This window comes from Melozone crissalis, unplaced genomic scaffold, assembly GCF_028551555.1.
Source record: "Melozone crissalis strain CALT ecotype California unplaced genomic scaffold, PUWL_Pcris_2 ptg000023l_1, whole genome shotgun sequence".
NCBI classification, from domain to species: domain Eukaryota; kingdom Metazoa; phylum Chordata; class Aves; order Passeriformes; family Passerellidae; genus Melozone; species Melozone crissalis.
The window spans coordinates 14,242,038-14,530,395 of NW_026535801.1; the positions used below are offsets into that span (position 1 = coordinate 14,242,038).

Here is a 288,358-nt window from a genome sequence, read left to right on the forward strand (position 1 = left end):
ACAGAGGACTGAAAGAGGGGAAAAAGAAGGAAAATATAAAAAAAAACTATCAAAAAATCCTGGTGCTCCTCCCTGCCATCTGCTGACATGCCTGACAGGCCTGTCCAGAGAAAGATTTATAGTAGGTCTGAGAGGGGCCAGACCTCAAACTTCTCTGGGAACACCCGCTGGGATAGAGTCCCCAGCATTACTTCATGAGTTTGACTTAGATATGTCATTTCAGTTTGAAAGAGGTTTTTTGGAACATGCTAAAGCTGAGGTAGAAAGTTAGAACTTCCAAAGTGGTATCTTCAGCTCTGACCAGGAAGCCAAGATGATAGGTGCACAAGGGCAGCAGGGCTACACCAGAGCAGAAAACCCCTCTTCTTGAAAAGGAAAGCTGCACTGAGACAGAATCCATAAATACTCAATGCCTGGAGTCTGGTCCGGATAAAAACCACAGCAAATGCCCTCAGGACTCAGTGTAACACTCCATACTTTAATGATACATATCCCTGAGTTGTTAAATATGCTCTTTGCTTAGGTACAGATTAAGTGTGGACTAGCTGAGCACTCCCTTGGAAAACCTGTGGCATTACATACCCAAATATTGGAAGTTTAATGGACATTGGTCCCTTAAGTCCCACAAGACTTATCTCAAGAGCTTATTCTCAATTCCTATGCATCTCCACCTTTATGCGTGGATGGTACTTAAAATGAGAAAATATCACTGGATCATATTATGAGTATCACTGAAATTGACATATTAAACATGCTTGTCCTGAGCTGGCCTTAGACAATCCTAGCTTTTTAACAGGGAAAATTTCAGTAAATTGTGTTTTTTAAAAAAAAAACTCTTTAAAATTTACACAGATAAATTATTCTGTTAAATCTTTTGATATGAATTAAAGCCACTATTAAAAAAAAAAATCACAATGTTGCTAATTTAATTTAAACCAGCCATGAAAACAAAGTATTTAACTACAGTGCAGTTAATGATTTCAATAAAAAACCCCAAAAAGCTAGCTGTTTACATGTTTTACACAAAGAGTTTTCCTGGCCCCTTTTAGCTCTCCATACAATACATTGTTAAGTTAACACTTAATAACATCAGCTTAATATATAACAGAGGGAAAGTGCACTGCAGCCTCATTTGCTCTATTTAGCAAGTCCTATTAAATTCTGGTTTTCTCCGTCAGAAGATTGTAAATATACCAATGTTCACCTTTGAGGAGGGAAGTCCAAAGTGCAACATAATACAGGCAAATCGCTTGACAAGTAATTTGTGACCCTCAATTTGAAACCACATTAAAAGTACCTATTCTGCTAAATAGGAGATCCAAGGCCAACGGGAGCATGAAGCAGAAGAAGGCATAAGTTGCCATTTCCCCTCTCTCCCAAAGCCTGAGAGCCCAACTGAGAGCCAGGCTGGCTGTGGCACTGCGTGCAAGCCTTGGCTTCCAGAGGAGTATCACTGTGCAGGCTGGCACAAGCCAATCCCCAAAGAAACAAGTGTAGGAGGAGAAAATACATTCTGGCTAGGACTTCAGCAGAGACACTGTTCTCTTGTCAATAGTTGGTGGAACACCTTCAAATATATGAAAGAACTATAAACAAAGCTACAAATACCTCTGAGTAGCAACAAAAAAGCAGAGCTCCTGCTAGTGCATTCATGACAGCACTGACTGACACTCAGTGTGGGTTCTGGGTGTTTTTGAGGGTGGTGGTGGTGGTGTGTATTAGCTCCTTTGCTGGAGTCCAAATTCTTTCGAAACATATTTTACTGCAATCCACTTAGTGCCTCAAAGCCTTGCCTGAATTCCCAGACAACACAAGCACCCTCAGACAGGAAGTTCCACGTCCAGCTCTAACATGCATACATTTCTTCCGTTTGTTCAAGGTATAATGTAATTAATTATAACAATTCAGCAGCAATTGAGCATGCATTTTACACAATATTATAATATACACAAATGAAGAGATAATTTCTAGACACATCTTTTCTTTCTAAACCCCCAAACTTTTGTGATTTGTTCTAAATGAGGCAAATTGATACAGCTGCAACATTACCAGGGCTCTCCTGCCTCATACTGAGGTTTGGCTGGCAGAATCTGCAAATTCCCTTTGTTAGGAAGAGCAGAGAAGGCCTCTATGCCCTTTACTTCCAGGTGGCTATATTGTAAATGCAAAGCAGGACCTACAGCTACACCAAACAGAGAAACACTGAACATTTCTAGCTTTGATTCTCCATCACCAAGCTGCACTTGGCACAGGTGGCGAATGTCTGAATCATGAAATTCAGTTCAGGGCAGACACCCAAGATCACTGGGGACCTCAAGTCCAGCAGGGTGTTTTGCCCAGCTAATTATTTGGTCTTCAAAGGACTAAGGCAGCTCAGCTGCTGTCCCACTCCTATCTTGCTCCAACAATGCTCCAACAGATGCTGCTCTGTGCATCTGTTCAAACTCCAGCCAGCCTGCAGGTCAGCTGGGCTGTAACTGCAGCACACACAAAGCAAAGCACAGAGGCAACAACTGCAAGTTCTCCCTTCAGAAGGCTGTACTGGGTTTGGCTGGGATAGGGTTAATTTTCTCCATCACAGCTTTATCATGCTATGTTTTTGATTTGTGTTGAAAATGGTGTTCTCATTGCACCCCTGACATCCCTGGTTACTCACTCCTACTAAACACAGGCCTGCTGCAGAAGAGCTGTTCCAGCTAGAGCATCTCAAAGGATTTGTTTGCCTGAGAGATTCCCCGGTGCCCCCTTGTGAGGATTAACTCCTTTTGTAGATGGTACCAGTAAAGGTCACCTCCACTCCCCCATACATGCAGCACTTACACTGTGATCCAGCTCTCTAGAAACTGTTACACACAGCATGCAGGGATGCTGTGCATTTCATGAGATGCTGATTATTCACAGCTGCAGAAGACATCCAGCTATAATATTGATACAGGGAGGATCACAGGGCCATACATTTGCAGAGACATTCCATAATCAATTGTCATCCAACACTACAAATTGCTGGCCTTCAGAATCTTTGTCAAATGCATGATTGAGACTTTTAATCAAAAGACTACCCACAGCCTTGTAAAAAGCTAAAGATCAAGAGCCTGCAAAAACTGAAGAGAGATGAGGTTTGTTGTGTTCTTTTTACCCTCAGATTCACCAGGAGTGGTGGCCATGTACTAATTACAGGTTTCTTACAACAGCACACTGGGCAGTCTTCCAGACTGGTATCTCCACTGCAAACAGAGCCAAACTGCAGCTTATCAGACTGTTCACTTTGTCCCAACTGGAGATGTTTTGACACCTCAGCTTCAGTTCTGGGGAACTATAATATTTTATGCTTCAGGCATTTAAGTTCTATAATGGATAAACTGATGTATTTATTGCTCCTTCTGGATGCTCACCAGGGCAAAACTTATCTCAAAGAGGCTGAACGAGCAACAGAACCCACACCAGTAGTGCCAATACACCAGAGGGGATCGTGCAGTTCAGAGTGCCTGCACTTGGGGCAAGGGGGGCTGAAACCCAGGTGGGCCATCTCCCAGCTGCAGGGGCATTCAGACAATTTGTAGCTGCCAACTTCTGGCACGGAAAAGATTTGTGGAGAAGCATTGATAAGGCAGAAGAAGCCAGAACAGCTGCAGAGACGGGTCAATAGAGGTGGAAAACATAAGAGTTGCTCCTTTAGGCCTGAGCTCTGTCCCCTTCCTGCTTGGTAGTCCCATGAAAGAGCTCATTGCCAACTGCAGCATTAGCTGCTTGGAACACACACCTTGCATGCATGCTATTTCTCCCAACTAATTCCTTTTTCTGCAACTATTTACAGTTGCATTGCCTAGGCATCCACTAGAAAAGGAAGGTAGAGATTTACCCTATAAGACTTCAGTGGATTTTCCACTTTCTCTCACCTGATTCTCCCCACATTTTCCCAAGGCTGGAAACACAGTGTTATGCCTAGGCTCTGTTCCTGAGCAGCTGTTCAGTCAGCTTTTCTGTACAACCCCTGCCAATTAATTACCAGTCAGTCACACTGCAGGATGGATGACGAGAGATTCTCATGGCTGGGCTGGAGAAAGCATGGGCTGCAGTACAGCACTCACTGGTAAGCAGCACATAAAATACCTGAGAGCAGCACAAGGACATTGGACAAGGCACACTATTTGAGCTGAGTCTGGTTTGGTAAATGTTGTCATTATATTGCAAGAGTTCTATTGTCATTACATTGCAAAGGTTCCATATTGCTAGAGTTTCATACCTCCTTGATGTTTCTCATAGACAGCTCCTCTAGCACAAACTCTTCCTTGTCCTCACAGCAGGCAACCAATCCACTCTTTTATAACACTCTTCTTATTGGCTACAGGTGTGGCCTGTTAAAATCAGGCCTGTTCCCAAATCTCTAATAATTGGCTCAGCTGCAACTCCTTAATGGGGTAAGATTACTTTCCACACTACCTTTATTTTCTTATATTGTATCCCCCTACAGGTAAAAACCAAAACATGTTTCATGCCATAGCATCTTCAGGTTAGTAGACAGCTGCAACAGCCCTGATTGTGTTTGCCTTTCCTCAATTCTATTGTGGCAGCACCAGAGAAAAGGTCTTTCTGTGAGAGCAGAAATCTTGCTGCATTTTGCAAGCTAGCTTGATATCACACAAGGGAATGCAGAGGAGTCTTTTCTAATGGCTGTTGAGCCTCCAGGATTTGCACAAAGCGTGGTTTTCTCTCTACACCCTAAAACATGTCCACCTTGTGCCAGCAGTGATGTTTAGACAGATGTTGGCAGTTGATTGTATCATCTCATATAAGCTTCAGGTGCTATTTGCAGGACTCCCAAGGTGTCTCTGAAAACATGTTTGTTCAGTTGCCTGAATGGAAATAGCAGAAATTCTAAATTCTTTGCATTTGGGGCTGCATAATCTCTCAGAGACTGAATCTTAATGCACAGAACAATGACTATACATTCATTTACCAGTGGAAATTACATATTAACAGCTGTTAATACACAAATATAGCTAAATTGCTAATTCTGAAGCTTATCTCTGTTCTCTTGGTTCACTTTGGTCCATTAAACCCTATGCATTTGTGAGCTGCTCAGTAAGGATTCACAAAATGTTCTCTCAGAAAAGCAAAGTGTCAGATTTCTGTCAGGATTCACAGCTCTCTAGAGAAAGACTGCTTGACATTAATAAAGAGGAGAGCTGAGCCTGTGTAATCAGGGCTCATATCACATATTACCATGTATGCTTAACCTACTGTCTAAAATACAGACAAGAGCCTGTAGTTCTGGCCACTGCATGTTTGGCAATATATAGGTTTAGATTTTAAGCATTTATAGAACAAAACTAATTCTACTTTGGAGCTAAAAAACTATTATAGGCAAGAGTCTTTCATATCAGAAATCCTTCACATGTTTGTTATTACATGAATCCTCCAGAATATATTCTAGCAGAAATACTTGGCACTGTTAGAAAGCTCCAATGTACTTGTTCAGTTTAAAAAAAAATGAGCTAAGATTGCAAGGCTAGGGATGCAGTCATATCCCTGAATATAACCTGAGATGCAGACAAACCAGTAGTGGGAGGACCATTTATACTTAGTGACTAGGTTGTCAGCGTGAAAACCACAAGTGGGTTGTAAGTGTAGGGTTGGCTGTATTTAGCTTTTTTGTATTTGCTGATTCAGCCCTGACAATCAAGGGATGTTGTTGCTCAATCTGACTAAGCAGACAGTTTTGTTTGCCTTATCTCAGTCCATTTGGCTGATAACTAGGCCTGACAAGAAGCACTAGCATTTTCTTTAAAGATCATCTTCTCCAAATCTGATCTTGCTTGTCTTCACCACCCTTGAAACTAGACACATGCAAGAAAGACTCCAATGATGTCCTCTTTATGTCACACAAAACCAGAATTAAAGACACTTGGTTCACAGGAAGGATTTGTATGCTAGTGTCAGTTGTGAAATGCACTGCCAAACAGATCAATAATTTGGGGTTTTTTCTGTTTCAGAAGTGTTTTTTAAAGTGTTCATTAAATGCCAAAACACTTCACACCATGTTTTTCTTCAAGCCTGGCTGCATGACACATGTTGACCTTGCCCACAGTTATTGGTCACTATTAATCAGAAACAGCTCCTCTTCCTTTTCCCCTTCGTTCAGGAAACTTTGCTCTCAAGCAGTTTTGGTGCCATTTTCAGAGAGGCAGTTCAAAAAACTAAGGACTAGAATTTTTTTTAAGGTCTAGTGCTATTTTGAAAGTTTATAAACAGTCAGAAGTGACATCACTTTTCTAACATATGTTCTTAAGCACAAGTGGTGGGAATTTCAAAGCCCATTCCGCACTGGTCTTTTTTCTTTTCCAACTGAATCAACAGTCAAACTTCTATTGACCCTAATGGTAACTAAATTCAGCAAATACTGTAAAAGCCTCACTCAAAGTAAAGCAGTTAAGGAGTTTGATAAAACCTGCAGTCCTGGGTTTCAGGATTAAAGGCAGCAACTCTTCATGTTGTTCCTCTTCTCCATTCATGGCCAGCACCATCTGGGCTCCTCAGACAGCGTGTGCCTCTGCGCAGCCAGCAGACCTGGTCAGGGGCTACTGAAGCTCGGTTGCCTGCCTGAGCCCTCCTGCTTTCATAAGGCTCTCTCACCTTCCTACACAGTATGAAAAAAATAATAAGGCACTGTTTTGATAGAGACAAAATGGTTGTTCAAATACTTCTGCTAATTTCACAAAGATGCATGATAATGTTTCACATATGGCTCTGTGCCTTTTAATAACAGAAATTGAACACACATTTCAAGACACAAGTTTTGTTGATATGCTGCTGATAGTCCAGAGTAACTGTTTGCCTTGTGGTTTTAATTATTCTAAAGACAGCCCAGGGATCATTTACCCAGAGCTAATGGGTTTACGGGCTCTGTGAGGAGCATGATAAGCCCACAGATGTGGCAGGGAATGGCATGGGGGTCAGAGCCGCTGTGGGGGCCTACACTCTGGAGGATGAGGAGGTCATAGGGAAGGCTTTATCCAGCAGCCTCCAGCCTCTAATTATCACATGGCCGTTAGGATAGCTGTGTTCTGTGTAAACATCCCTGTTTTCTCTGGAGGGGACTCTGATCTGCAGAGCACAGTCCACAGCCTCCAGAGTCGCTTCCTGGCTTTGCGGCAGCACACCCAGGGACAGGGCTGGAGCGCTGGTGTGGGGGCAGCCCTGAGGGCTGAGGGCCCGCAGCCCTTATCCCACATGGAGCCCTGAGGGCCCAGAGCCCTTATCCCACATGGAGCCCTGAGAGCCCAGAGCCCTGATCCCACATGGAGCCCTGAGGGCCCGGAGCCCTCATCCCACATGGAGCCCTGATCCTGCATGGAGTCCTGAGGGCCCAGAGCCCTGATCCCACATGGAGCCCTGAGGGCCCAGAGCCCTGATCCCGCATGGAGCCCTAGCAGCCACCCCCACCTCTGCTGGCCATCCTCCACACTGCCACAGTACCTCAGGAGCCCACAGCTGCTCTGCTCTCCTCACACAATGCCTGTCCTGGGCCTATTTGAGCCGGGGTGGAAGCAGGCAGCTGAAACGGGACTGGCTGCAGGTGCTTGTACCAGCTAAAATGACAACGCTTCGGCTACATAAAGAGCTTTGGGTTGCCCGGCACAAGGAGCTAGGAAGGGTTGTCACTGTCTTGGTCTTCAGCTGCACAGCTCACAGGGAACACACCTGGGCATCTCCAGAGCCGGGAGAACAACCTCTCCCTTGGCTGCAGGTTCCTAGCTGCAGTACTTTTACCTGGATAGGAAGTTTGGAGGGTTTGACACTGCAGCAGGATGTTTTAGGCCCAACTCTCACTTAGCACTGATCCAGCACAAAGTCATGGCTGCGGTTCCTAGATCACATGCATAACAGAAAAAGGTGGGTAGGAATCTGGCTTCTTCTATAAAGATTTGTTCTAGAACACTACTTGTTAATTGTTCTAGATAATGACTTGTATTTTAGGGATTAAACTAATGAACTTATGGTATAAATCCTGGAAACATTTTGCAGGCAGATGATTTTATCTAGCATATGAAAAGTACAGGTACAGAATAGATGACACCCTAGCAGGTAGACACGAAAAATATTGTAGGATTCAAAGTGAAAAACAGATTTAAAGCACCTGAAAATGCAACAGGTCAATTCCCCCTGGACTGGGAGTAAGTAGGAGGTCAGCAGCTTCACAGACAGCAATATGGTCATCCTCTTGTGAGGAACAGAAGAGCAATCAGACTTGCCAGCTGCAAAGAAATCTTTGCAGTTCACGTGGACCTTAAGGACGGCCTGCCACATGATAAGTTTCTCCTTCTTTGCGAGAGACCCTATCAATTTTGCAGAGGTTTTCAGCCCATTATCACATTACAGGTAGACAGTTGTCATAAAGCATTAGATCTAAGCAAGGCTGACAGCATAACTGCAGGCTAGCTCCAGGCTTGGCAGTCTGTGCAGCACCTGCAGGCGCAGGACCAGAGTGTGCTTCATCAAGAGGCAGGCTGGTGTAATCTGCTGTGAATCACTTTGAATCGCTGCCCTTAATTGACAGTGCACTCAAGACCTGGCCCACTATGTAGACAAAACTCTAAGTACGAGTACATACACAGTCTTGGCAGAAACCTGCCCTTTGATGAGCAATGGCTACAGACCCACCTTTTTCACTAGAGCAAGAGCTCTGTATTGTGCTCTGCTCCTCCATTATCGCAGGCTCATCAGCACTGCAAGAACAAGCAAGAACAATGTTTCTCCTAAAAATTGCTGGGGGTTTATGGAGGAAGAGGAGGGTAGGGATTGAGCAGTCAATGTGCTATTCTGTGTGTGGGCAAAAGTAGGCGCACACGCACACACACTTCAGACACAACCAGAAAGCCCAGACCCTGGAGAAGTGCACAACCAGTATCAAAGTGCTGTAAGACAAGACCCATGGAGTGAGATGACAACCCCCTCTCTCTCTCTGGGGATACCAACATCCCAATTCAGGTTTCATACCATCTTTTCTTACAGGGTACACAGGGAAAAACGCATCCAGACAGCAGAGGACAGAAGGCTTAATTGTCATCCTTGCACTCCACCTGAGCCTTATCCTGCTCTCTCCAGATCAGCAAGCATTTGCTAGAGATTTAAATAGTTAGGTGCTGAAACTTCCTTGGCCAGGTGAAGAGGATTCCTCTTATGACTGCGGTCTCAAAAGCAGTAATAACAAACTCTCATCTCCTTATGTCCCAACCTAGGTTGTAAGAGGGACACTTTGGCTTCAAAGTTTGTTGTCATCATTGATATCAGAATTTTAATGGTCTTTTAGATCCAAATTCTTATTTGTGCTCTCCTGGAAGCATCAAAAAATTGAAACTGAAAGTGCTTAAACACCTGCCTCCCTGCTGCCAATAGAGGATGTAGAAAGGCCAGAAAACAAAGGCGATTCAGGCCTTAGAAGCCCTTTAAGAGTCTCAATTTTTAAACTGAAGTTCCAAAAACATTTGCTGAAAAGATTAGGAGGAAACACAGAGCATGCTAGGTGGGACATTCTGGTTGTCGAGCCAAGTCCCTTCTCTGCCACAGATGCAGTTTCTGACTTCCTGGGGAAAAGCCAGCTGAAAGAAAAGCCATCAAGAGATTGCATGGCTGAAGGAGCAGTTTCCATGACCAGATAAACCCTTTTCCTTATTCTCTCAAAGTCTGCAGGGCCCAGACTACAGTACCTGACCAGACTGGCAGCAGCTTGCTCAGAGCCACATGATCTACCCAGGGCTGCCTGCTGCATCCTGCATTGGCTCTGCCTCCCTCAGACCCATGGGGATCCCTCAGCAACCAGTCCCATCCCCTTGGCACTTGTTTAACCCCACATGTTCATTTCAAGGGCCAATTTGTATGAGGGACCACCAGCAACAAATGTCAGATCTGGGTTAAGACTTGGTTTGAAGGCATGTAGATAGAAGAATAATCGCACAGGGATGTGGTTTATGCTGGAGAAACAGAGGCTGTGTTTAAATGTCTGAAATTCCTGGTGACTCTAATAATTGTAACCTCCACCTCAGTAAAATGCACAAATGATGTTACTGAAACATTTCCAATCAAAAGGTATTATTTTTGGTTTAAAACAGATGCAGTAGCCAGTATTTAAAAGCAAGACATCTGGGCGGGCTTACCTCTTTCAGGGCAAGAGAAAACTGCTGGAACGCTGGTCTAGTCTCTCTTTCTCTGTTTTTATAGCCTTCTTATTACAACATTATAGCCTTCATGTTGCTTTTTCTTACTAATCAGAAAGAAGTAGCTCTACAGTCATCCACTGGAGAGGTTTTTACACTAATGTGTGTTTCAGAGCTTGACCTGGGAAGACATTACATCCCTGGAGAAACACTGTCCCTGCAGTATTTGAGCATCCTCAGTACCACAAATCCCAACGGGCACCAGCAGTGCTCCAAGCCTGGTTATCGTGCCTGTCTAGCAGGCACTAAACAAATTCAGGAACCTGAGAGCCCCTTGCCAATTTTGACTTGGCAGATCACAGGGCTACGTGACAGTGGCTTGTAGGATGAGGATTTTATTTTCAGTGGCATCTTAAGACTTTGTGACACCTACAAGGAAGTCTCAGAAGGTATAAGATGGTAAAGTGGCCACCTGCAGCTTTAAGTGCTTAAATATCAAGTGCATGTATTTCTTCTGAAAAGTGACCTCAGGATCCCCAACACTCTTGGAATTTTGCCTTGAGCTCTCTGCTGACCTGCGTTGCTCACATGAACAAAGTCAGATGCATCTCACAGAAGCTGGCAGAAATTGGGCCAGTATTTAATGATTCACATGCCTATAGGATTAGTTATAATTAGTGTCTTCAAGTAAGACAATAACCATATCATGCTGTTGCACTCCATGGATGCACTATCAGCACATATGGAAGACATTTATTGCTATAAATATTCGGGCACTTGATAGTTATCCAAAAATATAAAATCAGGTTAACCATTCTATCCTACAATCCCTGGCAAGAGATTTGAACTCAGGTTTTTCTGGCTCAGCCTAAAGTTTCACATATAGGATCACTTCTGCCAGCTGGCAGTACTAAAGTCTTAGGCTAAAGTTGTTCTCCAGGAGCCAATCTGCACAGTAAGGTTACAGAGCTTAGCTTTTTGCATACCATAAACTACCTAAAGCTATCTTGCTGTTGCATGGAATTATGAAAGTTTATGTAGGCCAGATAGAAGAATTACTTTTCTTTTCTGAGTTAATCATTAACATCTCTCAGGGAAATAAACAACTGAGGTTATTGTCTTATTTCCTAAGGTTGCCCTGGGGCTAATGAAATAGTTAATTTGCCACATAATACAAGAGTAGCTATGCTGTCCCCACATTCATACATGTAAAATTGTTTCCAAAAATAAAAAAATAATAGATAAAGTGGAAGAAAAAATTTCTGAAAATGTATAGCTACCCATTGGAGCAAAGGCATGGGAGAATAAACTAACAAACTTCCCTTTTTAAAAGCCACCCAGCAACAGGAGCATCAGTGGTTATTTGACTTCCAGTAACACAGCACGCCATCCTTGGACTCATCAAGTCTCCCACAAATGCAATAAAATTCAATGGCCATTTTACAGTCTATTAGGTGTCATAAAAGCTACAAGACCCACATATTCCTCTCAGGTGCTGCTCTTCAAGGGAAACTGCTGGGGTTTCAGTGCACTCTGCTCATGATTTGTGAAGTCACAACAAATGCAGGTCCACCCTCAGCCCACCTGCAGCATCACCCACGTGTATAAAATAAAGTCACTTCTCAGATACCAAATATTCAGAGGCCTGGCCGTGGTTCATGAGCCCAGTCCCAGCACCACAGAACACACAGGCCAGGACAGCTACTTCCACAGGACACAGAGTCAGAGCCAAAAATAAAACAGAGGCACTGAAGGATCAGTGCCAGCCCAGCATGGAGCATCCCTGCAGGGAGCTTCTTGAAGTGGGAGGCAGGCACTGAACCAGCAGGACCCACACACAGCCAAAGCCTCCAGCAGGAGCCAAGCTGGCTCTTTACAGAGGGTCTGTGACACATCTGTGCCCCATCCTTCAGTGCATCCCAGAGTGGATGTACTACCTAGGTTACTGCATCAGCCACCAGCTTATGGGCAGTTGACAGAAACCAGAAAAGTTGCTGGAACCTTATTGCAGATGATCATAAAAAGAGAACAGCAACTGACAGCTGGACAAAATGATGCTGGTGTCTCCCTGGGGTGGGGATTCCCCCAGTCACAGATAGCTGCTCAAGTGTTTGTTTTTGAAACTTCTTTTTTAAGAAGTTGTGTCAACTTGACATCCCTGAATACCAAAACTTTCCTGTATCATCAGAGTAACAAGTGCCAAATAGATAAACACCCGCCCTTTGAGCCACGTGCAAAAAGGCTGAAGCAAGTGAACACATACAAGGTTTTGCACTACATAACATAGGACCTCGTGTTCTCTCCATTCACTGGGAAACCTCAAGTAACTCAAATAACCTGTCCAAGGAGGTTCAAGTTTCCGTCTTCTAGTCTTCATCTATTTTACAGCTTAGAGACTCATCCCCACCATCTCTCATCCCTGTTCAGAAGGCATCCAGGCTCCTCCTCTTTATCCTGTTTGCTTTCAGAATGAACCCACCAGCATTCTCACCTTCTGTAGTCCTTCCTGCTCCTCCATCAAGATGCTGCAGGTAGGTTTCCCCTGCTTGGGGTGGCAGGTCAGCACATACCCACAGGCTGCAGAGATCCCAGGAGACCACCTCTTTCTCTTGCCTGCCACTCTCCTCTGAGCCCTTCACCACCTGCTCAGTAAAAGAGCTGCCTCAAGCCCCGGCAGGGAAGCAGTGGGCTGAGCTAGCCAAACCTCCTCACAAATACACCTTGAAGCATTTGAGTGGCCCCATCCCACACACCCACCTGGGTCAGGTCCTAGAGCTGAGTGCACCCCTCCCTGGGCTGAGCTGGTGCTTTGGAACACCTTCACCTCACAGTTCAAGCCATGTACCTCTCCCTGCACACCGCTGTCCTTTGGGCTGGGGGACAAAATAGCCAGGGCGCTGCACTGCAAGTTGTGTAGCTCAGGTGGGAAGGCTGGATCAGCAGCTCTGTATTGCAGTGCTTGATGTGTTTCTTTACATGCCATACATGCAGTATATGCTGTGTTTTACCACATACATGCATTTGCAAGACAATACATTCTTTTTTCCATAGAGCCTTAACTAACATTGATCATGCATCATAAAAAGAGAACGATTTGCAGAGAGTAAATGCCTGTTAATCATAAGCTAAAGGGGAAAGGAAAAATTTTAAGTGATATATAAAGGGAGGAAGTGACTCAGTGGGTGGGAGGGAGGGGACAAGCATTCCAGACAGATGGGACATGAATAACTTTTCCCTCTCCCTCTCTCTTCTCTTTGCAGGAACTGCTGTGTTGAAATAGTCAGTCATTAACTATTTGATGAGGTTTTAAAATCTGAACTGAATTCTCTGGATGTAACCACTATTATTACAGGGTCTGCATCATAGCAATGCAAGCGCTGGAGCCCTTTGGCAAGGCACAGCACTGATGGCAGGATGGAGCACTCTGGAGGAAAAGCCACTAAATGGCATCAGCTGTGTAGCTCTGCAGAGCCCTGGGAATGCTGAGGGAATCGGAGCAGCAGTGACTGGTGAGCTGCAGGCCCAGTGTGATCAAGCATCCATCCATGCACACAGCCAGCACTGCTCATCCCGCGGGAGAGGCCCTGCGCACACTGCGGGAAGGGCACCCTGGAGGAAAGTGCAGTGCTCCTCCCAAACCCTCTGCCTTGTGCTCTTCTTTTGCAGGGCAGAGCCTCCCACTCAACAGCTTCCACCTTTTCAGAGGGCTGGGCTACAACAAAAATACCCTTTTGGTGCCAGTTCAAGTGCAGGATTCAGACCATGGGGAACCTCTCCTGCTCAGTCCGCCTTATGCTACACAAGCAATGTCTGAGAAAACCTGAATGAAGCCTTTCCCTTCATGGATGCCAAAGGCTAATTGACCAGCACGAGACCTGCTGAACTTGGTGGAACCAGGGTGGATATAATCACTCAAGAGAGCCAATAACCAATTAACTGAATGGCTCCAGCAGTTTTGAGGTCTGCCTTTTTATTCAAGATCAAATCAAAGATCAATTTCCTAATAAGCTTTGTAATATCTGCTATTCCTTCTCATTATTATTATTAGCTTTGCAGCAGTGTTTTGTGCATATAATGAAAGAGTGAGATGAGTTGGAGTGACCTCAGTGGTAGGAAAGGAGTGGGCGAAGTCTCAAGCCAAAAAAACATATACACATCCACACACATATATAAAATCAGGAATGCTATACAAGTCCTTCATAGCACAGGTCGGGTCACGAGGGGATTCCGACCACAAAGTAAGAGTCTACCCCTGCTGATAACTTTTGCCAGTTCATCAGGTTTTGCACAAGGAAAAGCAAAAACCTTGATGACATTCATCGAGTGTTGCAGTGTCATGGTTAGCCTGGCCCTCCCAGCACTGCTGCCCTGTCCCATGGGCCTGGTCAGTCGCTGCCAGCAGGCAGAAAGCCATGGGAGCCAGCTGGGAATTGCATGGCAGCCCAGAGTCCGGCTGCTCCCGGCCCAGTGGCAGTGACAGCACAGCAGGCAGGGCACAAGGACATGCTCCCTTCTGCCACAGGCCTCTGACAGGGGGCTGGGGCACGTAATGCCTTCCTCTGTTTCCATCACATCCACCAGAGCCCCAGGAACTGTGCTCCTCAAATCCCATCATTGCATTGCCCTGCAGTTCCCCTATGTGTTTTGCTTTTGAAACTGCAGGTTCCAGTTCTCTCTGCAGATACACCACCAGCTCAAATCATGTTCCCTTTGTCAGAAAGTCTCCAGCATTCAACACAGTCTTCTCTCTTGCAGTAGGGCAAGAAAAAGTAGCCCAAGGTACAAATTCTTCCCCTGCCTCCCGCTCCCTCCTTTTTTCCTCCAGTGAAATCAGGGCTCCTTGGAGATAATGATCTCCCCTACAAAAATACAAACAGTATCATTACATTTTTCAGCATCTCCAATATATTCCATTGTGTGTTATCAGGCAGCCTTCTGGTGAGAATGCAGGTTTCCCTTTTGGCTACATGGTTTTGCCTGGCCCTGGGAAAGTCCCCTCCACAACAGCAGTGCAAGACTGCTTTCATTTCTCTCACATGCATTTTAGCCGAGAGTGTTTTACTAGACTGCACAATAGGAAAAACATTGCAAAATAAGTCTCTGAGTGAGAAACTGAGAACTCGGGAGGAAGGGGATGATGCTGGAGGCCTCTTTTAGAGGAGCTGTAGCTGGATAATTGTCCAAGATAGACTGGCTTGTTGACTTTCTCACAGCAAAAGGCACAAGGCTGTTTAATTGATTTTAGCCTGTAACTAAACATATACTTCTTTCAATATAATGAACAACAATGCTACAATACTGCTCTCCTAATGTAAATTGATCCATTACAGATGAGTGTTTAGATCAATGTGTGATGTCCTGATTGAAAATAAAACTGTTTGCTCAAGATCACTATAAAGACAATGGGCACTGATAGATGATATTTATATGACAAGGAATGGCTCTTCAAAAGGAGATTGCCAAGACCATGTCCATCAATTATGAAACCAGCATTCACCCGGCTGCCATGCAAGTATTTTGAAAGACAAGAAAAAAGAGGAAAAGATCCCAATTATTTCTCTCAGCCCCACTCTCCAGCATGGAAACTCCTTAGCTCCAGGCTCACTGGTGTGGGAGCCACAACCGCCTGGGCAGGGCACCCAGCAGCCGTGTCATGTAGGGCTGAGAATGCTGTTCCTCTGCCCGCATTGCACTGGGGCTCATTTCCTCCAAGAGCAGCTGGCTTCCACTGGGGAACTGTGCCATGCTCTGTGTCCTGTGTGCTCACAGCCCGTGCTTTGTCATCTCCCTGCATTCAGAGAGAAGCTAATGGCTCCAGATACCTTCCCAGTCCGTGGTGGTCAATCCACGTGCCTCTCTTGCTGGTAGCTACTCGCTGTGGTCATTCATTCCCTCTCTTGCATGGGACGCTCCTGGTTTTCCCTTGTGTACTGAGGGGTTTCTGGAACACGGGCTTGCCTGGACTGTGTCCCAGCCATTCATTACCGGGGCAGCTGCAAGCCCTTCTCTCTCTCCTGGGGCTGAGCGTCTCCTCCGAAGGGCTCTGTCAGAGCTCCTCAGGGCTCTCGGTGGGCCGGGGCAGCTCCTGCCCCTCCCCGGGGCCCGGCAGCCTCCTGCCCGCAGGCAGCCCCAGCACAGCCGAGCCTGTCACCGCGGCCGTGACAGCTGGGACAGGGCTGGGCTGGCTCGGCGCGGGGACACCCAGCTTGCAGGGGGTGCAGTTGCTGTCTATGAATATATTGGGTGGTGGGTGGCCAGAGGTCAGGAAGGGACGCTGGGTGGGGGAAATTAAATGAAAGGACAATGTTGACACAGAACAAATGATGCTAAATGGCTTGTGAAAATAGATCCATTAAGGGAATGATATTCTGCAACAGCCTTGAAATACAAATAGGGGAGACAAATGGCCTTTAAATACAAACAGAGGAGACTTGGTGGGTTTGAGAAACCAAAGGCTGAACCCTGTGGTGAAGGACTGCATTTGCTGGTCATGTCCTGCTCCACTTCCCTTGCAAGAGTCTCCTTCATGTCAATGAGACCAATCTGCTGCATTTTTTCCTCTCGAGGGCTAACACATTCCAAACTTTTCTCTGGTCATGTCTGATCATAAATAGCTGAGTCTGTGATGAGTGTAGCATGTACTTCATCATAAGGTAAAGGAGGACCAAGGTTGGACAAGGAGGGAACAGTCTGTTAAGGCATGGAAGAGTGCTCTCTGTCTTCCCTCTGAAAGCCAAGGGAATGTGGTCCCACTGACCTGCTCAAACTGGGGCCATGGAGATGTCACCTCCTAAGTGTTCTTGTAAGGAAGCTGTTAGGGGACATCATGGTGGTTGTTGCTGCTCAGGCATCATGGTTGATGCTCAGGCTACTCAAATATTTCTCCCCAAGAGCAGATGTCCCGAGGCTGAGCATCACCTCCAGCGCTGTGTCCTGCCACCTCCACAGCTCTGCAGTGCACAGAGAAGTGTGACAGGAAACGGATGAACACTGCAATGGAAAACAGCTTTTGTGTGATTGGTTGTGCTTTGGGGCAATGGCAGCAGTTAACTTTGTGCTTGCAGTCCTGTCGTGGCATGGAGCACATCCATTTAAACATGAGACCACAGACCCGCAGCACACGGCTTAAGGAACAGGCAGGCACTGGCCTGCTGACAACACCTCAAACAGGGCTCAGACTGGTGTCGCCTCTGCAGAGGTCGACAGAACTTTCTATCTCAGAAGGATTGTGGTCCATGCATGAGCACTTAGTTTGTGTTTGGCTGTCCCTTCCCACCCTGAAGGAAGCCAGTTCGCCAGAAAGCCCCAGGCTGAAAGTTGTGCCCAGACTCACTCAGGAGGAGACGTTGGCTGGTGGCATGTTTAGTCTGGTGCTGTAACGGGAGTGAACACCACCTGCATTTCTGCTCTTGCAAATCAAAACTGTTAGGATTGGTCATAAAAATAAAGTCTCTTTTCTGAGAACATTTTGTTGGAGATCTTTGCCCCATGCCAAGGAATGTCATTCTTCATGGCTATGAGATGAAAATCTACAGTTATGTAGCATTTATGCAGAATAGAACTAAGGATACCTTAGATGTGACAGATACTATCTGTGAGCATTCCAGCCTCACTAGCAGCAAATAGCCTTTTTTTCCTAAAGCTTTTCTTTCTGTCATTATCTCGATGGACTCTCAAAAGGAGTACAAGGGGGAATTTCCTCACCAGCCAAAGTAAATTTTTCTGTGAAACAGCCACAGCTGAACAATAAGGCCTCAGTTCAGGAAAATTCATTTGATCAGGACAGCTACTTCTGAGGGAAGAAAATATCCTTCATTACCAGGAACTTTGACCCAGAAGAGAAAAGCCTGACAAAAGACAAAACCAGGAAGGGAAAGCCAAATCCCCCTTAGAATATGGTTAAGATTTAGCAGGGAGAGAAACCACCATTCAAACAAACTACTGAGGGCAACAGTGATTTTCCAGCTCCTGAGGTCTTCAAATCAAGACCAGATCCCTTCTGAAGGGTAAATTACACCACTCCTCTTAGGAGGAACCAGCTGGAGCTCCTGAAAGCCTTCCAAGGGACAGAGGGGATGACTCTCTCCTTGAGCGAGCGCTGCCTTGCAGACAGAGGCAGCAGTTGCGGGGCTGGAGCGTGGTGTGCCTGCTGTGTGTCCCTGACCCTGGCGGAGGGGAGTGCTCAGGAGAGCCTTCCAAAGACACACCTGCCAGGGAGCAGCAGCCACAGCTCACAGCCCAGCAGGTGAGCTTCACTTTGCCTCCCACCACCTTCCTTCCCCCCGGCTCTAGCGAGCCACCCCTCCCAGTCAAGCAGGACCAGCGTTTCCCAACAACAACCAAAAATTTTGGAAGGAGGGGAAAGCCTGCAGAAGTCTGCACTTGAAGCGCTGCTGTCTGTCTGTCCCTCACCCGCGTGCTCTCTTTGCCTGAGGTAGGGCTGACTCACCCCGAGCACGCTCTGCCTCTGGCAAGCTCCCAGCGCCCGCACCGCCGCCAAGGAGGGAGCACAGGTTCCTGGATCCCAGAGATGGGGCTCTCACTCCTGCACTGTCTGCATGCCAGCAACAAACAAGGGGGTCTTGGCAGGGATGCCAGAGCCACCTCTCTCCATCCTTGCTTCTGTGAACTTTCCCAGAGATTTCAAGGGTGTGGCCTGCATTTGCTGTTCCCTCTTGGCTTTGTCACATTGCCTGCTCCCCAAGTCTCAGGCTGCCAGTGTCTCTCCCCTGGATGACATGGCTTGTGTTATTTTGTGTTAAAACCAGTATGTTTTTTTAATGGCTATAAATAAGTTAAAACTGCATCTTTAATTAATCACTGCACTTTATATTGTAAGTGGAGATTTTTTGTAATGATTCGTTTATGATTTTAAGATGCCATTTGCTCCCTGTCAAATGTATCCAGCTTTTATCCCTCTATGTTTAACAGGTTCAGGATAGAAACAAAATTTCATCATTGAGGGATTTTAATCCGTTTAGTCTAGAGCAAATAATTGGTAATTAAATAAGTGGAAAGAGATTGAGTGGATACTTTTATCTAAGCAACAATGAACTTGAGACACTAGTCAGTATGTTCATCATCTTAAAACATTTTAAACTAATCTTAGTATGTTTATTTTTCACTGACACAGGTTTGAAATTGGAAATACATATGTCTGGATGACTAATACATGAACAACAAATAGGAGAAGCAGCATGTAAAGTATAGAGAAATAGAAGCATTAATAGAAATATTTCTGCTATAGCAGCTATTAAATGTTGGGGGTTTTTTTACGGTTTGGAAGAAGAACCCATATGTTTATAGGATTTTCCCCCCAATTAAAGTATTTGTGTATGAGTGTGTCTTTCTCTAAATATTATTTGGCTACACACACAGAGGGCTCATGTATAAAATTCTCTCCCAGTGAAGTGAGTGTTGCTTCTCCTTTAGTTTCTTGTCCTGCTGGCAGGCAGAAAGGACAGACACCCAATCCAACACCATCAGCACCCTCACAGCACCTGCAGGAGAAGTTTTCAAGGCCAGTTCGTGCCCTCTGTCACCTCCCATGCCCATGAAGGCCAGCAGAGCCCCAGCCTTGGGCCACTACCAGCAAAAGACTGCCCAGAGTTCAGAGCAGAGGCAGCAGAGCCAGGCACCAGATCTGGCTGTGCCAGCCGAGCGCTCCCACGGGAAGGGCACGGGCAGCCCAGGAGCCCTCAGGGGTGAGTGCAGGGACAGCAGGTGTGCACCCCAGAGAACAGCACAGCACCCCACAAAGGCTGCTGTGCACAGCCTCAGGTGCCCAGACATTCCCTGAGCACACAGAAAGATGCTTGGTTTTCCCTGGTCTCAGATTAAATACAAGTGGCACGCAGGTGGCTGGGTACACAAAGATGTGGTTACTCCTGAACCTCCTCTTATTTTCTCAAGAGAGCACATAGACATTTTATATAGAATATAAATAAGACACCAAAAAGGGAAGAACTATTGTATTGGAACTACAGAAAAAATAAAAAATGGTCTTAAAAATTGCTGTACCTCAATTCCTAGACAACTCAAGTCTGATGTGCAGTATATGATTTGTCTGCTAGGATTGAATCCAGATACTTACCACTTTGTTAGCTTAAGAATTTTGAGCAATTTTTTCCATTTATCTGTATTCTCCCCAAAAACATTTCACACATTTCTCAGATACATCAATCCTTCCGGCATTCCTCTACGCACTCAGTAGGATGCCCTGCTATAAATATAATAAAGCCTTTTATTATGTCCATTAACCATGGACATGTGTGCTCCAAAAGTTTCCTGACACGCAGTCATTTGTGGCTTTCTAATTATAAACAGAAAAAAAATCTACCAGTGAAAGAAGACAGCAGACTGGGAGTGGATCTTTAAGTGTGTGTTTTGAGTATATTCTCCGACAGGCTGAGGGCACCCCCACCCTCCTTCTGACCCCACCAGAAACACCCAGTGCAGGCACCTACGAGTGCAGAGAGCCACTGGCACAGCAGGTTAGTCCTGGTCGTACACATCTGTCACCTGTGCCAGCTCCAGGTTTTGAAAACCTTATGCAGGTTTTCAAGATCCAATAATATTGATCAAAGCTTTTTTCAACAGGCAAAAATATGCCCCCTCCATCTTGCAGACCTTGTTCCACTTGAACTCAGGAGAAAAGAAAAAAGGCCCAGTAAATTACTTGACAAATTAAGTCATATTTATTGAATGCGTTTTATTTCAACAACCAAAAAATTCTAACAGCCTAACAATGCACATAAGTTAAAAATTAATTATCACTTAGTGATAACGAAGATAAAGTTGATTTACATGGAAAAATGAACATTTACAATATGTTAATCCTTATTCACATTGTTGATACCGCAATAAAACACAATTTGTTTTTTTTATTTTTTATTTCACAAAAAAGGCGGAAAATTGTGCTTTGTTAAGAGGCACTACAAGAAAAGTTTCTTTCTCCAAATAGATATTATATGATGGATATTGAATAAATAGACATATATGCATTGTAATTCGCAAAGTTCTGGCAAGACCACAGGCTAAAATGCCCACAGATTCACTTAGAACCACTGCAAAATTGGCAGTGAAATTAAAAATAAAAAGGCAAGACTCAGCATTGAAAAAATACCTAATAAAATTTTTGGTTGAAGTGTAAAAGATACCAAATGTCGATGCCATCATCAGATGAACAACTTACATAGCTTGGCAAAATTCAGTTTCCTTTCAAATGTATGGAGTGATTTCAGCTACAGGATAAGAAGACAGTTTTGAAAGCGTAGCTCTGAGAGAAACATAAAGCAGCAACCATCGAAATTCTGATTAAAGCTGCAGCATACTACAGAACTAAAGGATGAAGAGCAAAAGGGGCATTAAGTAAGCAACCCACCATAATTTTGCAAAGGTATATGAAATTTATGCAGAGATACTCATGTTTCAAACATTAGCTCTGAAAAAATCTCATAAAAACTCCAGAGGTTATTGAGCAGCTAGAATTAGCTTGTATTGCAACGTCTTCTCCCTGTATATTGTCTGTTCTGAGTAAATATCTACACGTAGAGGTTTGTTTTTAGTTTTTAACTCCTACCTTTTATACCTTTCAAATATATAAATAGTATTAACAGTTATATTACATTGCCTGGTGTAGTAAACAGAAAGTAACTTTCAAAGTGATATTGCATGAGGTCTTTGTCAAGATTACATGAAAAGCCCATGTGAAAAAAGGAAGAAAAAAGCCAGAAGCCTTGTCGGTACCGTTATGGCTGCAGTTTACAGGCGTCTGAAATCAATCCAGCTGCAAGGTGAGGTCTTTGTCTCGGAAATCATTGCACGAAGTGAAAAGTAAATGCTACTTGGCGTCTCTCTCACGGGGTGCCTCAGAGCGGGTGGATGCTATGGCAGACTGCAGCTTTAGCGCTCGGGCCATCCAAGAGTCAGTCGGGACAGGCTCTGCTCTGTAGCTGCTACCGGGGCAGGCTGCGAGCCTCGGCCCGGCGGGACCTGCGGCTGAAAACACTTCATTGCACTGGCACGGAACGCGGGACACGAGGAAGCCCAGCTACAACAGGAGCTCGGGGAGGCTGCGAGGAGGGCGAGCGGCAAGGCAGCAACGCAAACCCTCGGGCTGTCAGCGATTTACCTGGCCAGGGTTCTCGGGATTGTGGCATTGTGTGTCTCGATGTAACTTTACATATGTGTATGTGTGTGTGTGTGTGTGTGTGTGTGTTTCACTTCAGTATAAACAAAAAGCAATAACAAGAAGGAAGCTTATAAATTTTAAGATCTGAAACAGAGAACAGGTAAATAAAATCCACGGTAAAATGTGGTTGATAGTATGAATTCCATACATCAAATCTCAACACATTTATCTTTTTTTCTCTTTCTATAAAGACCTCGTTAATGGACAAGTCTTCTATGCACTGCACTTCTGCTTTAGTCATTCTGAATCCCATGAAAACTCATCTGTTCACTACAGGAAGGACTATCTGGAGAGTGGAACATGCTGTATCCTTATAAGTGTGCATTGTGTTCAAAGTACTTTTAACTTACTAGTTTTCTTTTTAAGGTGCCCTGATTTGTTTTTCTATTTTCTCTCTTTTTTTCCTCTTTTCTTTTTTTGGCAGTGTTGATTTATGTCTTTAAATACCTCAAAAATTACCCATCAAGTTGCCAGATAGGAAGCCATATAATAATGAAAAAAAAAAATCAGGGATAAACATAGAAAATAAATAGGAATTCAAAAACAGTCACCACACCCTGAGAGCAGGAGGCAGTTTATCAAAAAGCCAAAGCAACTCATTGTGAAGTGGTTTTAAAACATAAACAAGTCTCATCTTTAAAGAACTAATTTCACAGTCTATACTTTCAGGTTGTAAAGTTCCGTCCCATGCAATTTAATATATATATATATATATATATATTATGTAAATATATATATACACACACAAAGTTGTAAATTTCCCTTCACTGATTTCATAGGACTTTTTCTTCCCATTTACTTGCTAGCTGTCCCTTTCATAAGTGCAAGATTGATGAAGGCATAATCCTATGTGACTACAACGATTGCTTCAGTCAGATGTAGCAAGTGTAACACTCGAGTGTCTGTGTCAAGGCGGAGTCTGATCGGGCAATGCTGAATTCATTCGGTTTGCACATGGATCGTGCGCAACGGAAACAAACAAACAAAAAGGAAAACGAGCAAAAAAATCAAAAATAAAACCAGAAAATCCTTGGATCAATGTATTGCTTTCTGCACTCCTATCTCACATTATCTCTGGTCGATGTCTGCTGGAGCCGCCTTGCTTTTGTCGGGATTCTCCTCCTCAGCCTCCACTTTGTACATTTCCTCAGAGCCTTCCTCGCTGTCGTTCTCCTCCGACTCCGTCAGCAGCTCCTCATCCTTGTACTCTGCCACGTCAACCACCGTTCCCAAGTGCTCTTTTAGCTTCCCGTGGTGCTTTACGTGGTAGCGCTGGTTCTGGAAGAATTTGATGATGGTGTGTTTGGGGAGATCCAGCTGAGCAGAGAGGGTGTGGATGGCTTCCTGATCGGGGTACAGACCCACGTCGTGAATAAAGCTTTGAAGGATACCCAGAGCTTCCAAGGAGATCTTGGTGCGGGATCTTGGCTTTTTGGCACAACTGTCCTCAGCAGGTGGAGGAGGAGCCTCTTCTCTAGGTGGGGAATTCTCCTTGGCAGGCTGGGACTGCTGTCTGTGCAGCACCTATAAGATCAAACAGACACACACTTCACATGCTGACCCACACGGTGCTTGACATAAGGGCACTTGAACAGGTCTGTACACAGGACCTCCTTTGCTCTGGTCAAGAAAAGTACAATTAATGTGCATTTTCCACTGCCCTTCTCACCTGTAAGACAGCTACACCTGTCTGCACAACCACAGACTGCAAGGAGGAAGTGATATAAAAGGCAAATTATATAAAATAAATGCAAACCCAAAAAATAAGTAAGAAATACAAAATATAAGTAATTAAAAATATAAAATAGCCAAAATAAAAATTAAGTCAAAAGGTATTACAGTCTCGTGGTCAAGATGATTGGCCAGTTGCCCCATCCCAGAAAAGTCATTCTCCTGCTTTGCTCCTCTTCTACCCATCCTTGTTTCCTCTCATCTTTTCAGGCTAGACTTTGACCATTTCTTCAAGATTTCAAGTACCACAAAGGCCTAGGCACATGTGGGATTGTCAGGTTCTACTTTATGAATAATGCTTTTGCATTAAAATCCATCACAACTACTTTATGGAAGAAAAAAAATATAAGTGCAGAGATTTGTTAAGATTTCCCTTCTCTCAAGAAAGACAGTAGAGTCAATTCAGTTGTTTGACATAGGTGGCTTTAATGTGTCTCCTGAACAGATTTCTCTGTATTACTTTCTCTATAGTAATTTCACTAGTGGAGGAGTTCTGAGTTCAAATAATAATAGCCCTCCATTCTGAAACACCCTCTGGGCAAACACACTTTGCAGTCTTGTAACAGATTTTCACCCACAGTATCTCCTTTTCGGCAAGTTTGAAGAAAGCATATGTAGCTCTTAATCTTCCTAACAGCCACTTAAAATGACTAAGAAAGGGCCTCGTGCAACCCTTTGATTCCAGGGGAAAAAATACCTGCTCTGAATTGTTCAAAACACAGAGGAGCTCCATATGCTTTCCTTAAAACTAAATCTATACAAGGGAGATTAACAGAAAAAATCCCCTACAGGATTGAGGGCTGTATTTGCCCAGGGGTTTCTTCAGATACAGGGAAATAATTATTAGAGCTTGACACTCAAAGGTAACAAAATCAATATGGATAACTATTTTCTTCCACAACTAAGAGGGAATTCTGGCTCTTTATCCAAGAAGAAAATGGCTTTGCTGCAAACTGTAACATCCAGAGAATCAACCTTACATTAATGCTCTCTAAAGAAAAACAACCAAAACCACAAGGATAAATAATGGAAATATGCTGAGAACTTGCACTGAATTTTACACACATACCGAACCCCCAGTAAAATCCTACACTAGTCAAGTTATTACCGCAAGAGGGAAGTCCACTGTGGAATATCAGCCTGTTATGCAAATAAACGAAAAAGCTCTGTGCCGAAGAGCCCTTTATTCACTTCCTCCATCAAACGTTCCTGCCATAACAATCTGTAACATCAGCCATCTCCAGTCACAGCTTTTGGGAAGCAGATCGCAGCCCGCAGGCGCTGCCCACCGCCGAGGAGCTGAGCCTGCCGGGGATGCTGTGACCGGCCGGGGCTGCAGCCGGCCCGGGCTCTGCTCCCCGGGGATGCTGTGACCGGCCCGGGCTCTGCTCCCCGGGGATGCTGTGACCGGCCGGGGCTCTGCTCCCCGGGGATGCTGTGGCAGGCCGGGGCCTGCTCCCCGGGGATGCTGTGACCGGCCCGGGCTCTGCTCCCCGGGGATGCTGTGACCGGCCCGGGCTCTGCTCCCCGGGGATGCTGTGACCGGCCCGGGCTCTGCTCCCCGGGGATGCTGTGACCGGCCGGGGCTCTGCTCCCCGGGGATGCTGTGACCGGCCCGGGCTCTGCTCCCCGGGGATGCTGTGACCGGCCCGGGCTCTGATCCCCGGGGATGCTGTGACCGGCCCGGGCTCTGCTCCCCGCGGGGCTGCGGCTCCCCGGGCACGGAGGCAGCGCCGGCACCACGTCCCGGTGCCTCGCTGAGCAGCGGGGGTGAGCGAGGGCTGGCCGTGCAGGGACACAGCTGCACATCCTGCTGTCCCCACGGGCACAGCCGTGCCAGGACAGTGGCAGGAACAGCCCAACACGGAGCAGCCCCGCACGGACAGCCGAGAGCAGGTGCCAGCACAAGACCTGCCGCCCGCGGGCGAGAGCTGAGGCAGGGCAGAAACACCACAAACTTGTTTCGGTGCCAACGTGAACATTTTCCTCCCAAGCACGTAAATACTGAGGGTGCCACAGAAATGGCTAACCAAGGAACGGGGGAAAAGGGGGAGCTCAAATGGAAATGACAGATAATCTGATTTATGTTTTATTACATCTCTTGCAATAAAAGAGCATAATGTTCCAATGAATGGAATCGTTCAGCTGCTCTTTGAGGATTTCTTTTTTGTCCATGGATTGCTTTCAAAGAGAAGGGCTGACGTTTCCAAACAGAGGGTTACAGATGAGGGTGGGATCCGTACCTACGTCAGCGGGGAGCACTGAAGGCAGCAGAGCCAGGATCGCTGGCTCTAGCCAGGGACCAAGCCCCATAAATGTGTCACACAGACCCCACCTAGCCTCCCCTCTTGTGGCTTCTGGCCCCGTCCCCTGACAAAGTACGGCCCAGAGCAGCCAAAATCGAAAGGATTTAACACCACAAATAAACTGCCAGGGAACTTAGAGACAGCGTCACGCAGAACGCTGCAAGCAGCATTGCTAATCAGAAGCTGGATTCAAGTAGCATCTAACAGAGATAGAAACACATCCAGAAAGGGTGTGAATTACTCAGTTCATTCTTGTTGGAGTTGGAAAGGGGCTTTTTTTTCCCTTTTCAGTTGACAAATAGCATGAGAAATGATCCAGCTTGAAAAATGTTACAAGACTTCCAATCAAATATAATGATGAAAAAATCCAACAAAATACGGGATCAGCAGCAGTAAAATGTTTAATTTGAAGGAGATGAAGAGATGCCTACAGCATCTATAAAGCAATCAGCCAAAGAGAGGGCTGAGTGCGGGAGGGAAGAATAATTTCAATTAACCCTTCCTTTTCCAGAGTGACCTCTCCACCTTCTCCAAAAGGGAAAATGCAAAACCTGGGTGTTATCAGTGTAAAACACTTGAAAAAGGTTGTATTTTATTTCACCTCCTGTTATCTTAGGAAATGAAAAAACTAAATCTGCTCTTATAACAGATAAATTTTATTATTTTACTAACTTCTGGGGGTCTCCTCTAGATTGCCAGTATCATTAACAAAGGATTTCAGCATCATTATATTTTTCAGCAACAGAACTTTAGCCATATACAGAGAGATGGATAAATGCACAGGATGTCCTTCAGATCTGGGCTGTGGTCAGTTTTACAATCCCTTCTGACAGGACAGAGAGCACTCTGTGCAAACCAGATCAACTGCTGAGCACACAGTACAATATGAAGCCCAGATTACCTTTATGTTAAATATTTGCTTTAAACTACCCTTGATTGATGAGTATGCTGGCCAGTTTGAGTGATTGGCTTACTTCATGTCTGGCTCTGCATGCCACAGCCTCACAGAGGAAATGGACCATTCCTGGAGTTACAGATTTTTAGATCCTGGGTCATTAATAGGCTCCTACATCTGCAGGTAAAATTTCCAGCAGCTTCACACACTGCTGTGCACGCCCTGCCACATCTCTTTGCGTTTTGGGTCAGTGCTGCTCTGTCTCTGCACTGCCAAGAAGGAAACATCCCTGATCCTCCATGTACAGGGTGCATTTCCCAGTGACCCCTCGGTGGCGGCCAAACCTACCCCAAAGCACCACCACCAAAGGATGGGCTTCTGAGGTAAGGGTAACAACAATGGCCCTGCTCAGCTTTCCCTTCCCCAGGAAAGCTGCTGCTGGGCTCAGAAGGCCCCATGCCCCCCTTCCCCACTCCCATTTCCACCCCACATGCCCTTCCCCACTGCTCCCCAGCCACAGGTGGGGCAGCCTCCTCCTCCTCCTCCACAGCCTGCACCATCTGGAGCTGACTTCCCTTCCTCTTCCTGACTTCTCATCTACTTTCAAATCAAATGTGAAGATACAGATTTCCTTCCATGCCCAGAGGATTTATTCTTTTCATTCCTTCAAGAGATTTAATTCTTAAACTCTACAGATAGGCATGGCTGCCTTTCAACATTTCAGAACAAAGTATCTCTGGCAGATGCTGCTCCATGAAGGTTCATTCAGGTAGACATTCTCCTCACAGACAAACTTATCTTTCTGAAACAAATTCACCAACCCTGGTAGAAAACTTGCAAGAAAATGACTGTGATGGAAGTTGACTTTAAATGATAAAGTGACTGGTCTTAGATCGCACTGTACTGAAATATGATTTGAAGGCCACAATGAAAAGCAGCTGGAAGCCATGTGTAAAATATAATAGTACATGCCTACAGGGAAGGAAGTGAGATATTGAATGATTGAATTTAGGAGAGTATATAATGTAGTGTATCATTACGGGAGTGATCAGGATTATTTGTAATAAGCTAAGGGTTTGTGGTCTATCTAAAATCCAAAGCCAAGAATTATCGGGGGAAGGGACTGTTGCACTGTTTTACATGTATCCACTCCCCATGTTTCCATGTGCTCCCTCAGGAGAAAGCTGACTTTGGCATTCCCACAGAAAAGAGAGGTGAGCAAACCCAGCTGTAAGATGAACGTCAAGCAATTGCAGTCTGTGCCTGTACTGTATTTAATTTTGGCTGGATTCACTATGCCACTGATGTTTATTTCCATTTCCACCCACTTTCTAGCTGGAGCTACACACATGACATTGGTGAGAGGCTAAGGGAGCCAAGCAGGAACACACACACAGACCCGGGCACCACCAGCAGAGAGGCACCAGCTGAAAACACTGGCTCTGGGACACATCACCCTCCATTGCCTGGACAGCCTTTTGAGCACACTGGAATCGGGAACTGCATTTCTATGTGAAAACCCCAAGCTCTTTTGTTTCCTAGTGTGGTTCTGCCCTTCCCTTTGCAGAGAGGATCAGTCATGAGAGCTCCCTTCTGCTGGGATTTGCTGAGATGATGAGGTGCCCCTTGCTAAGAGAAACACCAAAAATGTTACATTCTTGAAAGACTCTGCATTTGCAACAGAAACTGCCCTTGCTGAAAAGGCACCATCTGCCTCTGTGCAGTCAATGTGAGCACTGACAGGTACCTTGATGGCATGTGATAGTCAATATCAACTTTGATAACCCAAACCCACAAGGAGCAAAGTTCAATGGACTGGCCTTCTCTTTGCCAGAGGAGGTTTAAATTGGATATTAGTGAAAGGGTTGTAAAGCATTGGAACAAGCTACCCACGGAAGTGGTGGAGGCACCATCCCTAGAGGTGCTTAAAATATGTACAGATGTGGCACTTAAGACATGGCTTAGTGGTGGACTTGGCATTGGTGGATTAATGGTTGGACTCGATAATCTTACAGGTCTTTCTCCAAACCAAATAATTCTACCAATCTAGTCTCAGTGGTGGGGTCTCACCTTTCAGCTTTTCTTCACCTTTACACTGTTCTCATAGTCAGCCGTAACACTGTATCACATCAAGGACTTCTATGCCAAAGACAGCAAGACTTTAGCCTGCTTAAGGACTCCAAAATAAAGGCAGAGAGAACAGACCCACAGTACAAAACATAGGTGCAGAACCCTCATTTCGTGCATCTAACACCAGTGATCTGTTACTGCCCTTACAATTGCTCACGGCTCATCAGCAGGAGCTGCCACCAGTTTGACTCCAAGCAAAAACAACTCACCACACCCCTCCTGTCAGCAAGCCACTGGAAAAGCTCCTTCCCCATGGCCAGCTGAGCTCAAAGGCACAGCAGAAGACAGGCTTAAACAAGGTTTTCAGCTGCATTTTACTGAGCAGCACCTCACCTCTGTAAGCTGAGAGCTCCCATGCAGTGCCCGGCTATCCTGGTAAGACTTTACTGAAGAGACAAACTCCATTTTGTTGCAACAAAATCTCACACTGAGAAGGAGATGCTGTCCCTCTTACCAGAGTTTACAGGAATAATCTACAGGAGATTATCTATTCAAATAAACAGGCTTACACTCCCTAGCCCTGGTCTCTCTTCACATACAGAAATGTGCAAGAAGAGAAGAGAGGCAGCAGCTGCCATAACCAGGCCTCCACCCTCAGCCTCCCAGGCTGGGGCTCACAGGGGTAAGAACATTGATTACACAGCCAAGACTCTTTACAGGTTTCTAGGAATGTCTGTACAAGAAACTGTAGCAGAAGTTACAATTTGCACCTGTGTTCATTTCTTTCCTATTAAAAATGTGGTTCTTAAGACTACTCTTTTTTCTTCCCTTGCAAAAATACATTCATTTGGGTAAACACTGCAGCACTAGTTGCAGCACCAAAGGAAGTATTTTCTTTGGGCTCATTCACAGAGTGATTTCACACCTTGACACCATAAAGCTGTGTTAAAGACTGCGGTTTAGTTTCCTTGCTTTTCTTGGATTATACAGTATCCTAAGGTCAAAACTCAGGGAAATCCAAAACTGTTATTAAAAAAGAAAAAGTATCTATGAAGTGATGACAAATTGCAGACTACAGGTGTTAGATTACATTTTGACTCCAGGCAGGTTTAATATACCTTAGTTTCCTTTTACAATTGCCCTTAGCAGGTACTGTTATCGGTAAGGGATTTAAAAAAATATACGGTACTCAATAAAAGAAGACCGTGTCAAAAGAAATCAATATGAGCGTGCAAAATGGTAGGAAGTCTGACATGGATAAATATGTTCACTTTCATCTAACTTCAGTCTGAGCTTCTTTTAATTTTGTAGCTCAAATGCTGGCTGCACATCCTGTGCATTTTCCAGTGCAGCTTAGTAATTGCTTCACAAGAGCAAACACCCTTATTAGAGGTAATTATAACACTTGTCTGTGATGTGATGGACCCCATCCCATGAACGCCAGACCAAACCAGCCAACGAGAACTGGTGGCTACACACCACCTTGTAGGCCAGCAGCCCTGGGTGCCATTCATTTTGTCTGCAAAGACAAAGCAGTCACACATGAAAAAAACCCAAATAGTCAAGCCTTTTCTATCACTCTTCATCTGTTCCTGACCACCAGTGGAGACACAATATTGGATCAGACAAAATGCATATTAAAACTATGGGCTCCGAGGTACAAGTCACGCCGAGCTACACAAAAAGAGACTTAGAGAGGACTCTTGAGGAGAGAAATGAGTTCCACAGGGAACCCAAAGTCAAAGGCAAGTTTGGTTTCCAGGCTGGAATGTAAACTGGTTGAACTGATTCATTCCAACATCTTTGGAGCACACTCGCCACATGCTTCCCTTTGCTTTATGGCAGCTGCCTTGCTCAAGGGCAGGAAATAGGCAGGGATTTGAAAGCATGGCAAGACACTGAACACACAGCCTCTGAAAGAGCAGCCCCATCCTGCAATTCTCCAGGACCAAACTATCAAAAATGGTCAAAAAGGTGACAAAAAACGCAACACAAATTTTAAAAACCCACAAAATTTTCAGTTGTACATTGCTTTTGGCATCCCACACAGTGATAAGCTAAGCAAAACATAATTAATCTTGACTTGAAGTCAGGGGGAAGGTGTCTCTCCCCCTCCCCAGCACACACTGCTCCCATTAATGCTAACAGGAGCTTACCATGCATCAAAGAGCAAATCCACCACAAAACATTTTTAAGTGCTATCATCACTGAAGATAAAATATAAATTACAGCCTGATTACACTGCGTTGCTAAGAGGCCACATGTGCATCATAGCTTGCAATGACAACTTCAGATGACCAGATAACTTTGGGACAGGTCTAAGAGGTTACTGTAAAACATCTGTGCAGAGGAATCTTTCCTTGTCTTTGCTTTCCTTTCAAGAAGCTGTGGCACTGCTGTCTGCACAGTTGTTTGAAGAATGTTTACAAATCAGCCTGACAAAGAGAAAAAAAACTTCTGCCACCACTTGACCACAATCATGATCTTATTCTTCAGTAATGCGTGGTTTATTTCCCTTTCCTGATCTCTGTTAATAGACAGCACGTGCCTACACAATAGCCACTATTTTGTCTGTATAATGTTAAAAAAATAAATCAGAAAACTCTGACAATGCAGAACAGTGTCCCGGTGTTTCCTGGGGTAACTGCTCTCCCTTGAATGCTAACTCAACTCTTCCCACAAAAGCTCAGGCACAACTTTCATTGCTGTGCAAGTGCCTGAGAACTGGCTGATTTTATGGGACAGCATAAATGAGCTCATGCTGATGAACATTTATGCATTAGCTCTGAATTTCCCATCTTGGGCTGGTTCAAGCCAGACCCTTAGGTTCACTGCAGAGTAACTGCAACCAGCACTGGGTACCTCTTTCTCTAATACCTGGCTGCAGCCTGGGATAGCTCCCAGCAGCTCCTGCCCAGCCCTCAGGTGGAGCTGGCACGTCCCTCCTGTGCCCATAGTGGAGTGGCCAGATCCGCTCCGGCTGCTGCTGGCACAAACCAGGGCGCTGGTGACAGAGCGGCCGATGCGGTCAGGAAGTGTTGCACAACCTCGCTGCAGACTCTCTCCTGAAGGCATTGCTGATGGATGGCTCCATTGTCTGGGGATGGGGCACAGCCAGCACAGCTGGCACAGGGGCCAGTTTGCTGCACCCCTGGCAGGCAGGCAGCACTCTGCTGGCCCTGGAGAAGCCACGCGAGACTCTCTTGACTGTAACCCGTGGTAGCGAGGCAACCTCATCCGCAAGGGAAAAAGCAACAGCCCCAGAAACACTGCCCTTCTTCGAGGTGATGCTGAGTCCCTGTAAGGGGGACTTTTCACATCTGTGTGCACCTTAAGGGCCACAAACATTCCAGTTAACACTCACCTTCTCCAAAACAAGACCATAAGCTCTCTCGGCCTCTGACTTGCCTCTTCTGTGCTTTCTCTCAGAGCCCCAGCAAGGCTCCCTGGGGTGCTATGGTGTGCAGAGCTTTGCTTAGCACTTTACACACAGAGCCAGAGCTTGGTTATGGCTAAAGGGAGGGTCTGCCAAAGATTTCTGGTCTATTCTGCATTTCCCCATCCCAGTCCTGATAATCCTAATGAGGAACTGGCAGAATGCTACAGGAACTAAAAGGGCTTTTAGTTTAGTTTTCTGCAGACAAAACACTTTGGGTGTCCTCTATGCCTGCTTGTTTAATTAACACTACACACGTTCTCCTTTTCTTTAGAAAATCAGAAGAGTATTTGTGGGCAGTGTGAGCAAGATCTTCACTCACAAACCTCAACCTACAGCCATGCTTAAGGTCAAGCCCTAAACCCCTAACTATGGTGGCATGAATGGCGCCATATAATCATGTTGTTTTCCAGTTACTCAGACCAGGAGTAGGCACTGCATTATTTCAGGAAGGATATGTTTGGATTAGACACTGGATTCTGGTGGGGGGGTAATTATTTGTCCCATCAAACTGTTTTAGGTCCTTACAGATGGCTATTTGCGGTTTAAAGAATACCCAACTGTACTGCTAATTTTTACAATGGGAGCAGTTAGAAGTCAGGAGAACCTGACTGTTATGGTTAGTGAAAATAGCAGATTTGTGCTGATAAAACACTACTCAGCATGTTTTTTGGCTTTTGAGATGTAACCACCAATGCACTTAATAACAGGACTTGTGCAAACTATACTGTGTGAATCAAACACATAAAAGTATAAATATTCCTTTTTTTAGAAAGCGAGTCTTAAAAAGTGCATTATAATCAACTACCATGGTAAAAGCAAAATATCCAGTATTACCACACACACAACTGGCATAATGTGCTTTATTATACCCTTAGCTTGAAACTAGATAAATAAAAATCAAATGACCAAAGTACAGTCTCCTGCACAGATTAGGTCATTGAAGACAGGACGCCTCAGAGAATTAGATCTGAAATCCTTTATCTTCCTGGTTAAGCTCTAGAAAAGGTGAGCATGTGCAAAAAACAGAGGAAGCTACCCTGGCATCTCAGCCCCATGCTGTTGAGCTCCATGTCTCACTACTCTGACCTGTACCTATTTTACAGATTCTGGATGCTGGTAGAAAATTACTTTATAGAAAGTCAACTGCACGTGCAGTTTATAGTCACAGTTTTTTAGTTCGTTTAAAATAAAACAGTTTAATGTAAGGCCAAAGGGGTAGTATTAGGACAGAGCAGAAGATGATATTGTTACGGCCCTGGGATCCATCCAGCTTTGCTGCTGACTGCTGTGGGGAACTCCATGGACTTCTCTGTCCATGGCTGGCTGCACACATGTAATCACAGGGGTAAAGCTCACGCTTAACACAAGCCTGCAGCTACTGTACGTCTGAGTGCAAGAAGCCACAGGCTTTTGCTAGAAATGCAAAACACTATTCTTTGCTTCAATAAAGTTGGGATTGTGTGGCATTTTTCAGTCAAAAATCTTTTGGTCAAAAATATCGACTGAGTGACATCAAAGTATTGACTAAGTAAAGTCTACTTTGCCAAACTGTATGCCTGGGGCAGCAGAGGGGTGAATATTCTGAAAAAGTTCAAGCAGTTGTTTAGACATTTTTCATGAAACAGCATATTCTGGTTGCTTTTATTCAGAAAAATTTTTGCTCTTCAAGTTCTTCCTATTTTCCTTCAAAGCATTATGTTGCTTGTTGCTCTGAACTGCCGCAAACCTTTTTTTTTTATTTGAACTGAAAATAATAATTTAGAAAGGACCAACATATTTTTTTCTTCCAGCATTTCAGAAATGTCAGCAACCCCTTTAACTCAGCTCAAGCAGTTCTATAGCTCTAGGCTGTACCACCCAAGAAAGAGCAGCTCACTACCCACCTACCTCCTTCACCATCGCATTTACTAAGGGCTGTACTGATGGGAGCTCTGAAAGAACAAAATGTAATGCAGTTTATAAAAGGAGATGGATGAGAATCTTTTCTATCTCAAAATCCAATAAAGCTTATGATTTTTATTGCATGTGGGAGTCCTTTGGTCAATGTAACACTGATTAGCAGCTTGGCCAGTAAGTCTGATAAAACCACAAAGTACTTCCAAATATATTCTGGCCAGAGACACCTGGGAGCAAAGTGTGAGTGTTGCAGCTGATGGCCCCAGGGTCACACATGTACCTTGGGATTTCTTCACTTGTTCTGTCCTGTCTGGCTACGGTTTTGTTCCATTCTCTCCAGAAATAACTATTCCAAACCTCTCTTATCCTTCAATCTTCCTAAAAAGGGAGTATCATCTCAAAACTATTCCCCCTCACCCTTCCAACATGCATGAATGAAGACAAAAGATTTACAACCTGATTCAGGCAGGGGTCCAGACTGGACTTTAATGGATCCCAAACATAGCAATGCAGCATTCTTACTCCTCATCTCATTTAAACAAGAGAATACCAGGAATAACACTACTCCAAGTCAGCAGTGCTTCCCTGGTGCTAATCAGGCCATTAAAAAGGCATAAGAAGTTTGTTTGATGCAGAGGGACAAAGAGAACCACAGAAGTGAATCAAAAACCAGGGAAAAATTACGAGATTAAAAGTAATAATACTCCTTCCAGCAAACCACAGGCTGAATGCATCATCAGTGGCTAAAAGATACTGCAGATCTAGAGACAAAAACATGTCTCCTGACTGCATGAAGTGTAAATTAAATCTGCTCTGATACAGAAGCATTTCCTTCACATGGCGGTTACTCACTGCCATCGGGAAATCCAGACCCTTTGCTGCAAAGGAGAACTGCCACAGCTGACCCTCCCTGATCCAGCCTGTGGAAAACACACACGCTCCGAGTCAACAGTTGGAGGGAAAGGAAGGAAAACCCAAATGTGGCAGACTTGCTAGAAGAGATTTCCATGGAGGTTTCCTCCCCAAATAAGCAGATGGTTTCCAGTTAGTCAGGGTCAGGGACTGCCCGTGTGGTTTCCTGCCTGCTTGCCTTTGTAGCTTATCTGGGCCTCGTCAAGATATGCAGTCCGAAAAAATTAGAATGGCTAAGTACAGGAATTAGGGAAACTAAATACAAATGAGCTCTGGTCTGCACTTGTGCAGAGGAGCAGAGGAATGTGTGCCCGCGGGTGGGATGGAGCAGCAGTGCCGACCCCTCTGCCAGGGCAGCCACACTGGGCTGCAGCCCTGCACATCTGCAGGTGCCAGGTCAGGGCTCGTTAATGCCGCAGTGCCTCTCCAGGCACCAAAGCTGTGCCTGACTCCATCCAAAGCACCCTCGGCAACAGCCCAGCTGCTTTCAAAGTACCCCTGACGTCAGTTTACAACCCTGCCTGCTTTAACTGTGGTGCTGCTGCCCAGCAGCAGCCCAGCTCCATGGCGTACTCCCAGCCCAGCTCCATGGAGTATTCCCAGCCCAGCTCCATGGAGTATTCCCAGCCCCGCTCCATGGAGTATTCCCAGCCCCGCTCCATGGCGTACTCCCAGCCCAGCCCCATGGAGTATTCCCAGCCCCGCTCCATGGAGTATTCCCAGCCCAGCTCCATGGAGTATTCCCAGCCCCGCTCCATGGTGTATTCCCAGCCCAGCTCCACGGCGTACTCCCAGCCCAGCTCCATGGCGTACTCCCAACCCAGCTCCATGCTGTATTCCCAGCCCTGCTCCACGGCTACGAGATTTGCAAAGCTCCGGGCACACACTGGCTCTCGTAATGCTGTGCATGGGAGCAAAGCAAAACTCCACCAGGAATGTATGCACAAGCTGCCATATGGAAAGGGCATTCTCAAATTAAACCCTGAAACCCAGATGAGATCTGAGCGAAGGACAGTTTCACTTAAAGGAAATGTCTGAGGTCAACCAGCAATTAACTGAAAGGTTCTGATTGAATACGCTATTGACTGCGCTCACATCAGACAGCTTCCTGTTTATTATACCTTATGGGCTGTCTAGGTGCCAAGACATTAAGCTGTCAATAATCTATTAATACTAAACAGCTCCTCCCTCCGCACTCCCCCCTTGCAAATCCTCTTAGGCTAAGAAACTGCACTAAAAAGACGGAAATTTTTGAAGTGAGATGGAAATTAGCTTTTTAGGGGATTTCTTTGCTTGGATCCAGCTGAAAGTACAGCAACATTCATAAACAATATAACACGCAGTCTATAACTACATGGAAAAAATTGTGTTAAAAAAAATCAGCCATGATTGAGACCATATCCTGAAATCTGGCTTTCTTTTCCAAGACATCTTTAAACAGTCTAAGTTAAATTTAATTAACAATTTACAACAAGGAGAGAGAAGTTATTTAAAGACAGGCCTACAGGTCCTTAACATTCAGTGTCTGGGAAACAGTTGTATATAAAAAAAAAGTTTTAATGAATTTAATAGAGAAAAGCACTTTAATTAAATGCTGTCAAAGAGGATTGTATTAATGACTGCACACAAAGGAATTTAAAGCAAGCCAAGTATATTTAGCAAATAGGAAGTAGGCTTTCAGAGGCTGCAACTATTTATGTTTCTGCCATTGCAATGCATCTAGGAGATCGTGTTGCCAATTGAAAGCAGTTATGTTATTAGATATGATTTTATTTATTATGGATTATTAAAATTTCAAATGCTGCAGGGAATACATTTATTTCACTTCTCAAATGAAAGAACAAAGATATTTCCTCCTTGTTCAGTAAGAGGAAAAATAGGAGAGGAAATAAATAATAAATAATAATAATAACTTAGCACTTAACTAGTAAAGTGCTGTCCAGACAGATCTTTTTATGGGGCTTGTTGAGTCCTGAAATTTTAGTGTGTCTCTTTCTTTCTGCTACAACTGGATGGATTCACAGTTGCTACCACAGCTTCCCTCAACACAGCACAGAAAGAGGAGACAGCTCTTCCTTCTCATGGGTACAAGGGTCTTCTGTGACACCCTGTATGGTTCAACTCTAAGGTACCAAATCCCATCAAAATAAATCCTGGCTGTGAAGCTTTTGCAAGCAAGACTGAGAATACCAAGTTTTTTCAGATCTAACCATGAGACTTAGCCACATACTGCTCATAAAAAGCCAGAACAATTATGGCTCTGCACTAACACTTTGTGCACAATGCGCTCACTTTCCTCAACATCCACATAATGGAACTTGTAGCAGGAAGGAAGGGGTTCTTCACAGCTCTCTGTGCCCATGTGCCTTGGATTCAAGTTGGCACATCTAATGGGCATGGCTTAATAATCTGAGGAAAAAGCAGCTAGAAAATTTCAAGGGTGTCAACATTATTTTGGACTATAATGGCACAATAGTATAAAACAAAATTTAGCCTCAACTGGAAACAGAAAATGTTTTTAACACAAATTAAATGAGATGGCTGCATCTGTAATATCCAGAATGTGTTCTGTGATTTACCACATCCTTTCTGCCATATGTAATGATAAAAGGTTAATAATGATTTTAGACGATTCAAACTTCCAAATGTTCCACCAGAGGCACCTTATAAATGCTTGTATTCCTTTATTTCTGAACAGCAAATCCTTTTTAAGTTAGGCACCACAATGGGTGTTAGTCCTAAATTACTGGTTTTTAAATGTACTTGTTTGTAGTTAAGATTTTCATCTTCTCATTTGCAATGTGAAGAAGTGAGTAGAACTGGGAGAGAAGTCATTGGAAAGGAGGCACAAGGGGATACCAACTTCCTTTCACAATGTGAGTAGCATCATAAATGATGAAGTTTAATTTTCTAAATACATTATCTGATTTTTGTTTAAGACTTTAATAAAAGTCATGTGTGATGCGTGTTGAGAATGTAGCCTTTGTTGTTCCACAGCTAGGGATCTTGCAAACAGCTTCACTTTGTCTGTGCCAAGATATTTTGGAATATTCTTTGAAACACTGTAAGCATAGATGACTGTGAGAAAAAATATGTGCTACTGTACTTCTGGATACTTCATGCGTGAGAATAGTGCATGCACATGAAAACACTTCTCCTTTCAATCTGCAATTCCTATAAAAGTCCATACAAACATGGAACAACATACACAATATACTGACCATGAAAAAAAACCTTATCTCTGCACACATTACAGTCTCTGAGTATTTCCAACCATTCGGAGAACCAAAAAAAGGAAAAAAAAAAAGGAAAAAAAAGAACACACCAAAGAATTTCCAAAAAAAGACTGGCCCTGGGCAAGGAGACTGACCATCTCTGTCCTGCTCTGTCACAGCCTAATTCTCAGCCCTGCCTAGAAGTTGCACCACTTCCCTGGAGGATGCTGTGCAACACGGAAGGAAGAGTAGCTCCTTGAGGGTGAAGCAGTGCTAAGTGCCCTGGTAGCACTATTCTCAATGGTTTCCCTCCCCATGTAATTTTTATAATTGCCTATCTGCAGAAAAAGACCAGCTGCAATGATCCAGGCCTCTAATTTTATCCTAAGATTTCTGTAGAGAGCTTGAGAATAAAATGTTGCATACAGCCAATAACCTATAAACATTTACATATCTCTGAAGCCTGATACTATAATTTATGAACAAGTGTGGGGGACAGAGAGTAATTAGCAAGCATTAAAATTAAATTAAAAAGAGCAGTATTTTTAAACGCAAAAATTTTCAAATGTAAATGGAACAGAGGCTCATGTAGTGGCTTTTCAGCCTTCAAGGTTTGCCTGCTGGCAAGCTTCAAAGGTTATGTGAATTTAAAGAGCTTTATTTAGTGATGTTGCTCTCTGTGTTTGCTCATCCTCAACCTACTACAACTCCTTACAACACTAGCAGCTTAGCATTTACAACGGGGCCAGGACTGTAAGAAATGAGGACTAAATCTGGTCAGATTGTGTGTGAAAGGCAAAAGGGTGAGACAACAGGGGCCAGAGCTACAGTGATGTCATTTGCTAAAACGACAACTTGTCAGAGCAACACCAACACAAACCACCACCCTGCTGCTCACTGCCAAGTCTCAGCAGTGCTAAATCTGCAAATTCAGATTTTAGGGGAAGCTTCTGCCTGGAGCATTTTGCCATGGGAGCCAGGGCAACCCAAGCAGAGCTGCTCTGGGACAGCCTCACAGGAGATGTACCCTCAGAGTCATCTTCATTGTGAGATGCTGCTGAAGAAAAGCACTACTCATATTCTCAGGGCTCCTTCATGTCCCACCTCATTCCTGCCCTGTCCTCAGCTGATTCTGGACTAAACAAAAGCTGTCTGGGAACAGGTGTCACTGAAGTGGCCTCATGGTTTCAGGTTCTGTACAAATGTGAAAAGGATGTACTATTCTGACAAGACTAAACTTGCCACCACAGGAAAACTTGAAACTCTGCAGGTTTACTTGATCTCCCATTTCTAGGGCTAAATGGAGCAGTACTAAACCTAAACTAATTTTAGAACAGAGGCAGTTTGGCTTTAATTGCAAGTACACTCCCAGCTATCATTCAAGGGGAATAACAGGCCTAATGTTAATAAAAATCAGCAGCATTTTCAGCCACATTAGATATCCACACTAAGCAGAAACAGCTGAGATGGTGCAATAGGCAGGTTTGGCTGTAGCAGTCACAGCTCAGTGCTGTTCCCTGCAACTGCGGCAACTATCAATCATAAGAGCATCCACGGGATACTTCAGAGCCAAATGTAAGGGGGCTGTTGTCTGATTTGTGCCTCTGTTGCCTCTGTCAAACTTGTGCAAGACTCCTGAACTACTGTGACCCATCAGAAAAATGGTGTGCACCAAGAGGATGGGGAATCAGAGCATGCAGCCACAGCTGGTGTTTCAGAATGCACCATCTCTGGCTGTAGGGCATAGGTACTGGAGAAGCATGAGAAAGCAGCTCAGAAGTGGAAGATGCCTGAGAATTTTTTTTTTGCATGTACCACATGTTTTAAAGACAGTTCCTTTACCCTGACCCAAAAGCAGTCACACAGTAGAGATAAATGCAGCTTGAGTGGCATTTGCAATAAATATTACTTTCAGCTTTAACACTGCATAGAAACAGAAGTTACATAGTTTGAGACTTTTTTTAGTGGTTTTTAATTGTTTAGACTGAAAGGAGATACTGAAATTGACTGTTGTCTAATTCTGATGAGAGAAAGAATAAAAGTCCAAGTACTTAACAACTAAAAAAGAGAGATATTCTCTACTCACAAAATTCACAGACCTCATTCTGACACACATTTCCTTCTGTAATTCTCAATCTAAGAAAAAAAAAATCAAAGTGAAACCCTCCCAAACCAAAGCTCTGAGCATTTTGAGTGCAATGAATAACCTACAATACAAGTTTCTCTTGAAGTCCATCTGGATTTGCTGAATACAAGTTGTGTCACCAGTCTTGGCCACTCCTGTCTGAGCAGACATCACATCCAGCCATGGATTAAAGAACTGGAGAGTCAAACAACAGTGGGTAGCAATCTATGGTCTGTATTTTGGGAGCAGAGAAATGACGAAAAAGCAAAACCATCACGGTGCAGCCATTAAGAATGAATCACAGGGCACAGCATCCCCGCAAAAAATGTGTATCAAAACAGTAAGGACCAGAGTCAGAGGGCTAGCACGGTTTGGGAAAGTAATTTTTGCCCAAGTCTCACAGACAACTCAGTCCTAATTTCCAGCATGCAAAATCCCCTGATGTAACTCAGACAAACACAGCAAAACCTCACTGTGCACATCATCCTAAGGATCATTAAGCCCACCATGTTACCCTATGGAATAACACAGCTTTGCTTCACTTATCATCTAAGATTTCCTAAGTATTATTAATTAATATTATTTTTTAAGAAATTTCAAGTTTCACTGGTTTTTCCATCTGTGTGCTATGCATTATGTGACCCATGAACTCCAAGACATTATTTAGAATCAGATATTTCATTAGGAAGCACTACTGTGGTGTTCATCCCCCTCTTCATTACTTCTAGAAAGAGAATATGAAATTAGTTTCATTGGATTGCCATCGCCACTTGCCTTGACCCATTTTTATGAGGGCTCCATGGTCTGCTCTTTTGTATTTCATTGTTATTTCTAAAGTACTCATTCCCTTCTATCCCTCGCAAAATTATAAAATTAGTATTTACTTCTGTGCTGTGTTATTTTCTGCATATTTAAAGAGAGATTACAATGTTTGCAGTGAACACACAATACAGAAGAGCTTTCCTAGAGCTTTTTACTACGCCTTCTTTTATTTACTAATGTTCCTCCACAATTTATGATGTAAACAATTATATACTGCCAGATTTGTCTAAATCAAAGCTTCTGAGAAATAAAAGGGTGAAGGGATGTCATTTTTAAAAAGCGACAAAAGTAATAGTGTACCAGAAAGCAACACTTGATTGCTCTTAAATACATATATACCTACTAGCTTCAGATCTACTTGTCAACTTAGAGAAAATGAGAGGCAAGGCTCCCACATTCTCTGAACAGAAGGTCCTGTGCTGCAGTGGTGGCTCATTACTCCAGAGAACCAGCTTACCCACCCGGACACTCCAGAGACAACAGCCTGATTCATGGCCCTCCCAATGGAGTCAGGTTTCTCTGCCCCAGCAATTAACAATGAATTAGCACTATATTAAAGTGCCAGGCAAGATGGTTTCTCTCTGGAGTGGTCACCTTGGACACAGCAGACAAACAGTGGGAGAAGGGAGAGAAATTAGATTTACTGTGTCCCAGCATGTCTGTAACAAACACGGAATCCCTGGCTGGCAATGGGAAGCAGCTGTAGGCACTTGTCAGCATTAACACTCCAGAAAGGTCCAGTGCCAGCAAACAGCCAGGGAATGGTGGGATTTAGCAAGGGATGGAAAGGAAGACAGGGAAGGAAGGCTCACCTCTGCAGAGCAGGGAGCTAAACACAGAAGCAGGAGGACTGCTTTCTGCAAAGGGACTACTTGGCACACTGCTAAAGGCCAGGCCAGATCAAAGAGCCAGCCAGGATCCCGCTCCTGCTGGTAGTGGTGGGAGAGGATGAGAACACTGCAAAAATGTAATAATGCTTTCCAGGATACCCTCCCACCCTCCAGGAACCTGTGGCTCAGGCACTGTGTAATTCAGAGGTGATGTCCTTATGGTACTCAGCTAGCAACAACCTCACTGCTCTTCTTCCTACCAGCACTTTGCTATTACACCACACTGCATGGAATGGAGGGAGAGCCTCTTAATGGACGCCTCAATTTCCTTAAAAACCAAAAGAGAGGCTGTGCCAAGCTCAGCCTGCATGCACAGCAACATGTAGGTGTAGCATGGATGCCCCATAACCAGCGTGTGAAGGAAAATCCACACTCTGACACGTCCATACGGCCACACCCAGTGCTGCCAGAGAACACAGCCACGTCACAGAGCTCCACAGGGCTCACATTTTATGACTCTTCAGCACAATAACAAACAAATCAAGTATACAGGGAGGAATTTTTTAAACATTCAGCTTCCACTACAGATGTTATTTCATTTCAGAAACAATTAAAATAATTGATTAAATGGATTAATATATGTCCAATGGAAAAAAATGTAATGGAAGAGGGAAAAATAAACATGTTTGGTTTTAAAACTCTGAAGCTAAAGCTAAACAGTGAGGTGCAGGCTGGCAATACCAAACCAGTGAGAACAAGAATCTCTCACAAAGGAAACAACAATCCCTTAAAACATGAAGAACCAGCCGGTGTCCAGCTGATCTCCTACAGCACAACTGCCCCACTGAGCACACCCTGCCTTATAGAAGACCGAAACCATATCCAGGGCTTGGGGTAATTCCCTCACATGAAGCGTCCTCAACCCTGTAAGCAGCAAGTGAACTACACAAAACCCATCACAATGATATCTTTGCCATTTCCAAGAAGCCATACTGATGAAAAGACTGCAATATAGCCACATCTTTTGCCTGGTCATGCCTCTTGTGATGATAGCTAGGATATTCTTCCCAGTCTGACAGGGGGATGTCCCCAGCCCAGACAGGGTTAAGTCATGGTGGCTGGTAAGTCTGGCAGCAGTGTGGGACAGCCTCTCTGTTTTCAGGCTCTCCCAGTCTCTCAGCTGAAGGAGCAGGACACTCAAGCATCAGAGAGAAGTTACCATACACACACCTAAGCCATCAGAGCAAAAAGAAAGATGCGCTGGGCAGAGAGAGAGAACAGAGGGTAAGATCCTGCCTGCTTCTATGTTACAGGTCTGCACCGGCTGTTATTCACAGCACTGCTGCTTGTATCTCCTTCAAAGGGCTGTCATTTTGCTATCAAGGTTGCAGGTAAGGGCTTGACTTACAGCACACTTCTCACCAGCAAACCTGCAAAGCAAAGTAGGTCGGTGACTGCAGCTCTTGGATGTTTTCACCCCCTGCTAGAATGCAGCCAGGCACTGTGGCAGACATTCTGCACCCGCCACTGCTTTGAGAAGGAAATGAGAGTTGCTTTCCCACTTGACACTACAGGGGGAATTTCAGATAGGCAGAATGTAATTACTTGGCCTGGAGTTCAGCCAGGAGCAGGGCCCAAGACCCCTACCCTTATGTAAAGTGTCACAAAATCTCCAATGACTGCAAGTGTGAGGACGTCAGCTTTACATCTCTGGCTGCTGTCATTGGTTCTTCATGGCTAATTACCTAATAGTGACCCTTGCAGCAAAGCTAAAAATCAAACCCTGCTTCTCAAAACAATTCAAGTCCCAGAGACTGAAAACTATGCAAAAATTACTTAGTCTTGGGTATCTTTTGACAGTAGGGAGCAGGTGGACAGCAGACCTTCTGTGCTTGGCACTGGTAGCGTGTCACTCAGAAACCTACTGGGGTTTTTGGATGGGCAAGCATAGCTTTAAAATGCAGCACCCCCAAAACACAAGCCTACTGTAACAACTGCATACCAGTCTCCAGAGTTTTGTTGTATGAAGTTGCCAGCTGGTTCCATTTATTTTTCTTCATTTTTCATATTTTGACTGTAATAAATAATTAATCCATGGCTTTGTAACTTGCTGACAAATACAAATGCACAGCATTCCAACACAGTGTAACATGTCACTCACAAGACCCAACCTGCATGATGCAGAAAAGTGATGTGCAGAAGGCTTTGGGAAGTAGGCTAATCATCAAGGTCACTCACAAGATCCCAGGGAAACTTTTTGTGCCCCTTAGAGGATATTCTCACTTGCTGTGGGCATCAGAACTGGGTTAATATGTTTAAGTCTCCAGAGGTCTAATTGTCTTCCCACATGTTAGCTTGGCCCTTTCTTTACCTATTTGCAGCTTCTTGGTTCCAAGATCCTATAAACTTTTTGGGACATGGAAGACAAAACTTACTAAATTAATTACTTACAGGGCTTCCCCTTCTTTACAGCCCTGCGAACCTGAACCCAAGGAAACTTTTTTTTTTTTTTCTTTTAGGCAAAGACACAAAGGAAGGCACGGAGAAAGAAGTTAGCAGAAGAGACAAAAGGGTCTGAACTAGGCAATAACTAATCTGAGCGAGACCTACATGTTTCAGATGGGCAGGACAAGACAGAGAAACCTCCCACCTTTAGGAAAAAGGGGGCAAGATAGCTGGTAGCCACGGCAGGAGCATAAGAGCAGCAACAAAGAATAGAGGCTGAATGCCAAGATTCACAGCAAGAGTAGCAAAGCAGTGCAATCCACCATCAAACAATGGGGAGAGTGAAGGTGGGAGGAGGAACTGCAAGATCATCAGAGAAATGCACAGTACCAACAACCCCCAGAGTGGTCACATAATCTGGCAGCAAGTGAATGGTACAGAGTGCCAGGGGCTGAACTGGAGGGCTGAAGGGAAGCAGGGCTGCTGTGGAAGGTGTTGCCTCAGCTTTTTAGATTGAAGAATTGTCTCCTGAGCCTCTCTTGACCATCTGCAGATGTCTGAGTTTGTGACATGCATTACTAGTTATTAGGAACACACATTAATCTGATTTTTTCTTCTGACTGAAGCTGGAATTGCAAAGAAGAAAGTCTGTTTTTTGCACTTGGTTTTCTATATACATACTTGTATTTTTTTCTCATTCTACTAATACCTGAGACAAGACTAGAACAAGGGTGTACAACCAAAAATTCATACTAGTCAGAAACGTAGAGAGGAGCAAAACAATCCCAATGAGGCTGTGAAAATGCTCAGCATGGTAATTTCAGAAGTACTTTTAAGTTTCAGTCAATCCATAAAAAGCCCATCTCCATGCTGCACTCTTGACCCCCCTGTGTTACCCCAGTCCTCCCAGACAGATACCCTGAGGAGACAGAAGGGCTCTGACCTGCACAGGCTCGGGGGTGAGCTGCACCACGTGCTGCATGCGCTCGCTGTGGTGGTGCCTGGACTCCTCCTCGTAGATCACATCCCTCTCGTGCTGGGGAAGGTTCAGGAAGCGGCGAATGGTGCACAGGTTCTCCCAGAGGGTGCGGTTTTCTGGGCTTGGGTTTTCCTTCCAGCGCAGCAGTTCACACAGCCAGCCCTGCACGGGTAGAGTCAGCACAGTCAATTCACCAAGCACCAAGGAACCAGATGTGAACAGGAGGTCAGCAAGACCTAAAGCTCTGGGCTCGAAGTTTTGCTGGTCTCATCTCACACATAAACCCCCACCACCCCAAGCTGCCATTTAGTCTCGACAAATCCGTGATATATTCTATTTCCTGCAAGTTGGAAAAACTGAAACAAGCAGCAGTGCTTAGCAAAAACCAGTGTCTCGTCCTCATCATATACACAGCATGTTCAAAATGCTCAGATATAAGTATTTTTCCTACAGAAAAGCAAAGATGAAACAGAAATGCTCTTCACTTCCATTTCAGAGCCCCTTCATTTCTTCATCCAAGCAAAAGAAAAGGAGACATAACTCCTGAGCCTTGCTAACAATCCTCACTGCAACCTGCAGCCACAGAACCAGAAATTCAACACTACTCCAAATGGCTAGCAGAATATACTAGCAAGACATCTGATTTGCTGACACTGTGTTGCACTGATTCCCCAGCTCTGAACCCCACTAAAATTTTACATCTTTAAATAATAAAATCTAAGAGAAGATGCAGCCTTACATAAAGGGAACCCTGGAGCATTTAGCACAAAAGCAGAAAACAGGGTCATGCAGAAGTTACTAAAGATACCGAGACACTAGGCATAGGTAACTCTAAACCCAACTACAGATAATAGTAAGAGCATATTTTATTTGTGCTGTCTTGTTTAGGGTTAGCTTGAAATGCCTTTAAAAGGCTACTGCTATATGGAAGGAGCTGTAGGGCCTCTCCACAGGCACCGACTGCTCAGACCTCTGAGGTGAAAGCATCTGCACTCCAGGAAGAGGAAATGACCCTGAACCCCAGGGGCAAGGACAGCCAAAGGGCAAGAGCTGTTGGGGTGAGGACACTCCCCCGCGTGCGCCGAGCGTGACCCGGAGTGCCCAGCAGGTGAGCCAGGGATGGCGGCTGCTGCCGCTCCTGCAGGGCCTGGGGACGCAGCCAGCCCCGTCCTGCCTGCCAGCAGCCGGCCCACCGGGGGCTGGGGACAGTGGCTCCCCTCCTGTGCCTGCACGGGAGACGCAATGCAAGTGACAGAAGATGAGAAGATAATGCCGAGGATGCTGTCAACGCGCCTTACTGACTCCTGTCAAAATATTTTACCTAGTAGCTTTATAACCCATCATTTTCAAGCTACAGCTCAGCATTCTGACACCATTTTGACAGGCACCTTACAGTACCTAAAAGATAGCTTGATCAATGTTAAAAATGTTTGATACAAGAAGTAGCCAAAATTGCGTTTTTCTGAAGAGTGACCAGAGCAAGTTGAACAGCCGAGTTCATTACCAGCTCACAGGGGGGTTTTTGGTACTGCTTTTTTGTGTAACAACTTGTAAGCCATTGACAACTTCTACCATGCACTCTAAATCCCGTGTATAATATCATAAGCCGTTGTTTGTGTTACTCTCCACTGTGTCTTCTGCCTTCACCCCCCCCAAAAAAGGCAAGATTTGATTATCTCCGCTGCATCAGCCAAGACAGCAACACCAGCTGTTCTCATTGTGCAGCCTCTTCCTCACGGCCTACATGTTAATAACCTGATCATTCCATTTTCTCCTTCAACTGCCGGCTGCAGCACAGCGAAGAGACAAAAACCCAGGCCCATCTGCAGCAGCTGTAGGCAGTGAACTGTGAAGCCACCAGGGATTTATAAACTAATCTGTAACACAACACTGCCTTGTTTTTACAAGTGAGAGGCCACATTTGTGCAGACCTGATCTTTTCTTGCAATAAACTTGGAGGGCCGGGGGGTGGGGGGGCAAGGATGAAAACAAGATATATAATAATTTACTTAAGGAAAAAAAACCCTCTGTGCTGTATTTTCAAAGTGTTTTGATTGGTATTTGGGCAATCTCTCAGCCAGGTGAAGTCTGCATTTTAATGTGGTTTGGCCACATCCCATACCCTCAATTGTCCTCCTTCCACAGCTCAGAAATCCCCCAAAACTTGGTCTCTTTTAAAGAAAATACAAGAAGAAAATCTCCCAGCTCTGCAATGTTTTCTCAGGGGTTCCTCCATATCGAGGAAATAAGTTTTGAAATGGAAAATATATCACCTGTAGAAAAAAACAATTCCTGTTGTTCCCTGTTTTCAGTGATCTGAATAAGTCTCCAACTGAACTCTTTCAAGCTGTTTCAAGCAGGTATGTTTAACACCTCCTGGGAGATGCTGCAGCATGAAGACCCATCATGTAGCAGAAAATACAAGATAAGCCCTGCACCTGGTGGAGCTGGAGCCCATTGCTGGGCAGACCTGTGAGAAGATGGGGTGCCTGGCTCTGGCAGAACCCAGGCCCAGCTTGGCAGGGCCAGCTCCCTTCCCAGGGCTGGACCGGGCCGGCCGACAGTGACTGCGGTGCTTTGATTTATCTGTCCCGTTATAATCAGCGCTCATTACAATCACTTAGAGCAACACTACAGGCCTCATTACGGACTAGGCACTCGCTGCCATTAGTCTTTAAGAAGGATAGCGCTCAATTTGCCTGGCAACATGCGAGGTCCTGACCTTGGAGCTATTAGGGAAAAGATTAGACTGCAGTGTGACCATGTGTGCAGACACGAGCAAACCAAATTAATTTCTGGCAAAGGGAGGCACCAGGCAAGGACCCCGCCATCCCGAGGACACCTGAGAACTTCTCCATTCCCCAAAGGAGATAAACTAATGGCACGTTTAAAGGAGCCTGGTTCTGAAGGTGAAGCACATCCGTGGTATTTAGAGAGATATTAATCCAGTTTCCCCACAAAGTATTTGCTTGGCTGATCAGATTAAGGGATCTAGCCTTCAACAGCACACCCCCACCACAGCAGGCCCCAAGAAATCTGTGATACTTCACAGCCTCAGACATATTGCACCATGTGTACCCAGCTGCTACAATAATTAGCTTATGAATGTATCAGCTGGTTCTGTGATTTTTATAAATAATAACTAACCTACAGAGCAGAAAGATTTCCACGAGCCTAATATTAGCAAGAAATTGCAAGGTGCGCCTAACTGAATTGTCATTGTGCTAAATGCCCTGTCTTCTCTCATGTTGTGCGAGACTGGATCTCCCCCAACACCATTTATAAATATTTATTTTTGCAATGTATTTGTGTCAGCTTTCTTCACAAGAGCCATTATTTGCTCACCCCCACACATACACACGCATACCCACTGCGTGCATGTGTACACTTATCTGCATCAAGTCTGTACTTTCGCTACTCTTTTTCTATCCCTTCCTCTCTTTATTCAAGCATTCATTCAAGACCCTCTCTATCCATCTCTGGGGCTGTTTATTAGGCAATAGCTTTGACTAATACGTGAGAAAACACAGCGTGCCTCAGCTTACTCACACGTTCTTTATGGCTGCAAGTAACCGCCTTCCCCATGCACAGATGAAAAGTCTGCATCGGCTTTTTTAAATTATTTATTTAAATAATCTTAGCACGCCATCCAAGAAAGTTTTGCAGTACCAGGCAAAAAAAAAAAAAAAAGTGTAAATGTCAAATAAAACAGTGACAGATGACAGTATTCTCTATTGAATAGCACCGTTTCTTCGTGCATGTTCAATGAGAACTCATGAATTATTAATACACAAAATCTCCTTTTACTGTTAAAAATCTCAACTTGGCGTTTTTTGGTTACAATTTTAAAATTTTGTTTTATTTATTTCTTTGGGGTCTGTGTATGTTACACAGAGCTTTCCAGGAGAATTATTTCATTTAAGAAATGCTAACATACAGAAACTTTTGGAGCTACAGCCATTCACAGTGAATTTTCATCTATAGCCGCATTTATTGGCATGAAGAAGGAAAAGTGAAGGAGACACTTTCTCACCACCTTTTCCCCCACTCACCCACAGCATATGAGCTCACTGCATTGCAAGTAAATACAACTTCTGTGAACATATTCTGAAAAATCTAACTAATACCACACCCCTCCCCAGACCCATAATACACTGTGCTTCTGGTCCTGCCTCTTCTCCACATCTCCACCATACAAACAGCCCCCTTGGCTGCCAGAGCTACCAGAGAGCTTGATACACACCAGTGTCAATATGGGTGGCAGAATCCAGCCCTTAATGTCAGCTTCTAAGGTTCTCAAATGGCAATGTCTTCCATTAAAAATAAGAGGAGGAAAAACAGCACAATTAAAAGATGCTTTTGGCTCTACATTCAGGCACACCCAGGGCTTGTGGTTTCAAGCCCTTCCTTTATTTCACCCCAAAACTTCTAGAGGCATCAAGAATGCAGCCCAATTTAGCTCATTAAAGAGAGCTGCAGAGAAGTGGTGGCCTCTATTTTTGTTTTTCTCATGAGGCAAGATAAACATTTTCTAAGCATTTTGTTTAATTTATAAAATAATGTCATATTAATGTCCTATTTTTAACCTCTCTGTCTTCCAATCAAATACATTTCCACATAGCTAAGCAAATGACAACAAAAATCTGCAGAAAGCCAGCCATTCCCATTGTGCTTTTATGCTGCTAAAGAAAAAGCATGCTTAGAACACCAAAGTGTGAGGCTTGGCGCCCTCAAACTCCCTCGAAGACAGCGAGCTGGTGCAGCAATCCTGAGCCATCTCTGTCACTTATCCCAGAGCCCTGTTAGCAGCTTGACCCTTTCACTTTCGCTGGGCTTACCCTGGAGCAGGGCACCAGATACACAAGACTACAGTAAGGTCAGTTTTCCAGCACGCAGTACAGATGTGCACAAACACACTGACCCCCAAAACTGCTTCCTGCAGATCTCCTGCCCTGCAGCCTGCCAAGGACCATATTTCTGACCAAGGACAAAGAAGGCACATGGGAAGAGCTCAGGCTCACAGTCATGCTGGGGTACAGGTCCATGTTTACACTTTGCCAAAAGCCACTGCAGGAGGTGGCAGTTGGGTGTCCACGGTGACTTAGCCACAGGCAGCTGTTCTGCTTTGAGCATGGATAAACCTGCAGCTTAACCGACCTTGTGTTTCCCTGCACTTACATTGAAATTATTAACAGTAATAACAACAATAATAACAATACAGTTGGTTGCCTGCACTGACATTTTCTAGGGTCTCCAGTGAAAGCATGAGTAGGCAAATGAAGAGGTTTTTAGTAAGAGTGATTCAGGAATAAATCTCAAAAATAAATGTAAAAGGCCATTTCCTCACCCACATCATCAGTGCAGAAAATGTCAACATATGTGACAAAAGGAAAAAAAAGCAGCAATGATTGACGCAAGTCTTGAAAGATTAGTAAAGAAATGCACTCTTCAGAGAAGGCTCCCTTCCCACATGGGATCACAGGAGTCCTCTGGCCAAACTTCCCCAGCATCTCTTCTCTCTGCTTAGTTTGGGACTCCACAGTGCAAATGAGCTACATAATATTCAGCTCTTGTTCCTTAGTCACCAAACTCTCTTACCATGAATCCAATAAGTGTCTATTAAAATAAATAAACCCCCTAATGATTCAAGATAACCTAATCAAGAAAGCTGAAATGGATAAAAGACTAACTGTAATGGAGAGTTCTGTCATGGCTTCAATGAATTCTTGATGAGGGCCGGGGGAGGGGGACTGAACCTGAGAAGCTTTACTTGGAGAATTTTGATATAGTTCAAGGTTAATCACTCAACAGTCTGGATTTTCTGAAATGCTTGGTACCTTTCCTCCCCAGAAAATGCAAAGCACTTTCATGAGGGCCAGTTTCTCACTAGCCTCATAAAGCATGAAATGATAAAAAAAAAAAAAAAGGAATGAGACATGAGTCCTGAAGTATCTTAGATTCATGGGAACACCAATCCTGGCCTCAGAGGGAAGGATGCTGTGCACTGAGGAAATATCCAGCATTCCAAGTTCAAACTGGCTTCTCCCCACACTAGAGAGGAAGTGTGGGCTTGTGGTTAGGGCAAACAGCCCACCAGCAGCTCCTGGGTCTGCCAAGGACTCTATGAGCAAAGTCCCAGCTCCACAACTGTCCCTTATTCATTCAGCTGCTGAGAGGCCAATGCACTGCTGCAGATGCTGTTGCAGAATCACAGATAGTTTAGGTTGGAAAGGACCTTTAAAGGTCTCTAGTCCAACACCCTTACAATGAATAGGGTCATTTTCTATAGATCAGGCTGGACTCTGAGCAACCTGAATGTTTAAAGGGATGGGACATCTGCCATTTCTGTAGGCAGCCTGTCCCAGTGTTTCACCACCCTCATTGTAAAAAGTTTCTTCCTTATATATTTAGTCTGAATTTACTCTATTTTAGTTTCAAACCATTTACTCTTGGCCTGTCACAGCAGGCCTGGCTAAATAAGCCCCATTTAAGTACTGAAAAGCTGCAATAAAGGCTCCCTGGACCCTTCCATGTCCAGGCTGAACAGCCCCAACTCTCTCTGCCTGACTTCACGGGAGAGGTGCTTCAGCCATTTCATCATTTTTGTGGCCCCTTCTGGACTTGCCCCAACAAGCTGAAGTCCCTCCTGGGCTGGGGACCCCAGAGCTGGATCCAGTGCTCCATTGGGGTCTCACCAGAGCAGAGGGTCAGAATCACCTTCCTCAACCTGCTGGTCAAGCTGCTTTGACTGCAGCCCAGGACAGAATTGGCCTTTTGGGCTAAGAGTGCACTTCTGTAGCTCCTTACCAGCTTTTGACCTACCAGCATCCCCAAGTCTTTCTTGGCAGGGCCCTTCTCAATCCCTTAATCCCTCAGCCTGTGCTGATACTGGGGTTGCTCTGACCCAGGTGCAGAAGACTGTACTTGGCCTTGTCAAATCCCATGAGGTTCATATGGGCCCACTTCTCTTGTCCTGGATGGGGTCACACTGTGATATACAAGTCTGTGAAAAAGAAGCTCTAGTCTAAAGATACATAGAAGAAATTCTAAGTTCAGTCAAGGAAAGAAATGTCATTTCTGCATTTCCTCCATATGTGACAAGAACATCAACATATCAGCACAACAGATATGCCCCAGCTGTAGAGATTCAAAGCATCATAAAGAAGGCACTGAGATAAGGCTGTAAGAGTGCCCTGTATGCACACACTGTACACACTCCACATCTTCACCACCAGCTGCTTTTTCTAGCTGCTGTTCATCATCACTGGAAGCTAATTAGTTTAAGGCCAAAGAAAACACCTATTATAAGCTAAATGGGAGAGAGAAGGCATCCCATCCTATCAAATGAATACAAGGGAATGTAAGTTGGGAAGGAAACAGAGGAAGGGATGAAATGAAGGGTTTCTAAAGCTAATCCTTCCTCAAAGTGCCACTGTTCATTCCTCCTGCAGCTCCCGTACCTCCCTTTTGGACGATGAGCAGGAGATAAGGGTATGGGAAGGTAGCCATGGTGTGGAGTCCCACCTAGCCTGGGATCCTGCTGTGGGCTAACACTTTCCTTGGCCGGAGAACTGGAAATGAGGCAGGTATCTTGACATGAAAAAGGAAAGTCAGAGGAAAGGCAAGGAACTATCACAGTGATTTTCATCCATAGGCCTGGGGATTTTTTTTCACCACGAGGGCCTCAACTGAAGGGCTTTTCTGCCCCCAAACTCTTAACCCTCACCACGTTTATTGTTTGTTTGCTTGCTTTCCAACAGGATAAAAATATAATACAGAGACTGATCCTTGGTAGCTTAACATTTTTTCAAATGTTGCTCCAAGGGGGTCTCTCTTGCTTTACTGTAGTTCAATTGGAATAGACTCCAGTCTCTTGAAAAGAATTTCAGTTTCAAGGCCATACTTTTTGTTTTCACTAGACTGGTGGAAGTTCCATTTGCCCTTCCCAGGGCTGATCCCCAGCAACATGGTTCCCCATGCCACCCCAGCCTGATTAAGAGTCTCTTGCCCTGGCAGAGCTGTGGGAAGTTTGATCTCCATGTTCATACAAACTCTGCCCTCCCTCAGACTGTCAACAATGGCTCTGGCCAGCAGTGTCCACTATTTATTTATTTATTTTGATAGTGATTGTTTACTACAAACAGAACTACATTCCTAAACCCATTTTGCAAAGACTAAGAAAAAAAAAAATCTGTTGAGCACAGCACAGCCCCTGACAGGACCCTCACTAGCAGAGGTCAAAGGGGTGATGCTGCATCAGAGTCACACGGTCATGGGGAAATGGTTGAAATGGTTTTCCTGGAGTTGTACTCTAGAGCAGTTGAAGAATTGAATGTAGAGGCCAGCTGTAAAACCAACAATCCAAACACAATCCAAAGTCTCTGCCTGTCCCACTGCCCAGCTCTGCATACACACAGGCCACTAAACCTCTCTGAAAGAGCACACCAGAAACCTGTCTTGTGAATTAAATATAACCAGGGCAGCCTGAAGTGTAGACCAGAAAGCAAACTGTGGTGTTTCAGCCACACTCAGAAACATTCCCAGCTCCCAGCTTTAGCCACTAAATGGGCAATAGCAGGCAGTATCCCCGGACAATCCTGCGGTCCATTGCTACATCCCTAACAGCTGACAACTAAAATAGGAGGGCAGCTTTGAAGGATGTGTTGTGAGGGCACTGAGCTCTTAGCTCTTGCTGGCTTAAAAAATACAAAGGGATGCACAGCACTTCAAAAAGGCTAAAAACATCTAGATATAAGTTGCAAGGAATAAAGTGCATATTGAGGTGAATAGGTGATGAATAAGTCAAAGTCTAAAATTAATGGCTTGAAATCTTTATAAAGATGTATTGCCTTAAAGAATTCTCACCATACTACCTTTGTAACTCCATAAAGCACTGAAAACTTGCCTTTATGTTGACTTGTGAGCTCTGTGATTTGCAACCTCAGTTTCTAGAAACTGCCTTTCTCTTCAGTTGCTGAGACACTGCCATGACTTAAGAATGAAGATGGTTACTTGTTAAATTAGAGATCAATTAACTCCACCAGTAGATGATGCCTCTTGCAATAGCTGTTCTCAGTGGGTAACACTCTTCCTGTACAGAGACAGAAGAGGAAACGAGGTCTCCGTAGCCTCTGGATGTTCTCTCGGGTACATGACACACAGCCCTGTGTATAAAATGTCAAAACATCCCTGTCGGAGATTCAGTGCCTGCTAAAACTGTGACGATCTCACAGCACCGTGGATTGCTGTTGACAGAACAGCAGCGCCCAACATAACACATGCCTTGTTAGCAAACTGGAAGCCTCTCAGTAGTCTGGGGTGAGGGAATAATAGAGGAAGCCAACACAACACAAGCCAGGCCTGTGGAGAATAGCAAGTGAACGAACCTTGGCGGAGAGTCCAAGCAAAGCCTCAGACGAGCTCTTTTTTCCCCCCTTTCAAACTCTCTCTTCTGCAAACATGGGCAGTTTCCAATAAGCGCTTCCCACCATGTAACTCAGCTGCTGAAATCAGCAGCATTTTCACCAGAAATCCCCACAACTGGCACAGCTGGCCTGTGCAAAGCACTGGGAACACCCAACTGCTAGTTTGCACACAAGCCAGACCTAAGGCTGACCATGCCACCGTGGCTCTCCCCCATGCAGGCAGCTGTGTCCTTGCTTTTTGGCACTCCTCGGGGCCACGGAGCTCCCCAGCCACTGGCAGGACACCATAGGCACACCAAGCCAGGTCAGGGGCAGGCACACAGGTGGGCTTTGAGGCAGGGGGTGGCCCTGAACCACTGTGGTTCTTGGCTGTGGCTTCCTCTGTCCCTGCCTTCCCTCTTCCCTGCCAGTGTCCCCATAAACCACTTTCATGCTCCAGCAGAGCGCTATGACATCTCAGCATGGCGAATGCTGGGCCATCCCAGGGAGCCAGAACTGCTTTAGCAAGGCTGTGAAACAAAAGAAACATCAGCCTCAGAAACGCTTCTTTATTCGCTGCTGCTGAAGGAACAAAACCTTTATGTGCAGTAACTCTGCTTTAAACAGTAACATTTGTAGATCCTGCTCTTAACCTTTTGCATCTGGTGTTCAAAATCTGCCCTGCTTTTTTTCCACATGAAAGACTACAGATCTTATTTTTGTTTTGGCGCTGGTGTGCAATGCTGCCAGAGAAGTGCACTCAAGCTGGCACAGACCAAAGCTGGTGAGCCACCCAAATTATTGTTGGGTGGTTCAGTCCCTCTCTATTTCAAGAAGCCTCTGGGTATAATGACAGGAAGCTTGCAGGCAATTTCAAGCTAAACCTCAGAGAGGCTGGCATTGGGTCTGTGTTAAAACACTCCTTATTAAAAGCTGTCCAGTCCGGATTCTGGGTGGAACTTTGATATCTGCATGGAGCAAAGAATAAGGGGCACGTTTGCAAAATCAATTGTGCAGTTTTTATATTTACTGCACGTTTACCACATATGTCATTTATTACACAGTGGAAAACCGTTAAATGCACAGTAGTTGTGCCAAGTGGCATTATGCTTTTAACAGCTTTATTCGTTTAACAGCTCCAGTTCTCATTATATTTTGCCATGTGGTACATGAGATTTTTATGCATTTAACAGTTTAAGAGGGTTCCATGGTATTTTCCTTTTATGTATTTCATACTGAGCCTGGGATTTAGTTTGGGGGGTAGAAGGACTGTAATCCCTTTATCCTGACAAGAGAAAGCAAAATGCAAAGAAAATAAATGATTACATTAAGAAGGAAAAATTAATCAGATCTCCATGAGTCAGGACACAAATACCTGTAAGAAGGACAAGGCTTTCCCATGTGCTTTGATACCCTTTGATGCTTTCTTTATATGCCTTTCAACTGCTTATTTTACATCTGCTTTAATGACGATAATGTTGTTTCCCTGAACAGAGGGAAGTGTGTGTTTTTCAGAGTGCATGCACCTAGATACTTCTATCCCACTCTTTGTCACGTGCACATTTGTGCATTTTTTGTGTGCATATTGATGCCCTCTCCTTGCTGAACTGAATCATTTCATCCAGGATGCAGAAGCAGCTCTTTTCACTGAGTAAACAATTCCTTCCAACAATCTCCAATCCACTTGCGGCCCTTCAAAAAAATCTGTCCTCCTTTCCACAAAATCCCTTCTGGTGCATTATATTTTTTTAAAGAGCTGGATGAAATTTTTAAATTAATGGATTCTCTTCAAGAATTTCACCCCGACCTAGGTTTGCTCGCATGTATTTTTTACACCCAAGGTAGAAATGAATCCAGCAGAACTCGCTGCAGTGCCTTCTCATGCCTTTTTGTAAAAATGATTGGATCCAATGTGAATTATTCACATGGCAATACCGTATGCAGCACATACAACATGCTAAAAAGGAAACACCTGCCTAATATTGCCTTCCCTCAGTTAACCACTTGAGAAAGCAATTTCATTACCTGCTGAATGAGTAGGATACCACCATTTTGGAAGTTCCTTGTCCTGCTAGCAGAGGTGTAAGTTATATACCACACATGGGAAAAGACAGACATGTTTGTACAGAAAGGGAGAAAAAGCTTGGCTGTGAACTGACCCTTTCCTCTGCCACTTTTAAAAGGGAAAAGGAAACCACTTAAGCAGGCAAAAGCCAAACATGACAGGTTCCCCAGAGATGAAAATTATTATTATGGTAGGAACAGATGTAATTTTACTGGTAGGAGGAAGAGATGGATCTAGTCCCAAACCCAGAGCTTGCTTTAAAAACAAAACCCCGCAAAGCCCCACAACAATGAAATCCCCTATACCACTCACCTGACTTTTATTGGCAGCCACTTTGGCAAACAGAGCTTGAGATACCTTGGCCCTTTTCATCTCCTGTTGGATCTCATCATAAATGGCAGCTGTGATGTTGACGTTGGCGCTGTCCGCCTTAATGGGGAGGTCTGTTGTTGGTGTCGAGGTTTTGGCCTACCAAGAGACCATGAAAATAATAATTAAAAAAGTGCTGCTTTCAGCCCAGCCATCTGTGCAGAAATTATCAAAGGATTTCAGTCAGCTGATGCCAAACTGCATTAGCTACAGAGGGACACTTCCTGTCCATTATTCTAATCAGGTTAATTGTGATTGGAAATAATTGCAGTGCATTCCTATAGGACATGCAAGGCCTTGTCATGCCTCCCCCTCTCCCTCTCCCAGCATGTTTATTGAGCAGCTCAACAAAAGGATAGGTAGCTGGGGCACTGGGCTGCAGGCACACACTGACATTGGCTTTGCCAGCCAGCTACCGCAGCACAGCCACCAGACTCTACCTTCTCCCCCTCTCTCTAGAATGGGCCTACACCTTGGAGGAAGAGCCAATTCTCCCAGAAAAAATGAGTAAATGGGCAGAGGTCTCTAAATAATAAATTATTACTCAATTTAATGCACTCCCTCAAGTCTCCCTCATCCTTTATTAAAACTCTACGTATGTCATTTGAGTATGTATGGTTTCCCAGCCTTATCATCATTATGCTAGCCAGACTGTCACCTAATTTCACCTAGGAAATCAGTGGAAATGAAAAAAAAAAAAAAATCATTTCATAAAGCTGGGCTTTGGCATGCCTTTGATGTGCTGCCCTCATTCTCCTAAACTCATATTGAGATTTTGTGTATTCCACTGCACTCCTTTTAATTGAATGATTTCCCATCAGCTTCTGTGACAAATGAAGGACAATAACGGACGCTGCCAGTGCTCTCCCTGGGCTGGACTACCCCTGCAAGGCTTCTGTCAATACAGCTCAGAAGACTGCTACAGGATGTCCATTTTCAAGCCCCCTGGACTGGTGGTCCCCAGAATGCACTGGCAGGAGAGGGAGTGGCGACAGTGTGCTGCTCACTGAGTGTGTCTCCCTTGGAGACAGATCTCATTTACTTTCCTGGGCTCAAAGAAGAGAGATACCAGGGCTGATCACTGCACCCCTTAACCTTTTAAGGGAAATGTGGGTTACTGATACAAAATCTCTGTTCTGTCTTGAAACATAGAGGTCTTAGGAAAGCACCCAACCTAAATGGCAAAGCTCACAGCTCCCAACAGACCCAGACCACCCGTACACCCCACTGACCCTCATATTTGGCCCAATTTTGAACCTTTTCAGATGGATCCCATTTTTGTGTCAGAGTGGAAGTCTGCTAGAATACATCTAATGTTAATTTTTAACTAGGCAGACATGCTCAAATGTTTATTTGTTAATAGGAAGGTTAACTAGGCAAAACCAAACCTTCTGAACTTCTTCTGTTTTGCTGTCCTCCAAATCTTCTTCTTCCTGACATCTCTTCTGTATGGAGGCCACATTAATAATTGAGCCAAAGTCAGTCAAGATAACAGACTAGACTAATCACTCTTCCTTATGACTTTGAGATAAAGCCTTAACCAACCTGTGTCTTCTCCCCTTCCAGGCTCAGCAGGCACTGCTCTGGGCTTGTTCCCTGCCTGTCGCAGGCAGAACACACACAGAAAGGGTGTGAGATTTCCCTGCTCCCTGAGGCCAGCCCCATGTGCAGGCAGAGACAGCTGGACAGCAGCTGGGGCAGAGCAGGGCCACCATGGCTCAGGAGGCCAGGGCCAAACCACTGCCATCCACAGGCCATGAGCTGGGTACAGTGCAACACAGGGACTCACAGGGACACCCTGCTCTGAAATTCAATGCTTACAGATAGGTGAGAGTTAGGGCAATTGTGGGAAATGTATGAAAACAACAAAGAGTTCATGGAAAGGAAAAGGACTGTCCAAGTCTGTCAGGACTGATTTAATGGAGATTTGTCAGGTATAAAAAAGTCTTCCCAGGCACTGGAGCCTTTGGCTAGCACAGCAGCTGAGGTCACCATGGCCTCAAAGGCCGTTATGGATGTCTGAGATCCTGAGAAGAACAAATTAGCATGTAAAAGAAAGATTTAAAATATAACTCCATCCTGCATGGGTCTCCTATACTTCTAGGTCCACAGCCACATGTCAGGAAAGCGTCTGCCCTGCACACCCTGAAAGCTGCTTTTTTATTTAATCACCAAAACAGGAAGGGCAAATACCAACCAAAAGTCAGTAAAATAAAGTATTTAATGTTAGAAGTCTAGATTCAAAGCTGGTCTTGATATTTAGAAGGAGTTTGACACTATTATAGAACACCAGACACTATATAGACACTATACTACTATAGAAACATCTTATTGCCAACAGTGGGGAAAAAAAGAAAAAGTGTTTGCAACCACAGTGCTAGAGCACTGCAACCCAGCCCCTTACTGCTGGGGTTCTGTGTGCCTACAACAACTCCCAACAGGTCAGAGCATCTTCCCCACAGCAACTGGACTCCATTTTCTGGATTCATCTCTCATTCTCACCTTGAGGCAGGTCCTGAGCCAGGGACATCACAAAAGGGTAGCTTGGGGCTGGCTCAGAGTCAGGGAGAGCTGAGCTGGGTACACCTGCCTGCATGGCAGCCCCAGCACGAGCACTTCCACAGGTATCTGCCATTCCTCTCCCACCCAGCACACTCAATCCCAAAAGCCTTGCTGCAGGGTATCGGTATCTATGGAAACCATGCCTCCAATTGCCATTCCATCACCTCCTCTGGCACACTGACACAGTTCCTGCAAGGCTGGTACAGCTCCTACCCCTGCTGCCCCAGAGCACCCCAGAGCTGCAGGGCAGGCTAGGGAGCTGCTGCTGCCTGCAAGGACGGCGTTTGTCTCTCAGAACTCAGAGCAGGCATATGGGGAAACGCAGTAACCGTGTTGCCTGCCCGGGAGCTGGGAAGAGCCTCATTTGCAGAGGTGTCCAAGTTGTCAAAACAGCACCTGTGCTGACTGGTGCTGGCCCTCTGAGGGCTGGGGAAATGTTACACAGCGGGCACAAGGCAAGCACTGGGTACGCAAACCTTTGTGTGCTGTTTTTGCTGATCAAAAACCTCACAAAATTCTGTTGAATTCTTTGAGCTGAAATAAGGCAAATATGTGCTGGTTTATACTTCTAGACTATGGTTTTCTAGCAACATTTAGCTCTTACAAAGGCAGGCAAAAAAATCCATTACTTTAAATCATGCCCTAGCTGCGGCTAGAGCATGGGAAAATGGCATATTTCAACACAGGAACAAAATGGGGCAAGAGATCCCATTTTTTTTTTCACCAGATTGCATCTAATCTCTCAATTTTCTTTTGGTGCTTGATTCTAGTACAAAACCTATTGCAATAAATGTATGCAGGAGTAAGCTATTTCTTTAATGAATCGATACCAGTGCAGAAAGTGGCTACACTATTTAAATAGTAAAATAGTGTACCCACTATTAAAATCTCTATATATATTTATTTTCACCTAAAGGTAACTAAAAAAGATAAGGAGCATACAATGAGTTTCCCATGTAATGAAAATTCAGTGCCAAATTTGGGTTGGCAGGATAAGCTTGCTTTCAGTGAAAACAATTCTTTATATCACATATTCGGTGAAATGCACCTACATGTCTGGGTTAAACTGAACAACCTCAACAGTTTTTACAAAATCAACACACCTTCTGTAAGGATGGTCTGTTTGAGTGTAACATTTCACTTTCCCAACAGTGCTTGTTTGCTTACTTTTAGCAGCTGTGACTAGAGAATTCAATGAAAAGTGATCATTGATATGATTAGAAGGGTTAAACGGGCCTATTTACTAAAGATCAGTTAAGTGCTAGAGCTGACACATCATGTCTGTACTGTTAGAAACTTCAGACTCAAGTTAATCAAATGTCATGACAGGAATTCATCAGCAGCCCTGTGCAAGCACCCTCACTTTGCAGAGTACACGTGTGGGACTGCATCAGCCTGGTACAAGGGGGGTGACTATTACAGTGTAGTTTGTGGATGCTCCCTCTTAGTGCAACCTACCCAGGGAAGAGTGGGCAACAGCACATTAATAAACTCATGCAGTTAAGTGAATGAGATAACAGCTGCTTGGGAGCTGTAAGCATCATCTTCCTTCCCAGCACACCATTCATCTCCACTTTCTGTACCTCAAACATTTACTTGTAAAAACCTCTAACACAGGGACCATGATTTCCTATGCAGAATATGGAGCACAGTATTTTCTAACATCTATCTAAGGCACTATCGACCTCTCTTCACCAGACACTTTTATGGCAACATATATGAACCAGAAGCCCAGAAATTCCCTGTGCTCTAAAGAAGGTAATCAACACAGGTAAAAAGCTACATGCACTGTCTTTCCATAATATATTCTATAATAGCCATTTAATGGACATATATCAACAGCCTGTATGTAATGCCCACATGCACTAACATTACATACTATTTTGCCTTATGGCATTGATTAAAGATAGAATGATCATCACAGTGTCTTGCTGACATCCACTAAATGTCTCTTAACAGCCACTCCAAAACCTTACAAAAGATTTTCCACAACTCATCTGGGCAAGGGGAGCAACAGACAGGGCAAGGGTGGAAAGAAACTCCTGGAACTATCTGGACAACAAACAGGCAGTAAGGGATTGCATCTTACCTGGGGTGTTCTGGAGGAGCTTGGGCTGCTGGCAGCTGAAGACACCATGCTCACGTTTGGGTTCATACTCCTCTCTCTCTCATCCTGATAGATACGATCCCGCTCCGCGTCAGGCAAGTTGAGGAAATTCTGCATTGCCCGTAAGTTTACCAGGAGGGACTGGGAAGCTGTCCTAGGGTCTTCTTCTTTACGCAGGATCTCTGACAACAAACCCTGGTTAAAAAAAAAAAAAAAAAAAAAAAGCCAGTCACGCGTTGATGGGTTTCTTTGGTTTTTAAAAATTTGTTTAGTGTAACCAGCTGGGTTGCAATACTGAGAATCTACATCAGAATCTCATGGGCTCTCCCTGAGGGGATATTTTGTAGGAAAGTGTTTGTCTTCTGGGGGCTGGAGTTTATTTTGGGACTGTCCTATTCTGGCACAGTAATAAGCTTCTGAGTACGGAGATACTGGATAGGAAGGTAGGTGCACTGGTTAGAAGAAATTGCAGTTATCACCAGGTGCTTGCTGCAAATATTTTAGGAGCTGTTAGATCTCTCTCTCTTTTTCTCTTTTTACTTGAAGCTGGGAGCGCTTGGCAATCCTGTTCATTTTTGACAAATCTGCCAAGGTTGGTAAATTTAGTTTCGACATTTAAACAGTGCAGGAGGTTTATAAAGAAAAATGTTTGGCTGGGTTTTGATGTTACCGTCCGCTCGTTTCAGTTTGGACAGTCATTTCTGAAAGGTGAAAAATGAAGCAATAATAAAACCTTCGAATCTAGCTTCAGGGATTTAACCCATTCTTTCATGCCTCATTTTAAAATACCACAGGCTTCACATTGCAACTGTGAATGAACACCATATTAATCTAGGTTTTACAAAAGCCATTACACAGCATTTCTAAAATTTAAAGAGTAAAAAAATAAAAGAATTGGAGAGATGAAAATGCCATTAAAAGAGGCTTACATCTAATGATGGGATTAAATTTATGTGTAAGAGCATGCACTCACACTCAATGATTCCATGGAATATCTAAAAGTTAAAGGCACAGCACACACAAGTCTGGATCAGAGCCCACAGAAACTACCAAGGACACAGCGTGTGCCACCAGCTTCCCCCAGGCACCCCCCCCCATATCCCCACTTCACAATTGGGACTTCATTCCAAACAGCAAGAACAGCAAATTTCTGAACTATTCCTGTTTTAATGTACTGGGGTGCAAGGAAGGAGAGAGGGAGCATTTCTGTCCATCAAGGCTACTTACACCTGAAGGTAACATATCAAAATGATATTTTACTGTTAACATGCAATTGTGCTCATTATTCCAAAAGGCTATTCTGCCAATGTGCTTCCCTGAGCCATGTGACACTGTTCCTGCTCCCGTCACCCGCAGGCTGCACCGCTGCTCCCAGCAAGGCCGGCCACAGAAGCCCTGTGAAATCCCAGTGGGAGCTGGAGGGCCCCCCTTGGAGGGCTCCTCTGGGACAGGAGCATTTCAGCAGCACAGGGACCTGCAGGCCCCAACACGGCCCCGCTGTGGCTGCTGACATGAGTGTTTGCAGTTACTTCACAGCCAGGACCCAGGCAAGGGTCCAAGGACAGGCAAGGCTTACTCCTTTCTTGTCAGAAAAATGTTACTAGAAAGCAGTCACATACCCCAAGCCCTGTAGTATTTAGTTTTCATTTATTTTCTTCCATATCAGACAGCCTCCTTCAAAAAGCCTGGCTAAAAGCACTGTCACTACAGTTGGCCAATTAACCAAACAACAACATTTTTAGTATAAACTGACCTTATTTACCAGTCTTGCTGACAAAACCAACTGACAAATATATGACATACCTGTACCTGCATTTATCTGCTATTCAACACCTATACTAAAATACACATGTGAAACCTCTACTTCAGCAGAGTTTATACCACAAGTGCTCTAAGCAAGTTCCACACACAACCTGAAGGTAGGCTCCATCTTTTCAGCTTCTCATCTATATAATCAAGCTGAGACACTCCCAATTACGTTTTTCTGCAAAGATCAGTGTGGGCACCAGAAGGACAGGAGCTGGGAATGGAAGCCTGGTTAGCACCACTCAGAAGTGGGATGTGAGAGAGAAGCTGGCCGGTGAAAAAGGTCTGCTTTCTGGGAACCAGCAGTGCTGGGCTGTCCTTCAGTATTTTGTGTGACCTCAACACAACTGCATGCTCACACCTGGCTTCTTCTTCAGGGTCTACCACCTCTTAGAGAAGCCAAGGACATTTTGAAAAGCTTTCTAAACTTTAAAAGCTCATAGGCTGGGGGAGGTTAACAAAAAAAGTACACACAGGAGCTTGAAGCGATAACCTGCATGATTCCAAGACCGATGCAAACCCTTATTAAAATTTCCCCTAAAGTCAGTGAAAAATTCTTTAAATGAAGTAAATAAAGGGAGTATTGGTTCCATTAATTCTCTAAATTTCTAATTCCCTATGTCTTTGAAAGGAAATGCATGCAAAACTTCTTTTTAAAAGAAAACCTCAACTTCAAAAATTGATGAGTTTAGTATGAAAGAAAGGGACCTGAAAGCTACTGGAGCTGACTCTGAAACAGTTTTTTTCTCCCTCCCGTTTTAGCCTCACTAAATTTATGGTCCAATTTCAAAAATGGAGAGCAGAAACATACGTGAAAGCATGCCAGCAATTACTTTTCCATGCAGTCATTGACTCTGTATGTAAATCAGAGGCTCACAGGTACAAGTGGCTTGCTCATGGCACTAAGATGTATCTTAGTGCCTGAGATACCAACCCTTGTGCTTGCAGGCTCTGATTTATTACCACAAACACCTTTTCACGCTGTAGATTTGGTGCCTGCGCTGCTGCTCCCACGAGGATCTCAGCCTGAGCTGCCAGAGGGACACAGCAACATTTTGCAGCACGCCTGTTCCATCAGCAGGCTGGGAGCCTCTCCTCCTAAGGCAGGCACCTGCTCCAGTGGGGACTCGCTGCTTCCCCAGCATATGCTGGCAGAGGCGAGCCCTGCTCCCTGTGCCCTGCTCCAGGCCCACAGGTAGGAAATCTGGCTGCCAAGAGGGTTTTTCTGCAGCTCCTCTAAGTGCTTTGGCAGCTTAGGAACCATGTAAACAGCAGGAGAGCTAATAAGAAAACTGACTCATGAGGGACAAATCTCGTGTCCTCCTGCAAGTGAAGATAAACAACAACAGTGGTAAACAGCAGCAGCAGATAGCTGAGTGATAGGGGAGGATAATAAAATAAAGTGTCTTGAGAGCAATAGCGTTGACAATAATATAATTCTGAGCTACTGAAGTATACGCAAACTAACCAGCGAGCAACATTATAAAAAATAAAGTGATATTAAATAATCTGTTCAGCCTTTTTGTCACCTGCAACAAATTAGGCTTTCAATATGCAAAACATCTTCCTTCCAGAAAAACAAATGATCATGATTTCATTTAATTGTAATTTAATGAGGCATAATGTATTTTTTAAAGTGATATACACCAGGTGTGTGGTGAGGAAACTGGCCCAGCCAGACAAACCCTACTGTTTCTATTTTTGAGAAAGCCCTAAAGCCAGCCAGAGACTGTTTTCATTTCTCCAAATTATGTTTCTACTGGAGGGGGTGAGGGAGGGAAACCCACAGCATTCATAGATTTCTTATAAAATTCCATTGGCTAAATTAGCTCATTCCGACTTACTTACATCTCACATATTAAAAAATAAAAATAATTGGCAGTTTGCAGAGTAATCAATTCTGCAAACCTGAAAGATCATCTTCAGGGACTAGAAAGCATCAGTATCACTTTAAATAGCTAAACAGATCTTCTACATAGAACACAGCTCCCAGGATACATTTTAGGACATGTAGCTTGATAATATCTTTGCTTTTCCACTCCTCTGCATCATTTTTAAACCGGCTGCTGAAGAGGCAATGGATGAAGTTTAATGTTCACACAGGCTGTGCTTGCAAATGAGGGATGTGATCGCCTTAAGACAAGGGCTCTGCACAGCCTGGTTTACCCTTGGAACTTGCACTATTTTTAAAATTACACACTGGATCCATAATTGACTTTAAGAAAATAATACCTGAGGTGGAGAAAAAAGCACATATCCAATCAAAACAAAAAAGTCACTGAATCTATTTAAGGCAGGAGTAATTTTGACCATGTTTTTTCAAACTAGTTGAAACGCAGTCCCCTCAGGCCAGCAAAGTCACTGTCACAGGGGTTTGCTTTGCATTTTTCTATGAAACCCCATTTGTGAACTTCTTTTATTTTTATTAACTACAGCATTTCCAGGACAAACAACCCAAACCTCACTGGCACCTAATCTTTTTTTAAGCAGTTTCTGAGAGACGATGCAGCGCAATGTAGAGCAAATGTTATTCCATGTGACTCCAACACCCAGGGGACCAAACTGACCAGCCTCTGAGGCAAACACAGGCTTGACCAAAGCACACAGAAGGTGAGCAAAGCCTCTGTGCCCTCCTCCCAAAGGGCTGCTGCTCAGGCCTGGAAAGGGTGGCAGTGAGAGCTCAGTGGGACAGCAGACTGCACTGCCAGTGACCAAAGGCAGGACAATTTTGCAATGGAACTTTTGAAAAGCAATCTGGCTGGGGGTGAGGCCGTGCTGCTGGAGTGCAGCCCAGGCACTCATGTCCTCGATGTCCAGGGCCATGGGGCAGGAGACTCCCAAGCACTGGACAGGGCCTCACACACATCACATTCCATGACATGGATGGAAGTCATGCTCTCCCTCTTACTGACCTGAGCCATCTGACTACAAAACCAGGCACTAATGTTAAAGAGGTTCAGAACAGGCTTTGGACAATCAAAACACCAGCCAAGGCAAAAATTTAAATAAACCCAACTAATGTGCTAAACCTCAGTTTATATGTTCTGTATAAGGAAATTATATATATGAAAGACTGAAAAAGCATAAACACTTTTTCAGACTTTCAGTCTATTTGTGCCTCTCCATACTTCAGCTATGGCCAAGAGCAACAGAGAAAATGCTGAAATACCAGAAAAATATTGCTTCTGCAGTGCTTAAAGTTCCAAGTACTTTTAAGCCCTGCACTTATACTGACAAGTCTCAATAGAAAAGCTATTCTGCTTTCCATCAGGGATAGATGTGACCCTCAGCAGGATCAGAAAACATAGAGATTTATTATATTTCAACATCTGGATCTTAGAGGTCAGTGATGTCAACCTACCCCCTCTCAGCACACAAGGCCTGTTTCCAGCATGGAAGGCAGCACCCAGGGAAACCCTGGTTAGCTACACGTTTCTACCAACTTACATCATAATTGTACCAACAAACTTGATTTTGCCAGGCTAAAATGACCATTTATATTTACAGCTGTCTGCTACTTGCAATCTGGAGGCAGCAGGCCAGTCCAGGAGCTCTGCAGCAGAAGCACTGACTTCTCATAACCCTTCAAGGAATAAAGCATTTCCATCTGCTGTGTTTTTCTCATTTCAAGGCAGGATTTTACCATGACATCTCTCTGCCTCTCTGCATTTACTCCAGGTCTCACCTTCAGTATTGTATTCTGGGCTGAACAAGATACCTTCAACAATTCTGAAATACTTCTCTTTGCCTCTGAGTATACAGCACTCACCAAGAACCTCTACATGAAGTACCTGTAGGCTTCTTAGGACTCACGCTCCTTTTCAAATGCTCACTGCTTTGCTTCCATTCCCTTGCATCTCTTTCTAATTCCAGCTAGGATATGAAGCAGAAGTGCTGGAAGTCTATCAGAAATGCTTATCCTGGCAATGTGTCCAGTCCAATTTTGCTGAACAAAATTGCTTTAGATAATCAGTGGAAAAATTTGAGTGGTTAGCCAAACCAAGCACCTTCGTATCCATTCTGTCATCATTTCCATCAGGAAAAAGGTGTTTTTGTATCCTGTTCCCTGACCAGCTCTTCTTCAGAACTTGAAGGACTCTGACTGAGACTAACTCTCCATGAATGGGAGACCAACAGTCAATCACACAGTACACTTCATCAATCCTTCATTTAGAAGAAATCTTCTGATCTCCAGATTCAGTGCCTACAGCCAGAGTATGAGCCTTGTTCTTAAACTCATTTAACTAATGCTAAAATGCATACATCTCAGGAGAGAGCTGCTTAGGCACAAAGCATTTAGAGGCTTATTTGAATAAAACTTATACAGGGTGCAACAATGACAATTTGATTTTTATTATTAAAAATGAAGTGTTTAAATCCTCAAAGAAAACGGCTTTATTGCATTAGTTTAATAAAGCCTCTTTTTTATTATGGTATCTGTTTTTATGAGGGAAGACAGGATATGCATGTGGATCTAAATGTGGATGCATGAGAAAAAGGAGGCAGAGAAAGACCAACCGCCTGCAGTAACAAAGTGTCATCATTTATATGACATGCATGTCAGACCTTTATCCTGAAATAAGCTGGGAAATGAGCAAAGACACACAGCTTGTGCACACTGTAGATCTGTGCCTTTGCTTCCAAGGCTCGGGACTCCTGTGCATCAGCTGAGCAGGCAGCAGCCACCTCCTACAAGCACTCATTCTGAAAGCCTGACTCACATGCTACTTAAGATCTTTTCATTCAGCCTATTGAATACAATTAAGTTAATTGAAACTGAAATTTTGGGCAGTGCAAAACCCACTGTTGGAACAAATATTCCATGTACCAAAAATCTGCAATTTATTAAAGTAAGCACTTCCCTTACAGACTGCCCTCTTTCCTACAAGTATAACAGAACACTGCTTGTGCCACATCACACCCAAGAATAAAACAAGCAGGCAGCATGAAAGGGTTTCATGCTATAAGAGAGAGTTTTCTATGAGGGTAAAAACCAACAAAAACTCCCCCCAAAAACCCAAACCAGAAGCCTGGCTAATTGAAAGTCTGTGCACAATGGGGCAGACACCACAGCAATGAATGCAGCATGACTGTCTCACTAGATACCAGGCAGAGAATTAAAGCTCCTTGTGTTCCTCTCATTTGAGTTAAAGGGAAAATTATGTGCAAAAGGAATTCTGCCCAGGATTTGGCTCACAAGCAAATAAAGGTGGAAGAGTCAGTTATTTCAACAAATCATATTTCTGGTCTTAATGCCTTGTAGAGGACTCTTTTCTGAACCCATTCCTGTTTGGGGGAATTTTGCCAAAGAAAGCAGAATTAAAACAAGGAGTCACAACCCACAGCCTTACTTCCTTAGCAACCATACTCCTGCTGTCAGAGGCCCCAAACCCTCTTAGAGGTGACCAGTGACACCTTTGTATGCCAACAAAGGTGTCACTGGTCACCTATAAGAGGGTTTGGAGCACCTATAAGAAGGTTTATAGCACCTATAAGAGCTATTTCCCTCTTCCTCATTGTGGAACCCTGGACTTGCCTGCAGTTCCACCAGAAGTTGGGGCAACACCCAGCATCAATCCTGTGTTCCCCTATGCCTCAAACCACACCTGCAGCCAAGGTGTGACCAAATCCCTTGACCATGGAGGATCAGTGCTGCTTATTTCATCATAAACTTCACAACATCTGAAGCTGGTGGAGTTTCCTCCTCCTCAGACTGTTACTTCCTTTCATCCAAAGAAAGTGGTTGGCACCAGCTACCCAGGCAGGAGCTGAGCTGGATGTGTGCTGCTTTCCCATCTGCAGGCTGGGAAGCCAACACTCCCACATGGAGCTACTCAGGGCAAGAAGGAGGGAGTAGTGCTCTTTGGGAAGAAAGTTACAAGCAGCCTGGACACGATGGTGTTTTTATCCAGATCTCTTTGTATCTGGCCCCACAACAACTTGATTTAAAAAGCTCAGATTCAAGAATATTTCCAGTTTCAGAGGCTGCTCAGTTAAACAAGCACTGGCCACTCGCCCAAACATTTTACTAGTTTTGGCTATTGTATCACAACATTGGCAAAAAAAAGATGCTTGAAAAAGGAGAAAGATACAAACTGAAACACTCCTCCAGTCTGTAGGCTTTGCAGTCCACTGGGCACTCCCAAGTAGAGCAGCAGTTCACTGATCAAGTGATTTAAATTGTCTGGACTCTTTATGAAGAGCCCAATAAACTGTCCTGACTACAGCTCCAAGAGCCTGCAGCAAAGAGGAATGCTGAGCAAACGAGGACAAGAATAGTATGTTCATTTTCTTTATGCAGAATAGGATTCAAATTACCTATCTTCCAGTTTGTATTTTGAAGAGTGGGATCACTTCAGCCACTCCAGATATGCTGAAAAGCTTTCCAGCAAAGGACAAGGTGTATTTTCATGCATTTCCTTTAAAATAGACCTCTCAGTCCTAGTTTTTCCTGTAACCAACATCACCTACCAATTTATCAAAACATTACAACCTGCAATAAGCAAGTTCTGGTTATTACAACCTTTTAGTTGCAATCTGAATGCTATATTAGGAGACAATAAACTGCATGATGGTACAAGGACTCTGCCCCGAAGATGGGCCAAACTCCATGTGTGTATTCTCCTCCAGGAAGAATGCACATGCATAGCCAACGCATGCTTTCAGGGGCCACCCATCACCTAGAAGTTATCCTCATGTAAAGACAATGCAGGCTTCAGCCAGGCAGGCATTTTTGAGAACTCCAGCCTGTACTGGACCAGGACTGCACTGCACTGACAGCTTTTGACTTCACTGAACCATTTGAGACCAAGGGGAGACATCAGTTCCCTCTGTGCACTAAAACCTCCTCCCCCTCTATAGTCTGTGTATGTAGGAAATGTACAGAACTTGTCACACAGCCTGAAGTGCTTGTTTTCATGTGTGCAGACAACGTGGCCACAGGTATAAGCAAATATTGCTCTCTTCAGGTATGTATTTCCAGCTTCAAGAGAAGATCTAGATGTATCACAAACCATACAATTTCACCTCTCCATCTTCTGACCCTCCTCACATTCTCCCTCCCACACACACACAAGTGTCAGCCACTTGTTCCGATGGATTTAGCCTAGTTTGGATCAAAGCTTCCTCTACTTCATTTAACAGATTTGCTCAGATGGAAGGTCTCAGGGGAGAAATAATGTTAGTAAGAAGGGGCTTTTCAGCATTGAGTATGTAGGTCATTGGACTTTAAAATAAATTAGAGAATAGTTTATCTATTAAACAAGCCTCACAGTACATATTTCATGAAGCTATACTTAATTATAGGCTAATGTGCACCACAGAGCTACCATGAAGAAAGATTAAGCAGTGGCCCATAATGCAGTGATTAATGCCATTATTAGCTGGCTGGCACACAGCATCTATTATTTGGTACCATCAGGAGAAACAACAGACCTCCAGTTTCCAATGCTGGCACTTCTGTAAAATACAACAAACCCAAACCTTTCCAGAGAGAAACACACACCTCTCTGTACCTCAGAGGCAGCACAGGGGATGCAAGGAGGTGAGACTAGACTTAAATTTCCACTCTAAGTGCCTTTTACAGAGTTTGCTTCTCCATCAGAGATATGTGGGAATATACCACACCTTCTATTATGCAGTGCAATACTGACTGCCTGAGCCCCTCTTATTAATACCCTGAACAGTTCTTCATGCGAGGGCAGCTTGATTTGAGTTGGAATTACCAGCTGAGGACATGGAAACTTGAGTGTGTATCTGCACTCTTCTGCTGCAGGGATGGCTCCTGGGGACATGATGCACTGTATGTAAGACCACTGGTCTTCTGTATTAGGGCACTGTTGACTAACAAAACACTTGTGAGATGTGCAAATCTTCTATGGATGCTGTAAGACTTGCCTGTTCTGGAATCAGGATGTACATTGATTTACTTATCAGGGAGGGCTGAGAAGCAGGTAGTATCTTACTTGTTGGGGAATAAGCCTCTGATTTAATAGCACACTTGGGCATTACCAGCCCAGGTCTCCCAGTGTGGCTGAAGGAGAGCTTCATGTTCCTTGACAGTGACAAAACCCTCACTGGCAATGTTATTGCCGACCTCTCGCTCCAGTTCAGAATATGTCATTCTGTCAATACCATCCACCTTGATTATACCAGGCTTTATATACAACAGGTTATGATCCCAGAGGGATGAAAAGCTTTTCCAAATTAAAAGCAGCATTTTAAAGAGGAAATACTCATGCATTCCTATGTAGTTTTCATTTGATATCCTCAAGGCTAACCCCAGAACTCAAGTGTTTTTTTCTGAGTGCAGCCATCTTATGAATTTAATGGAAGAAGGGAAGTAATAAAATGTGCTCCATACTTTAATTAGTTCCCTCATAACATGGCATTTCCAAAATGGCAGTGCCAAAGAAAATCATTAATCTAGGAGAACAGACGAAGGCACTGTATAGGGCATGGGACAGACCTCCTAGAGATATATACTCCCCCTTTTCTTCTCTTGCTGGTGAATCTCACCTCAAGTAACAATTCCAGCTGCACAAAAGGAATTTGTACCAATACTGAGTATTAAGCCACTTTCCATTTCTTAAGCCTTGCTAGAGTATCACAATTGAGATATCACATGCTGTATCCTGTAGGATAAACATGCATGGCCTGTCTTTCTGAACATACATTCACCTTGCGTACTCCATGTGCCAGGCTTAAGCTGATACTACCACGCAATCATTTCAACATCTGCATTTCACTAGGTGAGTGAGAAAACCCGTGTCAGATGTATGAAAACCCGTGTCAGATGTATGAAAACCTGTGTCAGATGTACAAAAAGGCAGACACTTTTCCCAGCACACTTGCATTACACATTTCTTGTGGGAGCAGCCTCTGGCACTAGTTGTGGCATCAGTTGTACCACAGGAAGGAATTGAGGAACCATCAGAAGGAATAACACCTCTGACTCTCAGTCTCTCATTACCTCCTCCTGGCAACCAGGCAGGGGCAAATGTGGAAGTTTATAACCACAGAGAGGAGCCCAGGGAAGAACTCCCATGAGCAGAATGACTGCTAGAGAACAAAGCTCAAGTAATGGCACAGGAGTGGCCAAATGCAAACAAACAGCTATTCCAGGAAGAAACAGTCTTGTTCAAAACTGACAGAGAGACTGCAGAAAAGACTGAGAGTGGTTTGACCTGTTTCTATGGCATGCCCCGTGCCCTGACTTGCAGCAACCACACAGCCCCACAAGAGCCACAGCTTTGCCCCTTCTTGGTTATAGAATAGAAATTGGTACCTGTGTGCGGTTGAATGCTACTCTTGCAAAGACAGCTTGAGACACACTGGCTCTCTTCAGCTCATCTCTGACTTGCTGGTAAATATCTGGAGAGACTTCCACCGATGAATTTGATGGCTCTGGTTTGACAGCTCTAGGGATGGGTGGATGATTCAAGAACTGCTGGTTGATAGCCTGTGGGTGCTGGTGAGCCAGGAGTCGGCTGACAGCAATCTGCTGGTTTATCAGATGGGCCATGGCTATCTGCTGCCTCACCAGCTGTGGACTGAGCTGAGGAGACAGGAGCCCAGGGTTGATCATGGTTTGCATCGTTGGCACTTGGTTTCGGATTGGAGTACTGTGGTGAATTTGGCCATGAGGAGACTGTTCATTAGATTTTCCCAAAGTTGCCAGCTGGTTGATATTTGGTAAGTGCATGGGACGTTGACCAAGAACACAATAGTCTGAAAGGTTTTCTCTTTCCACTCTTTCCACTGTTAAAAGAGAAAAATTAGCTTGCTGTCATTTCAGTTTGCATTTAGGGGAAAGGATTATATTGCAGGTGACTGCACACAATAGCACCTGCTTTACTTTTTAAGTCTACAATTGCACAGAAGTATCATAGATACATAAGCAAAAGAAACACAAAGTAAAAGCAACAAGAATAATTAACAATTTTTGGACTTCCCAGGCTTCATTCTGGCCCATGAAGACTCTCTATAAACCAACAGCAAGTATCCTCCCCAGCCTCCTTTCCTAAAAGAAAAAAGCTTGGACACTTCCATTTATACTATTACTAACATTTGAATCTGTCACAGCAAATTGATTAACCTTTAAAAGTGGTCAGCATTTCAGAATCCCTGGAATCTAGGTAAAGGAAAGAAACTCAAACTGGTATCTACTCACACAAACTGAATGGAAACAAGGCCATTCCCTGTGCAGCTCATGGCACTGCTTCTCATTACAAACTTGGTAACTATTATCTTTTCCACATAAACTCTACCTTGCACTGTGTGTGGATAAACCTTTCTGGTACCATCAGCTCACCCAGGTGCACCACAGCAGACTCATGTTGGTTGTGTGAAAGCATAGTACAAAACAGTGAAATTTACACATGAGAAAAGTTTGAAGCTATGGTTCCTATAGCCAAAGCCTCATTGCCATGAGTTTGTCCAGAAACTTTTAAAGCACTTTGCACAAATGCCCACTTGAAATAAAGTGGTTCACTCTATTAAAAAAAAACTATGTGTAACACAACAGTGATCTCTAAGTGATATTACATTACAAAAAAATTAAAACAGTACACACTAAATGCATATACTCGAGTTTTATATACTGATGTGCAAAGTCCCTGCTAAATATCTTATGTCAGCAATACCACAGTACCTTTTCAGGTAACTGCAAAACTAAACACACACATCACAAAATAAAATTTTCTCTAAAAGTACCATTTGAAATAGGAAATGGAGTTTAGCAAGTGCATAAATATTATTCCTACCTAGGTAATTTTAAGCAACCAGAAGTCCTTCTACAGTAGGTTGCAGATTCCATAAGCCTCCCTATGTGCAATTGAATAGGCATTTTTATATTGATCTGATATGTAAGTGTTTAAAAACATGTAATCATAGAAAACCACTATCTCATCCCTGTATTGGCCTCGGCAAGTAACAAGATAGGATTTATTTCAGAAAGGTCGTAATACTGTTATAACTTGTGTAATGATTAACAACTGTACGAGGTTTTGAACTCTTTTTAAAAACCTAATCTATATAAAGCTTTACACAGTTAATACTCAGAGTGATAGCTTACTGATGACTTGCTCTCTTCTAAATAGAAAGAGAGCTCTTTTTTCCTCCCAGAGTTAATCTAAGGCAGAGAGGGTCATGTCCTGAACACATACATACACACAGTTACTATTTTTAGAACTGTCACTCTGGAACATCACAAGTACTGAATTTTACAGCTAGGTGAATTAATACTCAGAATTTCCTTGTAAGAAATTTTAACTCATTCTTCCCATTCTTCAAAAGGAAAATACTGTAACATCTTTAGTGCTCTATTAAATAATTGCTTTTAAAAATTAAAAAAAAAATTAATTACTAAGAAAGCTATGAATTCCACTTTCTCACAAAACCTAATGTTTAACCCAACTGATTTTCTAAGTAAGTGTTTACTTGTATTTCAACTCTGAAACGCAATGCAAAATGTGTGATACACAAATATTATTGTCAGCAAACGACCACTTTGCTGTGTTACTCACACGCTCTCAGATACATAATGCAATATTTCATCTTTCTGAAAATACTGAAAATCCCTATTCAGAAGCTGCTCTTCCTGATGTCAGAAGGTGTCCCTGAAATGAGGCACAGAAAGCTCTACACCAGGAGTTCTGTACCAGTTCTATATTCAGAAACAGACACGAAATCAATGTGAAATATGCAATAGGAGTAGTGCTAATTCCAGGGCTGGACCCATCATCAATACAGAGGTGTGGGCAGGGCAGTGAGGAGGAGCTGCTTTGTCACAGCCTCAGACCACGTTCTGCAACACAGAAACACAGACGATTCAGAGCCAACGTGGCCATACCATCGCCTCCTCAGCCTCTCTGCACTAAGCCTGCACCTGAGTAATGCCATTAAATACACACTGTTGCTAGCCAAGTGCAATTAGTCCAAAGGTACAATAGCTACTTGGCAGGTGTAAGTAGCATAAAGCTGTTGCTCAGTGTAATGAAATAGTTGGAGCATCCTACTACATCACTGACTACCCTAAAAATAAAAGAGTCCTTGCGCTAGAAGTTTCAGAAGAGCTGAAAAAGTTCTGAACTATTTGTAGTTTAAGGAGCACACAGAGAATAAGTCACTGAAACCAGCAAATTATTACTTGTTAGAACATAAAAACAGTAACCAAGTGTTTTTGAAAACTTGGTGAGAAATAAATATAAATAACATTCACTTTCTGGGCTGAACCACATTTGCCAAGTTTCCACCCACTCTTGACTTCAATGCCAAGTTATAAACCCCTATAAAAATAAAGTTTAAGATGAAAAGGCTGCCAGGCTGTTAATCTCTGCAGTGCCACTTGCAATTACACAGAAACATCACCTGACTTCCTTCCATAGGTATATTTTTCCCTTATTATCAGTTTCCTTTTTTGATCACATTGGACTATACAGCCATGCATGTACTGCCTATAAACAAACCAGATTCTAGTCACTTCGACCACTTCAGTAATAAAAGGCTACCATTAGCAGTTACGCTGGATGGAAAAAATGTGCATTACTCAACTGCTTAAGACTCTTTCCTTCTTTAACACACTGCCTGTATCTGATTCCCTGTTGTTCTTTGGTAACTATGGATTGGTTACCAAATCTGCAGGGCTGAGCAGGAGCAAGACTGAGACACCCTGGAGATGGAGAGTGGCACTGTCCTGAGACACAGGCCTGCTTCCCAGCAATGCTCTAAGAAGGAAGGGATACAGAAGCCACAAAGCTTCTTTGCCACCAGCATTCAGCCTCAGATCTTCCTGAGACAGGGCTTTTACATTTGCATCCTCCATTTTCCATGCTCATACCCAATTACAGGGGATACGTTCAGAGCTCTTGCAGTCCTGTATCGACTGGAATACAAAGCTGTACTGATTGAATATAAACATGTGAGGACAGAACAGCAAGACCTCACTGGGAAGGAAGGGGTTCCATGGATATGTACTGTCTATATTCAAGTACTGCTCATAAACGACTTCTGCTAGCAATGCCTGTGGTAGTTAAATAAAAGCTGGTTCAGGAGGCTGTTACCTACCTCCATCTGTGGTGTGACCACAGCAAAAGGCATTGCAGTGTTTTCATTTTCTCTCTGCATCACTCACTTGGTATACAATTCTGCAGTTCTTTGCTTGAAGAGCTTATTTAAACCAAGTACAACAGCACTGTCATATTGCAGAGCCACCTACTCTTCTGAAGCCCATCACTAGGTAGGCAGAGACTTGTGTCTGGACAACAGGTACTGTGCTAAGTTCAGCAATTAGCCCTGAGAGCACTCTAGAATAGCATCTGCCCTTCTTTTTTCTATATCTCCCTACAACATGTCACTACCTCTACAAGAGTCAGAAACCAACATAATCCCCAAATTGGGAGCAGCAAATTATTGTATTTGAATATTCCGTTCTCATCCTGTAACGATTACCATGTGTGTCAATGTATTTCAACTCCATATTGAGTTAAAACTTCCTGGATCCAGCACAAAAGGAATACAGTGCACCCTTCCCCTGTGTGATGCTCTCAACCTCTAGCCCAGTCTTCCTTGCACAGTCAAGCAGCTGACGCAGACCACAGCACAATAGCTTGGGGTGGTCTGCAAGCAACTTTCCATTTAAAATAAAACCAGCTCAAAAGATTTAAAATAAGATTTATTTCTCCACCTTCCCTTCCCCTCACACTTTATTTGCACTGAGTTGTTAATAGGAACATTCTGACAAACAGCCCATGGGGCATTTAGGGCTTATGCGTGGCACTGAATTGACTGACAGCATTGGAAACCAAATTCCTGTGCACAATGAGGGATGCAGCAGGAAGAGCAAGAGCGTAACACGTCTCCCAGCACTGCACTGCAAGCAGGGACACAGAGGACCCGCCAGCGCCCATGACCCAGCGTGTCCGGAACTTTTCAGTCCCACAGGCACACAGGCACTTTGCCCCAGAGTAAAAGAAGCTGGTAAAGAAACGTTTTGTAATAAGTTACTAGCCGGCAGAATTGCCATGCTTCAATTGTGACAATATGTCACCACCCAGGGCTGTTCTCCAGTGCTTCAGTTTGCTTCTTTGTTTTATTTATTATTTAAAACCTGGTGATCATAAAAGCCATTTCTAGCAGTGGTCACGGCCAAGCCGGCAGAGCTCTGTAAACTCTGGTATAATACCCTGCACTAAGTTTGAGACAGAAAGGTTCCCACAATTTCTCCTGGCTTGGCACCATCCTGCTCACTGGAGCAAGACCTGAACTTTGGAGCCATGCTTGGGGGACAAAGCACAGCACCAGCTTCACCTCAGAGAGACAGGGCTGCTGCACTACACCCAGAGAGTGCCCACTTGCTTCTGCTGCATAATTATGAACTACCACTTTGTAAATAACAGAACCACTCCAGAGCACAGGAGGTGCTTTTAAAGTGGTAATTCCATATCTTTTTATCTGTAATTGGGATAATTGCTCATTTCTTTTAATCACAGCCCACTTAACCACTTCAGTGCAAAGGGCTGATCTGAGGAGTCTCATTTCAGTCAGCATCTAATCTTTGTATTTACCCATAGTCATTCACTGGCTTCAGTGCCTGATCTCTGCCTAGGCCACTTGTTCTTGCATTCAGGACTGGAGGAAAAGCAGGCTGACCAGAGAGGCAGACATGATAAGAAGCTTTAAAAACCTTCCCCCCTACTCCTGCAGGACAGCACAGAACCTCAAAATAGCTATAGAGCACATACAGAAATTGTTTGGCCGCTGGCTGTGGGTAGCAAAGGCCTTTATCCAAGCCTAATGGAAAACAGACAGGAAAGGCCATTGTCTGTTCTTTGTTGAGTTGCAAACCATTCAGTTCCCACCAAAGCACAAATCACTATTTTCAAAATTTAGAATCATCATTAAAAGTGAGCCTTTAACCACCAATCTGAGGTAAACTGAGCACAGTGTACTAACATTGCTGAGTCTCTTTGTGCAGCTGACCTGCTCACTCCTTATCCTCAAGACTAGCTCCAAGTCATCCCTTGGGACACAGGGATGCTAACATGTTCTTCTGCCAGTGCTTAAGCATAAGAAGTCATATGCTTTACATGGGCTTTCCTTGGACTACACTGCTTCCAAAGATGCCTGTCAGAAGACAAGTATCATCATCTATTTTTAGGTTTTTGGCTTTTTGTAGAGGTTCAAGAGGCACACAGAAGTATGAAGTCAGTTCTTCATAATCATGTTAATATTTTGTCAAAAGGACATGCCAGATCCATCTGGCAGAGAAAACCATGATACTGAAGGTATTCTAGTGACCACCTGCTCTAACCCATGAATACTGGTCAGGTAAAAAGGAAAAGGAGAAGCAGCAGAATCATTAGTTGGAACACTGACAGAAACACAGGCAGCACTTGTTTAGATGGACTGATGTTACCATTTGATATAAAAGTATCTTCCTTCCTGTCAAACTATTGTAACAGTAGATTCAATCTTTTGTGAGAGGTACAAACCTCCTAGATGACCCAGGCAATTGTGCAATTCCTCTGGGAGATACATACATGTGTATTCCTGATTCATACCATCAGAGATGGGGAAGGGAGGGAGACAGAACACAAACATCACTAAGTTAGAGATAACAAACTCATCAGGTATTTCAAGTGAACAGAATGCCATTCTGCTCCTGGAGTTACATATTCTATGAAATCCACAGGATCAGAGAGACACTTTGCAGCTTTTCACATAGGAAAGCTTATGCCTGTACATAAACTTCAAGTTATCCTCCTGTTTGAAACTTATCTCCACTAATGCTTACTTTGGGAAAATAACTTTTCTTCTAAGCTAACATGTCGTAGTTTGGAAGCATACAATTTTTAAATATGAAAGAAAATTAATTCTGAGATTCCAAAGGTTAAAACAAAAACATGTTTTCCTTTTAGAAAATGGACATGACCACTCTTTATTAAGAATTCAAAAGGGCAGATGTCCCAGCTGCAGCACAAAGGTCCTCACTGAGAAAAGCATAGTACTGGAAAAGGAGACATTTTAAAAAAAAAGAATTCAGTGACATGATTTGAGCAAGACATGGGACAAGTGGCTGGACAGCTTTTCCACAGAAGGGTTTCCAGTCTTTACTGTGTGGCCTGTGTTGCCTACAGCAGCACTGGCTGCAGCTCCAGCCACACACAGGCACAGGAGATGCCACTCAGCAAATCTCATGCATCCTCTGCCACAGCACAGGCACTGTGAGCAGTGACAGCCACTGCCCCAAAACAGGCACAAGCCAAGGAAGACATTCTGCAAAGCTGAGATTCATATATGCATTTACCTTAGACAAAAATTACTCTTAATTAAAGAAATAAACCCAAAGGGTGTGTTTTATTCTCTTTACAGAGAGGAATAGCCAAGAGGGCCACAATTCATACACCCCTTCAACACACAGCAGCAGCTAAATTGGCTTTTAACAACACACATGCACAAACCCCCAAACTGGCACTGAACATCCCAGACAATGCTGAAATGCAAAATGCTAATATATGCGTGGGGAAAACAGCGGTCAAGGGGTCTTTAATTCTTGCTGAATCTTGACACTTTTAACTTATATTTAAAGAGAGAGGCCACTTTTTCCTCATCATTAGTGACAACTGATGAAGTACTCTCCTCATAAAATAGCACAGCAGGCTACTGACTAAGACGATGTCCCCGAGTCAAGAGCTGATCTTCAGGTCATGTATGTTACCTAGATGCTGACAAGTTTACTGTGACTGATGTTACTTTTCTTCCTTTTTATTTAAGAAAACGAGAAAAGTCCTGTTTTTAGGGAAATGAATACACAGTAAAGTGTATAAAAGTAAGCAAAGGAGAAGTTACAGTAATGTCAAGAGACTCACAGCTGACCCTAAATGCTTTGGTTCCAGAGCCACAACTAATATCCAAACAAGATATGAAATGTACTTCCTTAAAAAACTTAACATTTCTGCAAAAGGTCAAGATATATGCATATAAATACATACTATATGTAAACCTGTCTACTTATATAGAGAAAGGTAAATACCCATGCATGTATCAGTAAAAAAGGTATTTTTAAAAGTCAGAAACTCTGTTCAGGAAAGATCTGGTGTGCCTCTTCATGAGGCTTCCACAACATCTGCTTCAGAGGAACAATTAAAAACTCTTCCTCAAAGCACATAATGACAGTTTTCCCTAGGCTCACACTGGCATAATCACTGTGCTGCAATCCTCAGTTCCTTCAGCCTGGAAATAAGAAAGCAGGGAGCCTTTCTGAATCATGTTTCTAACCTCTCTGAACCTACACTGGCCTCTAGGAACACATTAAAAGAGAAACAGATTGCTCAGTCTATCCATCATTGGAAGTAAGCAAACAAACTTTCAATAATAAAAGAGCACATAAACAACAAATCAGTAATATTGGAAAAATCAAAGAGGAGCCAAAGCAGATTCTCAATTTAAGGAAGCTATGAAAGCTTTTTCTTACATTCTTGATCTGTTGAAACAGAAATAATTGAGGCCTCCTCCTTTAAACTGAAAAGCCCCATCATTCCACAAAAACTTTGAGACAGCCACAGTCTCAAAACTCACATCCACAGAAAGCTATATTTTGACAGACACTGATGGCAGGAGCAAAGATGACATGTTCTTCATACACACACAAAAAAGTATGTCTTTTTAATTTTAAGTCCACAATGTATTTATTTTTTCCTGCTGCCTTTCTAACTTCCTCCCACTGAGCTAAGTTGTGTCATCAGGCAAAAAGAAAATATTCACACCAGTTAAGATTTTCAGTTGTGAAAGAATTGTGATACCGTGATAGTCCTTCTGATAAAAATAGAAAGCATGACACTTTGAAGTGAAATATCTATTGAGAAAGAGAGCTAAAAAATATTTTAAATGCTATGAACACAAAACACTGGGACACAAATAGGTAACTGGTACAAGTTTGATCCCTTGAGAATTACCTGAATTGCATGATTAAGTTCTGAAATACCTCCCTCCATACATACACACACATATATACACACACATCTATACTTACAAAGTGTTGTTTTTATTCCTGTATCTATTTGTAAATCAAATTTAAAACCAATGCAAACCTTTCAAGCAATTACTAAAATCCTGCATTTCAACAATGTTAAATGCCTTCTCCCAGCTTCAGCAAGTTCAGCTTTTAGAGAAATGCTTCTGGATGAGCATTTCTCAGACTGACAGAAGCATCCCCGGGGACTGGGCAGGAAAAAGGCAGCTTGAGAACCACTGAAATAAGCCATTGGTCTATAGTTGTCATTTATTAGTACGTATTCTTTAGTAAAAAAGGGGGACCTCTGATTCTTCATTGAGGCAGGTTTAAACATAATTAAGTCTTGTCAAGTATGCACAACTTTGTACTATAAGGTCTTGCATCCCTCAAAAAAAAAAAAGTAAATAAAAAGGGGAAAAGAGGCTTCACATAGCAATCTCAGATTAATTCATGGTGCATATTTTGAACAAAATTAAACACATACTAAATAGCTTAATTACCACCTCAAGTGATTACAAACACCCTAAAGGCAAAAGGCCCACAGTAGAACTGTTAAGCCTTTTGTTTCCCAACCACTGTACACATTCCATTATAACAGGTTTTAATATAAGCTCTTCTTCAAATATATACGTGTCTGCCAGAGAGACTGGGAAGAGTGGACATCCCATTATAACCTCCCTCACATCTTCACACACAAGGGGCAGATCCAGGGCCAGGAGGAGACAAAAAGCCTCCATCCTCCTACCTGCCAATTCCCAAATCTAGCTGTACACTAACTCTCATGCTCCTGAGTAAACTGTGAATGTTTTAAAACCTTAAGAGGATGGGACAGGGTGGGAGAAAAAACATTAAAGCAGAATTTTATTCTAGCATCATCTGACACAAGACAAAATTGACATGAGCTGAACTAACTGAAAACTTTTTTAGAATTATGAGCATAAGTAGATTAGCTGTCTTTTCAGTGAGTTCAACAGAATGCACACTGAGAATGTTTACTTGAGATTTGATACAATTCCATTTGTATACAGCTTTTACATCTGTTGCTAATGATATCAAATTATTGATTGTTCACTTTCTTATATTATTTAAACATTAGCTATGCACTCAGCAACCTGATGCTTTTCTTTTTTTTTTCTTTTTTTCCAGGGAACTTTTTATTTCTGTCTTTGGTTGTAATTACTTTGATCTTCCAGAGAGTATAATTAATTTACTGTTTATTTATTTCTATGAGAAAGGAAAAAAGTTTGACCTAGTAGATCTATATGTGGCAATTTGTAATAGAATCACATAGCTTATGTTTAGGAAATCATGGTTTAGATTAAGAAGCAACCATTTAGTTCCCACTGTTTTATTAAAACAGACATTAGCAGATAATAGGAAACACATTTAACACTGTAGTCTGCATTTAGTTTGCAACGTCAATAAAGTTATTTTGAAGCCCCTTACTATTTTGTATTTACCACAGCTCATGTGAATTGTTTTTTGCTTTTACTTTCTAGTAACCAGCTCTAGAGTTACACAAGGATATGGCTGCTGGTTTCAAGAACTCTAAATCATAGTTTTACCTAATCTATCCAGCTACAGCCCAAAAAACAAATCACTACATCATCCATTCACCTTCATGGAAGTCCTTTTTTAAAATATTATTAAAGGAATATGCGATGACTGATGCATGTAACTCGAGTCACTGATTTTGCACACTAACTGAGCTGTCCTGCAGGACTATCTGGCTATAGAAAAGAAACAAAACAACCTTAAATGAGAGACGATGAGAAACTGAAACCACCTAAAGCGCAGAAGTCTTCCTGCTTGCAAGCAGTTAAGATTACTGCTCTGAAGTTGCTGTTTATTCTCCATGCACCACTGTACCTGCCACAGACTCTTTGTTTTCTCTCCCACTCATATGGCTGATGAATCAACACTACTTGAACTGCTTTATAGCAGCTTGTGTTTACTTCACACATACCTTAACCTTCCTTTTTCTCCTCCCACTAACACACACATAAACTTCCAAGCAGCAACGACTGGCTGTGTCTCTGAATAGCACAGATACAGAGTTATCTGGCAAACTCTTCGGGTTTGGATCCTTGACCTTTAGATTGAGGTTTCATTCTGCTTTTACTGCACTTAAAAATTTAACTGTGCACTTACTCAGTAAAGAAAAATTAAGAGCATAAGCTCCAAAAGTGGAAAAAAGTAGAAGACAACAGTGTACTAGAAATACTCAGAAACTGTAGTAGTGTCTCTACAGTTAAGAACACTACAGTTAAGGGTTTCCAGCGCCTCTGCAACTGGCACCCTTGCCCAGTTTTGGAGGAAAAAAAAAAAAAAAAAGAGAAATGAAAAAAAAAGCCTATTTCTGTTTTCCCAGAACATCAAGTAAAAGTGAATGGTGATGACCTTGAAGCTGTTTGATTCTTTTGACTGCTTTTTAACCAAGAGGACATGTTAAAGTACTTGGAATAAAATTCTGTTATTAAGAGACACCATTTAGAGAAAAGAAACACTTCTGAGTCACACAATGGCAATTTACAGAGAAAAGAAAATATCCAGTTTATTTGGCACAAGGGTAACCACATACTAAAATGTCCAATCAACATTTTTACTTCTAGCCTAAACCATTTTAGTAGGTGAAAAGCAACATCTCCATTTCCTTGCCTGCACTGTTACCCCAATCCTGCCTGGACAATTTTCCTTCTCACCACAGAACATTCTTTCTTTTTTCCCCTACTGAAAATCTAATCATTGCAGAGGCCAGGCATGAGTGTCTTACAGGTATGTTCTGCACAAGCCAGATGTGCAGAGAAAAAACAGATGCCTCAGAACTTGTTCTGATGTTTCATGCAATTTTGTTTCATGTGTTCCTAGCTCAAGCAGCAGACTTTTTATGGTATTATTATGCAGATTTCTAGTCTGTCCTAAGGAAACAAAACAAGCAACCCTTCGTGGCTTATGCTTCCCAGCCTTTTAAGAGGAAAAGACAGCACACTCTTTTTGAAAGGTGCTAATCTTCACACAACTGAAAATACAGCAGTTTCTCACAAAGGACATGACATTACTCTATTTCTTCATGGTGTTTTTGTGAATTCTGTTGTGATTTTCCTGGCTACTGAAAGAATCACAGACAGAAATGACAATAACAGTCCATGCCTTCTTTCAGACAATGAACCTTCAGTTCAGTGGTGTAAGAGAGAGAAAAACTATGGAAAAATCCTATGCCAGCATACAGCTAATCTCCAAGGGCGATGGAGATTTGGGGAGAGAGGTCCCAGGTCGAATTATGAAAAAGCTTTTGACTACCCTCAAAGTCCTGAGCATTTAAAGCACATGAGTGTTAAAAAAAAACCCCAAACCCAAAAACCTACTAAAACAAATAGTCTGGTGCACACTTGGCAAGTCCCTTGCCAAAGGAAAGGAACAATAAAAGAACAAACCACACACGATAGATGCTTGTCACATCATTTTGTGCACCACTGACAGGTGATCAGACTGTTCAGTGGTGAGAATGAGATGAACTTAGAATAATTTTACTACCTCAGGCACTATGGACCTACTAATACCATTTCATTACATAAAAAATACATACAATGGGCTATTTTTCTCATGACTTCAGCAGGTGCAGCACCTTGCTATTTATAAGTGTCTCCCAACAAGCAGTACTAAATGCTCTGTATCCAGAGGAATAAAATACAGCAGGAATGCCAGTAGACCTTGCAGTATTGAGAACAGAGAACAAGGGCACATGTAAACTTAAAAAGTCAGGTTTTTAGCTTTCAGGAACAAAACAAAACTAGGGCAACTTACATAGTAATTTAACTTTTAAATCCTGAGATACTAGAATGTTTTCTTTCCAAAATGTTTTTGCTTAATTCAAAACACAGTTGATCTTTCAGCACAGTGAAATGGGATATTTTAAGCATGTTTTGTGTCCTGTGTTTTCATGCCAGCCTTGTTTGTAAAGTATCAGATTTAATTTCAAATGTGCTGTGACTGTGTCCTCTTTGTAGACAAATTCACAAATATTATTATTGCTTATTATTACTGTTATTTAAATCAAATAATCTCCAACTGTCAGCAGAATTTCAAGAACTTGGAAAGCAACAAAAAAAAAAAATCAATTTACCTTTAATCTTCTTGTACTTTTTGTACCATCTCCCAAACTCCTGGCACTTGGTTGCTGACACATTGGCATAGTATGTACTATTTACAATGGATGAAATCATACTCTGGAAGTATAGAAAGAAAAAACAAAAAGGATTTAAAATATCTTCCATGATTAGAAACCTTTTCCAGGGAAAGCAAATGACACCCGAGTGCATAATGATCATCCATGTATGACTTTAAACCCAAAAGAACCATCTGATGAGTACAAAACATTGGTTTTATTCTCCAGTCTATATGCCCAGCCATGAATAAAATCACAATAATACTTATTGTAAAAAAAACGTAGTACAAACCTACACTGAGACCTGCTGCACAGGCTGGGGGGGAAGTTCTACTTTGCTTTGTGCTTGTGATACTGCAATAGCCAAACTTCAGTTGCATAACAACAGGCAGAGCTGGGCTGAGTAACACATGCTCACTGCACCAAGCACAATTTAGGAACCAGATCCTAAAGGTAAGATTAGATGCTCCAGCATGCATAATCCAAATAATGCTTTTCAGATGTCTGTGTTCTGCTTCCAAATGCAGCAAGACTGCACAGCCAAGAACTGGAGAACATCCGTGCTTCTCGGTGCAGAACAACAGTTAGGCAAATAAGTTAAATTAATATAATTTATAGAAACGTGTGATTAGCCCTTGTGTGAAGAATCACCCAGAAGAGAAATTAGCAGTGCCATTCAGAGCACAGGGAACTACACATGCTACAACACAGAGCAGTCAAAACCCACAAGAAAGCTCAACAAAACTGAAATACCACTTGCCTAACCAGCACCCCTCCCTACTCTGCAAATTCCCCCTAAGCAACTCCATACAAGCTGAATGAAGAGATAGCTGCAGACTGGTTCTCCAGCACCTGATACTAATAAAAAGGGTATTTTATATCTGGGGTGCTTCTGCCCATAGGGTGGCAAACAGCCTCATTACTGGTAGTTCTTCCCTTCCTCCATCCTATAGAGGAGGCATCACTTTAATTACATTTCACTGTCCTCTTTTCTCATTTCTGAACCCTTCCAGGGTCAAACTGTTCCCAGCATATGTACACTGTCAGCAAGGAAATGCAATCTAACAGCGCCAAGACATAGGAGCCAATGCACCTTCTCCACAAACTGTATCTTATTTTCTTCATGCCCTCCTTCTGCACTTACGTCAAAGCTCAGAGAAAGCTGGGGCACCTTGTGCAACCTTTCTGCACCAAGAGGAGAGAGCAAGGATGATCTCACAGCTCAAACCATGGCTTCAAGCTCTGGCCTATGAGCTCCTGCAGGCTCTTGGCCATCTCTGGAAAGCTATAAGGCTTATGCACTGGCTCACTGAATTTAACCATGCTTTAAAAACAAAATCATCCCAGCCCTCTGTCAGATCTACCCAGTCTCCTGTCCTGTTCACTGCAGTATCACAGGACTCTGTCCCTAACTCTTGAGTTTTAGAAACTTAAAAAACGTGAGCAGAATGGAACAACCTCAGATAACTGGGTGATACAGATTACTTTCAGCCTTCAACAGGTAATTTCACTGTCACTGAAGAGGCCCCTCTGCCTTTTCCACTCAAAGAGTGCCATGGTGCAGTGCAGTAGAGTTTGCAGGCTATGAAGTAAGAGCCTTAAGTAGCTGCTCCAATTTCTAAAACTGAGATTCAATTTTCTAATTAAAATCAATATTTTGAGACATAAACCTAGCATTGTGGCAGTCAGCAGCAATTCCCTGCCCATAAATCCTCCCTAGCTCTACAGCATTTTAACAAGCAATAGAATTCTGAAAGCCTGACATGGCGATAGCCTCTGCTGAAGAGGGTTTTTGATCAAAGTTGAGCAAATCCAGTGGTTTTTTGCATCACTTCAGTTAAATTTCCATTACTAAAGAAGGGTGGGGAAATTGTTGAACTCCGTCTACATATCAATTTGGTTCTCTTAAGTTTTTTTTATTTTGGGGGGGGGGGGGGAGGGGAAGATTCCTTCTCCAAATCACCTAGCTCTACAAGAAATCAACACTACTGAAATCATGAGGCTATTAAATATCACAGAATATATTAACCCATTAACCTTTATTTGATAAAGCAAAACTTAAAATAAATAAACAAAGTAAAATTAAACAGTAAATCAACCATTGGTGAAAAAAATCCCAGGACAGATTCTCTTCTGCAGGGGAAAGAACTATAACAATTTTCACACCACATATCCTCTCTACTATATGTAAAGTAAAACTAGGGGTATTTGCCTTAGGAATCTTGGTAAGTCCGGAGAAAGGAAATATCCATTTAAAATAGAGTGGGAAAAATAATCACTCACTAGTTGCAAACTTCTAAATAATGCATAATATTTCTGCAATAATTCTTAACAAAGGAATAAAGCAGCAGATATGTTCACTATGTGCGTGGCCATGACAGCCATGTGGAATGAATACTACTTAGACCAGGAGCTAAGAAACACCCACACAAAGAAAATCTGTGCAGTAAGTTTAAGGAGAAAAACATGGGACACACGTCCTAATAAAGCTTGCTCCAGCAAAGAGACAAAAATGCATGGTCAGTGCTGAAATGAGTGATACAACACAGGAAAAACAGAAATCTCTATGGAAAGATAGAAATATTGAAATAATTGGATTTCTTTCTGCCACACATACTCCCCCTACCTACCCTTCTTCCCCCCAACTTGGTTAACTGGGATTTATTTGTTTGAACAGGAGCCGTAGGCTAAGGGTAGCTAAGCTGCAGACATGTAATACACCTAGCAGAAAAAAACCAGAACAATTTTAAATCAAAGTGAATGATTACATTTCCCATTAGCAGCAATCAGAATCCCCATCTGGGCTGCTTGGAGAGCTGGGGCACTGAGAACCAGAGAGAGAGCACCGTGGCTGGTGGGAGCAGGAGCTCCCCACGCTGCCCCTCTCTGCTTCTGTACTTGAGGCACTGTGAACACATTAATAAACAGCAGCATTTACTCTGCAGTTTCACTCCTAAGAGACCACTCTGCAATTTGCTGCTGTCAATAATATATTAACCACAAGGGGGTTGTAATGACATTTCACATTTGGCACGATATTTTTTTAAAACTGATTTGGGAGAAGGAATTGTATTAGAGGCATATTCAGATGATGGTAATAGACAGCTTCTATACAACCTTCCATTGTATCTTCTGCATTTTGTGAGCTAAACCAAAAGAGACTGAAACTTTTTATGGCAATAATAATACCGATACAAGCTGCATTCTGCAGTCTTAATTCAAGAGTTAGTCACTACCCAAGGTCATTTATACCTATGCTTAAAAGTAAGGAAGCTCAATTTCCTACAAAAGGATCTCCTCTTAGTTTTTTTCCACTAAATAAATACTGGGGCAAGGATTTTGGCTGCTACACTTCTGCCATCAGTAATTTTGTAAATATATGTCAGACTAAGCCTATAGAAGGAGTAAACCAACTGCAGTGTTTCTACCTGGTAGGCTTTGAAACTGAAGTGGGAGGAAACAGACCTAGACAACAAATGAATTCTGCATATGAAATGATGCATAGTTTAGTTATGCTGGATATTGAAGAAGACTGGGCAGAGACAACCATATGCTGCAATCATCATTAGCTGACCAGATTCCACAGATAATTCTATTTTAAAAAATGACACTTAAACTGTGTGAAAATGAAAACACTTTCGTATTCAACGCGTATTCCACACTGCACATATCTACAGTGTCTGTTATTCCTTTACTAAATCAGCAAGTTCTGTGGCTTTTCCTCACAAAACCCTTCCATTCCTGTTAGCTCTGCAGATCCCACACAGCTAAATAAAGTGAAGAATATGACTCCTACCAGCTTCATATTTTACCTCTGTGCTTTCCCTGGAGTCGTAATCATAACACAGTGAGGCAAATTTGTGGTGAACAGAGGGAATTATCGTGGTTCATGGAGGCTTTGGATCATGAATTGCAGGATGAACATAGATTGCAATGGAAGACACACAATCAAAGGAGAAAAAATGTTGGATATGAGCAAGCAAAGCACTGGATTTTTAGGAAGATGGAATTACCCATGTTTTGACTTTTCAAAGATACAATGGACAGATTAACCTGATTCTAGTACACATTTTAGAAGGCAATATATTTTTCATGCCTAGCAAAGTTACCTGGTCTGGGTGTTAAAGTGTTATTCTGTTTTTTCTGAGAGGCAAGGAAAAGTCATAAAAATTTTATTAATGTCTCATTATGACAATCTGAAGTACAAATAGAGCTCATGACATATGTAGGAACCTGTGTCTTAGACATTACATCAGTGGCGTTTAAAAAGCAGTCATGGAGAATGAGGCTGAGTTTTTGTTCTTTTTTTAACATAATTACATATACATTTCTTTGTTGCTGTTTCCTAGAAATTGGGCCACAACTGTTAAAACTACACACTTTTTATCATGGTTGCAGGCTGATGAGAGCTACCCATGGGTTGGGGGGGGGAAGGGAAGCCTCTGCTAGTGGGAAGAAGCCACTCGAATCTTATATTTGAGGATCATTAGTCCTATTGCAATAAATTCAGATAAAAATATAAATAATGCATTTACATCTCTATGAAATCAATTAATTCATAATTTTCACCTGGTGAAAACATGGTATAAAAATGCTACTATTTAACATATTAATTAGTATTTCTCCTTTCTAAAGAAAACAAGACATTTATTTGGTATTTATAGAATTGTTTAGTGTAGGCTCTCTACAGAAGCAATATGAGTTTTACTTCTTGCAAATCTTTCTTTCCCTAAGCCTGCTGAAAGCACTGACCTGTGAGAGAGGGCATTCTTTGGCTAATGTGCTCTGATTCATCTCTTTGAGCAGTTCCTTTAAGGCATTGCGAACTGTGGCATGGTTCCACTGCTCTGCTGGCAAATCTTCCAACTTTGAACAACTGTTAAAACAGAAAGCAAAAAGCAGACAGAAACATCACCTTCACAGATGCTTACTTTTTGCATGCAAGTGCTATAGACCTTTAAGCAACAAGCACAACCCTGGAGCTTCCTGCTTGGCCAGTCCATCAAGGTGTTTCTCCCCTCTATCCCTCTCCCACCAAGCACGATCACCAGAAGATGTGCAGTTCAACACGCAGCTGCTGATCCTCCTATGGCATATGTGTGCATAACCATTCCTGCTGGGGCCTGATGGAGAGCAAAGAAACTGCATAAAGTGAGCCCCAGGAATGGTTGAGTAAAGCCCTCCTCTCCAGACAAAGATACTCCTGCTGGGGTAGAAAAATAAACATATATGCTGCATGCACTGCCACCAACAAAGTCCCTGAACAGTGAGGGCCCTCATTGTGTGGAGGTGAGACTTCAAAAAATTAGTTTCATTTTATACAGGCTCTTATACTGCCCTTATCACTGAAGTATCTGAGAGCCTTTCAGAAACACATCAAGCCATATGCCCAACATCTGTCACGTGCAGCTCATTCTCACTTTCATTCCACAAGAACTGCATATGTAGTGAAGCTTTTGTCTTCATATGACTTGTGCCTCTTTTAATTTAACAAGCTTATGGTTTGTGTCTACATGCATGGGGACAGACCCAAGAAGCACATCAAAAAGGTGGGAGAAGCTTGTCACTGCCATTTCTTCTGCAGAGCCTTAATGCATGCTCTCCAATGGCCCCAGAAGGTGGTTCTGCCTTCTGCCCTTACAGCCTGCCTCAGAGCTGAACCTTGAGTTGTGCTTGAGGAGTTCAAGTAGTCAGTGATCTTTATGCCAAAGTCATGGACTGTCTTTTATTTATGTGGCATCCAGGCATTCAGGCACTTTGAAGATAAAGAATGAGACCTTAATGTCAGGTTCATACCCTTTGCTAACACAGATGTGACAACAGACTACACGGACTCCTGGTAGCTCCATAGCAGCTATAGGGTCCAGACACTCTTTTACAACTACATAGCAGAGATGCAGCCCAGCTGAAAAATTTTCACAGTATATAAAACCAAGGAAAGATCTGTTCATGGAAATCAAAAAACCCAAGCACCATCAGAGATTCAACAAGAAAGAAATGTTGCTGTTTGGAAGTTTAATGTCAGTGAGGCATCAACTATTTCCAAATTCTAAACGGAACAGAACAGTTGGAGGGTATGTACCTGTCACCAAAGGACATGCACAGATCCCTGTGGGCCCCTCTTCTATTCAAGCCAAAGCTTCAAAGAATTGTCAGTAAGTTATTCCAAACTGTCTGTTACTTTTTACTCTTTCCACTGTCATGTTCTGGCCATATAGCTACAGGAGGCTGTGCAATGCAGGCTTATCTGCAGCTCTGGCATATGTCATGCACTGCCAGGGACCTTGCATTGGAGGACTCTTTAGTGGGCCAAGAGAGAAAGGAGAAGAAAAAAGGAGGGAAGAGTGGGAGGAAAGGAGGGTAAATAAGTGTAAAAACGTTAGGAGCTCTTGCTTTGCTAATCAGAACTAGCCCTCAGGGAAGGAAAATATTTTCCAAACACCAAATGGAGCTGCAGTGACACTCTCCTTCCTTGTCTTCTACTTGCCAGAAAGACCACTGGAGAAAAAAAAGGAAAGTAAAAAAAGATCCCCTTTTCCACGTCTCAGCAACTGGCTGCAGAAGACCTGGATTTTCACAATGCAGCCTCTAGAAAAAGGCAAGGAGTTTATTATTTGATAAAATTAGAACTTAAGAATCCATGAAATCATGGACTGTAGAAAGGTCTGCCTTTAAAAGCCCCATATCTTTACTTGATTGAGTTTCTGCCCTTCCCCACTCTGTTACCATATTGCTACTTCAGAAAACATACAGTATCAGTTGGAACATGCACCAAAAAGCTGCCAGGTGACCCACCCTTCTCTCTATTTTCTTTTCATTTCATCAAAAGCCCAGAAATTAATGAAGACAGGATGTGCTAATCTCTGTAGTAATGCTGTAACCAACAGAGCAGCTCAGAGAATAGGGAAGGACAGATGTTCAGAAACACCCACCTTTGTAATTGGATTTTCAATGTCACAACATGATAGACATCTTGTAGCATGTCGGCTACTGTCGCATCTGGTGCATCAGTCACATAACTGAGAGGGAGGGGATTCCACCTCCCAAGCTTGATTATTCCTGAAAAGAAAACAAAAATATATACTTTATATTTTATCAGCCATTTATTAAACCCTTCAGCAAGGCTGACTGCTCCTGCAATCCAAGATCTGCCTTGAGGTTTACTGCAGTCTTGCCCAGAAAGACATGTTCTGCTCACTCCTGAGGAAACAGTGGAGAAGAGCAGGAATAGATTCAAAATCTTAAGCTGACATGTTCCTGACTCTTAAATTACTGCAAGGAAACACAAGAGACTTCCTTCACATCCTTCATCATAGCTAAAGCCTAGTTCTTTAAGTCAGAATAAGCTTTAAGTACTTTCTAGTCCTGATTTTGCAGTCTACAAAAACTCTTCAGTAAATAAACGCATTACTTTTGACTTGAACAGGAAAATTCCTTTGCGTGGGCCTCCAGCACTGTTACAATCTAAGCATGGTACGATTCCCAGTGTGGATGGAAACCCACCAAGCAGGAAGAGTTCACTCCCAGATACAAGTTGCACTATGCAGACAGCTGATTTTCTTTGTGGGGAAAAAAAAACAACCAAACAACTGCAAGCTGCTGACCACAGATCCAAAATAGCTTTTTGGAGGCGGGGGAGAATGCTGTATGTTCTATTTCTACTTCTGTTCATTCTTTAATAGGGATCATCACCTCTTCTGGATGAGCTTGTCACAAAGACTGTAAACTTGGATGGTAAACCATTTGGTGCAGAGATATTATTTCTGTTTAGACAATTACAGAGGGCCCACCCATACCAAAAACAATGACTAATCCCAGGAATGACTTCCAGGAAGACACCAAACAAAGAAATCCACAGTGCCATCTTACATGACAGCAAAGCAGTTCAGTCTTGTTCTGCACTATTGCCACTACTGCTTTTATTCCCTCCTTCATTGTGCTTCTATTGCCCTACTGTTCAGCTCACTTAACTCTCTTCAGCTCAGCCCTACAAGACACCATTCTCCCATTCAAACTGATGCCTTCTGAGGTTTCTTTATATACTGGGTGATCTTTGAAAAGACATCCAGGAACTTGACTGTCAGAAAAAAATTAATACACTAATACATGAGAAGACTACTTCTTCTGAGATAACAGGCACGCCAAGAACTCCTCTTGGGTATCTGGAAGGATGTTGTGGTGCCAAGAAACTTCAGCCATCTCCTCCTCCCTTTCTACTTCCAGCTCTTCACCAGCTCTGGAACTAATTGAACTGCAGTAAATGACAAAAACCTTTTATCCTGATCTCCCAGAAATGATCCTAAGATAACACCACACTGAAACAGTGAAACAAAGCTTCTCACAGAGACAATAACAGAATACAAGGAGCCCATGAAGTACCTACTATAGAGTATTTTTCCCCATTCCCACACAGATTGAAGAGGAAATAATTTTAGTACTCCTTTTCTGTAGCACTTAAATCTTTGCATTTACCACTGACATGCTTTGCAAGGCATTCTGTCACCACACACTGAAAGAAGCTGGAAGTGACCTAGTTCATCCTCAGTGGCACAAAGTTTCACTGTAACATACTGGTACAGACAGGCTAATACTTCAAGAGCAGATTAAGAAGGTTTTGGCAAAGAGATATAGTGTCCAAAAGAAACAAAAAGTTACTAAGTGTTGCTTGAGATCCAGTGCTTGAAAATGGGACATAAACAGAACAAAAACATTTCAATGATGCACTGTTTCAGTATTAAGATTTAACAATCTGGTGCTGAATATGCTGCAGTATAAATAGTGCCTGGACTCAGATCCAGTAGAGTAACACACAGCACTCATTCACAGCGCCGTATGTCTCCAGTGCTGGCTCCTTGAGTCATATTCCACTTGCCAAGAAAAGCTGTTTTTCTTAAGGGGATAGTTTACTTAATGTTATCTCTGGTGACAACAAGAAATGCATATAGTACAGCATATATTAGTCATTAAATGAGCATCAAGGGTCCACTGCGTAAAATATACGCTGGAAAAACACCGTTTAGCTGCTGACTTCCTTTACCTCCTCCTGCTATATAATAATTTAAAGCAAAATCACCTAAAAATCCAGAAATCTATACCAGCTTCACAGAACACTTGGCTTCCTACGTTTAACCCCGCCAAGTTTTCATGCAATTGAAAAAATAAGCATCATATGTGCCCCATAAGTCACATCTAAATTGGTAATATTTTACAAGAGGCTTTATTTTTCATTCAATTAAGGAAAGCACTCAGAGAGCACACCATCTGCAACTGCTTGGGCCTGGCAATGCTGGCAAAGGACAAAGAGATGGTCGGGAAGCACTGAAGTTACTAAAGGTGTCCCCAGACTAAAAGAGTTTAAAAAAAAAAAAAAAAAAAAAAAAAAAAAAACCCCAAAAACCAGTGCAGCTACAGTGCACCATGGGAAATACTATGCAAATTGTTTTACAGGAATGTCTGCTACTACTGGAAGTTAGGGAGATTTTTTATTTTTTTTTAATCCTCCTCCACAACTGGAGAGGAAATTGTTTTGGCTGGATTTAAACAAACACAGGTGTTACCATAATGCTCAGTGCCTCTGCACATTAACACCTGCTGAGAGTCCTTTACTCTGTGTTACAGCACTGCTGATGCACGCTATTTTTTCAGCCGGTGTGATATGACGTGTGAAATATTTTTTTCCAGAGCACATTAAGCTGGTCCAAACCATAGCCAGAAGCCATGGTTTCCATTCAGCTCCTCAGCAGACTTCACAGGTGCTTATTTCATGGCACCAACACTGTACTTAAGGCAACTCTTGGGCTATGTTTGGGAAGATGATGCCAGCTTGCTGGGCAAATGTGTTCTCGGCATACTAAGATATCTCTGAATGACTACTCAGTAAAAACTGAGCAGGCCAAAATTTTCCCCCTAAAAAGGTTCCTTCTTATCCAGATTGGATGTTTCTAGCCTAACAGCAATCCCAAGATGAAAACAGCCTGGCAGCAAGGGGTCACTTCCACATACACATTTTTTTATTGTTCCTCTCATTGGCTTTAAATGGTACAGCTCAGGCCTTTAAAGAAATCACTTTAACTGGCCTGGCTAAGCTTTTATCCTACCACAACTGACACCTGGGACAGGAGACAGGAATGAGGAAAGGTCACTGTGTTATTAATGAACATACTACTTCTCTGGGAGTATCGCTTCTCTGTCAGCTCCAGATCTCAAAATTACGTGTGAATAACGCACAGCAGATCAGAAAGCTCAGGAAATACAAAAATACGTCTTCCTTGAGTCCCAAAACTCTTCTATTAACAAATCTGGCTCTCTTTCCTGTATCTGTTGGGTCTTTTCTCCTGTGAAAGGTTTTGATGGGAGAGCTAACAGATTTCAGTGCTTGCACAGACTGAAGAAATCGCCATACACTAGAACAGCTCTCACCTCACCAAGAAATGACTGAATGCAGCCCAGGCCAGTTAGGCAATTAAAGACAATAAAGGCATCGGTTTTCTCAAAAGATTTTTTTTCAAAACTTATGTTAGAAGAGATTCTCTATCCACACTGGTTGTTGGTTCTTGAATGCCATGTACTTCTACAGTCAGGTCTTTTATTAACCTTAAGCCTCAGCTTCATCAAAATGCAGACAGGGAAAAAAGACAGAGTGGTTTTGTGTAAAATGGGTGTAACTCCCTTTACCCACAAGAACGGGAGAACACACCAGTGGCCAACTTCTGTGAGCTCAAGTGTCAAGTTTGTACATAACAACCACTGAATTCACTGCTGCCCCTCCACTCAGACCAATGATGTGCCACCCTGCCAGCATGTTTCCAATTGAGTTTCATCCAAAAAGCAGCTCCTTTGGAGAAGAAAGTGATAACTACACAAGTGAGAGCAGAACTCTATACTGAACAGAAGCCCTGCCCTGCTACATCACAGCTGACCCATTCTATATCCAGCAGAATTCATAACAGGATCATCATGAGCTTTATTTTATCACCTGAAAAGATGATGCACCTAAAGCACTGGGATTATTCCTAGGACATCACCCTACTGAAATTTGAAATGAATGGACGCAAGGCTGGGGCTAAAGCAGACTTCCAGAATAACCACTTTGATCAGGACTACAAAATGACTAAAAGCACAAAGCTGCTTTCTAGACAAACACAGTTAAGCTGCTAAACCCTTTCCATTATTATGTAGTTCACGTGAAAATTTCAAGTGCCATGAAAATTATTTATCTATATAGGCTAGAAACCTCATTTGTCATTGCAAATGGAATGGTAGCCACACAGCACGCTCATTCTAAGAATGCCACATCTGGGCTTTAGAACATACATACCACAGTCCAGCTATGACTATGGAATAGGTCCTAAATGGAATGAAGACCAGGTCCTGCATCTCCCACTCACAGGCCCAGGTAACTTTTAATCTGGATAACCCCATAACAATTACTGGAGCACCTCAGGTACCTTCCAATACATCACTGCTGTAAAATTAAGCTCTTCAAATGGGGCATTTTCCAAATTCCTTTTTGTGGCTAAACAGAGCAAACAGTACCAGAGCATACCCTGTTACCCTTCAAGCCATCCCCTGCTCCCACCATGGCTATACTCTTGATTTCAAATTATGAGCACACCTGAATTACAACTTAAATGGATACTTGTAGTACTAATGCAAATGCATATGCAGCATTAATGTAATTTTTTTAAAAATGCTAATCTGCCATGGTTAAAAGCTAGTCAAGTGTCCTAGAATTTGTTTCCTTGCATCTCAGGGATCCCAGGACCACAACCCAGAGTTGTGGACTGCAAACACAAGGCTGGTAGAAGAACACAACCACCATTTGCTGCTGCCTTGTGAATTCAATCAAGTAGTTTTGATCAAACATCGTGCTTTTTAACAGCAGCTCTTATCAAAACAACAGACACTCAGGAGAAATTGCAGGTTAGCATTAACACCCAAGCACTTCTGATTTCTTTTACAGCTCCAAATGAAAGACCTCAAAGAGATATCCAATAAAAGCCCCACTTCTGGGACCACCAAGCCATTTCTTTATCAGCCACTATTGCAGAACTTCCTTCCAAAATGGGTAGCTGCCAGTGATAGTGACTGCATCTGTTTATGCCCTTCAAAGGAATCTTGTCCCTATGCTTTAGCATGAAATTTTCTTTTGTTGAACTGTGTTTTCTCACAGAAATTGAAAACTGCCTGTCCCATGTAATAACTACAAAGAATTATTTATTCATAAACCAGGTGCAGAAAATCACTACCCTGCAGTACATAACAATTCAACCTGTGTTTCTTACCTCTACACTGGCTGTAGTATATCATCACACTGTAACAACATAAAGTCATAATTTGTAGTTATTACTGTTAATCCAGCAAAGTGAACAACTTTTCAAGCAGAAAGGATGAAAAAGCAACAGGAAAAATTACCAGAAGATAAACTGATTATATTAATTTTTGCATTATATTATTGAGCCGTCTTTTCTAGCTTTTTGGAAAATCTAAGAAAATGCAATACTACCTTTGCCCATTGTTATAAGGGTGCCAATATTATTCTATTGAATTTCAATCAATGACACATTGGGGTAATAGATGGGAAACATAATCAGCAGAATACTCTCCCATACTTCTAAAGCATCTTTCATCAGAGGGTCCCAATGCACTTAAAAAATATTAATTAATTGCAACTTCGCAACATCCCAACATGTGAGGTAGACTGTATTCTGCCAATTGACATATTGGTGATGTAGTGATTGAAAGCACATAATGAACATAATCCTGTGCTTATGCCAATACAAAAGAATCCCCCTCCTTCCTCATTTCAGCCCTTAATAAATAATTCAGTGAGAGAACAGGAATAAACCATGTGATTACACTGTGATGTACACATCCACAAATCAACAGGAACACCCACAACCCCCGAATGACGAATGCTCCACCCCAGCTCATGAGACTTGTGCAACTTCAGGGCTCTGCACAAAAGGGTGACCTTCACCCAAGGGAAAAACACAGCCAAGCCACACAAAGCTCTGCAAGCACAAAGCCCCCTGAACTGCTGCTGCTGCAAGTCTTTGCTCTCGCTGTTTAAAAATGCTCTCATAAACTCTGCCTACCAGTGATGGTTTAGAGCACAAAACAACACATCTATGAGCCTTTCAATTTAAACACTTTCTGGCTTTCACATCTCTATCAGTATACAGACTTTAACATAGACTATGCAATTACATTATTACATATGATATTTATATGATTATATATAAAATTTTTATGGAATTATGGGTGTAACCATCAATAGAAAGACTGTTAGTGTTACAAGATTTCATGCCAAACTTCAGAGTACGTTCATAGATGAAAATAATTTTGATACATGAAGCTTGGTTTTACATTTTTAATTTTTTGAATGCTAGCACTGCCCCTTCCTTTCCTCCAGCATGACTGTATTGAAGTATTTGACTTAAATAACGTACACTAAACAGTTTAATGGCTTGTAATGCCACATATCAGGTTTACATTTTACAGTAAAAAGATTGTGCCTCATGTAATAGATGCTGCTTCACATTTGGGAAACGTTATGTGAGGACCCTGACTTTTATTAGATTAATTTAATATAGGCACTAAGTTACTAGACTAAATTAATAAAGATCTTCTTAAAAAAAGAAAAAATGAGGTGGGGGGAGAGAGAGTGAACAGAATGAACCCACAAATTAAATAAAATTTTCTGGAGCTTGTTATTTTGGAAGTCTTTATTTAATTTTCCAACCTCTATTCAGTTTGAAAAAACAGTCAATAATTGGTAAGGAAACAGGAAAAAAAAATTTGATGTTATTTACTTCAGGGGATTATTTTTAAAACTGTTATATGATAGAACAGGAATACCACAAATAAACAGAAGGGCAAGGAAGCACAGGAAGTACTAGTAAAAAAACCAAGACAACGGGGCATTCACTTAAGTTTCCAGAGTGGATTCAATGATCCTTGTGAGTCTCTTCCAACTCAGAATATTCTGTGATTCTGAAGTATTTTTTACATTTCCTGTATTACTTATAAAACTACCACCTCCACTGAGGAAAACCACATTCAGTCCTGCATAATATCTGTCTTTTATCATTTTTGGGCTAAGTGTGCACTTGCCTTGGACAGCAAGAAAATGAATAAAGAGAGAGAAGCCCACTTCTCTCATCTGAGACAGAGAACCACTCCTCTAAGTATCACTTCCAGGGCAGAATACAAAGTCTTTCAAATCATGACAACTCATGACAGAAAGGCTACTGCATCCAGGCGTATTTCATAACCCTGCCAGCCTGGAGTTCAGTTTCATCCTCCACCAAGCTGCCCTTCCTGAGAGGCACCCTCACACCAGGGCAGTCTCAGAGGTAATATTCAGTAGACCCAATGCCCACAGGATTGCAGCACCCGCTGCACGTCACTAACATCATCCCCACATAATGCCCAGAGCAGGGCACCCCACCCAGTTCTGCATGAAATTACTGCCTTTTGGGCAATCTGTGTATGGTAAATCGTTCCCAGCTTAGCCCTGGGACACCAGGAGCACAGGCTGTGCCTCCTCCCAGGGAGCAGTGCCTGCTGAACACCCTGGAAATCCAGAGTGTCACAACTCAGCTTATTCCTTGATCAAAGAGCTTCTTTAGCTGCTGCCATGAGTAGAGGTTTGCTTTGCCATCTTAAATCATAGCTGTTCCTCTTGCTTTGGACATGAGCTGTCTCTCCTTGAGTCTCATGCAAAATGTGCTGCTAATCTGCCTTCCCAGCATAGCACCAGGACTTGTCTCTAATTCAGGGCCTCCCAGAGAGCCAAAATAAGCAGATACAGCTAGTGGAGACCTGCAGTGGGCTTCCAGCTCAGCCTTACAGACAGAGAACTGGGGCTTTAGTGCAGTTGCTCAGTTGCTAAGAAACATGAATGCAAGTGTACTCAACAGGTGGTGCTTTTCTCCACTGCACATCTTCCTGAATGGCCATAAACAATGCTGGGATCATCTCACCACAAATTTGGACCAGGTGACCATACTGCCAGCCACCTTACCACCTATAAAGGGCTGCATATGAGTGAAAGGACCAGAGTTTTACACAAGCATTTGCTGTCCAGCCTTTTTTGTCAGCTTTCTGCCAGCCCACTGCCACCAAGACAATCTGCCTCGTGACACGTTCAGCAAAAACGGTATCTGGGCAGACAGCCTTTGGTCCCTACCTCCCTGAAGCCTTTCTTGAATTTTATATTATATTTCCCAATGCAGAAGAGGAGAGGTAGAAGACATTCTCCCTCTTTGGGGAAAACCCCACATCTGTTTTTTATAAAGATGCCAATGCCCCAAACCTCCTCAAATTCACCCAGCTTCAATGCTTGCCTATAAGCTTCACAAGGAAAATCAGTCTACTGAGCAGAGGAAACAGCACAATAACATGGCATTGCAGCTGAATACATAAAACACCTTTTAAAGGTTATAAAAGAGCATTGCTAACAGGACATTGTAGAGGATAATAAGCTTAGAATTAAGCCTACAGACATTATCTGGCCTTGTATGAATCTGAATATCCTGCCCACTCACAGCAACAGCTACAGAGAGCACAGAAAGTCTGGCTCAGACTACAAACCTACAGTAGCCAACTGTCTTTGTGTTGAGTCAACTACAAGTAGATTTGAAAATGCATGGGTCTCAAGTCCAAAGAAAAATAAGGGCATACAGCATGCTGTGCTGCACAAACAAACCCCTAAACTAATGCAGTTTCATATTCTGGCCTATGTAGTTTAACAGCTTAATCTCTTTAGTCTAAGATTTGTGTCTTGGGGTTTTCCTTACTCTGTATAAAGACTAGCAGAATGTTTTTTCACTAAATTACTACTTTTCGTTTGCCTTCTGTCTTTTCTTTCCTCCCACCAGACATTCACTTCTTGACTTCCATGAGAAAAAAACAACATGAACAACTGAAAAACTAGTAGGGCAGCATCTAACTATCAGGACAGAAAAGCAAGTATTGCTGAGGAAATAGAGGGATTGAGGACTTTACTGATAATCTCAAATGACTGCTTCCACTAATTCAACATGAATGCAGTAAGTGAAGGCACAGTTGCTGTAATTTTTGCCATTCAACTCTGAAGCCCTCTGCTCTTTGTAGCTGCCTTACTGTAAGAGTATAGCCAGATCCATACTGGATCAAAAAATATCCACAAGCTTAATCCCAGTGTCTCTAATGACATTCAGTTAAGAACTAATTCGACCACAAAGCAGTTAACAAGGGAGGTAGTAACACTTCTATTTTAGCATTTTTATAAGAAAAATTTTTATGGAAGCAGAAGTATCCATGAAAATCTGCATGCACATGTATATTTAAGAACAGGCACTGTTTGTTGATACTCAGGCTCAGGTCTCACTCATTGCACAAACACGTTAGAAGGTAAGGGACTAAAACTCTCTCTTGCCTTACAAACTGATCAGCTAGAGAGAGACAGAAAATAGTATCTTTAAGGTTATAATATTTCTTTTCAAAATACATTTTAATAACCCTAGTTCTTAGTTTGCACAGCATTGCAAATTTAGATGAATTTGATTAAATTAAAGAAGAAATTTTCCTTTACTGATACTTATTTCAGTTGATAATCTGATCTCAAGTTCCCCATCTCTTTCTTTTATTCCCAGGAAGACCAAAAAATTCTGCATTTCTGACAAGTCTAAATAAAGCTCTGCTGGTTACTGAACTATGTTATATTTCCTATCAACAGAAAACAAAAGCGGAAAAAAAAAGACTAGCTCACCACTAGAGGAGATGACTCAGAGCAAGCAGGAACTGTTACCAGACTCAGAAAAAACAGTTTTCCCTTGTACCATTGATGAGCCCACATTAATGCTGAAATGAACTTAGATTTGTTTTCTTAGCCCACATCTTCCTAGAACTGAACCTATTTTCTTACAAAGCCACCAGAACCTTTTTGGATCCTGTTAGCATTTTAACTTCACGTTAGTCATTTTGTGAAGAAGAGACCGAAAAATAGAAAGACAAAAATAGCTATTTTTTAATTTAAAATACAAATTTCTGTGCACATGGTAAAGACTGGAAAGAGTTATTAACATTTTGGATCTGGAAGTTTGCTGCACACACAATCATGCTCAGAAGCATTTCCAGTTCCCCACTTCTTTAGTAGCAGCTAAGACTGTCACATAATCACCACATATAGAAATTGTGGACCTGCTATGTAGAAAAGTATCTCTATCCCAGCCAAAACCAGCGTGAGGATTTCATGGACATACTCTCCAAGCCTCAAGCACTGGTGGCACTGTGAACACCCTTGTGAGATGGTGTAGAGTTCTGGTACCTCCTCTCACCACTTCTTTCTCTTTCCTAAACTCTATCTCATGTTCAAATCAAAGAGATAAAAAATGCTGCAGAGTGATATTTCAAGAGAAAAGGGAGGAAAGACTGTCATTTCTAATCATCTCCCAAAGCCCCAGGTGTCTCGGGCCCACGTACGCACAGCTTCTATGTGCAAAAGCAGAAAAGGAATCTAGAAGCCCATTCCCACTTAGGGGGAATATAATTAAAGAAAGATACAGTGGGATGATGCCTTATTCAGAACATGGCATCAGCACTGGAAAATCCCTGGAATCTACCAGAGATACCATTTCACCATAAGGCACAACCTATACTGCTGCCAGCAATCTTCTCTGTACCACAAATACAGAGTATCTGACTACGGATTTCAACTAATAGTGTCATGCCATAGGAGAAAACAAGATATAAATACCTACTTCACAAAGTCTTATGTAGGAAGATGAAGACTCTGCATACATCTTCTCAAAGAACAGGCTGAACAGCCCTCATATAATCCAGATATATTCTCTTTTCTTTACTGGCACAGGGAACCAGAGCAGACCTCAGCACTGAGGGAGCATTACTGGCCCAACACACCAAGGCAGCTTTGGGAAGTCTATCGTTTTCACAATCTGATTGATTTCAAAGGTCACCCTGGAGGAAAAGCCTCAATCTGGTTCCTGCCGACACAGCCGTTTCCCACAGCCAGGATCTATTCTCTGCTCTTGGCACTCACTCAGGTGGTGGGACGTGGGTTGCACTGTGGGTATCTGCATCTTAATGAAAGTCTATTTCACTCCCCCAAAGCCTATTGTTCATTTGGAGGCATGGAGTGTTACTGGTTGTTTCATATTGGAGGTCTTAAGACAGGTATGCACACCAAAGAAGTAAAGACTTTCTGAGTAAGAAAAAACTTTGGAACTATAGAATTATCCTAAAAATCTGAGCTGCCTAAAATACTATAGTAATTGACACTTAAAACTATTTGTACGTCTTTCTAACCAGCAAAAAATTACCCTCTTTTCTTAATTTGACATTCTTCATTTGAGTTCACGATGGATGAAAATCTAATCAGGGGGGCCTATCAGCACTAAAACAGCTCTCATTTTCTCATGATGACCCTGGTTTACAGTTTATCACAGATTAACCCATTTGAAAAGCTCATGCAGTAAAGGTCCCAATCAGTGTGACCAGTCATCACTGTAGTGTGAATGGAAAAGATCACAGTCCGACCATTAAAACTGCAATCTAGAGAGTAAAATTAAATATTAAACAAAATTGATAAATTAGAGATTAATCTATAGGATTTTGTGAGAAATGGCTTAGTCTAGGTAAACTGCTCTAGACTAAACATGTTGGACTGATGAAATTTAAGAGGTTGTCCAGTCAAGCCATACTGAAAATTAAGGTCCACCCAATCTTCATAATCAGGAATAATTTTATTGCTGGAGGCTCAAATTGTTACCTCCTTTACCTCCTTTTCAGGTGAAATGTTTTTTGTCACATGTTCAAAGAACTGAACTCAAGATACAGAAACCCCTCATCTGGAGATGTCTAAAGAACGCTCTTCATTTAGAAAAAGTAAGGTAAGAGTTTGAAATCTAAATACACTGTGTTAAGGCTAAGCTAAAAAGCTCTTTACAAATGAAATGGGGGCATTTAGGGACTTAAGCCAGCTTTTATCCAGGTATGCAGTGTACAAAAAGCTTCATATCCCATTAACTATGGTGAATACCTCCATATGCCCTACATAAACAAAAGGAATGTCATACCCAAAGTGTCTTTTGAGTAATTTTTATCTTGAAAGAAAATATTAGCCAATGTAACTAAGTATCACAACTAAAACTTTTGAGCAATCTTAGTAGAACCGCAATATCATACTATTATTATGACTGAGGGGTTTTCTGCCAGTAGAGGAAAAGGAATTTGCTGTGTCTCACAAAAGACAGGAAGGCTTGACAGGTTGATGGGCAAGAACAATGCACACTCTCCCTCAGCCTTAGTGAGACAGCAGAACTCCCCACCAGCCACTGCCCCATGCCAGAAAATGGTCTCAACCTTGTTAACAGCCTTTTAGGCCCTTCTTGGGTACAAAGAAAACAATTTAAATTTTGAGCTTGAAAATCAATGAATAGGTTTTCTTTCCTGCTAAAGCAGACCTCAGATTTGTCATAGTGAATAAGATGAAACAACCCTGTCTGAGAATCCCTCATGGCAAGCAGCTCTGCTGGTCAGTGCCTGCTCACCCATCCACCCAGGGCCACATCACTGTCACCTTCCTCTTCCCACCCACGCCTCGCTGCTCCCGTCTCTGAATGACAGCCAGCACCTCCCAGCTCTACAGGAATAAATCTCTAGACCACAAACCCCAATATCCCTTCCTCCTACCCCCAAGGACACAAGTTACACTCTGTTTGGCTTGAGTCATGACTTTTCTTCCCATCTTCTTCCCATGAGCTTTACTCAAATTTATAAACAGAGGAAGAGAGCACTAGAGGTGCCATAAGAAATCAGCCAGGGATGCCGGCTCCACAAGAGCCATGTCCAAGGGTGCCTGCTCAGCCCATCCAGAGTGGGGTAGCCCAGAAAACACCAAGGTGCAGTTCCCAGGGCAGGGAAAGCTGCAGTGGCAGATGAGGAAGGAGCAGGGCAGGCAGGCACGGTGATGGCTGCCAGTCAATTCACACCTCGGCATTAGCCCTCTTCACTGCGCACATATGGGCTGCACAGCCAACGGGCCAGCTGCACACACCCCTCCCTCACTGCAGCCAAGGACAGGCAAACATCCCATTTTTCCACTAAAATGACCCACCTTACTGCCACAACAACTCATTTTTGATATAGTCTCTTTGGATCTGCTGTCATGTACGCATTATCAGTTACTCAATGGAATAAGTATTTCCAAATAGCAGGTGTGATATATTTTAAGTGAATGCAAACATCATATGCATAGCCACAGTAAAGGGAGAGAACACAGCAGCCACTTTAAATCCTGCTTCTTTTACTGATTTTCACAGTAGAAGTATTTGTAGGGAGATGATCCAATACAACACAAAGTGAATCAACATTAAAAGGAAAAAAACAACAACTTACTTTAGGAACTAACACTTTTCCCCCTTCCTGCACATAAAGATATGTGTTGTTGTGTTAACTCTGGACACTACAAATTTGATATGTATGTTGTAAAATTAGACACAAGTACACAGCCTGTTGTTAAAACTCAGAAATAAAGCACATAAGAAGTAAAAAAAAAAAATAAATTGAAAAGCAAACAAGTCTTTTTCAGCTGTTTCTCCAAGAAATGCCAGAAAATTCTTAGTATTTCATCTTGGGGTATGGACATTCTCTGACAATATTTATATGAGAAGCTTTCAAGCTATACAGAGTTGGTTAAGTCATTATTCCTATTGCACAAAATTATGTTCAATCCTTTTTTTTGCTAAGCCACCACCAAAAGATGACATTATTTCAGAATATTCCCTGTATAATGCAGAACAACAGACTGTGAAAAGCAACAGATATCTTGCTTTGGTGGATAAAAATCAGGGGCGAAAAAGAGAGAGAATCAGTTCATAAAACCACAACTTGCGTAACTGGTTTGCTTAAATGAAAAACAAATCAACTGATCATTTCCTGGCAGATGAAGCATTACATTCAAACAGAATTTAAGAATTTTAATCTTTAATTATTTAGCCATATTCTTACTCTCTCTCACGCTATTCCCTTTTATTTAAAAACTAGTTTTTAAGCAGATAAATTTTGAAGGTGGAACTCTGCCTCAAACTACAAAAAGTTTGAAAAGGAAAACACCAAAACCAAATCATCTCGAAACAACATATTTTTTAAACTTATGTCCGTGCCTTCCTCTGCTGTCTAACTTTCTCTCTTGGCAAAAATATTCTAAGAATTTTAGAAGACTACTAATATATTTGTTTAATCCCCCAGTCCCAGCCCTCCAGAGACAGCTTTGAGGTGGATTTGTTAATAAATTGTTAATACTTTGTTAATAAGCAGTGGCACAGCCTTGGCGAGGGAGTTTCCCAGGTGAGAGCTGAGCCCTCATGGATCCAAGTTCATCACTCGCCACGTTGCTAATGAGACAAGTGCAGCCCAACACGAGGTTAATTGTCAGAAGCAATAATCTAAATTAAACTGGCCAACATTCAAGTAAAAGGTACCATTTAAAATATCCTTTTCCAATGAAAGCAATCTCAGGAGTTTATTTGCCTACTCAATATAGAATTCCAGGTTTTAAAAAAACCCTTCTTCTTCCCCTCTAAGGAACCAAAGTAATTATTTTTAATACAGTGACATATGTTAGACAAAAGTATTAAGGAGGGGGCTTCATTCCACTCCAAGTCTCAATGGAATTTTCCCTTATGTGATCACACATCTGAGCTCAGATTTTACCCTAACCATTGAAGATTTTTTGTTAAACAATTGCTATTAGCTGATGAGAAATCTTCTCACAAATAATCCCGAAACATGGAAGATCTAGTGTGATGTTCCCAGCACTGAGAAATATAATTAAAACAACATGGGGAATTAAAAAAAAAAAGTGAGAGTTCACAAAAACATTTGAGAAACAGCTCAAGTCAAGTCCAAGCTCACTTGGTTTTGGCTGGGACTGCGGGCTCACAACAGCTTCAGCCTGCCAAAACAAATACAGCCACCCGTTTGTTCCCGGTGCTTTCACCCAGGGAGGGACCTGCTCCTTTGCTCTCCCCTGCTGCAATAATGACATGTCTGCTAGGATTTAACTGGGGTCCATATCCCTGCCCACCTCTGACACAAGTATTATTCTGTTAATTGTGAGAAGGAAAGGACTTAGTGCTACCTCGGACTGACATAATAACCAATATCTTCCAGATAATTATTATATGCTGTAATTTAAAAAATGCATATCATTCAGGCAAAAGGTTTAAAAATACCTTGGGAGGAAGTAGCTGGGGATATAATTCCACACAGGGAATCTGTTTAATTGTGGTTGCAACCGTAGAGGAAAAATACAGCATTTAAGATAACTATTATTCATTTACAATGCAGACACAGTATAAAAACACATCTAATAAACATGCATGTTGTGGTTGTAGCCACAACATTTTATGCATATTTTTACCAGTAAGGAATGACTGAAACACATATTAAAAAGTAGTTCTCAATTAACCATTTTTGTATTGTTTTAATTATTTAGTTGTCATTTTTAAGAAAAGTTAAGTGGATACAAAATTCCTTTTCAAAGCACACAGCCACCTACAACTAATCTCTGCACTATTGACCATTAGAATATCCAGGTTTTCAGAACTCCTTAATTTTATCCTTGAAATTGAGATCATTTTAAGGTAGGTAACACAGTGAAAAATCTCTCCATTGAATAACAACAAATGCAACAAGGAAGAAAAATGCCTCATAAAATACTAGGAAAGACAGTGGATTCAAGTAAGTAATATTAAAAAAAAAAAACTGGCTCAGCTTTTAATGATATTGCACAAGTGCCTTTCTTTTTCTAACACAAAGTTGAACTCTTGAATCACTACAGATGCCTTAGTCTAAGAGGTAGCTGGCAAACACAATGGCATGAAAAGCATCTTGCATTAGACACGGCCAGTTCCAGATTAAGATGCTGACATGAACTAGTTAGAAACATTTTTACATTCCTCTTTTTTTAAATTCCCATTTGGGAACCTGCTGGTCCCTCTTCCAAACTTATAAAATTCAATCCACAACACAGAAGCTGTCACATTCCATTCTTTGGATTCATTGGCCAGTCTACTGCCTACTCAGGAACCAAAGGGACCAAGGGGACCAGGCATTCCAAGGGGAATGTACAAAATGACACTCTCAGGGTAATAAAATGTACTCTGGAAGTTTGTCAGCAGCAGGTATTTACCTCTGTTAACCAGCAGAACCACCTACAGCAAGCTGCGCTAGTAATACAGCTAAAGATGACGTTTTGAAGACAAATAGGCAGTGGCAAAACTTAGAAGATTCTAGAGTTCCTGAACTTTGATGTAGGTACTCATCCTAGGCTACTGCCAGTGCTCTTCCTGCCTGATTCTTAAGTGCACACAAAAGCAAACAGCAGATGGTCAATTCATAAGGCTGGCAATATTGGCATCATCAACACAGAGCCACTGGCCTGTGCCCACATTCAGCCAAGCAGAGGCTGATTGACCAACTGAGATCAACAGAGCAAAGACCAGAGATGCCTGGAGACCACCTACAGAAAGGACTTCACTCACCAGGGCACCCCGAGTGAGGTTCCTCATGGCCCAAGGTAAGGCATCTACAAAAAACATTGTTCATTTCTTTTTCTATATAGTAGTTTGTTTCTTTCTCCTTTTCAATCTGAATCTCCTATGTCAGATGTGGGAAACAAGCATTTTCATCTTCATTTCTCCCCAAATACTATCAAGGGACAATAACACAGACCCACTTAAAAATGTAAGGAAATACTTTAGTGAGTAACTCTTATAGATATAAGGAGACAAAACTGTTTTGTTTTCAGTATTGAAAGTGGAAAAAAAAGTCCAAGCAGCTTTTCTAACTGCACTAAAAAGACACTAGGCAGCATCCATTTTATCAGTTCTGTTTCTGACATTTATTCTTCATCATTTCCTTGCTGATTTGAAGAAGGGCACAACTGCAGTAAGGTCAGACCTGTTAAGTACTCAGGACATGGGGGGCTGAATAAGACAAGCAACAAAAAAAGTCTTGGTTTTTTCCTTTTTCTCTCAAATGAAGTAAATGTACCATAGAAGTCTCCTTCTTGCCTGACACTTTGCACCTCCAGCAGCCAAAGAGCAAAAGGCACATTAGACACTGTAGGACTTCTATCTGGAAGAAACACAACATTTCCTGTCCAAATCCAAACACAATGATCTCAAACCAGCAAACTATCCAGCAGCTGTGTAGGCCAGATTGGTGAGGTTATAGTTAGCTATTTCTGTCAGTTTAAAGCCCAAACTGCAAATGCTTAGTCTTCTTACAGATTTAACAACTCAATCACACTGGATGATGACCACCTTTGCAAGGCTAAGCTACTATTTATCATTAGTTAGAATTAAATAAAAGCAAAAAGACAGATTTTGAAAACCTAGAGCACATTCAAAAAATTACACTCTGCTCCAAGACCTAACACAGTAATAGACTCTCACAGGAATAGCTATTTCGCTGGCAAGATAGTGCAATAGTGCAATTACTGCCATTTAATTAATTTATATTCTCAAAATCTGTCTTCTTACAATTTCTGAGTATTTCACTTTAACATCAAGACAGGATTTTCTGCCCTGGTTTGCCATAGCAACCCTTGCAACAAATGGCAGTTGTCTATAAAAAGGGGGGACTCTTTGAATATGCATGCATGGTTTAGTATGGTTTGTTTTAAAGCAGGTCAGAGCACAATGGACCTTTTCTACCGTGTGGGATTGAACACCAACAAATCTCACTTCAAGGGCTGCCACGCTCCCTTGCAAAATGAAATGACACTGCTGCTAAGTCTGGATGTAATTACAGATATGAAAGGATGGCTATGAAAGTTGCTTGTATCTTCCTCTCCCTTCTCTACTCTAGATGTATTTGCCATACAGCTGTTAACATCCTGAACAAGTAACATGCAGCAGACTTAACATTCCCTTTCATTTTAAGTATTAGTATACAGTGGTGGCTATTAAAGCACATTTACCACTAAAGAATGAGACCTTTGCCTGTCTATTGCAAGCAGAGCTCTGCCCTGCCTGTCTGTGCAGCCCAGAGCAAAAGCTATACCAGGAAGCCTTGACCTCCAGCCCAACAAGGACACTCAGTAGGGCTAAGGGTAATCCCAACTCCTCTTTGCTCATTCAGCTTCTCAAGCTGTTTGAAGTAATCATTACCAACACAGCTACATTTTGCGGTCATATTATAAAATGAATCATTGTTCAACAGTCCAAGATTGCTAAACTTGCTTTATGTGTGGTTTAGAGTAGAGTCACTGGTAGCTCAGGCCCCTCAGAGCTGTACTCCCCCAGCCCAGTCGCAGCAGGGAAAGCACTCGTCTTTGGCGCTACCCCAAACACAGGATGGTGTAAGCGAGCAGCATTTGGCCTCTAGTGCTCCTTCTCACCAGTTCCTCACAAGACAGCTAAGATTTTTTCCAGCTGCTTCCATATGAAGAGCCTTCACCTCGAAGAATCTCTTTTCTACAGTTTTAACACAACAACTTCTGGGAATTAAAATATCTACCACTCTTTTTGAGGTACTCTGATTATACCCTCCGAAACATTATTTCTCAGTACATGTTCCTACAGGCACAATTTCTGTTTTAGGAGAGCCTGTGGAATATTTGATGTTGGGATTTAGTAGGAGTGAATGAATGCTCCATTATTCACCCTGGTGGTACAGCAGTGGTTGCTCTGAAGTTTTACAATGCAGCGTTTTGCTGTAATGACATCATATGACATCATAAATCTCCCACAATTTCTAAAGCTTCTGATGACTGTTTATCCATAAGCACCTTGTTAATAATTTTTTTTAGAAAAGAGTTAATCAAATAAAAATCTCTTGCATTTTTATATTATTTAGAAGTCTAAAGACAAGTACTAACCACTCTGGGCTTTAAAACTCTTTTACCTTAAGCTTCATAGAAAAGAAGGCACCATCTTGTTTTATAGATGCAGTCAGACAAGGTACCCTGCTTTCCACCCTACGTAAAAACCTCGCAAAATATATGAATCTGAATTTGAATTAATATTTCTAAAAAGTTCTCTGGAAACAAAAAATTACTATATTTCTCCTTGTTTCAACCAAAAATAGCCCAAATTAACAACTATTTTCCCCTTCTTTGAAAACCTTCCTACCTACACATACATGTTAGTCAAGTTAAAGACCAACTTCTCAGTCCTTGCCAGAACAGTGGATATCTGCTATCCCTACCTTCAGTCAAACACAGACATACATACACAACTAAAGCAACACTTTACCCTACTTTAAGGCTCTTAACCCCAAGTGTCATGTGTCTCCCTACCCTCTGCAGCTTTCTCCTTCCTCCAATCTTAAAGAAAGTACTTGAAACCAAGTAAAATCTTAATATATGTAAGACACACATGGCTCCTTACTTTCAGTCTTGGAGTTCCCACACTTCTGGCCTCTGAGGACATAGGTTGTCTTTCTCCGTGACTCTGAAGTGGTAAGAGCATTCCTACAGGCAATCCCTATTTTGTTATCCCAGTCTTAGTCACTGTGTCTCAGATATTCACATAAGCAAGCAAAAACCCAAACTTTGATGATAGATTAGAAATAACAATCAAATTACTCCGAACATAATTAAACAGAAAGTATCCTGCATAAGGATGGCTTTCATGGAAGGAAAAATGTTCTGTAGTAAAATGGCTTTGGCCTATATCTCCTGTAGCTAAATAACTCACTCAAGAATAGCTGTATTGTGTTTGGCTTTCCATATTAGGATACAGATGAAAACTTACATGGATGGAACACCTCAAATAAGCTCTTCGTAAACAATCAAGTATAGGATCAGTAACCACATACTTTATATATATAAAATTATGTCAACCTGGGCTGCCTATGATCCCAATCCACCTCACAACACATTATTTACTTCTTCATATAAAACAAGTTTGAAATACAACTGGAAACATAAATCACGTTTCAACCTCTGCCCTCCACTGCATCAGTGGAAACCAGAAACTCCACTGACTTCAGAAGCATTTGACTTTATTTACAGTTCTGTAACCCAAAACATGGCTTAATTTTCTGGTAAAGTATCCCTTATTGAAGCTACAGCAGTAACAACTATGAACTAACAGCAATGTGTGAGCTGATTTCGGACCCTACATCACAGCACTGGATGCCTATTTAAGTTTTCTATTTCACTTTGTCTTCACGCCAAGTCAAAACTTTCTAGTTTAATTTTTGGCCTTATTACAATAGTAGCAGAACCCTGATTTCAGTTTCCACCATTTTGAGGAGTATTTTCTTCTGATATAGGCACTTCATGCTTATGTTTTAAGAGGCCAGGACATTATGTTTTTAAGAGGTCAGGACATTATCTCTACTACTACCAGCTTGTTCACTCCTGTTCTTAACTCTTCCTACTAAGGATGCAAAGTTGCAAATGACACTGTCAGCCTAGACTCCTCTTGGATGAAAAAGTCATGTTTGTGATGAGTAGCTCCTGCTTTGGCATTGCTGGTCCTTTCCCATCTGCCCTCACAGTACATCTGTTGGAAAGCACTGCTTTTCCATTACTTTCCCTAAACTCTGTTAGCTCCCTAAGTCACCTCCAGTTTCTGTCAATCCCTGTGCTGTTCTCCCAGAACATCTGTAAGATGCCAAATGGTATGTATAGTGTTAGGGAAATATCTAATCTGCTATTTTTGAAAGTTCAAATTGCTTTGCTGCCAATAGTTAGAAATACGATAACAAGGTATTACTTAGTACTGAAATCCTCTTTTTTTCTGGGAAGAACTAGAAAATGTATGAACTGTCCTACAATACTCAGTGGTTTGCTGAGCATAACTATGGTCCAGCCACATGCCATAGTGTATATATAGCCTTACAAGTTCATAACATACTGAGGTTTCTGCTTAATTTAAATCTGCTACTGAATTCTAATATCCATTTCTCTTGTTTCCCCATCTCCACACATCCCCCACCAGCACTCAGTGCCAAAGGCTGAGAAATAACAAAAGGGCCACAGGAGGCCCCAGGCATGTTTGAAACCAACCAAGCCCCATGTAGGATCACACTGCCACATGCCTGCACGCCTGCAAAGAAATGTGCTTCAGAGAGCAAGACTGCATCCCAAAGTTACCAACCAGCTTCTTTTTGTTCCCAGCAAATTAAAATACTTGCATTCTTTTCTCTTCCATATTCTCATGCCAAAGACAGGATCATGCTAACAAGCTTCTGATGGAATCCTCTAAGAATTTTTTTTTATCTTTACAAATTAAATTTTTACAGAGAAGATGAAACTCCCCTCATCAAGAGCCCCAGAAGTATGGGAAACAAAATGTCAGGAATTAACAATGCCAAAGACTACACTCCCACACGGGGTTAATTTTTTTCCAAACAGAAATCTGTCCCACCCATCAGATGAGTTACTATAGTTCTATTAGCGTTCTGGCACCTCCTTCTGTACAAACATAGCCCTTTTGCTATAAAACATGTTATATAAAAGACTTAGCACACAAGTACAAGCACACAAGTAAGGAGTGGTTTTTTTTTTTTCTTCCAGACGTGAACTGATCAGTTCTCCTATAAAACAGCGTCTTCTTCCCCCCAAATACTATGTCATACAACTAGCTGGATGTAAAAAGACATTCAGTAGGTGTTTGAGATAGGGGAAACCAGGACCTCCAGGGAAACCAGCCTCCCTTTATACAGAGAAATTCCTACGACACAAGGCCTGACTCAATGGGCCCATGTTCCACGACAAAATTAGAACATATTCCATCTTTCTCCCTGTTAAGTAACAAACTGCACCTCCCAACTGTTCTGGGAAAATAACTGCAGGTTTTGTAAAAGATAAATGCTATGCCAATAAAAGAAGTTATTTTTTCATAAACCAATTAGGTTTTGTATCTAAAAATATGTGGACAAGGGGCTGCCTATCTACTACAGGATACACCATGCCACGGTGACATTGCTGCAAATGCACAGAGATACACATCCTGCCATACTGCACATACAAGGGCTTTAATAGTCCTAAATACAGTTCAATTAACAGCAGCTTGCATCCATATCCAGTTCCTGGATACATGACCAGATAAAATCTAGAGAAAATGCTAAGCACTCAAAGGAAAACAAAGTACACGCTGTCTATTAATTGCACTGGAGTTAACACTGCCATCATGTAATCCTTGGTGAAAACATGATTTTTTAAATGTTTTTCTTTTTTATTTCTTGTGAGCTATTAAAAGACATTCTATTTAAACAGCATTGCACAATTTTCAGACAACTGAATCTGTGAAAAAAGCCTTATGGCTTTGTGTCAGGTCTTGCCATATTATTATGGTGCAAAGGTTACATAAATTTATCTCCTTCTAATTCTGGATTTTTTTAAAATATGAAGACACTGGAGGCTTTTTTTTCCCCCATCTGCAGCTAAGATTTCTCCATCTCCTTCACATTTACATGCAAAATGTGAGTTTGTGCACAAGAGACCCAGATAAAAAAAGATAAGGATTCAGGAGAAGCCTTGAAGATGTATGATGGCAATTTTGTTCTGTAGCAGCCCCCCCAAAAATCACACTGCTGTCCCTCACAAAGTCATGATATTGCTATTACACAGAGTGTAGAAAAACCTCTCTGTCTCTCTTCTTTTTTGCTTTCTCTCTCCCTACTTTCCTATACCGATACACACTCGAAACTGTGTAGCATACGAAGTTCTTGCAAAATAAAGTTTTAATACAGAGCTACAGAAAGCTAAGGGGAAAAAAAATCTCATGTTTGTATGATTACAAAAGTGTTCCTTAACCTTGTTATTGAAACCACTTTGGATTATCAGGCGTAATTTTTTTTAAAGGGTAATCCACATTTCACCATAAATGCTGAATTTTTTGTCTCATACCACTCAAAAGAGACTACAGAAGCTCTCTAGCTAAATTTATTACATTTCTTTCCTACTCACCTTTATGAAGTGACATACTACTCTTTTGTCCCCCTTCTAGAAAACTCACAAATCCATCAATACATTGGGATTTAGACAATTTGGCATTGATCTTTTAGTGTCTAGGAATAACAGCTTGACAGAAGCAGCTCTGTATTAGTAAACTTCATAACAAAAGTACTTCTGGATAAATAAATAAAAGAACATCTCCATTATGCAATTTCAAACTAATCCTTGTGATAAATTTATTAATTCAACCCTCCAAAGATCAGTGTAATATTAATTTGTTCCTTGCACTAAATAATTATTAGGGTTTAATCTAAACTAGTTAAACAGATGTTCAGTAACATTCAAACAGCCTTGGCACCAACACTGACACAGGGCAGTACAAAATAGTAAAAGTACTGTAAAATATTTTAAACTTTCAATGCCATAATACAATTCTGTAAGAAGCTACAAAAGACAAATCTTTAATAAATACCAGTTTCTACTAAATTCTGCCATAATGTTAATATTCAGTTCTCAGATTACAATGTCACTTGGTACTGTTTGACACCCTGTTGTTTCCAAAGAACAACCTCCTGTGTTTTCAAGGCAGGAGGGCAGAGCTGTTCAGGATTCCACCACAAGTCCCCAGGAGGGAGGGACATCCTAACTGTGCAGCAGAATGGCAACCCCTCAGGTTGTGTGACACCAATGGAGCCAGGACAGGACCTATATTTCCTTCTGCATCAGGAAAATGCCCCACATCCAGTAAACTGTTCTGTACATCATGCCCAAGAGAAACCAGACATGAAATCCTTCACCTGTTGCTCCAGTCTACACTGCAGTACCTCTGGAAATCATTTTACATGCAGCAAGTCACTTTTTTGCTGAGCTAAAGCACACTTTTGAAATCAACAGGTCTTTCCTCTGAGAACAAAAGAAAAGTTGTATGTTTGATACGAGAAGCAGATCCCACTTTTATAAATGCACATAAAATGTATTTCCCTTGGAACAGATTTATCTCATTCTGCATAGGATTTTATTTTATGGGTGGGCCTGGATATTGTTGATTTGGGTTTCTTCATGGCAATTAGTTGAAAAACACCATAAGATGCATTGCTAGAACGACTGCTCGACAAATAGCACTTTGCATCTTATTGTAAAATATTCATACACTCAGCCCAAACAAATGTTGTCTGTAATAAAAATACTGCCATATATCTTCATTTGTACTAGAACAAATCCATTTTATTTGTTCATTCTGTGTTTTAGTGTCATAGGTCTCTTAGAAAAGATAATTTATAATTCCTTATGCAATTAGATATGAAATTAAGTTGTCTTACTCTGCAGAAGAATTTATAATGAAGAGACCAGGTTCAACCAGTTCCACGGAAAATATTTTGATAGCATCAAAAAAGAAAGCATAAAGATCTTTAGTGTTTTAACAAATTAACACATGCCTTTTGGGTAAATTACTGTACATGCTGTTAATCTTTTAATTAGGTTCTCAATTTCACATACACATTTATGGCAGGGAGGATTTTTAGTGATCAGAAAATGCAAATATATGGTGTTGCTCTGCTCTTTTAATAGATATATCAAAAAAAAAACCCCAACAACCTCATCCCCTAAAAGAACCCTAGTAGGTGTAATCTTTTATTTGAACGCATCACAATAAAATATTAACAATACTCTATTAATAATCACTAACAAAATACTACTCTTCATTTCATTATTCAAACAAATACAGCTTTCACATTGAGAAAAGCAAGACTCGTTCTCCATGGTTATGCCACAGAAAAAGAAACTTTTATGTTTGTAATGCAGGTAGCTTTTAGACACATCATCAACGCTTAAAACTATGTAATTGATCTTATCTATATACATGGATATATAAATCCATGTATATAATCCATAAATAGTGATGTTTGAAGCACATTCTGTGGTAGCATTTCACGAAATGCCAATTTTCTCATGCTGACTGCCACATAATACTGCCTAAGCATCTCCTTCCAGGATCTTGAAAAAATACAGTATTATCTATAGCTCATTATTTGATAGAATTTTTTCTTCAAGCATTTGGTCCATCTCAGTTTGAACACAAGATAAACACATTTTTCCCCCACAGATTATTTCATAGATTCTATAGCTGGTACCGAAGAAAAACATACTCAGAAAGGCAGACAAATTGCCATCAGTTAACAATCCCTATGCCAAGGGACATTTTTAGCATGCTGTTGTCTCTGTAAAAGTAGGAATTATCTACTAGCTACACCACATAATGATTTTTGTTAGAAAAAGGAAAAAGGCCAAAATGTGGCTAAGCAGTAAATATATTATAAAAACAAAGTATGAAAGCAATTTAGCTGCGAATCCTGACTGGCACATGCATCCTCCTCCTAGCTTGTTTGAATTTAACTCTTTGTTGGTAACTTGGAAACAGCCAGGTGAAGACAAAGGTGCTATGCATACAAAACAGTGTGGGAAGTAAAAACAGAATAAAATACAGACCCCAGATCCCAGGGCTGTTCTAGCTTTATTGACAGTTACTTCATTCTAGAAGAATTATTTTTCATTTGGAATAAGGTCGAAAGTAAAATTGCCCATAAATACACAGTGAAAAATGCCCCAACCTCATCTCATCCAACCTCATGCAATGCCTTTTTTTTTTAATCACACCTGTATAAACACATATTATTTTAAACTGTCTGGATAAATCAAAGGTATTTACTGGCCAAAACATAGATTATGAGCAATCCTCCATAAGCTCTCCACCAGTAAAGGAAGAGACACGTAGCCTGAACAATCAGGTAGCTCAGTGGATGGGAGGAGGGTACACACACCCACTTCTCCCAGACATAGCTTGAATTTGAACCTTCACCAGTACTCTCTGAGTGGGTTTCCAGTGAGCAGGATAGTAGGTAAAAGGAGGTCACTAATAGCATTGTCTTCTGCTCATCCTTTCCCATTCCATTCCATTAAATGCAGCCATTTAATCTGCTGCAGACCCCTGATGACAAACAATGCAGGAGGGCAGATTGCCCTTGTAAAATTCAACCGGTATGAAAGGACCCAAATGTCAAACACAGCAGCTGATTGACAGCTTCATTTATATTCCAGCAAGGACCAGGAGGATTAAAGCCAGGTCCTCTCCACAATGCTCATGTACAGCAGTGAGAAATTGTCTGAACTGACCCTTTGCTGTCACTGCCAGGAGGATCTCTCCTGAAGAGACAGAAGACACTGAGCAGGGGGTCAGTGTGCTGGCCTCTCTTTTGCCATTTTAAACCATCTGTTTAGCCTCCTCAGATTTTCTACACCTACTTTGTTAGGTTTTCTGTTTAAAACCAAAATGGCTTTCATACTTAGTTTGCCTACATGGTTAAAGGGGGCTGAGAAGTATTGCTTTACACCACAAGCTTCCCTGGAGCCAAGCAGCTTTGCTCTCCACATGCCCAAACCAATTCCCCCAAACACGAGCAGCAAGATTCAGAATGGGGCACTGATGATAAATGTGTCAGACCAGACACCAGCCAGCAGAAAGAGCTCGGCTTTCTCTCCAGCAGTACAGCCATCACAAATGCTCACAGGGAACCTGCACCCAAGGCAAACCAGGAACTCTGAAAGGTGGGATTTACTTCTAAATAAGCAGAAGCTGATCTGGGGGATGTGCCCTACCTCTGTTAGGTTAAAGAAAGAAGCAGCTGGGGGTGGGCTCGGTTTTGTGTGCCTGTGGGGAAGGCAGATGGGGCAGGGCAGTCTGCATCTGGAACAAAAAAAACAAGCTCTTCATGCCACTGGGTTAAACGGCTGCTTTCCTTATCTAGAGGAGGGAATGGAAAAAAAATTCAGCAGATAAGAATATTCTTAAAAATCTAAAAAAGAAAAGAGAAAAAACAAGGAAGGAAGGAAAAAAAAGAGCTACTCTAACATGTTAACCAGCACCAAGCTTTGCTTGTCCTACTGGATGTTTAAATATTTAGCTTGTTAGCTAGCAGACTGTTAACTGCACCTTATTTTCCTTTTCGGGACAGGGGAAGACCTAGCCTAGCCTAATTTATTCCCACTTTTAAATAGAGCACTGCTTCATTATCAGCTTCATGAAGGCGAAAAAAAAAAAAAAGAGACAACAAAATTTTATTTTTAATTAAAACTAATCAAGACCATTTCTCAGTTTTAGTCAAAACCAGTAGTGTTTCTCAGACTAGAAGAGGATGGGTTTAGCTGAGAGGCTGGGAAGGGAAACAGGACAAATCTAAATTTATTATATACTGGTCGAAGTTTTAAATCAAGTACACACAGACCTTTCAGAGCGAACTTGATTTTCTTTTCACCTCAAACTACTGTAATGGTTGCTGTTACACAAAAAAGCCTGTGGCTCCACTTCCCCAGCACTTCTTCTCTGGTTTATAAAACTGACAGAGTACAGGCAAATCTTTCCCTGAAGAGTACAAAGCTTCAATAAACCTCTGTCCTGCAGTGTTACCTTTTTGCACGCAGCCTGCAACATAAAGTGAATGGAAAGCATTAAAGAACGTGGCCCTCACCAAACTAAAGCACGGATGCACTGTTCAGCCCGAGCAATATGGCTCAGAAACAAAGGAGACAAGAACAAAAGGTTTAATGATTTCTTCCCAGAGCATAGCCCGAGTTTGATCCATTGTCACCATGGAACAAACAAATGACAGACACTACTGCAACAGGTTCACTGGAACCGGCAGAGCTGCCACCAAAACGTGATGTGCTCCAAAGCACTCAACACCAAAGACCCTTTGCAGGTATGTGGGATCTCACAGAGAGAGGGATGAAAGAGTCTCACTGGAACAACCAAAGCCCATTGTGTCCCCTCTGCTCCCTCCTTTCCCCCCTGCCCCCTCTCTTGCTTACAAGCCTGCTGTGCTCAGTCACAGACCGCAAATGAGACGGAAAGCAGCGTCACAAGTGCTGAGCTGTTCAGGGCTACCTTTACTTACCCTCCTTTAAGCTGTTCAAACACTAATAAATTACCCATTTACTTATACTACCCAGATGTCTGCCATCTAGAAAAATAGATTATTATTTGTAGAAGGTTTTGTTCCATCACAAGAATCCTGTAAATAATATATTGGGATCAGAACGCCTGATCTACATGCTAACTTTTGTATGCCAGTTTGGGGAGGGGTGGCAGGAAGAAAAGGAAAGACAGACACTTCCCGACCACTAGTCAGAAGTTAAGAACTTTCACATAGAGCTTATCAAAAACTCAAATATTCACTGGAGATCATGCTGCTGGTATAATGACGTTATTTTAAATAACAGCAGAAATGGAGAATAAGGATGACAAGTAATCTGATATTAATTTATTAATTTAATTCTGAGCTTTTGCTTCCACATATATATTACACTTTTATATAAATATATATTTGAATGCATGTATATGTATAAAATGTGTGTACTAAATTATAAATATACCATATAAGTGTTTTTATATATAAACCAAAGTAAAACTTAAAATATATTCCATTTATGTATCTATAAATATGACATTCTAACATTTCTTTATATGTCACATTTTCCATAAAAAATGCAACACTAATTTTAGCAAAGCCTACAAATACAAGGAGCCTCAATCTTTGTTGCTACTTTTATTTTTTACATAAGATTTCTTAAGAGTTCTGAAGAACTCTCAAAGAGAATTCTAGGGCTTTAATTGAAATGGCATGAGATGCTGAATTGTTAACAACAGTGTCTTTCAATCCCTGTGTCCATTATGCACAGAAATGCCTATCAAAACCCACAAAGAATGAAGACATTTTCAATATTCTCATTAAAATGTGACTTTTTCTCATAGTTCCAGCTAACTGAATTTCACTTACAGTTGTCATGAAGTTCTGTAGGGTAGACAAAACAGTGATTTGCTGGTAAATGATGTATACAGGGAGAGAAATAAATATTTGAGAAGTTCTTAGCCCTCTTTTTTCAAACATCAGGGAGAAAGACAAAGAATACAACTCAAGCAATGAACAGTTCAAGAAGGAGCAGCTTTTACAAAGAAAACTTTGATCTGGATGGCTGAGTATCACTGCAAGAAATCCAGTCTGCTTAGCAATCTCAGACAAGTTGTCATGGAATTGCACAGCAGTTTACTGCAAGATGTCAGTACGAGCTGCATTCCTCACACATACTACTGCTAAATTATTTGATTTGGGCCTGTTATAATGCCACTGCAAAACTAGAGAGGAGAAAGAAGAGTTTACCCATTATAAATATCCGCAGTAGAGGCAAGGGGGACAAAGGGGATTACTAAAGGTAAGGAGCTGTTAATTAGAGATGGTGTAAAATGGAACTGATTAAAAGAGGTGTGAAGAGGGTCGGGTGGGTTTCTTTCATTTCTTTTGGGGTGGTTTGTTTTAAATCTTGGTTTAGCAGGGTGAGAATAGTCCGTGCCAAAAGAGTTTGAGCTTAGAGAAGTACAGCAGCTTTCAACAGACTGACAACTCAGTTATGTGAGACCAACATGCTGTTTCTATTAAAATGAAAAAGTAAAAAGTGGCAATAAGGAGTGACAGTCAGGAAGTGACCCAATGTTATCTGACTGATCACTGTATCATCTTGTTATTTAAGGTATTATATCACCAATGTCACTCCGATTTATTAAACTCTTCTCATTAGAAAATCTTTGATCACGTGAATAGGGAACCATGACTCAGACATGAGTGACAGTGGGCTGAGGGGTCAGAAGATCCCAGATTATAGCATCCTTGTAATTTATTGCACATTACTCACATAAGAAACCTGAACTCAGGTTTCCTCTCATTTTTTCCTGTACTGCTACCTTGCACTTGTGTAGAATATAGCTTATCTGGTCTTCCCAGCTACAGCAAACTTGGCTGTATTCATCAAGCACAGTTCAGCAGGGTTTCACCACACTTTTACCGTACCTTTCTTGATACAGAAATATAAAACCAGCTTGTGCGTGTGTGTTCAATACAGTCCCCAGCTGGTATGTTCTCCCTTTACCTGACATTCAGTTGGAAGCTATTGTGGTTCTGGAGACAGCACAGATGGGAATATTTCACAGGATCTTTCCCTACTAATCATCTGCTCAGGTCCTTCCAATTGCCTCAGAGCCCTACCCTCTTGTACCAGCTTAGGCAAATCCATTCTCTCATAGGTATTTACACCCTTCAAATATTTGTACACATGGTTATAATCCCATAAGGGGCAAGATGGTCATGCTGCTCTCACAAAGGCTAATCTGAGAGAAGGAGCACAGCACTCTGGCTGCCACATTCTTACACACAGCAGCCTGGGGCTCAGAATGATTGGCTGAACAACACCGTGACACACAGATCTGGTCTGTGCTTTGAAGTAATACTGAAAAGTAGGCCACAAGTGCAAGGGGCCTCCAATTAACAGCAGCGAGCAGGGCTGAGCACACACATTTAAACCCTTGAAGGAAACGAACACACTTGCAGCCTGGGTTATTTCCTGCCCCAGCTATGTGCACTAACAATCCAGAGGAGAGTTCTCAATGTGTCTGTGCCTTGGTTTCCTCCCTACACAGTCAGGAGAGCCACCTTTCTCTCCTACTGCAGCTGACTGTAAAGACAGTCAGAGCTCCAGAACACAGTTCTCTGTAGAAGCACCAAAGCCAAGCTGACCTTGTGGCTGCAAGCAATATCAGAGCTTCACAGTCAGGCAGCTGGAGTATGTCCTCAGGTACCTCTGGATGTCAGCTACTCTGGCCAGGCACTGATTGGCCCAAAAGAATTCTCCTCCTTTGCACTCCAGTGATGCAAGGCTGACAGGGCTGAAATGTCTGATCTCTGCTCACTAAGTCACTAAGACAACCCCCAGAGAGCATCACTCACCTCTGAGTCCAGCTATTGCAATTCCACATGGCACAACAAGATACTTAAAACCTTCTTCCTGCCTTGTTCTTGTGCTACACTTTCCCCACCAACCACTGCTAGCCTCTCCTTCCAGCCTTTCACTCCAACCACCCACACACAGCTCTATGCAAGCACAAATCTTCTTCCCTCTCCAGTCTATAGACAGCACTAGAAGAAACTGGGCACAAGAGAGGTCTCTGAGGCATAAATGCAAGGCACTGCCTCTTGCAACGGCCCTGCTCAAGGTAATGCATTGCTTAAGAACTAGAGCTTGACAATCTCTATAGTGACAGGGATGGGAAGGATCTCTTGCCCTGTGATAACTTCCCTCCGCTGTTTTCTCACTCCTCTTCCTCTTCAACTTGACATCTGAGCATGATTTCACTCTTCTTCACCCCTTTCCTTGCCATGGCCACAGACAGCAGGTAACCCAGTCAACCATCCTGCCAGTGCCTGCCTAAAGCTGCCCCCAGAGAGCAGCCAGGGCAGGCACTCCACACTGCCCTGCCAACACACCCAGCTCCGGTATCTGAGAAGAGAAGGCAAACTGCATTTCAATGGCCCATTCAGCTCTGCTAACTTCTGCCAACAGTGCACATCAGTTCCCTGTACACACTCACAACAGCTAACAAGAAACTGGTCAAAAGAAAAAATGTGCATCCACAGGAAATCACACTATTTTCTTTTTCACACGGATTCTAAGAAAGTAAATACTAAAAGCATCAAACTAACACTGTTCTTCTTCCACCCCACAGAGGAGGGAATCGGCTTTCACAGCAGGTCCCAAAGCCACAGGAGAGCATGCAGGGTACACCAGATTGCAGCTACTTTCATACTTTGGCCCCAGCACTCAGCGCTGTATATTCTATGTACCTCCTACCAGCTCCCTTCTCTTGCATGGCCCCATTAGAATACCTCACCTACAAGAAAAAAATTCATCAGGGCACGTAAACTTTATTAAACTACACATAGAACAGGTGTCCCTTTAAAGCATGACTCTTTTCCTCTCTAAAAGGCACATGTAGCAGGTTCCCTACTGTCAGGTGTAGACTCAAGTGATGAAAGAAAAATACATAAATGTTTATTAAACCTTTGTTGCCATTTACACCACCAACTTTCACACCCCAGTGCCAAGCTGTTAACGAATTCCCATGCTGTTCCAGAAGACATTTCACAGCTCCTGTCAGAAAAGGGAAGTTTCACAAGGGCAGCACTCGCTGGAAAAGTCTCTGCTCCCACCACCATCAACAAAAAATCACAACCAGCTGTTTGTGGAATAAATGTGTTCTGCCCAAACTGTGTGGGGATAAAGAGCTTCTTCCAGGGAGGCATGGGACCACCTTCATGTATACCTCCTGATGTATTTTTGTCCCAACACTGTTTGTGCTAAGACCTACCAATTTACTGAGCAGCCAGGAATAAAACTGATCCATAATAAGCCAAGAGACCACAAGCCAATACAGGAGGCTCAGGCCAGGTGACCACTGTGTGTATGTTACAGCTCAAATGTCTGGACACAGCATCACTCCTGGGGGAGCTCTGCAGCTCCAGGCTGCAGCCCAACAGCAGGGCCCCTCAGGAAGGCACATACCACCTACCACTCTGTGCCATGTTTCCTTTCTGCCAGCCAGGCTCTGCTGTGCTGCTGTACAGCTGGGAAGGGCGAGGCAGGGCCCTGCACACGAGGCACACACCAACTCCAGCCTCGGCAGCTCTGCACGGCTGCCATGGGGAACTGCAGCAAAGGCAGAGTGAAATCCTACAGCAATTCTCTCCTCTGCCACAGCTCTACTTTGCCCTCCAACCAGCTCTTCAATCTGCCACAGAAGACCCTGTTCTAAAAGAACAGGCAAAGGCAAGATGCTTCTTGCAGGATGAAGTGAAATTGCTATTCCCCTCAGTGTCATGGGACTGAAATAAAGCACTTTCCCCACTCAAAAGGTGACAGTTGTTACATGCCAAGTTACAGCTTAGACAGCTTTCACAATACCAAAGCTTGAACAAACTTGTTTACTTTGTCCCTGGAGGACATGGGGACACCTACTCATGTCACTGTTTTGCAGAGCATGATGCTCAGAGCATTTTGAAAAATGCACCTGAGGACCTTCAACCTCTCATGCAGATCCTGTAATTCAGTTGATCATAAAAAAGAACTAAGTGACCGTTTATGAATGTTTTGCTAATGGAAATCAATTCCAAGCACTAGAACAGAAGCAGACTTGTCCTACAACCACAATGAATAAAGTAAATAGCTTTATTTTTCCCACCTTTTTAATATCAGAAAGTTGTGTTCCCAAACAGATTGTTATAACAGCAATTTACTAGCACGCTTCTGTCAACTCTAGGTAACGAATTAAGGCCCTACATTCTATAAATTTTCACATTAAACAAAACAATCTCAGAAATCTATTGGCTGTCCCCACCTGTACCTCACGCCTCAGCTTATAGACAGCTAGCACAGAGCCAAGATACTGCAGGACATGCTGCATACTTCAGCTTCATACCTTAAGATCAGCATGGCCTGCAGTATTTGTCAAATATGTCTAAAAGATATTGATGGACTGGCCCTTCAGTGTGAAGGTAAATAACCTGACCAAGAGATTTGTTAGCTGATGGATGTTTAAGGTATTTTCTATTATTCTCAATATTACACCATGAGATGTTAGAGGAATGTAATAGCTGCCTTAAAGATGAAAATACCTTAGTCTTTTCTTTTAGACTAATTGCAAAAATTAGAGATTCAACTTCTATTTTCTAGTGGAGTTACTGGAGCAGCACATCAAGCGACAGATCAGTATCTGAACCTGCTCACTGTTAAAGCTCAAAAACGCAGTGGCCATTTCCTCCCTGCACAGTGACTAATTTCCTTCATGAGTCAATCTGTCTCCTTCCCTCTATTCCCACAACAGAGCAGTGCCACAAAAGCAAGGTTCCCCCAAGTGAGATGCTCAGCCTGTGTGGGTCACTGCACTGGATGACATGCCCCCTTGGAGCAGGTTTTCTGCAAAGCCCATTCCCCTCTGCAAGTGCCAAGAATCAAATCTTGGCCACCTAATGCAGCATGTTCCACATGTTAGCTCGCAACACGATGAGCAACTGTGTTAACTGAGATGGATAGTGCTGTCAAACAGAAAGCTGGCTCACCAGGATGGAAACAGTGGGATATGCTGACCTTCTACATTCAGGAAAAAAGAGTCCTTAAGATGACACAAAGCATTTTGTATTGAAAACCAAAACAACTGCCTTCTTGCAGGGCTTTTACTACCATATTGTGTAAATAAACACATGTACATAAACTCTGCCTATATGAAGAATCTGAGCCTCTCTCACAGAGCAGAGTCTGACAGAGGAAATGAATCATTATCGCCCTGCTTGGACAGAAGTTTGCACAAGGAGCCCATGCGATTAACCACTGCCTGGAACTGCTGGATTCAACACCACCACTGCTCCTCCTGTTCCCACGTTCAAATGCCTAACTAGACAAAGCAACTCAAATCAACAGACAAAATTCAAATCCTCAGGCAAATTGCTTTTAAACTACTCTAAATGTGCACAGGTTTTATTTGTGATAAGGAGAGAAAACAAACTTACAGGCTTCTCATCCAAAAGAATAAACACTGAAATAACTTGTTTTAGTATTAAAAATCCTCTTCAAATTTGAAGTTCATTCTGGAAAGATTTTTCCCAACCCACCACCTCCTGCCCATCTCCCTCAACATTATGATTTTAGGTTTTGGTTTTTTTAGGCTTATATTTTGGGCAGAGAGAGGAAAGCTTTGTTTATTTTAAGATTTTGCTGCTAACAGAGAATAATCTGAGTGGAAGGGACTATAGTGCTTTACAAAGGGTTTTGCAGCAATATAGTAGGTAAGTGAAAACAAAAATCAGCCTGCACACTTAGTCCTACAACTATTTGCTGTAAAGACAGCATGCATATATATGAAACCATTATCTACAATGCATAATTTAAAAAATTTAAGACTACAATATGCTGTTCAAAACTTCCCTGATACAAAGAGGAATACTGGATACCATTTGGCTGTACATCTAAAGGGGGTATCCTCTGTGCTGACTTCCTCGAAGCAGCAACCTGCCTCGTGGTGCAGAACAAGTGTGTCATGAATATCCTGACTGATCATTATCAACAGATTTCACACTTCAGCAAGATCCAGCTAATGCTTTCTAGACAGGCTAAAAACATAGGGCTTGTTATACACCTAGTTTAGGATTAAGCAATTAACACAACTGATATAAACACTTCTAAGTTTTGCTACCAATTTTCTTACTTTTTCCTTACATCAAACAACCCCAGGTGCTATCTTCTGCAGTGCAGAGAAGTGGGAAAAAACTATTGAATACCTTGTGCCTGAGCTGCAGAACTGTGGGAATACCCCAGAGCCAGGAGCGCTGTCTCCACCAGCTGGCTAAAGAGCACATCTTTGCGAACCAGAACGAACTCAGCATGCTCTTCTCGATTATCGTATTCAAGAGAGGCGTCTGACTGCTCCACCACACAAAAGACTGGAATCATCAAACCTACATGGAAAAAAACACCAAAAAAAAAACCAACAAAGCATCAATAAGAGGAACATGAACTGTGTCATACATGTCTAATTAAAGTCGTAAATTAACACACCTCCTAGAAAACTCATCGTAAATGGAAATCTGCCTTTCTTCCTTGTGGGATAACTTTTGTTTGCTTTCCAAGGAAAATACTAAAGTCTCATCACTTGACTCATTTAAAAACCACACTAAAAGCTCTAGAGAATACAGTTCAGGAACAGAATCATAACCAGCACAAAGATGAACAAGACTTCCCTAGTAAGACTTTTTCAACATTGCAGAAGTCTGCTACAGTTCCACGAATGTACCTATTTCTTTCAAGTCATTTCTCCATATTCAACCATATGAAAGCCTGACCCACAAATGCCTTTTCTGCTTCTCTCTACACAGTGAATGTATGGAGAAATCAGCAGAGGGTGGTCCCCTTGAGGGACCCTGGGATATCTGAGCATTTTCAGACCCTGGGATATCAGCATTTTCAGGTACATTGTCACTGTACAAGGAAAATACTTTTGAATTGATTTTGTTGAAAATTATAATCTGGTGTTGGCAGCTGATGGTCACTCAGACCCAGAGAGACCCACGGCTGCCTTTCCAATGCATCCACGAGGAGTGTGAGAACAATTCTTCTGGAAAAAGAATCAAGGATGAGGAGGAACCACAGAAGTGAAAAACTCAGGGGGTGGTCTGGATTCAATTTTGTTGTGTTCTATTGCAAATCTACTTTTATGGTTACAGGATCAAGTTATCTATGGCATTAGATAAATTGTGAGGCATGAACTTTAAGGGATTCAATACTGCAGGCAGTATACAAATGTGCCAATTTGCAGGAAACAGCCCCACAGTGCATTCCCAGAAGGAAGAGGGAACAGACTGAAAACCTTCAGCACTGCACAGCCATTTCCACCACCTGCTACAGGCCAGTCTACCTCCAGTCATAGACATTTTTTTAACTGGTTACATATAACTTTTTAGTCCCTAGATAAGCTAGAAAATATTGGTGCAGAGAAAAATCTCAGCCTGAAGCAGTTTTCCAAATGTGCCATCTAAGGCTCATTGTCACCAGCAAGTTCACCTCTAAATCCTGTTCTTCAGAATGAAATATAATCATTTCCAGTAGACAATAACTACAAAAAACATCTGAGTGTATTTGTGAATTTTGGACACAAATTACTGTATTCCTGGACCAGACACTTCTTTAAGGGAAAAAGAAGAAAAAGCCACATTTCAGTTTTCCTTCACAAAGTCTATTAAATATTTTTGAGCTACGGTCACTAGCTTCAAAACCTAATATCTACAAACCAATAGCTATGTATCCCTTCAGAGGAGTCACTCTGCCCTGGAATAAATACATCATATTAGTATCTGCTAAGGAACTTAAATACCCCTTGTCTTGAACTTTGAGAAAGTAGATCTACTTTAAAATATATTCTAGATACACAATTCTCAGTTAGTGACTTATCTAGCACAGAGTGGCTCTCAATTTGACATTCTAACTGCAGAAGCTACACACTACAATATCCACTTGACGTGTTTCAGCTCTTTGTTTTAAAACGAATCTCAAAGTAACATGAAAGAAGGTTACAGCATCACATTGATACTGCTCCCTCTTCACTGCTTGATTCTGGGTTAAATTGATGCATTTTGCAAGTTCAAGCAGCCAAATTCTAACACACAGTGCTAAAAAAAAATCTCAGTGAAAAAAAAAAACCCTCTAGGTGCTTTCCTGAAGAGACAGCACATGGGTGATCATGTTCCTCTGAAATAAGTGAGAAAATTTCTTTTCCTATCAAAGGTTAAAATTTGAATTCTATTTGTCCATACACCATTTAGCTAGTTAAAACAAAAATAAGTCTCTTTACGTGACAAACTTCCAGTCCTGTCAAACATACAGGCTGTCACAGCACTTTTGATGGGGCTATTAATGTCTTAGCAAAAGATTAAGATAATTGGCCAAATGCTGAGGCTGTAATATCAGTTGTGTAAATTACATTTTGGCAAGACAGAAAAGGTGGTGAAGCAAACTGATGAGAGGAATGTCACACTGTCTTTTATGCTCCTGCTGGAAGCTTTCCTTGTCATACAACAGTCTCTCCTCTTCAGCACAGGAGTAGCACCTATTCTCTGCACTCATTCCTTACTGTCTGAGTACAAAAAGGATCTCAAAAGGCCAGAATGGATGCCATACATTATATCACTTTATGGACAGCACAAAGGACCCCACACAACTCCTGCCCATGATGACTTTCCTGCCCCTTCCTGCTGCCCATGCTTGCAGGAACCCTGCTAAAGAAACAGCTTTTGGAAAAACATCTCTGAACTCACTGACCCAGAGTAACTGATGATAAAGTGCTATTAGTACCTTAAAAACAGAGAGCAAAGGGCAGCTTACCACATCTGTCTGATGTGATCTGATACTGACCTGTTCTCACGCCTCTCACTATAGCACCTGGAATCTTAATACTGATTTTAAAAATAAAATAAAAAGCAACAGTAATCAAACTTATTTCCAAGCCAATCTCACTCCAAGGAAGTTTCAACTGCTTTGCTCTCTATTTCGCATGAGAGAGTTAAACTGTTGTATCTCCAACGAACTCACTACCTCAAACTTCTCTGTTTCTTAATGTTATCTGAAAATAAATATATTTCAGTACTTTGGGATCAAAAGGAAAAACTTCTGCAGATGCCAACATGCTCTTTACATGCAGATACACATCATGGCTTGCTCCTACATGCATATATTACACCTCCAGCTCTCTACAGGGCCCTTAGAGAGCAATACAAGTTAGTCACTACTCACTGTCATTCCAGCTGAAGAACTTGGAGCAGTACTCAGAGAGCTGGAGACCAAGCATCCATAACAGTCTCAAATGCAGCGCTACTGCAGTGCAAGCCAGCCTTACTCATAAATGCTGGAGCTCCTGAGCTCTTTCCCTGAGGAGGGATCAGCCAGAATGGCTGTCACCCTCCCTCACCCGGGCACACACACACGGTGAGCAGGCTGGGCCCGGCACTGAAGGGGCACAGCCGCTCCCCCAGCTCCAGACAGGCTGCAGGCAGCGAAGCTGCACAGCCCGGGCTACACGACACACCGCACTGCTTCTCACACAGGGAGAAAGCTAGCAGTTTTCCGAGGGCTGAAAAGGAAAGAGCTTGTTTCCTTCACGGACAAACACAAAGCTAGTACGCACACAAAACATCACCAGCAATCGCAAATCACACTAAAGGCTTTTACTCCTGGATTTTGATTAACGTAACTGAATCATGAACAGCTCTTTCATGCTTCCCACAGAGCTCTGACCCCATAGAGATGGCATCAGCTTAAAATGTCAGGGGAGCATAAACCCAGATCTACAGAAAGGCTTTTATAAGGACATCCATACACAGCAAGAATTCCATCTAACCAATGAAAGAGCAGTGAAAAACTGTTCCCAACATTACCCAGAAGAAGAGAATGGTTAGCAGGAACCAGTACCTCTGTATAACATACATATTGAAAGCACATCAGAGATGAGATTTAAGCTCTGCTATTGCTTTCACGGAAAAGTTGCAATGTACAGAGAATCTGTACACACACTTGCACTTTTCCCCAAGATTCTTCTAAAGGCCAGAGAAATTAAGAAGAAATTAAATATGTATCAAAGAGACCAAATGCACATTTTCTCCTCCTTGCCCATTTTAATCTATAGTTTTGTTTCACTGGAGAGTAATAAAATCTTTAAAAATTAAGGAAAGAGAAATAGATATTTCATTAAAGAAGTGAAAATCCGAGACAGTCTGCTGCATATAGTATTCATTTTTACAAAAACGGACTTAGAGCCAGTTAAAAGTATTATCAACCTGCAATCACATAGCTTCCCGGAAAACATTTTCAGCTCTAAGACTTCCAAGTAAAAGCTGCAGATTTCTAATGACAAACTAGAAGGAAGAGAAGAAAGCAGGTATTAAAAGCTTCTGCACTGTTTCTTTTGTTTATTTACAAATAATACTTGGTCCAGCACATGTTTTTTAAGTAATAGATATGATACTAGTGGCACTTAATTTCTATGCATGGTCTGCTTGCACAGCAGCATCACAGGCAGAGCAGAAAGCTGAGAGCTCTTACAGCCACCCACCTCTCCAGCTCCCAATTAAATAGGGAGCAGTGCTTGTGCATCCTAATAAGTATAAAATGAAGATCAACTAGAAAGAAAAAGCACCAATAAAATTCATGTCTTTTTAGATTAAAATCTCCTTCCATCAGGACAAGTTTTGAGTCCCATCTAGGTGTTATTTAATTTTATCTAATTTGAACAATTTCCAAACATCAAGTTGATTAATTTCAACAGCATGGGGTTATGGAAAGATTTACTGTACAGGGGTTGTCTAGCAGGGAATTAATAAAAAAGCCAGTTCTTTGCCCTGAGTAACATGAGGTTTTAAGACTTCCCATATTTCTAGTGGGAATACTTCACAGCACAAGCATGTTTTCTTCTGGGAGTGAAACCCACCAAAATTATTAAAAACTGAGATCAAATGGTGGTGTCAAACCCAAAGGAAATCATTCTACAGTGGAGAGATTTTTATCAAGTGAAGAAAGTGGAAAATAAAGTTTTTGTTGTTGCTGTTATGCTTTGGGTTTTTAGGCTTTGTTTGTTGGCTATTTTTTTGTTTTGTTTTAAACAGAACAGACACACATGCAGAGTAATCTCCCTCAAAGACAAAGCAAATTTCTATGGTTTGGAGCTCAGAAACCAGGACATCTACTTGAAAATTCATAAACTACTGAAAATTCTTCATTACTTTATGTAGAAAACATTTTGCCTAGCAGAGACTGCAACATGGGCCATTCTCTAAGCTGGCCTTTCCATCAGAGAAAAAAAAAATCCAGGTAATAGCAAGAGCAGAATCCACAAATGCTTATTTCCAAACACACCTAAAAAACACTGAAGTACAATTAACTTTGGTTGGACTTCTAAGATGAGACCTTACTCTACAAGAGAAACTAAGAAGCCCAATTAGCAAGGCATGGATTGTCTTAAGAAAATTATCTAGATGAAGATTCTGTACAGTTAACAATAAAGCATGCTTCCATAACTGGCAGTAACCACAGGAAGCAATCAAACTACAAACATTTCCTAAACCTAATCTGCTTCTGTTTTTTCTTTAGAGAGAGACCTCTATCCAGCAAAAGCAGTCATGGGGACAGCAGTCCATTTATTTATTTCTCTCTGCACTGCAGTAGAGCTGACCTTACATATACAGATTTGGTATTTTAACTGTCTTTTCCTTTCTTCTAAAGAAATTTGAAAAAGAAGCTAAACTGAGAAAAATGCTTTAAAAGGCAGAAATGGGCATAGGAGAGGTTTGCCAGTTCTCCTTTTCACATCCTGCAGCTCTAATTGCAAAGGCAGAAGCCAATTCAGTTTGACCGTTTTCATTATGCAGAAATACCTGAATTTCTGCAGCAAAGATGCCATCCTGCATCCTAAAGTGTAACACAAATCCGTAATTTCCTTTTTCAAAAACTTAAACCCACTACTAATTTCATTTAAAAAAAAAAAGAAAAAGGGAAGCTTTAAAGCCTCAGTGTGCCACTTCTTCAAAAAGGTGTAAACTGCAAATCCTGAAGTGATCAGAAATTAAAACCTAGTTAATATGTTAAAAATCAGGAGGCTTCTACTAAAGACTTTATTAGTTGACCAAACGTAAAATCAGAGAATCATTTTGGTTGGAAAAGACCTTTAAGATCACATGTAACAACAGAAGATAAATTCATAATTAGAAAAATTAACTGCACGCCAAAATGTGGGGTACTTTGTCCAGTTGGCTGGGGCTTTTTCAAGAGGAAAGACGCCAAATAGTATTTGGGAAAAAAGAGGTGTTTTTTTTTATCTCAACACCACTTCTGTTTAGATCACCGCATAGATCTGCAGCTGATGGTGATGTGAGATCTTCTCCAGAAAATCCTGCAGAGTGCAGCTGAGGGCTGCAGATGCAGGAGATACAAGGACAGGCTAAACAAGCACAATCACGTCGTTTCCACAGGCCCACACATACACAACTGTTCATGCTCAAGAAGGATCTGGCTTGAAGCAGATCCCAGGTTCAGCCTATGGCAGTGCAAATCTGTGATAAGGTGGAAGAGACAGAGCTCCCTCATTTCAGCAAGCTTTAGGCAGTCCATTAAGGCTCACTTTCAAGTTACACCATAAATTATGAATACAATTAAATCAGACAGAATATAAGTTGTTGGCACTTAACTTATTTACAATAAATGCTTGGTTTGGGTAAATGGACTGTGTTTCAGCCTTTTACTTATCAAACACCAGCTTACAACAGTCTTATTATGAAGCTGAGAATTCTTCCACTGTAAATCTTTTTTAATAGGGGCTGAAGGAATGACTCTGCAGTTGTTTGTCACTAACCACTCGGAACCACGTGAAGAAAGCTGTGTGCACACACTGACAGGCGGCCAGCGGGAAATCGCTGTGTCAAATACAGGAGACTGTACCCAGAACTCTGCAACCATACAATCCTGTGCAGCATCAAGCACCTCATTACAGCAAAAGGTTTTGTTTAAAAGCAAGTACCCTACTTTCTGCTAATCCTCTGCTCTCCAGTGTGTTCTAGACAAAATGCAAGATATCTGATTTTGCATATAAGCAGTAATGTGATGCTGTTAAACTCCTACTCTTCATGGCTTTATAAGCCCGCTGCAAATAATTTGTTCCAGGATGCAATTTAGTAAAGAAGAGCTCAGTCCACAGCTGATTTTAATACAGTGTTTGCCAAAGGAACAAAATCATGTTAAATAACATTACATTGTAGAATTTTTCTTCTTAGGAGGGCCAGAGGAAGTAAAACTAAGGACAATATCTTTCTACTCCTCCTTGGCTATTTTTTCTGGCTTTACATATTCAATAAATCTGTAGGCAGGAAATGCACTTCTACATTTTATATTTTAGCCAATGGCAAATGCAAACCACAAGGTATTATTTACATCTTTCTTCAGCTTCCAGTCCTTTCTGTGGCTTCAGTCTCCCAGCCATCGCAGCTATCCCAGATCTAAGGAAGTCTTATAAATAAGTCACTACCGTCTCTGCAGATGTCCTCTGCTTCTGACAGCTTAACTACCCAAAGAATCCTTCTCCTAGCTGAAATAACAGCCTGTTATTTATTTAACACAAAATATTTCATGCCACTATCCCACCACAGAAACATACTATGAAACTCTTAACTTGATTCGATAATGCTTGAATTTCTTAAAAAATGATAAAAAATAAAAGCCACATTTAGAGCATGTTCTGTGACAAACAAGAAATGAGAAACAGAAAAACACCAAGGGTTCACCTCTGGCACAGCCTCTCCTGTGCCGTCTGGGACAGAAGTGTTGCTCACAGGAGATGAGACCTTTTCTTAGTCAAAGAGAATCAGCTGTTTCTGGTAACAAATCCCCTTTGCTAAACCAGCTGCACTAACTCAACCCTAAGTTTGAATCTGTCACACCTGTTGAGGTCACTGAGTGGGAACAACAGGAGCAGCCCCACTGGGGCTTTGTGCCACCCTGTTAGCCCAGGGACAGCCACGCACGGGGCAGCCAGGACGCAAGAGCAATTAAACAGGGGAATAAAGCACTCCCACCTCTCCAATTAAACAAGCAAAACTGAGAGCAATGATAACCCAGAGCTCAAAATACTGCTTTGAGGGAGCCTGAGTGAGAAGGCAGCACAAACAGCTGTCTTGGTTCCTCCAGCAGAAAGCTCAGCCCCCCTGTGCAGCAACACCCCCGGCATGCAGGAATCCTGGGGGGTACCAGCACCATGCTGCCCACCAGAATCACGTACAAGCCTTCCAAGCCATGGAACAGAACCACAGAATCAGTTAGGTTGGAAAAGAACACTTAAAATAATGAAGTCTAACTATTCCAATTGAAAGGAAAAAGGTGAAGACACTACAGCTACATATTTCCTAAATAAAACAGCTCAGTTGTTTCAACTTGTTTCCCAGTTACAAAAGAAGAAAAAATACTCCACAGCCATACTTCATAATATTAATTAAATGGAAAATATACTCCTTTTACTCAAAATCAGTGGAATGAACACTTCTAAAATCAGATTACTTTTTGTTTAAAAGTCATCTTAAGCCATTAATTTCCTGTTAGTTTTAAGTTTTGGTTTCTTTAACTTAAAAACAAGTATAGGGTTTGTGAGGGGTTTTTAGTTTGGGGAACTACTTTCTGTTTCTTTTCTCTCGAAAATGTAACAGAACTTGCCTAAGGGGTTAAGACCCTCTAAGCCAAGTTCCACCCAAAATTATTTTTAATGATCAACATTTTTAAACCCTGAAAACTGGAACCACTAATAAGCCCTTAAATTCAGTGGTGCTAGCAGATGCCACCATATTATGTAATTTTTGAATAAAAAAACATCTTCTAGCAAAAGCATTTTAATGAAGGTTCTATTAACTAGTCTCCTGGTACTGGGATAAGTCCCCTGGAATGCAACAGAAAAGCCTTCATAGCTGGCTTGAGGTTTTATTTCTGGAGAAGTGCTGCAGACCACATTTGGGCCTATTTTGGGGTCTCCACTGGGACCCACCAGCAAGTTCTTTTCTCCATCATGTCCATTCCTCTGTGAATCACTCCCTGGCAAGAAACAGAAGAAATCTTATCACCTCTTCACCATGTTACAAGATGAATGTCTGCCAACCCATATCTCTGCCTTCAAAACCACTTGCAGGCTCCACCAGTGAGACAAACTGAATTATCTGCAACCACTGTAACCACTGCCTCTTTCCTCATACCTTATAGATACTGGCAGCACTAGAAAACCTAATTTCTAAGTGACAATGCCAACAGATATGGCAGAAGTGGCTATGGGCAAAAGTTACAAGTACACACGCAAGAGGACAAGCCACATTAAACTCACTCTGAATAAATACTGTCAAACTCAATGGTAACTGAAGAAGCTCTTCATCCTGCTTCACTTTCAGCAAGGGTAAGGCTATTGCTACAGCAATATCATTACTAGATGGTATTTTTCTGGTGGAAGGAGACCACAGAAATCTTCATCAAATCTTCAGCGTGAAAATAAGTGAAGGAGAGAATCACAAATGAGAAAATGAAGAAGCCATTCTGTCCTCTAGAAGGCAGCCAGCTTCCCCTTCTGCCTCGCCTCCCTTTTCACTAATCAATACAGAGTCTTCAGACTGTCTGCACCTACAGCCCATTACGGGTCAGCAGCTGCCCTCTGGAGCTTGGCCTTTACTTCCAACTCCAATCTTTCCCACCCTTGTGGACCAAGGGCAACTTCTGAGCAGCCTTCTCTTGTATTGTCTTACTGCAGAGCTGTGGGGGAACCACTCTACAAACGTAAGATCACACATTTAACAGCTATCAGTTTGAATATTAGTCCTTTAGGAATATTTACATTTATCTGCCAGCAGGTCACATTAATCTCATGGGTTTAATAACTACCAGATCTTGATCAAACAAGTCATGAGGTCAAGGAACAAAAGTCATATACATTCTCTTTCTCAGATGTGCACAGTACACTTCATCCAGTTAGGAATGTTTTGGGGCAAGGGTAGAAAAGACCTACCTATAGGCTGACCTTCAGCATGTGGATTCACTTGTGATGAGTCAGCAATGCTTTTGGGGCCCAACAAGCTGAATTGCTACATTATTATGTACACAGAACTGCACCAAAGAATTAGATACTTCTGCTAGTGCAAATGCATGTGCTCACTGAGAGGTGTTAGCCAAAGAAAGCAGATTACATCTGTGCTCCAAAGGCCGAACTGGCTCCCACTTCACTTTTGGATGCCATTCCAAATGTTGATTTATAAAGTTGTATGATACAGGACTAGAGCCAAGGCTACTGTAGCAAGGCTCTCTCTTCCCATGTAGGGTACAGCAGAAAGGACACTTTTGCTTACAGCTCAAGGAGTCAGAGAAAATGGAGAGCCAGGATCCCTCAGCCTCAGGCCTTCAACTACAGTCTGATCCCTTTGCAAGAGGCACACAGATGCACGGCCCCTTGGCACAGGGCCCTTCTGCCTTTTGGGTTTTAATCTGAACCCTGAGATGCCAAGGTAGCTGAAGGGCCATAGGAGAGTCTGTCCCAAGGAGCAATGGCTTAAGGGACCAAGTACTCTTATTTGCATTCAGGTCCACACATTTGAGGAAGGCACAAAAAACCAAAACACTCTCCCTACATGAAGTAGCACAGCTTTTCATTGTGAAAGAGAAGAAAGTAGTTTTTACTACTTTCTACCTGTCCATGGCATTCTCAAAGCTCATGTAGCTGGCAGGTCAATATGACACTGTGATCATATTAATTTCATCACAAAGGCTCAATACATTCATTATTATTCCAGACCCATACACTCAGATAATGCCTAACTTGAGCATTATTGTCAAGCAATACACCTACTTACTGCATACTTGCTCACAGGAGCTCATATGAAGTCTACTATCCAGATTTCTAGCTTCAGAAATAAACTACTTGAAAAAAAGAAAAAAGGAAAATAAAAAAAAAACCCTCACACTTCTGTTACTCTGCATTTTCTCTACATCTAAAAATTGGTAGCATGTATGACAGGTCCACCTCATTTTTCTTAATGATGTTTTTATTATTCTTTCACTCAATTAAAACAGAAATGGATATTGCATCTTCTGACTGTATAATTGTTATTGTAATCTGTTTTCGATCACTGCTTGGGAAATGGGTCCAAAACAACATAAACTATCCACAGCCTCAGAATACAAGTCATTTTCTTTTACTACGATACTTAAAGAAACATCTATCATGTTGCTCCGCTAACATGTTTGTATTATGGCAAAGAAGTTATTTGTAAGTTGGGAAAAGACATTATGAAAATCACCTTTTACTCCAAAGTATTGCATAACTCATAATTTATAACTACATTTCTTAATAACCATTCAAAATAATAAGGCTGGAAATTGTGCACATCTAATTTTAATATATAAATAATGGAAATGCACATAAACCAAAATATGCTCAAAATACAAATTTATATTACTCTCCAAAAAATAGGCTGGTAGTTTTGAAAATAACATGCTTCATTTCCAATATAAGCCTGTCAGTTAAATTTATGGCAAAACATTCTCCGTGAGTTTAGATTACCAAGATGGTAAATACTTCTTTGTGAGTTTCCTCACTTATCTGAAGCTTCCGTCCAAATGCTGACAAAAGTCAGCAACTTCTCAACAGTGAAGTGTTGGTGATACCCAAGTAAAGACAGACTAATCCAGCCCCTTCTCAACATTACAAATAGAATGGAACAGCTGAGAGAGGGACAAAGTAACCTTGTGGCTGTATGCAGCCATACAAATCATGCTTTTGATATAACAAACTCCCCTCCCGACATTTCGTGCCAGGTTTAGTACCTTTGAAAAGATCTGCTGTCAATAGTGTGTCTTTTCATCTCAGTGTTTGTCTCTGGGGAAAACATGAGGGAGCATGTTTAAGTGGAAGACATTCCTACTGCATTCTGAAAATGCAGAGGGTATATGGTTATCTCAAGAGATGCTGCAGCTTCATATAAAATAGTGTCTGACAGGTATTAAGATTTTTCTGACCTTCTTTCCCTTGCTGACATAGCTACTAACAAGGTACAGTTGTGCTTAAATTGTTTAATATTGCATGTCCATCTGATACAAGGACAGCAGTTAGAGCACAATGACTAAACATTTCTAGCCAGATAATTAGTCAGATAATTTTCTGTTCAGAAAACAAGTCATATGCTTAGACTCTTATCTAGCGCTACCTGTCTTTTTTCTTCAAGTTCTTTCTGTTCCCTTCATACAATTTCTACAAATAATGACAATCTTCTTTTTCCAAACATTACTGCATGAAACACCAATGATCATTCAGCATTCAACAAGAAATTGAAAATATATCTTGAGTTCAGACACAGTATTCCTGCCCTAGCATCCAGTTTACCAGAACATCGATGCAGGGCTCGCACATCATTTTTTAAACAATCTGTAAGTTATTTGAGTAGTTTTATTCTAAGTAGAAGTGCCTCCTGGAAGGAGGTTTTACGTAAGTCCTCAGACACTAGCAACGTCAACATTCACACCTTTAAAAATCAGAGTAAGAATTGCATTTAAAAAAACCAAAGCAAAACGCAGCACTAACCAACCAATAAAACAAACAAACAAAACCTTTCGAACATCTTTTGTAAGAGTTTTTTTAATATCAGTAGCTCTAAACTGCTAATAGACAAATGCCAAAATCTTGTATATTTGTAAATCTTCAGGGGACACTCACAGAGCTATCAAATATTTTTAAAAAGTTTTAAAAAACCAAACAACTGAAAATACTGTTTCATGTTTTTTCTGAAGTTCCCTGAAATAGAAGAAATAACACTGGAAATATAAAATATTTTTTCCTTTACCAATATTCAGATCAATGCAAATGAAGACTGGGACAAAATATACTCAACAGATGCAGTACGTACTTTCATACAAAGCGCAGGGACTCTGGATGAAAAAAAAATCCCTAACTATATAGAATAGTGACAATATGAACAACATGACTTGCTGGCTGAGAACATGTCACACATTAAAAGCAGTCGACACTTGGGAATAGCCATGAGAACCTCAACTAGGTGGGCTAACAAGTGCCCCCAAATGAAATGGCACAGAGTATTTTGTGTCTTTAATAGCACTAATCAATGTAAACTCATTTGTCTGCAGCCCCGCAGCAGAGACGCTGCTGATGAGCATTCTGCAACAAGTACAAAGCTTCTTGGAGGGCAATTTTTCTTAGTATCGCTAGAGGCTAGAAAACATTTCTCAAAAGCCATCAAATACTCAGCTGCCTTTTGTCTGCTGTGACTATTTCTTACATCTGCATTAGTGACACATGCCACCGTGGGGACTGATGCAGCTGACCCCGGACATTTGGTACAGTAGGAACCAATTACCACAAGGAGATTTTTTCAGAGCTAGAAAGGGCTCTGACTCCTTGTTCAACACAGCAGGCTCGTTTCAAAGCCACTGCGAGCTTCAAACAGAGAGCACGCTCCTCTGGCAGTTACAGAGTATGAATCAGGCACAGGTTATCTCCAACAAATCCCCATCCTATCAATTCAAAGGGACTTGGTAATACTTTATACCTTGAAAAACTGAGCCTTTAATCTGAAAAACACAGCAGTAGTTACTAATTTAACTAAATTATGAGGGGCAGTAATTAAAGGCCTAACTTAGCTATGCCTTGCAATTTGGGATTCAAAAGAAAATCTTCCCAAGTTTTACAGATTTTCAGCTATTTTGAAAAGTTTAAAAATAAGATTTAAAAGCAGGTTGAGGACTGCTCAAGTACAAAAATAAGAATTTTCCTAAACAGGTCACACAGATGTTTGGTGAATATAAATACATGACTGCAATAAAACTCTTCATTTTACAGCACCATAGTTGTCATATTGTATTACCATGTTCTGTGTCAATGCAAGTGACAAAAATCTTACCGGTTCAAGTATTTTACTTAAGCTCCAGACCACCACTGTGGCCCTTTTCCTCCCCATTCCACACAGACAGCTCTAAAGAAAACATCAATAATAGAAAGTAACTGCAAAAATAAATATTCAGGCTAGCCTCTCCATGAAGAAAACTAAACTCAAATACTTTTAAAGGAATCCTAAAGTAAGTGATACCATCTGAAAGTCTGTGCTACAAACTAGAGAGTTTCGGTATGACATAGCTGTCTATTGAAATGATGACTTGATTACAGTTACATTATGCCAGGTTTTTTCTATTTTTAAATCAAGATAAAATATCCAGCATCAGAAGAGTATTTAAATAGAATAAAAGGATTCCACAAAACTAGGTATTTGAGGAAGGAATCTGCAAGCTTTACCTCTAAGTGTTTCTTCATAATACTAAAAGGTTAATACTGTTGGCCTTCCTTTGATGTCCGAACTCTTCATCTAAATTCTAAGTGGCAGATAATTCACTATTTAATTTCTTGAAAATATGTTACCTCATTGGCGTCCTTTTAGTTTTTAATATGATTTTGCCATCTTCTTTAGGCACAAAAAACAGTTCTAGGGATTCACTGAAACCTCCTGTTAAAGTGAGTTTGCCAAAGAATTGCCCTATAAATAACTGACAATAAATATACCATGTTCTATCCCAGTGAGATCAAGAAAAAGCAGGACCCAACTTAAAAAGGGAGGAGTAAACAGAGAATTAATATGGATAATTTCAATTATGTTGGTTGCTTTTTCTTTGCTTTGGTTTATGATAAGAATAACAGCATGCATTTAACTAACATGGCCATGGGTGTGGAAAAGAAGCACGGAGATGACTTGAAACACTTAGGAACTGTTGCAGGGGAAAGAAAAAAAATCTTACCACCACTAATCTTAAATCTTGAATTCGAAATTGTTGGTGTCTTTCTGCAGATGCAACTTAAGGATTCCAAAATTACCCTAAACATCAAATTATGTCTAGGTCATTGAATGGGTGGATACCCTATATTCTGTTTAATGTGTATGTTCAATTGCACACGCACTTCAACCAACTGTGCCTTTATTTTAATAACAGACCAAGTACTGAAAACACATAAAGAAAGACTATTTTTCTACTTTGGCAAAAATACAGCTGATACACTGCATGACCCTTCCGGAATGACTGCTCTGTTTGTTCTATTTACATGATATAGCCTGACTGGAAAAGGGAGAGAGGGATGAAGATCAGCAAAAATACCAGAAACTCATTTTTAACAATCAGTCACGAAAAAAAAAAAAAATCACTGTCTTGCTTTTCTTACCGTTCCTGTTACAGGTTTCTTCTTCATTATATATCAGAAACATGTAAAATGCAAGATTTTACATTTCTTCTAAATCCCTACTGAATCATAAGAAATTAAAAGCAACATTTTCCCACTATGCAGCCGCAGATAAAACATAAAATATAAATGTAAAACATAAAACATACATCTATGCTGGTTCCTGAAACTAACAAGGGTTTGCGGCTTTCACGCTTCTGTATTTCAGCGCGCTTAATTCTTTCCAACAGCTACCTGTTTCTTTCAGGCAGCAGGAAGGTATTCTTCATCTAGGATCTGGGCAGGAATCAAAAACTTAAACCTTTCACTTTGCTCAATTCCTAAGGACAAGTGAAACACACTTCCTTACTGCGCTCAGGACGCCATGTTAGCTAACCATTTAGAACACAGGAGCAAATTTGATCAGGCTGTATTCTTCCGTCTGCACAGAAGTGAATTTTTGCTCCAATCAAGTGTCTTAAAATCCTTGTAAAGATATAAAAGGTAGTACAAACTCTACCATATTTTTACAGAAATATGTAGAATGGACTTTGACAAACAGCTCTTTAACCATCAGCCTGTGTTTCTGTCACCCCAGAGATATATTAAAACTGATTTCTAACTACACTTAAGCAGATACGACCACGATACACTGAACTTCAGGGGGCTCACAGCAACCAGCAGCAGCGCTCTGAAGAGTCACTGCATCCACATTTCTGTTACATCTGACTTCATACAAGCTCCCTAACTACAGCTACTGATTAACATCCTGATAATATACTTTGGTTTGAATTGCCCAAAAGCTTTTCCCTCCATTAATATTTTGTAAATTGAATCACAGTTTTTAACAGTTAAATTAATATGGACATATTATCAGACTGCATCAAACTAATCTAAACAAAAAATGTTTTGCCATCATTTCCTGTTTCAAATTTGAACATGCTCCCTTGGCTATCATTTGGTTCTATGCCTCTTTGTCAGCAAAATCAAACTTCAGAACAGCTCACTCTGCATACTGGCATTTTAAGCTGCTTTCAGAAGCTTTTGACGCTTATTTTCTACACTCTTCAAATCAACACACACATATATATATGTACATCCACTCTTACACAAACAGGTTCACGAACTGCAATCAACAATTCTGTAAATATAAGTTTCCTAGTCATTAATCATCCCTCTTTTTTTTAATCCTTATGGAGTGAATTACTAACTGAGAGGAGACGCCAATTCTAGTAAGTGAATGTTACCCAACAGGGATATAAAGCTGTCAACACCACAGTGCTCTTGCTTGCTCTAAACTCTCTCCCAGGCTTCATATGTTTTTTAAAGCGATATTAGTCTTTTTTTCCAAGGAACCCTACTCTCCTTAAAATCTGAGCACTTGTGTTTTATTACATACAGGTTTTAAAACAGACTGGTCAGACAACTGTTGAAATGTTTCAGAAGCACTGGGTTAGTCAGGCAAACCAAAACTGGACTCTAATACATTGGACTGACGCTAACAACATTGTAAACAGTACCAAAACTTTTAAATCCCCTATTAAACACAACCTTTAAGACCTCGTTTATCTTTTTAGTGACCTTCACTAGATTATTATAGCTGCTGTAATGGCCCTCTGAATTAAGGACATTCATGTTGGGAATAAAAAACTAGGAAAATCGTAACGCAAAATTTCTCATGAGAACAATTGATTTTCTGTCTGCATTACATAAGCTTATTTTAAAACACTTTTTTACTCATAAAACTAGTGAGAAAGCTAGAAACACCTATAGCATTATATTTCTCTATTTCTCAGGGAAGTCACTAGAAAAATAATTGCAGCAAACAGTACGATTATAAAACTGGTTACCAAAGGTCATCACACTCATCATAGCTGCAGATAGTTTGAGAGCTTATTGCTCTGTTCTCACGATTAACTTCAGAAACTGATATTATTACAACAAAAAGCCATTTGACAAATAGGAAGGAATTTCAGCATTTACATATCTAAGGCCCAAAATGAGATGAGAAAAAGAATTGCTAGCATTTGGCGTTGCTTTCAAAATCTTTAGATACACATTATGGAATTTAAAATAAAAAAAACAAACTGAAATGGTCTCTAATTTTCGGTAAAGCATTTCCATTTTTGTCCTAAATACAATTCACATTCAGTAAGTATTATCACTTGTTAGAGCCTAAGAAATAAGAATAAACAGAAACACTGGCAACTGAAGCCCTGAATGTCACTTCACTATGACTTTCAATAGTTTCCTTTTTGTCAGACTCTAGGGATAATAGTAGGAGAGTCCCTATCAGTATTTACTTCAAATAATTTTTATACTAACTTGCCAGTAAATTTAAAGTAAGCCCATCCACAAATGTCTACAGATGCATTTCACAACTCCAGTGAAGAAATTACTAAGACCACGGGATTCACTGCAAAGACATAGACTTCCAAAAATACCTGAAACAGGTATGATCTGCATTCAGGAAAAGATCACTTGATTGTAACAGGTTCTTAAAGTTCAAACTTGAAAAAGAGCAGAAGGAAAATATCTGGAAATTAGCTACGTTGATTTATTGTAAGAGCATTGCCAGGAGAAAAAAAAATCAATTTTAAACAGCACCATTATCTTATTAAAAAAAATCTGCCTTAACTAATTTAGTATTGAGTATTATAGAACCTAGGTAAGTATTCAGAAAGGAATAATTTTTTTCTTGCTTTCAGTATCAATAAGGAGTAATGAATACCCTTTATTATGAACAGCCTAAACTCAACGAGACTGAGACTGTTTAAAGAACGCCAGCTAAGGAACAAGAAAAAAAAATTACTCCTGCATTTATTATTCCCACACACTTATACACTCCAGTCTACAACACCTTTATAAATGAGCTGAAGAGTAATGAATGAAAACTCAGGCTCTTAAAAGTTTGCTTTCAGAAATGAAAGTATTTTTCTTAAGTGGAAGAGATCTTCCACAGCTTAACAGGCCAGATTCAGGCTGAACCACCAATATAACTATAAAAGCTGCTGAATTTCTCTTGGACAATACAGCTGCAACTAGAAAGCAAACATATATTCCAAAACATTTAAAAGAGTTTTCTTAAAGTACATTTCTATAAATGCCCCAAGGAAAAATATTTCAGCTCTAATTCTAACATTCTTTTAAAAATCAAGCAGCTTTAATGACCAAGTCTTGAAAAAGGCATGTAAAACTACATACACTACTTTTTATATGATTAACTAGTTCCTTTTTACAATTATTCAACAAATTATTTCTTCACCAATTTCTAAGTGGAATAGTATTACAAGTCTTTCACTGCAAAGCTGCTTCTTCTTTTTCCATACATTGCAAGAACACAGAGAAGAGGATTAAAAACTAGATATAAAGAAACATAAAAACTAGTGAGCTCTCTTACCCTTCATTAGGTATATAAATGAATCCTATGCTTTTAAAACAAAATCTGCAGCTCCTTAGTAAACTTCAGCAATTAGGATGCCTATTGAGCCAAAGAGGTCTAAAACAAGCATCTAATGGTAAAATCGCTAAATAAACCTCACGTAATAGAGAGTCATGTGACGACCATTTCAATGTATCTCTCGAAATGCCAGCTACACAAACTCCTTGCGTATAAACAACTACAATTATGTGTTACCGCTCTGCTCATTTTAAAACACAAATACAGAGGATTTTTTAACGTAGTTATTGGTGGCCTTTCCTGCAGAATTCTGCTCACAACACCTGGTTAATTTCAAGATTTTTTAATATACTTTTCCTAACACGAGGCTGCACTGTCTTAAACACGACAGCATCAGAGTTAAGAGGAAAAAAAGAAGGCATTTAAAAGAAGTGACTGGAAAGTTTACCTGCTTGGAACAAAAGGAGGGGAAAAAGCAACTACGCACTTAACATGCTCTTAACATAAAACTGACCAGCAACTTGATAGCAAAGTAGGAAAGATTAGGTATTCTAGAGAAACGCAGGAAAACAGCAAAACTAATGCTCAATATATTTGCTGAAAGAGCTAAACCTTACACATGCCCTATTCTCTTTTACAACAACTTCTACAAAATCCTACTTACCGAAAGAAAAATAAAACCCCAAAATCCAACCATAAACGCCACCGCTTTTCCCACCCTGGTGACCCTTTTCTTAAAGCTGTGACGGTGGGTGTTAACACACCTAACCGGTGTCACCTACATCCGCGAAGGCAGCCCGACCGCCCGCACCCGAGCCGGAGGCGCTGCCCTCCGCTGCAGGCGCTGCCCAGGCCCGCCGCCCGGCCGCTGCCGTGCCCTGCGGGAGGGCCGGGGGATGCCCGTGGGCTGCCCCAGCGCAATCCGCACCAAGAAAGCGCCGAGCGCAGGACACGCTCTCACCCCGTTACCCTCCGGCAGGATCAGCTCTCGCCTTTTGAGAGCCGCCCGGCCAGAGCCCGGCCCGGGGTGGCCTCTTGCGGCAGGCGGCCTTCTAACGCCGGAGGGCTGCGCGCCGCACGCCCGGTCCAAGTCTTCCCGTGGATCCCCATCACCGCAGCGGTGCCGAGCAGCCAAATGCTTGCCCAGGAAAGCGGGCAGCAGCCCTCCAGCCGCCGCTCGGACCTGCCGGCCCCTCCGCGCACGGTGTCGACCCGCCCGCCACACGCTTCCCCGGGCCCGCCGCCCTGCGCGCCCCGGGCGGCGGAGCCGCCGCGAGCGCGGCCGCACGGTTACCTCCCACGGGCTTGGTGACGGCGCCGTTGGGCCTCCCGCGGGTGCCCATGGGGCTGCCGTTCTGCTCCAGCCTGGCCACCTTCCCGGGGGGGGGCCCTTTGACATCGGGGCTGCCGCTGCCTCTGTCGGGGCTGTCCCGCAGGCAGGGGCTCTCGCTCCTCCGCTCCATGCTCGGGGACGCTGCTCCCGCTGGCAGGTCGCAGTAGAAGGAGCACGGACCTAGGGCGAGAGAAACAAGGGGCGCTTCAGTGACCGCTGGCCAGTACCGGGCCCCGCTCACCCGGCCGGGCCCCCGATGCCCGTCTCCAGAGCGGTTCAGCTCCGTGAAACCAGGCGAGTAGCGCCCGGGTGCGATGCAGCCCCGCTCCCGCCGCCGGAGCCGGCCCTGCTGGAAGCGAGCGGTTCGCCTCACCCGCCCGGCGCCAACCTGCCGCGGGCGGGGGCAGGCAGTGCTGCGCCCCGGTTCCCATCGCGTTCGGCAGGCAAGCAGCCCAGCCGCCTGCCGCAGCCAGGTGCTGCGCCCCGGGTCCGGCCACAGTCCCGGCCCACCCCCGGGGGCCGTGGGGAAAAGGCTGCCAGTCCAGACGGCCCCGCTGGCACGGCCCCCCCGCGCCGGCCAGCTGTGCAGCCACGGAGTAGCCGGCTGCTGGCGAGGAAGCCTCTAGCGAGCGGCTCCCGCGAACTGCCGCTGTACTTACTGCTTATAGCCTGTCTGTAAGTTGGCTGAGTTGGGCTCTGTCCATGGATCAGAAGTAGAGAATCCAGGGTGGAAAGTTTTCCTGTTTCCTTCTCCCACGCCGCGTTCTTCGCTTCTACTCCTTCCCCCCACCCCCAGCCCCCTCCTCGCCCTCCTCCGGGGGTGCTGAGGCGGCGGGGCCGGGGCGGTTTCCCGCGGGGCGGCAAGGATAGAGCCCCGTCCCGGAGGGTCCCGGGTGGAGAGCGGAGCGGAGAGGTCGGGACGAGGGGGCGGGGAGGCGTGGGGCCGTCGGCTGCGGCGCAGAAGAGAAGGGAGAGGGAGCCGACTTCTCACACCTTCAGCGGAGAAAATCAATACCGGGGGAAACAGGGGGAGGAGAAGAGGAGGGAGCGCCGCTCTCCCGGGCTCCGCGGCGGCGGCGAGTGCCTGGCGGCGCGGAGAAGTGGCGGCGGCGGCCCCCCGTGTGTCACTTTCAATCGCTCCCTCCTCTGCCAACGACAGCAGCGGCAGGAGGGACTCGCCACAGAGAGCAGAGAAACGGTTATTAGTTGCGTTGAGTCATCGAGGCAAAGTGAGTCCTTTTTGGGGTTGTCCTTGCTTTCGGGTTTGGTGTATGTGCACGCCTGTGTGTGTGTGTCTGCCTGTCTGTCTCCGCGGCGTTCCCGTCCCAGGGCTGTGCATCCCAAACATCGCCACCCCTCCTCGCCTTGACACCCCTCCCCCTCCCCGCCCCCCCGCAAAAATCAAGTCTCGCTGCTACCTCGGAATCGGGCACAGACGGGCACGCAGCAGCCCACCTCCTCCCGGCCCGGCCCGCCCCGCGGAGCCCCGGCCCCGCTGCGCGCACGGGTGGGAGGCAGAAACCCACCTGGTAGGAAATTAAACACCAATAAATAAATAATACATCTCACACGCGAAAAAGGAGCGCAGTGCCGCGAGAAGGAAGGGCGTAGGGCAGGCTGGGTGGGGAAGGGGAAGCGTGGCAGGACGACGCGGCGGTGACAGGAGAGACCCAGGGCAGAAAGGCGCAAGGGCAGGGGCAGTCGGGCTGGGGGAGGGCTGAGAGGGAAGGAGAGGAGGAGGAGCTGGGAGAAAGGGAAGGGCGGGGGGGCGGATGGTGGGGAAGTGGGAGTTGGGGACACCGGACCGACCGAGGAGGAGCAAAGCTGCCACCGGCATTCAGTCCAGACGCCCGGGTTGGTCCGAAGCAGCCCGTGCGGCCTCGCCGCGTCCTGCCACCCGCGCCCCACCCCCGTCCCCCTGGGAACCGACCGACGGCGGGGATCCTCCCGCAACCTCTCTCCGCCGGGGCGAGGCGACAGTAACTTTTCGCGGTGCGGTGGGGGCTGCCGCCCCGAGGGCCGGTCGCGCTTCTTCCCGGCCTCCAAGAGCCAGCGACCGGCCCCAGGTAGGGCCCCGCCGTCGCCCTGTTCTCCGCGCCCGGCTCCAGGCAGTTACCGGGATGGTCCTGAATAATTGATGGCGGGGGCCGGGAGAAGGTGACAAGCGGGCAGGAAAGCGCTGCTGCTGCCGCCGCTAAATTATTTAATAGCGGAGCTCCGGGTAGGGTATGACAGCGCTACCTAAGTGCAGCCAGTGGTGCGGGCAAAGCTCCGGCCGGGAAGTCGCAGCGCGGCGGGATCGAGCCCCTCACCAGTCCCGGGGCAGCGAGCGGTCACCCGGCAGGCAGGCAGTCCCCTCTCTCTCTAATGCAAGGTGCAGCGCGCCGCTCCCTGGGGCCGGCGGCGGCGTGACCGCGTCTCCCGGCGGGGCCATGCCCCGCGGGCGCCCCGAGGACCCGCAGCGCCCCCTGCCCGGCCCGGGGGGCGGGGGGAATGAGCCGGCGGCCCCGCGCCGCCGAGCCCTCGCCGCCCGCCCGGCGGCGGAACGAGACCCACGTTAAGGTGGACCGAGGGAATCCCTTCTGGCGAGGGAGGCGGGCGGCGGACGGGCGGCGAGGAATGAGCCGGCGGCAGCGGGCACCCAAAGTGCCCCGACACCCCCCCTCCGCCGCCTCCCCCGCCGCCCGTCCGCGGCTGGCTCCGTGCGCGGCGCCGCCCTGCCCGCCGTGCTCCCTTAAGAGTTCTGTCTTTTACGGTGGCGCCGGAGGGTCAAAAAAAAGGGGGGTTAGTGGGGAGCGGAGCCCCCGTCCCGGGCACGGCGACACTGGGAACCTGCGGGAGCATCACGGCCACCGGGCAGCCCTGGTGACAGATCTTCGTTCTCCCCGTAAGCACCCGGGAACAGTAAGGCGGGCAGCGGTGGTTGCCTCGAGCCCGCATGCAGCCGTCCCAGTGCTGCCTCGGGGTTTGCGGGAGGGTCAGGTCCCCACAGGAGATCGGCTGCCGCCGGTCCCGCTGCTCCCCTCCGAGTGGCAGTGACGGCCCACCCGAGCGCTCGGGTGTCCCGGTGAGCTCCGGGCCGCCCCTGAAAATAGTACTGGGAGAAGCAGAGGATCCCCGGGCAGGGTAAGAGAAATCATCCCTTCGTTCCACATCCGACCTCCGGGCCGGCCCCGAAAAGCAGTGCCAAGTGCGGCTGTCCCCGCCTCGGCCGAAGCACTCGTGTCTCTCCCCGCCTCGGCAGGGGCAGCGGGACCCGCCACCGAAGTCTGGACGCGGTGCCAGCTTTGCCCCGGGACAGCAAGCCGTGAACGCGGGTGGGAGCCGCGTCCCATCGCCGGCTGAAGTCGGGGGGAGCCAGAGAAGATACGGGGAGCAGCGGAAGGCCGAGGGCGGGGGGCCGGGATACGGCCAGGGCCGGGGCTCCGGGAGCGGTCGGAGAAACGAGCGGCGGTGCCGGGAACGCGCAGGCTGCGGAGGAGAGAGCGCGGCGGCTGCCGCCAGGCAGGTCTCCTGCTTTCCCTCTCAGAAACGAGCCTCAAAGTTTGGAGAACTCTGTTTTCTTTTTAAATAACCCGATCTAACTTTTCTCCCTTCCCCCCCTCCCCATTTGATAAAGCTCAGCAGTATGGAAGTTAAAGTTCTTACATGGAAGTTAACGTTTTCCACCAGCTATTGAATAATTGAATAATGTTTTGTTCTTACCTTTAATGTTGAACTACGAATGCCCGAGGATCAATGGCCAGAAAGTTAGAAGAATTGGTGATTTAGGACTTCAGTACTTCTGGAAAAAAAAAATGCCAATGGTTTAGCCAGGATCTTCCCTGTCTGATTCGTTACTATTATTATATCTGATGATGTGGATGGATGGAGAGACTCAATCCAAGCCCATTAATGAGGTATTTTATAAACACCACCGTCTGAAGATCTTCATTTACATTTTGTCAGTGATCCTTTCCTTAACAGCGGAGACGTGTGGCGACAGTGCGATTACAGGACTTTTACTAAAGCTCCTATAAGAGTACAACTGGCTTGTTAATCGATTAATATTTTATTAAGTGTAAATATTTTATAAAGTTTTTAGGAAAACTATTGATTCTAAATTATTAAACTAGTCAGAAGAGCATTTGAATAATGCATACAATTAAATACATTTAAATATATATGTAGCAATTGCTTTATTTGCAATGAATCCCCTGCACCTTTCTCTTGCTTTCGTTTTTTTCTCCACCGGCAGCTGGTTTCTCATTTCCGCGTTCACTGGAATATCAGGATTACCGAATATGTGTTTAGTCCGTATGTATAAACTGAATGTTTACATAAAATATTCTAAGAAAATAACTTTGAAATCGGGAGCCGTAATAATTTGAAAATTTTGACGTGAAAGCAAAGGGGCTTGTTAGTGAAACCGAGGGAAACGTAACCGAATTCGTATAAATATTGTTTGGTAACTTCTGTTTTGTAAACATCCACTTAATTTATACGGATTTTATGAAGTATGATGCTTATTTTTCTTTTACATATTTTTCCCAATAAAAGACTTTTCTCTCTGTTTCGCATTACAAACGCTTTATTCCTCCCATTGCATGATTTTCACATGTTCTTATTTCCACTGGAAAGAAAAGATGATTATTTCCCATTGCTTTCCTCACCCGTCTTCAATGTCGCAATTAAAAAAACAACTATTTGAAAAAATATTAATAATATTAATAACATATTTTTCTTTTTCTAACACGAACTCCGGTACGAGAATTTTCTGCTCTCTCACTCTGATGGGAGCAGGAGTGGATGGGAGCTCCGAGTGCCCAGCGCTCCTTGTTACTGAAGTTTGCAGACCCCTTCAGTCGTTGATTACCAAAAAAATTTGAACAAAAACACCTCCTTGGAAAGGTTTGGTTTTCATTAACTACCGCTTTTAAAGCCAAAACGCATGGAAGCGATCGCGGCTCTGTGCCCACACAGGCTTCAGAGGCGGGCGGCTGGAGCCGGGGCTGCCGCCACCTCCGGGGCCTCCGCTGCCCGCGATGCCGCCCCCCGGGCCGGGGCGGCTCTTGCCCCACGCAGCCTGGCCGAGAGCCGGCCCCCGTGGCTCTCCCCGTGGCAGGATCCGCCGGCCGCTCTCCTCCTCCCTGCTGCTTTCTCCCCCTTCCACCCGGTATTTCCCCGGCGCCCGCGGGACGACAGCCTCCCCGCGAGGCTCGGCCGGGGCTGAGCGCTGTGGCCCGGGCCCAGGCGAGGTCCCCGGCGCCGCGCGCTGGGGTCCCGGGGGACACCGGCCCACCGCCCGCGGGTACTGCCTCGAAGCGCAGAGGTCCCGGGCTGCCACGGGGGCCCAGGGGCCGGCGGGCTAGGAGCGGGATGGCCCCCAGCACCAGCGAAGCAGCTCTGAGTCCCTTCGGGGTGGCGGCTGTAGTCCCCACTGCCAGGACGCAGGGTCAGGAGGAGAGGGGAGAGCGGATCCCACAGGCGAGGGCTCCGGTCTCTCCGCTTGGCCCAGGCCCCATCACGGCGAGACCCGAGCTCCCGGCCGCTCCTGCGGGCCGCGGTCGGGACCACCCGCCCGACCCGTCCCGGCGCCTTCGCCTTTGCACAGCGCCATCGCGCGGGCACTGGCGCCGGCGCAGCCCGAGGCGGCCGCTGCTCCCGCCCGCCCGCGGCCCTGGCGGTGCGGGAACGGCGCAGCACCTGCCGCGGGCCGAGCGGGCCCCTCCCGCCGCCCTCCGCTGCGCCCTCGGCCCTTGCAGCGCCGCTCCGCCCTGCCACCTTGCCCGCCGCGCCACATGCCGTCGAGGCTCCAACACCTCTCCTGTCCCGCGGCCCGGCCCGGGCAGAGCGGCGGCCCAGGCAAACCGGCGATGGGCAGCGCGTCAGGACCGACCTCCTGCCCAGCCGTGCCTTCTTCGCGCTCCCCTCGCGGCCCGGGAAAGGCGCTGGGCGGCCGAGGAGCCAGGCCGCCGCTGCGAGGTGGCCCCGCCATCGAGCGCTCGCTGTCGCGGACGAGCCATCTAACCCTGCCGCCGTAGGAGGGGTTCTCGTCCCTCCGCACTACCGCGATCCCTCTTTCGGCGGCAGGTTCACGAGGGAAAGACGAACTGAAACGCAAATGTCCTTGAGCCCAGTGGCGGGAGGAGCCCGACTCTCCCCGCATCACTTCGAGGGGAAAGCTCTGGCTCCAGCAGACAGTGCCGGCGGGAGCACGGCGCCGGCCATCGTGCTTTCCCAGCCACAATCCGCTGCTTTCCCCCTGCAACCCAAGCCTAAAACGGCGGCTGTCCAGAGGGGGAGCGCGGCGGCCGCCGGGCCGCCTGGCAAGTCCCCCGGCTCCGCGGCATAACGCCTCAGCCCTCGGGAGCCGGCTCTGCATCCCCTGAGCACCGCCGGCTGCCTCCAGCCCCTTCGGGATCCACGCGGCTCGTTCGTGCTGTGCCAATGGAATAACTAAAATAATTTTTAAAAAACCAAACCCAAAGCGTCTTCACGGCGTCCGAGCTCCGACCAAAGGGTTTCGGGACAGCAGTATCTCTGCAGACCTACCCGCGCTTCCATCCTTCCCCCCAGCGGTTTTATTAATGGGCCTTTTGCTGTTAACGCTGGTTTGTATGGAGAAAGAGCTGCGGACAACAGAGAAGCAATCTCTGCAGCCAGACGTACCCAGGGAAGGGAACGACTCGGCCAGAGCCGAGTAGCACATAACACGCTATGACACCGTATTTCGGTGCTCAGGAGGCAGCGGGGCTCACCGGCAGGCCGGGCCGGCTGGACGCCTGCTGCGGGGTTGAGCTGGCCGCTGCCGGAGTCGTGCTAGGCTCTCTCCTGCCCTCCGGCTCCCACTGCGATCTGCAGCTTCCAGTGTTCCTCATACACGTCTCCAGATCTTGGCTTTCCCCCTGGCCCTGGGCTTGCGTTTTCCCACAATCAACGCTGCAATGCTAACCGCAAGGGATTTCCTCCGTGAGATATCAAGCTCATCGACCTCACCTTAACAGACTTCGAAATTCCTCAGTATTGCATGGCTTCTTTAAAATACTTCTGTTTAGATTTGTAGACTGTCAGGAGCAGAGAGCACAGAACGAAGCTTTTGTCCCTGTGGGTCTCTTCCTTCAAATTAGCAGCTTATAGCTGGAAATGAAGGAAGAGTTTTCCCACCTTCGTTGCAATTAAAGAAAGTTCCCTAGATCCGAGAGAGAAGTAACTAACAAGCCCCTCCACCCGAGCACTAACTGCGGCTGCTCCTTCGCCGCAGCCTAAGGCCACTCCGGTGCTGTTTGCCCCGGGCCGGGCGGTGTCCCCCGCTTCACCCCGAGGTGGCCGCTCCGAGCGGCGCCGGGACGGGAAACGAGCGTTCCGCCTGCCGCGCACTGCCCGAGCCGCGGCGTGAACGAATGCGGGAAGGGGCTGCAGCACAGAGCCGCCACCCTCGGCGCGGGAGCCAGCCCAGCGCCTGCCTTTACACCCCTCATGTGCCTACGGGGCGCAGGGCTCCGGGGAAGCCCGCTCTTCCCTTCCCACCGCGCTCTCGCCCGGCGTGAGAACGAGTGACGGCGGAGCTCTACAGGACATGCCGGGCGTGCTGGGCTGAGGACTCGTACCCCGAGGCACGAATAGTTTTAATTACAATGACTTATATAAATTAGCAAGATAGCGTCCTTGCTGCCCCGCCAGGCTCCGACCTAGAAGCAAAACATCACCCGCCCAGGTTGGACACCATCGCCTCACAAGGGCTCAAGTGCTCTTCGAATTCCTACGGCCGGCGGAGAGCACATGAGAGTACGGACCTCAACAGAGCCAGGACAGAGCCGGTTCCGAGCCCCCTCCCCGTGAGCTTCTCAACGGGCTGAGCTCAGCCCCAGCCCCGCCGCGCTCAGGACGCGGTGCTCATTAGCGACTGTCCTTTGGACAGAGCAGGATGCTGTTTTCCTCCTAAATCCAAACTTTGCCTCTCAACAGATACTCTTATCTGCGTACGCCCGTTTTAATTGAAACTCCAGTAAATGCGTAGGGAGAACCCTCTGCTCTGCGGCACAAGGCAGCAGTTCCCGCCGGCTCCTGCCACGCGAAATGGTGCTCAGGGAGCAGACTGGTGCCGGCCCCCACTCCCGCCCTCGCTCCCCGCTGTTAGGCTGAAACCAGGGCAGCCTGTGACAAAACAGCCCGGCCGGCAGCTGGAGTGCCCGGCTGAAGGCTTAAGAGTTTTCTGTGCAAGTAACTGAAGGCTGCGGATCTGCTTAGGAAAAAAAAGGGCAGACAGTGAAGGGGATTTCGAGTGAAGATAAACAACAGGGTTTATTGAACTATAAAGGCTGAAAATGCCTTTGAGCAACACGAGGAAACGCATCCTAATACACATGAGCCGCAAATATCCCGCAGCCTGGTTCCTGCAAGAAGGTAGCTCAGATCGTCCCGGCTGCGCCACGGACTTGTCCCTGGCGGAATCACCGCAAATGGAAAGCTGACAGGGTAGTGCTCAGTCTTTTTTGGCTTTCGCGATCCCTGCACTGCTACTTACGGGGCACAGCAAGGCGCTGTCTGCAGAGGGGTCACACATGGGGCCCAGGGGCAGCAAAGGGCCAAATCCTATCTCTTTTCCTCTTGCAAACAAACCTATCGTCTTTTCCTGCGACCTCAAAACTTTGCCAGGCAATACGCGCCAACCCCTAAAAATATTTTCGGGGCTTGAGTTCGTACTTGGCCCGTGAAAGGGCCCCTTCGGGGTTCGGGGCTGTCTGCCCGCTCCCAGCACCTTAAAGGGGGGCCAAAATGTGGCCCGCCACCCGAGGCAGCCCCGGTAGCTTTGCCGAGGCGGCGTCCTTCAACCTGAACGTGGCTTCTCGAAGCAGCGGAACGAGGCAGAAGCCTAAGAAGCAGATACCGGGGCAGCTAGGAACTGAGGACACTACCCTGAGCCTGCCCGCCTTTCGCCCGCTGGGCTCTGCGGAGCTGATGCCCCTGTGCTTCACAGTCTCTGACGAGGCTGTCTCCATGCCCCCCCTGCCCCGTTCCTGAGAAGCAAGCCGGGCGCGGAGGGGGCCGGAAGCAAGTGCTCGGCGGCCGGCGGGGGCTGCCACCTCCCAGCCCCGCAGCACGGCCTCAGCCGCCGCCGCCGGAGCCGCCCGGCCCCGGTAGCTGCGCGGCCACCGTGCCCAGGCAAGGCACCGCTGTCGCCAAGCACCGCTGTCAAGCAGCGGGAGCGATTCCACCTAAAGTCTCTTCTTCCTCCAGCCCTTCCGTCTCCCCCGGCCGCCCTGCCCCCTCTCCCCCCCGCCCCCCTCCGCCGCAGGGGCCGCCGGCCTGCGCGCAGCCTGCGCGCTCCCGTGACAAATTTCAGGTTCGTAAAAGGACGGGTGAGAGTTATCCACCGTTTGAAATCCCATTATAAAACCAGAGCAGACGCAGTGGTCGTGTGCTCCCCGTCACGGAATCGCTCCAACTAAATCAGCATCTAACAAGAGAGTTCGTCCCCAGTGGGGACAGCAGCTCTCACTTACTCTGTTCCGTAAACCGCTGCACTTCTGCCCCGGGAAGAGCCCTTCAGCCTCACCGTCTCTGCGGGAAGACACTGTTATGTCCTCCTTGCCAGCGTTTCGCTGGGATCCAGCAGCCCCCCAGTTCCCCGGCCGAACGGGCCCGCGCCGCTACCCCTCGCAGGGGTCCCAAGCCCCCGCAACCTCCCACCCCCCGAAAGACGAAACGCTCCAAGACCTCTGCGCTTTGTCAACGCAACGAAGTATTTGACAGTCACAATTACCTGTAAATATTCTGATCGTTTTGTATACGGGACACTTTTTGCCTTAAGCCTGGCAAGCCTCACACGAGCGGAACTGCAACACTACCGCAACTTCACCGCGGCAGACGGCAAATTCCGCGCTCCGCTCTCGGCGCTGAGTGCGATCTTTCTCGGTACCGCAGAACCCAGGAGCGAGCGAGAGAGCTACCGCTTCCCTCTCTCCACACCCTGAAGCGCAACAGCTAAACACTCAATTTAAAACGCTAACATTTAGGCGAGAATTCAAATCAGTCACAGAAAAAAAAAAATATGCCTGTTATCAAAACACGCTTTCGGACAGAATAAACGGGTTCACTCGCTGGCAGATAAGGTGCCAGATTTGCTAACATATTGGCATCCGCAGTTTAAGAAAAAAATAATCATGAGGTCTGAGATGGTCACTACTAGCTAAACTGCGAGATTTCATAACCGGTCTTCCCATTTTCCACTACAACCTCTCCCTTCCCTACCCATCACATCACAATAATTAGCAGCGCGGAATTACCTGTCTGCTTCTTTGCGTCTCCTTCAAGTAAAGAAGGTAAAAGTCACTTTACCTATTAGCTTGTAGTATAAGTAATAAAGAGGTGATAACTTGGAGCTGCTACATTTTGAAGATTATGTCACATGCTTTAGCATAAATAAGGGTGTTATAGCCCTAGCGATTACTGGATCAATTCATTTGTGCGACAACCCATGGCGCCTTTGGTTCTTAGCAGGTATTTGTTGTCCCTGGGAGTAGTTCTGTACATCCCTCCTCGCTAAGAGGGACATAAACAACGGCAGCCTCCCGATTTCTGAGGCGTCTTTGCGCGCGTTTACCGGGGAATGCCTGTTTGTTAGCGTCTTGACTTTGTATCAACCTAGTTTGAACGAGATACGGCGGGATTTCTGGGGCTGCAGCATCTCCCTCCGCAGCCAGGACAAGGCGGAGTTGCAGCGGCTCCCGTGCGTGCTCTCACTCAAGAGGGGGTCATAGCGTGCGGCTTTTTAGTCTCCCCTCACACAAACGGGACGAATTGCCCAACTTTCTCAAAGTTTCTCAGCCCTGTGCTTTTCCTAAGTCGCTTTCAAGAGAGCCCTGGCTCCCTGACGGTCAGCCCCGAGCAATTTCACAGAGCTGACTCGATCCGATTGAGGGACCGCAAGTGGGCGCCCAGACGCGAGCGAAGCGCGCGCCTCGGAGGGGCGAGCTGATGGCATCCCGCGCCCGGCAGCTGCAGCCCTGCTCGATCCACTGTCAGAGCTCCAGGCACCCCCGCGGGCCAGTCTCAAGCCGAGCCGAGTCCTCGACAGCCGGGCGGTGAGACGGGCAGCGATCCCTTCCTAGGCAGTCACTGCTGCTCCTGCTGGCAGGAGCCCACAGCCCTGCCGGCTCGCCGCAATATAAAGGAGGGGACACTGAGTCTCGTCAGGCAGGACTGACGGGGAAGCCTCCACGCAAGTGAAGCCGGAATTCGACTCCTACGATATGGGGAGAGGATGGACACCCCGGGAGGGAAGTGTTAGTAGCATCCAGATTTTGATACTTTTGGTCTCGGCGGCACCGGCGCGACACAAGTGCCCGCGGGGAGCGGAGCAGGGCAGGGCGGCAGGTGCCGCGGAACGAGGCGCGGCCAGAGGCCAGCACGGCCATACACAGGGCTGGAGGCCATTCCTGTGCTTTCGGTGCCGGCGGTGACCTGGCCCTCCGCCCCGCTTGCACTTGGCGTAACCTCTCAGGCAGGAGGAGAGGGTCGGGAGTGGCCCAAGGGTGTGGGTCGGGGCCGGACACGGCCCGCTGAGCGCCGCTTGTTTCCTCCGCCATTTCCCTTGGACGGGCCGGGCCTGCCGCACCGTTCCCCGCGCACGCCGCCACAAGGCAGGGCCACGGGAGAGGGTCCAGCCCCAGCCCCCGCAGACAGGGGATAACCTCTGCCCCCTGCCTCCTCCAGCGCTCAGCCCCGCCACGGCCGTGAGAAGCCGAGAGCAGGCCGGCCGGCCTTGAGAAATAACTTTCTCAATTTTCACATTGATTATATGGCCCTGCATTTATAGGCCTCCCCGGCAGCTTGTGCACACATATTTACACCACTTTAGAAAGCTTCGACAGTAAAATCCCAACGAACTCCCAGCGCCTGTCCACTCCCACAAAGCAAACAGGGGAGTGCAGCACTGACCGGGCCAGCCTGGCCCCGCGGGCTGCACGCTTGGTGCCCCAAGTTTTAACTATCATATTTTCCAGATTTTGTACTGCATTAGTATATAACTCTGAACTTCATTTAAAGTGCTAGCAAGTTCTCATTACAGTTTAGTTAGACAAAACAATCCAGCTCGAGAACCAAGGACACCATTGCAGCTTCCGGCCCAAAAAGTATAAACAACAGCGAGCTGAGGAGAGCAATCTGGGAGGATGGGGCTTCATACCTGAAGCTGTAATTGGACAATTAACCCCAATATGTAAATGAATCAAAACTTATACAATTGTGAAAACGTGTGATCCATCCTCCTGTAGCCTTGGCCAGGCTCTTGTACTGCCCAAGGTGTATTCCTTGAAGGCCTTTTTAATAAATACCTACTTTATTCTTTTAACATTGTCTAGCCTCTGTTCCAGGTAGCCTCTCAAGGCATCACTCTGAGCCCCGCCACCTCCCCTCTGCTGCCCAACAGCCCTTGGCATCACTGTGACCGTGGGTGGCTTTCAGCTTGGAAAGAGAGAGAAGAGGAAGTCTGAAGTCTATTTGTATTAATATATTTTCAATTAAGTCAATGTACAATGCCTGCACAATGTAGCAGGCCCTTCCTCTTAACTTTTCCTTCATTTCTGCCAACACAATTCACTCCCTCTAGCTAAAACAAGCTTCCTGAAGCCTTTACAAAAATTAGAAACAACAGCTAACACAGAATCAAAATAGGAGCTAGGCTTCATGGGAAACCAGGCATGTAAAGTAACTGTGCAACTGCCAGGCTGGATTTCTCTTTTTCATATATTCATGACTGATGAATAACACGCAATTCATTTCCACTAGTTCTTAAAGATTTAGCCCAGGCTGCAGGTGGCCATCTGAGTGGGCATGTAGAGCAGAATAAAGCCATCAAGTGGCAGTGGGGTGACTTTTTTCTTGGAGATGGCAGTGGGAGCCCCTGGTAGCTTACAATTCAGTCCCTGCCCCCCCAGTTCTGTATAATCAAGAATTTCCTAGGAAGATGGTAAAGGGTCTGAGGAGATCTGTGGTATGTGCCCTCTCAAGGGGAATAAGACTCCAACATTTTTTTACTCTCCAAGCACAAAAAGAGTAGAATATACACTAGAAACCTTTTGGTGATTCCCATTGCCACAAAGAAAAACTATGCTAGTGCCCACAAATTAACAGGTTTCTTTCTGAGATAATTTCCACCAATGCCTGCAAATAGCACCAGTGACTTTTTCTGTCCCCTCAGTTTCCTGTAAATCAAATCTCACACAGTCATGATACATTCATGACTCCCTCTAAAAACTTGTGGGTGATGGCTCAAACAAGCAATTGTATAAAATTTACAAGAAAGACCTGAAGTACAGAGGTAAAAGGGATCAGTAAGTTCCTGCCAGCAATGAACAATAAGGAGAAGGGTAGAGGAGGGAAGTCCTGTCATTTCTCCCCCAGTGTGACCTGCCATAAGAAAAGTGGCAAGATTTACTGTCTCATTAGATAATAACCAACTGAGAAGGAAAGCAGACAGAAATGGGCCACCTGCAGCAAAAAACCTGTCATGACTCATAGTCTAACACCAGACAAAAGCCATGAGAAACCACGTGTCACTATTCCTGGTGTTCATAAACTTCAGTGTTCAAGATGCCAAAAGTGATCATTAGTGATTGTAAGAGATATCAGGGGATACTTGAGATACTCCAGATTTAACTGTATTCAGAATTCTAGCTCAACTGTTGACTTATGTCCTCCATAATTCAACACCCAACAAAATTTTAGTTGCAGAAAGAGGTAAAGTTTTTTTGTGGTTTATGGTTTATACTTTCCTGCCTTAAGCAACAGCTAAGATAGACAATACTAGGCAGTTTGCTCCCTTTTCTCTCAGTAGTTGCTGTTCAGCACAAGTTGAAGTTACCACAGTAAATAATTTGTCTCTGGGTCAAGGTCATGATCCTGTGTCAGCCTGAACACAGCACTGTCTTTGAAGCAAACAGGAGTCTTACACAGGCACAGTTAAGGGATCATGCTACTAGCTTGTAATGCAAGCTGGAATGTCTTAGAATGAGAAATTATCTAAGGTCTGAAGTTACTGTCTTGATACAGCCTATTTGTAAATGGCAAAAGAATTATTGGTACCATGCCTGCTGTTCTCTCTATATTCTCATGAGATCTCTGCTCTAGAAAAAGTGCCTAAAAGTTCTTGGGTAATGGCTGCCTTTATGCAGCTTCTATTGTGCTAGAAAAGTAAAGTTGTTCAAAGATGCATTTGGTGTTCCTTACTGCTTTGTAAAAGGTTTTTGTTTGGTTGTTGTGTTTTTTTTTTTTTTTTAATAAACAGTTAAAACTAGCTTGTTCTCTAAAAACATGCCCTTTCAAAGCACTAGAAGAAGCATAAGCAGGGGAAACTGCCTTTGAAAGAAAAATTACTTTGGACAAGTTTCGAATTTCAAACACAGCCTTTGTTTATATGTCACTGACAAAATGCCTCTCAAATATTCTTTGAAAGGTGATTACATTAGGCAGGGGCTATTTTAGCAATTTCACATCTCATAGCACTATTGTATACAGGGATCTGTCCACCCACTTCCTTTGCTGCAGACACAGCTCCTTGAGCCTCTGCTCAGCTATCTTTCATCACTTCTAAAGCCACGAAGACTTTCTTTTCTTGCAAATTAAAGCCAACCTTTTCTGTGCCACCAAGTTTTCTCTATGACTTCTGGTGGGCTTCAGAATCACTTTTGGCTTTTTGGTGATGTTCTGTCTAAAGTTTTATCACAATACTTTGCTTAGATTTGGGCAGAAAATGCTTTCCTGGTTTAACAAAGTTTTAGGATAAAAAACCCCAATTTCCATTTCAAACCTCAACAGAAAGTTGAGATTTTGAGTATTTCATAATTTTAAGGCAAAAACGTAATTTTCAGTGCCAGTCCTTTTCAAATCACATATCCTTCCTTCCCCATTAAATTTTCCCTGTAATTTAGGAAAAGACAACAAAGCTCTTCCTGCAAAGGCAGTGCACAGCTATGATAAGGCAGCACATCTAGTTATTCCCACCATCAGCTCAGGTGGTGAAATCTTCAATACCCAATTGAGTTCTAGAGTGACAGCAAAGCTTTTAGTATTTTTACTTTTTGCATAGTCTTGATACCATCATATTTCAATTTTCTGGCTACACTTGTTCATCTCCACTGCAATAAAAACTAAATTTGTTGACATGTTTGACATTTTTAAATACTCTTTAAATACTTTTAAAACATCTTTATCTAGAGAAATCCTGTAACAGCTTGGGATCCATCAATGTCAGAAATACCTTGCATTTTCAGGAATGTTCCTAAGCCCCAGAACACAATGGTCTGTGCCACCAGACATTGAAACTGATGAGTTTGGAGTAGGCTGACAAGCACTGTCTGAAGCAGCTCTTGGCCGTATCTCCAGAGTTGTCTGAGGCCAGACTTCAATGTCAATAGCCAGTTCACCTAAAGCTATCTTTTTTTGGTGGGCAAGGCAGTAGAGAAGGGTCAATGGAGGCTGTTGTGGGCAAGCTACAGAACCTCAGTGGCAGAACCACTCTGACGGCACACCAGCAGAGACTGTGCTTCTGCCAGTGCTGCATAAGAAAGGCGGAGTAGCACAAGGCAAACGTCAGTGCTGGTTTTTGAACTCCAGGCTCCTGCACAGCGTGTAAAAATGCACAGCACAGTGCCATGCATATAAACTGGCTGAAGATGAACAAAAAAGGCCACTCAATGCAGCTGTGATGTGCTTCTGTATGGCTGCATCAAAGCAGATGAAGTCAGAATTTTGCTCTTTGTTGTGCTATCAATATTTAATTCTTCATGTCATTACAACATCTGTCCTTTCTCAGGTACAGCAGTTATGTATGTTTAGAGAAAACTGACTGCACACCTATTTCAGTAGTTTTGTGAACACAGGTAAAACCTCAAAATTTCTGTTTTCCATCAGACATGACAAAACAAAGGCTTCATTGGTCTTCGCTGCTCTGTCAATATTCACACCATTCAGAAATGACTGGCAACCACTTACATAATCAGACCTTTTTCATAAACTGTTCCATTCTAAAATTGTCTCAGAGACTTGTGATCTATTATTTCCCCTGTCATACCGGAAGAGTCAGACTAATGTGCATTCTTGGGATCTGATTGCAGAGGCTGCAGAAATATTGCTGTGGGTCTTCACTACATCCAGTTCATTCTGTTCTGTTGTTCATTAGAAGGATTCCAAAATTTGGTGGATGAGGAGGGAGTTGGAGAGAAGAGATGTGAGGTATCTCTGACAAGCACCGAGATTCTCAGTAAAGCAAGATATGCTAAGAATTAGGAACAGCACATAAAATGGGTGTATTTTTCCTTCCAGTGTTATAAAAGCAGATGAAATGCATTCCACACATCCAACTTTGGGCCTATTCTTCCCCTCTCCAGCACAAGTCACTGAAGAAAACAAACCCACACCAACTGAAATCTGACCTTAAGATACAAAGAGTGACCCAGGGAGCAGTGATATCAAGGGTTGCATATGTCCCACACAAGAAGAGCCAGAGCCAGGTCTGGGAAAGATTTACTAGATGTGGGTTATGGCTTAGTAGGGGTGAAGCTACAAAACAAATAACAGAACTTATCCTCTGAGATGCAGTAGTGATATTTGACAGCTTTCACATGAGCACTTATTAATGTCTGGTGGCGCTCAAGCCTCATTAGCTCCTATTTTAAAGATATGGTACAAAGATCAGTACACAACCTGGAAATTTAGAAGATTGGGCTACATTCATAGTTTTGCTCTAGTTCTCTTTCTATAGAGAAATTTCTTGAGTGGCATTTTAGAAGGATGTTACTGATCTGGGAGAACAAGACTGACTAATAGTTTACCAGACACATCCTCCTAAGACACAAAAACACAACTGAGAACCTCTCAAGTCACCTCTTGTTTTTTACATCTGTAAAACGAAACAAACCTAACCCACTTAGCAATCAGAGAGGGTCTGTTTGCTGGAAATTGTAGTCTTGACACTGAACTTGCTAAGGCAGCTCTTACCCTTTCCCTGCCTAAGGAGGAGCAAAGTGCCTGCAGAATGGTCACACTTCTGTTCTGCATGAAGGCAGACTTGAGAAAATCACCGAGGATCCTGCTGTGCTGCTTCCCAGCTTCTTGCCCTGACATGCACCCAAGGTCATTTGGTGTGAGAAGGAAAAGAGGTGAGGAGCCAAGTGACTGCCCAAGGCTGTGCAGCAGGTCACTGGAAGGTTCCCCAGTCATTCCCGATTCCCTGTTCTGTGCATTCTTCCAGACCAGTCTGCCTTCCAGTCTGGGAGAACATTTCCAAAATGCAGGGCAGAATTCACTCTCAGAACATTTTGAATGATCTGCAAACTTTCTGTATTTAGGATCCTTTTCAACTGTTCCTTGGGACACAATATTTGGATTACTATAAAAGAAGACTGATAAAATATGCAACATATAGAAATTCCCTAGGAAAAATAATATGTGCTTATTATCTCTTCTTTCACACATTTCAAATATTTTAAAACTTCATTCATCCTATCACCTGGTTAGAATCAGTGATCAAGTCAACACAGGAAAGAAGCTTCTTAATCAGGGCTGAATCTTACATGTATCAATGCCAAAAGTCCCATTCCTACAGTTGCACTGGGAGCAGCTTCTGCAGTGTAACACAAGTAACTAGGCTAAACTTTGCCTTTCAATGATTTTAAGACCAAATTTACTGAAGGTTTATTGACAATAAATATAGTCGTATTTCCTTTCCTACATTGACAATTGTTGCTGTAGAGTGCGTTCAAACTTTGAATAAGCATTCAGATGATTCCCTTCTCATCTGTTCTGTTTCCAAAATCCGGAATTTTTGCAGCCTGATACAAATGAAAACAAACTTGTTGATAAAGTCAGCTAGAATTTAGAATAAGGAACACTACCAAAAAAATTTTGCAAAATTTTCTGTCTTCTGTTGTATTTTGGGTTACTCCATCAGGCCTCCTTAACTCAATGAGTCATTTCTGTCTAACACAAAAGTACTTTTGCTGTTACTAAATCAAAGGAATTAATGAGCTGTAGGTTTCATAATCTGCATCCCTTTCTACACAGGGAATAGCAGTAGCCAAAAATCAAAGAGGTTTTAAGCAACATTTGCAGGCACATTGACTGCTGTGTCCATCCTTCCTTCCCTCATCTCATAAACTACAAAGACACCAAACAACGATTATCACTGCAAAAGAAAATAAAAAATAAAAATCAGGTAACCCTGACTACATATAAAGTATTGGGGGGGCGGGGGGAGGAAAGGTCGTCTTCCACACAACGAAGAAACTCCCACTTATTTACCAGTCTCTACCTCAAGGTGAATAATGTTCAGCTGTGAAGGAGCTCAGCCTGGAAGAACGTAGCCCTGGATCCAAGACTTCAAAAGAGTGGCACTTTGGCAGACTCATGCAGAGTTTTATGCTCCTGGGCTATTCAGCAGGGTAATAAGTGAAGCCACTCAGCCACCATTCAGACAGCACTGTCTCACCGTGGTACCTGCCTTGAAGATATCACCAACTTTCTTTTTTGTCCCACTGGCCAAGCTGCAAATCTTGGATAAACTCCCCAGTATTTGCAACTTTCCAGCTTGTGTTCACCTTGACTTTAGATGGATACTATTGTTTTGCTGAATTATTCTCTTGCAGATCCTGCTGCCTTAGGTGTTTGAGACATTCCGTTTAAACAGGTGGCTATAATTAATTATTCAAAATTATTTTTAGGAATTTGGATTCTTTTTCCTGACAGTGCATTAGTTCTAGGCATTGTACAAAAATAAGGCAATTGCATGCTGTTTTGGGTATTTGTGATTAAAAAAACATGCTCTAGCTCATTGTAATGTTTCTGTAGGCTGGCATTCTTTGTGAGAAATTTATTTCTTGTAGCTGCTTTGGGTTTATGTCAGTTGTATATTTTAAGAACATCCACTAAAGCAGTCATGTGAAAAATGGAAATATACTTACTTCAAGAAAGTATTTATACTCTCATCTTCTTTCCATTCTCAGTGGGTCTTTAACAAATACTTGGTTGCTAGTGGAAAAAGGTCAAGAAGATTATTAAAAAATAATTAGGGAGTCAACAGACGAGGGTGCTGCAAAGTATTGTTCTTACAAGCAACAGTATGAAGAAATAAGAAGAATAACAGAAGCTAAAACACACATAGAGAAACCATTATTCAGAATGCATAATACACTGAATTCTTGAACTTGTAAAGAAGTAGGCTGAATTTAGCCTTCAGTTAAAAAAACCTTGAAAAAGAGAAGGCAGTAACCTGCAGTGTGCAGGTCAGGAGCCATCAACTTCCCACACAGCTCCTACTGTAGGTAGGAACAATAGGGAAGGTAAAGAGATCTTTGCACTACTGGCATTTTCCCCATATTCTGCCAGCCAGATGATGTGTTTGTAGACAAATACCATTCTAGAAGCAACTGTTTCTTCACAGTATATTCTAGGCATCACTTTTCATTCTGATATGTATTTTTTCAGTTAAAATGTAACCAAATTAAAATACAAATTATTTAAAAGTGAGGCTAACAGCTACAAAGAGGGAAAACCCCACCAAACAAACCAAGCCAAAAGACCCCACAAAAATATTTACTCTTTTATTTCAGTATATATCTAATTTGTAATACATTAGGCTAACATTCTCCGTAAGTTTTATTCTATCTCTTTAACCACCACAAAATTCTTTTAATCTGACCTTAAGCACTGCTTTTCCTGGGTGGAAGTGTTTGCTTCCTGAATCACAAAATTTATTATTCTCAAGAAGCAGCCTGAACCAGCAAGGGCTGAGCTTAAATAGAGCCCCTGGCCTATGCTTCTGTGCCTCTATGGGCAGGGCATGTAAGGGGAAGCCCCAGGTGAAGCTGATCACAGTCCCCAGACCCTTTTGGCATTCAGGGCCCTGGCAATTATTGATCTGGCACTAAATTGTAGAAAGAAACTGAAAAGTAAAGTTGAAAAAGAAATTTTGGTGTCCTAGAAACAATGTGTACTGTTGTGTTCATGGGGTGCTTAGACCAGGTGAGATGTGGAGTACCTGTGCATACCCACGTTGTGCTTGGGTTGAAAGGCACCGTACGATTTATCTTTAGCCTCAGTGTTAATAAATTTACCTGAAGGATTTTCTTTGGTAATGTGAGCACTGGAACTTCGTCCCAATAGATAACAATTGTAAATACTATGGAGGCTGAGATTTTGGTCAGTGGTGCATGATGCCCACTATAAACTGAAAATCTGAGATGAAATCCTGTGTCCCTACACTCATGCAAGATTTGCCACTGCTTTCCATGGAGCCAAGATCTTGCCTCAGGCAAAAGCAAAACTGCAGAGGTTACAATATCTGCCCTTCCACTCCAACTCCCAGAAACAAGACCTGCATGGCAGATGTATTATTATTTATTAATATGCAAACTTGCACAAACCTTATAATCTCAAATTATAACTGAGTACTTTCCTAGTTGATAAATCACATTTCAAAAGTGTTTCAAATAACACTTAAACTATTTTTCTTTCTGGAGTAAAATGGGATGTCAAAGTATCAGCGCAAATAGCAAGAACTGTTCTTTTCAGACATACTGAACACGAACAAGCTTCAGTTGGCAAAATCTGGTCATTGTTACAAAGCAAACCTTAGCTGGAGTTGTATAATGAGTTTGGACTTTCCACCTCAGAAGATGTCTATATTGATTTGTTTATATGGGAAAACACAATTTCTGAAAGAATTATCTAAGAGAGAACGCTAGAAATTTGTTGTGGCACAACAGAAGACAGTTATACATAACAAAAGAACTGTGGGATAATTATAAGAAAAATAAAATACATCAGTAGAAACAGATTTCATTCACTGCTGAAACTGCATGTAAAAGGTAATTCTACCTTTTGCTTTTCCTTTCTTAATGATGGAAAATCTACTTGTACATTGTCTTGGCTAGGACCTGACGACAGTTTTACCAAGGGAAAGATGAGGCTTTATTCCTCGCTGAGCATGGGCCAGCCTGGGACATGGTGTGTGTCATGCAATGCAGTCAGGACAGTCTTGTCCTGCTCTCCCCACCCTCGTTTGAGCTGATTTGTTTTCCTCCCAGAACTGCTGGTCAGTTGTTAATTGTAAGACCACGATGAAGCCTGACAGTTGTCTCTCATGCACTTATATTTTAAAGAAAACAAAAGCTAGCTCTTACAAATGCTCTGGGAAACCAATATTCCTCTGTTGCAAACAGGAACTGGGGGAACTGAGTCAACACTTTCGAGGAGGAGATGAACACCCTCATCTCATGGCCACACACCCCCTTCAGTTCAGAGATGCAAATGCCACTGACAGCAATGTCCTCAGGAGGACCAGTACAGCAGAATTAGAAGGTCACTGAAACAGATTACTTTTCCCATCATTTTTCACAGTTGCTTTTTTATTTTTTTAACCTGGCATCTGTTCTCCCATGTGTGCATACATATAAAGGCCGCTAACTCTAGCTGTTTCTTTAGACACATTTCTGGGATGGGGATGGAAAAGACCTTTTTGTTGGAGAAAAGGACATCAAGATTTGAGGCAGCAAACCTTCTCTTGCTTTCAAAGGCTTTGAATTGCTGCAGTTACATGACACAGCCAGACAACTGGCTTAGCTGACTCATTACATTCCTTCACAGATGAGAAGATAGTGGCTTAAAAGAGACAATAAAAATTCACAACTTGCAAAGCACCTTTGGGTCTTCAATATACTATGTACATCATTTGTACACATGTTTGTGAGATGGAGGAGGCAGGCCTGGGAGAGATATAGAACAAGTAGGAATATAATTAAACCTGAAAACTAATAAGGTGAAAGACCTATAGGAAGCTAATATCACCTTGTAGTTTCACAAGTTATTTTTAAGGACTGTCTAAAATCAGTGAGAATTTGATTGTGGCATTCACAGCTGTGATACTAATCAGTGGGCTCAGCTACAACACAAATCTGGCCTCAGGTTGATATTGATTGAACATCTATTCAATCAATAAAAAACCATAACCCATTCCTTTATTTCATCTAGTCTCAGAGTCTGCTGTCCCACACATTACATCTGAATAAACTGCAGCCTATGCTGTTTGCAGCAGGAATGACTCAATACACAAAGAATAGTGTGGTTCTACCACCTTTTCCACACTGAGCTGTGCCACTGGTGCTGCTGTGCTAACCAGCAGGGACAGATGCTGAGTGAGAAATTCTTCTGATAAAAGCTTGTGCCAAGCATTTTCCTCCTAGTCAAAACTTGCAACAAAAGGGGGTGGGGGAAACAGGACCAGTAAGGAGTATTTGCAAAGCAGCAAGAACTCAACATCTCTGGCTTTTGGGCCTTGGGACCAGGAATTTGCAACCTGGGCTGATTTTGGATTGCATGACAGGACCCTGAATTTGGATTTAGTCCCAGCAGGCTAATTAGATATGCATGATAATCCAAACAAGTATGAAAAAAGGTCTTTATTTAATTAGACAAACAACGTACTCATTTTTTTACCTTCACTCCAACTCACTTAAGTGTCCAAAGAACTTATTCTCTTATAAAACTAACACACACACACAAAAAGCAGAGGGTGCTTTTACAAAGTATACTTCATCTAAACAAAATGAAGAAAGATACAAAATAAGAGAAGATATAAAAGACAGAGAAACAGAATAAAAACTGCTATTCCTCCTTCTCTTTTGTGGATATAGCTTATAGTTTATTATTCATATCACTTGTGTGCACCTCATGAAATGAAATTCAAGCGGGTAGAATACAGAGAATGAAGAACTCAACAGCTTCACTTTCCTGTGAAGGTGCATGCATGTACATACCAGAATGGACATTCCCACACACAGGAGCCCTCACGGGGAAGGGAGAGAAGCAAGGGCTGTGAGCAGGACTCCTACTGGGCAGGGGTCATCCTTGTCCTCACTCTTACCAAAATTCAAGTATTTACTCAAAGCCTGATTCTTTGAGACACTCTTATTTAATCCTGCAATATAAATCAGAATCTTGAAGTTCTGACGCCCAAAGAAAGGATGAGTAGGGAATAAGAGCAGGTTTCAATGGGAAGATCAGGTTCAAGCAGAAGGTAGCATGCCCTTTTTTAATTTCCAGGAGTTTTGGCTTTATAGCAAACATTTTAAGGGGCTATTTGTAAAAGCAAAAGAAAAGCACCTTCAATTCTGGAAAACACAATAGGGCAAACAACCCATGACAATCTGGATTTCCTTTCAGAACTATGATGCATGAGGTATCTCCCTATAGAAACAATGGATAAATATAATGGATAAATATTTTTATGGAAGCACTGCCTATATAGCACAGATGAAACCCTCCATTTTACATCCCAATCACAAGGGTGCATTCCAGAGGAAGGTATTCTAGAGACTGCTGTTGAGTCTACCCTGGAATGCCTTTGTGTAGCAAAGCAAACGATTGCCCTGAAGGGATTTTCCCACTGCTCATAAAAAATGTCACAGCCTAGCCTTGTCCCATCTGTCCTGTGCTTTCTCAGGGCAACATCAGTGCAACCCATTTGGAGAAGCCTGTGCTGTAAATAGTGATGTTTAAATGTTACACAGAACAGTGGCAATTTTTTTTTCACACTTAAAATGTTAAGAAATGAATATATTAAAAGGTGAGCACAACATGGTGTTTTACCAATAAAAACGTAGCAGGGCCAGATCAGCAAAGATTCAGAGCCTGTCTTCATTTGAAGGGGAAGGTTCAGGAGAACAGGGAATCGACAGGAGAAATGATGAGTGTACTTTGCACATACTCACACAAACCACACAGCTTCTACTAGAATTGCAGCCAATAACTCTGCCCTGCCTGGCCCACCTTGTTTCCTTACTGGATGTAGGGAGATCTGAAGTTTGGCGCAAGAAGTACTTCCAGCGAGAGAGGTCTAGGATGTGGTAGGGTCCAGGCACACCTACATGTGTGCTCCATGGTGCCTCTGTCACAAAACCCACTGGATTTAAAGTGTAAGAGCAAAAAAAGTTTGGGTCTGTGATGTGTCTTCCAGCAAGCGCTGGAATGCAGCTTAAGGCTTCCTCTTAGAGCAGACTGTAGGATATGGATGCAAATTTAGTATGTCTGAAAAAGAGAATAAACTCAAAGCTGTACAGCACTCCCAGGATGACATGAGAGGCCAAGATCCTCATCAGGCCTCCCTCTTAGACCTTGAGAGAGAGGCCTTGAAGTGGGATATGGAAGGAAACCATGTCCTGACAAAACCTTCCAGGTCTATCTATTGGCTAAAGCATTACTCCTACATATAATCTGCAAGGCAGCATGGTTCCCTCCACCACAGTGTCCCAGCCCTGCACTGGGCATACAGAAAAAACCCACATGCCATGAAACTTTCTAATTTGTAGTGGCACTTAACAAGCCAAACATGCCCACAGTTATCAGAGGAGCAGCCTACTAGAGCACTAGAGCAAAACCTCTATTCTAATATTTACAATTGACTGCTTGCTACAATTGCATAGTGGCTGCCAGGAGGACTTTGAGAGGTGGCAAGAACAAGGCAATAGTCATAGGTCAAAATACAAGTAAATGAGGGATTATTTGTTTTATACCCTTTGACTTAAATCTTTCCATTGCCTCCTTCCCATACAATATAATGCTGTCCATGAATCTCCCCACAGTCATCTTAGAGGTTTCCACTGCACTTCTACAAACATTTCCTCATAGTGTGTCCATTTAGATACAAAATCGTTTAAGTGGAATGTGATTTACAAAATGGACTTGTGCTTTTGACAAAGTAAAGGTAAGCCCATACCTTTTGCCCCAATTCACTCAACAAACTTGTTGTTAATAGATAAATCAATCTGGACTTGCCAGACTTGTATCTCTGCAGATGTGAATCTCCAAGGTAAAACTTTTTGATTTAGCAATCTAAAACCTCAGGGAATACAGACAATAAAATACACACACTCTGATTCTTGGGGCCCTTTTTGCCTATTCTGAAATCCCTGTTTGTCTCTTACTGTCTGCATAAGAGGATAGAAATCCCTGTAGAAATAGAAAATGGGCAGAACTGGAAACAATGGATGCTGACAAGCACACTATCATTATAGGTATTTATGTGCTGAGCATCAAATTGATAGTATCTTCATTTGTAACTTTTGCTCATCTGTTCACTATTATTAAATGAGCTCAGAAACCAGAGGAGATTTAAGAGCGACAGAGTGTAATTACACACTTTAGAAGAAGATTTTTTCATTGTGGTTTTAGAACATAACAACCTATTAAAAAAAAAAAAACCAGCAGAAAGAATGTGGGTATTTCAATTCAGCTACATTGCTGTCCTCAGAGAGCAGATGCATTTAAAAAAATCTGCTTTTTACTTTGGCTCCAACTAAATGTACAAACAATGCAAAGGCTACTAAAAGCTTTTCCCTTGAAATACACAACTCTGCTTAATGTAGCATTTTGGAAACCTTTTTAAATAGTGATTTTTTTCAATGTTGATTAACAATCTTATTATTTTTAGTTTTGTTGAGTGATTTATCTGCTTACTTTCATAACATCCATCTATACAGGAATTTGTACAGTCTAGCTGTAAAGTAGCTGTGTTTTATTTGTTCTATTTGATCTAGCAACAAAAAGCTAAATATTTTATGACATTGAATCAGCAATGGCAAATAGGTATATTGAAAATGAGGATGAGCAACAATGGGTAAGAAGAGATATGAGGGAAAACTAACAATTCTATCCATATGACTGTGCGAAATTACTAGCTTCAGCTTAAAGAGGATAGTGTCAGAAATTATTTCTTTAGGAAAAATGTGGCATATTATTATTCTTGGTCCTGTGCAGTGAAGTTCTCCAGGGGCAACTCGCCTTTAGTTTGAAGGCTCCATGTCATATGATGAGCCAGGTTTTACTCTTCATGGGGATCTTGTGGTTCCATGCTGCCACAGAGAGCCAGAGTCATCTGGCTATTGCTTTTTCATACAGAGATCATTTGGCTATTCCTCCACACACCATGACTGCAGTCTATCCAAAAGTCACAGGAAAATATGTGTCATTGTGCCTGAAAGAAGCACAGAAGTCCCTGGCCAAGGGAAATTTCACTTTGTGTGTTTTCCACCCTTATCAAAAGTTTATTATGTTTGTCTCAGTGTAGGACGTGTCTGCAAAAGCAAAGTACTACAGAACTACTTGAAAACTACCAATATTTACCTCACACCTAGGAAAAAAAGAAAGCAACCTCAAGAGACATAGACTTCCTAAACTGATCCAGCCAGCACATGAGCATCCTGAAATGACTGGCATTTAAGAACCCTCCAGTTACCACACACAGTCTCTTCTCTGCCACCTCCAGTGCCTCCGTTTCATATCATGCAGCATTGTATTGCTGAGGCTCTGAGTAAGCAGAAGGCTTGAATGGTACCAGTGAGCACAAGAAGATGGTATCTGTATCTGTTTGCCTGGCAAAGGTATTTAGCTCCTGTCACTTGAAAACTTTCTCATTTTGTGCAGGGTCTAGTGAGCTAATGTAATGATTTGAATTCAAGGAATAATCAGAACCATTATTTCAGATAATAATTTTTCAAGCTACAAAACCTTTCTCCCCATTTCTGAAGAATACATGAAAATTTGAATATTTCCAAAGGGAAGGAACTTCTGAAAGGACTTGTGATCAGTATGTATGGATACTTCTACACAAGTATGGTCCCATTTCAGAGTGAAGCCAAAAGAAATAAGTTTTTGGTCTTTTCCTGGTTATTGCTAATCCACTGCAAATGGAATAGTTCATCTTTTCCCGTCTCCTGTCCTTTAGAACTCTCCAACCCAATCTGATACTGGTGGCAAACTAACGTAATAAGATGTTATATATGTATTTGTGGATCAAAATAAAGTAAAGCATTAAAAGCATTTATTGTGTTGAAATTTTCTATGCCAATTTTCTGTTAAGAAGCAGAGATTCAAAAGGTCAGGGCTCTTGCAGTACAGAGTTAGTGGTATATTAGTTACAGTAATTCAGCCTGAAAATTCCAGGAGAAACAAACACAATGGAATGCCCTGAATTATAGGAGGCGACCACAGCTTTAATCAGCTCTTGGGAAAAGAGAAACATGCATTTGGTTATTGACAGTTGATAAACTCTATTATGAGGTTTGAAGAAACAAGGAGTTCTATGTTTTTTTTCTTTAAGTAAATGAGCTTTTGTTTTCTTGCTTTTCCCCCTGGCCCTGATTACAGAGCCTTTTTTTCCTCTTTACTAGACTGATACACTTTTAAAACTTGTGATTTTTCCTGGCATTCAGAATTTTCAGACTCTCACTGGACTGTAAAGTCTGGGATGAGTATGCCTCTAAGTGATGTCTTGAAATAAAGTCTAGGAAGCAGCAGAGATCCTGAGATGATTGATTCTGTACAATGGAACTGTGCTGATTACACAAAGGTCTTAAAATCCAAGGTCTGACTCAAGCCTTTGAAAGAAAATTCAGCCAGGCCTTCTCAGTCAGCTTAACATGCTTGTTTTCAGGAAACACCTATTGCCACAATTCCTTCACTGAAGAAGTTATCACTGAATTTTTCTTATTGTAAAAAACTCTGCTTCAGAACGTAAGTTGTTATTTAAAAATGAAGATAGAGGAGGAAAGGGCATACGCTGTCTTGGCTTTCTCAACAGCACTATCATCAATACATTAAGCCAATGCAAAATGATCACCAAAACCAGAAGCAGTGCCTTAAGGTACTATTTGAGTTTGCATAGGGCCTGAAACACAAGCTTGGAGATGTACAAATGCCCCATTCATTTCCAATGTTTGATTACTCCACAACTTTTAAGTTACATGTTGATGTTACATTAAATTGGTAATTGTATCAGAGAATTTCAGAAGGTCAATCAACCTCCCAGTGGAGGTTGTTCCTCCACTGTCCAGAGTGAAATATGAGACATCTAAAGCAAGGAAACTCAACTTTATTTATAGGTGTGGGCATTTAAAATTTCATTATTTTCAAGCCCATGGGGTGATATTTCTTCCCTTTGTAATTGACTAGGATTTCCAAATGTTTCATCAACATTTTCTGCCTTGTCCAGAAGCATTAGAAATCCATACACAACACCAGAACAGTGTGAATGCCAGAAAATGAAAGAAATAATTACTGAATCAAGGAACATCACACAGCCATGAAAAGAGGAAACCAAGGCAGTTTGACCATCTTTTTTTGACATTATCCTCTGGCAATTAATTCCAAAGGATAGGCTCTTTTTAAAAAAATAATGTTTCATTACATTGCCTTGCCAAATAGCAGTGTATACCAGCTGTCAGGTTTTCTCCTCTTCAAGCAATGCTGCCACAATTTCCTATCAAGTAATTGCCCTCACAAGCAGGTACTGGAATAACATGGGACAAAGAGTTTTGTTGTGTTCCTTTGAAAGACATTTGAGTCAGAGGTTAAAGAAATCACTGCTCCAGAGGCTCTTAAACATGTCATTGTCATAATATAAAAACTGACTTACTAACTTAGATTATTTGGAGAGTTAAGTGCTTGTGTTATTGCAAATTAAACTAATTAGTATCGTTTCCTGACAGCTGCAGTGAGCGATAGCAATTCCATGATTTTTTCTTCAGCCGATCATGTGGGATGAAGAGAAGAGTGGAGACAGCTTTGTGATTTAATGGAATGGGATCAGTTTATCATCATAAGGGCACATCGTTCCATTCTTAGCACAACTCTGCTGTTTCCTCTGCTCCCTCTCCGTTCATCAGCTATTATTGCACTATTAACTTACTACATGGAAGCCAGGGGAGACAGATGGAAGTTGCTGGGAACTTCACAAATAACCAGACAAAAAACTACACTGGAATTTGCTTGAAGTATTTCCTGCTTTTGGAGCTGTTGTAGATTATATTCACCATCCTTTTAACCAAGATTGTTGCTGCCAGTAGAAGATACAAGAACCCATTTCAATACCATAACTGGTTTAATTGTTATAAAGACAGAATCGTGAACTAGTGATGATTGAAGTCTCTAGCTTATATGAATAATTGTGTAAAAAGGGAAAGTTACAGTATTTAATTGGCAGGCATTTAGCAAATCACTTGCATTTATCATGTGTGGAAAATGTGCACCAATCATGGTGGTAAAACCATTGTGCTTACTGCTGCCCAGAATTTCCATAAGATTACGTGAGGAACAATAGCAGACAATCCCAACAAACCCTAATAAAATGTCATACAGAAAACTAAAAGTAATCTGATCAGTAAGGAAACGTCTAAGATTTCTTTAGAAGAGCCAGAATGAAATAAAACTCTTGTCCATCTCCCACTTCACAGAAGCCCACACAAATGGATAAAATTACTCTGAATTCAATTATTCTGGAATTCTAACTTTCTAGAGACCATTGGGTCGTGCTTGAACTTTTCATTAGATCGCTTTGCTCAGATTTATGGTCTACTTATGTTACTAAACTGGCTCCAAAGATTTGCTATATCTTGGAGCCATTGGAATAGACTGTAGCTTTGTGGTTCACAGACTGGATTAATGTTTTCAGCTACTAATTAATTGCTGATCACCAGCATGGAAATTGAATTATCTATAATCATATTAAAATTTGGGGGTTTGTTCCTCTCCTCCATGAATCACTTAGCTTAGAAAATCTTGATGGAAAGAAATGCATATTTTTGAGACAACACAATACTTAACTAAAACACTAAAAGAATTAGAGAAATAAATCCTCTTCATCATTGCTGAGCAGAAATTTATGCATAATGCCAGCTATCTACTGTCCTAGTATGGTCATTGTTTGCACAGGGCCTGAGTACCTTCCACTTTTCATGCATTTATTTTCAGAACTATACAAAATAGGGAATTTTTATGGTTTCTAGTGACCCTTTGCCAAGGGAAGAAGTAAAGAACAAGTGAGAATTCTTCAAGGCAGCACTAGAACCATGTGAAGCAAGAGGGACTTAAAGCTGCTTCCTCCATGTGTCAGATTTGTATCTGTAACCACATAATTTTTCACATCTATAATCAAGATGGCAATAAAAAAGTCCATCAAGGGAGAAGTGGCTTAGATCCAGTTTCCATTCACTGGTTTCAGGGACCTTACACATTCTGAACCAGGAAGAATCTTCCATGGCCACTTAGGAAACACTGCTTTCCCAGCATCTTAACACTTCCAGTCATTGTTTTTCCATGAGGATTGATTCCTATCAGTTATTATTTTCCTTATGTTTTACCAGTGTACAGGGCTACAGTAAAGCTGTGCCATTCTAGTTGCTCTGCATCACTGAAAAGGAAAGATACTGTTCATCCTACACCCATCAGGCTTCCGTCTGCCACTGCTCTTGACCAGAGATTTTCTCCGTCTTGGCCAAGGACCCTTTGGTGAACTTTCACCTTGCTGACTTGGCACAAAACTATTTCCCTATATTTTTTTTCCTTTCCATTCCCAACCACTGTCAACCAATCCAACCCTTCACTTGAGACTGTGTTCATTGCCATGAGATCTGTTGGCTTACATTCCCACAAAAAAAAAGCTGAATTAATCTTTGCAGAAAGTTTCCTTTGAAAAACAAGAAGCTTGTGCTGTTACGCCAGATATTAATAGATGATACTGCTAACATTTTATTGGGCAACAGAAACCTTTTTGTCACCTCAATGATAGGCTGATTAAAAATATCAGTTATTTTCAAGTGAAGATCTTAATTAGGAGTAAAGAAAATAATGAGCAGTGAAAATGAAAGGACATAAAAATGTTCCTCAGTACTGCCCTGATGTTATTTCATAATCTGTGTTGCATTACAAAAGCCATTTGGTCAAAGGCACAAGAAAGGTATAAGTGAGTAGAAAGGAGACCCTGTTACTAGGACCAATATGTACACTTTTCAGGTACACCAAATGGGGGTGGTTACACACTTTCAAATTTATAATTGTTTAACTGAGTGGTCCAGCTATGAACAGTCTAGAAATAATCAGCACATTCTAGACTTAATTATTTTAACTGAATATTTATGGCCTTTAGACAACTCTTAAAAAAAACAGTATGTCTCAAAACGAGGAGATATAAAACATGCACTATTGAAATGCATTTTATATTGTCATCTAGTAAAGCTGTTTCTTTAGGAAGCTCTTGCTCAATTTGTCAGCCAGGACACAAACCAGTAACACCCTCAGCCTGGACCAACCAGAGCTTTAATATTAGAGATGGGTGAACCTCTAAGTTTGTGATTTTGGGAAATTTTCATTAATCATTTCAATGGCTGACCCAACTACATGGCAGTGGGACTTCCTTTTCCTGTATTTTAAAAGACATGCACTGTGGGTTTTTTTCTTCTGTAAAACCACATTTAAACATCTGCATAAAAACTTTCCCTTAGTTAGAGGCACCATGAACTCAGAGATGAGAATACCTTACATCCTCCAGGACAATATCCATTAGGTAAAAGGTAAAATCAAAGGTACATAATAACAAATCAGTTTTACAATCAGCCATGTAGAAGAAAGTCTGGATTCTAATTGAGTTTGCCTTCATTGTTTCCAGAAACAGGATTCTACTTCAACTTCCTGTCATCAAACTTTAACCAAGGTCAAGTGATACATCCCTGCAGAAATTAAGGCACTGTCAGTAACAGGGACTTTGCCCCATGAGCTCCTCATGACTGAAGCAGTGACAACAACTGAGAAGTTTGACCAAATGCTCCTGCTGTAGGCAAAGTCAAGTCTGCTCTCGGTTTCTGTCTCCTCACAGGTCTTCAGAACTGTGCCTGTGCGTTCAGTTTGGTTTAGAAATCTACTAATTTGTTGGTAGTTTGCTATTTGGGCCAATCAAGGTGGTTTTTAGTGAGTAAACACACATCAGTGTCTGCAGACAGCAGATAGGAAGCTAACATCAAAATCAGCTGAGACTTTTGCTCATAGAAATTCAGTATAATGCTTTTAAAATGTCAGAAGCAAAAGTAGTCTGATTTTAATTTAAATTCAACTTTTTAAAATACATTTTTATGAACTATTGGCTCATATAATTCTAGATGTCTTAAATTATTATGAACTTGAGGAAACAATATTTCAACACGATACATCAGGAAAAGCACTCACTGAGGGTCTCTAGCTCTCAAAACTGACAAGTCCTTTTGAGTATCTGATATATCTGAAAGGAGACTGATTATATTATGTTTTAGTATCTAGCGTCAGAGAGGCAAACTTGCTTAAGACATCTCAAGACAGTCTTTTGCAATCTGATTTCCAAAAGTTCTTGAACATTAGTGAACTGATATCCTAGATGGAGACAGGTACTAAAAACATACAATAATTACTTTGAGATTCTGTGAAAATTTAGACAGAGCAACTTTTCATAAAATTTTTGAGGGACATAATCTCAAGACTGTAGTCTCAAAGTTATTGAAGAAGTGAGATCTGGTGAACACAATGTTTCTTTATGGACTGGAAGAAATAAACAGAATTGGGTTTCTTTACCAGAAGCACATTGCCATTTCTTTATTATAAGATAAATTAAAACAAAAAAGTCAGCTATTGACTTCTTAGGTTACAAGGGTTACCACAATAGCAAAACAAAGCTCACACTGCTGATCTATTCCAGGGGTTATGGCCAGTCCTGTCTGGAACAATAGCCACAGCAGAACCCACACAGTGCAGCAAGGATGTGCTACTTGAAAAAATATAGCTTTGCAGAACTTGTCATGTTTCAGTGGCAGACATTCCTGAGACATATAGTTCCCTCATGACAAATATTGTCTATTACTCAATTAACACATCTTTAAACTGAGAAGACAGGCTCTTGGCAAGAGGCACTTGCATTGTGTAGTTAAACAGATAAAATAGTTGCTTGCCTTGTTATAGAAAAATTCTCAGCAGAGGCAGCGTGCACCCCTCCCTCCCAGCTGACAGCATCTCTAACCAGACTGCTACTCCAGCAGCTACAGCTCCAAATGCTCCCCATCACCACAGAACATGCCTTGCAGTGGCCTGACACCACTGGCTATGAGTTAGCAGTGTTGCACTCCAAGAGCCAGAAAGCCTCAATGCCTATCAGCTGCAGTAGATGCATCCACTCTCCATCTGCTTTCCTACCAGCAGTCAACACTGCACCTTCAGAGAGTTACACAAGGCTTTGCCACAGACTCTTCCTCTGATCTGAGTGAGGAGCATGTGTCAATAGTTTATCCAACACAGCTGGCTTGGCACACCTTGCATTTTCTTTCAGGATCAGAAAGTACTTCACATCATCTCAAAAAAGCAGCACTGCTAGCACTCACTAAAAGTGCATGTCAGCATTCAAGAAAGGAAGGAAGGAAGGAAGGACAAAAAGAAAGTCACAGTAATGAAGCTTCTGCCTATTACTCATCCCAGCCAGTAATTTAGAAATAAGAAAACAGTTGACCAGAGAATTACAGTGTGGTTGTCTGATACTTAATGAGCATCCCAGGGCCACAGGCTCCCTCATCATCAGAAAGAGCCTTCAGAATCCTCTCCAGGGGGGTGTATTTCTATTACAACCCACAGAAAACTTCCTTTTTGAAAGACCTTCATTTAACATCCTGAATTCATCAAGAACAGAACTTTCTCAGTCACTTCTTATTCCTTACACGTTCCCTTATATCTCCCACTGGAGAAAACAGGACCTGCAGGTTACTGCTTTGATACCAACACTGTGAAGCAGCAAGCCTCAGCCCATACAGTCTGTGGCCTCCATGAAATGCCATCTGTGGCCCCCAGGGAGGCTGTTCCTGTCACTGCAGCACAGACAGGTCAGTTTGGCAGCAATGGTCTGGTTTTGTTTGGACATTGCAGGTATGTGGACCAATCACCAAGATCCACAAACTTAGATTCAGCATTTTAAGATTCAGCTTTATTTTGGTCTTGGGGTCAGAAGCCAGTCCTGCAGACTTCCTTTCAAACCCACAGTCATGTGCCCTCCCTCTTCTCCAACCCTCTCCTCTCTCAGGCAGGAGATATTGATCAATGACCTTTGGTCAAAGATGATTGATCAACAGGCTTTTTGATTGGGCTGGAATGGGATCTATAGCACTTTTTTCCACTGTGAAGCCAAACAGGCTGAGGCAATTGCCATGGATCTAGAATTACATATGAATGTACTCTTCAATGGATCACACCTTCTCTCACATTTCCTTGCAGATTTTCAACTGCTTCTTATTTTGTCCTAATATCCTAGAACCTCTAAATATTTTTGCTGTTAACTAACTTGCATCTTTTTAATACAAATGAAGAAGTAGTAATAAAATGTCCACCCTTCAAATGTCTAGTCTCAAATTGTTTGGCTGCACTTAGAACATAAAAGAATGTACACATAGGAGACCTTGGTGTCTTATTGTGCTAAGTACACTCCTCTCTAATACAGTGACTTGGAAATGTGATCATGCATTAAGACCAAAGACTAGAAATACAAAGCCTCCAGGCTGGACAGCAATGTCTGCTTTTGCTTAAACAGTAGACAGGAGGGGGGTTTGAAGGCAGGAGATCAAGTGCTAATTATCAGAATTATTGATGAATACAATGTCTATTTCTAAAAATGTTAGCCATTTATTTAGGCACACAGACCCATAGGGAAACAAATCTTCTGTACTCTTTGCCCCAGGAATGTTTCCTACAACATTAATCCATGTATTTCTTTGTCTTAAATAGCCACTATCAAGCCAAATGAAAAAATTTATGTAGTTACTTCACAATTAAGTGTTTGTTCAAACACTAAAAAAAAATTGTATCTGTTTTTTTTACGAAAATTCAGGTTTGCTTACACACTATTCCAATGCATGGCTATTTTTGAAATGAGAATCTTCTGCACAAAAGTTACTTTTCTGCGCAACACTTGGTCAGAAATCCAGAGAATAAAAAATTCCTGATGTTCCAACAAACTCCACCAAGCAGAATAATTTTCAATTCTATTCCAATAGAAAAATTTTCTAACCAATCTTCAGTCTGAAGAAAAGACAAACTTCTACCAATATCTTTCTTCTAAGGATCTGTAATCTTAAATTTCAGAGTTAAAAGAATCAGAAAAGAACAGATTTCTTCTAGATTTCTATGATTTATTCTCTACCTGCTATATACTCAATTTCCTTATTTAAAGAGTTCAAGGTTTTGAAATCAAGTGACCAGTCTGTGCTCTTCCTTTCAGCGCTCTAATACTTACATATCATTCTACTATTTAAAAGAGTTAGTGAAAGTGGTGAGAAGGGCAGGTACTTAGGGCTGTCATCTTCATTAGCCATCTCTGGGCTTTCATGCTAATTACATTCTGCTTACTGGATTTGCTATTTTAATGATTTAAATAAGAATAAATGCTCTGAGAAAAGGAAGGAACTAAAAAGATAACTGTAGGGGTATTCTCTGATCCTATTCTTACTTGATCACATAGGATTCATTAACCATTTGTTCTCATAGTGTCTCCAGACATCAGAAGTGGCAGCTAATACAGGAGAAGTGCAATTTACACTGGAAGTGTACCCCACTAATGTTCAAACAGCCAACTTAGGAAATGCTGGGTTGTTTTTGGAATAACAACAGCAATAATAATAGCTATTCAGAATTGCAGCCATGCAAACTGATTAAAACAGTGCTAGTCCTGGATTGGTGAGATTTGACTCTGGTAAGACCACTTTTTTCTGTGGCAGAAAGAGTTCCCTTTTGTGTGTTACTGCTCCAGTACAGCACTATGCCTTGGGCAGACAGGCCAGGGCAGTGAGGAGGATTACTGCTGCAGGGCTCTGCACTCTGGGCAGCATGATGCACTCTGAGGCAGATTACTGTGATTTGCCACCATGCAATCCACAGATATGATTGCATCTCATTTCAGAACTAAGTGGAACTGTCTGCCCCTTTGTGTTCAATCAAAAGCCACACGTTGACTTTCAAATTACATCTGCATTTACCACCTAAAACATGAAAGGGAGCTTGTTTTTTCCAGCAGTATCTCCACTCTTTGTGCACCAAATTCAGTAACCCACCTGCTCTGATATGCACAGCAGTTCCCTTCTTCTCCCACAGACAAGATGATGGGATTTATTTCAATCCAAGAATCTATTCTCCCATTTTCCCCGTTGGGCAGTTCCAGGTTCTCAGGCTCCAGCTCTGGCCAGTTTTGTAAAAAATACAAGTTTCTGAATTGTGTAATAAATCCCCTGCCAGTGTGAAAAGCCTTGGGGTCAGTATGTACCCTTTTCTTTTAAAACTAAGCTTATATAATAGGACAGCTGTATTTCACATGCATTATTAGCTGCATAGCAAAGAAGGACATCTGTATGGCTCAGCTGAAATGACATTCCCTCCTAAAGAATACCTTGTATCCCCATAGGGTGAGGCAAATGCCTGCTGTCAAACTCATACATGAAAACTTAAATAAAAAGAGCCTTATCACTGTATCTTTTTAGATGGGAACAGAGATTAAAGAATGTGTTCAGGTCACCTGGGAATTCTGCAGTGCAACAAAATGGACACAGATCTTCAAAATTCTACCTGAGCAATTTAACTACAAAGCTTTTCTTCTGTTCAAGCAATCAGAAGCAGTTTAACCAGCATGACTTTTTATCCTTTTACAAACTAACTAAAGTGCTTATATAAGACCATAAATTTTCTGGTGGATGAAATACCATTTCTGGGGACCTCTCTGCCATGTTGTTTTGTACAGTTTTAATCAGCTTGATGCCAGCAGTGATAAGATATACCCCTACCCAGAACAACACAGAGCTCAACCCCAGAAGCCATGGATCTGTGACTGACATTTGAAAGACTGTAGACAGTATTTTCTATTCCTAGCATCATCAAGCAGAGCCCTGCAGGAGACTGTGGCTTCCTTGGATTGACAGCTGATGGCTGCCAAGGGGAACAAATACTGGGTATAGATTTTCCTATTTCCTCATATAAGTCTCTGACCAAGAGAAGGCTCCTTAGGAGGTGGGAGGGAGGGGAGATAGGGTGATGCAGAAGATAAAAACAGCAGCACAATCCCACTAATCATATGTCTGAAGATAGCATTGTTTGAAACAATGAAAACAGACAGGATAACACCCACCTCTACTCATTTCCTTTTCCCAGAACATCTTCCCCTTGGAATACATGAGTCACCTGGAATAAGTGTCAGGCCTGATTGCTGTTGCAGGTAGTGTTGGAACACATACCATAGTAGAATCAGAGTTGGAAGGGACCTTGAAAATCATCTAGTTTCAACTCCTCTGCCTTTGACAGGGACACTTTCAACTAGACCAGGTTGCTCAAAGCCTCATCCAGTTTGGCCTTGAGCACTTTCAGGGACAGCCCTGTGGGGCATCCACAGCATCTCTGAACAACCTGTGCCAGTGCCTCATCATCTCACTGTAAAAAATTGCCTCCTAATATCTAATATAAACTTATAGTCTTTCAGTTTACAGCCATTTCCCCTTGTCCTGTCACTACATGCTCACATAAAAAAGTCCCTCTCCAGCTCTCTTGTAGGCTCCCTTCAGGTACTGGAAGGCTGCATTTAGGTCACCCCAAAGCCTTCTCTTCTCCAGGCTGAACAAACCAAACTCCCAGTCTTTCCTCAAAGGAAAGATGCTCCATTCCTCTGATCATCTTGATGATCTCCTCTGGACTCTCTCCAACATCTTGATGCCCTTCCTAAGAGGCAGGAGTCCAGGTAGCATCTCATGAGTAGCTGCTATGATAAACAATTTCATAACCGTTTATGAATTTTAAATGAATTTTAAAAAGCATTCATTTTAAAACAAAGCAAGCCAAAATTTCCAAAACCAGAGTTTCTTGTGCCATTGCCAGACTAGTTTCTACCCTTCTCTCTCCTAGTGATGTCAGTCACTAGGAGTCTTCATGGCTTAGCATACTGAAAACACCTCATGGCTGCTTACTAAAAACCTACAGCCTGGGCAATCTAATCAAGGAACTGGCATGTCCATGTGTTAGTGCCAGCTTCCACCCTCCAGGGGTCAGCTGTGCAGACATGGAATGTGTGAGTCAGTGCACATACAAAAACAAGCAATGTTCAAAGCAGCACATGCTGGTTTGTGAGCTGTATATGTCTGAGACCTCTATCCCAGCACATTGATTGCTACAGCTTTCATTCCTTTTTGTTCATCATCATGAAGCAACCTCTAGTGTTTCAGCCCAAGAAATAGTGCAGTCTCCTCCCCACATCAAAGAGACCTCTAATATTAGTGCCTTGCAAAACAGGACTTCAACTGCTATCCAGAACTACTTATAAACAAACGGAAAACAAAAGCCAAAGCCTCCTCATCATTATACAACTGCAAATGTTTTGGTCCTCCATGTCAAACAAGCTTGGTTTTGACATAGACTTCTAAAGTTTCTGCTGGCTTGGCAATCAACATCCCTGTCTCACAAGCTTCTTAATATCCTAAAACTCCACAGCTGAACAGCAAGGAATGATTTGATGAGAAACGATGGATTAATTAATCTCACATATCTGTTTAAGAAAATGACAGGAATTAAATAATTTAAAGCTAAAACTCTTTGCATGTCTTTCTTCTGAAAGATTCTTTGTATCAAATGCTATGAATTCATGTTACTCTGCCACCAGTAAGGCTTTTGCAATGTAGCAGTGGCAGCAAATAACATATAACCTGTGGTGAACTGTCATGAGCAGTTAATTTGATACTAAACACATTTCCAACAAGTAATTGACAGAGATATTTTCTAGGTGCTAAAGTATTTTTGTGTCACTGAATTAGTATCACAAGTGTCTCAAGTCCTCCAGCAGGAAGAAATATCTGCAAACAAGGGGATTTTTTTAAATCATGGTTTTGGCACTTTCTAGAGGCCTCCTATTCAGCTAATGGCTCTAGCACAAGTTTACAAGCACAGAGGCAGGCTGGATGCTAGGAGAACATTGCCATTCCTCCCAGGGAGCAATTGGAGGTCTGTCAGACCAGCTAGGGGCAATGCAGAAAACTTTCCAGGAAGCCACAGACCTTTTTATTTCTCTGTAGCCTTTTAGCTGTCTGGCAAGCATTAGAAACTCCTGCTTACATCAGCCCTAAAGAAGACTGCCCATGTTACCATCCCATAAAGAAGGCTCTGGGGTCCCAAGACCACCACAACATCATATGCAGGCCATGTGCCCTGGTGGCAGCCATCTCCATTCCATGCAGATATTTTAATTTGCCACTTTCAAAGCAGCTGTGTCAGTACAAGCAAACTTGGAGGGGGCCACACTTACCCCTGAGGAACCAGCTGCAGGAGGAATTTGATGAGCAAACTCACACTTGTGCTATTACAGCTGAGAACATGGCAGGGGTGCTTTCTTCCCTCCCTGCAGTGGCTGTGATCACGGTTTAGGCAGTCTCACAGTCCTGCTCCTGCTTGGCTTCACAATGGATTAGAAATGCAAGGGTTTGGTGTAACACAGTAAGGAAGCCACATGCTAAGGGTCTACATCAAGGCATTTGAGACTCATGTTCATGACATATTGTATAAAGAGATAAATAATGCTCTTCTGAAATGCTGGTTTCCATCTACAACAAAACTAATAGAACACTTATTAAAAGAGCAGCTCTTACAAACTTTGGAAAAAAGGCAGAGAACAAGCAAAGTGCTGTGTATTTGCATTCATACTGAGATCCTTGGGTGTTAAAACTGCTATAACTTTTTTTTTCCAAGTATCATCTGTTGCATTCTTGAATACAGTCAACCCCTACAGTCCAGGGACTTGGGCAGAAACAAAGCAAGCATATGGTACGTCCCACAGAAATTTATATTACTATTTTTGTGCAGAAGCATAAGTTTTCATGAAATTAAAAATAATATTTACCATACTTTTACACATATATCTGTACCTCAAATAATCTATGCAAAGTCAGAGGGTAGATGGGAGTCTGATGGAACTATCCCTCTATAGGGAGGACCCATGACCACAGAGAATACACTGCATTGTTCTAGGAAAGAGAGAAGATCAAGAAATGCATCCTATTTTAGCATCATGATCTGCTTGCATAGCTTAAAAGCGCCTACATACCTAAATACCAGATATATGAAAAACAGGAATTTTCAGTTGATACTGATGCAGTGATCAACATAGATACATTCACAGGACACCCCTCCTCTCCACATTCTGGATTTCTGGAAAGGGATCAGCACCATGAAAGCTGGGAAGGCCCTCATCACCAATGGGACACACACAAGGAAGAACATTTACATATATATAATTCTTAACATATCTGTGTTTTGGGCTCACTTCTCATGAAGTGCTCTCTTCAGTTGTCCCTGTTTTAACCATGATTATCCTGAGCCACAGGAGTTTATGTTTGGAATGTGCCCTTTGTGTGTCAGGGCTCCACTTTAATCTTTTCATTCCAGGTGGACTTTCCAAAGCAAGGCATAGTAGATCAAGGCAAAGTTTATATGGAAAGTGTATGAAGCGAATTTAATGTTTCAGTTTTGTGGTGGCCAATCTGAAACATGCCTAATCTGACGAAATTTAAAATAAGTGGTGTGACACTCAGAATCACACTGTATGCATCACACTGTGAACCCACCTATTTCAGATATCTAAAATCCAGCTTGGTTAAAACAAGAAAATTATTTCAAATATTCCAAAATTAAAGAACAATGTTCATACTAACATACCAAGCTGAAGAGTCAGTCATAGAAGCCAGTCTGTAACAGAATAGTAGGAAAACCCTACCATGACTATATCCAGACATCTTAAACACAGGTTTGGCTGGCAGTCTGGAAAATGCTAAGTTTAAATGCCAGTATTTGCACTTGATAGTACACTAAATGCATAAATCCTTTAACATGATACTTTGCTTGAGTCAGAATTCTATGCCTATAAAGCTATTAACACTAAACCACAAATGCCCCAGCAGTTTAAGAGGTGGAAACTGAGTTGCTGACATGTTATTGGGGTTTTATAGAAGCAGGTACATTACGGAAAACTATTGGAAAATAATTAATTTTTAAAATAATGTTTTGTTAATGACATATCATCCAGATATAAAAACTATAATTTGCTTTTAAGGCACTTGGGTTATCATACATGTGGCTGTTGATGATTTTTATGATGAAATAAAGACTTGCTCTCAACACAGAGTAATAGGCAAAATTCAAACATGGAAAATATTTTTTGCATTACTTGAAGAATCAGTTTTCTCAGGATTTTCACTTCTATATTTTAGGGGAAACCAAAGTATCCAATTTGTCTTTTTTATTTATTTCATTTTTTCCCCTGAAAATGTTTTGACATTCTGTACTCGCTTGTTTTAGAAAAACAAGGATTTTTTTTTCCTTAAACCCACGTCTCTTTGGTAAAAAAAAAATAGACATTTAACAGAAACTGAAAATTCTTGTTAAGAAAAAATAGAACATACTAGGTTTAAAAATCTTTTGACAGGAAACTGTTGGCCAATCCTACTCCTAGAAGCTTATTGATCCTTTATTTGTGAAGAATTAGCTGCCTGAGAGCTGACAGCAAATTGTAGTGTGCTTCATTGCCTAATGAGTATCTCAGCACATTTCAGAAACAATATCTGCCTCAAGTTGAGCATTTCAGAAGTGAGAGATTGTTTTGATGCTTCTGATATGCTTTTCCCCTTTGCATCACAAGAGGAGCTTTGGGATAAACAAATAAGCCTAATTTACCTGATGAAATGATGATGGCTCTTAACAAGAGTAGATTTCGAATTCCTCTGTAGAAAGAAGGTGAATTCTTTTCCAACACAAGACAGTGACACATCCTGTTGAACTGATTACTACCTCTGACACATTAGTTCATGTAACAAAGGAAAGGCCATTGTATTAGTCAATACACCTTGTGGGTACAGAGTCTGACATTTGGCTCCAACCTCAGACATTGGAGAGCTTTGCTCCTCTCTCCTGCACCACGACTCTAAGGGCAATGCTCATGGGACACTGGGTTTCAGGGACCTCCACTAATTGTGCTCTGCCCATTAAAAGACACCTTAGAAGAGGCTGTGCCTCTGCACTGCACCCTGAGGAAACAAAACCCTAACTACACTAAAACAAGAGGTGAGAGTCAACTTATTAATGTGCCTCTTGGTGTGTGTGACTTATTGTGTGTGCTGGTGCATCTCCATGGAGGGGATGGAGGGTAATTCTGTTCCACTGCTGCTGGATTACAGCAACTGATGGCATATTCAGACAGACCCTCATTTTCCTCAGTGAACATGCAATAGGACAGGCTCCAGCAAATAATCTGTGGAAAAACATCCTTTTCCCCACAGCATTTTGTCATGTTACTCAGGTTCTACTCCCAAATTCAGATAATTACTTTCTCTTTTCTATACCTTATTTTCAGATTCAAATCACTTACTTCACTCTAGTGCTGAATCAGTGTTGTTTTTCTTCCTTTGCAAGAAACATGGAACTGAAAAAGCAAGATTCTTATTGTTGCCAACTGATTCCACCTTCCCTCAGAACAAGGAGAGTGTCCATGCAAGTGAAAATAAGCTTACTGCGTAAGGGGCACATGGTATAGAAAAAAATTGTCAGTCTATTATTTTTGTGTATTTCCACTGCACCATGATTCTGTGCCAAACTGTGTCTCTTTCTCCCGAAAACCAAATTAAAGTATCCTTGCTGGATGGCATGATTTCTTGGTGGTTTTTATAGGCAGCCACAGGAAAATTAAGTTACGTGAATTTTAGTCAGAAAGTCTTGTTTCAGGTTCAACAAAACTGGGAAGTGATTAATCCTCTTCTAAAATATTCCAGATGAGACCTGATGCATAAAAAAACCCAGTTCCAAAGTGGTTACTCTCCAGATTCCTTGTCTAATGGTTGAAACTGTTCATGCAGCAGTGAATAAAGCCGCTAGATTTTTCAGTTCCAATAGAACACTACATTAATAAAAGATTTCACCTTATGTGTTTCCTAAAGATATGATAGTGGCAGACACTGAAATCATCACATTTTGCTGAACTTTTCGGTGAGTTTAAGAGGTAATGAAACACCCAGGCCAAATCCTAGAGGCCAGGTAACACAAAGAAACCATGAGGAACACAGGCCATGAATCCAGAGAATCCTCTTCTTGAGCACTATGTCATATAATGTTTTTGAAGACCTCCTTACAGTGCATGCCCAGCATTAGGGTTTACCTTTAGTGTGAAAAGAACACACATCCCTACCTGCCATTGTCTCTGATTGCAAACATTAAAGTAAATCCTTGTGCAGGTCAACAGAGCAGCAGGAGGGAGGGAGGTCATGGCTACACAGAGTGCCCACTATACCTCCCTCTAGCTGCCTTGCCACCAGCCTGCATTCCTGAGCTTTCCCTGCTGCACAGCACCAGGGGTATATTTCTGGTCCTCAGAGCTAACTTGCTGTAGCTACACAACGCTGCACTGTGTCATGTCGACATAACTCACATTTCTGGTAATGCAACCTCACTCCTAGATGGAGTTATGATGATTAGGTTTCAGCAATCATGCTGCTCACAACAATCTAATTATGAAGAAGAAACCTGACAAGGCCAAAAAATAGCAGACTGAAAGACACCTCAGACATACAGTTGTAATCCCTGTTCTCAGTCAGCTACCATTGCTTCAGCACTGTGCATTAGCATGCTTTCATGCGTGATCCAGTCAGTACTGATCAGTAAGAAAGTTCAGCCAGGCCAGTCAGGCAAAATGGAATTAGAAAGCAGACTGCCATCTGTATGCTGAAAATATTCCTCACCTTTCCAAAGGTCTCATATAATCATTCTGAAGGAAAGAACAGATCTTTTGGAAAGATCTTATTGAAAGAAATCCTTGGCATCTTCATTTTCATATGTGTGTAGAAGATATTGTTTTGTAATCTGAATCTGTTAAAAATGCATAATTGAAACAAATCTCTCATTTTTTTCCAAAGGAAGGAAGGACGAAAGAAAACACTAATAGTTTGCTTTCAAAGCTTTGACATTGACTTGGCATTCTGCTGTACTTAATGATAGCTCTACAAAGAAACAAGTTACTGTCTTATGTGGGAAAGCATATTTGTGGCTGAGAAAGTGCTGCAAAAATTGCAGAGAGCTTTGATAATTTTATGCCACATTTTCACCCCTGTTTTTACAGCCAATTCATTTAGTCAAAAGTCATGTTTTCTGCTGCTTATTTTTTTCATTTCATATCTCCAAATTTAATGTTTTAGTTCTGGGTTGAATATCATTTTGCGTGATGAAAGGTACCAAGACACAACTAAGGCTGTAACACTTTGTGAAATTTAATTCCCTCAGCTCATTCCATGAGAGAGGTCTTGAATCAAAACACAGGTTACATTGCATTGCTTTTATATTCTCAGCTCTCTCCCAACACAGTCAGGCCTCTTTCACTATGTAAATACCTTTATCACGGCCACACTTTCTAACAAATCAGTTTTGCACCAGCACATCAAAGTTCCCTTGGGATCCAAAAGGAGGTGTCTGGCTGAAGTTCAGACACAGCTTGTTCTTGTGTTTCATTCCACTTCACTGCAGACTTTTTCCTAGCAGGAGCTAAGGAAAAGAAAAAATTCCAACTCCTACGTTTTGGGAAGAAAGACCCCAAGTGATTTTGCACCTGATTCAAGCCTCTGTAGTTTCTCGGAATTTTTTCTCTTGATTTCAGACAGTTTTCTGAATTTTCAATCTATTTCTAGAAAAAGCCAATAAATTATGCTGTCCTCCATTGCTCCAGCATTAGAGACTTAATAGAAAACAGATTATAAAGGCCAAACCCTTAAATCACACAAACCTTTTGAGAGGAGCAGCTACAAGTTGGTCATAAGCTTCTTGATTTTTGTTGTGTTTCAAATGTTATTGCATTGTTGCTATGGTGGTTGTGTTTCCTATCAGAATGTTTCATTTTAAATGTGCATATTTCCTAGGATTCCCTATTTCTCTGAATTTTCTCAGAACATATAAAATGAAAGCTTTTACAACTTAGCTCAAGAGATAATGGTTCTCCACTCTCTAACAAGGCCTTCTTTTCTCCACTGTGTTAGCTACTAAAGCTAAATAAATATTCAAAAAAAACCCCAAGGAAAACATTCAAAGGGCTCCTTCTTTTTACCCCTTAGATTATATGTAATTATTTTATTCATTTCACAATTATAGCCTTGCCTTCAGGCTGGGTAAGACCTTTTTTTTCCTTAAATATAAGGAACAAAACCACAACTTTTTGCTTTCTTTACTTTAAAATCTTGCCTTTTCACGGGCAAAGCCTCCTATAAGGGAGAATAAATATTGCTTGGACTATGGGGAAACTGGACCTTGCTCTCTCTTCTCTAGTAAGCAGCTAAAAGCTATATTTTTAAATTTTTGGCTTAACCCCTAAGCGTATTTCTTGCCTCAGTTTAGTAGACATTGACATAGTTGAAAAAGCCCATTATAACCATTCAGTTGTGCATCCCTCTCCCTGTGCTAGTGTGAAGGATATGACTCCCAGCAAGGTCCAGCAAGGGGAACTGCAAGCTTAGTGCTGAGCACTGCTGCTGTTCAAGTGACCCTGGCTTTTTTGGGTAACAGTGATCAGACCCCTCATCCTCTTTAGCATCAGGAGTTGCTACTGAGGTCCAGACGTTCAAACATAAAGAGCTGATGCAGGGATTCCCTCTCTCTCATGGGATTAAAGCTGCATCAGTTCTGTGCAGCCTCCAAATTAAGGACCCCCAAAACTGCTGGTGCTTCTTCAGGTAATCTGGCAGGCAGCAAAGAGCTCCACATCCATGCTTCCATAAGCAAAGCCCACACCATCCTGCATTCACTCTTCATGTCTCCAAGAGATTACATGCAGAAGCTGGGCTTATGATATGACATATTTTAACACAGAATCACTGTGGTATGATCCCCAATGTGATTAGCACAGCTCAGCCTTAGTTGGGATAGATTATTCCTATTAGTTTCCAACTGATCTTGGAGCACAAGTATTACATCTGATTTTAATGAAACACAAGACTTTGTTGTTTCCAGTCAGCTAATGAAGCAGTTGAACCTTCTCATGACTTGCTGCAATTATACCAAAGGCTGTGCATTATCATAAACAATGCCAACCCCTTTACAAGATGTAAAGTTAATCCTCCAGTACTTGTGTATTGATATGTTTGGAAATGTAAACTGAGGAGTGAAAAGAAATCAGTGCTACCCTGGTGAAATGTGACCATACCTGGCACAGAAGCTTTCACACAATATGCTGTGGCAGCCTCTTAGTTAGATGTAATTTTATGTTAACAGGAAAAGTCACTTTAAAATATGTTTTGTTCATGAAAGCCTCAAACACATACACAAGTTAATCACATTTTAGATGATCGTGTTAAAGTACATGTAAAAAAATAGAAGTGCATTATGAGGAAAAAAATTCAAGGTGGAGACATTACCAAGGAATTTCTTGCTTTTGACAGCTTTTTCAAAGACTCTGGCAAGATGCTGTACTTTCAAAACTAAAAGCTATTTCCATTGGGTGGCTTGTTTTGCTTGTAAAACAGCTTGGTGGTCCTGGGACAGCTCTTCCTGGACTAATGTTCTTCACACAAAAGCCACTACTCTAATTGGCATTAACTATAATTGGCATTAACTGTTCCCTGCTTCGGCAGCCTCATCTGAGAAACCAAAAATCAAATCCACAATGTAGATCGAATTGCCCTTAATGGCCCCTCCACACCAGGGTTAAGGGCATGCTGAGAGTAAGGAAATGCTTTTGTTTGTTGAGGCAGGCAGAGAGCTGCAGTTTCTTCACCTGTCCAGTCTGAAGAGAGATTAAGGATCTACTGAGTGATCAATCAAAAGACAGAGCATCAACAGATCCTCTTTGGAAAAATGGGGCATTTTAGTGGCAAGCATTAGGAAATCTCTCTCTGCCACTGAGTTGCAAGGTGGTCTTCAACAGATCAATCTCTGTGCCTTCTAGCATGTGTACACGTGTTTTAAAATACCATCTCTCTGGCAAAGTATGCACAGATGGAAAGGTATGTTTAAATACCAGCAAACTCTAGCACATGGTTTCTCAAAATGTAGAGATCTTATAACCCTTGGGGCAGGGGTGTAGGAACGGCAAGAATTATCCTGTGTAAAGTTACTCTGTTCCTGGTTACAAAGTGATGCAAACTGCAAAGGGTTCACTCTTTGTCTCTCTTTTCCCATTTTTTTTTTTTTTTTTTGCTTGTGAGCAGAGTTATCTGTGCAGGTCTTTTATATATATATATGTATATAAAGACCCTCCCCAAGGGTCCACAGATCAAAGGCTGATAAGCGTAAGCACAGACCTGCAATAAACCCTTACTGACAGAAAAAGGAGTGAATGAGGCTGAACTGGGCGCATTCTGGCCAAAGACTGCAGCTACATCTTTTGTAGCTGCTCTGATGGCTACCAACAGCTCGCTTTACACAGTAAAAAAACTCTAACTGTGGAAAGCATTTGAAAACCACCGTGACTTTCTCTTTCCTGCCAAGTTGAGTTAGGGAGGAACTACATAGGTTCTGTGACACCAAGGGAGCAGTACTAAACCATTCTGCCAAAAACATGATCTCCATATTAGCTGAAGTCCGCTGACTGCGCATAGGCCCAAGGTCATAAAATGTTGACCATGGATTTTGGAGGGTTTCCAGTAAGAGCAAACAGCCTGTACTCCCAGTTCTCCTACCATCCAGATAAACAGTTCTATACTAGTAGCTAGCAAGATTTTAACCACAGCCTCATAACTATAACCTTTCCTTCAAAAAAACCTACATTTTTCAACAACAGCACAGTTAAGAACTACTCGTTCAAATGAACTAAGAGCATTAGCAGATGAAAATCCAAATGCTGTTACATACAAAAGATAGAGGCAAGGTTCATGCATACTTGCATCAGAAATTTGAGTATATCGCTTTGCTCAGTCTTCTTATGCCTTCATACCCAATATAATTCAAAAAATACTTGTAAATGCGGTATGAACAGCTGTTCATCTTGCCTGCCCTGTATTTTCAAAAAGACAAACATACATACTAACTCCCCACCCACTAAGTCCAACTACTAATTCCAAATGCAAGCAAACCAGCTGTTGTCAACTATTCATTTGTATGGCCATGTCACCAAGGATCTCAAAGTATGAGAACACTGTTGTGTTAGGTCTTGAACTGCTACAGAAGAAAACAATAACCTGCTTCAAGGAGTTCCAAGGATGTAGCTATTCACACTTTTAAAGCTTCACAACCTCCCAGACTCACAACAAAAAAACTATTACTTATTACTGATAAGCTAGCAGTAATGATCAGTATTTAAGGCAGAAACCATAAGCTTCCATAAATGTAACCTTGTGGCTATTTTTTGAGGTCAGTTAACCAACTTCTATTTAAATCAAAATCACCAGCACAACTCTATAGGCCAAGCTGGATACATTTTCACTGCTGCTCTCTCCTGTGCCACTTGGAAATAAGAAGGGAACAGATCATGTCCCTCTACTGTTAGTGTTCAGGGGTAAATAGATAATTCTGAAGGAATAAGCTGCATAATATTACAGGGATCAGAGGACTACAGACAGAAGGAAACTTGTAAATATTGTTGATTTATCAGCGCTTAGGATTGCCCTCCTCACCATTAAGTTCATAATTCCCCTTACTCATAATTGAGGACATTCTGTAAATTAGTTAAAGTACTCCAGTCATTTCTGTCTTATATTCATTATATTGAATATATTTATATTCATTCTCACTCCACAAATGCAGTGGAAGTATTTTGTTTTTCAAATTTTCCATAGTCACATTTGTGCTGAGGTCTGCTGTGGAAGAACACAAAATTTTCAAAGTAGAATTCTCTCAAACTTTGAAGTCCCTAAAAAAATCCCCAAACAAATAACTATCTTATGACCTAGACTTTCTTAAACCTTAATTATTTTCCTTTTGGGATTAGGAATGCTTCCTTTTCTTCCTCTGACCTATTTTATGGTACTTGTTTTGTTGTTTTCTGATAAATACACTGTAGAAATAAAAGCACAGATTTATAATAAAAGGACATATATTTAGCTCATAAAACTAGTACAAAAATGGCAAGCCTCTCATGACACCCTTCAGACACTGGTCTACATAATGATGGGTATTTAGATGGAGCTTTCTGTGGCAGCAAAGCACAAAAGCTGCCATCTCACCATTGCTACACAGCTTCTACCACACAAGACATCATCATAATAATGGCTGATACTCCTTGCCAGCAGAGGCAGACAAGAGTTTCTGCTTTTGACTTCTAATGCTTCTAAGGCTGTAAAGTTCAGCCTTTGCAAGGGTTATCTTCCTATAGAGAAAACAAAGCAACATAAGATTGCTGCTCCTTGGGGTTCACTTTTCTCTAGCCAGCTTGATATAGGCCACTTGAAGTTTAATTAAATCTCAAATGAACTTCTGGCACTTTGTAGTATAAATTGAATAAAAACATCTTAAGAACCTTGCGCCAGAAAACTAGTAAATTAATGAGTGGAAGAAAAGCAGCATTTCTGTGTGAAGAAAGGATTCCACTTGCATTATCTGGTAGTCTTGAGGGCTGCAGGCAGTAAAATGTTCTCTTTGCATTTCTCAAAAGCCTGATCATTGCTTGTTCAAAGTTCTTTTTCTTGGCTGATTACTCCTACTCCCTGGTAAGGAGTGACGGAATGGGTGAGGTTGGGAGGCACCTCAGGATATCACCTACTCCAACACTGCATCTCAAAGCAGGGCCAACAGGACAGGCTGCCTAGGATCTTATTCTGAGGCAGAAACACTGCCTCTTTTTCTGCCATTAGAACAAACCCCAGGATTCCAACAAGAAGGGAAGGAAGACTTTGCAAACCTTAACCTAAGCTCTCTTTATGAATCTGTGTGTCCTTTTCTACTCATTCTGCTGCAGGTCAATACTTTGATGTCCACTCCAAACACAGTGAGCGCTACTGACAACACAAACTGTGTCAAAGCTGTTAGCCAGAAATCAATAAACTTCCTTGTGCTTAAGGCCATGGAGACACAGAAGTCAAGTGGATAAAGCTGAGCACTCAGAAGCCTGTTGATTAGCGTTCTGTTCCCAGTTCATATCAAGTTACTTTAAAAAAAATGTGCTGCACTGTAGAGTGTTTTGAGATCCTGTGAATAAAATGGGCCTCAGTCCCATTCAGACACACAGGAATTCACAGCAGGTCATGAAGTGCTGGTAAAACTACTTGCACCCCTGAAATCATGATGCACGTGCCAATTTTTTTAACTGTGCCTATTATCAGATTATACAATATTGCATGCAGAGAAAATTACACTTCATTATTTAATTCTGCATAAATGATGTTGAACTGCTCAGGAAGATAATTCATAAAGAATACTATGGTTGTTATAGTCCAAAAAGCCAATCGAGCCCATCTTCAGCAAGCATTAGAATAAACCTAGAAAAGCTCTGTTTTCATTAATGTGGATAGTTTTTATATCACATCTTATTTATTAGGCTATTTCACCAAAGATGCATTATAGTGTCAAAGTACCAAAATTTAATCATCCCTAAGAGAATCATAACTGACTGGTGATATCCTCATGCAGCATGTGCTGATAGGTGATCTTCTTGAAAAGAAATGCTGTAGCCAAAAATCTCATACCAACAACTACAAACACAGAAGTTACCACTAGCAAGACAAACACTTCAGGAAATTAACAACAAGGGGAGACAGTTATATTGACTTTCCATCAAACAATACTGGCTTTCTAAAACAATTTGTAAGGAACTCCTATTCCTCATATTTTCATTAAACTAGATCCCGTACAGCTAAACTGTGTGCTAAGCAAGCAATTGTGGGAAGGTCTGGTTAGGCCAAAGTAGGCTAGCTAGAATTTTTTTTTTTCCCTCTAGTTTTTAGTTATTTCTTTGAGTACTAAAAAAAGCAGAGCAGCTGCTCTTGAAAGAAAATTCAGAGGCTTTTTGTCTGTAAGTGGATTTTCAAGAGACAGAGAAGTTTGACTTTTTTTTTAGGACAAAAAAAATGAAGAGGCTGATTTTAGAATTCAAGTCAGTAGCCTACAGAAATACATAATGATAAGTACTGAACAGTAAACTGATTACATTTCATAAGCTGGAAAATGCTTCCATGTGAATTCTTCCTGCTTTGTTGTGAATGGGAGAAATGGAAAGCTACTTCCAAATTTCATCTAACCTACCAGTTGTTCTAAATATGCTTATGCACAGCCTCAGAGCAGAGCTTACAAATCAGTTTTGAAAATTATTAACTTCTTGCCTTCTAAGAAATGCAGCTGAGTGAAAAGCAGGCAATTTTCCAAAGACACTACTTTAACTGAGAATGGTCAAATTAAAAAACAGAATAATAAAAGTTCCCTCAGTGTCATTTCTTCTGACAGGCACATCCAAATTCTGATATCAGTATAACCTTTATGCAGAGAGAAAACAGGATGTCATAATATTGCATTGTTTTTCAGCAAAGCTGAGGATTAAATCTTTCCCTGTGCTATGTCTAACATTTAAATGTAAGTATACCAGTTGTGAAACAAGAGTACATGAGACAAATTTGCAGGGTTCTCTAACTGATAAGGAACTCATTTAAATTGAAATTAAAGCAGATAATCCTTTTTTCACTGCTTTGTAGAGATTCATTCACACAGTAATAGCCTTCACTGTACCATTCACTATGTATACCAACAGTGATCAGAACATCTTCCCATGATAAAATATTTTGAAAATAGAAAATTTTATTTGTAAAATAAATAATCCATAAAGGTATGAAAAACATCTGATAGCCTGCTTGCTCCTTTGTTTTATAAGATTATTTTTTTCTGAGTAGGGATAATTTTCAGTGTCAAGTGATGAGTAGCCTTGTTGCATAACCACAGAATTGCCTTATAGCAGCTCATTGTATTATTGTATACTTAAAAAAGCTTAAGCTAGTTATCAGTTTTAGCCAAGAAACAATAATGTTCTTTTAAGAGGTAACTTCATCAGGTTAAGAGAGTCTGTTGTGAAGTGATTATATGACCTCCAGGGTACATCACAAAGTTCCACATGCTGGACAGTGTTTTGATATCCCCATTTAAGAGATACTCATCATAAAGTTCAGTTGGGAGGTGGCTACAATAGGTCAGGATACACTGGCTTAAGGATCTTAACTAATTGTTTAAAACTGTGGACAAAAATGGGGTCATTTAATTAAATGTTTGAATGAGGAATTTCAGGTGACTAAGGTCTGATCCTGAAAAAAAGTTCGTATTGGCACAGTGCATACCCTTTCTTCAAGATGATGGATTTGCAGCATATTTTCCAGGGACTGCAGGACAAAAGAAATACAGCAGTGCTGTAGGAATGCAATGACTGGACTAAAAAGAAGTCATTATTGTTCCTATCTTCTTAGCAAGAGAGCTTATTGTACTTTAATAATGACATAAATAGTGTGCTTGAATATTTTGTAATTGATTACTAACAATCTATTATTGAATTCTGTAGCTGCGAAGGGTTGCTGTGAGTTACTGCTTAAAAAAACAGCAGAGTAATGAGCAAAAGATGGAACAACAACCTTGCAGCCACAAGGACATCACATTTTGAAGGCCAACTCATACAGACCCTCACAACAGTTTGTACAATACCCAATGCCAAGCAGTCACAGGATTAAGTTAGGCATAGTCAATGGAAGGACCAATGATGAAGGACAATAAAAATGAGTGCAAAAAAGTACTGTAAATTGGCATGCTACTCATAAAATCCCACTCTCGCAAAAGCTTCTCTTAGCGTAGGCAATTTTCTCCACTTCAAAGGTAGAGACAAAAACCCCCTTGTGGCAATCATCAGACCATACAGAAACACCAAGAATTTCCAAGTGATTTAGGCAGCCAAGTGTTATCTCAGCAGTATATGGGAAGAGAAACAAATTACTTATCTCACCAGATTTTCTCGAAGCAAGGTAAACCAAATGGCTGTCACCAGAAGACCTCCGTAGAGCTGTTGATAGAGTGCTGTTGTAGAATCAGAAGAGTTCAGGCCCAACAGAACAGCAGGTTCTGCAGGATGCTAAAAGCAGAGAGGTGGTTTTCACTCAAGCAGTGTGAAGAGGAGAGGGAGAAAGAGAAATGGGGTATGCACATTCCTGCAACCTAAAGTGCCAGACACTAGTGGTCTGAACCAATGGAGTAAATTCTGAGCCAGGAAATACCTTGAGTAGGCTACCTAATAGAAATTTGCTGTTAACTACTCCTTTTTGTTTACAGCAAGTAGTGACATGTGTCAGGAGATTTCAATCACAGCACAATTGCCTCAAACAGTGGTTGCAGGTTCCTCCATTTCCATCCTCCTGCACTGTCTTTTGTTGCATAATATCAGGAAGGTGCTCCCATAAGGACAAACCAAGGGCTGATGTTTAGAATTTAAATCATAGTTTAAACTATCCTGCTTTCTGATATTATTTTTTCTATCTCCTTTCTCATAGTACCTTTAAAAGATTTGCAGACTTGTCTCCCCAACACACTTAATTGTTGCCTAGAAAGTTTATTACATAGTTGTTAACTTTCAATGCTTCTAGTAGTCAGTTGGAATTTAATTATAGCAACTATCCAAATAAATCGGATTCTGTAGATTAAATAACAGCTACTCTTAAGTAAATAACATTTGAATATCCTCCCCCTTTCTCTGTCATACATAAGCATTACTTGGAATACTAAAAACCTTGCACAACATGCCATTTCCTAGCTGTTTATCTCACTAGATACTGCTCCAGCAGCCATTTGTTTTATTATTAGACCCCTAGGATCATTTGGGGCTGGAAAGGACTTCGGGAGGTCTCTACTCCAACCTCCTGCTTAAAGCAAGCCTAGATATGATGAAATCAGATCTAGTTGGGATAGATTCACAGTCTCCCATTTTTAAATCATGATGCCTGGAGCGTTGATATGGGGCAGAAGCAAGGTGATGAATGGCTGATGGCAGTGAGCATTGTGCCTTTAAGCAGAGTGGGTGTTCTAATTCCAGCCAGCATGGACTAAGGAAACTGGTGTTATAGAGCGATCATTTGGGGTTAACGTATGATATTTGGAACATCTGAAACCTGTTATTTTTCCTAGCTGAGGTTTATCCTGAAGCTTCATAAACTTTCCATTTTAAATTACAGAGCTTCCTTTTTTAACTATAATAAACTTTTATCTTAAAATGGTGTGTGCCTTTTAATCATTCCAAAGTATTTACTTTAATTAGGTTTTAAAAACCCTGCAGAAGACAGCACTGTTCTTAATTTTGGCTGTGAGAGTTTGCTCTGCATTCAACTAGCAGCAGTTCTTAATACCCCTGCTGAACTTCAGCCAAACAGAGCATTTGAGGCAAAGCAAGATGGCGTGAATTCAAAGAAGAATACTTGTTTTCAAGAAAACATTGGTCCAGTTTCATGGCATTAGCTATAATCCACTGGTTTAGTAGAAGAAAACAGTTTTCATCTTTCTTTCTCTATAGACATGCAGCATGTGGCATTCTCAGAGTGTCAATGTTTTCCTTGGTTTTCCCATGCATCATTAAAGATTTGAAGCTCAGAAATCTTGTGCATCTCCAATCTAGCAAAAATGCCTGGGAGCTGCAAACACTTACCCCTCAGCAAATTTGGTTGAAATGATATGTCTAACCAGAAGGAAAAAAAAAACCCAAACAACTTGGGGTTGGGGAATAAAAAAGGTTGTTATCCAGGGTTGCTGGAGCTTCCTGCCTGAGGCTATAATAGCTTCCTACCTGAGACTACAACAGCAGCAAAAACAAGACAACTAAGATTTAAACTGAGGTTATCAGTTCAACTACAGATAATTGAGCATCTCAAAGCAAGCACTGTCCCAAGATAAAAACCAAGATGCCTTCTTTCTCTGGCTCTTTAAATCAAGGTAGTTAACCTGGCTGAGCAAGTCTGAGTTAGCATAGGCTACAGCAGATTTTACAGGTGTTAGAGTGTTAGTCTTTTCTATCCAAGCACTCACAATAATTCTGTCCCTTTTCTGGTGTGGGGTCTTGCAAACAAAGCCTGAGATAGGAGAGAGACTATGGGTCGAGTTCATTTCTGCATCACTTTCTTAGCAAACCTGAGGTTCTCATACTGGACTAACTGCTGGCCGCAGCTGAAGGTATAGAGGTGAGCATGAAAAGTGTGGGACTAAAGTTCTCCTGTTCATTCTGCAGAGACATTCCAGCAAAGAAAAACCACCACTGCTTTTTCTTTAGGATACTTTTCCATGGGCCAGAATAACTGAAAAACATTAACTCCTGCAGAGCCATTTTGTAAGGATTTTCTATTACTCCAGCTGTACAAGTAGAAAGTCTTTCCATCTGCAGATACTCTTTGATATAAACAAAAGAGAATGCTGTTTCCTCCAGTTCTGTTTGGGAATATTGTAAGAAGGGATATCACACAGCGAGGCCAGTTGGCTCTTACCCTTCTCCCACTCAATGCATCTGAAACTTCACAGGCTTCCAAAACAGATTTCTTGTAAACTGGACTGGGATACAGGATTGTCAGCTTCAAGCACATGGATGAGGGAGTGCTTGCTTGGGCTAGGTTATAGACCTTGGCCCTCAAAAGGAGAAAATGGGAATCAAAATACCTCAATTTAAGGACCAGCTTCATGTAAGTGTCACAGACTGTGTTTTCCTGGAATGCTACTGCTTGAAAAATAAAGATGCTTGTAATGTAGATTCCTGGGTTCTACATTGCCCTACATTCAACAGTATGTAAGATTTCTGCATTAGCATTAGTCTCTTTCAGTTAGTCTTTGTTCTTGTCTGTGCTCTTAGATGTCAGTTCTGCACAGGAATAATGAGGCTAATAAACCTCACAGATGTATGCTTGCCTAGTGACATTTAGGAATTCCAGAAAGTAAATCATATTATTTATTAATCTGGCCTCTAGTCCTAATTTAGTCTCAGAACAATAGACTCTGGTTTCCCACCTAAAAAGAGCTAACGTAGCCCTTAGATGAAATGACTGGTGACTGAAGGGTAAGAAACATCCAAATAAATCACACACTCTGAAAATGCCAACCTGACTTTTTCTTCCAAATTCTGCTGAGTTGGGACTAAACATGCTCTCACTTCCACTAGTGCAAAGCTTCAGTTTGCACTAGCCTAAGCAATATAAGGACACACTGAATTTTATACACATCATTTACTTCAGCATGCCAGCAGGAACTACTGAAATACGTAATACTTGCTATGTTCTTCAGCATCTTGCCGATGCAAGACCCAAAATAAAGCTGCATGGCACTAAAGTCAATGCAGACTTTGAAACAGAGTCAACCTGATAAGTTGCAAAATCAATTCATGGGTTCTGATTACTTTTTCTACTATGTGGATATGCTTCTCTTACAGTGTGCAAACACCTGAAACCAGGTAGCTTACCAATAACAATTTATAACAATTCCTTTACAAACTGGTGCAGCACATCACTTTTGTCCATACTGAAACCACAGATGAGGAAGACTTTTTTGTCAATGACTAGTACCTTCAAACTAATTTAATTCACATCAACTATGCAAAGCTTGAGACAATAATTGAAAAAATACTGCCATCATGTTTTCTTTTGTGGTTTTTTCTCAAAATTTAGAGCAGCACGGAGTTACTCAACAGAAAAGAAACGAAGAGAAGATGCTGACAACAGTTTGGAAAGAAGCTGAGAGGGGAGTACTTTAGTTTTGTTCTATGCTTCTGAGAATTATCAACAGAAGATTCTCAGCTGTAGAAATTAATTTCTTTTCCCTATTTATTATGTAAGTAATCCCAGATTGATCTTCAAAATACTCTTTCAGGTATTTTTTTCTTATTGATCTTTCCTGGAGGAGGGAACTGAAACCATAATTGGGTCCTCTCTACAAAAAGAATTCACAGGACTTTTCATAACAAAAGTGATGGTTTAGTGGCATTACAGTATCTCTCACTTCTTCCTTGCAGACATTTATAGGAGTAAAACTGTGCTCACAAGTACATTACTAGAAAGCAAGAGGACTAGGAACGCTCAAGTCACTCCAGGGTTCAGCAGGTAAATGGTCAGGAAGAGAGAATCCTGCCACATGACTTAAGTGATGAGGTACAGAATAAATTTCAACTCCTTTTAACAGCAGGCATCCCAGGAAATTAACAAGTGATTCACAGGCTGAAACATATTTTAAAAAAATCAGCCAGGAAACTAATTAAAACCGTAAAGTCTGCTCTTAGAAACTTCAAACTGAAGTTACAGAAACTGATGTTTCACTTGTTCCAACTGAAGCAGGAAAATTCAAAGAGTGAAATACCATTTGCAGAGTCTTTTTGTCGGATCCTTAACAACTGGAAAATGTTCATAACCCCAGTAACTTCAGGGAACTTCTAGACTTATCTTGGCTTCCACTGAATCACACAGATTCAGACCAGCTAATCACCTGATCTTACAAAGCAGTTGATTCACTGCCAATTTTTATTGTGTTTTTATGAATAATATACAAGCACTTGAGTTACAAGTAGTCACTATTTGTTACACTGAAATAAATAGAAATAATAAGAGCAATTTGGCACTTTTTTTTTTTTTACTATGAAGTAGTATATAATTATAAGTCATTGGGAAATTCTAAGAGAAGCAATTTGGAACAAATGTTGCTTAAACTAATGTTTAATATTTAGACTGCTGGGTAAACAGAAAGTGTTAGAAAACTCATTTATGGTAGCTAATTGAAGCCTATGAAAAGTATATTTATACTCAGTGGTGCTCCCCTTTTCCATCTAATGAGCTTACTGATCTATAGATTCACTATTTGATCAGTGTATCTGGCTCCACAGGCTTCAGGGTTTGCAAGCCACAACCTACTAATAAGCATCCTGCTGCCTGTTTGCTAAACAGATCAGTGCTGGCAGGCACCCAAAACTCTAGCCTTTGAAACTTGGAGCTTTTTTGTCTTGCCCAACCTATTGTGTGGCAAGAAAGACAATAAACTATGAACCTCATAAATGCTGAGCAATTAAACATAAGTTAGTAATACAGTTGTGGTAACAGAGACTGCTTACCTCAATCCAATTTTTGCCTCATTTGTTCTTTGTGTCATTCCTGCTAAAAGCCAATCATGCTCAAACCCTAATGGTTGAGATTTCCTTGTAAACAAGATGGTGGCCATCTACTAAGGGAACTCCACCATCCAAGTAGCAATAGGATTTTGCTTTCATTTTCAGAAGAAAAATTATTCACTCAAGCTTCCAACCCTCATGTTTTAGCACACTGAGAGAGCTTCCATTGTCGATGGAAGTTCAACTCCATGAGCTGAACACTTCCCTTTGCTTCTCTAGAGAAAAAGTGATTTACTTATGGAAACAAGTTTTCAGAATGAGCAGCTTTCCTTAAAACTGATGAGTATCAAATCAGCTTGGTTAATGACTCACTCCTGTTTGGGAACAGATAATACAAGAACAAGACTTGGGTTTCACAACTAGGCACTGCTCTAAGCACCCAGGAGCAAAATCTTCATTTCTACCTGAGTCAGATCTGCCTTGGTCAAACCACTGTATAGCCTAGTAATAAAGTAATGCAAAAAGTTATCCTCAGATGCTCCAGCGACTGAAAAAAATTGTTTAGGGAAAAGCACTCGTGGAAAAAGTTTATTTATCCTTCATACTCATTAAGATTCTCAACTCAGTAATAATTGTGACCTGTGAATCACATTCAGCATAGGTATTTTGCAGGAACTTCTAGGGGACAGAAAAAGGTAGGAAAATCTTGCTAAACTGCTATCCTTCTAAATATACTTTGTGCTTGATAAAAATTAAAATAGAAGAATACAATACAGGAGAGGGGAAAGTCTCCTGTATGTAACAGCTCAATTTCTAAGCATTGAAGTTATTAGTTTTCAACTGGATATTGGGTCAGATACTTTTCAGATATTTATGAACTACATTTGGTGCTCAGGGAACACCTTTGGAAGGACAAGGGAACAGCACTGTGTGCTAGCCTTACTGTTTAAAAAAAAATCTGTTGAAAATTCTGCTTTCTTCAGATAGGACCAATAGGACATGCTCTTTATAAAAAAGAAATTTTCATTCAGTACAAAGTTTTCCTCTGGAGTCAAACAACTACATTTTTAAAGTACAAAGGTAAGACCCACTAGATTGACTTTTCTAACTAAATTACTAAAATATTTTCAGCATCTGTTCATTGAATGAGGTCAATGAAGAGACCTCTATCACAGCAGACCTTTATTTATTATATTTGCTCTCTGTCCTGGGCTTTTAGGCTTCTGTGTACAACGGTGCACATATCAAGCCTGTCACTCTTGGATGAGAGGCTGTTTTGTTTCAGCAATGTCCCTCTGTGGCACAGTAAGGGGTGTAAAGGTTAGAGCACAGGTATTTTCTCCTGGCTTATACTGCAAATCCTATTAGCTGAAAAGTCAAAATGAGCTGCTCATTCATATACATCCTCAAAGTACTCATCATCTGGGGAGCTCTTGGACTGGAATAGAAGATGATTATGTCTGTGTGTGTTAGCAGAACAGCAGTTTATCGCATAAGCTTACAGCTCCACGGAGATCATTCATTCTGCCTTTGTATTTCAAATGCTAACCCAGAGAGGCCCCTGCAGGGATGGGGAGGGTGGTGCACATTCAAGATCACTCCATTTCAATGCCTTCTTTAAAAAGGTCAACAGTGCCATTTACAGGGGAGCTTTTAGGGGTATACACATTACTGCTAAAAACAGGACAGAGATATCCAATTACAAGTACCTAATAACAGCTCTAGCTAGTACTAATCTTGGTTGGATACAAACCTGTAACATAATATTAATAATAATACCATGCAATATCAACTCCCAGAGACCTTGGAACCTCCCTGAAATCTCTTGTTGGAGTTTGGATATTGCTGATCTAACTTTTCTTCACAGTACTAGTATCTTTATTTTGATAGAAAGCAAAATTATCTGTAATGCCTTCATGTCTCACATGAAGCAATCTATCCATAATGTTAACTGCTTGGATTTTACTCTGCCTGCAGTCCAGTCACTAGAGAAAAACAAGTAATCAATTTCCTCATTTGAAAGCCAGAAGCATATAATGTTTATTAATAGAGAGCATGGTTTACATAGATTTTACTGTTATTGACCATAAAATGTTGTATACTATAAGCAAGGGTAACATTTCTAACTAATTAGCCTGTGAAGATCATATTTAATGGAGTATATAAACTTAGGCTCTTTACAAATCTTTAGGGTCTTATTCATTAAGCGTATGCACACATAGACTTTATGCTGAAACAGGATTATGATACAAGGTTAAATAATCCACCTTGAGATTCAAAAAAATAGAAGAGCTTCCATGTTCTAGTAATTTTAGCCTGTAAGAAAGGAATCAAGTGAAATATGATGCATCTTCCTTAGCCAAGGAACTCTAAATACATCCAGGGATAAAAGCTGTAATCACCCAGATACTTTAAAAATGTTGCCAGCAGGAAAAAAAGTAGTGTATGCAATATCCAATTTTATCTCCTGGTGCCCCGATTCAGAACACAATTTGTTAACTCTTACATGAAAAGCCCCTGCACATATTTTACCTGGGTCACCTATGGCCAGGCTGACAGCCTGCCTGTACTGATGACCAAACAATTTGCACTTCCTGTTGCAGCTCTCCTCTCAGCAAAACAAGCCAGCATTCACAGAAACATCACTGATACTGGTGGCACTTGTGCATAAATTTGCAAGCATTCTGTTTAAGCAAAATCATGTGGTAAAATGGCTAAATCTGGCATGGGCCCATTCCATTGGGACAGCATTTAGTCACAGGCAGCTAGGTGAGGAATAGCTAACCTATTAACTCTGCACTCAGTGCAGCCTTGGTCAGTCAAAACTTCAAGTTAATTCCCTTAAGCCTTAGGCCATAATGTAATTACACAAGTACTTGCCCATTATAGTCCAAATCTTGCATCTGACTCAGTCCTACACCCAAAGCCAAACTGACATCCTTGAGTTTTTCTATTAACTGAGATCCTCAGGACCACTGTGCCATCACTTGTATCAATACCTAGTTCATATAAGCTGTGACTTCAGCAGCATTTCAGTCACAAAATGCTCACTGTTCTGATCCTTTTTTTCATTTTGTTCCATTTTTATTTCAAAATACCTTTAAGTAGAAGGCTGCAGGTGTCATAATAACTAAGGTGTGGTAACCAATATTCTGAGAAATGCGTTACTATTGGAAGACAACAAACATATTATTGCAGAGACACTATAATGCTCAAATAATTCTGAATTAAGGATATGATTTATTATAATACCAGAATATAAACTAAATTCTGCTTTTAAACTTAACAACTGTATTTGTCGCTTTTTGGAACTTCTCCCGTTCACATTGAAATCCTTAAATTAGATGTGTTCCCACTTGTTTAGGTTGATGCTGCCCTCTTCTGAACATAGCAGATCATGACATTCACTACCCAGAAACTTCAGGACTTAGAAAGAAGGTGATTAGTTAAACAACAAATAAGAAAAAACCAAAAATCTCCTTTTTAATCTCATGTAAATGTAATCAGCATTTATTAGAAAGGACTAGGCTAAGAAGCCAATTTGCAGTTGGAATGTCAATCCAGAATCTGAGTTTCTTGTTCATCCAGTACAAGAATTTAAATTGAAGCAGACTTGTGTGAATGTGAATCACAATTTGTGTTTACTGTTTTTCCTAATTAAATATTATTTCAGGATGAAGTAGTATCTGCTTCTTTCAGGATACAAGTTCATCATATGTATATAGTAATAATTAATATAAATTATTGAAGTCCACTCCAATGCTAAGAGGCACTAAACCCAAACATTGCTAAGTTGCTTTGGGAGATTAAATAAAAAGAAAATAAAGACAGAATAATTACAATTCCTTGATGCTAACAACAGGATTGTGTGCATTCAAATAGTTAACCATCTGTAGCCAGAAATTTGTTAAAATAACACAGAAGGGAATTGCTTACCAAAAGAAATGGAGCAGAGATCTGAAATTGTTCAGCTATCTGATATGAGAAATAAATGAAGGTAAGAGTGGTTTCTCTGCTTCTTTACCCATGGAGTTAAATGTGGGACCACACAGACTGCCATAATAAAAGCCACCTGATAACCTGGCCTAAGGCACTGATTATTAATATATTAAAGCTCCTTGCCCAAGCAGTAACTTTGTAATAAAGACAGTACATCACTGGAAGTCAAAAGGGCTGGCCCATTAGGCAGAGTGTGTGGATTGCAGAGCCTGCAGTTTTGCACATGTGTTGTGGCATAGCCTTAACAAAGATGCCAGACTTGGGGCAGAAGCCATTTATTTCCTTTGTAATACCTCCTATTATAAGTCTTAATAGGAATGAAAGATCACTGTTAATATTCAAGACTCTGATTTGCAAGCCACCTACAGTGTTTGGTGCCCAGTTTCTGTTCATCTCAATGGGATTTGAATTCAGAAATACTTCAAGTAGCATTGGAAATCTCAGCTCAAATCCTCATTTTAGGCCATTTGAAACTTGCTGCCTCTCCAAAGAGACCTTGATTGGGATTTATAATTAATCCTATGACATGGGTCAAATTACATTGGCAATTTCTCAGCCAGTTCCCTATAGTTCCTCAAGTTCATCAAATCAGGTCTTCAAACTGATGGTGAGTTATTTAACCACCACACCAGAGCTGGCATATCACAGGGGCTTCAACAGCTTCCATTTGTGTTCTGAATATGCCCATGTAGCAGCTGTTAAAGTGAGAATAATGATTTCCATAGAGACCTTCTTTGCCTTCCTGTACTGAGCAAAAACTGGAAGAATGCAAGCAAACTGGGTGTTCTATGATTTTCACATCTCAGCCTTGAGAGATAATAATCACCATTGGAAGAATTGCTTCACCAGGGAATGCCATGATCTTACAAGTCCCTGTGAGGAGCCACACTGAGCACCTGAAAAGCAAATCAGGTCCAAGTGACCACTTTGGCACACTACAATGAACAAGATTTTCAATGAAAAGAGCAATGTCAGTCAACATTTTCAAAATATGCTTTTGCCCATCATGTTTCAGTATCATAAAAATTATTTGATGTAGAAGTGCTATTTTTTTCATACATTACATGAAAACAGAATAAATTTGGTCCAAAAATATTCATTCAGTGCTAACTAGACTCAAAAACTCAAATGTGTTCAAAACTGCTTTGCAAATATGCTTTAAAAGCCTACTGTAGTTAATGAATAATATATAAAATTAAGAAACTTTAAAGTAATAAAAACACAGTGAGAACAGTGCAAAATTTTAGCAAACATACTTTCAAAGTTGTGAAGTCAGCTCTGAAATACTTTTAAAAACAAGAACATGTTACAAACTTGGATTCATTTTTGCAATATACTCTGTTGAACAGATAGTCTAAGGACAATAGGAGGTAACCTGGAGAAGTTTTAGAATTCACTGATTTGGATTAATGATCTGTTTGGCAAAACCTCCCCAATGCAAACAATCCCATCTTCAACCTACTGATTGCAGAGCTTGTTGCCAGCAAAACTCAGTTCATGGGAACTACATAAATATTGTTCCATTTTGCATGTGCTGCAGGCAGACATTAGGGAAGTTGATAAAAGGTACAAACACTAAAGTTGAAGCTTTGGCTCTACAGACATGAAGAGCTAGTTTCATCAATGACTGCAATGAAGGTAAGATTTCCTCAAATTTATGTATAAATCTCATTATCATCTCTGGTCCTATTGCCATACAGACCTAGACCCAAAAATGAGGAGTGAAAAATACATCCTTTGTCCTCGCCACACCACTCATGAAAATAACTTTATAAAAGTCATTTTATGAAGTCATAAAAAGGGAGCTCCTGAGGCTCCCAAAGCTATTCCCCACTCCACCAGTACCAGTCAGTCCTTCTCCCCATCTCCTTGTTTTTATGAAAGTGGACCGGCAGCAGGAACCAGAGGAATTTACCACTTCCTTTCACAGAAATAAAGTTCTGTCTCCAGTCCCCTCATTGCCTGTCAAGTTTTCAAAGAAGTGTTGCTAGAGGGAGGAATACTTTAAAAAAGCCCAACAGATTTCTAAAGTCAGCTTTAAAAGTGTCCTTTAAGAGCTTCCCTGAGGTGTTTATGGCTTATATTGCTCAATTAGCTATTTTATATTGCAGTTTTTTCTTCTAAAGCAATCTTTGACTAATTGTAAATTCTCGGAAATAAACTTCAGATTTTAAAAGTCCTATTTTTACAGTTGCAATAAAGTCCTCTAGGGCACATATTAGAGGCCATAATGGCACATGACTGGACCTCAACACACCCCATCATCATGATGGGTGTCTCCAACTAATTAGCTGTACCTAGTAACAAGCTGATATTAGCACCTGTTCTCACAAAATGGATTTTAATAGAAATGGGGCCAAGACAAATGCATCTGGGGAAGCTCAGCTCTGAGAGCTGGCAGAGTCCCTCATAAACCTGGGAAGGTTTTGTAAAATCTCAGTGTGCACAGATCCCAGGGTTTAGTAGCTTTGTCACTGAACTTCAGTTAACAAACTGCTTGAATGACAGCCCAAAGTACATTTCATTCTCCAAATACACTGGACAGGTAAGCATGAATGCCATAATACTGGAGGTAGCTGAAGTTCCCAGTCTTTAAAGGCAGTCAGCTGCAGCACCTATCTCTTGGGATTAATGCTTCCAAGCTGAGTTCAGTTTTGAAAGAATTCTATATTCAATTCTGTTTATTTTCTATATGGTGCTTTTACTTGACTCCAATGGAATATTACTATAATAGAACTAAAATTTTATAATGTCTCAATTAGAAAGTAATCTTCTCCCTATAGTCACTTGTGTTACAACAATAGGCAAATATAATACATATTGCAGGAGACTTATGTTCATCTGAAACAGTCTAATTTAGTTTGCATAAAGAAAACTTTTCCACCTTCCTTTCTGCTCACATAAATAAACATTACAGTTATGTTTATAGAGAGTTAATAAAAGATTTGCCTTGACTGAAATGATTTCTTAATACTTCCATATTGCACTATTTGGAGTATCAACAGATCACTTCTGCTCGTGCCTGTTGGTTTCCATTGTGATATGCATGTTTTGTATTACCCAGACTATACTTCATATGCTCTCCTCACTGAGCTTACAAATGAGAAATCAACATCCTTCAGTCTGAACTGCATGGCAGAACTGGGGCTCCCATTCAATACAGCAGGCAAACACACCCTGAGTTTTAAAGCCAAGGGCACTCACACAGCTCATCTATTCCTATAGTTTCCCCTTGCTCTGTGTGTTGGTAAAGTCAGATTTGTTCTACATCTCTGCTTGTCAACTGACACTGCATAAACACCTGAGCTCTCTTCAGTGACATCTGCTATCAGAGTAAAATAAATTATTTAATTCAATTACAAACATTCAGGATACAACTCTAGCTATAAGAGATCTATTAAAATTAATAAACCCAGATTCATTATACGGCAAGTTTCCCAGATAAGACCAAAAATTATTTGATTAATAGTATTGCAGCACATTAAAGCACTTACATGCTGAAATATTAATACCCTTCTAAAGAAAAAAGAAAATGTGGAAATGAGGCAAGCCATGAACATGAGGTAATGATCTGTGTTTAGGATTAGTCTAGCATTCAGGGTAGCTGTCATAACCTGTGTGTGAAAAGCCAGAGCACTGCAACTGAGAGTTGAACATAAAATCTGAAATATACAGAGCTTTATGCTTCCTATCCTAATTCTCTACATAAAATCCCTCTTTTCATGAAGTATGTGAGTGACGTTAAGAAAAATTGTGAATCACTCACCAATACCAACTTCCCAGAATCCAGACTTCTAAAAAAGTTTAGTGCTGAAGAGGCTAGTTATGAATTTCACAGTTAAGTATATCTATTTATGCAAGCCTCCCCACTGATGTTCTGTGATGCTCTTTTCTGTAGCAGAGAAGAGTTATCTCAATTCCCATCAGACCATGCACTGTGGTCTGGAAGAAGGCAAAATAAGTAATCAAGATCCTTGCTCCCCCTGCTCTGGAAAACTCCCCAGTGATATGCTAGGAGTGCTGAACCACATGAACAGAGCAGTACAATCACCCAAACACACACACCCCAAGAGAACAAAGTAATGCTTTGCTTCTCAGCTCTTGTTAACCTGCAGAGATCTGATATAGTAGAAAAAGTTTACATTGATTTTTGCCACCAGAAAACTGCTCTGAAGCCTAAAGTAGCTTGGGAACGTGGCTGAGAACATATCAGATGCCTTAAATTTATAGTACCTACCATTGTCCAGCTAAGCTCTTTATTAGACAGCTGTACTCCTTGACTAACTGAACACTGTTTTATAAAACTGATCTATACAGTGGTTGTCAAAGCATAAGCTTTGTGTTTGGAGAGATCTAAACATATTAGCCAACTTAATATCAATGGTCAAAAAGCATGGACTCTCCCTGAAGGTAAAGAACGCCTTCTTAATGAAAAAAAAACTTGCAATAATCTTAGATCCATCTTCAATTTAGACCTTGTATTTTCCCCTGTTGTCAGAGTTTCAATCGCCTTTACTATGAGCTCTGGGTTTCAATTTACAGAGCATTAGCCCCAGGCTCCTCATCAGCATCTTCAGGTCTACTGGGACATGCATTCCAAAATACTGAGCGTTGGAAGAACAAATCAAAATTAACAAATCCTGAGTGATGAAGCAGACCAGTTGGTCAAGGAAATAGAGGCTTTCCTCAAAATTTAAGAGAGCCATATATAGAAGTCAAAACAGTCTGAAGATGTTGACAAGAAACTGTCCCTAAGAGAGAATGTCTACCAGTTAATTCAGATAAGCAGCCTACAAGTCAGGGAAGACTAAAAAAAACAAAAACAAAAGCATCCAGATGTAGGCCTCAAAATCACAGGTATGCAGAGATTCTATGCATTTTTGTAGCTGTTATAATCACAACATGCCAGTGCAGATAATATGCATTACAGTAGGAGACAAGTAAACAAGAATCACAAAGGCCACTGCAAACAAAGGTGATTAGGTCTCAGCTGGCTTCTGTCTGCAAGCAGCCTTTTTAAAACAAAGGTGAACACCCATACATAAAAAGCCTTGCTTTTCCTGTTCGATGTCTCACTCCTTGTTAACCTGTTTTCCAGCCCAGCATAGCAGTCCAAGCACTCAAAGGAGAATTTGAAGTGTGCTCCTTCTTGGCACTGACTGCACATGGCAGCTGCAAAGCTTGTAGTCAGTGAGTTTTGCAGCTGGTCTGGTAGCAGTTGGCAAAAACCTAGTGTCCAGATGGACACTAAATTTGCATTATTTATAATGCTCCAAAAGTGAATAAACCCATATGAAAGTGACTTACAAGGACGCTTATTTAGGGACTTCTTTCTGACAGCTCTGAAGCCACTTTCATCCAAGCAATGCTTAGATGCTGAAAGCTTTACTGGCCCTCAGGAAAAAGTTCTACAGTTCTTTATCACTGTTAACCCTACTATAACACACATGTGGAAGAACAGGTTAATCCTGTACTACTCACAGATTATGATCTACAAGTTAATAGATCCATCTACAACTATAGTGCTTGTTTTCAACTGCATATACTGTACAAGGATCTGTCCTGCTGAAGTTTCCCTACTTGCAGTGTGAAATAATAGAGAAAAAGCAGGTTATAATTTGTAGTTTTCAAATTAAAAAGAAAACAGCCCCTAGAAGGGCAAGCCACTAGGACAGGCATCCTGATTTGGGCTACAAGAGAGTTAACTTTCTCCTTAGCTGGCACAGAGCTGTGTTTTGAACTCAGTATGACAATAAAACTGATAACATACCAATGTTTTGGTTGTTGCTAGGTAGTGCTTACCCAAATCAAGGCCACTTCAGTTCCCCATGCTCTGCCTGTGAGATGTGCAAGAAGCTGGGAGGGAGCATGGCTGAGGCAGCTGACTGGCCAGTGAGATATTCCATATCATAGAACACCATGCCTGGTATAGAAACTGTGGGGGTTGGCCAGGAGGGTCTGACCCCTGCTCAGGGATGGGCTGGGCATCAGCCAGGAGATGGTAAGCAACTGTGTTTGGCATCACTTGGCTTTTTTTGGGTTTTATTCTTCTCTCCTTTTCATTACAATTATTATTGTCTTTAGAAAAGTTTTGTTTTGTTCAGGTATTAAACTTTACGGAACCTACAAGTTACAATTTTTTCCTGATTCACCTCCCCATGGTGGGTGGCCACTGCTTGCACAGTACTTAGTTGCCAGCTGAGGTTAAACCACCAGAGGCCAGTGCCTGATGGACTGTGTGACAGGAAGAGATACATTGCACCAGACAACACAAGTGGGTTTCCTATAGTGTTCCCATCTCTCAGCCAACTTTGAAAATTACCCTTCATCACATAGATGAAGAAAAGTAACATCCACAATGCCCTTTGTTCTTCAGAATTTATAGAAAACAGTAGTTCTTTATGTTGAAAGTCCTTCAGCTGTTTAAACTGGGCCAAAATATGATAGTGGAGAATGACCAGGCATGTCCTTTTTCTGAACAACTTGAATGGAGAAATAATATCTTTTTGTTTGAAACCAATTGCCTTTAAAAAGAAGGCATTGTTAATTTCTGCCTTCAGTTCTCAGCATTTCAGGACTGTCATTATTCAATCTATTTTACTAATAAAGGATTTCAAACATCTCAACTAATACTCTCTGAAAACAGGTCACTAGGAGATCACATGTGTTGCTGCAGAATGACAAATCAAGACTTGCTTTGGCCCAAGCCGTAGAACAACCAAGCACATTATCTCTTTTTGAAGCTACTGTCAGATCAGGCCACTGATACTGCTCCAGTCCCATCTCAATACCAGCTATGAGTACATCATCATTCATATCATTTTTATTCTCTCCTCACTCTGCTGTGGAGATAAAGCTTACTAATAAAAGACTTTCAAGCATGTGAACCAACCATGTAGAGTACACCACCACAAAACTCCCTAGTACTTTGACAGCATAAGCAGCCCATGATATTTTAGCAATCCAAGGTTGCTTGCCTTAAAAAATTACTCATTCCTACATTCCACATCATTAAACACCTGATTCTGCTCACTGAAAAGAGTACAAGCTTCACTGGGAGAAACATTATTAAATCAGACATGACAGCTTTGCTATAGACTTGCTTATTCAGTATAAATAGAGTGCCAGTCACAAGTCCAACAGGATATAGCTGAACAACACATCTCCAGTAGTGGCTGTTAATCACAGTTAAGTAGCTGTTCGATGGAGATGACAGTTCCAGTCTAACAATAAGGCACTTCAGAGGCACATGGTGCTGAATGCACTGCTGTCTGTAGCACATCACCACAGATTCTACAGCCAGCAACAACTATTTCTAGCTTCACATTACTGAAATGCGCAGTAACACAGAAAAAAAACCTGAAAATAATAATTACGGTATTGTGCATTAAAGGATACAACACTGGCTTGCTGTTAAGCTTCCATTTGGAAAAATAATGCTATAAATACAAAATGCATACCATAAAGCACAACTTAGTTACACTAGCACAAAGGAAGGACAAGGAGATCTTAAGAATCTGTAGAAACTAGACATCCCAAATTAAGAATTTGTACCAAGTTTCACCCTTCCAAGATAGTAAAGTGCATGACCCAAAGCCTTCTGCAGACAAGTGTTATTTCTTCAAGCTATGTGGCTTTGGATCATGCCTCAAATCAAGGACTTCAGCAGGCTTTTCCTTAAAACAAAGCCTTGGTTTCATATACAGAAGTGCATTGCAGTCTAAAGTGAATCAAGGCAAAGCCCTCAAAACCACCAAATCTCCCATTCTATTTCACATCACTACTGAGAAATTCCCGCAAAAATACATTGCCATTGTGAGAGACGTGCAACAGTGGTGAAGGTAAGACTGCTGCTCTCATGAAACTGTAATGTTTCTTTACATTTGAGTTGAAATGGAATTTCTTTACATTTTACTTTGAAAATTGTTTTCAAACTTTCGTGCATGGTACCATTTGTGCAAAAGCAATCAAAAAATTGAACCAAAATTTGAATTGTGAATAAAGGTATAGGACAAGCAAAGCATGAAAAAGGAGGAAAGAGCCCTAGAGACAAGTGTAGTTTCAATAACCACTAGCTTCATGATTCTGAAGGGGAAAAAAATGTTTCCTTAGGTGGTAGCTGAAAGAAGGTTTGATTAGCTCAGGGAAGCTACTGCCTGTTGTTTGCCTACTCCTGTGTTCTGAAAAGCAGGACTTGCTCTTATTTCTGAAAGGATATTGCAACAGAATTTTTTGGGTTTTTTTTTTTGTTTGTTTGAGGGTTTTTTTGTGGTTTTTTTGTCACTTCCAATGCACTGACTACTGATGGTCTCTCTACAGTGCAGAGATAAACTGCATACACACAAGTTAATACCTAAGATTATTATACGAGACATTTCTTGGAGCTTGCATCTCTGCACAAGAGTTATTTTGTGAGCAACAACCCAAGTATTTGGCATGACATCAAACTGAAGACAAGGTCCTCAGCCAATATAACGTGTCTCATCTCCATCAGCTTTGTGCTACAGTATCAGCTGCCCTTTGACAGTCTGTATAAATAGAGGAGTACATGAATTCTCATTTGGATTAAGAAAATTGTACTGGATGACTGCAAAGACATTGTCTTATATTTCAAAATAAAACTGTAAGCAGAGTTTACACATAACAATGTCCTTACTGTAAATGCATCAATTGTCACTCTCCTAACACATGGTTTACATTTGGCACAGCAACAATACAAAAGTGTTTACAAAATGGATTGGAGCCAACAGATGGCTCCTCCAAACCATCAGTATCAGAATCATACTCAGTTCCCACTCCTTCCCAGAAGAAGTCTGGGAAAACAGATTGGGATGATGCCTAAGTACATACACATGGTGATTTATATCTGGTTTTGCATGTATGTGCATATATAGGCACACATGTAAGTCTGTGTACAATCATGCACACATGAGCAATACACAGTGCTCAGGTATCTGGGCTCTTCAGCTGTCTAGGACCTGCCCAAAACCAAACTTTATGCAAAGAATTTTTATCTGTTCAGTAGACATATTTTATTAAAAGACTATGTTATTTTGATAAGATGTCCCATAACTATTCTGGTTTCTGCTAACAGGGTATTCCATTTTACAGACCAGTTTTGCTGTTTCATATCTTGGCTGAAGGCCTGCCAGGGAAGGACTGCAACACCAGCTATGCTTAGGCCAAGCTGAGGAAATCTGCTAAGCCATTTTCTGTGGAAGAGGTCAGGAAGAGGCACTTCTGAGCTGCATGGCAAAATTAGAGGCCACATGATGGAAGCACAGTTTTGAGCTGGTGACTGCCACTTCCCATGCATCAGAAAATAATTTCTCTCTGGCAGTGCCATGGGGAAATTTCTTCATTCTGACAGAAAAGAGCAGTTTTACTCTTAAAGAAAATTCAGTAGTTAAATTACCCCTTTTTTTTGGTGCTGATCATCACTCTTAATGCTAGAAAAGAAACCTTATTTGTAAACCTTTGTTTGTGCCTTATTTGTAAACCAAATATTGTCAGACATAACTTGCTAAGATGACTACTCACATGCTTCCAGCTGGAGCCCATTTCTCTCTTAAATGCCATCAATAAAAAGAGGACCCATCCTATACATGTGATTCTTGCTAGAGTAATGTACATATGGCTCTCTTGAAATTAGTTCCTTGCTTGTTTATTTTTGTATCACTGATATTTACAACACTACACATCTGTACCATCAGCCTCCAGAAAAACACTGAGTGTGCACTGCAGATAAATTTTACAGATGAAATGCATATTAACTCCAAAAAGCCTAACAACAAACAAGTCTAGAAATAGGCAAGTGTGCAGGGTTTCCATTACAGACCTTACAAAGGGTTTCTATTTTTAACCTTACAAAGGTCAACCACACCAACTCACTTGTGCTTCTTTAGCTTTATGCATTTACTGAAAACTCATTTTGAGGTGATTTACCCAATAAGTGTCTCCTTAAGAGCAGCACAAATATTGTTTTATCATCATACTATCTTCTTAGGAGGTTGTTGATTACACAAATGACTCAAAAATTGGCCATGTCACTGTTTTCACATAATGAAAGCAACTCCTCATTCATGCTACAAGCTCTAAATTCTCCAGCTCCTTTTATACCACAATCAGCTAGTTCACTCTTTCTAAAGATAGCAAATCAGTTCAGAGAGAACTACGTGCATAAACAGTTGGTTAGAAATAGAGCAAGGGAAAGAAAAATGATTGGAATGATCAGATGGTTGGATGAGAGTATAATTACCTCTGAGCAGCAGCATTGCTTCTTGTCAGCTTAAGCAGTTTGTGGAATTACAAAGTTACTTTGCAGGATGAAGATGCTTTTAGTACTTTGAGAAGCCACCAAAGCCTTGTTCAAACAAATGAAACAGATTAACAGCATGGCTATATACTTTGGAAGAATCAATGTCCTTCTGGCAGCAATTGTTTGTCATTAGAAAACCAGTCTATCTGATAATTGTTATCCAGTTATCTGATCTTGGACACAATTATCCAAAGCCAATGTCCAGGTTTCAGCACACAACTGGGGAATCCAATTCACATACTTAGACTGATTACCTGGCATGAATCCTGTCAGCCCCACTGCCAAGGTTACCTCAGTGAAACCTACTTCATCATGAGCGGTTCACTGTGTTCCACCCAATAACTCAAATTATATCAGCATCTTCTTAGTCAGAAACCAAACATGAAAAATTGAAAACCTCTCAGGTCTACAATTTAAATGGCCACCTTATTTCAAGTGTCATGGGCTTTGAACCCTCAATGACTGCAAAATGTGCATGATCTGAAAAATAACACTAATGCAAACCTAATGTTGCCCTTGCACGGTTCCTTGAGGAATTCAATGTGAAATAGTCCAAGAATAAAGAAACTTACATTTAAATTTCATTAAAAATTAAGCATCGTAACAGAACCAACAGCAAAACAGCATTAACTAAAGGCAGCATTTCTGAGCATATGATGAAGTAATAGTTTTCACTGAAGGAGGTATGCTTTTCAACATGTGGTAACATTAAAAAAATTAACAGAAAAGATTTCCTGTGCCCGCTTTACTGCACAACATTGAAGTTGTTAGAAGCAAACGTAATATTTACTTCTAAGACACGCAAACTGCACAAAAGCATAAGGTTTACTCTTTATTTCAGCAAATAGACTCATCCCTCAAACACAGAAAACAAAATCATTTTAAGCTGATATTGAGAAAATAAGTCGGAAAGCTTTTTTTTTCTTTCAAGCTGAAGGTTTAACAGCTTTGAATCCCTCTGGAAATCCTTGTAGATTTTAAATTCGGGGTTTTTTTCGAGACCAAGAGCTTGGATTTGCTGGAAAAGAGGTAGGACTCAGCCCACTGAACCCAATGTAAGCAGGAGAGAGCTTTCCCTAAAAACCGAAGTCTATTTCCACATGCTGCAGGCTTCCCCCTTTTGCCAGCAGGTGGCAAGGAGGCAGGGAGAGGCAGGATTGCTAAACCCGTGCGAGCCGCACAAGAGGAGCCGGCTGCTGCCTTCTGGTGCAACGAAAGGAGAAGCAGCTCTGTAAACGCTGAGACCCCAGAATAATGACATTTTCTAGATCCACTAAATGCTGAGAAGCTGAAAGTAATTACAGTTGCACATAGCTCTACAAACCAATTCGAACAATGACTGACAAACCAGCAAGGGTTTCATACTGCAGTTTGCATTGCAATTCAAGTTGCACACTACTCTCTTCCCACATAGCAAGTCCTCAGTGCTACTCAGCTCCAGAAAAGACACAACAAATGAGAAAAATGAGAAGGAGCAAACCCTAATTTTTAGGATCTTAATGAAGTCTAACATATGCAAAAATATTTCAAAGTCTGTCCCAATATTCATTTACCAAGATATAAATGAGGAGGCATTGAAGTCAATTCAATTACAGAAGTGGAGCAAGAACAGGTAAATAAAAATGCAGGTGACAAAACAGAAGCCAAAGTTCAAGTTAAAGGAAAAAATTACCAACGAATCCTTGCTGGACTTGTCTAAATGCTTACTCCTAGAATGTGGAATTTTATATGAAACCCATGACCATGGGCTCCTATTTTAAGTAAAACATAAGAAAGGATTAATTTTCATTATAAAGGAGAGTATCTGTTCTAAAAGAAAAACAAAACCCCTCTTGCTACTGAAAACTTTAAGATATTTCTTACTAATAATTTTGGGAAATTATTTCAATAAAAATTCTAAAATACAATGTTTCTGGTCTAGAGGGCCACCTCTTCACCTATTCCTCCACTTGCCAGAACTGCAGTGTACTGTACCAAAAAAAACAACTCCAAGACCCCTGCTACCAGCATTGCTCTGTAAGGTACAACTAATTGAGGTCACAAATCCAAAAAGAAGCCTTTACAAAAAGTAAATTATATTGGGTTTTAGATGCTTTTGGTCAAAGTCTACCTGCAAATAGAATGGAAGAACAAAAAGAGGGCAAACTGATGAACCTCCCTCCAAAGAGATGCTAAAGAGCTACTTGCAGTAACCTATTCTACACTGACTAAGTCAGGCAGCACAGTGAGAAACAACACTGAGTAGTGACCCAGGTCTGATCCCACTGCACAAACCTGTAAAGCAGAAATCATTCAAGTTGCACTATTGTAACATTGCAAACAGCTCTACAATGCTATTAGGCATAACAATGTGCAACATGTGGATGAGACTTAAATATCTATAAAAGAAAAGAAAGATTCAGCAGAGAAAACCTGAAGGACCTGTAAACTGAATAACAATAAAAGGAGTGCCTATACACAAGATTTATTATAACCAAGCCTCTACCTAGAACTCAGTGTTAAAATAAGATGCTTAAGCTAGGCATATATTCTTCTACCTCTTCCTCTTAGAAAAATGTTTAATTCTTGCAGTTCAAGCTAGATGCACTACCCTCACAGGCCATGGTGTTCCAAGTAACCACTACATAGAATACAAACATGACTGGCATTCCTGTTGTTTCTTAAACTCTTGATTTCTTCCATAAGGCTCAAGCATTTTTTGCAGTGCAACATTGTAAACAATTTGCTCCAAGAGCAAATAGAGCCATGTTTAATTCAGACATTGCCATTACATTTCCTTTAACCTCTGCAAAACTGCTCCAACTCTTGGTCTAATCCACATGAAATATTCTAGTGATTTCATAAAGTACAGGGCTGTGCCCAGTGCTTTTCATCTCTTTGTTCCTTACTCCGCAAACCTCAAAATTAGTAATCAGAGTAATGGGTAGAGTTGCAAAGCTGGGTGCATCTGATCCTATGCTGATAAGATACAAATGAGGAAAAAAAACCCCTTTCCTGAAGGAGAAGAAAATATACCATGTTATATGGAATACACAGTGATCCTTTCTACCACAAAATTTTCTGCTTTAAGCCATGTTAGCCCTGCAAGTACTACTACAGACTTCAATATCAAAATAAAGTAAAATTTCAAGTAAAATCAAACACCATGTGAAAATAAGTGTTTGCTTTCATCCACATATAGCAGAAAATAAGTTTGCAGCAGTTTGCCATGTTCTCAGACAACAAAGAGTCACAGTAACTGCTTGTATGACCAGATTTCACTGGGAAGGTCATCATAAGATGGAGACTTTGCATTCTCTCCTGCTTGGACATACATGTCAGCATGTACCCATCAATGTCAGAAAAAAATTGAAACATTAGTCTAATTTGGTTTTTAAACATTTACTAAATAGTGCAAAATGCTTTCTGCAAGACAGGTAAAAATTCAGGCCTGTAGTTACAGCTTCTGCAGAATATTGTGTATGCATTTTGGCACTTCTTCCTTTTTAGAAATTATTTATTCCACTGATATCAAATTGAAAGCTGTATAAGAAATTTAGATTTTCTTTTTTTTAAGTCAGTACATTGTTAAACACTTGACTAAAATTTTCTTTACTTTGAAGTCTATGAAGTCAGTGAAACAGTGATGACTTTCAGTGAGACACAGAATGGTGATTTGCTTGGCACTGCTCATCCTGCAGTGGTCTACAAAAGCACAAGTACTGTTAGCTCCAGCTGAAGTCGGGAGGAGCTGAGACCATTCCTCACCTTTCATATCTGAGCTTGGCTTTATCAGACAGCTCTCCAGTGGCAGCTCCGCAGATGCACAAGGCATATATGTAACAGACTGCATAACAGTATGATTTATACCAAATGTCACAACAGTAATATTTTAATCTTAAATCAATACTAAGCTGAAAGGTTCAGAGTAAATTATTACAATCCACAGATGTTCCATGGACAGAAAAACAAATAGTTTGCCTAAAAATGCACTGCAACACTACAGCACACTTTAATGTGGAGACAAGTGAAAATCTGTTTTACTTTTTCACCCACAAATTTGCTCAAATTTGTCTCAGACTGTCAGTCACAACCATTGTTTATAGATACTTAGCAGTAATTTCAATTGTCACCAAGTGATTAACAGGGCATTTTATGAAGTATGAAGAATTATTTATAGATGATTTAATAACCAAACATTTACCCAAGAAACTTTAATCTTTAAAATAAATGAAAGTCATTCAGTCTGAGAAAGGAATACATTCAGTGACCAAAACACCCAATCAAAAATACCAGCTCAGAATCTGAGTTATCAAATGCACGTGTTGCCCATGTGCAAAATACCTACCACAAACAAATGCCCACAGCTATTGGATTAACAGCTCTGAATACTAAGCCATAGAAAGTAAATTTCTCACACCATGACAAGAGAGGGAACAGCTAAATCCCTTTCTCCAAATTGCAGCTTTGCCATCTGTGTATCTTGATTATTATTATTTTTAGTCTTCTTTCAGCAAAATTTGGGAGTTTCAAGCTACTCAGTACAAATTTAATAGAGTTCTTTTCAGTGCAAGTGAAAGATGATCTTACAGAACTTCTAAAGTTTGAGCCATACCATGCTGCAATAGACAGAAGAGTTCCTCCCATAGTTATAACATAAGTGTGTTCTGAGTGAGAGGTACCATAGCACTTCAGTCTCAGCTGCTGTTGCCCCACACATTTCTCCACCACAAGAAACATGCTCTGCTTTAATGGAGAAAACTACCCAACAAGAGAGTGACTACTCTTGAGCAGAATGAGGCCCTAATCACACAAATGCCAGGAGCACTGGCAGGAAAGGGTAAAATAATGGAAATAGGAGCACGGGACTATACCAGCTTTAACTTATGTATTGCTAAAGAACCACATCCTGCTGTAGAAACTGCAAAAAATAGAAGCAATTTTTCATGACTGGAACTCTGACAATGCTGGTTTACAGAAAACCACACAGGCCAGGGTACTAGGGAAAGATCCTGGAGCAGTTATAAGCGCACACTTAGGGTGAGTGTCACCACCTCCTCCACTTTTCTCCGTATATTTAATTAAGCTAGTCAATAAGAGGGTAAAAGCCAGGCTCTGCTTGCCTTACTGAAGAGGCAGAAAAGCTTAAATGCTCAGGAGCTCACAGCAATAAATTGTGCTTTTGGCCAGGTTAGATTTAGAAAGTTAGATTGGTTATTAATCCAATTAAGAGATCCATGCTCCAAGTATAAACTGAAAGATGACTGAAATTAACATGACCTGCAAACAAAACAACTTTTATGCATGAAAAAAAGATTCAGAAAATGTAGCACTACCAGAAGGGACCAGCCCTTTAACAAATTGTATTATTAGAAATTTAGGAGCTGTACATCAAATGTAAAACAAAAGTTCCTCTGCTCTTCCCTCACACTTTAATTTCATTTCCTCTGAGAGCCCAACTATCCTGCATGTTATTGCTAGAATAAGAATGTCTGACACAAAATGCATCCAGCCCTTGAAGTTAGGGTGATAAAACTCTTGGGATCAGCCAAGTGGTAACAGCTATGACAATACTCAAAGTCTCCCTGTAAGCTGCTCATATGAATTATGTTGCTTTTCACTCACTTCATCCCAAGCTGTCAAAAAGCACATATCAGCCTTGGTTCATCTATGTTAACTTGTTAACTATGAAACACATTGAGATGAAAACCATGAAGTACATGAAGCTGCATAACATTGTTCAAGGCAGTGCTTTTCTAAAAAGCATGATTTCACTAAGAGGTTTATTTGTCCTGAGAAGATTATATTTGCCTCAATGAATTTTGAATTCAGAAGTAAAACTTCAGTTCCATGACTTAGATCCATTTTACAACCCTAGCTTTTCAATATTTCTGGTGCTTTTTCACAGATCAGTTTTAGAGCAAACATATAATGCTGTATGAGAAGTGCCTGACTTACCAGACAAGAATAATATTTGGAAATCTGGCCCATCAATAAGTGCTAGTTAAGCGCTCAAGATGACTCCTGAACTTTAAAATTCTTGGTCTACAATTTTGTCATGAAACCCACATTTTTTGTGGCTTGTTCCACAGTGGCTATGCAAGTTTACAGTGGAAAATATGGGCAATGGCTACATTTCAACAGACTGGACTTCAGGAAAAATACTTGTGTCAGATCTGACAAAACAAAAGCAAACTGCAAGCCAAAATCAAGTTAGTAAACATGTCTCTTACTTTAGCCTTTATTTGGTTCTTATTTCAAACACCCAGACAAGTAAAAAAAAAAAAGTTAGTACCTGTGGCACAGAAACAACACTCAAGTAGGTAAGACCAACTGTTGTGAAATGGTAAGGAACTGGGGTACCCCACATGAGGTACAGCACCACAGAGATCAGCATGAGTAGGATCAATGAATTCTTTGCCATGGCATGCACTAGCTTTGCTGAGCACCAAGGTGTGCTGGGAGGTTTGCTCCATGCCTGTTACGTGGACTAGCTCCACTTGCTGTTTGTTTTTCTGCTGAATCCTTGCTAAAAAGTAGCTGCAAAGGGATGTGTTTAACATCAAAATACATTTAACAAGTACACAAAAAATAGGTTAAACATTCACAACCAGAAGAAACTAAAGTTATCAATAGCAGGCGTACTAAAAAGCATAGCAGGTACTCAAAGGAAAAGCCAGCAGAATTCCCAGCCATGCTGCAAACTGTATTTTTTACTACTGGAATCAGCACCTACAAATTCAATGAGTCTGAAGTTTGGTGTACAGATGAAAACAGAGTAATCCTTAACAGTACTTCAATAGAAAATGTAATTTGGGTCATTGTATCCTTGCTAATACAGCATCCAGTTCACCTGATTTACCATAATCCTTCTCTGGCTTAGAGGACTACAAAACACAGGATTATTTGTAACAAATTTTTTTCAACAGTACATTCAAGAACATCTTCTGAGATAGCTCAATGACAGTAACACAGCATAAAGTCTTAAAAGAAAACCATATTCTTTCATGTCATTTTAGGCAAATAAAATCATTAGAAAGAACTTCAGGTCATTTGGGGGCTACTTTCACAGATATTAATCCCAAATTCAAAGCCTAATTTTTAGACTGCAGTTTTAATCTGCTGTGCAGCAAATAATTCAGCACTGCTACACAAACTATAACTAACAAAGGCTCAAAAACATCTCCAAAAAGTATGGATTTAAGGCACAGACTGAGAATCTTACATCCCACAAAGTAAATCATCAATGAAGCTTATTTGAAGAAGGTGTAACTTATGGTGTCCTGCTTTAGACAACCAGAAGAAACATGAAATTTCTTACAAATCTTTTATAAGAACTCTTCCTGACCACTGACCCCAATTCCAAGACATGAAGCCATTTATGGCTAGTCAAGGCATTCTATTCCTGGCAAGAACAACAAAAAAATCTTTTTAATACACATGCATTTCTCTTTTGTTAACTTGCAGCGATGTCCATTTCCTTCTGAAATATCAATAAGAAATGCAAAAATTTTTTTTCAGATTTGTCACCCTTTTTATCTACCCCAATCCTCTTCCTCTCAGAAGAAAAGTAAACCAGAAAACTCTAAGGAGGCAGATTACTTACATGAAGAAAGCTCATTGTAGGAAAATACATCTACCCAGTAATTCAGTTCTGTTGATTGCCTCAGTCACTGGTGAGAGTGCCATTCTGTAGACTGATCTGGAAAGAATGATTTAAAAAGAGGGACACAGTCAGGAATTTAAATGCTCTTGACTACTGACACACTTTGCTAGTCTATCTTGAGAAGGTCAGTTAACTTCATTGTGAATTTCCAAAAGGATATATTAATTTTATCCATCTTTAAATAAGATTTTCATCTCCTCTTCAAAGCTGTTCCAAAAAGGGCTATGCATTCATTTGTTACTAAAGCCAAAAGATTGTCAGATGGGGGCAGGTAAATTGTGATATTCTATGGCAATATGTGACACCATTCCCTAATTAAACCATTGGAATAAAACACAGTAATTAACATGAAATTATTCTGGATTCACACTGTTCATTTGTGCTTCCACGAACACAGCAATTTAGGACTATTTATGTTCATACACTTCACAATTCAATAAAGGAAAGCTTTCAATGCCAAGATTTAAAATCCATATGTTAAAAATATATGATTACACATACATGCATCTTATAAAGTGAGATGGAAATTGCTCTCCTTTTGCAAAACTACCTAGTGCCTTTCATTAAGGCACACTATGCTTACAGTCCTTCAGAGTGACTCCAGCTAGAGCCATCCAAGCAGTCTTCTCTCCATGGCCAGGAGCTGCTCTTTAAAGTACAGCTCTGCTGACTGAGGACAGACACATGGGAGGTATCTTCAAGAACACAGTATTAAAAATGTTCAGTCTTCATGCAAAGTCAGTCTAATTTCTTTGTCTCCAGGTGACATCCTAATCACAAATATCCAATATATTCATGCTTAATTTCTTTTCCTTTGCTACCTTTTCTTTTCCTTTATTGCAGTTGCTAAAAATGAAGACCTTTTACAAATGCAGGTCTTTATTGAAAACAGACAAGATGTACTTCATTAGCTCCCTTTTATCAACCCACATCAGATTCATTGTCCATGTTACAATCTAACACCTAAATAATAATTCATGTTCCAAAGATGGGCCTCTTGGCCTTCCTGTTGAGCGTTCTGCATGAAAGAGCAAGAAAAATGAGCTAATTTCAGAAAGACTAAACTTTCTACTACTCAAAAAAGGAGCCTAAGAGATAACTACACAAATTCCTTTCAGCAGCAAGTAATGATTGGCATATACTTTTCTTCAGGCAAGAACAATTAAATTAATGTAGCATTGTGTTTTAGAATGCTCAAAACCGAATCCATGCTCAAGATTTTAGCTCCAAAACTTTGAAATACAATTAATGAGCACTTCTCTCTCCAAGTCACCAATGCCTGTTGCTCAAGAATAAGATGTTAAAGTTCAGTCTCCTGGACTCAACTTCACATTGCAGAAAAAAAGGAACTATTCCTATGGCTTTGAGCCAACAGCACATTTAACAAAAGTTTCCTAGCTGCACACAAAATGAAAACATCTTGCTTGTAACATTCCTTTTAGCAAGCACTTTAACAAGAGTCTCCAGATTATAATCAAGCTTCTAACCAAAAGAATAAATGCTGACTCCTATTTATAAGAAAAGTGGAATAAGTCAACCAATTCTAAATGTTCTGCTGTTCACTGCCAACTAGATCAAATTCATGTTCTGAATTAAATATATAAAAACCAATTTAAAATATTTTCAACTGTTTACAGTATCAATCCAAACCAAAATAGTAGTACCTTAGAAGACCAGATTTTAAAATGAGAGAAAAACAAAGTGGCATTATATAGACCCAAAAGTATACACTGCATTCCTGGCCTGTGGTCCTGTATGTCAGGCAATCCTTCCTAGGTGTAGCTGATATTTCTTTTGTTCTGGTTTGATCAGAAGTCCTTGTTGGAGGTTCTCTAAGCATCCCCAGCACTTAACTCTTACTGGGCCCAATTCTCTTCTTTTTCTACAAATGACATCTGGCCAAGATCTACAATAGAACCTTTTGTGTAACTTTTCTTTTCTTCAGCAGATAAAGATTTTGTGTTTCTATTGCTTTGCAAAGAATAAATGTCTTTATAAGAGAGTTTACTTATGCTGACATTCAGCACCTCCCACACCTTACAAAATGGAAGGGGGAATAATTATTATGTGATTCTAGTGATCCATCAAAGACTGATGAATCACAATAATGGTTTTAATAACTGACCAGCAATCCAAAGCTTGAATGACTAATGTACACTTTTCAAGTTTTAAAGCTTATCACTAAAAATGTGCCTAAAAGTGCAGGAGGAGAGTCCTGTCGTGACAGACAAACTTAATCCATACTGCAAAGGGCTGATGATCCACTCATCATTTGTCTGTTCATGAAAAACACAAGAGATTGTGCAGATTGACACAGTTCTGATCTCTAATTCGTGGCCTACTCACTCCTAATAAATCCCACAGAGAAACACAAAAATTGTTTGAAAACAGTTTGTAAATAAATCAAATTATTTTAGTTAGCTATTCAGTACTAAAGTCCTACTAATTTCCTTATGGATAAAGTAAACACAAAGCTTCAAGTTTCCCTGGCAATCCTGCCACTTAAAAACAGGCAAAAAAATAGGACAAATCCCCCCACCACTGCAAACCATCCAGCTGGTGATCCTGATAGCTACAGACTACAGTTAACTGATAGTGATGTAAACTCCTTATGCCAGCTTGCTTAAGCACAGAAGCACAAATGCACATAATTAAGATCTGATGTTTGCTTTTTCCTCCAAACACAAATGCAGTATTTGTGTTTGAGCACTGGCAGTAACAACTGTGAACTATGCTATTAATGTCTGATTTAAAAGTGCTTGTGGCAGAATCCTGTCTAGAGGAACAAAAATAAAATGCATTCAGACAAAGCAACAGTGAAAAGTGCATTAAGAAAATTAAAAGCAGTGATTACAGAAGAAAATCATGTATTCTCTTCTCAGAAAGTTATTTATGTATAACATTTCTTAAAATGAATCCAAACACTGCCATTCTCAATAAAAACTAAATTTCTGAGGGGATATATTTTTAAAGTATATGGGAATCCTTGTTTTATTAAAAGGGAGAAATATAGTTCAGTACCCTTCTTGCTTATTTTCCCCAAGCATTTTTCAGGTTAAATAAATTGGTACTAAAGGGTCCAGGAACCTAGATGAATTTATGGCTTCATTTATTAACCCAGGTTTAAGAATTTGTAGCTCAAAAAAATACATCACAGAACTGAGGCTTCGTAACTTCAGTAAGGGACACAATGAAAGCTGTGTGCAGCTTGAAGAAGCATTTCACACTAAACTGAGGCATCCATTTACTAGACAGCCTCCCAAAATGACTCTGGCTCTAAATCAGTATCTGAAGGTGCATCCTTTCATTGAGGATCCATGGATTCCAGCTGTCTGTTGCAAGCGGCTATAGCAGGACTACATGAAATTGTCCTCTCACCTGATCCTATTGAAGCCTTCTGTAGTGTTTGCTAATGCAATATACAAGCATCCTACAGCTTAGTCTTTTCTGTGAGATATGCACACAAAAATGTTCTGGAAATTGTTATTCTGAGCTTTTCAGGCCATACAAGGCTGAACACAGCCAAAGCAGAGGCTTTGGAAAGCCACAATCCAGATAGGCAGAAAACATCCACCCTCTTATCTCACTGGAGGGGAGGGACTTGGTAGCCACTTCTGCCAAAGCATCCTGCCAAAATTTTTCAATTCATATTGCTTTTTAGTCAGTTGCTTCCTTTTCAGTCAATTGCACTTCATTCACATTGCTTCCACTGCTAGATTTAACAAAAACAAGTTCTCTCAAGGTAGCACTAAAATCTTGGTAAGTTAAGGAGAGTTTTTTGTTTGGTGATATAGGATTTTTTAAATGTTTGATTTGTGGTTTTAGTTGGTTCTTTTCCCTCAGAAAAACACAAAAGGGCAAACCTATACCAGCTAGGAACACTGAATGTCACTGGGTATTCTGAAGATGGACTTTTATTCCAAATGCAGCTGAGTGATGTCTGCATGGGAGCCTCCTAACAGAACAAAACATCATTCTGCATGTACTTCACAAGGCCTTAGAACAACAAGAAGACTAAAGAAGTTTCCTATCACAGGTAGATTTGGCTTTAGGTCAACATGGCCTGCAATTTGCTTTTCAGTCTTAGGTGTCACACGTGCTTGCTTGAAATGAATTAGAGAACCACAGAATGGCTGAAGCTGGAAGGGGCATCCTGAGACATCTAGACCAAGGCATCTTCTGACAGCAGGCTGAGCTTGGGCAGATGGCTCAGGACATCTGAATGTCTCCAAGTTTGGAGACCTGGCCCAGTGTATCATCACCCTTACAGGAAAGAAGCATTTCCTTATATTTAAATATAGCTTCTTGTACATCAGACAAGTGGGAAATTAGCCTCATCTTCTAATCACAGGAAATCCTTTTGGCACAAGACTTAAAAACTCCTTAAGAACATATAAAAAAATAGATACAGTCTTAAATCAAAAGGAGTTGCTTTAATAAAAAGAGATTGTTATGGGCATCATCTGGAAATGTACTTACCACTGCTGCTTGACTACTTTCATGCTCTAGAGGAAGATAAAAATTTGAGATTTCTAGTATGCAGTAAACAGCAAAAACTTCAATTCACCATACTGCACAAGCATATACATAATTTTCTGCCTGCATTTAAAAACAAGTCTTTTGATAAAGTTGATAAGAAGCAGGTGCTTAAATACTTTGATTAATAATAACTTAGAGATACCTTTACTTACAGCTTTATATGTATTACATGTGCTGAAATATTCCAAGTCTTTCTACAAATAAAAGGGAAATCCCTCATCCATGTAAAGTACTAACTGTGACAAGATTATTTGCATTAAGAGCAATGAAGAATTGCCTGATACTCTAAAGTAACAGACATTACCTGTTACATACTTTTCATTGTCATTACATATTGGAGATTAGAACTAGAAGTTGAAGAATCTGTATCTGCTGGATATCATATGGCTAAGTCCATTATTTCATATAAACATTCTATTTGATTAATATTTTTTTAATATCAGCATTCCATAAACAAATGAGCTAGCACAGAGTCCTGAGTTTATGCAGTATTCTTCCTAAGAGAATACTGTGCTCTGACAAACAAATTATTTCAAGCTGAGGACCTACTTGCCTACTATTTGTGTAGAGGTACTATGCAAGCAGCATCTCAAACCATTTTTGGAAGGAAAAACTAGAGTGGATGTGGTATAAATTCCAGAAACCCATGGTGCAAGGACACTGTCCTTGGCCAAATTCTGACCTTATTTCTGTGCATGTGGCAATCCAAGTTAAAAAAAGGAATGGCAGAAATAAGTCTCATGTTGAATACATTGCAATATACCCATCTACAAAGCCAGAATATTCTAAGGAAAAGAAGAAAGAAGGGAAATTGGGATACAAGCACACACAAACCAAAACTTCAAACTTTCACTGCCAAGCCTCAGACTGCAGAAATGATTAGGGGACTGAGCTTTGTCCAATTCTTTAAGCAAAAAAATCCCCTTTTATTACACTCCTTGGGCCACTGTGCATTCTTTTAAATCCCAAACAGATTTCCTAATTTATACTGATTTACACCAGGCAACGCAGAGCTTCCTTAAATCCTAAGGTTTTTGTACACTTAGATAAAAAGCAAAGCACAGAAACTTGTCATTGTTCCATGAACAGCAGAACTACCAATTTTTTTTTTTAGGAACTCCTGCCCTTTGCTCTTAATTTTTCTATTAAAGTAATTCCAGCCTTTTCTACTCATTGTGTCTTCTGAGCAGGACAGAGACAGCACATGCAGGCTCCAGTGTGTAGTCACCACACTGAATTTCCAGCCTATGCTCAAACACACTGCATAAAAGCTGAATTCCCCCAGCTTTCCTTCAGTAGAGGCATTCATTTGAATAATCCTAATCTATTAATTCATCGATTTTCCCAATTCTTCCAGATTATTTGCTCTGCAAGTCCTACTCTTCACTAACAGCAGCCAACAGAGACATGGAAAATGACTGATAGAAAGGTATTGGAAATGTGGACAGAATCAAGATTAAACAAAACCAATTTTCACAGGGAAACAGAAAAGAAAAAAAAGGTGTTTTAAACAGTACAGTAGTTTCCAAATACTTTATACATGCCGATTTTTTCAGCACTAAAAAACCCAAGATCCTATATCCTGTTTTTTAGCAGCTTCTCCATGCAGCTGACACAGAAGAAACACAGATTTACTTTTCATGCTGAAAAGCTTTTATTCTCACTTTCATACAACTCGGTAAATTTCCCAGAGAGAGATTTATTCTCTGCTATGATCTCCTGAATATCTTATACCCACACAAAAGATGGATGCTGGCAGGCAGAGCTGGCAGTAGGAATTTCAGCAGAAGTAAATTGTTTAGTACTTACAATGCAGCATAATAGCTATAATTTCATTTGAACTGTTGCCATTAATAGAGTACAAGCCAAGACCTGGGCATTCATCACTGTGCAGCCACTGAGAATCCCTCTGTGCACGCTTCACCACAGATGCAGGTAGCTCAGTCCTGAAGTGTTACTGTACCTGAGAGAGTGACAAGCCAGGCCTGGCACTTTCTCTCACTACTGAAAGACACAGGTGGATATCAACTGCTGAGGAGTTTCCCATCAGTATTTAACAGGTGTTTTCACAGCTATTCCCATCCTCTGCCAAAAGGCAAACTAGCAATTTCAACACATATGCATTGGAAAATGTTTAAAAGGAAACTAAAATAAAGTACACAGATATGCAAATATGTGCATATATACACTGCACATTAGTTGGGCAGGAAGAATGTTTTTCTGCAGCATGTTCCTCTGAAATGTTGCATCTCCTACATATGAAGGCATAGAAATTCAAATACCTTAAATACTTGGCTAAAGGTATCACATCAGCAGGTAACTGTTCTTCACCTAGAGTTTTGGTGAAGCAAATATTAAAATGGTTTCACTTAAGTGCTATGATTAAAACAAACTACAGGTTGTTTTCTTAGTCTAAAAAAAAGTATACAACCTGAATTCTATTCTATGCTGTTTATATATGCCCTGAATGGAAGCTCAGGATCAGCATACATGCCATAAAGGCAATTTCAGAAAAATTGCCTTGAGTACAGCAAAGACAACTTTTGCTGTGCTTCCTTTCTACTCAGAAACTGCAGATTTGGCTGTCTCTGACAGGTTAAACGAATTTACCACCCTGCAGGCAGCCCCAAGGGTCTATATGGGAACTCAGACACTGAAGAGGTGAAAAAGCCATTAGCTCTCTCCAGAGGAATTATTTATTAGATGCATGTGTCTCAGCACTGCTAATCAACCATGATAGACATTCTTTCTGCCAAACTTCCTGAGGTGTAAACATCTGCAAAGTCTGAAAAAATACTATATACTTCACACCTCTGTCCTACCTACAGGAGGGGAAAATGGGCACTGAACTGCACATGCAGGACAGGCTGTTCTACCAGCAGCCCACAGGTCAGCTCATGACTGATCCTGTGCATGAAAACTGTGAGGGCTGCTGTGGGCAAAGAAGAGCAGGTGTGGTAAGTGAAGTGGCATATAAAAAGAAAAGGTCTTTGTTCTTACAATAATAGAGAGCATAGCAAGCAAACAATTAGTAAATAGAAAAATGGAGACATGAAGCATCACAGAGAAAAGGACAAACATGAAGGCTGACAAAGGCCTATCAAAAGTACAGTATTTTGTGCCTCCATTGGGTGATATGTGTAAGGATTAATACACTCAATTATTGAATCTACTTGCATACTACAACAGCCACATGACAAAGATTGGAAGCAAACTCAGAGCAATCAGTCACCATTATAATTTATAATATGTCACAGAAGACTTCTTGGATCTTCTTGAGAGTAGGAATAAAGTGGTGATTTCTATTTTAAGTGGGGAAAAACAGGTCATGTACACCATTATTTCTTATAACAAAAAGCAAGTCCATTTCCCAGTTTTGGTCATGCATATGTCTGAATTCTGACTACAATATGGACTAATTTCCATGCTCTCCCATAATGCTCATGTAGCATTTTGGATGAAGATGAAAGCCTGCCTACAACCTTATGTATTAACTTTAGTTACTTGGTTAAATAAGTATTTCTGGGCAAAAGTACCAGCATGCCCTTTTGGTTACTGTAACTATCCCCACAATGTGAATAATGCCTGTAAAACTCTTCTGGGCAAGCTAATCTCTCATCTGCAGAAACCACTGGAGAGAACACAGGCCACCTGAGGAGAAGAGCACAGATTTTTCTCCACAGTGCTGACAGTAATTATTCATGTTTCTCAACAATAATTACCAAATTTAAAACTTTCTTCTGCCTGACCACTTCTCTCTAGTGGATCCCTGCTTTTTCATCAGTTATCAATAATCATAATAAAGCTGTGCCTGTGCAAACAAACCTTAGCAATCAAGGTCCACATATCCAGATTTTCTGAGCACAGCCATTTTCCTCTAGTTCTGTAGGCATTTTTTGGAAATTATCTGCCTCATATGAGAAAAGCAGAGCACTAGTTTCTTCTTATGCACATGCATTTCAAAGATCTTATCCAGTATTTCTTCAGCAGAGTACCTAGTAGAGAACAGAAGTGAGAAGGCTCCATTAGCCCACCTAATTAAGTTTTAGTGTCAGCATGGACCTGAACAGCTCAAAATCGGACTGAGAAAATCTGTCTCCACGAACTGAAACAAACAGTTGAGTGAAGGAGCTAGAGATGTTTTCCTAAAAAATTTTGCTTCATTAGCAGAAGGATTGCGAAAGTTTCCACTCCGATCATAGCCTTAGGGCATGCTCGCAGAGAAAAAAAAAAAAAATAAAATCTGGAAAACATCCTACAACAATATGTCCAGAATTCAAACCAGGCGAAAGAGGATGTGCTTGGGAAAACGCCGAAGTGAACACCTGAGTATTTCTGTTCTGACACAGACTCCGAACCGCGCCGCACTGCACCACCTGCTGGTGACCAAATATTGGAATTTTTCCCTAATCTGAGAAAAAAAGCTGTAACAGCATCAAAAATAACTTTCATACAAAAACGTCGGGAGAGTTAGGATTTAAAAAAAAAAAAAAAACCAAAACTGTTTCAATCAAAAACCTAAACCACCAAAAATTTAATTAATCTCTGCTATTCATATAAACTTGAAAAAGCCATTCTGAAGTATTCTGCTAGTTTCTAGCTTGCTACACTAACAAATAGCCTTAATGTCACCATAGTTCCTTGTTGAATTTTCCGACAAGAAGAAACCAGTCAATAGTTTGATTACTTGATTAAGCAATTAGTGCTTAATTAACTCTTCTTTCTTGAGTGCCTCCGCTAACAGGAGACCGGTTTTGTGTTTGGCAGTTTTGTAGGCTTTCATACAAGTGTTTTTAAGTAGACTAGGAAAATAGAATAACAGAAAAAATATGTGAAATATCAAAATTCTAGAAAAAGGAAACTTAAATGCTCAGAAAGAAACCAAAGGCTCGGTTTCCTTGCTTTGTTTGCCTTGTAAAATACAAGAGTTCTCACCAGCACACGTGGAAGCTTTTCTTCCAACTCAGCAGAACTAGTGTATCCAAACCCAGTATTTCAAAGCTATCTTTTTATTTACTTTTTCTCATACAACCAGCGCCTTTAGGAAGCACATACCTTCCGGTTTGGAAATTAACTGCCCCACGTGGAGCACTAGATCCTTTCTGTAATTTCCACAGCCCCACACCCCGCGGTGTCGTTGCCCCATCCCGAGGCCCCCTCACAGCTCCCGGCTCAGGCACGGCACGGCACGGCACGGCACGGCACGGCACGGCACGGCACGGCACGGCACGGCACGGCACGGCACGGCACGGCACGGCACGGCACGGCACGGCACGGCACGGCACGGCACGGCACGGCCCCGCGGGCAGCGCGAGCGCCCCTGCGCCCTCGCGGCTCCACGCGCTTCCCGCCGCCGCCTTTTGAACAGCCTCGTGACGTCATCGCGGGGCGGGCACACGCGCTACGCCCCCTGCCGGGTCCCGCCCGGGGGGCCCATGGGCGGGGCCGATGGGCGGGGCCGGGCCCGTGCGCGGGGGCGGGGCTGGGGCGGTGCGCAGGCGCGGCGCGCGGGCGGGCGGCGCGCGGAGCGGCGCTCCCATGAGCCGGCGCTGCCGCTCGGCCGCCGCCGTGCTGCTGCGGGGGCTCGCCGGCCCCGCCGCGCTGTGCCTGGGCAGCGCCATGAGCCTCTGCGGGGCGCCGGCCGCCTGCGCCGCGGGGCCTGCGGGCGGCGGCGGCGGCAGCGGCGGGGGGTTCTCCGCGGCGCGGCTGAGCCCGCCGTGGCTGCGGCTGCCTGAGGTGCCGGGCGCTGAGCCGCACCGCACCAACGAGCTGCTGCTGCTGGTGCCGCCAGCCCCGCGCGACCCGGCCCCGGCGCCGCAGCACCACGTCGTGTACTTCCCGGGGGACGTGCAGGTACGGAGCGCGGCGCGATGGGGGCCCGGGCGGCGGAGCGGGAGCGGGGAAGCGGCGCCGGAAGGGCTGTGCGGGTGGGCAGTGTCCGGCTCCCGCCGCGGCCGTCGGAGCATCTCCCTGCCCCGCACGGTCGGGCACGGGGAGCGGGAACGGGCCCTTCGGAAACCTCGGCTGGAGCAGTAGGGGAGGGGAGGAGAGGAGATTCGTCCTCAAAGAATCGCTTAGGTTGGAGATCATCGAGTCCAGCCTATGACCAACACCACCACACCAGCTACCCTGGCGCTGCGTGCCATGTCCGGTCTTTCCTTCAACACCTCCAGGGACTGGGACTCCACCACCTCCTGGGCAATCCACCCTGTCTGTGAAGCGTGCTTCCTAATGTCCAACCTAAACTTCCCCTGGCACAACCTAAAACTGTGTCCTCTTGTCGGCTGAAAGAAGACGCTGACCCCGTCTGGCTACAGGTCCTTTCAGGGACTTAGAGCGAGCAGCAAGGGCTCCCCCTGAGCCTGCTCTTCTCCAGGCTGAGCACACCCAGCTGCTGCTCACAGGACTTGTGCTCCAGCCCCGTCACCAGCCCCACTGCCCTTCTCTGGGCTCGCTCCAGCCCTGTAGCGCTGCCTGAGGGTGACAGTGACAGGGATGGCAGTGTCTGGAAGCGTGGCAGGGAGTGTCAATGCCCGGTTATTCTCCCCAGGCAGAGCACCGTGCAGGTGTATGGACATCCCAGACCCTGCCCTTTGGGAATTCGACAGGCACTGACACTTTCTCAGCCTGTCCTGAGAAGGCACCTGTGGTCTCTAGAGTTGGCAAGAAATTGCAGAGACTGAAGTGCTGTCCCCGAGCATGTGGTTATGTGTTATCTCTAACATAACATGTTCTGGTAGCCTGCTAATCTCTATTGTCATTACTGCTTCTCAAAAGCAGGGGTAGTGCCTTCTTCTTCAAGGGAAAATGGCTTTCCCTTCTGCCAGGTGAAGATGCAGAATTTTGTGTGTTTTTATTTTAAGGATTGGGACAGCCAGTGAAGACTTGTCTGTTTGCCATTCTTGCATATGGCTTCATTATTCCTTAGTAAAATAAACGAACTGGTATTCTTTGCCATTAAGATTTCAGACATGAGGTTCATTCAAGACCTGGGGTTTAATTTCTTTCCAAAAATGCCCTCTATGGATGTGAATAAGGCAGCAAAAATTTCCTACAGCTGAATGAGAGGGGATATTTTTGTTTCTGTATAAAAATCCGTAAAACTTGCTACGAAGTTTTAAGTCTCTTTTTGTTTTGTAGTAAGATAATCAGTATTTCTGTAGGTAGAGATAATACAGTAAAATTATGTATTCTGTGTCATACTAAGTTGAATAATACTTTAATTTTCTTTTGATGTGAAGTCAACAAAAATTATTAATATTTTCATGTGCTGACTTTATTGTATTGATCTTGGGGGTATTAAAAATATGTTGTAAAAAATATTAAAGTAAGTAAGTCAAAATATACCAGTTTCTTTTATGTGTTTCTTGTTGTGCAAACTTAGAAAGTAGGAGCTTCTAATGCATGGGGGTTTTTTACAGTCCTTTCTGTAAAAAAGTACTCCTTTCTCCTTTATAAATAGGAGTACATTGAAGCTGAATCTTTTCACAATGTAGTAATGCATATTTTCTATTTTTTTAATTTTTCAGAACTATCATGACATCATGTCTTGCCACCCAGAAAACTTTCAGTGGGAGCACTGGAGTTTTGAAAATGTTGCTACCATACTGGCTCGCCGGTTCCCCAATAGCTTTATTTGGGTCATAAAATGTTCTCGAATGCACCTGCACAAATTCAGCTGTTATGACAATTTTGTGACAAGTAACATGTTTGGAGCACCAGAGCACAGCACTGACTTTGGAGCTTTCAAGCATCTCCATGCTTTGCTGGTTAATGCATTCAGACTCTCTCAGAATATTCTGCTGTCCCAGAAAAGTGTGCACGGTGTCAGCAAGGATGCAAAAATAGCTGCTTGTAAATCACAGCCACAGTCTGTTCCTACAACAAATGGCTGCTCCTCCAAAGAAAGGGAGAGAGATTGTGAATGCTCTAATAATTCTGCTGTCAACGTCATGCTCCCCTCTGCTGTAGGTGCAGCATCCTTTACTTTGATTGGCTTCAGTAAAGGCTGTGTTGTTTTGAACCAGCTGCTTTATGAGCTGAAGGAAGCCAAAAAAGACAAGAATACAGATGCCTTCTTAAAAAACATAAAAGCAATTTACTGGCTGGATGGTGGTCACTCGGGAGGAAGCAACACTTGGGTTACTCACCCTGAAATGCTGAAAGAACTTGCAGAGACAGGAATTAAAGTTCATGCTCACGTTACACCTTACCAAGTGTTTGACACAATGAGGTCATGGATTGGGAGAGAGCATGAGAAATTTGTACACATACTTGAAGAATTTGGTGTGGAAATAAATGATCAACTGCATTTTGCTGATGAAGTTCCCTCCTTAGACAACCACTTCAGAGTTCATGAAGTATTTTGAGACTGTATGTATATGAACAATATATTCTTTGTAGAAGCACTTTTAACACTGTAAATGTTGTCATCTAGATTTTCAGCTTTGAGCAGATGCTTTCTAAACAGAATACTAAATCAGTTCTGTGTTGCTAATAGATGCTATATATAAATTTCTGTAGCATAAAAAGGCTTATTGGGACCCCATAACTATAACAGATGTTGTTTTTTGATTCCTGGGAAAAAAGTGTTATGAAGAACAATCCTATGCATGTTTTTTTGTTAAATGTGAATATTTATTCCTGAACTGTTGGAAGAATTTTTGGTCCTGGATGTCTAATATATACTGCATTTAATGGGACTATAAAGTACTTGGGAATTTCAGATGTGTAGATACTCCAGTTGAGTGCTTCCAGGGCTAAAATTATTGCTCTTTGTCAATAACAGATGTAAGGTTAGTTTTTTGGCTTAAGGAAATTGATTGTAAGAGGAATGTTAGTTATATATTTTGTGGAGACTTGTTTTATTAGGTAATTAAATCTTCCAGTTTTGTAACATTTTTCCTGTTTGAAACAAAGTCACAAATACTCACCTTTGGAATAATAGTGCCAATACATTTCTCTTCCTTATGCACGCCTTGCCATTTCTGTCACTCTGAAGTTTGATTAATGAATTGTGTAGTATCTGCTAGTGAACAGCCATTTCACCTGGGGGCTTGAAAATTGTGATGTAGCTATGTTAAGTAACCAGGAATGTTGATTAGGGTGTAGCTTGTTCGTGCTTTAAGATGCCTTGCTGTTGCTCTGCTAACTTCTGTAAGGACCAGCAGTAATACCTTTGTTATCACATCAAGGGTGACATCCCTACCTTGGGATGGCAAGGTTGTACTTGGTAATTGCTGCATTGATGTTGCTCTTAATCAAGCCATAAGCACATAATCTATTACAAGTTGCATTAAAAAAATTCAGACTGTCTTGAGTGTAGCTCTTTCAAAATGCCTCAGTTTTAAAATCTATTATCTTCTTTAAATGTACTGCAGTAGTTGCTTCTAGAGCCATCCAAAAACCTTATTTTTGGAGCCTAATATTTTCCTACAGAAAAAAGCCCCTCTAAATAGAAAGCCAGCCAGATTTGATACAAAAGATGTCATCTGGTTCAGACACCAAACCTGAGTGTACTTAAGAAAGAAATACTGGAAGATGGACAATGATGGTATTAATGGAACTTTTCTACTGTTGCAAGTAATTTCCCATTTAGTTACAAAGCTTAAAATCATCCTTTAAGATAACTGCAACTATTAACAATGAACGAGTAACTCCAAATGGTTTTGGATTTCCTGGAAGTATAGGAATACAAAAGCAAGTTAGCAAACCTCTGTGAAGATTACACAAACAATTGTGGCTAAGTTCTGAAAAAAGGCATTTTATTAAATTTTGCTTCTATGTTTGATGGCTTAGTAACATCTCTGCCCTGGTCCTTGTTTCCCGTGACTCTTACACTGTGGAAAGGAAGTTTCTTCTATTGGCATCATTAAAACTTAAAAGGTTCCCTGTAGACAACTTTTGGCAGAAATTGTGCACATCAGTGATCACTGAATAATGAGAAAAGTGTGTTGTACTCCTAAGAAAATTTTCTTAACACTGAAAAGATTAAGGGTGATGGAAAGGATTATGCACACAGTGTGCACCTTACAATTTGAAAGAGAACTCTATCACTAATAATTAGATTAATGTACCTAGTTCATCAAAAGAAATCTGTTTTAATTGATGGAGAAAAGTGCAATATGCAAACAAACTCTAAAAAACCTGAAATTTAGTTCCATCTGCTTTTTTATTTTAGCCTGTTTCTTGGAGATTTCATTCAATCCTATTTGTTGATTACCACCTTAATAGGCTTATAACAACTTCTTAATTTGTTTCAAGGAACATTTTTTCCCTTTATGGTCCTTTTGATAATATTTGCAGCATATGTGAGGAATTTTTCTGTAAAGGAAATATGGGTCACCTAAAGGAGTGGTTTTAATAGAAAGCCTGCAAATGTATTGAAATATATTTAACCATCCCCTTACAAAATAGTATTTTAAAAAGTAAAGCAACAAAACCCCCAGAACTTTCTATTGCTTTTGCTCCCTCAGTTTCAGACTGACTAGGCTAAGTTGGGTGTGCTAAGACTTGCCCAATCTAATAACACTGCAGATCACAGACCATTTCTAAACAATTCTGTGCCTGCCAAAACATCAGAACTACGTTGCTGCAAGCTTTTGGAAATAGCTATTAAAATATTGACATTGTCTTCAAAAGTTTCTGGATGGCTGTCCTGTTAAAATAATACTAACCTGTTTGATGGAGGCTGCCTACAATAACTGTTAAATAGGCTCAAGTGTTGCCGCATTACTTTGAAGAATAGGCACTTTGTTGTAAAACTAATCTTGTTATGAGACCTCGTGTTGTGGAGGGAAAACTGACTGGTTGTTTTTCATTCTTTAAACAGCTGTAGTACTCTGTTGGAATGTGCCTCTGTCATTCATTACAATGCATGCTAAAAATAAATTTTGCAAACTATGTAGAAAATAAACTATTTCTAATGGGTGAAACCACTTTGATGTGAGCATAAAACCATTAAACAAGGAATGTGCAGTTTTGTGGATTAAGTTTTAGCAGGTGTTTGTGGAGACCTAGTTTAAAAAATCAGATTTATTTGATGACTTGTCTTCAAGGAGGCTTTGTATTTGTGTAGTCAGCATCCATAATTTTAAAACAGCTTTCTGGCATCTCACAAACACAGGAAAGCTGGCATGAAGCAGTCAAGGGTGGGACATTTCTGTGTTAGGATAAAATGGGTCATAGTTTGCATATGCCCATTTTTCAACATTAACTGTAAAGGCAGTTTTTAATAAGCTTAGATGTAAGTGCCTAAAGTTAGGTGGCTCTCCTGCTAATAGTGCTGTAGTTCAAGACACTTCTGTTTTCTAATGGAGTGAGCAACTTTACACAGTCCATAGTACAACCTAGTAATGATTGGTGTTCTTGTATTACATCCTTATTTCTGGTACATTTTGAGACATGCTAACATGTACTAAACTGTAAACTGCTAAATTCTTTTAAAGCAAGGCTTGATTCTATGAACTTGTCCAGATGACTGAAATAATTTTATTTTATATGAATCTAAAATACTAAGAAGTTTGATAAACTTCTTTCCAACTGGGACTGATTTAGTCAGATCTCTGCAAATGCAAAAGTTGGCAGCATGAAGATAAAATTTACACTTGAGTGTTGAGGGGGCTTGAGAATACCAAGCTGACACCTCCCTTTTGTGAATGGAGACCCAAGGAATGGCAGGAGGCACACAATCAGCACAGTAATTCTCTGTACCAGTACCTTGAGAGGCTGCTGGCAATTAGAATGATGGCTGTGCAGGCACAATGCTGGAACACAGCTTTGTTGAGCCCTGCAGGCTCTCTGAACCTCTCAATTCAGTCCTAACACACAAAGAATATGCTCCGTTCACCTCTGCAATTCAGACTGGGCCCTCGACATTACCAAGCCAACAAAGCCAAGAGGTTACCCCAGCCTAACAGGCAGAGAGATTCTGTCTCAGCAGTATGCACAAGCAATCCTTGTTCCTTTCTGAACAAAAATTTTGGGAGACCTATTTGTGATCCCAAATTGAAATTCTACCCTCAGAACGTACAATGATGCCGGTCAGAATCGCTTGGCTGGTTCCATTCATGCTTATTCATTGAGGTGGCCGGGTGCCCATTCACATGGTACCAGACTATTTTCACTGTGCTGAACTGCCAAGAAGAACAGGTTTAGAAGAATAATCTGCACAGTGTTCAAGCTCCTGCTCTTCTGAAGAAAGCTTTTTTCCAGCACTTTTTTAACACTACACATTTATTTTGTCTAAGAGCTTTTGACAAGTTACAATTCTCAAAAAACATTGCTAAAAGTAACAGACTAAGTCAGATAAATGCTGCATTCCCCAAACAGCACAAGTAGTAACATCAGAGGTGTTTCAAAGAGACAATGCCTAGCCTATCCTTTTTGTCAGATCCCCACCTTTATTTCATAGGGCTTTTGTAAGCACTACAATCTGATGAAAAAGTAACCTACAATGCCTAAACAGCAGATTCCATCCCAAAAGGTGCTATGCAAACCCCCTTTCATATGATAACAAAACAGCCCCAACAGGTTTTGTGTCTACTCCACAACTATGAACTCCACTGCAGATACCAGGACTGTGTCTGAATGGATTTGTGGGCTCATTAGTGCCAAGTGTTTCACAGCTGCAGGAACAGCAATGCTGTCTGACTGCACTGAGGCAGTGACAAAGATATTCCCCCCAGTGACACATTACTGAGCTAGGAAAAGGGTAAATCATTTACATTGCACTCAAGCTGCTGCACAATTCTAAGTGGAATCTGGCATGGCTAGTTTTTGCTTTTTTTCTCATATCCACTCTGTCTCACTACAAGGGGGAGAAGAGACTCCCTACACTAATTGCCAGGTTATCACTTAAAAAGAAACCATGACCATTACAGCCACCACCAATGGCTTGCTTGGACCTCCTCAGAAACCACTATGGCTTTGCTAAAATTTAATGAGGCTGCATTCACAAATACGTGCAGTTACTTCTAAGCATACATGCTGTCAGCCCACATACCAAAACTTTTGTTCGGAAAAATTTAAGTAGAGCGTTCCAAAAAAGTACAGTTATAAGTAGAGGCACTGCAAATGTCTGTCTCATTGTAGAAAAGAGACCCTCTCCAGATCAAGCAGACTGTGACTGCACATGAAAAACTAGGAAGAAAATCTACAAGAGGAATTTTGTTATAAAAGAATGTTTATTGACAGTTTTTATTGGTCTCACAGAAAGTGGATGTAAGTACAGATGGAGAGTTTCCATACTAACATACAATTTTCTACTTGCAAGGGACCTTGCTGAATTGCAGTGTGTTGCTTTATCCATAATCATTCCTGTAGGCCTTTTCTTGGATACGTAACACCATTCTCCGAGCATAAAAATCCCTGTATTCCTCAGGTAGTTCTTCAAGTGTTTTCAAGGCTCTGTCCAAGATCTGTATAGCTCTAGAGGCTGCCATGGGATCTTTATTTCCATAAGTGTCAGTCTTATCATAGGACTCAGCAGGAAGGTGCTTCCAAAAGACATTCAGTGCCACTCCAAATTCCTCAGAAATTACATTATGGAACCACAAAGCTGTAGAAAGAACAGTGCCTAAAATAAAAATTACTGTCCAAAACCTCCATGTGACTCCAAGCAAGTGTAAGAATTGCCCAAACTAAATCTAGTTAAGGAAAAGCCTCAACTACTGTATTTTTCTTTATTTATAAACATCCATATGAATGTATTGCATTGTACCAAATTTAAGAAGTTTTTCAGGACATTTATGCTGATCCATAACTTCTCATAAAAGTAACCATTGCTGAAGCACAGAGGTACTCAAATGTAAGCAAAAGATAAGCATAGGGTGAAAGAAAGACACCTTCCCTTGCTCTCCTCCACTCTCAATGCAGGTATCTATTTTCACTTAGTCCCTAACCTTGCACATGCTGTCCAGGCATTAATGTAAACCACCAGCATCCGCCAGCTCACCCAGGCAAAGTTGCTAATCTTCTCATAATGAAGGCATGAGGTTTTTCAGCTGAATCATCATGATTGTGGTAAGGAAGCCAAGACATCTTTGCTTCATTGAGTACATTTAAATAATCAGTTTAATATGGTATATTTAGGATATTTGAATTTTAAGCTAAAAGTCTGAATGCTGTGTTTATAACATCTTATTTGCCTGTAGGTGCTGAAGACATAGAAAAGTTCATTCTGAGAAATAAACATGAAGTTTCTTCCAGGTTAGGAAGAGGGACTGCTTCTACCTTCTTCATAATAACCACACACATTCCTCCAAAAACATCTTATTTTTCAGTGATATGCACTGCAGGATGCTGACAAAGCACCATTCTCTGGACTCAAAAACCCCAAAGCTCCTCAGTCAGTCTTAAGAGAGCTGAATGTGACTCAAGTTTGACTCTGCTCACCCACTGGCAAAGACAAACGAGTATCTGGACTTCATAAACAGAAAACAGGGATGCTGACATCAGCAGCAGTGTGACATATAACTGTCTAACTGTAACCAAAAGTTTATTCAGGAAGAAACAAAGGTAAGTTCAAAATTAAGTAACAAGTCAAAGGCTAAGAAACTATTATAAAATAACTTCCTAAAAACCTACTACCTTCTTGTTTACTGACCTGTTTATATTGCCCAGATAATGTAAAAGTGACAGGATAAGTCATATCTGCTGCAAGCTCACAATGAGTTAAAATAAAATCAGTAACAAGGAGGAGTCAATAGGAGTAATTCAAATGCCTTTCCCTGACTACCAGAATTTGTCATGTCAGCCCAGGAAGCAGCTTTCTGCTTGTGCAGAAAAATTATTAAGACTTGTGTTTCCATTCCCCAAAGATGATTATTAATCTTTAGAAGGTCCAATAACTTTACCATCCGTAATTCTCATCAGACAATGTGCCTCAAGTGCCAGAGCTACAGAAGAACAGAAATATTATTTCACTCAAATTCTGTCACTAAAAAACTCAGGTCACTGAAGTAATTTCAGATTTCAGAAGGTAAGTTTATAGTATTAATCTATTAAGACACAAATTCAGGAGCATAGAGCATACACTTGAGGGAAAGCAAGATTTGTAGGTAGATATAATAATACTGTTTTTCAGGTTAATTGTACAGTTGGAAGAAGTAAATTAGTTTTGCCAACATTGGCTTTCAATGCTCCTACTTATAACAGAGAAATGCTTAAACAATCTCTTACCATCTCCAGAAATCATAAATTAGACAAAAGACTGTTTAATACCATGCCATGGTCAGGAACTATTTACTGCTTACCTGGAATAAATAACACATCTCCTGCTTCCAAAACACACTCATAGCGCTTGGCTTTCACAAAAAGGGGATATTTCTCCATGTCTGGGTTATCCACATCCAGTACCTCTGATTTAGTACCTAGGAAAATTTCAGTGAATAAATAGTCCCACTCTTCCAATAGTAACAAAGCATTATCATATTGCTGGAGATGGCAGTTCTTGAATCAAATTTAGTCCTGGTTTATTTCTCAAAACCAAGAAAACCTGATGGCAGCCCTCATTTGCTGAAGAGATGTTCTCCTCTTGTCTGTATTTGTTCTGTAACTGCAACCTTATTAACACTAAAAACCACTTTTCCTGACATCTAAAACACTATTTTGAACCCAGACAGAACATTTTACTCCTTCAGTTAGGTGTTGAAAATAATCAGGCAAAGCTGCTGTTTTTCTTAGCTTTGACTAAAGCACAAAGAATCAGAGCTAAAGGAACAAATTATATTCTTTTATAGCAAGTCATCTGTTAGTGATTATTTTCTACAGTGCAACACTTGTGAGTTGAAAAGCTAAGATCACCAAACTCCAATCTAGATACCTGTGACATGCATACCTGATAAATATAAATACGGTGCATCTCGAGGACTGTACAAAACAACTCTTTTTCTCCCTGTGACTTGGATCAAGAAGTTGTCCATCACCTGGGATGAGCATAATAATAGACATGTCAGCCAAAAGTTGATTGAATAAATATATTGACTGCAACTGATCTAATTATTAGCTTAAAAAAAGAGTATTAATAAAACCTTCACATGTTAAGAATTATCTTATACATAAATTTATTCAGAACTCACTGCACAGTGTTAGAAGACAACTTTATTTGGAATCTATTGCATTGGAGCCAGAAACCACTACAATCATTGCACAGTTGGCAGTGTATTGCACAACTAGAATTTATCCTAATCTGGCCATTAGAGTGAAAAAAAAAAAGGAAAGCAATGTTGAAGACAAAAGGGTTTAAAGTTACTGTATTTCAGATTTTCTACTGAAACTCAAAACAGTTTTAAAAAGGGAAACAAAATAAAACATCCTTTAATCTTGCAAATCTGGCATTTGACATAAACCCAGTTAAGATATTATGCCTAAGCAATGCAACATTTAAAACTCACCATACCACAGAATGTGGTTCATTTTACTGTTTCAAAATATGTGAAGTTTGTTATTATTCTCTAATCTTTGACAGAGATTTGCACCTTATTCTCTCAACTCTGTAATGCCATCTGCAACATTTCATGCTAAACCCATGTATTACCTACATCATAATGTGTCCATAACTGTAATCCAGCTGAGCTGATGCGGAAGACACTAGAGAAAAACTGTTCCTTCTCAAAATACTCTGGAATATGAACATCTTCTGCTAAAGTAGGAAACTGCTTCCTGATATCTGCAACATCCTGAAACAGAAAGGGCATAGAGAGAGAACCATCTATGCACATTTAAATGGGGGAGCACTTCGCATTCATTTCCAATCATATGAAACGGGGTTAGAACTTCAGCATTGGCAAAAACCTGAAATCAGCAATGTTTTTCAGCATTGACTTGCCAAATGCCATTAATAAGAACAGCCAGAGCCAGAGAGCTTCTCTTAACCATGGCTGCTAGGATTCACACTGCAGGAGCAATTGATCAGCATAAATCCTTTTACATTAGTTTACAACAAAAGCTAAAGAAAGGCAGTTTAGCAACGTACTCTTCAGTGGCCAGCTCAGCTCCCATGCAACAGCAACTATTCTAGACACATTAAATACTCTGACCTAAATCCAGTCAGATTCACAAACCATGTGACCCTAAGTAAGTTGTACGACAACAGACTTTAAAAAATATTTCTAAACTGCAATTTTACAGTATTAGAACTGTGATCTCCAGTAACTTACCTTCCTAACATCTTCACCCACTGATCGCAAATAGTACTTTTCATCCTGAAGTGAACACAAAAAGAGAATTGTTTGGGTTTTTTAAATAAGAATTACCAAAACAGATAAACAGAGAGCATGTATTTTCTCATTTATCTAATACAGAATTTCATTAAAATATGGTATAAATAAAGGGCATCTACAAATTCAACTACTTTGTTATACTGCCATTTACTGATCCCTGTAGAGGGATACAGGATGAGTAAATAAAGGTGGTATATAATGTAATCTTACCCCCTGAAGAGTTGCAGCTGGGTCAATTATTAGGATTAGGAGCAGGCCTAATTTTAATAGGCCACACCTGTAGCCAATAAGAAGAGTGGTATAAAAGAGTGGATTGGTGGGACCTGGAGTCATTTTGCTACTGTGAGGACAAGGAAGAGTCAGTACCTAGAGGAGCTGCCTACAAGAACCATCAAGGAGGTATGGAACTCTAGCAATATGGAACCCTTGCACTGTAATAACAATAGAACCTTTGTAATATAATGACAACAGATCCCTGCAGCTCATCTTGACAAAAGGGAAAAATAAATTAACTGAAAGGAGAAGAGTAAATAAAGTGTGGGGGGACTGGTTAACTGCTTCAGTATTGCTGTTACTGAACAGACTCAAAGTAAATGCTGATTATAATTTAAGTTCTTCAGTATATTGATGCAGAAAATTATTTTATTGCCTTCAAAGCTTACAGCAACCTATGCAGCATAAAAGGTAAAAAAGCATGTCTCCATTCAAAACTATTTGCTTCCTAATCACAGTTATCTGAAAAACACTTAGCCTGAACAATGATAAGTAGATATAACCCCACATTTGCTACTCACAAATCATGTTACAATATATCTGGATTTGTATTTTGATAGTCATCAAATTCTAAATGTCTTCATGACATTTTCTTGCAAATCACACAAATTATATTGTTGTTATTCTAAAGCAAGGTTTGATTTCTAAATTTCATACTGGAATTTTTGCTCATGTAAGCAGTTTTTGTTAAGAGAAACAGGATGACTGAAGTTAACCACACTGTAGACATGCAAAAAAACTACTGAGAATTACTTCTCATGTTTTTTCCTTTGGCATCCACACACAAGAAAGTTAAATTAAAGATCAAGTCTTTTTCTGAAGTAAGACTTTAAATTACAGTTCATCACTTTTCTCCAAATACCAGCAAAATAACCAACAGAAGAAACTGTGACACTAAGGAAATTACCTCAGTAAGAAAGTACTCCTCGTGCTTGACTTCAGCTGCTCTTCGCACAAATGCGTCAAAAGGCAGAGTTCTGAAATAGAAATATTTGAATTTATACCATGAGTCAGTGTAACAACACATGGTCTAAACTCTAGATTTATAATAAGCTCCCTTACCATATCAGGTGCAATGGAAGATGCAATAGGCTGCTCTCTTATTTTTTAAATTAATATGATGACTAATCAGTGTTTGCAGCAGGTGTTTGAAGAGTTCTCCCAAGACAGAAATCCTACACTTAGAAACTTCTCTGTTTCAGTGACTTGTTCCAGTATATATCCAAACAATCCTGTAGTAGCTGAGGCTGGAAGCACCCTTGGAGCTCCTCCAGCCCAAGCCCCTTGCAAAGAGCAGGGTTCACTACAGCAGCTTGCACAGGACAGCATCCAGTTCTGTTTCATGGATCTCCAAGGATGGAGACTCCATAATCTCTCTAGGAAACATGTTGCATTTGTTCCATTGTTTGAGTAACCTGACTGTAAAACAGTGTGTCTGTGTGTGTTGAAGGGGTTGACAGAATTTCCTGTATTTCAGCTTGTGCCCATGGCCTCTTGTCCTGTCACCATGGACCACAGAGGATCTGGCTCCGTCAACTGTTCATTCACTTTGTTAAGATCCCCCCTTGAGCTTAGGAGTTCTGAATGGTCTGAGTCACAGAACAAAACATTTTTCACAGTCAAATTAAGACTCAAACTGTGGCAATACTTGCTTAACTGTTTAGGTGTGTCATTTTTAGGCTTGTTTACTGTACATTTTTCTAAATTTGCAGAAAAGCTCAGCATCAATAAAACTCCCACAGGGAAGACGCACATATTTGTATCTATGCATTTTCTGCTATGAATTTGTGCAGGAATACAGGTAATTACCTTCATTTGTACATCTATAAAATTCAGTTATATGGATTTTTTTAAAATATATGCTTTCTCAGCTCCTCAAAACACAGGCATCTCAATATTTCAAATGTTTCTTTGCAGCTTTCCTTAAATGTACTAAACACAGCTTTAGAAGATTCAAGAAGAGTAACTGGGCATTAGAGCTGGTTCCTCTGAAGTCAGTAAGTGTGTTACATATTTATCTACATAATGGGGGCTTTTCATGCAGATTACAGATTTTGGTATCAATTGACAGCTGAATGGCAAACCAAACACAATCAGCAACAGGACATGCAATTCATTATTATGAATTCAATGTTACATTCATGCAGCTCACCATCTCACACTAAGTGTCACTGGATAATTAACTATTGCAAGTAAATATCATTTCACAGCAACCACCAAGTACCCAGGGTTAAGAAGAAACCATTTTCAAGCAAAATTTTTCTTGATCCTGTTATCTTTTTTACTAGAATGTGAACCTGCATCTGACAATACTTAAACCAGTTCTCGAAACATTTTAGGCTTGCTTGGAATAGGCAAATGCAAAACCCACTGAAGTCAATGGAAAACCAAACAAAACCCAATGCTCTGACTTCAGCCAAACTGTTCTATCATGTCTGCTGCTGAAGAAAGTGAGAGCACAGCTCTCACTACAGCTTAAACTAATGCATTTTGGTGCTACCACAGCTCTGCCCTTGCTATCTGCCCTCATCACCCCATCTCCCCCCTTACAGTAGCACTGGCACTCATCTGACCCCCCTGTGAACCTGCTTACAAAGCTAAAACAGCAGAAAACCATTCAGATTTCTGCTGCACATCACAACCTGGCTGGATGAGTTCCAGAACCAACACAAAAACAGGGCTAGGAGCATGCAACTCACAACAGAACTGCAGTACTACTGATGTTCATCAGTTTAAACTAATGGAACTGCATGTTGAGTCCTCAGAGTTTCTATTCTTTAGTTTCTACTTACTGTCCCTTCAGATTAGAATGAGGGGCTTGCTGTGGAAAAAGTCAAAGTTTCCTGAATTTCAAGTGAAGTATGTGAAAGTCCTGACACCTGCTTTAATGAAACACCATCAGAGCATCAGAGAGTCCATTTGGTTGTCTACAAACCTGCTAAAACTAAGACTCCAGAACAACTGTATGTGAACTCACAGCAAGGGATACTAAAAAAACCCAAAACAGAGCAGGGGGTATAAAGAATGGAGATAAGACAAAGTTATTCAAGTACTCCCTCATTTCAGAGATTCAATATTTCATTGTGCAGTGAGCAGAATGCATCATGGTTGTAATTGGTGTTTATTCCCTGAACAACAGGCTCCACTCAGACTTGTGGCTTGTTTACAGCATATGCTCCCACCTGCTTAAAAGTTTAACACACTGAGCACATCCTGTTCCCACCTGGGGAAAACAAAAACTGCTAAAATTAAGGCATTTACCCTTGAAGACAACCCAATGACTCAGACTAGATGAACTCTGAAGATATGTTCTGGCAGTTACATAAGAGAAGCTCCAGAGGAGATCAAGGTTTTTTGTGGCCCACATCAAGATTGAAGAGCTGGTGAAATGTCTGGTATCCAGTGGTCTGAGCATTCTGAAAGCTGCACATGCTAACTTTGAAAGGAGCTTGGATTTAACCAGTTACACCTTTTCTGGAGTGGAATACCATGGCTGGCACACACACACCAGCATTCAAAGGGCATCAGACACACAGTGAGTCAGAAATTGTCACTATTTAGTAACACTGAGAATGCACCACATAACTACAACAAATACCAGGCTATCAAGCATAGATATCAAGGGTGGTTTGGTTTGTTTTTAATTAATGTCTGCAAATGCTAGACTCAAATTTCCTAAAACAGTGCTCTGACAAAATAACTTTGCAACACTTCGTGACACCATTTTAAAGGTGCTGTTTGGCCCCTCATTTCACCCTCATTGTATTTATTCAGGCTGTAGAATTAACAGAAGAGGGAGAAACCCAGGACAACCCTTTGATACATAATGTAATGTTTTCACAAACTATCTTCCCATTCCCACCCTCAGCTCCAAACAGATGCACTGTATGTCTGTAAGTTACAAGCACATGCCTTTAAAATGTAAGAGACTTTGGAGTGAAGTACCTATACACAAAGTTCTTACTGAGGAAATCCATCTGTGGCACTGCAGAAACATGAATCTTTACTTCTTTAGATCCTTCAGCTTGGCTCAAGTAATCTATTGTCCATTTGGTGGTGCAAGTGCCCAGTTCCAGTCCTGTCAGCACTACTGGCTTTCTCTAAGGAACAACAACAACAACAAAATTCAGTGGTGAATTATCACAGCATCCAACAGAAAAAAAAAAAGAATGAATTTTTCAAATTACATGGAAGGAAATGTTTCTTTGTAAGTGTTGTAAATGTTTTTTACACAAGGTTACAACTAATCTGTTCACAAAAAATGTGAATCAAATGCTGAAAGTTGAAACAAAATGCAGCAAATTATGGAACTGTTTCTCTATTAACTACATGTTCTTTCCTAGTTGGGTAAGGAAGGATATGGAGAGGCAGAGACAATTATAGCCCACACTTTGTGCTGGGGCCATTTAGGAATCCATTCGGATGAAGGACTAGATTTAATCCTTCTAGCCGAGGCTTAGCACAAAACATGTAAAAGCCGACACAGTTAAGGCGCAGCCTGTGAGCTGTGGTGATGCTGTTATGTTCTCATGAGAGAAAGAAGTTCTTTCCACCTGTTCCAGGTTCCTCGCTGCTCACAACCACAAACAAGTTTGATCCAGCCCGCACACAAAAAGCAGGAAGACACTTTTGCTTTTAATTGGGACCTCGGAGGGTGGGAGGATAAAACAAGAGGTGAAAAAGCAACAAAACTAACGAGCACGCTTTTTAACCACTGCCAAACGCACTGGACTCTTACAGAGATCACCTGTCGGGTTGGACAGCTCAGACAGGACCTGCCTATAGAAGCTCCTTGCTCCTAAACTCCCTCAATAGATCAGGGCACCTTTCCGGGAACACACAAACGCAAACCCTGGGGTTGGCCTGCCCCAGCAGTGCCCGCTGAGGGGGAGTCTCCGGACACCGCCTGCCTTGCCCTGTGTCGCCGTGGAGGCCCGGCCGCCCCGTACCCGCGGGTAGATGTCCCGCAGGAAGCGCTCCCGTGTCACCCCGTCCAGCCGCTCCACGGCCTCCGCCCGCCGCTCCATGGCCCGGGCACCGCGTCCGCCCCGCCGCTTCCCCCGGAAAGAAGAGCCCGCGCAGAAGCGTTCCTGCCTCGCCCCCTGGGCAAGGGCCGGGACCCGCGGATCAAGGAATTGTCAGGGTTGGAAGGGATCTCTGGAGCACCGAGTCCAACCCCTGCCATGGCAGGGTCACCTGCAGCAGGTGACACAGGAACATGTCCAGGTGGGGTTTGAATGTCTCCAGATACAGAGACTCCATGGCTTCCCTGGGCAGCCAGTTCCAGTGTTCTGCCACCCTCAATGAAAGTAAGTTCTTTTTCAAGCTGAGGTGGAGCTTATTATGTTTTAGTTTACGGCCGTTACTCTTCGTCCTGTCACTGAGCACCACTGAGAAGTGTCTGGCACCATCTCTTGGCACCCGCCTTTGAGGTATTTCTGTGCATCCATGAGATCCGCTCACAATCTCCTCAGACTGAACAGGCCCAGCTCCCGCAGTCTCTCCTCACGAGCAGAGATGCTGCAGCCCCTGCCACATCGTTGTGCCATCCGCTGGCCTCTCCCCAGCTGCTCCTTGCCTCTTTGTACTGCGAAGCCCAGAACTGGACACCGCACCCAGACGCGATCCCAGCAGGGCCAGCAGAGGGGAGGCCGCCCCTCTCCGGCGGTGACCGGGGCTCGGGTCCCCTGACCCGGCGCGGCCGCAGCCGCCGGCAGCTGGGACCGCTCCGCCTGCGCCGGAACCAGCGGTGGCCGCAGCCGTGTTTCCGGGGAGCGGGAGTTGCTGCGGACAGGGCGGGGCCGCGCCGGGCCATCATGGCGCTGCGCTGCACGGCTCCGGGCCGTGTCCGCTGGCTGGCGCGGGCGCTGGCGGGCTCCGCCCGGCTCCTGCCGCCGGCTGCAGCCGCACCGGGCCCGCCGGGCCCCGCCCGCACCCGTCCGCCCCAGCTCAGCGCCCAGGCTCGGTTCGCCAGCAGCGCCGGGTCTGGGACCGAGGGCCCTCAGCGGCGTGTTGTGGTAGTGAGGATCACCAGCCCCTTCGCCTGGCTCCGCACCCGCTTCTACTACCTGCTCATCCGCCTCTACTTCGACCACGAATTCAGCATCGAGGAGTTCACGCGGGGAGCCAAGCAGGTGAGCGGGCCTGGGGCCTCGGGGCGAGGAGCGCGGCCGGCCTGAGGGGAAGGAAGGGTCCTGCTCACCCTCCACAGGGGCTGCCGGTGCAGCCCCTGGTTCTGTAATTTCGTGGAGTTATAGAATCAGTTAGGCTGGAGAAGGTTTCTGGGATAGTCACGGATTCACAGAACGGGTGAGGTAGGAATAGGTCACAGTGGGTTATCTGCTCCATCCTCCCTGCTCCAGCAAGGTCGTCCTAGAGCACATGGCCCTGGATTGTGTCCAGACAGGTCTAGAATGTCTGCAGTGGGGAACACTCTACAACCTCTGGGCAATCTGTTCCAGTGCTTGGTCACACTCAGAGTAAAGAAGTCCTTCCTTGTGTTCAGGTGGAACTTGTGTGCATCAGTTTCTGCGCATTGCCTCTTGTCCTGTTGCTTGGCGCCACGGAGCAGATCCTGGTCCATGCTCGTGGCACTCACCCCCTGTAAATATTTATACACATTGATGAGGTCTCTCTCAGCCATCTCCTCTTGAGGCTGAACAAGTCCCATCAGCTTTTCCTGGAGGAGAGATGCTCCAGTCCCCAATCCTTGCTGCTGGACCCACTCCAGGAGCTCTGTGGCTGTGTTGTACCTTGAGTCCAACATATCACCAAACACCACTTTATCAGCCAGTTTCTGGCATCAGTGCCATGTCCACTCTTTCTTTAAACATTTCCAGGGATGATGACTCCACCACCTCCCTGGGCAGCTCATTTCAATGTGTGACAACCTTTTCCACGAAGAAATTCCTCCTGTTGTCCAGCCTGATGTTATTTATTACATGTGGACATCATAGCACAAATGTGCTCCTTTGTGTAAAATACATGGAGTTCTCCCCTGCTGGCTCCAAGCACCACACTTCAAGGCAAATGATATAAGCAGAGCTTTACTTTCCCTCAGGAATTTCTTGTTTTCCCAGATTCCACAATTCAAATGAACTGGTTAAACCATCCCCCAAAGTAGCCTGAAGGAAGGTGCTTCCAAATGTTGTAGAGACTTTAAGGAGCAGTGTGTCTCCTCTTAGCAGGTTTTCCTGAAATGATCAAGCTTAGACAGGCATAGAGCTGGTGTATATATATTTATTTCTCCAAATTTATGAGCCCAGTAAGCCTTGTCAACAGAATGTGTCAGAGAGGTAAGTATCTCAAAGTTAGTCATATAAAAATTACAGAGTTAGCTGTTGGGAAACTTTTTCTTATTATGTTTACATTTACAAAAAAAAAAAAAAAAACAGCTCAAAATAACACCTTGGGGGGAAAAATGTTAAAATGATTAGGATCAGTTCAAGAGAGGAAAAAACCCACAACAAATAATTTGACACATGTGTGGAACCACCTGTTTTACCTTGGTCTGTTTTTTTGAGGTTTTGTTTTGGTGTTTGTTTTTACTTGGTGTAGAGTCCTAAATACACTGTCCTTCACAAGTGCACTACTTGAGTGTGTAGAGGCATAATTGTATGTAAATATGCCTGCAAAATTGAGGGGAGAAAGGAGAGCTGAGCTTCCTGAAGTCTAGAGACTAAACCAGATTTGTAAAGAAAATTTGTAAATTGCAGCATCAGTTTTGATTGAAACCAGAAGATGAATGAGAAAAGAGGGCAGGGGAACAAAATATCTACAGGGAAAGACACAGACTGTTTGAATTATCAAAATGACTAAAAGCAACATGCAAAATTCTGCAAAGCTTTTTTTTCTTTTTTAATTCACCTGTTGGAAGCTTTGATGTTTTAAATAAGAAATGGAAAAGAACTCATATTTTTATCAATTCATTAAATGACTCTTGTAATGCTTTAGGGGTTACATTTCAATTGTGATACCCTCTGCAAGTATTGAAATCTTAAATCACAGAATATTTGGGTAGCTTGTCGTATACTTATGGATTTGTCTGAAAAGTAAGCCAGCCTAGAGTTACTTGTTCATGTTTGGTTTTTGATTCTGTTTTATTTTGGTAGGCCTTTTCTGTTGTTTCAAAGCTGCTGTCTCAGCGTAAACTTGACCTGCTGGAAGAACTTGTATCAGCAGAGGTAAATGCTTTCCATCTCCTATCCTAGCAGTTGATTGTCTGTTACAAAGTTAACAGGGATGCATTCAGCCTGGCATTACCTACAAGTTGCCAGTTTGGTTTAATTTGGGAAAAACAGCGTAATGTGACATAGGGTGGGCAATTTTTTTGTCCTACAACTTTTTAATGTTTATTTCAAGGCCTGAAACTTAATTTGAAGTTGTTGTACTTAAAATAAAATATATTTTAGCTGTTGAGCGTAAGGACCAAATGCCAGAATGATTGCTGGTGTACCAGGAAGGATGGAAAGGCTGCAGGCTCTGGATGGCAGGTGGAATTGTGTGTCTCTAGGTGTAGGCAGGTGGCTGAAGCTGGCTCAGTCTGTGCACCAGAATTCATGTGAAAAAGGAAACTGGTTTGTGCTCATCCCTGCTGCAGTGATACATTCCCACCCCCATCAGATCATAGAGCTGATTACTGGTTTTGGCTGGAAGGCCTCAGTCTTGTGTCATGGTCTCAGGGATGTGACTGACCTGGTTAAACATCAGTGCTGTGTTTTCTGTGTTTCTATGAATTTTTAATTGCTGAAGTTGTCTTGGCCTTCCCAGGGCATGGAGGTAACATGCATGAGAGTCAAGTGGAGGAGACACTCCAGGTCTCTGTCTGCCTTGTTACAGGATGTCAGCATGGCCTGTCCTATTGCCACCCATGCCTTTGCAGCAAAAACTCTGGTGCTGTTGTAGTGCATCCCCTCTGAACAATGTTGCCTCCTCTCTCTGAACACAGATAGCAATAAAACGTGAGTTTGTTTCTTGCAGTTGTTCTGAAAGGACATCTCCTCTGCTCCCTCTTGAAAGAACTTGCTCTGGTGGCTGTAAATTTTTCAGGTTTACATTGATGCAGAGATTTCATGTGAGCCAAGGGTGTAGTAGATGAGGCTGTGATCCCAGGCTACTTTGTCATTTTTTGGCCAGTGAATCATGTACCTGCAAAATGTACTAGAAATCAATGTCTCCTTGTGAAGATTGCCTATTGCTTCCATGTAGCCTCTGCATTTGTTTGTTATTCAAAAATGGTAGATCAAGTTAGGGTAAAAAAATTAGTTAATAATAAGTTCTGTAGTTTCATCCTTTCTTGTGATTTGACTTTCTCATGTGGTGTTTGGGTGCTACCTCTGTGCAGTTTTTGCACCCCACCATTTTCTACTTACACAGCTGTGTGGATCACAGGACACTTAGATAATATGGATGTGAGTGTCGTAAGGACATTAATTACCAGGGGAACAATTTTCAGCCAAGTCTGATTTGCAAGTGTTTAAGCTTTTTCTAAATGGAGTATGGATCACAAAATGGCAAAGATAATCTCATTGGTAATGAAACTGATTTTCAAGGAAATTTGTGAGAGATAGCTCAAAGATACCGAATCCAAAGCTTAGGAACCTGCACACAGTGAGGATTCAGCAGTGAGAAGGCAGAGTGTGACTGTGGAGCCAGCTTCACTGGGCTCTTCTGGGCTCACATGGCTTGTGTTGCTGCTGCTGTTTTGACAGTACCTTTTCTAAACATTTTTTGAGATGCTTGGTTTTCATTTGTTTTGAGCAGTAAATGGAGCTTCTTCAATGCTGCTGAATTAGGGTTTAGGAGTGCCCAAACTTCCCAGTGCTTTTTCACTTTAGCTGTTACATGTGTTAGACAAATGTTTTAGCAATACAGCTCATTTTATTAACTGCAGTAGAAATAGATTGTTACTTACATTTCCTAATGAAAAACTAAGTGACAGTTTTTCTGAATTTAGGTACTTCAGGTGCTGAAGGAAAAGATTTCTTTGCTCCCTGACAGCCACAGGGATGCTTTAGCAGCTGACATTGATGCAATCATGTACACAACTGAAGGAGATGTTCGCATTTACTATGATGATGATGGTATGTTTAGAACCCTAAAACATTTCAGCAGTGAGCAGTCTTATTTCCTGGTTTTGCTACTAAACAGACATTTTCCATGCAGATGTGGTTTTGAGTACTGTTTCTCATCCCTTGTTTCTCAATTAGTAATTCATCCATATAAAATTTCTTTATTTCCTTTTTAATCAGAGGCAGAGATTATTGTTAATACATCATGGTACTGTTTTGACTTCTGTCTGGGTTTTCCCTTCTTTTGAACAGAATTTTATATTATTAGTCCTCAGTAATGTGAAACAATTATTCAAAAACAATTATTCTAATATATGCTGAAAGCTGTTTGCTTCAACACTGAAAATGCATCCTGCATTGCTCCCTGCAAGAAGAATAGTGAAGGCTGCATAATTAAGTAAATTTTGCTGGTTTAGTCTTTCTGTCATGAAATACACTTTGTTCTAGGACTCCTTGATCGGTTTGGGATTTTTTAAGCTCATGCTGAGCTCAGACATGTTTTTCTTTTTGTTGGATACCTGCACTGTGTGCTCTGTTCACTATCAGTTCACTATCAGACACAGTGGAGATAATGTGTGGATCTAACCCTGGGTCTTCAGTTGAGCATTTCAAGTTGTCAGACCCAGTAAGCATTTTTCCTGGTTTGGGAAATAGGAATTTATTTTCCCTCTCTTAGATTGCTCTCCTGTTTGAACTACTCTGCACACATTTGTTGTATCAGTAGTTAGCTTTGGAATTTGTGGGAACCAAATTTTTTAATAGTTTCATTATATGCACTGTCACACCATGCTCGTGGTAAAATACATATTTTTTTACAGAGTGTATTTTTATTGCTGCTAAACAGCATGAGTATGGCATAAAATAGCTTTATTACTCATTATTCTATCCTGTATTCTTTATGGCTGAAGTCAGCTGTCCTTCCTAGGGTCTCACTAGAATATATGCTAGGTAGCAAATAGGAGCATTTGACTGCTGAGAAACATGAGATCTAACTTAAGTTTTGATTTATTTCCAACAGGAAGAAAGTTTGTTAGCATCCTGATGTGCTTCTGGTATCTGAATGGTGCTAATCTACCTGACGAAGTACCAGGTGAAGCCAAAGTCTTCCAGATTGTGTTTGGAGATGAAAACACAAAAGAGAAGAAACATCTTTTAACAGCCAACTATGAGTAAGCTTGCTTGTCCCTTTCTTTTCTCATGTTCATGAGGTACCTGTGGGGTAGGCAGTTCTGCAGGCACTCCCACTGTGCCACTGCAGAACCCACTGGTTTTAATTTTCTCTGATTCTAATCTAAGTTAATTCTCATCCAGCTTTTCAGTTTTGGTTTTAGGGCAAATTTTTTTTAATACCCCTAATGTCATTATGTTTTTTCCTTGCTTCTGGGTTGATATTAATGAGAACTCTTCCTCTGTAAGGAAGAGTGGTATTTGGAGCACTGAATGAGATTTCTGATCCTCAAAGCACACATTAGGAAGATGGATTTTCATAGGAATGCTTATAAATAATGTCTGTGTTGGTGTACTGATGTCAGAGCAGTGCAGAAAATGTCTACACAGTTGGAAAAATGTATTGAAAATAAGATTCTCAGAAGCTGGGAGAAGTGAGGATTTTTGTGTGAGGATGTGGTATGATCAAGGATTTCTACACCCACATTTTAAATTGAAAACTTGAGTCTAGGTGATGAGGAGCTCTGAAACAAAGGTAACACTCATGAGGAGACCAGTGCTTTTTGCCTGGGTAGATTGTTGCGGATCCGTCCTTCAACTGAATTCAGCATCTTCCTTAGAGCTGGAGATTTCTGAAGTTCCATTAACCTTGAGAGCCTTCCCTTTAAGCCTAAATATCTTCCCAATCCCACTTTGCAAGAGTGGATTTGCACAGGCTTGCAAAGCAGTGATATTATACTGCTCTTGTCCATGACATGCAGATCATTTGAGAACATGAGAATCACCTTGAAGCTCAGACTTGTCTCTAGATAGGGGAGACTCAGTGCTACTGTTAACTCAATCTTTGATGTAGTTCTGAAAATGTATTACCTTTTAAACTACACTTCAGGAAAGAGGAAAATTTTCAAGTAAAATATGGAGCACATGATTTTCTTTCACTTACCATCCCATTAAATGAGACCCTTTACTTACAGATCAAGATCTTCTCTAAAGTTTACTCATATTCCTGCTGTGAGAGCTGAGTGTTTTCTTGGTATCAGGGTCTTTATAGTTGCTGCTTGATCTTGTCTGTGGGATCTGAACCAAAATGCTCTGAAGTCAATGAATTCTGTTTCTTACTTTGGAAATAATTTTTATCTTCCATTTTGGGGCATAAGCATGAAAGTTTAAGTAGCTTTTACAGCAATAAGTTTGAAGTAAAATATTTCTTCATCATGCCCTGTAGCTCCTTAAGGTCAATTAAATCTTAACAGCTCTTCCCTTATTATTTTTCCCTTTTCAGGTTCCAAAGGGAGTTTACAGAAGGAGCAAAACCAGACTGGACTATTACACGGATTGAACATCCAAGGCTATTAGAATAAATGCCTTCTTACAGCCTTTTTATGTACCACTGTAATTGTTTTGATGTAACAAATACCAGGCTTTTTGGGGTCTTTTTTTCCCTTCCTGCCCTTTCCTCCAAAAGAGGGACAAATTTTCTATGTATGATTTCCAAAAATTCTTTCTGAAGCTTGCACTGTGCTGCAGTGTTACAGCAAAGCCTTTTCCCTGGAACAGGCTGGTAGAAATTTAATTGGTTCCAGTGCTCATCCAAGGCATTTAGACAGCACAGTTTCATTCAGGCAGGTGTAATGGATATGCTAATTTCTTACATTCTGACAAGAAATGGTACTATTTGAAAATAAACAACACTTAAATGATTGATGGCCTCTCTGAGTTACTTTCCTATGTTTTTTTCCCTAGGGACTGTACAATGTATAACTGAATAATATGCAAGATGAAATAGAGGTAGATGGACTTCTTAGCTTGTCTAGCCTCAGCAGTTCCTTTCGAGGTAATCTTGCTTTTGAATATATTTGAGGTTAAGAAAGTTAGAGCTGCTATTAGTATTTGCTACAGGATTGGAGAAAGAAAAGGCTTTTAGCATTGCACTGGGAAAATGGATCAAACATATGCATGTTTTGGAAAATTTAAAAAAAACCATTCCTTTCAATTCAGAAATATATGGGCAATTCCAAGTTTAGAGAATTATGGAAGAAAAATCAGTTGAAAACATTAATTTAAAGGGGACATGACAGTGAAGTTAAGTCCTCTGTTTGAAATGTATGTTAAAGAAATTTTCAAATCCTTACAATTAAATGTTGCAACTGAACAATTTCCTAGTTGCCACTTTCTCTCTGGTTTCTGGAACATGAGAATCCTGGTGTAAGTAGCTGGACGCTTTTCTATGCAGATCAACAGGAGACCATAACAGGTTTCTTTATCCCCTATATCATCTTCAAATATAAAGCTAACTTTCTACCAAGGCATGTTGTAGACATTAGTGCAGTGTTTTGAAAGTGTTAAGTGTAATTACTAAGATTCATAGTAATTGTAATTGAAGGTATAAATTAAATTTTCCATAGTTCAGCTCTTTTGATCCAATGACTTAATGAGAGGAACATCTAAAGCTTATCAACTAGTTGATAACATACTTTTGCTGCAAAAGATGTGATTGGAAATTTACATGCACCATTTTATTCTTTTGAAGTTGTTTATGTCTTGTGGGTTGGAGCCAAAGGGGGCAGCAGTTTGGGGTTTTTTCCCTGCTTCTGATCTTCAGTTAAAAACTTATCCTGGACACTGCAAATCTCCAACAGACACAGAACTACCCGTGGATTTATTGCACCATAAATAAATCAGAAAGGCATATAAATGACTAAGCTTGCTGTATTGGAAAATGGCATTCTCCCCCACTGAATAAAACTGGTGTAGTTAAACTGGATTTATAGTCTCATACTGGCTTCAGTAGAAAAAACACCACCCTACCCCAGAAAAACCTTCACAAACCAGCCCCAAACCCAACTTTCAATGGACAAATGTGGAAGGTTTGCCTCATTTTACCTGCCATCCATAAATTCTCTGTCATAAATCTGATCATCATAGCAATTAATCAGACTGACGTGATGGCCACTGAAGGGCATTTGTCATTTTATGGCATCCACATTTTCTTTTGTGGAAATACTTTCTTCTGTGTCATTTGTTCAAGCAAAACAAGAACTTCTGGTTTCTATATTGCTATCAAAAAGTAGCAATAAGCAATTATTTTAGTATAGTGGCTCCTAGTGAATATATTTCTCTATGCTATCAAGGTTGCCAGAAATTCTTATGGCAAAAAGGATGAGTAAAGAGTTTACTTTACTTCATCTCAAAGATGGAGAGAATATTGTCTTGTAATTTGGGGATTTCCAGAGCTGCCACTCAAATACCTTACTCTAAAAATCATAATGCTATCTTAAGTGTTACAGAATTTGAAAAAAAGACCTAAAGAAAGTGTCTTATTAAAAACATCTTCCTGATTTGGGAATAATAATGCTCAGCAGGTAACAATAGAGCAGTGTGGGGAGCTCTGTGTCATAGCTTGCTATTGCTCCGTTTCCCTTGCTGATCAGTTTCAGACATCACCTTGGAAATGACAGTGTGTAAGGATAAGGGTGTGCTTCATTTCCCTTCAGTTTCCTTGCCTGGTGTCCATTTCTGTTGCCTAATGCCTGGGGCCAAGTACAATTGTAACTATGGTGTGCAGCCATAATAAATAAATCCCCATTTCAAATGTTTGCAGTTCTAGCCTACAAATTCCTTTCAGACCCCATTAATTCTTGAATTGAAAACAATGTTACCAGTTTGGTAGTGATTTTGGGGGTAAAATTCATATCTCTATTAGCAACACTGACATGTCTGATTTTACACAGAGCAGTGAGGTGACATGGTGTCTGGACTACAACAGGATGCAGATTCAGAGTTCCACACTCTTCTCCCCTGGGCAACATCATGGTTCTTTAGGTCCATGTGGAGTTGGGAATTTTTTATTTGTTCATCCAAAACTGCGATCATATTTAATAATTCCTGACAGTTGCCTGGCACAATTTCGATACATGTGCCTAAATCTTGACAAGCACTAATTAAATCAGGCCAACAAACCTCCCATTAATTCACACACCCCACTCACCAGTAGATGGCCTTGGTCACAAAGCTGTTGTGGCTGGGAAGTAAGTGATACTAAGGAAACTGTAAGCAGGGTAAAGGTTAAAATGGTAGAAGCATTAAATGCTATTTCAATAATTCAGATTTGTCTTATTAAAAAGTCTTGATATTTTCTCTGACTTTCATTGTGAGTCAACGATGGTGTCTTGTGTTCTCTCTAAAGTGCCTGCCCTTTTTAAGGTGGCAATTTATCTGCATTCTTAATGTGGGAAAGATGTGCTGTATGTGTGAATTTACACAGGCACCTCTGTGGCTGACAGTGGCAAAGCTAATTTTTAATATTTAAATTTTAAAATATGTTTATTATGTTGATTGTGGGTCCTTTGCCTCCTGTCCCAGCAGTGTCTGATTACTTCAAGGGACACATTCAGTTTTCCCCAGTTTTCAAGACATGTTCCAGCTTGACCTTATCATCACTACAGGTTATATTTAGTTAATTATTTTGAGGTCTTATGGCTGGAAGTCTGTTTAGTAGTAGAAGTCATATTGTTTATCACAGTAGTGATCATACTCCTTCAAAACTTCACAGCTCCCCTGCTTTTTTTGTTTGTTGTGTGATTGAGCTTAATTTCTGCCTCATGTGCCCTATTGGCTGCAGCTGGGGGCTTTGAGATTCCTCCCAGGCTGTAGTGACATGATGGCTCACAGCTTAAAAGAGATGGGATACAAGAGTGTGTACTGCTTTTAGTTTCATTTCTCCCTTGTACATGGGTGTGATTTCATTTAAAATGCTTTTAATTTCATTTCTCCCTTGTACATGGGTGTGGTAGCTGATCTCTAGGCACTGACCACATGTAGACACAGGAAGAGGTATTTAGCTGTTAAAAAAGCAAGCATTGCCTACACAGCTGTGCTTTTGTTCTTCTAAGGGAAAAGCACCTGGGGCAAATGCTGTTGCACAGTGAGTACTGACTACCCTAAGTCATAGGAGTTCCCCTCCTTGTCTTTTACCTTCATTTTCCATTGCTGGTGTGCCAGCCTTTTGGATATCTATAGTATTGCCATAGGATAGAGGTTGGGTAAGTCACTGTGAACTTGTGCGACACTATTGAAAACACTCCCTTAATCACAATGCTTCTCTTAACGTGTATTTTGTCTGATTTCAGTGGCTTTTCCTAATATAAAGTTCTCCTATTGAAGTTGTTCAGGGGAAACTGTTCTGCATTTTAATGGGAGCAGACATCTTTGCTGCCTTTGAAGTTACTCCATCAGAAATAGAGGGAAGCTAAAGTTAGATATGCTGTATTTTCTTGTGTGCCATTTCAGCCCTCCTCTGCTGTCACAGCACAAGGCTTTTCACAGTGAGCTTGGTACTGTAGTGCCAAGAGGCACCATGAGGGAAGGGAGCAAGACAGCAGAGAAGAGTGCAGAGGAGGTGCCATTTCACCAAGGATGAAGGCAAGATGATTTCCATCTTGCCATAAGGTTCCAGCCCTCCATCTGAGAAGGTAATAAAGCATTTGTACCAGTACTTGTAAACATGGTAGGACCATTGTGGCTTGAATTGTAAACTTGCTGTGAATATACTTAAAAGTTTCAGAAGCAAATCTACAGATCAGATGTTAAGTCTGAATTTGTATCTGCTGCATTAAGACAGTAATTATAATAAAATCTTAGCATAATTTCTGTTGTGAATAAGGGAAGGCTTTTTCCTTTGTTCATGTTGTTCTATGGTGGTTTTTGTTTGTATTTTGTTTTTTATTCTCTCCTAAACACCAGCAGTTAGTCAAGGCTAGAAAAAGTGTTCATTGCATAAGACATAGCATAGACGTCTAAGGGAAAATTAGATTATCGGTCATTTTTACTTATTTCATGTTCTCCTTTTAGATTCTGTGTCGGAGAGAAGTGGGGGTTTAATGCCAAATTGGTAACATTGACTGACTTTCTCTGCAGTGAAGTCTGTTGTTTCCTGATGGAATCATTTGCATATATTTTTGCCCAGTTTTCTGCCAGTGCAGCTTGTGCTGCAGGGTCTCCTGCAGTGTACAATTTAATCTCTTGTTTTTATTTCACTGAAGTATATGGGTTTCAGCAGGGGTAGCTGGGTGAAAGTTAGTGTCTGCATTATACTGGAGATCTGCTTAAGTGATCTAATGGCTCCTCCTGGCAAAGTCTGTGAAATTACAATAGCAGAAGTAGAGAGAGGAAGGGGATCAAAGGTGGGTGGTAATGCAGGATTCATATAAAAAGGAAGCTCTGTGTATTCTTTCTCTAGAGCAGAAGCTGAAACAGCCCTGAAATTCAAGAAAGTTTAGAAAACTTGAGAAAATTAAATTATGCAAAGGTTGGTGTTCTGACTGGAGGTTGTTCTCTCAGATAAAAGGCAAGAGAACTCCCTTGTACCTAAGGCAAGGAGAATTTCTTGTAGGATTCTGATGTAGTGTCCTGGGTATCAGGCAGAAGCAAATTCTGGTGGATTTATAGTGACTTTCCTCAGTTGTGAGAAAGGTCTTTAGAACACTATAAAATGAATACACATGAAATCTTCACTTGCAAAAACCAGGGATTACTTCTCTCCACAGTAGTCACTGCCTTCTCATGAGACTGTTTGATCCATTCAGGCTGTAGTCAAATGGCCTTTGTGACTTTATTTACTGTCACACAACCCTCTTCTTTCCTTGTAGATCTAGCAGGGGGTATTTGAGAAGATGAGCTGCTGACACTCAGTCACAGATACATTAATGCCATTGCAGTCTCAGAATCAGTTGTTTGTCTTTTCTCAAAACTCTCAGTATCTCCAACAGGCTACCCAGAGCTGAGCATGCTGCTGCAGATGAGCCTACTGTATTTATCCAGTGTGTTGGAATAATTTCCTCTAATTTCATATTTCAGAGTTCTCAAGCTTAGTTTGCAGGATCAAATTTCTTCTGTTAAGCATAGTAGCAGAGTGCTTGAGATTTCTCCCCAGCATTATTTCTGACCCTGTGCATGACCAGTAGGGATTTCTTTCCTTGTTTAGTTAGCTGGGGTTCTTTTGTCCAATCATACATTACCACCATAGATTTGTTCTCCCTTTGTTATTAACCTTGTGCATTCCTACTCTTTCTACTATATTCAGTATGCTCTCCTTTCTTTCTTGTTCCTTTTGCTTTCTTTATGGTGCATTAAGTGATTATTTCTTTCATCCTGTGCCCAGAAAAAAGATAAAATCTGTGTTTCAAAGATTATGCCCAAAGCTACTTAAAAAAAGATTTGGTGATTCAGACATTCAAAAAATGCCAGAGAAAGGCCAGCTCTAGTTTCCTGTACTCAGATTTTCATGAGCTCTTATCTTGCTGCCTGTCTGCATGTCTCTGCTGGGACAGGCAGAGCTGTGTCACTTGAAGTCAAGGCCTGTCTAGATGCCAGTGATTCTGAAAATTGCCCAGTGTACCATGTCACAGTTGTGTACCTCCTCCTGCACTGATCTCTTGTCATATTCTTCATATGTAAATTGATACCCCAACTCTCAGTACAGTTTATTTGATACGCAAAATTTCTGTGTCCATTCAAGCACTAATCCAGCCAATTGTTTGAGCACAAAAGGCCTAATTGTTTGCTGTAGCTTCCCTGCTGCTTTACTAAAGCAGTGACCCTTTAACTTATATTTACATGAGCTTTACTTTTTGTTTAAATTTTTCTTGAACTTTCACTAGACATTTACTTAAAAAACCCTCCCAGTACCATTTGGGCGTAGTATGAGCTACAAAGCAAAGGGGATTTTAGAAGGATTCATTTGGATACCTAGTGTTGCCTGCTTGCTTCTTAGCTGGTTTGCTGGGCTTTGTGGTTTGGAAGAGCTGTTGTGTGGGAGTTTTGAATCGCTTTCTCTTCTAATTTCATGTTTGCATTCACAACAGGCTGCCTGTTTTAGTAGTCTTTTATATTTCTCCCCAGTGGACTATATTTCCTGTTTTCTTTGTGAACATCACCATATGTAATTGCTTTACCATTCTTGCTTTCTTCCTGAATGATTTGGGAACTATTTTGGAGCCTTTATCCAGATATACATCCCTTTCCCAAGTGTGAGCTCTCTTATGTTCCCAGGTTAGTCCTGAACAAGACTGTTTTGAAGTCCACGTATGCACTTTCACATATTTTGTTTTTTCTGGCCCGCCTTTCTGTTGCGTTTCCTTGTGGAGTCTTGACAGCACTATTGCAGTGTCTGTGCTGATGCTGCAGCTGTTTGGAACACACAGGTATCTGAGGGAAGTGGCTTTATGCTGTCACTTCAGTTATTCTCTAACTGGTAGTCCTGATTATTGATGAAGATCAGATCTAAATATAGGGTCTTTGTGGATTTGCTTGTGTATTGGTTTTTATGGTTTGGTTTGGATTTGCTGGTTATGATTTTTTTTCTTTTTTTTTTTTTTTTTTCCAAATGCTGCATCCAACTTCATATTTCATAAAGTAAATAACTGAATAAATGTATAACTTCTGTCATTGGAGTCTTAAATGCCTGAGGTGCTTCCTGTTTCATATTCACAGGGCTGAAGTTGCACATAATTAAAATCCTGTCATTTCAGCATGAATTATTTTATTGAATCATATTTTATTCACATGCCTTTTCTCTTTCAAGGTTCTCTGGTATGCATCAAACACTTGCACATTAGTCGTACAGTCTGCTGTAGCAGTTTAACTTGGATTAATTTCTTATGCTTGCTAGTTTGTGAAACAGCTCTGGTTTTGAGTTTTAGCTTCTGTGTTTTCCATGCTTCACTTTCTCCTCTTCTGTTTTTGTTTTTTCCCCAAGAAATTGTCTAGAAAGATTGTCTTTTCAGTAGATACTGGTCCTAAATGCAGATAAAAATTCCAAAAAAGAGTACACTGTATGTGTTAAGGGATTAAATGTAGCATGGTTACTATAATTTACTTGAATAGCTTTCCATTATTCACATCCTGTTATTCTCAATGCCATATTCCTTCCTAATATTCTTAATGGCAATTTCTACCAATGCAAACAAGCAAAATCAAATAAACGTGGAAGAAAAGTCACTTTGGAAATGTAGAAATACTGTCCTTGGTCAGAGAGTGCTGATGAGAGATAGGGATTTGTTTTGTTTTGTTTTGTCTTCCCAGGAAAGAGCAGACTGTGCTGCCTGGAGTTTCTTCAGGCACTGTGCAAGCTACTGCACGGTTAAGAATATCCTGGGATGAGTCTGCCAGAATTCTTAAACCATGGACTGTAGAGCTGTGTGTGGGCATCCTTAGGCAGTTTTTAAAATAAAAGATACCAAAGTAAGTCCCCATGGGGCATAAGGCATAAACACTTCAGAGGGGTCAGAAAACACATGTAAATATATGACATGGTGGCACAATAATCCTGGTGTTTAAAGTATTGTTTCAGTTTTGCTCATCTTTCTCATGCTTAGTTCTTGGATGTAATGAGAACAATTATCCTTTTTGCTTTCTACACAGCTTGGAGTTTTCCTGGTTATGACTGCTTAACCAGATCACAGAGAGTGGTTTAACAGTGCATCTCATGCACCAACACTTTAGTGTATTTGCAGTGAGGATATGGTACAGACACCTAACATATATATCACCCCTAAAAAGGTGTTGTGTTCATACAGAAATGTTTATGTATGTCTGCCCTGCAAGCTAGCCATGGTAACTGGTCTTTCTAAACCACTGAGAAAGGAAAAACCTGTTTTTCATGTGCAACTTTCAGAGCATTTTATTGTGTTTATTTACAGATGGAAATGGGGTTGGGTGGAGGAGTTCTTGACTATATCCAGGTTCACTTGCTGATGTCCATGGGAGAATACAGTTCTCCAGTCTTAGGTTAATACAGTTTCTGTGGGGTCAGAGCCTCCCTGACAGTATTTGTGCCTTTAAAGTGTGCATTTTGCTTGTTTGAGGCCTGAGGACTGTTTCCAAAAGCCTCAGTACCTGCAGTTTTGCAGTGACTTCAGCAGTGCAGCTGCCTAATACCATTCACTGAAGACAGCTCGTGAAAAAAAAAAACATGACTCAAAACTTCTTATAAATGACTGATCTCAGTGTGCTTCAGAATATTCTGCAATTCACTGATAAGCCTGGGCACTCAACAAGGTAAGGTGCTGCTGCATGTACTCGCCCCAATGCTACCAAATATTCCATAGAAGTACCATGGATTACAGAGTTTCACTTCTGCTTTTAAGTTCTGTGAGTTTCTAGGAATTCCTTGTTTGTGTTGGGTTTGGCTTTTTGTTTGTTTGGGGTTTTTAAATCAAAATTATGACCACAGTGTTTGTCACGTTGCTCACTTTATAATTCCAGTTTCAGATTCCCTTTATAAATCTGAGCCTCAATTTCCCAGGTTGATAAGTTTTCTTAAGTACTGCTAGGAACATGTTTTTGAGCCTTACTGTCCATGTGGGTTTTGTCTCAGAGCAGGAGCAATGATTTTCCTCTTTTCTCTGAGTGCAGTCCAAACCCCAGCTTTGCATGAAACCTGGCCTGTTCTACCCTATCGTGGTCTTGGAGCAGTAAAATCGTCTCTCTGGTGTTCTGTGGGGAACAGCCTGGAGCAGAGCTGTATCTACAGCCAGAGCAGCTGTATCCTGCTTTCCTCAGAGCAGCAGAGCTCTCTGAGCCAGCCCTCTCCATGAACCAAGCTGTCCAGTGTTTGTATTTCAAATACTACCCTGACCTATACACTAGACTAAAGCTTCCTGTTCTAATATTGATTTAAGACTTAAGTATCAGTGGCTTATTTTTTTACATTATCATTCTCTTTCTTATTTACCAGTTCCCTGGGATATACAGAGGGCCATAGTGAGGCCTTCCTAGCAGCCAGGATGAGAGCAGGGAAAAGCACATGAAGGACATTTATGAAAAGAGGCAGAGCTTGAATTGCCATGCAACTCACAGAGTATTTTGGTTCAGCAATCAAATTGTGTACTGTACTATTTGCCAAAAAAGAAGAAACACAGCACTCATTCTCTTGAAAGCTCTCTCCTGCAGGAATTTGTTAGTTTACTTTATGTTTCATATTATTTATAAGCTCTGACCCAGACTTCTCATTAACTGTTCCCAAAACACTAGAAAAGGAAAGTAGAAGGACTTCCTGCTTCATGTATCTGGTTAACAGCTGTGCCTCTTAGAGGAAGGAAAAAATAGCCAGTAGTGATAAAAGCTCGCCCTCGTAGGGAGCACTGCTGCAGTGTGAGCTGCCTCTCCCCAGGATCCTCACATAGCAGCACTCACTACAGTGCTCTCAAGTGCAGCTTGCTGAAAACACTTTTATTGTGGCCAAAGAAAGGCTTACTCATTCTCCTTGCCTCACCGTTGGCTACATATTCCCTCTGTTACTTCTTTGTTGTTTTTAGTTTTTAAAGAACTGCTAGGCTGGGCTTCAAGTACAAATGCTCAGAGGCTATTGGGTTCTTTGCTCGGATACTGCCCTGGCTCATCAGTTGTTCATGTTGTGAAAGTGTGAGAAACCAGTTTTATTGCATCTCTGCATGTGATCAGCCCTGCAGTACTGGGTTGCCTTCTTTCAGCAGCAGTTCTCCCTTGTGGAACTTGTCTTTGCAGTTGAACCAGTGCTTAGGCAGCCTCCTGTCCTCAAATGAGTCTTGTTGCATCAGACCATCACCTGCATAGCTGCTGGCATCCTGAAATTACATACTCATCTTCCCCCTTAGTTTTTTGTAGTTGTTCTGATCCAGTGTTCCTGAGTATAAACAGTAAAAATTATAGCAGTGGCTTAATATTTGTTTAATGAATTAAACTGAGATCTGACTGCTTTCAGTTTGTCTGATTCTGACTTTCTGAGTTTATATGTTCATTAAAGGCACATTTGGGAACACTCTTCTCTGGGATATTGAAGACAAGGATGGTGTCTTCCAGTGCCACCAAGACTGTCCCTAGTTCATATGCTTGTAGGAAATCCGCATTTAGGATCCATGTGAGGTATGATGAGAATCCCAGAAGTTGATAGCAGGGTTTACTTGTGTTTGCAGATGGGGACAATACACAAGCATGAGCCAGCTGACCAACCCTGCCTGTGGAAAGAAAAAAAAAATCCTCAGATCTTTCCATCTGTGTGTTGGCAGCTGAGATTCTCTTTTCCTAAGCAGCACATACCTCTTCAAGGAGGTGGTGATATCCTTGCCCAAACTGTACTTTGTAAGTCAAAACCATCTAAATGCAATTCTACAGGTTGCTGTCTCCTGAGGCTTAAACTTGTCCACCTTTTCTGTTTTATAGTCTTGAAAGTAGTTTACCTGTGTGCATTTTTCAGACTTAGGAAGGGAAATAATTTCTAATCCTTCCAACTCAGGAGAATTTTAATGCACTGGGAACACTGACAGTCTCTCAATATTCCCCTTCAATATATATTTTATATATATATAAAAAACTATTAACAAATCTTCCCACTATTTACTAACACTGCATCTTCCATAAGACAAGGCCAGAATTCATAATAGTCTCTTGAGTGTAAGCAAGATCAGCACCAAGCCATTACTTTTTCTGTTAGGAAGAAAGGAGTGTAGAAGTGTGTTCTTTTATGGCAGGCTGTTCCCCTGAATCTTTGATCTGTGTCCAAATGAAAAAAAGGATATCTTTGTATTTAACTTCACTCAGTTTGTATTTCCCCGTCTAGAGTATTACACTTTTAATGACAATTATGAAATTTACTTCTCACTAGACAAAGAAGTAGCTACATAATGAAACTGGATCTTTTCAACTTCTTTTCAACGAACAGGAAATCCTCTTGACCAGTTGAGTTCCTGCCCTAGAATATAATCTGTGGGCTTTACTTCTACTCATACATGCTTGCATACATCTGTGGAAGGTTGGGGAAATTAATAAAAGTAATCTAGGGAATTTTTAAGGATAAATTCCTAACCCTCAGCCGGTCTGTTACCTAGAATTTGTTAGCACTTCTGGAGTTTTGACTGAGAGAGCCAGGCTCCAAACTGAGAAGTTGTGCATTTTGAATAGCTTAAGGTAACAGGGATCAAACTGTTAGGAATGTTACTGTTGGTTAATGTGACTGTTAGAAGATCTGGAAGGGGGTTATCTTGATGACCATAACACTGTGCTCCTGGCTGCCTGAGTAAGTAAACATCTCTGTGTGGAGCTCCATGTGCTGCTTTCTCCGGTGACAAATCTATTTGGTGTCTCTCTGTGAAAGCTACCTTACTCTCTTTATTTCCTTAAAAAATAAAACCACCTATTTTCTGCGGGGCAGACACAGGGGGGGTTTATGTACAATAATTACGTGGACATTATGCATTTAAAGTGCTTTAGGAAGGATGTTGCAGAGAAACAGTTGGATGGAAGTGTTGGTTTGAAGCTATCAGTCAGCTGAAGTCCTAGGTTTTGAGATGTGAAGTTTCAAGCTGTTCAAGACCCAGACTCTCTTCTGGCCTCTCTACCAGCTGGGGTTGTAATAAAGGGGGACAGAGCAGCCATGGTGTATCTCTCCTCCCTGAGGTGATTGTACTTCCTTCATGTGATGAAGCAGCAGAGAAAAGGAATGGAGCAAAAGGGCTTCAGAGAAACTGGCTTGTGCTAGAGAGCCTTTCCTGGAAATATAAAGAGGCACAGGATGTGATGAGCAAAGCTCACAGAGGAGGAAACTGCTTCAGAAGGCTGCAAGGAGCAATGCAGCATCACTTGTGGCAGACACCTCCCTGGGATTAGAATGCATTGGCTCCGGCTGAAGAAGAAAGACAATCTTGAAAGACAGTTTTGGAAAGTTTTTATTGTTTATGTATGGAAAGCATATGTTCTTCCTTAGCAGTTGCATTTTGTGGGTCTGCATGCACTGACTAGAATTAACTGTTTATGAAGAGTGTGAAATGCTCCCTAGTGGTAGCATTTATCCACTCCCTGCTTTCTTCGAGGGAGATGAATTGCCTTTGTAGTAAACACCACTCCTGGAGCTGGAAGCATCAAGGGATAGGAGTTGTGGGTGGGCACTTGGAAATTGCCTGGATCTGCAAAGTACCTTTGTGCCATAAGGGAAAAGGGAAGCTTTACTAAGGAGCAAGGAAGAGCTCTGTCACAGTTTAACCAGGACAAGCTCTCACACAGGTGAGAACAATATCACAATGTTAAATATCTCTAAAATGACAAGACCTGGCAGTGAGACATCGATCTCACAATCCTTCACAATGCCAGGATTAATTGCCCAGGATTATGATATGAAGGGTGCCCTTCTACCAAGCTTGTTGCCTAATGTATTTGATGTTCCCAGTACAAGCTCTTGCTATGAATACTGCACAGTCACCCCTTCGCTTAAAAGACTGAGGAACATCAATGTCTCTAGTTACTGATGTGAACGGTGGTGCTGAATTATGAACTGCCCAATGACAAGTTGTTTTGTTCACTTACATGCATTGTGAGGTTAATGAAGTTAATATCCTTAGTAAAACATTTCTTTGAGTCAGACAGAAAGCTCCAATCCAGTCTTTGACTTGAAATTTCAAAAATGAACTTTGGATGAGTGGATTTGCACATGACACTTTCATTATTTTGCATTCAAATTCAGGTGGTTTTAATTTACACCAAAATAATCTTTGTTGTACCTTAGAGGTAACTTTGGCCTTGTATATTTATGAAATTCCATGGCAGTTAATCCATGCTGCTGCTAGGAAGAAGTATGCAAGCACTGAAGTAATTTAACCAAAACCAGCCAGTGTGGTTTGCTGTTTAGATAACCACTATCTTTTTCCATCCCAGTGAAGGTCATCTTATGAACCTCTGACATTTGATGATCATTATGTCAAAAGCCTTTTGGGGTAAGTAAAGCAGACAACTTTTTTTAGTGTTTTCTTATATCTCAGCTTATACTGAAAGTGGAAAAGGGTAACTGATAATGTTTTAAACTTTAACTCTTTGCATGCATAGTTCTGCTTCCTTTATACATAGTTGCAGATACCCAGAAAACAGAAACACTATGATCTGCATTATCAAGTGACATGTCACAGATGACAGATAATTATTAGGACTCTTGTTACCATGATCAAATGGTTTTGTACATGAACAATGCTGATAATATATTTATAGAAGGCATATTTAATTCAGAGGATTTATAAGCAAAAACCCCCTTCTGCATGTTTTCCAGTTTTGTTTCAAATGACTTGTCATAGCTGTAGACATTACAAAAGTGGTTTTAAATGATATAAGCTAGTACTTCTTTTCTTACAAAATTTTATTAGGATAATCTTACTTTCTTCTTGGCAAGTTTTGTAATCACTTAAGTCGATAGGAATTATTTCACCCTTCTGTAAATAACATCCTAAATGGTTACACAAAGCAATGCAACTGTTTAGAAAAGGAAATGCTGTGTCATCATAGAAATCATAGGCAAGATTTAAGTTGGCAGACAGCTCTTGATGCAGGTTGAATGTTGCAAGGTCACTATGTCCTTCCTGCCTGTTATTTGCTGAAAGAAGAATTCCTGGAATTCTTGATTATGGCCAGAAACACAAGCTTCTTATCTGGAAGCCACTGTGCCTGATGCCCTTAACATTATGGTTTAGGATTAGATCTTGATGAAAAGTGAGAAAGACCTGAAGACTCATCTTAATATAAAAGGTTTCATGCAGTTTTATTTCTCAGATAGTTGAGTCAAATAGATTGCAAAATGTCTCTTTAGCTAAAATGTATTTCCTTGTAATAATATATTCTAAATAAATTTTTTTCAAGCAAACACTGGGGAGGAAAGTAGACAACCAAGTGTCCCTCCCTTTTCTCTGGGTTTATGTGTGGAAGAAATACATCTGTGGCTCTGTATTCATATACCTGAGACCAGTGGATGAATGTTTCCTAGGAATCTCCTCCAGAATAGCATGTGTTACACACCACTCCTGCTGTATTCTCAAAGCCTCACAAGCATAGGAAATAAAATGTACTTCCACTGCTCTTAGGGTTATGGTTTCCATCACAAGCCAGGGAGCAGTTCCAGAGGCAGGCTCTGAGAACAGGCTCAAGTGTTGCCAGCAAGTTCAGAGCACATGGTGCCTCTTTAGAATCCCTTCTTGGAGAAGAAGGATCCTTAAAATAGACTCCTTTTCTGTAGCACCATATGTAAGCTATTATCAATCAAAACTTTTCCAAACTCATTGTTTAACTTTCTATAAAGGGAACCTTCTCAAGCAAAAGGGAGCCCCCCACATTATGAAATGCAGAGGAAATGTGCTCAAAACAAAGGAGTCCTCCATTTTAAAACCCAGAGAAAGGTTTAGAGGTACAAGCAGAAAAAGGGTTTTATGACTGTGTTTATGTATTTTATATCTCTAGCAATGTGCCTCTTTAATCTTAAAGTATAAAATCACACAATGCCATCGTGAAGAAGAGAGTTCCTTTTTTCTGGTTATATTTTTTGCTGTGTTTTATAAGAAGCTAGACAGTGGCTCACTGAAAGCATAGTTAACCTTAGTAACTTAATAATACCAAATTTTGTTGTTTCTTTAAGCACAAAGCAAGCTCTTCCTTTGCCTGCTCAGCATGAAAGCAGACAGTTTATGAAGCACCAGCTCTCTCTCACTGTTTGTGCAGTGTGAGCAGCACAGAGCAAGTGGACTGTGCTGGGCTCTGGACAGTAGCCCATGGCCCCCACACAGAGCCTGAAGAGCAGTTCTGGGCATGGGACAGAGCTTTGGGACCTTCAAAGGGATCTTCAACTCTCTATAACTATTGCTGCTGCACTTTTTTTTCTTCATGGTTGTGGCAACAGTGTTTATTTCTGTCTTCGGGGCTGGCTGCAAGGGAAGCAATTTTAAAGGCATCAGGTAGATTAGAGCGATTTCTTGCACTGTTGCATAACCATCACTTATCTCTTCTAGACAAAACTTGCAGTGCAAACATGATATTACCTCCTTAGGGAAATTGTAGCTGACTTGCAAGTTTAGGCTTTGGGAAAAAACAGAAGCGTTTTGGACTATCATTTCTGCTTTTAGTCCTGGCTTTTTTGGAGGTACAGAAATCCCCAGTACATTAACTTAGTGTCTTTTAAAGCTGGGTTGCTACAAACACAAAGCATGTCCTTGCATGAGCTGCTGTGCCAGAACAGGGCAGAGCTCCCATGAGCTGTCTTCTGAAGTTACCAGGGGCAGTCTAGTGGGGCCATTTCCTGGAAGGGTGTCCTGATCACATCTATGAGGTTTCTAGGATGAGATTTCTAGGGAAATGCTAGGATTTGAGTCTATATTGCTTCTGACATGCAACTGTTCTTCAGGATGATCTCTGTCCATGTTACATACAGTGAAAAGCAATAAAAAATAATAGGCTTTCTCTGCACAAAATAGGTGCTCAGACCCTTAGACTCTACATGACTGGCCCATGCTGGAAAATAGAGTGTGGTTGTCTGCCACCTGTTTTGGACAGAAACACATGTATCAACACTCAGATCAGCTTTTAGCTGTGAGACTACAAATTGGTCTTACACAGTAGTCACTGAAGCTGATATTTGCTAGCAAATATTTCAGATGTGCTCAAAGAGGGTGGGATCTTAAAATCCTTTTTTTTTTCCCACTTAAGTACAAAACTGGGCTAGGTGCTATTGGAAGTCTCAGATGATGTCTGAACAACTTTGCATGTCCAAGCCTCTGATCTCTGGGTAGGGCAAAAGGGACTTGTGCTTCTGTGTTCTGTGATCCTGGGCTTGGCCTTTAAGAGATGTCATGATGTTATCTGGGACTTCAGAATTTAGCTTCTGTGAAGTGGCTTCTTTTTTTTCTTAAGCTGTTATGTTGAGAATTGAAGTGTCAGTTTTCAGCATTTTGATGCACAAAGTGAAGCTGTTAGTCTTATTAGTTCAGTTATGTAAATACTGCATTAGCTTCCAAAAGCCACGTGTAACTACTCAGGATGTATTTTCTAAAACTGCTCAGCAAGCAATGCCTTTGAGACTGGTGTGATTTATGAAGTAATCTATGTGTATCAGCCAGCTCAGTTCTTTCAGTTCTTGATAGATGGCTACTGAGATTAGTTATATGTGCCTAACAATCATGCAGGAAATATGCCTAATCCAGGAAAAGGGCAAGAGGTGTGAGAGGCTCTGTGCCAAAAAGCTTCTGGCTAAATTCTGCCATCCTTCCAATGCAATGTCCTGTTACACACCAAAACCTGCCTATACTGCAGTTGGGAACAGCATTTTAAAAATAAAATTGAGGTTTTCAAGTTCACACCAATGATTGACTGATTTAATCGTGACTGCATAATAGTGAGTTGAGAACTGAGTCCCTTAAATGAATAACATGTCATTGCTTTTGGAAATAGTGAATAACCAAAATAACAAATCTGGTCAGTGGAGAGCATCTACTTCCAGAAAGCTAAAATGGGAAAATAATTTGAAGTGAGGAAGTTCTTTAATACATTACTTTGAACAGCAGCCCAGTTAAGAAAATTGGATCAGATTCACAAATCAAAATGTTGCATTTTTCCACAAAGCTGGATCTCTGCAAAGAAAAGCAGTGACAGCTTGAGAGTACCTGTTTTCTCTCAAACTCTGCTAGTCTTTTGAAAACTCCAAGGCATGCTTCATTTTAGTGCAGATTTTTTGAGTCCCTGCAGGATTTCACTAAATTAGTAATACTCCCTACAGGGAATTTTTCCTTTCTGATCTCTGCTCTGAGCAGTTAAATAAAACAGGGGTTAGTAATGGGAGCTCAAGACTGATGGTAGAGCGCATTATGGAGGTGGGCTAGCAAGGGGAAAGTGCAGATGTCCAGGATGTGGTTCTGGCCATGCTGTTTGTAGTGCCTGTGCTCTGAGCAGCAGCAGTGCAGGTTGGCCTGGCTGGGTGCCATGGCTGTGGCAGTGTGGCTGGCTCCTCCTGCAGGAGAGCATGCAGAGAGCTCTGGGGGCATCTCCCAGTTTCAGTGACAAAGCTGTGCAGAGAGCAGCTGTGGCACAACCTGTGCTAAGTGAGTTGCCAAATGTGCTCCCAGAATTAATTTTCTTCATCTCAGATACCTTTAGGACACTGAGGGGATGGCTTAGACTATTGACCTGGAGCTGGAAGTTGTCCCCTGAATAATCACTTTATCTCTGGCACCAGCTAAGGGTATGTGTTGTAACCTTATGGAACTCTCTTATTAAACTAGTTGAAAGGGGAGTGTAGGTTTTGTTTGGCTTTTTTATTTTTCCCAATAATTCTAACAGGAGGTTGTTCCAGTCTTTAGCAGTTGCCCATCTCAACCATAAATATTGCTTTGCTGGTACTTCTGTGACATCACCTTTTTTTCACTGCCTACTGCACCTTGGACCCCACAGTACAAGAATGAGTTCTGTCTGCTTGAGCTATACTTGTGCACCTTTGTGGGAGCACAGAAGTTTGTGTGTCACAGATGGTTTGAATAGGTTTAGTATAACTGGGACACTTGTTTGATGTGCACCAGAGAGTAATTTAAAAATCAAGCTCCTGTCATTGTCTTCCAATCTTATCTTCATTGGAGTTGCCAGACAAAAGAACGTACTCAGCTGAATCTTTTACCATAAAAATAGACAAGATGGGTAGCTACAGTAGTGGAAATCATAGATTCACACTAACCAGCCCATTTTGGACAAAGCCAATATCCTGACTTTCAGGTGGTCAGACATGGGTGACTTCCCCCCCTGCCTCAGACATAGTTTTTTATAGTGGACAAAATTATCATTTTGTTTATGGATTAAATAGTTTTCTTTAAGATTTTATGTATCTTTCTAAGATGTTTGAATGCTTATCATTAGTCTATATATTTTTGAGCCCAGAAATACAATTTCAAAAGCAGAAAGCAGTTTGCTTGTTGGGCAACTGAAGTCAGTGTTTTGCTGCAATGCTCTCTATACCAGGCATAGGTGGTAGTGGTGGTCAGTTTTTGCCATTTCAGTCACTGTACCTTTTCCACTTTCCCAACCAAAATGTTTAGGATTCCTATCAAGCCTGCAATTACACAGGAGTAAACAGAGTAAGAAGTATTTTTACAGAGGTGTTGGATCTTTAACAAAGTAAAAATTGTTACAGATGTGTTTATCCAAGTTCACTAGCTGTAAACCCTTTGATTGTTTAGTTTATTGAGCATCTCTAGGTTTAGGATTGACTCATCCCTGTATTCAGTTACATGGCCAGATGCCCAGAACTGTTGTTTTGCAGAAGAAGTGGTTTACAGTACTGCTCCAACATTGTGTGGGCTTGTTCTGCCCACATGTGCCTACAAGTATGCAAAAAGCCAGCTCTTTGCAAACTTCTTCGTGTCATGTGTCCTGTGTTAAGCACAGTGTCCCACTGCCATGCCACTTCCACTCAGGGCCACCTGTTTGTCTGCCTGCATGGTAGCTCCTCCCACCAGTGATCTCAGCTGGTTTTTAGTTAGAAGAATAATAGTTTGATGTGACTTTTGCTGTCTTTAAGACAAATTGCTTGCTGTACTACTTGAAAAAAGATTCATGTTTGCCCTCTTTTTTTTACTGCTTCTCTCAAGACTGTTTCCAGAGAATTTGCACTTTTATCAACTCCTGCTTATACCTGCAGGAATCACAAGTAGCACCATAGGAAGCAATGATGTCATTTGAGAATGTTAGGAAGAATGGTGGTAAGGTGTGCACAGCAATGTGTCATCCTCTTGCCAAAGCAACCTGTATGGGCGTTGATATCTCTGTGTATCTTTCACTCTGATCCTGTGAGGTGTCGTTGCTGCACTGGTTGCAAATGAGATTCTGTGAGTGTGAGTTTGGGTTGTGCAAGGCCCCTGCATATCAGAAATGTGAACTGAATTCCTGTGTGCCTGGTCCATCATAAACACAAAATCAAATTACTCAGGTTCATCCACCATAAGGCACTTGAGCAGACAGTAGCAGTACCCAGTATATGGGCTGTCATTATTTCACCATTATGGAATCATACTTTTATTGTTTCTGTAGCTGTTTGCTGTTTATTATTGATTAGTTTTTAAATTTGCAGAACAATGAGGAAAACATTAACTCAGGTAATGTATTCCTGCTCATCTGTGCAGATTCAACCTTCATGATGACAATTAATTTTCCTCATTGTCTTTCAGCCATAAGATTTAGATCTTGTCTAAGGAGTGAGAAAAATACCCACAACTGGACATACATTCATACTCACTGTGGCAATAAAATTATAGGAAAATGTGGCCATTATGACATATGAGAGAGCAGACACTACAGAAATGAGGTCTTCTCTTTTTCAGTCCCTTGATAAAAGCATGAAGGCAGTACAATCCATCATCGTTGTCCTGGGACGTTATAGCCAGGCCGCCAGGCTGTAATTGCTTATTTTGTGGCAAGAAATCAGAGCTATTTTTGCTTACATAATCCTCAAGCCAGTCAGGTTTTTTAACTGGCTTTTCCTCATCCCTACTTCTACCACTGTAAATTAGAGTAGTCTTGAAGCTGGTTTGGAGGTACATTTACTACATGTATGGCTGTGGTTGACTGGAACACTTGTCCTCTGGATTTAATAGGAAATGTTTTGAGCTAAAGAGAGTAGGCAGTGTAAATCCAGATCTAAAAATATACTGATAACTTTTGATTAAGTATAAACTCTTCAGAGATCACCTGACTTTTCTGAAGAGGTGTCACCAATGAGGAGTCAGCTGATGGTCTCTGTTGATGTGAATGTCAGAAATACCAATAAAACTTCTAGAACTTCCAAATTTAAACTTTTCTTTCGAGTACACACATTTTTCTGTGTTTCAAAGGAGGCTGTTACTGGGGTTTTATATGTGCTGAAAATTTAGAGTAATTTTTCTGCTTGTAAAAGAAAAAAAATTATAAAGAAGCTGACAGCCATAGCCAAGAAGTACATAATGCGAAGTGCTTATCCAAACACATTCCTTCTAACTTACACCACATCCTGTTAGTCCTTTAATAGATCTTGTATGAATGGATAAAGCAGATTAGAGGGCCACCAACACCCCAAGCTATTTCAAAAAGACCTTAAACTAGAATTCTGCCACCAGGACTATTCATTGGAGTTGGCTATAGTGAGAGTGTGAATACAGATCTGACTCTGGCCATTTTTCTCATTCCTTAGAGATCTGAAATAAGAGTGATAGATTCTTAACTTCAAAGCAAGACAGACAGAAAGGACTTCTTTGGGTATGCCTAAATAATACTTACATTGAAGTAATTGATTTGGGACTGCTAGTAAGGCTAATTCTTGTGATTCAAATGAACGTCTGAGAAGGAGCCCTGTCCAGTGTATGAGAGGAAATAAACTCTTAGCTCAGGCTGGAGTCAGAAGTTTGGTCTTGAGTAGACAAGATCTGTGCTGGGATCAGTCTCTGCCCAAAATGAGCTTTCCCTTGGGGAGTTATGATGAGGTCAGTCAGGCAGCTGTGTGATAAGCAAACTCACTTCCTATCTGTCTGAATAGCCATGTTTCCCTGGGTTATGCCTCCACAGTATAAATGTGGCAGGAGTAACTTTCTGTAGAATAGGGAGTGCAAAAAAGGTTCTGCTCAGGTCCTTAGAAATATCTTTTGGGCTTCTTCCTCTTCATTCCCACCCTTCTCCAAATTCAGTCTAAGCAATTTATCCTCTCCTTTTCTGAATGCTTTCCCTTCATTCACTTTGAGATGTAGCCATCAGACGGTCACAGAGCTGTGTGTGTTTATCATTGCAGCATTTGAAATGTAAATGACTTGCAGATGCTCTACGGGCTGTAACCAAACTTGGCTGTGTCAGTTTTAACATACACATGACAAAACCACACTGGCTCTGGACAGGCCTCAGTGTAATAAACTCTCTAGGTTCTCCTCCTGCATAAACACTTTTATGTTCTTATTAATTAGAAACAGGAGTCTGTTTCTTTCAAAGTTCATGTGATAGCTATCAGGCCAAAGAATGAGGTACATGCAATATCTGAATGGTAATATGTTGATAATACTGCCAGGGATCTGAAGTTTATTTTTTGGGAAATATATGTTTATGAGTGTGTTTGTGTATATATGTGTGTATATATCTATAAAAGTTAAACAGGCATAAACAGTAAAGCTCCTGGAATATTTGATGTGGTATATTTGCAGTTAATTAATTTCAGTATATATTTCACATGACATATTGTTGACCTTAAACTTTAGTGAATATTTTCTTGCCCTTATATCTTAATGTGTTTCAGCACAAACAGATCTTGAAGCTGCTTTATGAATTGGCAACAGCACTGTGACTTACTGAAATAAAAATATAAGAGCGGTCTGGTAATAATTATATAAATCTCCACTCAGAAAGGTCTTTAGGTTGGCTGTAATTAGGAGTATATATCAGTAACTTCTGTTTTATAGCACTGACAGCAATATTTGAACGTGAAGTCTTTTAAATAGCTGTGGCCATTTTAACTTTGGGCGAATGGGGAATAACTTTGTTATTGATCATTTATTGACAGATAAACTTGCACAAGTAAGTGAGGACATGGTTTGATTACAACAGTCCAATTACCAGAGTAAATTTTGTCAAGAAGTTGTTACCTGCTGTGCCAATCAACAAATAATTTTCAGAATTTCCTTTGGTTATAAATCACCATAAACTGTAACTTTCTGTGCACTGGTGTCATGTAAGTTGCAGACGGGTGGTGGTACAGAAGCCAGAAAGAGGATGGAGAGAAGGCAGATGGTAATGAAGAAAGCCCCCTCTGGCATGAAAGGGTGTGTTTGCAAGTTGCAGTGATGATGGAGGTAATGAACAAGCAGAGATTTGGGGCCCTTAGTAGGCCCATCTCTTGGGGCTGTAATGTTATTGGAGAATAGTGGGAACTTCAGATAAATGTTGACAAGAATTCCCTAGGCTTACTGAAGAAGCCAGAAATGTTGATGAGTTACAACTAGTTGATGGTGACTGCTTCATAAAGACATGGCCTGGTTAGTACATATCATCGAGTCTGCTTCCCTTCAAAATCTCATCAGCATCTATTGCATTCCCAATCACTTTCCATCTGCAATTTATACCAATTTAAACTCCCCAAGAAGAACAATTTAATATTCTCTTGTTTAAATTTCCCTTCCCATCAGAATCCCACAGGTCTTGCTGCTTTTGTCCTTCTTTGTGTGAAAAGAGCAGTAACATCTCAAGTGAACTTTTCCATTTAATTTTTTTAAATTACTTTGTGCCTTTAAAGGATTGTGTGCATTTTCTCAATGTCTTTAAAATTCAACCTATTTTGGTTTTTGGGAATATTTTTCCTGAATGTTGTACTTTGTAATTCACCTCTGTGCCTCTTCAGGAAGATGTTAAAATGGCTGTTTCAGGTAGTTGGTTGGGAGCTCCTTTCAGAATCTTGGTTCACTGCACTCTGCCCACTACTGATGTGAAGGGGATAGTGCTGTCATTTCATTGCCCTTCTCTTGGCTGTAATCATGTACATGAAAAATAGATGTATAAATACAGCAGGTTCTTTCCATGTTGCTGCTGTAGGTTGTCTGCCTTTCCCATCTTTTCCTCTCTCTTTAGAAAGTACTCCAAATATATTCTGGAGACCAGGACTGTAGTTTGACTGTGTAATTAAGAAATGCCAGCTCTGTTTCACAACTCAGTTTAAGTTTTCCTAGTCTGGATTGTGGCATGTATGAACTGTATAAATGCTTGAAAGTGAGCTATTTGTGAAGCTGTAAACCTGGATCAGAAGATTCTGAGTTCGGTTTCTGCCCCTTCTGAAGTTTTTCATGATTTTGGATGAAATGGTTTCATTTGTATGACCCTCCTGCCTCCAGACAGTAAGGACTGACTGGTCTGCTTTTCATCCAATGCTTTCTGCACACGTGTGCTCAGACCCAAGCACCCAAATGTGATCATGGCTTTATTAATACTGAAGTGCTAGATTAATTCTGTGTTTGTACAGCACTAGCAGACGAAAAGCAGAGCATCATTTGGGACATCTAAGTACTATGGTGATACAAATAATGATGGTACATTTTACTGTATAACAGAGACAACATATATATTCTGGCAGTGAAGTCTGTTTTAGATAATTAGCTGCATAGCAGATTGGAGAGAATTGCAATTAGCTATAATCACTAATGAAAAAGCATGACACTTTGACAAGGAAACAATTTAGGGGATTAATCTGCAGGATGGATGTTGATTGTGATTTCTAAAGGAAGTAAAAAGGTCAATACTGATACTAGAGTTTGTATGGCATTAAGATAATTAGATTGAGGTATCTTTTTATTTTGAAAAGGTCTTTAGTAGCAAGATAATATTAGTTCTGCAAAAACTGTCTTACACTGAGGCTAAAATATGATTAGTGGTATCAGTTCAAAAACTCATGCTGGATAGAAATCATTTGTCAGCAGCTTTACTTATTGTACTGCTGTTGGGACATTGAGCTGTAACTGCTGTAAGTGGTAATTTTTTTAATCATTTAAAATATCAAGCTTTGTTTTTTCCAGTCAGCTTCTACACTGTAGCTGCATTGTTATTTAAATAAATGTCTGTTCTGTGTAAACTGTAAGAATATTAACTATTTCCTGAATTTGCTGGTTAAAGCAAAAGAAAAACTGCATTTTTCCTTGGATTGATTCTGTTTGCCATTTGTCCCTGGCCCTAATGGAGAACTGGAGAGAGTGGCTCATGTATCTAATGCTGGATGGCAAATTAAAGGCCAGGTGTCATTAGGGTTTTGGTTTTCTTCTAAATTCTCAGCTGAGCCAGTGTGTGAACAGCTCTGCATCTATTCTCAGTCCTTTCCATTGGCATCAAAGCACAATCTTTTCAACAAAACATCTGATTCATGGGACAACCATAGAGGAGTTGAATTAGGAAAGCAGTGTGCCGTATGTAGTCACGTTGGATTCATCAGTTGTTTGGAGAAGGAAAGGAAGTGGGTGTTTGATGCAAATCTGTCCAGTGAAAACACTTCACAGCTCACATCATTTCCTGTGCTGGGATAAACTTGGGTGAAAAAAGCCTATTTGTCCTCTTTAATGACTTGCTTTACTCTGTGTCCACTTTCATCCTGTTAATTATGTACAGAACAGAGATTCTGCAGGGGCAGTGTCTTTGCACTCAGTCAGGACCCACCAAAACAACTTCCTCACAGGAAATTCTCCAGGACTTCATAGGCCTGGGGTTGTGACTGGCATCTTGTGACTTAGAGGAGAATGGAGATCAGTGAGTACCAGAAGAAAGGATAATATTTTTGCTTTTCAGCATCTTTTTTAAGCTCTACCCCTGACACTAGGAGAATGACAGTAAAGCACATGTCAGCTCCATAAACTCTAGTTTGAGACCTGAAAGACTTTTCTCAAGGTTGTTTTATAACCTTGAAATTAAATTAGAAATTTTATATTATTAAAGACTGCAGAATGACAATCTCTCCCTTATGATCCCAGATTTCTTGTTCCACCAGAGCACCCTGAGCACCTCAATCAGGTGAAGGCCATCAGGGCTCTGAAATGTTTTCAGCCAAGCCTGAGATGCATCATCCCAGTCTGAAGGGTACATGGCACTTTCAGCACTGGAAACACACAGTATCTGGTGGAAATCAGCAAAGTAACATTTACTCAGCCCTTTGTGCAATTCTCCTGTTTGCCTCTTGCTTGTAGAATTTATTATTTCTATAACAGCCCTCTGTTATAATTAGATGCTTTTATATGACCCCATGGTCACACACTTCTGGAACATGAGTCCAGCTGTACTGACAGCAATATCTGCTGTCATGCTGGCAGCAAAATCATCTGTTGTGACACACCTACATCTCAGAGTGAGCAAAACCAACAGGTTTCATTAGCACAGGCAGCAAAGAAAACACTTTCTTCTGTATTCAATGAAATTCCATAAAGATGAAGGGCAAGGTTAAAGTGAAAACTGAGTTAAAACAAGAACTTGAGGGAGAAAGGAAGCTGGTGCCAAGAATACTTTAATAACCTTTTTCTGCTTCAGTTTTTGTACCAAAGTAACCTCTTAACTTCTTAAGCAAAATACTATATTTGTTGTCTACCATTCAATCACTTAGGGGAAGCATTTA

General features: G+C 41.6%; 4 protein-coding genes across 4 annotated transcripts; 2 read left to right on the forward strand and 2 right to left on the reverse strand.

The window, feature by feature from the left end:
* Nucleotides 1–20,858: 20,858 nt before the first annotated feature.
* SATB2 (SATB homeobox 2) lies at nt 20,859–149,340 on the reverse strand. Its single transcript, XM_054277672.1, has 11 exons — nt 149,015–149,340; nt 148,317–148,535; nt 128,639–128,815; nt 93,436–93,562; nt 91,256–91,379; nt 86,462–86,564; nt 73,612–74,084; nt 62,502–62,714; nt 57,794–57,949; nt 45,977–46,174; nt 20,859–23,871 (listed from the first exon to the last, which is right to left on the reverse strand). The coding sequence occupies exons 2-11, from the start codon at nt 148,483–148,485 to the stop codon at nt 23,416–23,418; spliced, it is 2,196 nt and encodes a 731-aa protein (XP_054133647.1). The 5' UTR covers nt 148,486–148,535; nt 149,015–149,340; the 3' UTR covers nt 20,859–23,415.
* Nucleotides 149,341–238,256: 88,916 nt separating this feature from the next.
* CUNH2orf69 (chromosome unknown C2orf69 homolog) lies at nt 238,257–243,689 on the forward strand. Its single transcript, XM_054277838.1, has 2 exons — nt 238,257–238,571; nt 240,248–243,689. Exons 1-2 carry the CDS (start codon nt 238,257–238,259, stop codon nt 241,085–241,087), a joined length of 1,155 nt encoding a protein of 384 aa, XP_054133813.1. The 3' UTR covers nt 241,088–243,689.
* A 2,076-nt stretch (nt 243,690–245,765) lies between these two features.
* TYW5 (tRNA-yW synthesizing protein 5) lies at nt 245,766–255,929 on the reverse strand. The gene is made up of 8 exons (XM_054278384.1): nt 255,163–255,929; nt 254,159–254,313; nt 251,121–251,190; nt 249,878–249,922; nt 249,260–249,397; nt 248,557–248,644; nt 247,973–248,089; nt 245,766–246,276 (listed from the first exon to the last, which is right to left on the reverse strand). Exons 1-8 carry the CDS (start codon nt 255,238–255,240, stop codon nt 246,020–246,022), a joined length of 948 nt encoding a protein of 315 aa, XP_054134359.1. The 5' UTR covers nt 255,241–255,929; the 3' UTR covers nt 245,766–246,019.
* A 100-nt stretch (nt 255,930–256,029) lies between these two features.
* On the forward strand, nt 256,030–262,837 carry MAIP1 (matrix AAA peptidase interacting protein 1). Its single transcript, XM_054277905.1, has 5 exons — nt 256,030–256,347; nt 258,325–258,396; nt 260,169–260,295; nt 261,302–261,452; nt 262,733–262,837. Exons 1-5 carry the CDS (start codon nt 256,030–256,032, stop codon nt 262,809–262,811), a joined length of 747 nt encoding a protein of 248 aa, XP_054133880.1. The 3' UTR covers nt 262,812–262,837.
* Nucleotides 262,838–288,358: the final 25,521 nt, after the last annotated feature.

Excerpts from the sequence above, each read along its gene's own strand:
- SATB2 (XM_054277672.1), bottom strand. The coding sequence starts at position 148,485 with ATGGAGCGGAGGAGCGAGAGCCCCTGCCTGCGGGACAGCCCCGACAGA. Across the intron at positions 86,565-91,255 it reads AAGAATGCCCTCTCTCACAG|AGTATGATTTCATCCATTGT; the intron begins GTCAGTGCTTTC and ends CTATACTTCCAG. Across the intron at positions 57,950-62,501 it reads GCTCCTCCAGAACACCCCAG|GCCAAAACCTCGACACCAAC; the intron begins GTAAGATGCAAT and ends GTCTCTTGGTAG.
- CUNH2orf69 (XM_054277838.1), top strand. The coding sequence starts at position 238,257 with ATGAGCCGGCGCTGCCGCTCGGCCGCCGCCGTGCTGCTGCGGGGGCTC. Across the intron at positions 238,572-240,247 it reads ACTTCCCGGGGGACGTGCAG|AACTATCATGACATCATGTC; the intron begins GTACGGAGCGCG and ends TTAATTTTTCAG.
- TYW5 (XM_054278384.1), bottom strand. The coding sequence starts at position 255,240 with ATGGAGCGGCGGGCGGAGGCCGTGGAGCGGCTGGACGGGGTGACACGG. Across the intron at positions 254,314-255,162 it reads TGCGGGACATCTACCCGCGG|AGAAAGCCAGTAGTGCTGAC; the intron begins GTACGGGGCGGC and ends GTTGTTCCTTAG. Across the intron at positions 248,645-249,259 it reads AGTTATGGACACATTATGAT|GTGATGGACAACTTCTTGAT; the intron begins GTAGGTAATACA and ends TGCTCATCCCAG.
- MAIP1 (XM_054277905.1), top strand. The coding sequence starts at position 256,030 with ATGGCGCTGCGCTGCACGGCTCCGGGCCGTGTCCGCTGGCTGGCGCGG. Across the intron at positions 256,348-258,324 it reads TCACGCGGGGAGCCAAGCAG|GCCTTTTCTGTTGTTTCAAA; the intron begins GTGAGCGGGCCT and ends TTATTTTGGTAG. Across the intron at positions 260,296-261,301 it reads CATTTACTATGATGATGATG|GAAGAAAGTTTGTTAGCATC; the intron begins GTATGTTTAGAA and ends TATTTCCAACAG.